The following is a 242667-nucleotide window of genomic DNA, read 5'->3' as shown; positions in this document are numbered from 1 at the left end:
GAGGCTAATCTGGTGAACTGGATTTGTTTCCCCGCTTCTACACACATGAAGCCAGCTGGGTGACCTTGGGCTAGTCACCGCTCTCTTAGAGCTCTCTCAGCCCCACCTACCTCACAGGGTGTCCATTGCGGGGATGGGGAGGGAAGGGAATTGTAAGCCGGTTTGATTCTTCTTTAAGTGGCAGGGGAAGTTGGCATATAAAAACCAATTCTTCTTCTTAAAACCAGACTTAATGCATAACAGTCTTAATGCGGAATTTTAAGCTGCTGATAGTCCATTTGTTTTGTTTTTAAATCATCCGTTTTATTCAAGATAACACTACAGGACATCATATAGAACATGAGGGTCAAAGTACAAGAACCCAAACACTTAAAAAAAGTAACTGGTTCACACATCAGAATTCATTCCATTGTGTACAAATACTTCCAACACAGTTAGATAACATTTAATTCAATACTTCAAATAAATTGACTAGCCGATAGCCCATGTCCCAAAAATAGTTTTTCCTATCAGGCTGTCTAATCAACTTCATTTACTCTCACGCATTTAAGAAACACCGCTGTGAGAGCCAGCGTGGTGTAGTGTTTGAGAGTGGCAGACTCTATCTGGAGAACCGGGTTTGATCCCCCACCCCTCCACATGAAGCCTGCTGAGTGGCCTTGGGCTAGTCACAGTTCTCCCAGAACTCTCTCAGCCCCACCTACCTCACAAGGTGCCTGTTTGGGGGGGGGGGGAAGGTGCTTGCAAGCCAGCTTGAGACTCCTTGTGGTAGAGAAAAGCGGGGTATAAAAACCAACTCTTATTTTTCTTCTGTGTTGTACTTTGTGTGGTGCTGCTCCATAGATAAGCTCTGGCAATTTTAGTTGCAAGAAATACAAGCAACTTGAAGCTTCCTACGTGAGGGGATTGATGTTTAAGGACCAAACTCATTTAAGAATAAGAAGGTGAGGGTGAAATTGGAGTAACAGCTTGTGATCTTGCAAAACGCCATTTTTGAATGGTCTTTTGGTATCATACCTTTCGTGACACACGAAGCTGCCTTCTACCGAATCAGACCCTTGGTCTATCAAAGTCAGCATTGTCTACTCAGACAGGCAGCTCTCCAGGTTCTCAGCCTACAGGTCTTTCACATCACCTACTTGCCTGGTCCCTTTAGCTGGAGATGCCGGGGATTGAACCTGGGACTTTCTGCATGCCAAGCAGATGCTCTACCACTGAGCCACGGCCCCGCTCCTCCACACGAAGCCAGCTGGGTGACCTTGGGCCAGTCATAGTTCTCTTCGAGCTCTCTCAGCCCCACCTACCTCACAAGGTGTCTGTTGTGGGGAAGGGAAGGCGATTGTAAGCCTGTTTGGTTCTCCTTAAATGGTAGAGAAAGTCAGCATATAAAACCTAACTCTTTTTCTTCTTCTATCTGGCTGAGACCGAGACCAAGTGCAGCAGCGGCTGCCCCAAGTCGCTGCCTTCTCCCCGCGCGCTCTTGAGCCGGTTGTGAGAGGAGTCCTCTTCTAAAGCCGTGGGCTGGACGGCGACCACGATCCTCCGGCGGAAGTTCCGCCCCAGCAAGATGTAGATGAAAGGGTTCAGGCAGCTGTTGGCGTAGCCCATGCTGATGGCTACGTTGTAGGCGTAGTAAAACGGCAAGGTGGGCCGGTGGACGGCCAGCTGCACCAGCTGCAGGACGTGGAAGGGGGCCCAGCAGATGAAAAACGGCAGGCAGATGGTGATGGCCACACGGGTCACTTTCTTGGTCCGGACCCTTGTGCATCTCTGCCCGGTCAGCGCCTGGGATGACCTGGCCATCCTGAGCAAGATCCTCCGGTAGGCCACGGTGATGACGGCGAAAGGGATGGCGAATGCCAGGAAGAACTGGTAGAGGGTGTACCAGTAGATGTCCCGCTGGGGGTCCGGCAGCTGGATCCCGCAGCCCAGGAGCCCGCCGGGCAAGGGGATTAGCTGGGCGTACATCCACACAGGCGTGATGCTGAGGAAGGAGAGCGCCCAGAGCGTGCAGATGGTCAGGATGGCGGTGGCGGGCTTCCGGAAGCGGGCGGAGGTGAACGGGTAGACGGTGGCCAGGTAACGGTCGAGGGTCATGGCGGTCAGGATGTAGGTGCTGGTGAACTGGCTGTTGGCGTCCAGGGCGGTGATAAGGGTGCACATGGTCTCCCCGAACTGCCATGCCCCGTTGCCGAGCAACTGGTGGATCAGGAAGGGCATGCCAAGGAGGAACAGCAAGTCCACCATGGAAAGGTTGATGATGAAGATGTCGGGGACGCTGCTGCCGGGGCTGGGTTTCTTAAAGACGGCGCAGATGACCAGGCTGTTGCCGACGATGCCCAGCAGGCAGATGATGCCGAAGAGGGTGGGCATGATGAAGGCGGAATAGCTCGCCGGGTTTAGCTCGCCTGCCAAAGAGAGACCAAAGACTCAGAATTAGCCCCTTGTGACATCAGCAATGATTTGGCTGGAAAGCTGGCAAACCTCAGCGTGACTCACAGCTCAGTTTGAACGCATGAACACATGAAGCTGCCTTCTACTGAATCAGACCCTTGGTCCATCAAAGTGAGTATTGTCTACTCAGATCGGCAGTGGCTCTCCAAGGTCTTGGGCAGGGGTCTTTCCAATCACCTTGCCTAGTCCCTTTAACTGGAGATGCCGGGGATCGAACCTGGGACCTTCTGCATGCCAAGCAGATGCTCTACCACTGAGCCACAACCCCGCCCCAAAATTATTCCCATGAACACATGAAGCTGCCTTCTACTGAATCAGACCCTTGGCCCATCGAAGTCAGTATTGTCTACTCAGACTGGCAGCGCTCTCCAGGGTCTCAGGCAGATGTCTTTCACATCACCTCCTTGCCTATTCCCTTTAACTGGAGATGCCAGGGATCGAACCTGGGACCTTCTGCATGCCAAGCAGAGGCTGTACCACTGAGCCACAGCTCAGTTTCTTAATCGCCTTGCTGAGGATGAGCTGTGTGTTCTTTCCCCCCAAGCATCTCACACAGAGTCACTTTTTAGACAGCTGTGTATAAGCATCCCTGTGACTTATACTGGCCCCAAACCGAGAGCGCATGGATCCAGTTCATAAAATAGTTATAGTCTGCAACAACGACACTTGGGAAATCTTATACAACCTTTCCCAGCTCTGGCCAACCTGCTTAGTTCTGAGGCTATATTATCCTTGGCAAACGCTTTTGCAGCCCGTTCCCTACAAGGCAAAGGTTAGTACTAACACCTTCTCCTTTTGGACAGAGGGCGATTCTTCCACGCACCAGTGTGCCTCTGAATCTGTTTGCAGTCATGCTCCTTGATGAAGGCGCTTGAGAGAAGCCCGGCTGGATCCATGCACTCTCGGTCTGGGGCCAGTATAAGGAACACGGATGCTTATAGGACTCTGCGCCAGATGCTTAAGGGAGAGAAAGAATGCACAGCGCATCCTCAGTGCTTTGAGACTTTGCTAAGAAAACCGCACAGAGGTGATATTAAAGAATGTGTTTCAGACATGGTATAAATGCACTGATGTGCATCAGGAAACCCACAGAGATATATTTAGCAGGGCTATATGTTGTGTGTACACAAGGGCTTGCACACCCATATTCCTCCCCACATGTGTACACATCATAGTTGTGGGAATGTGCCCACACCTTATTCACCCAAACATTCTTTCTGGGATGTACCCTCACATTTTGGTACCCTTGCGGCCGTTGCCCCGGATTCATTTTGAGAGGGAAAGCTATGCTCCTAATGCACACAAAATTTAGCAAAGCTACTGTACACAAATTCTCCAATAGCTGTGAGCTATACCTGAAACGGAAAAGCATCTGGAATGGAAGGTATCCTGAGATCTATATAGAAAAGGGAGCTTTTCGCTTAGAATAACCAAAGGCACAGAAAGGAGCTCAAATCTCTCTACCCGTTGCAATCCTTTGTCACATCTTCAATTCCACTCCCCCCTACCCAAAACACATGAAGCTGCCTTCTACTGAGCCAGACCTTTGGTCCATCCAAGTCAATATTGTCTACTCCAATGGGCAGCGGTTCTCCAGGGTCTCAGGTAGAGGTCTTTCACATCACCTACTTGCCTGGTCCCTTTAACTGGAGATGCCGGGGATTAAACCTGGGACCATTCTGCATGCCAAGCAGAGGCTGTGCCACTGAGCCACGTCCTCTCCCCAAAAAGAGCTCAACGTATTTCTACCCTTCTCCATCGCAGCCTCACAGCAACCCTGTGAGGTCGGCCGGCCCGGCAGATAGCAACTAGCATAGGATCGTCGTGGTGGCTGAGGAGGGACTTGAACCCAGAACCTCAGCAATCCTCAGGCAACACTCACTGCACGACCCCGGCTCGCTCAAACATGCCTGTTTTGGGCTGACCCATTCTCTCCATCCCTGAGAAATTTGCTCTGCTAAGCAGCCCATTTTCTCCCTGCTTCCGATTTTGCCTCCCTGTCAAGCCCACTCACCGTTGCGGGAAAAGTTTTGCTCCATCTGAGAGGCGTTTGGAGCGCAGCCGCCCAGGCCGAGGGTGCGGTTCGTCTGGGATTCCATCCTTCGGCTCCCCCTCGGTCCCGTCCGTGGCAGGCAGGCGCTGTTTCATGCTGGAAAAGGAAGGCATCCCGGCAGACCCTTTGAAGATGCTGCCATTCTCCCAGCTGCCTCTGTGTGTTGCCAGCAAGAGCTGTGGTTGCTGTTGCTGCAGCTGCCGCGCTGCCTTATTAGAAAGCATCTGGAAAAGCTTCTGGCCGTGCCTGCTCTCTGCACCACCCCCAGGGCACAGAGACGAGGAGGCTGCTATCATCAGCACCCTGGGAGGGAAAGTGTTGTCTCTCCAGCTTGGGAGCGCCTAATAGCTTTTGCTGCGAGGTGGGAGACAGATCACACGAACACATGAAGCTGCCGTCTACTGAATCAGACCCTTGGTCCATTGAAGTCAGCATTATCTACTTGGACAGGCAGCGGCTCTCCAGGGTCTCAGGTAGGGGTCTTTCACACCACCCACCTTCCTAGTCCCTTTAACTGGAGATGCCGGGGATTGAACCGGGGATCTTCTGCATGCCAAGCATCTCATATCCACCCCAGCCCTCTCTGCTCCAAGACTGTCTCCACTGAGAAGAGGGTGCCGGCTTCAGGCGGCTTCAAACTTTTGTTACCTGGCTTTTCTTTTGAATTTCTGGACGTCATATGGGACTGCCCCCACGTCCTTTCATCTACACAACAGCCCTTAGAGGGAGGTTTGGCTCAGGAAGTGACTGGCCCAAGATTGTCTTAAACGAGCTAGCGTGATGTATTGGTTAAGAGCGGTGGTTAAGAGCGGTGGACTCTGATCTGGAGAACCAGGTTTGATTCCCCGCTCCTCCACATGAGCGGCGGAGGCTAATCTGGTGAACTGGATTTGTTTCCCCACTCCTACACTCGAAGCCAGCTGGGTGACCTTGGGCTAGTCACGGCTCTCTCAGCCCCACCTACCTCACAGGGTGTCTGTTGCGGAGAGGGGAAGGGGAAGTGATTGTAAGCCAGCTTGATTCTGTCCTTAAGTGGTCGAGAAAGTCGGCATATAAAAACCAACTCTTCTTAAAAAGCAAAACAAAAAGGGGAAGGAAAGACCCAACGTATAACCAAAGCTGGGTACCCAAAGGTTGGGTGGGAAAAGACTCAATGATGTATAGAAATATACCAGGGTTGCCCTTTTTCAATGGTTTTGCTGGGCCGTCTGCTAAGGAGCCTTTTTTCAGACTTCTGTCAGTGGACTCCTCAGTACATAGCCTTTTGCATTGTCCTTTTGTGTCCCTACTTAGGCTAAAATGGATTATACCGTGTTTTAACAAATGATCTGCGTTTTCTCCAGCAACTTTGGAGCAAAGGTTCAGTTCCTCTTAGAGGACTCTGACCCTCAGCTGATAGCTAGCATGGTGTAGTGGTTAAGAGCGGTGGACTCTAATCTGGAGAACTGAGTTTGATTCCCCACTCCTCCATGAGCGGCCGGCGCTAATCTGGTGAACTGGGTTGGTTTCCCCACTCCTACATACGAAGCCAGCTGGGTAACCCTGGACTAGTCACACTCTCTCAGCCCCACCTACCTCACAGGGTGTCTGTTGTGGGGAGGGGAAGGTGATTGCAAGCTGGTCTGATTCTTCCTTAAGTGGTAGAGAAAGTCAACGAATAAAAACCAACTCTTATTATTATTATTTTGTTGCTCGTTTTTTGGAGGCTGCAAAGAAAAGTCGAAGGGAAGTGTTTTTAGAGATGGGTCTTATTTAAGTTTTATGGTTTTATTCTACAAGACCTCGGCCTAAGAACTGGGGGAAAGAGAGAGAAGGAAACAATGGCAAACCACCTCTGTTTTTCTCTTGCCTTGAAAACCCTACTGGGCTGGCATAAGTCGGCTGCGACTTGACGGTGCTCTACGCACACAGGCCGCCTTGAGTCTGGCCAGCTAGAAAGGCAGCTAAAAAATGTTTTAAACAAATAAATGCCTTTCAGGGATGTTGTGATGCTGCACAAATAGGAGGGAAGGTGGGATAAAAAACGTTGCAGATCGTTAAAAGGATCATTAAAACCCCTGGGCAAAAATCTTAACACCATTGATTTCTGTGTTTTAAGAGGAGGGTTGACAGAAGACAAATGGGGTGGGAGTCTGGCTTGCAAGACTCAAGCGATGTAGTCCTGTGCAGAGTTATTCTGGTCTAAGCCCAACAGCATCAGCGGGCTTTGAACTGATTTAGGCATAGAACTGCACTGTAGGGTTGCATACAGGGAGGGGGCCAGGGCTCGGTTACAGAGCCCCTGCTTTATATTGCCAGAATCCCTTTAGTCTCTGGTTCAAAGGATCAGATTGCAGGGGATGGGATATATTCTGCAGAGCCGGATGGTTGGATTCGGTGTCAGGCTGCCTCGTGTGCGTTTCTTTTGGAGGGGGGCTGTGGTTCTGCGGTGGAACATCTGCTTTGCATGCAGAAGCTTCTAGATTCAATCCCCGGCATCTCCAGTTTAAAAGGATTGCGTAGTCGGTGATAAGAGCCCGCGTGGTGTGGCGGTTAAGAGCGGCGGATTCTAATCTGGAGAACCGGGTTCGATTCCCTGCTCCTCCAATGAAGAAGAAGAGTTGGTTTTTATATGCCGACTTTCTCTACCACTTAAGGGAGACTCAAACTGGCTTATAATCACCTTCCCTTTCCCTCCCCACAACAGACACCCTGTGAGGTAGGTGGGGCTGAGTGTGACTAGCCCAGGGTCACACCGCTGGCTTCATGTGGAGGAGTGGGGAATCAACCTGGTTCTCCAGATCAGAGTCCACCGTTCTTAACCACTATACCATGCTGGCTGCTGGCTGACCTTGGGCCAGTCACGGTTCTCTCAGCCCACGCAGAGTCAGGCAATGGCAAACCCCCTCCGAACGTCTCTTGCCTTGGAAACCCTGCCGAGACCTTTGAAAGTCACTGTCGGTGATCTGGCAAGACTGACCTTAATACACCAGTAGTTGACTCAGAATAAGGCAGTTCAATCAATCAAGTTTTATTTCGATACAATGTCAGCTCTGTATAAAAATCAAAGTTGGGTTTAAAATAATAAAATAAAATAATAAAAGTTGATGATTCTGGAAGGGATTGTTTGAAGAAGAGAAGGAAAGATCTTCTATGGGGAAAGGTTTTCCCGTCAGCCGTTTACTAATCCCGCTAGACCGGAGGCAAAATTTGGAGTGGTTATCTCCTGAGAGGAGCCTGCTAAGAGAAGGGAAACTTTAGCTTCTTCCGATCTCCCAGGAAAGGATGACAATATGGGGAGAATGTACTGCGATCTTAGGTCGTTGTAGAAAGGGCAGGGAGGAGAAAAGGATTAGGGAGGCCAGTATTTATAGGGAGAACCGTGGCTGGTCCTTAACCATAAGCCCAGTGGAATAGCTCCGTCTTACAGGCCCTGTATGACGAAGAAGAGTTGATTTTTATATGCCGACTTTCTCTGCCAATTAAGGGAGACTCAAACCAGCTTACAGTCACCTTCCCTTCCCCTCCCCGCAACAGACACCCTGTGAGGTAGGTGGGGCTGATAGAGTGTGACTAGTCCAAGGTCACCCAGCTGGCTTCATGTGTAGGAGTGGGGAAATCAGTCCGGTTCACCAGATTAGCCTCCGCCGGTCACATGGAGGAGTGGGGAATCAAACCCAGTTCTCCAGATCAGAGCCCACCGCTCCAAACCACTGCTCTTAACCGCTACACCATGCTGGCAGGGAGCTTTGATTCCTGAAAGCTTATACCCCCAAAACGCTTGTTCGTCTCTAAGGTGCTACTGGACTCGAATCTGGCTCTTCTGCTGATCAGCACGGCTACCCCCTAATATCTTCAAGGATATTAACACGTGGCTCCAGGCCTCTGTGTGGCTCACTGGCATTCCGCCTGAACCACGCAGCGGTGGCACGAGCCGGACCCAAGAAAGACAAAAGAAACAACTCGATTGGACAAGTGGCAGTTTTAATGACTAAAGCATATCTGCGAACAGCATTGCCAGTTTTTGCAACAAAGAAAAACAGTATGTTTTTTTAAAAAAATGCGAAAACACCTGACCCATATCTTAGAACGCAAACTGTAACATAAGGCACAAGACTTGACTGCCTGGCATTGTGCAACGCCGTCCCTCCCTGTCAGCCTTTGTGAGAAAGAGAAAAAGGAAGTATATCATTGCCAAATAATTTAAAACACAGAATGTTCACAAGAGCCATTAAACGCATACGAACGCACACACACACAAATAAGAAGAACCCTCTTTTAGCTCCATTTCCAGCTATCTATTAAACGCGGCCCAGGTTTCTTTCCATCAAAAGGTGTCTAAAGAAGTTTAAGGCTTGAAAGCGGTTTCCCACATTCGAAACGAAACGGAAGAAGCGTTACCCCCTAGCGCTACTGAGCGTTAACACCTTGTTAGCAAAAGACCTTTCACCACGGAGTTTCTGTCACCAAACCAACATGCGTCCCTGTCTTGACACGTGAGAGCCGCTGACCTACACGAGAGATAAACCTGGGGGGAAATGGAATAGGGTCCTGTCCGCAGTTACTGGATGATGCACCACGTTTGGGCAGCCTTAACAAGATGACAATTTTAATGATGGGTTCCCCCCCCCCCCCTCGCATCTGTAAACGACAGATGGAACCTCGGAAATTCTGACAGGTAAACATCTCGAGAATGCAACGGTTCCTTCAAAACGGTATGCTGTTAAGTGCTGCTGGATGGAAGGTTCTGAGAACTGGTTCAATTTATTCAGTCTTATTAGCGTCAGGCTCGACTGAGGCAGAGGAGCTGTTCTGGAGCAAGCTGAATCCATTAGCGGCTTCTTTCTTTGATTGGCAGCTACAAAACAGAGAAGAGAAAAGCGTCAGATTTAGGAATCCGGCTTGTATGGCTCGCAGGAACCCAAGCTTAATAGGTTCGTGTGCTGTATTCTTAGGATCCCCAGAACATTACGCATTATACCGTCTCTCTTGGTGCTTTTGCGCCCCCCCACTCTTCTCGAAAGCTTTTAAAAATTAAGACCTTGCCGTTTATTTGGGCTCTGAGAGAGGAGTGGATAGGCCGCTAGAAATGTCTTTCCATTTCAAAGGCGTCGGAACGCTCATTACGAGAGCCATTTTTGCAACGGCAGACACGGGGAAATGGTATGCGCGCCCGCACAGAGCGGAAGCAAAACATCCAAGAGAAACCATTTCACAAGGGAACACTGAGTTCTATATGGGCCTCTGTTAATCTAATACAATCACGTGAAGCTGCCTTGTCCTGAATCAGACCCTTGGTCCATCCAAGTCAGTATTGTCTACTCGGACCGGCAGCGGCTCTCCAGGGTCTCAGGCAGGGGTCTTTCCCATCACCTACCGGCCTAGTCCCTTCAAACTGGAGATGCCAAGGATTGAGCCTGGGACCCTTCTGCATGCCAAGCAGATGCTCTACCACTGAGCCACAGGGTCTCTGGCCGAGCCAAAGGCCTAGAAGGGGTCCCTAGCATTCTAGCGACACAGAGGATCCAAACCTGGTGGTTCACAGTTGTAATTTTTGCTACAGAATTAAAGCTATTTATTTCCCCCCCATTTCTATTTTTTCTCTATTTCCCCCCCCCCTTTTATTTTTCCCCTTCACAAAAGGAAATGGCGCAGTAACATTAAACAGGCTACAGGTGGCACTGTACAGCAACCCTTTTACATGGCAACCCCCTTAGCCAGATAGTGTTAACATGTCAGACTGCAGTTCCATTACAATCATCATCATCAATAATCATTACAATAATAATTATTCAGGGGCTCCTGCAAAGAATGACACCAGCTTTGGGCTCAATTGCCAAGTGTTAGGCTCTTGGCAAGCTGTCATCAATACCAGGGCTTCTTTAAAAAAAAAATTCCACTCGCGACCCTTTTCGCCTGAGAAATTTTTACGCGACCATGGGTATATGCCCCAGGTATATAGGTATATAGAATAGGTACACAACTTAAACATTTACTGATAAATCATAAAGAAACCTTTTACTGTTGCCAAATTTTTCACGACTCCCACATTCATTTACACAACCCCATATGGGTAGAGCATCTGCTTGGCATGCAGAAGGTCCCAGGTTCAATCCCTGGCATCTCCAGTTGAAAGGGACTAGGCAAGTAGGTGATGGGAAAGACCTCTGCCTGAGACCCTGGAGAGCCGCTGCCGGTCTGAGCAGACAGTACTGACTTTGATGGACTGAGGGCCTGATTCAGTAGAAGGCAGCTTCATGTGTTCACAAGTGTGTCCCAGGAACTTGTGTTCCTCTTGCGTGAATCACACGATGAAGAAATGAAGCAAATGTCTAACTGCCACCGAACACACGGACCACGGTTGGCGGCGACAGTGCCCATCGATACTTACTTCGGACCAGACCAGTACTTGAGCATGGTTGTCAGTGCCACGTAGCTCACGCTCAGCACCCCGGAAACCGCCAGAGACACCACTCCCAGTCCGCCGAGCACGCACAGCAGGGTGACACCTCCCAGTGACACGACGAAACCTAGACGAGGGGCAAGAGACAGTTGCGTGCGCTTTCCACTACTGCCGCCACTTTGAAACTTACTCTACTTTCTGGGAGACCATCAGCAATGTGTTGGGCTGGGGGTTTGAACCAGGTGACCCTGGAGGTCCCTTCTGACTCTGAGATTATATAAATAAACTCAGTGGAATAATGGAATCGTAAAAAATGCGATGGTCAAATCGTTATCTGAAGAAGTGAGCTGTGGTCCGCGAAAGCTCATAATCCCGCCAGAAATTTTGTTAAGTCTTTAAGGTGCTCCTGGACTCTGGCTCTTTTCTACTGCTATTGACAGACTAACACGGCTACCCATTGTGGTCAAATAATAGAATCATCGAGTTGGAAGGGACCACCAGGGTTATCTAGTCCAACCCCCTGCACAATGCAGGAATTTCACAACTACCTCCCCCCCCCACATACCACCCCAGTGACTCCTACTCCATGCCCAGAAGATGCCCAAGATGCCCTCCCTCTCATGAACTGCCTAAGGTCACAGAATCAGCATTGCTGACAGATGGCCATCTAGCCTCTGTTTAAAAAACCTCCAGGAAGGAGAGCTCACCACCTCCCGAGGAAGCCCGTTCCACTGAGAAACCGCTCTGTTAGACAATTCTTCCTAATGTCTAGATAGAAACTCTTCTGATGTAATTTCAACCCGTTGGTTCTGGTCCAACCTTCTGGGGCAACAGAAAACAACTCAGCACCCTCCTCTATATGACAGGCCTTCAAGTACTTGAAGACGTATTAGGCTACAATGTTTTAAGCAGAACTTAAACGGGGAAAGAAATTCCAGCTCGTCCCCCTCCTCCAATTGTAAGATAATACCTTCGAGGATGATCACGCCAATGCAGGCAATGACACTGGTGAAAATGGCGAAGATCAGAAAGAACGCGACGGGCACTGCGGACACAGCCATGAAGACCAGCAGGGACAGGGCGACAAAGGGGTGGCGGTCCAAGTACTGGCCGAGCCGAGAGTTCATAAAAGCAACAACCTGCAATGGTGAATTTACAAAGAAGAATGCATTCGGGTTTTAATTATCATTGGCACACAAGAAAATACACGCACACACACATACCACCAGCCCTACACAGGGAAGTCTGATTCTTTCGAAAGGAAGCCACCTAATACTAAGAAAGCCATCGGCAGATGGACATTCAGGTATGTGGTCCACTCAGTCTTGGCTGAAGGTGGGCGAACAATGGCCCACCAAACACGTGGCCCTCGAGTTGCTGAACACACTGGATCTCCAAAGTTCTGCAAAACACCAGCACAGCCCACTTTTCGGCCCCAGCCCTTTAACCATTTGCTGGGGATGTCAGCAGTGAACTGATGCTCTTGGAAAATTGTCAAAGAGCTTGAGGGTTGAACACGTGAAGCTGCCTTCTACTGAACCAGACCTTTGGTCCATCAAAGTCAGTATTGTCTACTCAGACCAGCAGCGGCTCTCCAGGGTCTCAGGCAGAGGTCTTTCACATCACCTATTTGCCTGGTCCCTTTAAGTGGAGATGCTGGGGATTGAACCTGGGAACCTTCTGCATGCCAAGCAGATGCTCTACCACTGAGCCACAGCCCCTCCCCATGAACACATGACGCTGCCTTCTACTGAATCAGACCCTTGGTGCATCAAAGTTAGTTTTGTCTACTCAACCAGCAGTGGCTCTCCAGGGTCTCAGGCTGAGGTCTTTCCCATCACCTACTCGCCTGGTCCTTTAACTGGAGATGCCAGGGATTGAACCTGGGACTTTCTACTTGCCAAGCAGATGCTCTACCACTGAGCCACGGCCACGGTTATTAATTAACTGGTTCAATAAGAGCAGGAGAGCCTAAGAGAGGGCCACATTTGGGTCTCAGCCCATTTTTAGGGATCTGCGCTGGATACCAGCCTAACCCGTTTTCAGAAGTGGCCTGCCGGCTGAAAAAATATGCCCATCCCTAGGCTAAGTGCTTCCTGTACAGCTCTTATTAAAAAGATTGGAAAGCCTGACAAGTTCTATTCTGCACAGGGCTCAAAATAATGTCCCTTTCATGCATTTTTTTTTAAAGGTAGCTGTTTTTAAAAGCAAATGTAGAACCATCATAATACGGGAGCAGAATCAAGTAGGAGGCTTAATCAGCAGGTTTCCCTTGAAGAGTAACAACAGGGACAAAGAAGGGGTCAGGGATTGTTGTTTGCAGCGGAACATTTTAATAATGCAATACAGCTATCCTGTTCGAGGCGACGCTGGCCAATCCCAGTGACTGCACATTCAGCCAAGGGTCAAAGCGAGAAATGAATTAAAAATCTGGAATTAGTTGACCAGGTATCAGTGAGGCTTTTGATCCAATTATATTTATTTGCGGCTCTAATCTTACGGTGACGGTCACCATGTTCTCAGTGTCTTTCAGAAGAAGGACTAGGCCAGGCGGCACTGACAAATCGCAAGGGGGGTGGAATGCACGTTCTCTCTCTCTGAAAGCCGGGAGGTGGCCTTTTTTGTTGGCTTCTGCACAACGACTTTGACCCGCCTTACAAAGACGTTGTGAGGATGACGACCGCCAAGGTAATGAACTCAGCCAGACCAACAGATAACTGGCTGAGGATCACCAGGAAGCAGAGTTGGTTTTGATACCCCGATTTTCTCTACCTTTTTAAGGAGACTCAAATTGCCTTCCCTTCCTCTCCCCACAACAGACACCTTGTGAGGCAGGTGGGGCTGAGAGAGTTCAAAAAGAACTGTGACTAGCCCAAGGTCACCCAGAAGGTTTTGAGTGCGGGAGTAGGGAAACCAACCCGGTTCTCCAGATTAGAGGCCACAGCTGTTAACCATTAGAAGAAGAGTAGGTTTTTACAAGCCGACTTTCTCTACCACTTAAGGGAGAATCAAACCGGCTTACGATCACCTTCCCTTCCCCTCTCCTCAACAGACACTCTGTGAGATAGTTGGAGCTGAGAAAGCTGTGACTAGCCCAAGGTCACCCAGCTGGCTTTGTGTGGAGGAGCGGGGAAACAAATCCAATTCACCAGATTAGCCTCCACCATTCATGTGGAGGAGTGGGGAATCAAACCTGGTTCTCCAGATTAGAGTCCACTGCTCCTAACCACTGCTCTTAACCACGACACCATGCTGGCTCTCATTACACCTCGCTGGTGTGGTGTTTAGAGCCCAGGAGCGGGCAAACCCACGGTCGAATCCCCAGTCTGCCGTCAATCGCAATGGGTGGCCCCAGGCCAGTCACACAAACACAGCCTGGGGACAGTTCTACAAGCAGACAGGCTGCCCCACAATGCGGACGTAGCATCACATGTTTTGTTCTCGCCAGCCCAAGGAAAAAAACATACTTAGGAATGGTGGGGTGAAATTCAAAACTCACATGTGAATTGCTGTTGACGGTTTCCAACATGGAGTGCCACCGTTTCTGAAGATCCTTCATTTCTTTCGCCATGATGGAACTTTCGGTCAAAAGCTTCTGGACAAATTAGTGTATTTTCAACCACCCAACCTTGAGAAAAAAAGCACAAGAGAGAGAAAATTGGCCTTAATAATATTGAAGTTAAAAAATGCAAAAAACATTACTTACAGGACAGGAGGCTGAATAAGCTGTAGAGACCTTAATAATATAAATACTGAATGTGTACTTAACCTTGGGAACTAGGTAGACAGGAATTTCTTTTCACCCCTATGTCTAAGCGCATTGAAGAGCATAATGAATACTGAAACCCAGACACAGATGTTGCATTCGGACATGATGAAGAACTTCAGTTTGTTGGGCCTTATGCTTCCAGACATCACAACTAACTGGGGTTTCATCAAGCTGTGGTGTACAAGCCACAGCTTATCCTGATGTCTGCAATGCAGCCCAAGCCAATGTGGAGGATCCACCCTGAGAAATCTTAAATTGGTCTCCGGTTCTCACACCGCCCTGTTCATTCTCCATCTCCTCCGATTCCAGCCACTCAGGTTCCCTGCTTGGTCAAGTGGCCAGCGACACGCTGCTATCATTACCCATCTGTTACAGTTTGATCCTGCTCTTGCTCCATAAGAACATAAGAAAAGCCCTGTGGGACCAGACCAAGGCCCATCAAGTCCAGCAGTCCGTTCACCCAGTGGCCAACCAGGTGCCTCTAGGAAGCCCACAAGACGACTGCAGCAGCATTCTCCTGCCTGTCTTCCACAGCACCTGATATAATAGACATGCTCCTCTGAGACTGGAGAGAAGGAAGGATGGAGGGAAGGAAGAAAGAAAGGAAGATAAGAACAGCCCTGCTGGATCAGACCAAGGCCCATCAAGTCCAGCAGTCTGTTCACACAGTGGCCAACCAGGTGCCTCTAGGAAGCCCACAAGCAAGGAGGATCTCACATACAGCTCTCCTCCAATTTACCTTTACAACAATCCTAAGAGGTACATTCACCTTAAGCTATCTTCACCCTACTAGTTCTAAAGAGAATTGTTTTCCAATGAAAAGAAAAAGGGAAGGCACTTGCAAAACCCCGTTGCTGTACAGAAACCTCACACAAATGTGCAGCGATTCTGAACAGGAAGCGTTTCTCGGCAACATACACCAATGTCCCCGTCTTCTGCCAGTTCGTTTCGCTTACGACTTGGCCGAGGAAGACAATCGTCGGGGTATGTGCTGTTGTCCGAATCCCACTGGGACGGTTGCGAGCTGTGTCAATTGGTCACTCTGACTCATCCGCGCAAGGCCAATGGGGGAGAAAAAAAGTTTTCTAGTGGATTATACCCGAGGCACTTGGAAACATTCTTTCTGTGTTTAAACATAAAAAACCAGTCTGAATTCAGCCAACCTGCTCTCCTTTCTAAAAGCGTTCCCATCTGGAACAGGTGATTATGAAACACGAATAAAAGATTTCACAACTTTCCGACAATCAGAGGGAGTAAAAAAAACCACATTTATGTTGTCAGGGTTGCTAGAAGGAAAGCACACACTAGCTAAATCTCTCTCCTATTAGCTCTTTCCCGTCCTTTTGCAGTTGAGCGCTGAGTGCCCCCACCCCTCCACAAGTCCTTGCGGGTTCCCCATCAAGCAACTGGGTCCAACTGGATGGCACCACACAACCCGGCCCCGCTGGGTGGCTGGCCCTGTGCGACTGGGTTAGACTTTTCCTGGGGAGAGGGGGAAGGAAGGAGAGAAAGCTGAAGACTGGGGGGGGGCAGATAAAGATAGATTGGCTGGCAGGTGAGAAGGAAGCAGGGAAAGGGGAGAAGGCATGGAAGCTTTCGAGGAAAGGTGGAGGACAGGCGAATGAGATTCCCCTACCTGCGAGTCCTTGCGAGTCCCCTGCTTGTTATGTCTGTACACCCAGGGAGTCCCACAGGTCGACAGAGATCCCTACTTTGTAGATTGCTTGCTTAAGGTGCCTTTCATCATTTACCTTGGCATCTGTCACTTGACTATCAGATACAGAGATACCCATACACGCCCAGCTTTTGATGCATTGCCACTAACGCCCTTATATACCTTGTCAACAAAATCCCAATAATTACCAATTTGGTCATCTCAGCCAGCTTTGAGCACTTTGAGGCCACTCAGTGAAATCCAGCTGCAAAGTGCATTGAGCGTGGATCGAAAGTGCATGATTTGGCATGTGTGAAAGCGCCCCAGGCTGGGTCGCGGTTCTGCAAGCCAGCCCCCCTTCGCACCAATGTCACATGAACACATGAAGCTGCCTTCTACTGAATCAAACCCTTGTTCCATTGAAGTCAGTATTGTCTACTCAGGCCGGCAGCAGTTCTCCAGGGTCTCAGGCAGGGGTCTTTCACATTACCTACTTGCCCAGTCCCTTTAACTGGAGATGCCAGGGATTGAACCTGGGACCCTTCTGAATGCCAGAGGATCTACCACTGAGCCACAGCCCCTCCCCACAACATAAGTAAAGCCATGAACACATGAAGCTGCCTTATACTGAATCAGACCCTGGGTCCATCATGGTCAGTATTGTCTACTCAGGCTGGCAGCAGCTCTCCAGGGGCTCAGGCAGAGGTCTTTCACATCACCTACCTGTAGGGTTGCCAGGTCCCTCTTGGCAAACCGGTGGGAGGTTTTAGGGGCTGAGCCTGAGGAGGGCGGGGTTTGGGGAGGGACCTCAATGCCATAGAGTCCAATGGCCAAAGTGGCCGTTTTCCTCCAGGGAACTGATCTCTACCGGCTGGAGATCAGTTGGAAGAGCAGGAGATCTCCTGCTAGTACCTGGAGGTTGGTACAATGTAAATTCAGGGTGCAGAAATAGTCTATTCAAAAGCTACCATATATCTCAACATGTCACAAAGCGATAAACAATCAGTACAAAAAATCCTAGACAAATACATCTCAAAATACAAAACGCTTCTTCGTGAGTATGTATTTGTATAGGATTTTTGATGTGAGCTGAAGAAGTGAGCTGAAGAAGTGAGCTGTGGCTCACGAAAGCTCATACCCTGCCAGAAAATATTTTTGTTAGTCTTTAAGGTGCTACTGGACTCTTGCTCTGTTCTTATCCTATCCAACATTATTAAATCAGTACCTAATATAAAATTAATACCAAGTATAGATAAGGGATTAAATCAAAGAGTATCCTTTAAATGGTCCCATTGAAAATTGATTTTCACAGTAAGTTCTCCAAGCCTCCCATTCCCCCCTAAAATTGTACATTATCGTTCTGGTTTATCAGAGCTGTCAGCTTTGCCATCTCGGTCAAGTCCAGCATCTTTTTAATCCAGTCTTTTTTTGTCTGGCATCTCAACGGTCTTCCATTGAGCCGCATATACCAATCGAGCAGCCGTGGTGGCAGAAATCAAACCCTCCCCAGGTACTTCTTAGCGGGTAGCCGTGTTAGTCTGTCTGCAGTAGTAGAAAAGAGCCAGAGTCCAGTAGCACCTTAAAGACTAACAAAAATATTTCCTGGCAGGGTATGAGCTTTCGTGAGCCACAGCTCACTTCTTCAGATCACTTCTTCAGATCTGTCTGCAGTAGTAGAAAAGGGCAAGAGTCCAGTAGCACCTTAAAGACTCACAAAAATATTTCCTGGCAGGGTATCCCATATGGTAGCTTTTGAATAGGCGATTTCTGCACCTTGGATTGACATTGTGCCGCTCTGGCACCTAATCCCCTAACATTGGTTGTACTGGCCCAGCGGTGTCTGCTTGGTCCTCCCCGTCCCTGGAGGTTGGCAACCCCAGCCACAGCCCCCCTCCCTTCCCCAGGTGGTACTTTTTTAAAAAAAATAATAGTTATTTTTTTCATTTAACATATCCACATGGATACAATATCCAATACTAAAAACAATAGTAGTAATAATAGTAATAATAGTAGTAATAATAATAAAAATAATAATAAAAAAACAAGTAATATCACTAATTTAATTTATTTGTATAGGATTTTTTGTACTGATTGTACAAAGACTCACAAAAATATTTCCTGGCAGGGTATCCCATATGGTAGCTTTTGAATAGGCGATTTCTGCACCTTGGATTGACATTGTGCCGCTCTGGCACCTAATCCCCTAACATTGGTTGTACTGGCCCAGCGGGGTCTGCTTGGTCCTCCCCGTCCCTGGAGGTTGGCAACCCCAGCCACAGCCCCCCTCCCTTCCCCAGGTGGTACTTTTTATTAAAAAAAATAGTTATTTTTTTCATTTAACATATCCAAATGGATACAATGTCCAATACTAAAAACAATAGTAGTAATAATAGTAATAATAGTAGTAATAATAATAATAAAAAAACAAGTAATATCACTAATTTAATTTATTTGTATAGGATTTTTTGTACTGATTGTACAAAGACTCACAAAAATATTTCCTGGCAGGGTATCCCATATGGTAGCTTTTGAATAGGCGATTTCTGCACCTTGGATTGACATTGTGCCGCTCTGGCACCTAATCCCCTAACATTGGTTGTACTGGCCCAGCGGTGTCGGCTTGGTCCTCCCCGTCCCTGGAGGTTGGCAACCCCAGCCACAGCCCCCCTCCCTTCCCCAGGTGGTACTTAAAAAAAAAATAATTATTATTTTTTTCATTTAACACATCCACATGGATACAATATCCAATCCTAAAAACAATAGTGGTAATAAGAATAATAAAAAAACCCAATATCACTAATGCGAAAGCGCCCCGGGGCCGTTTGTAGGGGGGGGTGCGCGCGCAACTCTGGGCCCAGGCCCCAACGGCAGCCCGGCCCTCAAGGGGGCGAGAAGGCGGCGCCTCCCGGCCGCGGGGAGGCCCCCTGCGTCCCCTCCGCGCCCGCCCGGCCTACCTCAGCGCCGCCGCCGCCGCGGCTCCCCGGCCTCAGGCCCGGCGCGCCGCCCCCGAAGGCCGCCTCACGAGCCGGGCCGCGGCGAGCGTCACCGGCCGGGCCTGCCCCTCCTCGTCGGCCGCCTCGCCTCGCCTCGCCCGCCCTCCTTGCCTGCCTTCCCCCGCCCGGGGCCTGCGGGCTGCAGCTGAGGCCGACGCCGCCCAGGCCAGACAGAGGCGGGCCTGCTGGGAAACGAATGAAGGGCTGTGGCCGCACTAGGTCGATCCCAGCGATGTATTAAGAGTTTGGAAATGTTATAGATATATATATATAAAAAAAACATCGCGTTAAAAGGTTTTTTTTTTTTTTTTTTTTGAGATGCCACGGCTAAAAAATGGTCTAAAAAATGGTCGGAAGACGCCTTCACCGCTAAAGGGGCCAACCGTTACCGCACTGGGTATTCCCACCGATGTATTAAGAGTCAAGTATTAAGACCCTAAACTGAGGCTGTCGTATTTTGGTCACGTCATGAGACGACAAGTGTCACTGGAAAAGACCGTCATGCTAAGAAAAGTTGAGGGCAGCAGGAAAAGAGGAAGACCCAACAAGAGATGGACGGACTCAATAAAGGAAGCCACAGCCCTCAATTTGCAAGATCTGAGCAAGGCTGTCAAAGATGGGACATTTTGGAGGACTTTCATTCATAGGGTCGCCATGAGTCGGAAGCGACTTGACGGCACTTAACACACACATTAAGACCCTGGCGGTCCCTTCCAACTCTACGATTCAGTGTATGGCACTTTGGATTCCCATTGGATAGAAAGATGGGATGAAGTAAATAATAAGGGGTTTTATATGCCGGCTTTCTCTACCACTTAAGGGAGAATCAAACCGGCTGACAATCGCCTTCCCTTCCCCACAACAGACGCCCTGTGAGGTGGGTGGGGCTGACAGAGCTCTAAGAGAGCGGTGACTAGCCCAAGGCCACCCAGCTGGCTTTGTGTGGAGGAGCGGGGAAACAAACCCAGTTCACCCGACTAACCTCCGCCGCTCATGTGGAGGAGCGGGGAATCGAACCCGGTTCTCCACCGCTCCAAACCACCGCTCTTAACCACTCAATACCATGCTGGTAATATGTAGCTGAAGATTCGCAGGGGGGTAAAAGGTGGGTTGGTGGGTGTGTGAGAAGGAAAGGAGAGTTGAATGTAGGGGGGCTGCCAGGAGAAGGGAAAGGAAATGGTGTAATGTGGCTTCACTAGGGATGCCGGCCTCCAGGTGGGCCCTGGGGGTCCCCTGGAATTACAGTTTATCTCCAGAATATGGAAATCAGTTCCCCTGGAGAAAATTGGATGCTTTGGAGGGCGGACTCTATGGCATTGTCCCCCGCTGAGGTCCCTGTCCTCCCCCAGGCTCCATCCCCAAATCTCCAGGTAGGGATGCCAGCCTCTAGGTGGGACCTGGGGATCCCCCGAAATGACAGCTCATCTCCAGACTACAGAGATTAGTTCCCCTGGACTAAATAGATGCTTGGGAGGGTGGACATTATGGCATGGCACCCAATTGAGGTCCTTGTCCTCCCCAGGCTCTATCCTCCAATCTCCAGGAGTTTCCCAACCTCGATCTGGCAGCCCTGCCCACCCTCATTCCTTGCTAGGGACCGGGGGCGGGGGGATGGGACCTGGCAACCCTATATTTCACAGGGTTGTTGCGGGGATAAAACAGAGGAGAGGAGAACTATGTGAGCTGCTTTGGGTGCCCATCGGGAAGAAAAGCAGGCTTTAAAGGAAATCAATAGTAGAAATAATAACGTGACCGCTGTTACATATTATCATATTATCATCATTTTCCTAAGCTAGTTCATGCTCTGCATCATTTTCAAGATGTCTTTATTATCATCATGGTCCTGAGCTAGTTCCATGCTCTACATCGTTTTCCAGATGTCTTTAAACAAAAACAAATTTATTAGATGTTTAGAGGGCTGACGTGGAGCCGGGGTTAGCATGTTGGACTGGCTGGAACCAGAGAAACCAAATCCCCCTCTGCGGGTCGTGAAACTGAACTTGGGTGGCTTTGCGCAACTTAACAGGGCAATCACAAGCAGAGCGACTCCAGACTAAGTTCATAGAATCATAGAGTTGGAAGGGACCACCAGGGCCATCAAGTCCAACCCCCTGCACAATGCAGGAAATTCACAACTACCTCCCCCCTCCACACCCCTAGTGACCAGAAGATGGCCAAGATGCCCTCCTTCTCATCGTCTGCCTAAGGTCACAGAATCAGCATTGCTGACAGATGGCCATCTAACCTCTTCTTAAAAACCTCCAGGGAAGGAGAGCTCACCACCTCCCGAGGAAGCCTGTTCCACTGAGGAACCACTCTAACTGTTAGAAAATTCTTCCTAATGTCTAGACGGAAACTCTTTTGATTTAATTTCAACCCATTGGTTCTGGTCTGAACTTCTTGGGCAACAGAAAACAACTAGTTCCTTGTTTTCAGTGGACACAGACAGAAGTAACTCCACGTAGGACTTCACTGTCGTTTTTTCTCAGGCCGGCTCGCCCAACAGGGTTGCTGAGAGGAGAGAAGAGACTGACGTCGGGCCAGTCAGTGTAGGCCCGCCCTGCCTAGAGAGCTAATTATCTTATTATGGGAAAGCACCACAATTAGCTCTCTGAAATAATCCTACGGTGTTGACAGAGGCTAAGTGGAAAGCGGTTGTGTGAAGTTCCTTTTTTTTTTTAAATAAAAAGGGAGTTTTGGGGCACCTCAATGGCAAACAGGTTTATTGCGGCACAGGTAGGGGTCAGTTCTATAATCGCTTGTTGCCTCTCTGGTTGTGATTTTGATGAGGCTGAAATTGGTTCCAATTTCAAAAAATAAAATGAAAAGGCTTTGGCTTGGATTTTTGTTCCGGTGCCAGTGTGGGAGCCAGCGTGGTGTAGTGGTTAAGAGTGGTGGTTTGTAGTGGTGGACTCTGATCTAGAGAACCGGGTTCAATTCCCCACTCCTCCACATGAGCGTTGGAGGCTAATCTGGTGAACTGGATTTGTTTCCCCACTCCTAAACATGAAGCCAGCTGGGTGACCTTGGGCTAGTCACAGCTCTCTTAGAGCTCTCTCAGCCCCACGTACCTTACAGGGTGTCTGTTGTGGGGAGGGGAAGGGAAGGTGATTGTAAGCCGGTTTGAGCCTCCCTTAATTGGTAGCGAAAGTCAGCATATAAAAACCAACTCTTCTTCTACTTCACCAGATACACTAGAGCCCTTTTCTCATGTTCCAGTGAACCCAAGTACATCCTGTATGTACACGCGTACATCTCTTTGTAAGAATGAGCCAACTCTTATTCATTTTGAAACTGAAACCAGGGATCCAATACTTGCATAAATGTGAGGTTTGTATCACACTCTTGGCTATATACGGTATGTGCTGAATGTAACATGAGAATTACCCAACATGTATATTTCAAAAATGAAACTTACACAGTACATGAATTGTGCATGCGCTCAATGTAACTTAAGTTGTCTGTATGGGAGGCAGTGTAACAGATCGAAAAAATTGTTAAGAGCAGTGAAATGCAAAAGTTCCAGCCTGTGGCATTTCTTTACAAAACTGGCCAATATACAAGACAAGCACAGTGATGTTTCACAAGAGTAACAGCAGAGGAGTATGAAAAATACCCCCACCCTCCAGCTGGGGCCTGGAGATCTCCTGGATTTTGAACTGATCTCCAGACTACAGAGATCAGTTCCCCTGGAGAAAATAGCTGCTATGGAGGATGGCATCTATAGCATTATACCGTACTGAGGTCCCTCCCCAAACCCAACCCTCCCCAGGCTCTGCCCCCAAATCTCCAGGAATTTCCCACCCTGGAGTTGGGAATTCTTATCTCTTTCCATTTATTATTTTATTTTATTAAAACATTTATTCTCCACCTTTCCCTGTGCTTCCAGCAATAGTTAAAAAACGATTCAGTTAAAACCAAAATAAAAGAGCAAACCCCCAATCACTCCTCTTCACCCTTAAAAGATGCCTGCTGTCTCTGGGAAAAGAAAGGAAAGACCGAAAGATGAGATGGACAGACAGAATCTGCGTCCAAATTCAAGATTGATTCCTCTGAAATTTTGGCATGAGGGAGGGGCTGTGGCTCAGTGGTAGAGCCTCTGCTTTGCATGCAGAAGGTCCCAGGTTTGATCCCCAGCATCTCCAGTTAAAGGGACTAGGTGAGGAGGTGATGTGAAAGACCCCTGCCTGAGACCCTGGAGATCCGCTGCCAGTCTGAGTAGACAGTACTGACTTGGGTGGACCGAGGGTCCGATTCAGTAGAAGGCAGCTTCATGTATTCAATCACAACCCACAATGCATATAATTGTTTACATTGAGGGGGGGCCTATCTTTTTTCCTGTATGAAATTTTAGGGTGTGCTAGTGCACCCCCTAAATCTTTTTATTTCAGGCCTTTGTCAATCACCCATCTCCCACCTTCCTAACCCGCTGACCAAGCAAATCCTACCTTCCAACCATTAACAATCACCTCGTTTCTCAATCCCAGCCAGAAAAGGACTCTGAGCTGGGGCGAACTGTCTGTCCGACCAACTCCTGCCATCCAGAGGACAGAGTGGCGGGGGGGTGGGTGGGGGGAAGAAGGGCAAGGAAAAATGAGTCATTCTAGTGTCACCTAGCAACAATAATGCTGTCACCTTGGTTACCCAGGCGGGGACGTGGAAGAGAATGTCATACACAGAAGTTCTTTTTGAGCTGGAAACGGCAACCCGGCACCAGAACAAGTTGTCTGGGGTTGCGCCAGGTAGCAGCAAGCCCCCTTAGCCCTTCTGACGCACCTTGGGGGTTACAGAGAGGCCAGGCAGGCTAATATTTTGCTTTCCTTTCTCCTGGGCACCCTTGGGTGGCTTTCGTTCCCCCAGCTTTTCTAGAAGTTTGCAAACCCGTTCACGAGGTCGGGGCGAGCCAGATTTGACGGGAAGCCAACTTAAGAGGGCAGGGGGGACCCTGAATTGACAACGGGGCTTAGAAAGTTTAAAAGTTCCTGGTAGCAACAGAAGGGGCGAGCCTTGTAATTTGGGGGTTGAGTGAGAAGGGGGAGAGTTCGGGAAGTGAAGGGATTTTGGGAGCGTGGACTTTTGAAACCCGAGTGCTTTAAAAACTTTAGTGAGGGATGGCTGGATTCGAGACACGAGAAAGGAAAATGGGTGCAAAGAGAAATCTTTTCTAGACTTGGGGCCTGGCATTGGCCCGGAAGAAGGGGAGAGGAAAGAGCAAAATTGTAGGAAGTATGTCTTTCCAGTTGGTGGGCTAGAAGGAAGCTGACAAGTGGGTGTGTGACTGGGGTCGGTGGAAATTTTGCTTGCGAGTTGGTCCTGAAAAGATTTTTATGTTCTTGCAGGTGGCTGAACTAAAGCTTTCGCTAAGAATCTGCGATAAGGAGAAGATTGATTAATCAGGACGTTGGAAGCCATCCAGGCAAATCACTGTTAAGCCGAGGAAAAACCTCGCCATGAAGCCAAGAGAGATTCCCAAGATTGTGAGGGTAAGTGAGGGATTATTATCCGTGGGAATTGGGATGAAGACACTATTCTCAGAGGGCTTTGAAAAGCTTACGTAAAGCCCTGTTTCTCCGATTAAGAGTCCTTCGTGATCCTGGCTGCCAAATTTGCACTTCGGAAGCTCCAAGGTGTTAAGTGGTGGAGAAAAGAGTCTTTAAGGTGGCTCAAGTCCAATATAAACTCAGATGTTCTCATTTGGGAAATTGATTTTTGCAGTCTACGAGGGTCGGAGGGATCAGCGGCTTCCCAGGCATTAGTTTTTAATAGCTTTTGTCCCTTTACTTATTGACTTGCTTCTCCAAAATGGCCTTGTTATAATATGTTTAGAATTAACATGCAGATCTGGTGTGACAAAGAGATGAGAGTGTTGAACTAGGTGGAAAGTTCAAATCCTCACTCACCCTTAAAGCTCACTGGGTTGGCCTTGGGCCAGTCAGAAAGCCAGCGTGGTGTGGCGGTTAAAGGCAGTGGTTAGGTGCGGCGGACTCTGATCTGGAGAACTGGGTTTGATTCCCCCACTCCTCCACCTGAGCGGCGGACTCTAATCTGGAGATCCGGCCTACACATGAAGCCTGTGGGGTGACCTTGGGCTGGTCACAGTTCTCTTCAAACTCTCTCAGCCTCACCTACCTCACAAGATGTCTGTTTGCAGGGAGAGGAAGGTGATTATAAGCCGGTTTGAGATTACTTACAGGTAGAGGAAACTGGGGTATAAAAACCAACTCTTCTTCTCTCAGCCGAACCAACCTCTCAGGATTGTTGTGAGGGTGAAGTTGGTGGGGAGAGGGCTGTGCGAACACGGCCCTGAGCATAACAGTGCAATCCTAAGCAGTTAGACCCTTCTAAGTCCTCTGAAGTCAAAGGCCTTAGAAAGATATTAGGATTGCATTGTAAATGAAATGAAAGTGGGGGGAATCATGCATCAGAATCGTAAAACAAAAATCCCTGGAGATATTCTCCCCGATGTCAGCATTTATTCTGCTGACTTGCTAGCTTTTCATATGGTAACTTTTCACATTTAGTCACAGCCGATCAAACCTCCAGTAGTCTGTCAAAATCCTTGCTGGGCAAATGCCCTACCTGGCCCCGCCCACTTCCTAAAAACACTTGGTGGGCATCAGAAAAGGTGTCGACGATGGGTGCCCGGGCGCCCATGAGCACCAGGTTGGGGGGCCCTTCTCTAGTGAATGTGAGTGCACAGATACACAGTCAGTCATACTTCAGGATAGTAAAAATCCCTGCTAAATAAGTTGTCTGCAGAGAGCCAGTTGAAGTCATAAGCCTGTAATGCAGTGGTTCCCAACCTTTTTTTGACCAGGGACCACTAAGACTTTTTTGTTCAGTGCAGGGACCCCAAGGTTCAAAATAAAAATTCTGAGAATTTGAAAATAAACTTTAATCATAACTGTTAGTTAAACATTAAGCTTAGAATAATATTTGAATATATATATTTATAATAGAGAACTTTTAATTGAAAATATTAATTTATTATGGGTTTATAACTTTGTTTCGCAGACCTTAATTTAGTTCTCGCGGACCCCTGGGGGTCCACGGACCCCTGGTTGGGAACCAGTGCTGTAATGAATGGTTGCAAACTGACATCTGCTCGTTTTTCATTTGTGCAATTACGTTGACTTATGATATACAGAATAACACATGATTTCTGAGGTGTTTTGCCATCCGTGTGTCACACGCAACTGCTCCCATGCGTATATGCGTGCCTGAGTTGGAGACAAATGGCTTATAATTAGGCAGAGCGTTCAAAATAACAATAAACCCCGTCAATATATAATTACCTTAAATGCAGTGTAGCAAGCCAATACGGTCGAAGTTGATGAGATTGTATGAAAACCCGTTCTATTAATTAGGAGCGTTCGTTATTACAAAAGTCTTGATACAGATTACTCATAGTGACATCCTGTAAGGATGGGTGGGGGTTGGGCGAGGCCAGAGAGAGATTCAGGATCATGTTTACTCCACTAAGGTCTGTGTCGCCGGCAACCAAGATCAAGTTAATTCATGCCATCATATTCCCTGTTACTATGTATGGGTGTGAAAGCTGGACAATGAAGAAAGCTGATAGGAAGAAAGTAGATTCCTTGGAAACGTTGTTTTGGAGGAGAGTGTTACGGATACCGTGGACTGCCAAAAAAACAAATCAGTGGGTTATAGATCAAATCAAGGCTGAACCGATCCTAGAAGCTAAAATGACTAAACTGAGGCTGTAGTACTTTGGTCACATTATACTTTACTCTGCTCTGGTTAGACCTCTCCTAGAGTACTGTGTTCAGTTTTGGGCACCGCAATTTAAGGAAGATGTAGACAAGCTGAAACGTGTCCAGAGGAGGGCAACCAAGATGGTGAGGGGTCTGGAGACCAAGTCCTATGAGGAAAGCTTGAAGGAGCTGGGTGTGTTTAGCCTGAAGAGGAGAAGACTGAGAGGGGATATGATAACCATCTTTAAGTACTCGAAGGGCTGTCATATAGAGGAGGGTGCTGAGTTGTTTTCTGTTGCCCCAGAAGCTCGGACCAGAACCAACGGGTTGAAATTAAATCAAAAGAGTTTCCGTCTAGACATTAGGAAGAACTTTCTAACAGTTCGAGCGGTTCCTGAGTGGAACAGGCTTCCTCGGGAGGTGGTGAGCTCTCCTTCCCTGGAGGATTTTAAGCAGAGGCTAGATGGCCATCTGTCAGCAGTGCTGATTCTATGTCCTTAAGCAGATCATGAGAGGGAGGGCATCTTGGCCATCTTCTGGCCATGGAGTAGGGGGTCACTAGGGGTGTGTGGGGGAGGTAGTAGTCGTGAATTTCCTGCATTGTGCAGGGGTTGGACTAGATGACCCTGGTGGTCGCTTCCAATTCTATGATTCTAAGATTCACTGGAAAAGGCAATCGTGCTAGGGAAAGTGGAAGGCAGCATGAAAAGAGGAAGACCCAACAAGAGATGGATTGACTCTATAAAGGAAGCCACTGCCCTCAGTCTGCAAGACCTGAGCAAGGCTGTTAAAGATAGGACATTTTGGAGGGTCGCCATGAGTCGGAAGTAACTTGACGGCACTTCACACACACAAGATCTGGTTTATAGATGCAGAAGAATGAAGGGGTAGAATCCAGAGGTGGTGCAGAGGACTGCAGACTGTCCTGAATGCTCTTGTGCATGAACAGCTTTGCAAGCAGAAAGCTCCTCTTTGCTCGCTGCCCTGGTTTTCTAGTGTCAGGGAGTTTTTAATGTAGGGGACATTCTACCGTGTGATCCTCAACCTGCAGTCGGCCAGCTCTTGGTCGTGCTGAGAAAATATATGCTCTCGGTACAAGGCTGATGTTGGTTCCCAGTTTTTATCAATAGTCTCGACTTCCTTATTCTCCAGTCCAGCCACAAATCTGGTTAATGCGACATTCAAAGTGAAATAGAGACCCTGAAAAAAAAAGCATGTCCTTATTTTGCTTTCTGGAGACAAATGTCACTGGTGCCTTCGTATAGTTGGCTAATCTTACAGGCTTTTCACAAATGATTCTTTTTGTCTTTCCTAGGCCCAAAATGATTCTATTTACAATATGAGCCATGCCAAAGGAATACCAGAGCTACCCCCTTTGCCCGGCATATCGTCTGAAGATCCTTCTGAACTATATCAGGTACGTGCAAGCTGCTTACTTTCTCATTGGATTACAGCAGCTGAAACGCCTTCTCCCAGCGTGGCATAGTGGTTAAGAGCGATGGACTCTTATCTGGAGAACCGGGTTTGATTCCCCACTCCTCCACATGAGCGGCGGAAGCTAATCTGGCGAACTGGATTTGTTTCCCCACTCCTACACACGAAGCCAGCTGGGTGACCTTGGGCTAGTCACACTCTCTCAACCCCCCCTACCTCACAGGGTGTCTTTTGCTGGGAGGGGAAGGGAAGGCGATTATAAGGTTTGATTCTTCCTTAAGTGGCAGAGAAAGTCGGCATATAAAAACCAACTGTTCTTCTTCTCCTTCTGGCATGGACCACTGCCAAAAAGTCAGGGCAGGATTGCTAATCAGGTTTCCAAGTAGAATGGCAGGAACATTCTCATTTTAAAAAGCATGTTTTGGCCACAAGTATTTGATTCAAAGTGAGACTCATGGTAGAAAACTGTTATAGGTTGAGTATCCCTTATCTGGACATCCACTATCCGGACTGATCCGAAAACCGGACCTTTTGAGCCGGGATGCAGGCATTACTCACAGGCCCTCCTCAGCAGTGCTATTGATGGTTCAATGTACACAAAATTATTTAAAATATTGTTTAAAATTACATTCAGGCTATCTGGATAAAGTGTATATAAAATAGATATAAACCCTAAATGAATTCAGTGTTTAAACCTGGGTCCCATCCCCAAGATAATCTCATTATGTATATCAAAAATTCCAAAATATTCCAAAATGCTGAAAGATCTGAAATACGGACCACTTCTGGTCCAAGCAGTCTGGATAAGGGATACTCAACTTGTACATGTTCCCCACCTTTCTGGGTCCAGGGACAGCATTTTCCTGATCCGTGGCTCTGGTAGAGCCTCTGCTTGGCCTGCAGAAGGTCCCAGGTTCAATCCCCGGCATCTCCAGTTAAAGGGACCAGGCAAGTAGGTGATGTGAAAGACCCCAACCTGAGACCCTGGAGAGCCACTGTGGGTCTGAGTAGACAATACTGACTCTGATGGATGAAGGGTCTGAGGTGGAAGAAAAAAGAGGGCAATAAAACCCAACCTGAAAACAGAAGCTGGGTACCCAAGATTGGGTAGAAAGGAAAATCTGTCTGTCTGTCTGTCTGTCTGTCTGTCTGTCTGTCTGTCTGTCTGTCTGTCTGTCTGTCTCTCTCTCTCTCTCTCTCTCTCTCTATCTATCTATCTATCTATCTATCTATCTATCTATCTATCTATCTATCTATCTATCTATCTATCTATCTATCTATCAATATAGATATACATACAGATAGATAGATAGATAGATAGATAGATAGATAGATAGATAGATAGATAGATAGATAGATAGATAGATAGATAATAGATAGATAGATAATAGATAGATAGATAGATAGATAGATAGATAGATAGATAGATAGATAGATAGATAGATAGATATTTCTACCCAATCTTGGGTACCCAGCTTCTGTTTTCAGGTTATATACTGAAAAAATAATTTATTCGAAGCGCTATGTAAAGGTTAAAAATATTTAAAAATCATTAAAATAGCACAATGGCATTTCCTAGGGTTGATATCTGTAACCACATACCAAATGCGTTTCGGCCTATTGGGCCTTCATCAGTGGTCAATTAAAACCCATGTTAAGCCTTCACACATTTACAGAAATAAATACATACATATACAAACGGTTCAAATCAAACCAGGCATGTGTATAGGTTACTCAATCATCTGGTCAGATTAGTTCTAGTTGTAATACTGGTTTGTATATGTCGCTAATGTACGATGTGTGCAGGTATCAACCTAGTAGAGCAGATTTTGATGGGCCAAGGGGTCTGATTCAGTCGAAGGGAGCTTCGTGTGTTCCCTTTGGGGAAGAGGGCACTGGAAACCTATGATGTTTCTGTGATATTTGCTTTATTTACATATATTTATAAGTAGAGCACAGCAAAAAGTCACCCATACAAGGCAGCAGATCTGCTATGGCACATCAGCCACCCCCCCCCCCCAATGGGGGGGAGTGGAGAGGGAGATTCTGTACCCTCAGAGTCCTTCAGGCAACTCCCAGCTGTATCGCTTGGCTTCCATCTGTCTCAGCCAGAATCAAAACTGATCTTTTTTCACAGACAGACACACAGTGCGCCCTCGCCCTTCGGCTGGGCGGGTGTCCCATCCTTCTGATGGGCGTGTAGACAGATCTAGGCAGATCTCTTTCCTAACAATTAATTAGATTCAAATCCTTATTTGTCATGAAGAAGAGTTGGCATTTATATGCCGACTTTCTCTACCTTTTAAGGAGAATCAAACCGGTTTGCAATCTCCTTCCCTTCTTCTCCCCACAGCAGACACCTTGTGTGGTAGGTGGGGCTGAGAGAGTTCAGAGAGAACTGTGATTAGCCCAAGGTCACCCAGCAGGCTTCATGGGGAGGAGTGGGGAATCAAACCCATCTCTCCACATTAGAGTCCACCGCTTTTAAATGCTACATCTCACTGGCTTACTGGGTGGCTTTGAGCCAGTGTGGTGTAGTGGTTAAGAGCGGTGGTTTGGAGCCGTGGATTCTGATCTGGAGAACTGGGTCTGATTCCCCACTCCTCCACAGTAACGGCGGAGGCTAATCTGGTGAACTGGATTTGTTTCCCCACTCCTGCACACAAAACCAGCTGGGTGACCTTGGGCAAGTTACAGTTCTATTAAGAGCTCTCTCAACCCCACCTACCTTACAGGGTGTCTGTTGTGGGGAGGGGAAGAGAAGGTGATTGTAAGCCGGTTTGATTCTCCCTAAAGTGGTAGAGAAAGTTGTCATGTAAAAACCAGCTCTTCTTCTTCTTCATGGTGAACGGAATTAGTGGAGTAATGGATAATCGGCGAATCAACTGATAATAAACAAAGCAACTAGGAGATTTTCGGGCTCTTCCTGGGCACCGTGGCCTTTCCTCTGCCAAGCTCTTCTTTAGTTTCTATTTTCACATTTTCCCCTTGAGTGTTCCTTCTCTATTGCTTTGCCTGCACAGTCTGTTACTAGAGCCAAGATTCTGCCCCACCTAGTGGGAAGAACTTCTTAAAACATTGAGAAGTATCGTTCTTTTATGCCAGCTACGGACGTCGTGGGTGCCCAGAGGTTTCTGGCATTGTCCGTGAAACAGTTTCCTCCATTTCTAAGCGAACCAGCCAGTCTTTCTCCTTTCCCTGTATCCTCCGAGGACCCGTTTGCTATTAATTGTAACAGAGACCTAGTGGCCGAATCTAGTTCCGTCACTGAAACAATTCCCCCCACCGCTTTCCGAGGCTTTAACTTGACAATAGGATGAGTGTGGTATCGGGATCTGAGCGGAATAGCAGAGGGCCCCGTGCGGTGCGCTTAGAGAAGCGTCTCTCGAGCGGGTCCCATAACACGGATTTGCTGTCTGTTTCTTTACTGATAAGGCGATCCCTGCCAGTCAGAAAGCCAAAATCCACTCACTGCTGGGGCTTATCAACTCTTCCCCCCCCAAAAAAATCAGCCGAGCTTTTTATTATCGTTTCTGACTAAAGCTTATGGTGGTAGAAAAAGGCCTCCTCCCTGTTGCTAAGAGCAAAGATATATCACTTTTTATCTTAATACTCTGTTTCTCTGGAGGTCATACAATGGCCCAACAAATGGAATGGATTTAACTATAGTCGCCATGGCGATAGATTTGCCGAGATGCTACTTTAAATTGGGATGAGCAAACGTCCCCGGTTCCATCCTTTCATTGTTCTGTGGGTGTATTGTTCTGTCCTGAGTTTGAGATCCCCTGTTTCATTGGGAAATTTTCTAAAGGCATATTTGGGTTTTTTGAAAGGATTTTTTATCTCGCCTTTCCCGCCAGCCACGGTAGAACCAGAGTGTGCAATTTACCTTTCAAACAGCTCCTGTCTTTCCTGTTTTGACTGTTTAAACTGCTGCTCCTGCCTCTAGACCACGCTATTGTGGCTTAACTATTCCTGGAAGCGCAGAACTCCAGAGCATGTCTTTCGAGCAGACCTAGCAGCATCCCAGGCAAAAATATAGCCCGTAGCTTGCCACTGAGCCTCTGTGAAATCTAGTCGGTTACTAGAAGAAGAGTTAGTTTTTATATGCTGACTTTCTCTACCACTTAAGGAAAAATCAAACTGGCTTACAATCACCTTCCCCTCCCCACAACAGACACCCTGTGAGGTAGGTGGGGCTGAGAGAGCTGTGACCAGCCCAAGGTCACCCAGCTGGCTTCATGGGTAGGAATGGGAAACAAATCCAGTTCACCAGATTAGCCTCCGCCGCTCATGCGGAGGAGTTGGGGAATCAAACCCGGTTATCCAGCTCAGAGTCCGCTCAACCACTACACCATGCTGTAATAATTTGCTGCAGAAATATCTCTCCTAGATCTGATAAGAAGATAATGCATATTGGCCCTGAATTATAGGAGAATGTCTGTAAATGTATAAACTCCCCTGGAAAGGAAACTTACCAGATTGCACGCTTCCGTGCCGTTGCCCCGTTTGTTCTCTGTTCCAGCTGATCCAAAGGAGCAGTTATTACCCTTCGCTGATGCAAAGAGCATCCTGGACGCTGGCGGCCCCGTTTAAAGAGCAGCGCTATTTCCGAAGCCCCAGCGACTCCATCGCCAATAACTACACCCTTACCGCCCGCAACCTGAAGATGAAAGATCTACAGAAGATCCCTTCAGTCCTCAGGCCAAGGAAGCCCTCGGGGTCAAGCAAACAGAGGGCAGAGTCTCCACGTATCCTGCAAATGGGCGGGTGGCTCACATTTTATCTCCATGCGTTTTATCTGGGAAACGTTTTCTATCTCTGCTAGTTATATACGATTATGGGCTAAATGGGGTGGGGATGAAGAGCAAAGCAGCTTTCGGTACACAGAGGTTATTAGCTGATTACTCCCTGGCTGTTTTTTTTCTTGAGCACAACATCAACCCTGTTTTTAAGGGATGATGATTTCAACTAGAGACCCACGCTGAAGGTTTACAGCATGGAGTAGTGGTTAAGAGCAGTGGTTAAGAGCGGTGAAATCTAATCTGGAGAACCGAGTTGGTTTCCCCACTCCTACACACGAAGCCAGCTGGATGACCTTGGTCAAGTCACAGCGCTCTTAGAGCTCTCTCAGCCCCACCTACCTCACAGGGTGTCTGTTGTGGGGAGAGGAAGGGAAGGCGACTGTAAGCCGGCATATAAAAAACCAACTCCTCCTCCTCCTCCTCCTCCTCCTCCTTCTTCTTCTTCTTCTTCTTCCTCTTCCTCCTCCCCCTCTTCCTCTTCTTCCTCCTCCTCTCCCTGCTGGCCCAGCCTCCATAACTGAACTCCAAGGCATTAGTGGAAAAAGGATGTCCGACTTTTCTCATGCTGCCAAGTCATCTGTGATAAAATGTCACCTGTGATAAAATGACAGCATGGTGTAATGGTTAAGAGCGGCGTTTTGGAGCAGTGGAGTCTGATCCGGAGAACCGGGTTTGATTCCCCACTCCTCCACGTGAGCGGCAGAGGCTAATCTGGTGAACCAGGTTGGTTTCCCCATTCCTACACACGAAGCCAGCTGGGTGACCTTGGGCAAGTCACAGCGCTCTTAGAGCTCTCTCATCCCCACCTACCTCACAGGGTGTCTGTTGTGGGGAGAGGAAGGGAAGGTGATTGTAAGCTGGTTTGAGTCTCCCTTAAGTGGTAGAGAAAGTCGGCATATAAAAACCAACTCTTCTTCTTCTTGCGGGGGTGTGTGCATTAAAACTGTCCCACAGAGTAATTATTTTGCCTATTCAGGCTGCCTTTTCCTCCTTGCTCTGTGCCAATGCATGATGTAGTTGGAGTGCTACACTGGGATCTGGGACAACCAGGTTCGAAGCCCCACTCTGCCAAGGAAGCTGGCCGGGTGCCCTTGGGCCGGTCTCACACTGAGCCTCACCTACCTCACAGGGTTGTTGTGAGGATAAAACGGGGGAGAGGAGCACGATGCAAGCCACCTTGGGTCCCCGTCGAGGAGAAAGGTGGGGTATAAACTGAGTCGGCAAATGAAATGTCCGTGTTTTGTTTCCCCAGTCTGGTTTTTCCCCCTTGACTGAGTCTCATAGTTCAAAAAGAATACGCACCTTCTGAGAAGAAGCAGAAACTGTCGCCGAGGAGTGCTTTTGAATGTGACGGGTATTGTGCAGTTTGTCAGCTATGCTTTTATAGGTCAGGTGTCGCAGGTGGAAAGTCAGACAATAGTCCATGTTGCATGAATTGTCAAGGCAGGTAGAAGAGTAGAAGGGCACATTTTCTGGGCTCCAGTCCTGCCACCTGGCAAGTCTAGCCAGAACGCTAGAGAAAATTACACCTAGCATATCTGATTAAGGGAGACACCTTGCAGAACAAAGAGAGCCAGCGTGGTGTAGCGGTTAAGAGGGGTGGTTTGGAGCGGTGGAGTCTGATCGGGAGAACCGGGTTCGATTCCCCACTTCTCCACATGAGCGGCGGAGGCTAATTCTGGTGAACTGGATTTGTTTCCCCACTCCTCCGCACGAAGCCAGCTGGGTGACCTTGGGCCAGTCACAGTTCTCTTGGAGCTCTCTCAGCCTCACCTACCTCACTTGGTGTCTGTTGTGGGGAGGGGAAGGGAAGGTGATTGTAAGCCGTTTTGAGTCTCCCCTAAGTGGTAGAGAAAGTTGGCATATAAAAACAAGCTCTTCTTCTATTATCAGAAACCTATCAATATGGTGGCTTGAAGTGGATTGGTGTAATTTAAGCATTTACCTTTTTTTTAAAAGTTGCAGCTAAGTTTATTAATACGGTCAACTGACCAATCATGTGCCAACACATAAAAATTTCCAGACACAATAGTTTTGCACCGCAGAATCACAGACTGCCCGTACATATAAAGGTGTAAAGTCAATAAAAGCAACCCCTGGTTAAAATTATCATATTAAAATTGTAAAATATTCTAACAATCATTCTCTAACAAAGCTCTGCGTATTTTAATAGCAACAGCGCAGAACTTGGCAGTTTGCAGCGTAAGCTGAGGGTCTTCTCCTAATATGAGCTTCTTTGCCAAATGCTCAGCTGACTCATCAGGGAATTTACCAAGTGGGGAAAGTTATGGCGACCCTGTAGGGTTTTCAAGGCAAGAAACGTTCAGAGGTGGTTTGCCGTTGCCTGCCTCTGCGTAGCCACCCTGGTATTCCTTGGTGGTCTCCCATCCAAATGCTGACCGGGGCCAACCCTGCCTAGCTTCCGAGATCTGACACTATCGGGCTAGCCTGGCCCATCCAAGTCAGAGCAAGTATCAACATAGTGATATCCAAATTATGGTAATGTAGTTACTCATTGGTGGGTGTAAAGCATATATGGCTTTCGCTGATGGTCATTTTGACAGTGAAAGTTGTATGGCCACATTGGTACATGCAAAGTCCAAAAATGAGAACAAAATCTATGTAATACCTTTTATTAAGGCCAACCAAATGGACACCCCACATTGCACAAGCTTTCGAGTTCACCACAACCCTTCCTGAGGCTGGAAGCTACAAAATTTAATTACAAAAAATAAAAAAAAATAAAAAATTAAGGTAGGTGTTTGCAGATGTGCGTGAAGATTTCCCATGTAATGTGTAGTTTGACCCTTAGCCCCCCCTTGAAAAATCTTGACACATGAGGAGGGGCTGTGGCTCAGTGGTAGATCACCTGCTTGGTATGCGGAAGGTCCCAGGTTCAGTTTCCGGCGTCTCCAGTTAAAGGGACTAGGCAAGTAGGTGATGGAAAGTCCCCTGCCTGAGACCCTGGAGAGCTGCTGCCGGTCTGAGTAGACAATACTGACTTTGATGGATCAAGGGTCTGGTTCAGTATAAGGCAGCTTCATATGTTCATATGTCCCAAGTTCAATCCCCGTTGTCTCCAGTTAAAGGGACCAGACAAGCAGGTGACGTGAAAGACCTCTGCCTGAGACCCTGGAGAGCTGCTGCCAGTCTGAGTAGACAGTACTGACTTTGATGGCCAAGGGTCTGATTCAGTAGAAGGCAGCTTCATGTGTTCATGGGAATAATTTTCTTGTTTCTGTTCCCTTAGAATATGTAGTTCCTATTTTTTTCATTTTTTATTTGTAACCTCGAGTGCTAGAGTTTTACGTGTATGGGAAAAATAAAAACTGGAGCTCCCAAAATATCAGCACAAAGATGCCTTGCCGTTCAGTACTTATCACCAGAAATGGGTGTTCTTTTATTTCAGAGCCCCCTCAGTATCAGAACTGGAGGTGCCACAGGGGCATCATAAAATCCCAGAATTAAGAGATATATACTATTCTGACAAACAGCCTCTGACTCCAGAAGAACAGCTGGTTGTGATGCTCCGGAACGAGGAAGAGGTCAACAAACAGGAGAGTCCTCCCTCGAACAGCGATCTTGAAGTAAGTGTGCCATTTTTCAAAAGCAGAGCAATATTTTAAAACATCCTCGGTCACCGGGGCATACATTTGAGACTCGGAGCATGCTTCCTAGAGAGAGGGACTGCAGTTGTTTATGCATGGGTACTTTCACCTACGCTTGCCCCCAGGCTGTCTCGGTTGCTCCTTGAAGTTATGCATGAGTTTCTCCTCCATTAGAGATGACCTCGCTGCCAGCCCTCGCAAATCCTGGGACTTTCTGTCCCTCTGTTAACCCGGTTCTTCCCTCTCCCCTGAGCTCAGCCTGGGTAAAATCCCCGTGCATAAGGCAAAACGCGGGACACGCAAGCTTAGTTTCTCTCACAGCCAGTTACAAAGCAGTGTGTAAAGAGGCAGGGATTCAAATGCTTCCTGCTTCCTCGGAGCTCTTTCTGAGCACAAGAAAGGCGTTTTAAAACCGAGGCTTGGATTTTTGGGGGCCCCTTTCAGGTTGTTTTTGTGTTTTGTTCTTAAAATGCTTTCTTATGCAGCAAGTGGGTTTTTTTGGGGGGGGAGGGAATTTTCTCACTCAGTAAGCTCTACAAAGTAAGCCAATTGCAAAGCAGCATTTCAAGGGGCGGGGACTTGATTTGAGTTTGGAGACTGCTGGTGCATAGATTCCCAACAGGAAAGTGTGGGTCCAGCGAGCAACGAACCTCAGGTAAAACTCCCAGGCATAAAAGACCTGTGTTTAGATGGCTCATCTCATGGGGTGCAAGTGGGGATTTGAACCTGGGTTTCCCAGGTCCTAGTTCGACACCTTTACCACTGCACCACGCTGGCTGTCATCACACATATATGAAAAAAGAACTGAAACAATGTTTATAATTCTTTCATTTATATGTAGACTTATTCACTAGGTGGTGATCAAGCAAGAGGTTAGAAGATTAAGTTTCCCAAACAGATTTTGCTTCCTGTTATTACAATCCACCTCACTGATTCGTAATTCTGTCTACTGATGGTTTGGGGTTTGCAGAGGTACTGTTATTACATACACAAAGGCATTCGGGAAGACATGCTGGCGCCGCAACCGAAAGAAGTGATGGAAAGTATTTTGGAGCACATCCCAAGCCCTTTTCTCACCAACCCAAATCTGGAGTCGCTGCTGGGCAGTTTAACCGAAGAGATTCAGGATGATTATCACATCTGGCTCATGAAAAATGTCGGTAAGGCGAGACGAGTGCATTTGAGCAGATGCAGGGCGAGGCTTCCGTTATTTTGTGCGTGCGCCGCATGGCAAGGAGCATCATTTACTTATTTGCTGCATTTTTGCTGTGCTTTTTAAGCATGTGTAAATAAATAAATGCCCTTCAAAGCAGTATTAAAATATAGTAATGAATGAAATGTAATGAATGCATGGCTGGGTGGATGTCCCCTCTTTTGTTTCTTTTTGCCATTCTTTATACTCTTGTCAGCGATTTGCATTCACCACATTTTGCTGTCCGTTTTGTAGGTGTGTCTGTGCATGTGTTGCTTGGGTTTTATACGCAGTTCCTGCTCCGTTCAGATGCATGGGGCGCTTGCATCATGTAAAACGCTGGCTTATTGTAACAGTGACAACACTGAGAAGTACATATGCTTTATGGGCGAAATTCAGTGTGGAAATGAAAAACAGCCCTCAAGAGAATGGCAGGTTTGATTCGCCCAGGCCAACATGGCGCCCGCCAACATCTTTTCTGGCACCCGCCAAGTGTTTTTAGGAAATGGGTGGGGCCAAATAGGGCTTTCGCACAAGGGTCTGGCCATGGATCCTGAGAAAGTGAGGGCGGTGTTGGAGTGGGAGCTGCCAGCTACACGCAAGCAGTTACAGCAGTTCCTCAGGTTCGCCGATTTTTACGGAGGGTTTCTCAACAATTTTGCGCAGGTGGCGTTACCCATAACAGATTTGTTAAAAACTAAGGGGAAGGGTTCGGCAACTCTGCCTTCCTCCCGGTTGAATTGGACGCCAGAATGTCAGCGAGCTTTTGACACTGAAAAAAATGTTTCCTTCTGAGCCTATACTCAAACACCCTGACTGTGAGAAACTGTTCATTGTTCAAGTGGATGCTTCTGATGTAGCCATGGGGGGAGCGCTACTGCAAGCGGGGGAAGCGGGGCAGCTTCAACCTTGTGCGTACTTTTCTAAAAAGTTTTCGCCGTCTGAATTGAACTGGCCCATTTGGGAAAAGGAGGCGGCTGCAATTAAATGTGCTCTCATGGTGTGGAGACATTTCCTAGAGGGGGTCGATGTCCCGTTTGAAGTGTGGACGGACCATAAAAATTTAGAGGCTTTAAAAGGAACGCGCAAACTAACGGCAAAGCAGGTGCGTTGGGCCGAATTCTTCTCTAAGTTCCATTTTGTTATAAAGCATGTGCCTGGCAAGCAGAATCAGTTGGCAGATGCGCTTTCTCGACTCCCCCAGTATCAGAGCAAGGTGGATCATCCCACAGACTTGCCCGAGCAGCGGGGGACTTTGCCTGGCCTGGCCATTCTTACTCGCTCCCAAGCACGAGAGTCCCCTCCCTTGGAAGGGCTGCCGGACTTATTCCAAACTGCCTTGACTCAAGCCTGCCAGGCAGAGGGAGCCGCAAATAGTCTGCCTGACAAGATGACTCAGCGGGGGGAGTTCTGGTTTAAAGAAAATAAACTGTACATTCCTGTTTCTCTTCGGAGGGAGGTGATGGATCGGGGCCATGGTTCCAAGGTGGGGCATTTGGTTTTGTAAAAACCCTGCATCTTTTGCGCAGGCAGTTCTTGTGGCCAGGGATGAGAACGGACTTGGATTCTTTAATTCACAGTTGCCCCACTTGCGCTACAGCCAGAAGGGTGGTGGGGAAGCCACCCGGACTTTTGAAACCTTTGGAAACACCTTCGGCTCCTTGGGAAGTTATTGCCATGGATTTTGTCATGGATCTTCCTCCCGGCCGGGGGAAGACGGTACTATGGGTGGTCACAGACCCTTTTTCTAAACAGGTTCGTTTGGTTCCTTGCACGGGACTTCCCACAGCTCAAAAACTCGCTCAACTGTTTATATCGCATGTCTTCAAAAATCACAGTTTTCCGCGCAAGGTGATTTCGGATCAGGGCCCACAATTCGTAGCAAAATTTTGGAAAGCTTTTCTTGAGCTGGTGGGGGTGGAACAAGGGTTATCCAGTGCCCATCAACCCCAGACTGATGGTCAGACTGAACGTGTCAACTCAGTACTAGAATGTTATTTGTGTTGCTGTGTAAACTACCATCAAGATGATTGGGTGGATCTCTTGCCATTTGCTGAGTATGCTTATAATAATGCCTCCCATCAGTCCACTGGTTTCAGCCCGTTTCAGGTAGTGTATGGAAAAGACTTTGGGCCGTTTGGGAGTGTGGATCGTTCGGGGGAGGGTGCCGACACTGAAGTGGCTGATTGGGTGAGCGTGGTACAAAATACTGGGCCCTGGTTACAGAAAAATTTGGAACGGGCCAAGCGCAAGTACAAAGCACAAGCGGACAAACACAGTTTTCTGGGGTGGGACATCAAGGTGGGGGACCAGGTATATCTGTCCACAAAAAACCTTCCCTCCCTACGCCCGTGTAAAAAACTCAGTGAGAAGTAAGTGGGACCCTTCCCAGTCTCATGGCTCATAAATGAAGTCACAGTAGAACTCAGCCTTCTGAAGTCCCTGAGGGGCATCCATCCAGTGTTTCATATCGGTTTGCGAAAGAGATATGTGTACGCACCAGAATGGCATCCCGATCCTGCTCCCGAGCCCCCGGTGGTCATGGTGGTGGGGGGAGGAACATTTCGAAGTTTCCAAGATCCTAGATTCCCTGGTCAGCAATAAGGTGCTCTACTACCTGGTTCGCTGGAAACACTTGGTCCTGGTCATGATGAGTGGGTGGCTGAGCACCATGTGACTGCCCCCCCATCTGGTTCGCTAGTTTCACGATGCTTACCCCCAAAAACCTCTCCCAGTTGCGGGGAGGGGGGGTCTTAGGGGGAGCAGAATGTCAGGCCTTTTGCCTTTTAGCTGGAGTAAAGGCTCTTGACATGAGTTAGGCCAGGTTTTGGCTACACGTCGAGTCCTTGGTTCTCATGCCCGTGAACGTCTGTGTACAGTTTCGGTCGTCCTGTTTACTGCAGCTGTGGTATTGTCTGTCTTCCTGGGAACCACTTATCTCGGGGTTGCCTAGCGATGTTTACCTTTTCAGCCCGTAGTGCCTTTAAGCATGTAACTTGCCTGTGTTGCTATTATCGGCCTTACCTGCCTGTAGGTTGTCAGTTCTTTAATCTGTCTTTTTGCTCCTAATAAAGTATTACTGCTTCAGAGCTACCTGTCTGGATGAGTTTGCTTATGGGGTGCTAGGGACAGATGCCTGATCTTGACAACTGCATCCAAACACAGATCTGGGAGGGGATTTTTCTTTCTTTTTTTTTGGACTTTGACTTATTCTTAACCTACTTTGCATGGTTTTCCCCTAGTCGATTATATATTGAAGGATCCAGACGAGAGGAAAAGGCTCTTCATCCACAGCATCCCCCGCCCTTTCCCTCGACGAGTGATTCGTGCCCCTGTCCCATGGCACGATGCTTACCAAGAAATAAAAAGCTGGAACCAAGAGCACCTCTTCACTGTGAACCCCATGATGCTCACTTTACAACACCTCTGGTTTACAGAGTAAGTTGGTTTGCCTAAAAACCACTGGGTGTCACCCCCCAGTATTCTGCCTATAATAGAGTAACCCGCATGATGAGAATGAATGTGTTGGTATTGTAATTGCATTTAAGCCTCATTTAGGACTGTCCCCTGATTTGAAGCAGTGCCAATTAATTGCACAACTTTTGATTGATCATACCTGAAAGCCTTGAAATAAATCTCACGAGATCTCAGAAGCTAAGCCGGGTTGGCCCTGGCTAGTACTTGGATGGGAGACCCCCAAGGAATACCAGAGTCACTGGGCAGAGGAAGGCAATGGCAAACCACCTCTGTTAGTACTTGGATGGGAGACGCCCAAGGAATACCAGGGTCGCTGTGCAGAGGATGGGAATGGCAAACCACCTCTGTTAGTACTTGGATGGGAGACCACCATGGAATACCAGGGTCGCTGTGCAGAGGAAGGCAATGGCAAACCACCCCTCTTAGTGTCTTGCCTTGAAAACCCTACTGGGTTGCCATCAGTCGGCTGCGACTTGACGGCACTTTACACCTGCAAAATCCAAAGGAGAGACCAAACTTCACGCTGGTGCTCAGAAATGACCATGGATCATACTCTGTTGTTGTGAGATTGCCTTTTGATTACAAGAAGAAGAAGAGTTGGTTTTTATATGCTGACTTTCTCTACCACTTAAGGAAGAATCAAACCAGCTTACAATCACCTTCCCTTCCCCTCCCCACAACAGACACCCTGTGAGGTGGGTGGGGCAGAGAGAGCTCGAACAGAGCTGTAACTTGGCCAGGATCACCCAGCTGGCTTCGTGTGTAGGAGTGGGGAAACAAATCCAGTTCACCAGATTAGCCTCCGCCGCTCATGTGGAGGAGTGGGGAATCAAACCCTGTTCTCCAGGTCAGAGTCCACCGGTCCAAACCACTGCTCTTAACCACTATACCACGCTGGCCCCCCAGAAGAAGAGCTGGTTTTTATATGCTGACTTTCTCTACCACTTAAGGAAGAATCAAACTGGCCTACAATCACCTTCCCCTCCCCATAACAGACACCCTGTGAGGTGGGTGGGGCTGAAAGAGCTGTGACTAACACAAGGTCACCCAGTGGGCTTCGTGTGTAGGAGTGGGGAAACAAATCCAGTTCACCAGATTAGCATCTGTCACTCGTGGAGGAATGGGGAATCAAACCCGGTTCTTCAGATCAAACTCCACCGCCCCAGACCACCGCTCTTAACCACTATACCACGCTGGCTCTCCAAAGGATGGGTTTGTCAGTGTGCCTTTGCCGAAGGTGACCCTCAACGGGAGTCTTAACAATGGCCGTGGATGTTTCCTCATTGGGAGTTAATTACCTGGAGGGGAGCTCCTGATAACTCTTTGAACAAAAGTTTGGAGAGGGGTGTGTGTGCGCCTCCCAGCCACTGTTTTTTGAGGCCATGACGGCTGCGTGCTTCGCTCTCCCACAGATTTAACGAACTGAGGTTTGTTCGTACCAAGGAGATTCTTGAAGGTGATTTGCCGCTACTGCCCGGTGAATTTGAAGAATTAATCCGCAATCACTGTCGGCAAGCCCATGAGATTCTTCTGAACAGGTCAGTTGTCCCTCGCTAACCACCAAAGCTCCCTGTTCTTTAGTTCTCTCGTAGAGCATCCCCATAAAACTAGACTGATCAGCGTTCTCTCGTAAGTAAGATGGAAATCACACAAGCATTGGTAAGGGGCGCGGAATGTGGTTATAAATCAGCATTTCTCCATGGCCATCAGTTTGATTCAGCAGCCCTTTCTAAACTGGATAATCTGAGGGTTCTTTTAGCAGGGGTGGATTTTAATACTATGTTGGCCAGTGCCAAATCTCTTTCCCAGTCAATCAAGATTAAAAAATACTAATTTTCTTGAGGGCTATTTAAATTGTTCCTTTTTTTCTTTTTCTTTATTTTGATCTCAGTGTGACATGGTTCGGGGCCAAATTGGCCATATGAACAAAGCCAAAGATATTTATTACGGTCCATGACCAGCAAATACAGTAAAAATATAAAAAATGGGAACAATTAAAAATAATCATGGTACTCATCAAAGGCCGTATGAACAGTATCATTAAAGTAAAGATTTGGCTCTAAAAACAGCTGTTTTGTAACTTGTTCATGTACAGCTGACTCCTCAGAGTGTCTGAAAAGCTCCTTAAATTACAGAGGAATTTGGTCTAAGCCAAGACAGTTGAATTTGATTCTATTTGAGGAATTCCATTGGCTTTGCTGATATGCTTTTGTGTTAGCCTGTGACATTTGGGTCTTTTATGCATGGCTGTTTCACTTGCCATCACCCCTCCAATGACGTGGGGTCTTTTGTTGATTATGCGTGTTGTTTCCAATCATCAGAGGTCGCCTCGCTCTCCTCCTGCGTTTCCCCGCATTTATCCCGCATTTTCAGAGACCTGTTTTATCTCAAATTTGAAAACGCAGACAAAACGTGGGGAAAGGCGGGGGGGAGAGTGAGGCGACCTCTGGCGGTCGGGAACGGCAAGCATAATACAGACAGTGACCCAAAGTTGTCGGAGGGGTGACGGCAAGTGAAACAGCCATGCATAAAAGACCTTTGTCTTCTGTGTGTGGAAACCTTTGCATTTATTTCAGAGGAACAAGGTGTTGTGGTTTTTATCTTGCTCCCAAAAGAGCTTTTCTGTGAACAGATTCCTGACTTCTGAAAGCCGTTCATTTCTGCCTTTGATCGCGGCAAATTCTGCTCGAGTCGTGCTCGTTTCAAAGTCTTTACAGAAAGCGCTATGAGGCAACTAGATTGGCGCGACTGGAGGATTTTGAATCCTGTTGCTTCGGTGGTCTCTGCTGTTTATTATTTAGATTCATTTTAAAAACCCAACATAATTTGTAACAGCAGGAGAAATGGACAGGACCGTTGACGCAAGAGTTACGAGCCCTCAGCTACGTTGGCACTTCAGTGCTAGTGTTGATTCGGATCAAGAACAGTACTATTCTTTTTTGAAATATTTGTTAAGTTCTGATTGTGCGTTGTGTGTTTTAGGATTGCCAACTAGACAGAAAACCCCCAAAACTAGTGTGAAAAAGGGGGGACAGAAATCTGAACAAAGAGATGAAGAAACGAAATAGGAAACATTTGCTCATAGGTTGTTGGCACGTAGCCCTTTCTCTGGGCTGCCCAGTTCACAACATGTACTGTCAGTAGAGGCGGGTACCACCTTCCATATTAGGGCTGCCAACCTGCGGGTAGGGCCTGGAGATCTCCTCGATTTCCAGACTAGTGAGTTTGGTTTCCCTGGAGAAAATGGCTACATTGGAGGGTGGACTTTATGGCATTATACCCTACTGAGGTCCCTCCCCTCCCCAAACCCCACCCCCAAAGTTAGAACATAAGAACGGCCCTACTGGATCAGACCAGGGCCCATCAAGTCCAGCAGTCTGTTCACACAGTGGCCAACCAGGTGCCTCTAGGAAGCCCCCAAACAAGATGACTGCAGCAGCACCATCCTGCCTGTGTTCCACAGCACCTAATATCATAGGCCTGCTCCTCTGATCCCGGAGAGAATAGGTATGCATCATGACTAGTAGCCATTTTTACTAGTAGCCATGGATAGCCCTCTCCTCCATGAACATGTCCACTCCCCTCCAAAAACCGTCCAAGTTGGAAGCCATCACCGCATCCTGGGGCAGGGAGTTCCACAAATTAACTATGCGTTGTGTGAATAAATACTTTTATCTGTTTTGAATCTCTCACCTTCCATCTTCAGCAGACAGCTCCTCTTCTCCTTCTCCTTCTCCTTCTCCTCGTCCTTCTCCCTTCTCCCTTCTCCCTTCTCCCTTCTCCCTTCTCCTCCTCCTCCTCCTCCTTCTCCTTCTCCTTCTCCTTCTCCTCCTCCTCCTCCTCCTCCTTTGCCTATGTGAACCTGGTGAGGCTGATGAAAAACGGAAGAAGGGTTTCCTTCAGCCCAAAAACCTATGTCGGGGACCATGGGATCTGTATGGATAAAACCACATGAGGCAGGGGCTGTAGTAAGGGGGTGGATTTGGGCAAGACCGAGTCGAGAAGCTGGTTAGAGCCGCCCCGTAGTTTCCAACCATTCCACCCTCGGTGTTCTGTATCACAGGTGGATCCCGACGTGTGTGGATCTCTTTATTGAACAGAAGGACAACTGGCTTCATTTTGCTCCCCGGAATGACTTTGAGTCTTCTCAGCTAATAGAAGAATATTTTGCTTCAGTAGCAATCCTGATGTCCTTGCAGCTTCGGGAGATGGTCATTAACTCATTAGAAGATCTCCTTACTTTTTTTAGGATACACAAGGTAGGGTGGGGCTGATGGCGTTGCTTTGGTTTTCGGAGACGGGTTGATCAGGTACTCTATGCGGTCATGCAGCTTGGTCCTATAGATAACTTCCTGTCGCAATGTTACACCCTGGAGTAGCTGTAGTAGCCTTCTCAGTGTGTCAAGAGGAGCAGAGCCGGTGTGGCGTAGTGGTTAAGAGCGGTGGACTCTGATCTGGAGAACCGGGTTTGATTCCCCACTCTTCTACATGAGCGGTGAACTCTAATCTGGTGAACTGGGTTTGATTCCCCACTCCTCCACATGAACAGCGGACTCTAATCTGGTGAACCAGGTTGGTTTCCCCACTCCTACACATGAAGCCAGCTGGGTGACCTTGGGCTAGTCACAGCTCTCTTAGAGCTCTCTCAGCCCCAGCTACCTCACAGGGTGTCTGTTATGGGGAGGGGAAGGGAAGGTGCTTGTAAACTGGTTTGATTCTCCTTAAAAGGTAGAGAAAGTCGGCATATAAAAACCAACTCTTCTTCTTGTTCGTTTCAATTCCATCAGAAGACAGAAGTACTCATCTACTAGAGCAGGGGTGTCAAACTCAATAGCTACGAGGGCCAGATATAACATAAATGACACTTGGAGGAAAGGTAGAAAGGACTTGGGTAGCAACCGAAGAAACTGGAACAAAACGTCGGAGGGATGGGAAAGAGGAGCGATAGATATTTCGAGGGAGACCCTCAGTAGAACATCGAATCATAGAAACACAGAGCTAGAAGGGATTTAAAGGGTCATCTAGTCCAACCCCCTGCACAATGCAGGAAATTCACAACAAGGGGAGGGTCTGTGGTTAAGTGGTACAGCCTCTGCTTGGCATGCAGAAGGTCCCAGGTTCAATCCTTGGAATCTCCAGTTAAAGGGACTAGGCCAGTAGGTGATGTGAAAGACCTCTTCATAAGACCTCTGTCTGAGACCCTGGCCGTGGCTCAGTGGTAGAGCATCTTCTTGGCATGCAGAAGGTCCCAGGTTCAATCCCTGGCATCTCCAGTTAAAGGGACTAGGCCAGTAGGTGATGTGAAAGACCTCTTCATAAGACCTCTGTCTGAGACCCTGGCCATGGCTCAGTGATAGAGCATCTGCTTGGCATGCAGAAGGTCCCAGGTCCAATCCCCGGCATCTCCAGTTAAAGGGACTAGGCCAGTAGGTGATGGGAAAGACCTCTTCATAAGACCTCTGTCTGAGACCCTGGCTGTGGCTCAGTGGTAGAGATCTGCTTGGCATGCAGAAGATCCCAGGTTCAATCCCCAGCATCTCCAGTTAAAGGGACTAGGCAAGTAGGTGATGGGAAAGACCCCTGCCTGAGACCCTGGAGAGCTGCTGCCGGTCTGAGTAGACAATACTGACTTCGATGGACCGGGGGTCTGATTCAGTATAAGGCAGCTTCAAGTGTTCATGTGTTCAACTCCCTCTCTCCCCAGTGACCCCTACTCCATGCCCAGAAGATGGAGAAAAATACCCTCCAAGATCCCTGGCCAAATTGGCCTGGAGGAAAATTGCTTCCTGACCCCAAAGTACCAATCGGCATTACCCTGGGCATTTAAGAAAAGGTCACATCAAGAGGTGTTCTTATTATTGAAGAAGGAAAGAAGATTCTGGGTCGACTTGTACCAATATAAGCTCTGCATTCTTCTGACCATCTCCTTTATGCTTAGTCCAGTTTTTCGCTTTGAATTCTCTTTGCGGTGGGTGGCGGCGATTACCCAAATTCTGCCCCTCTTTCCTTCAGCGCACATAATTGGTTTTTCCTTCTTTGTCTCAAGGATGGAAACGACTTTGGGGAAACCTATCACGAAATGCTGTTTTTCATACCGCAAGTGCTCGTCATCAAGCTGGAGGTGGAAGAACCTTCCATTGTGTTTCAGCCTCGTATGAAAGATTGCTGGAATTTAATCTGTCGCTGCTTCATGGAGATCCTAAAGAATTCTGAGGGTCTGCCAAAGGTATGTAGGAGTGGGAAGGTTTGTTTTGTGGAATCGATGGCAGAATATGGTAGGAAGCTAAAAATTTTAGTACTTAAGCAGAAATCCGTAATATTTACCCATGGTAAATATTCTACCAAGTAGAATAATAGAATCATAGAGTTGGACGGGTCTATAGAGGCCATCTAGTCCAACCCCCTGCTCAATGCAGGATGAGCCTAGAGCATCCCTGACAAGTGCTTGTCCAGCCTCTGCTTAAAGACTGCCAGTGAGGGGGAGCTCGCCACCTCCCTAGAGAGCCAGCACGGTGTAGTGGTTAAGAGCGGTGGTTTGGAGCAGTGGACTCTGATCTGGAGAACCGAATTTGATTCCCCACTCCTCCACATGAGCGGCGGAGGCTAATCTGGTGAACTGGATTTCTTTCCCCGCTCCCTACACATGAAGCCAGCTGGGTGACCTTGGGCTAGTCAATTTTTTTCCAATTTCAATTTATTACGGTCATTGACCAGCAAACCTTGGGCTAGTCACACTCTCTCAGCCCCACCTACCTCACAGGGTGTCTGTTGTGTGGAGGGGAAGGGAAGGTGATTGTGAGCCGGTTTGATTCTTCCTTAAGTAGTAGAGAAAGTCGGTATATAAAAACAAACTCTTCTTCCTCTTCCTCTTCCTCTTCCTCCTCCTCTTCTTCCTCTTCCTCTTTTTCTTCTTCTTCTTCCCCTTCCTCTTCTTCTTCCTCTTCTTTTTCTTCTTCTTCTTCGTAGCTGATTCCATTGTCAAACAACTCTTACTGTAAAAAAAATGTCCTAGAGGTTATTCTTCTGTTTGCTTCTTTGTTGAGAAATCGTTTCGCTGTCTTGCCATTCCGTTCATAGAATGGACCCGCAGGATAGGGTGTGTGTATAAAATGCCGTCATGTCGCAGCCAACGTATGGCAACCCCATAGAGTTTCCAAGGAACGAGACTAAGGGTGGTTTTTTTCCCCCATTGCCTGCCTCCACGCAGCTACCACGGACTTTCTAGGAGGGTCTCCCTTCCAAATACTAACCAGGGCCAACACTGCTGAGCTTCCATGATTGGGGCTAGCCTGGGCCATCCAGGTCAAGGGCCAGGTTGGGTTTGCAAGACATTAAAAACATAGAAATGGCCATTTGTGAGAAAGTCTCATTGCCAACATCACGAAATCTACAGTATTACAGCTAACAACAGATTAAAAAAACATAATTTCAACAGCATTAACTGAAAATCAGCAACAATACTCACATCAATAAACTCACATCGGCAAAGGTTTGAATTAATTCTAACCAATTGATTGCTTAAGCGAGTCTTTTCCACGGGCATCATCCTCTTTCATAGAACCATAGAGTCACAGAGTTGGAAGGGACCACCAGGGTCATCTAGTCCAACCCCCTGCACAATGCAGGAAATTCACAACTACCTCCCCGTCCCACACCCCCAGTGACCCCTACTCCATGCCCAGAAGTTGCCCAAGATGCCCTCCCTCTCGTCATCTGCTTAAGGTCATAGAATCAGCATGGCTGACAGATGGCCATCTAGCCTCTGCTTAAAGACCTCCAGGGAAGGAGAGGCTCATCACCTCCCAAGCTTACCACCTCCTTTCCATCATCCTGTCTTTTTTGCGGTGCTTCTTTTTTTTAGGTTCAAGTTAAGCTTTTCCCAGAATTAAAAGGGGACGACCTAACTCTCCGTACTGTCCAAGAAGATGAATCTTTGGTTGGAGAATTCTTGGGCAAAATGGCTGAGATCTTTGACCGCAACATAGTTGGTCCACAAAAGTAAGCATATGCTGTCAATTCTCTTGACTTTGTAAAGAAAGTCATATTGGTGGGTGGGTGTCATATTGGAGTCTGGGGTGGGCGGGCATTTTTACTATTCCATTGTCATTGATCCTGAGTGGGAAAAATTTTTTCCTTTCACGATTTCCCCCCTGTGTTTAAGATACCTCAATGTGTACCGGAAGTACAGCGATCTCTTGAATAACAATGCAGAACAAGATGTGACTGACTTTTTAAGCAAAAAACACGATCTAGATGATTTTGTGGAGGTAACAACGTTGCTTATATATCCGAAAGTGGGGGTGTGGGATGGCACGGTTCAGCCAGATCTTGTCAGATCTCAAAACTAAGTAGGGTCGTCTCTTGGAAGGGAGACCACCAAGGAAGACTCTGCAGAGGAAGGCCTTGGCAAACCACCTCTGCTTCTTACTTGCCTTGCAAGCCCCTGACTTGACAGGAAACGCATACTGTGTTTTTTTGAGCCACCGTGGTGTAGTGGTTAAGAGCGGTGGTTTGGAGCGGTGGAGTCTGATCTGGAGAACCCGGTTTGATTCCCTACTCCTCCACATGAGTGGCGGAGGCTGATCTGGTGAACCGGGTTGGTTTCCCCACTCCTGCACATGAAGCCTGCTGGGTGACCTTGGGTAGTCACAGCTCTCTCAGGCCCACCTACCTCACCGGGTGTGTGTTGTGGGGAGGGGGAGGGAAGATGGTTGTAAGCTGGTTTGATTCTCCCTTAATTGGTAGAGAAAGTCGGCATATAAAAACCAACCCTTCTTCTTTTTCTTTGTGTGTATATGTGTGCTACTGCTTCTCTGACTGCATGCCAATTAACACTTCACAGCCCCAGTCAACCTTCACAGCTTTGAGGGGCCCAGACGTTTTGACTTCAGGCTTATTGACACACCCCTTTTCTCCAGAGATCGATCGTCTTTAAACTCTTGCCAGTTTCTCAAACTGGATGGCAAAACAGTGTACGATCCAAAGCAAAATTGGAGAAAAAAAGCCCTGAATAATCAGGGGCTTTTGTTCCCTTTCACACGAGGAACTATATAATTGTATATTGTAAACAACAGCCATACTCATTGGTCTTTTATGCATGGCTGTTTCCCTCGCCGGCACCCCTCCGGCGACTTCGGGTCTTTGTGTTGATTGTGTGTGCCGTTTCCGACCGTCAAAGGTCGCCTCGCTCTCCCCCTGCCTTTCCCCGCGTTTTGCCCGTGTTCTCAGAGACTCGTTTTATCTCGAATTTAAAACACGGACAAAACGCGGGGAAAGGCAGGGGGAGAGCAAGGCGACCTCTGACAGTCGGAAACCGCACGCACAATCAACACAAAGACCCAAAGTCGTCGGTGGGGTACCGGCAAGGGAAACAGCCACGCATAAAAGACCATTTTCTTCCCTATTTAGGGCTAATAGTAGCATGGTGTGTGTGTGTTATCAGGGAAAAGGTGCAGGCAGGGTGGGAAGACTTATTACTTCCCGTTGCACCATGCCCTGCCCCAAACCTGGCCCTTCTGTGGTTGTTTTTTAACATTAAAAAATGCTGGATACCCAGCAATAGGATTTCCTCTGGATTTCCTAGTTGCACGCTGACTCAATAATGAACAAGAGTGTGTAAGGCAAACACCCTAGGATTCCATTACTTCGTATGTGTTGTGTGTTAAGCGCCGTCAAGCCGCTTCCGACCCTATGAATCAGTGTCCTCCAAAATGTCCTGTCTTTAACAGCGTTGCGTTCTCTTCTGCGGATGTGGCCAGTGATCCCTTAAGGGAGTGGACGCATCTTCGTCTGGTGTCTCACCTGTGACCATTTTGTCTTGAGTGACTCTGCTAGGAGTTTAGTCTAGGCCCCTTATGGCATTGCTCCCTGCTTCACTGACACACACAAATCCCCTCACCACGTCCAAAAGGGAGCATTACTTTGTATAAGTACACACAAACCTTTATTGGCATAATTACGATGCCATGATCGTAAATCCATATAAAATACACTTAAAGCATAATATAGACTGGACGGATACAATACAATTCCATATAAACTAAGATATTATAAGATATACTAATTAAAAGCAGTTTTAATCTTAAGCACTTCTGTGAGATATTGGGCCACCGTCTTAGTTATTTCAGAATCGTTCAAAAGAAACTGACATTTAAGATCATTATTCAAAAATCTTTTGGAAGCTAATAAAGTAGACATTCATAAAGAGTAGAAAAGAGCAAGAAAAAAGCAAGACAGACAGACTAACACGGCTACCCACTGTGAATTATATTCATAAAGAGGACATTCGAAAATTCTATGATCAATGGTGTCCATAGAGTTAGAGTTGCAAGAGCATAGACGTTTGTGCCTTGGGATCTAGGACTATCTACCAGAAAGCATCTCAGATGGAGAGGCAGTTACCCTGGCCAGTAGAAAGTAATTACACATGAGGGCAAGCAGTCTCCGGTCTATAGTGGAAGCTTCTAATTTTTTCCAGAGTCTGTTACATTAAATGCTATCAAACGCCATCTTATAATCACGAAGGCTGCATAAAGGGTCCCCTTTATGTCTGTCAGTATATTTCTCTACCAAGTGGCATAGAATCAGACCCTGAATCTACTATGGACTGCTGCCTACAAATAATAAATGGCTGGCACAATCTGTTTTCTGAAAATAAAAGAGTTTTGGAGGTCCCTAGAGTAAAAAATCATACGCAACCATGGTTTGATCAAGAATGCCAGTTAACTAAAAAGCAACTAATAGCCAAGTTTAAACAGTACAAAGCCAAGAATCTTAGTTCAATTCCCTCGGATCTTTACATTTTAAAGCAACAATATAAAAAATTAATTAAAATGAAAAAGAGAGAAGCTACTAAGACAGCCTGGCTTCATCTTATCCAGGCTGCCAAACTCAAAAATTCCTCACTTTAGAAAGTAATTATATCAATCCAGGATAGAGGCCTAGGGGAGAGAAGCAGCCTTTCATCTTTCGTCACGAAAGGATACAAGTTTATAGACAGTCGATTTCTGTTTTTGATGTGCCTTGAATCTGATTCTTCGGGGAACACGGGCCACGTTTCTCGGAGGTGGCCTGAAACAGCCATGTGGCTCTTATCGTAGCTAATCCATATCATTATGGCTGTTCCACCCCACCTCCACCCATGCAGAAGATTGACGGCTTGACCAAACTGAAGAAGGAAATTGCCTCCATGCACGTCACGGTCCCTCTGGCCATGTTCTGCCTGGACGCCTCAGAACTGAACGAGGACCTTTGCTGCCGGACTCAGAAGCTGAAGGACCGGCTGATTCAGTTCGAGGTCGAGGAAAACCGGGAACTGAACCGGAGGTACGCTGGAGTGGGGATGTTCCCGGATCAGGGGCATAGAGTGACTGTTTGTTTGTTTTCGCTGTCAAGTCACATCTGATTGGCCACTGTGGGAACAGGCTGCTGGACTTGATGAGCCTTGGTCTGATCCAGCAGGGTGTTTCTTATGTCCTTATGAGCTTGCCTATTACATTAGGTGCCGTGGAACACAGGCAGGATAATGCTGCTGCAGTCGTCTTGCTTGTGGGCTTCCTAGAGGCACCTGGTTGGCCCCTGTGTGAACAGACTGCTGGACTTGATGGGCCTTGGTCTTCCTTCCTTCCTTCCATCCATCCCTCCATCCCTCCATCCCTCCATCCCTCCATCCCTCATCCCTCCTGCCTGCCTTCTCTCCAGGATCAGAGGAGCATGCCTATGATATTGGGTGTTGTGGAACACAGGCAGGAGAATGCTGCTGCAGTCGCCTTGCTTGTGGGCTTCCTAGAGGCACTTGGTGGGCCACTGTGTGAACAGGCTGCTGGACTTGATGGGCCTTGGTCTGATCCAGTAGGGCTTTTCTTATGTTCCTAAGTTCTTATGACTTATGGCAAGCTCGTAGGGTTTTCATGGCAAGAGACGTTGGGAGGTGGTTTGCCATTGCCTGCCTCCTGTTGTGACCCTGGAAGTCCTTGGAGGTCTCTCCCATCCAAGCACCTGCCAGGGCTGATGCCGCTCAGCTTCTGAGATCTGATGAGAGTAGACTAGCCAGGTGCTGATAGAGTACCAGATAGCAATTTATTGGTGCCTGTTTACTCCTGTTGATTGCAATAAACGTATGGACGGATCCCTCTGTGTCTGGTCTTCTCTATCCTAAGATAATTATGGAACTAGGATAAGAGCATTGAGTCATTTCTGTCAGTGCTGTCCAAGTCAGGGCAGGGTAATCCAGCAGAGAAGCTTGTGCCACGTTGTGGATCAAAACAAACTAACGAGCAAAAGGACATGTAGTTAGAACATAAGACAGGCCCTGCTGGATCAGACCCAGGCCCATCACGTCCAGCAGTCTGTTCACGCAGCGGCCAACCAGGTGCCTCTAGGAAGCCCACAAACAAGACGACTGCAGCAGCATTCTCCTGCCTGTGTCCCACAACAACCAATATCATAGGCATGCTCCTCTGATCTTGGAGAGAAGGCAGGTAGGAGGGATGGAGGGAAGGAAAGAAGGAAGGAAGAATAATCCTGCTTGATCAGACCAAGGCCCATCAAGTCCAGCAGTTTGTTCACACAGTGGCCAACCCGGTGCCTCTCGGAAGCCCACAAGCAAGACGACTGCAGCAGCATTGTCCTGCCTGTGTTCCACAGCACCTAATGTAATAGGCATGCTCCTCTGATCCTGGAGAGAATAGGTGTACATCGTGACTAGTATTCATTTTGACTACTAGCCACAGATAGCCCTCTCCTCCATGAACATGTCTACTCCCCTCTTAGAGCCTTCCAAGTTGGCAGCCATTCCCACATCATGGGGCAGGGAGTTCCACAGTTCCTTAGTGCTGGGAAGGAGGAGGTGCAGTCGTTCCCTCTTCAGTTTCTTTTTTGCTTCTGTATGTTGTTATTGTAACTTTTTGCTGTGTTGTGGGTCAAAAACAGTTTAGTCATTTTAACTTCTAGGGAGAGTTCAGGCTTGATTTGATCTAGAACCCACTGATTTGGTTTTTTGGTGGAAATAGCCCTGGAAATAGCGGTAGGATAGCCCTGGAAATAGCGGTTGCTCAGTGGAACAGGCTTCCTCGGGAGGTGGTAAGCTCTACTTCCCTGGAGGTTTTTAAGAAGAGGCTAAATGGCCATCTGTCAGCAGTGCTGATTCTATGACAGGCAGATGATGAGACGGAGGGCCATCCTCTGGGCATGGAGTAGGGGTCACTGGGGGTGTGTGGGGGAGGTAGTTTGGAATTTCCTGCATTGTGCAGGGGGTTGGACTAGATGACCCTGGTGGTCCCTTCCAACTCCATGATTCTATGATTTGGAAAAGGAGAGGGTGTTCAGTGAGTGTCCTTAATTATTCCAAACAGATTAGCCGCAACATCTCATTTATGAAGACTCACCCTGCCTGCCACACACAGAAAAATAATTACAGGACAGGTTGTGATTAAAATTAAATATTTTCCTCTGTTGGGACTATTGGAATGACACGTCTCTCTTCTGTTTTGCTTGTAGCATTTGCAACCAGTACAACATAATTGCAGACAAAGTCACTGAAGTGCCTTTGACCACAGAAGAGCTTGTTCAGCTTACGGCGTACTTGAAAAAATCCAGCGAAGTTACCGTCTTCAAGCTTCGGCGTGAAATCCGAGAGGCGATCTACAGGCTCGAATTCCTGATGGACTATGCTGATCTCCCATGTATGATAAAAAATAATAATAGCCATTTCAAAAGAAACAAATGTTTTGAAAACCCTGACCTAAATTTCTTCCAAATGTTCTCATCCGAATTTCTCAACTGGAGATGGGGATTCCAGATGACCCGGTCTTCTTCCAAATTGGGAGCCAGCGTGGTTTAATGGTTAAGAGCGGTGGTTTGGAGTGGTGGGCTCTGATCTGGAAAACCGGGTTTGATTCCCCACTCCCTCCACGTGAGCGGCAGAGGCTAATATGGTGAACTGGATTTGTTTACCCCATTCCTACACACGAAGCCAGCTGGGTGACCTTGGGCTAGTCACAGCTGTCTCTGCCCCACCTACCTCACAGGGTGTCTGTTGTGGGGAGGGGAAGGGATGGCGATTGTAAGCCGGTTTGATTCTTCCTTAAGTGGTAGAGAAAGTCGGCATATAAAAACCAATTCTTCTTCTTCTTTACAGGGCTGTAGTGAGGATCACTGTGATAATGTACGTGGTGCCCTGGACGCCCCATACAAATGGCAAGTGTTGTTTATTCCGCTGAAGCCTCCTCGATATATTTTTTCCCCCTAGATGAGGACATCAAGCTGAACAGTACCGTTCTCCACTGGCCAGATGAAATCGAGATCATCTTTGACACCAGCAGGAATCAGCTGATGAACAGAAGGGATCACGTCGAGCTCACGCTGATTAAAAGGCAAGTTTACTAAGGGGGTGCTATTTGAACGGGACCTAAACTTTGTGAACTCGACAGCAACAGCATAAGCAATAGGAAGAGAGATCCAGTGTTAACTTAAAAGCGTCTGTCTTAAAAATATTTTTAAATGCAACAAAGAAGACGTCTAAATTGACACTAGGAGCCCCGTGCCGCAGAGCGGTAAGCTGCAGTACTGCAGTCCAAGCTCTGCTCACGACCTGAGTTCGATCCCAAGGGAAGTCGGTTTCAGGTAGCTGGCTCAAGGTCAACTCAGCCTTCCATCCTTCCGAGGTTGGTCAAATGAGTACCCGGCTTGCTGGGGGTAAAGGGAAGATGACTGGGGAAGGCACTGGCAAATCACCCCGCAAACAACGTCTGCCTTGGAAACATCGGGATGTGATGTCACCCCATGAGTCAGGAATGACCCGGTTCTTGCACAGGGGACCTTTACCTTTAAATTGACACTGGGTCTAAATTTTCCGACATAAATACAGCATTATTGAGGGTTTTTTTTAATCCAAGAAGGGCTGAACTAGTCGTGAAAGAGACCCATGTGTATTTATGTACCTGCCTCCCCATTCACGTCTGAAGCAGAGCAGGTGCGTGCCCATTTTTAGTAAAATGCCAGTGGGGGAGCTGAAGCTTGCCCCTCCTTCTGTCTCCTGAATTCTGTCCTGTTAAGGACTTTTTCCCCCAGCCTGAGCAAGATTTGAGTCCCGTAGCACCTTAGAGACCAGCAAGATTTCCAGGGTATACGTTTTGAGAGTCAGAGGTCCCTTCGTCAGATAATGTCAACTCTGTATGACGACAGCAGCTTTGGTTAATATAGCAGAGTTTGCCCAGTCATACAATCGTGATACTGAGTGCGGTAAATAAATCTCCCAAGAAGCATATAGCAAAAAGTAAAACTTACATTTATTCAATTATTCAAGGGGAGGGGCTGTGGCTCAGTGGTAGAGCCTCTGCTTGGCATGCAGAAGGTCCCAGGTTCAATCCCCAGCATCTCTAGTTAAAGGGACGGCAGGTGGGTGATGTGAAAGACCTCTTCGTAAGACCTCTGCCTGAGACCCTGGCTGTGGCTCAGTGGTAGAGCATCTGCTTGACATGCAGAAGGTCCCAGGTTCAATCCCCAGCATCTCCAGTTAAAGGGACTAGGCAGGTGGGTGATGTGAAAGACCTCTTTGTAAGACCTTGGATAGGAACTCTTCCCCCCACTCTTTGTCCAGACTTTTACTGAACGGGTATGATCCAGAAACTACAGAAATAGTAGCCACGTTTTTGAAGCAAGCTCTAATGATAAAAATCAAACAAAAAAATATAATAGCTGCTATTCCGGTTACTTGTAGACCCTAGTTTTCTATATATACCTTATATTCACTGTACTCCGGCATACCTCATTTTATTCATATCTATTGCTACAGATTGCGATATTGATGTTTTATCATTTGCCAAATTCTGGAATACCTTGTACGATTTGTTATGCCAATAAAGGTTTTTGAATTTGAATTTGTAAGACCTCCGCCTGAGACCCTGGCTGTGGCTCAGTGGTAGAGCCTCTGCTTGGCATGCAGAAGGTCCCATGTTCAATCCCCAGCATCTCCAGTTAAGGGGACTAGACAAGGAGGTGACGTGAAAGACCTCTACCTGAGACCCTGGAGAGCTGTTGCCGGTCTGAGTAGACAATACTGACTTTGATGGACTCAGGGTCTGATTCGGTATAAGGCAGCTTCATGTGTTCAAGTAGATTCAGTTCACATTCAGGTTGCAGTCGAAAGGAGAGAGAGAAGCCTAATCTAGAGAGTACTTTCCCCATCACAAGTGAATGGGCAATCTGGCTTCATGTGTATGGCAGTATGAGGCACCGTTTCTACAGGAGAGACCCGTAGAGATGTGTGACTCCGTGAAAAGCCATGCGGCGAGTGGGAGGAACCAAGAACACTGAGAGAGAGAGGAGGGGTCAGAGGGCGGCTCCCAGGTTAAGACAAAGAGAGGGACATCACATTCAAGGGACTTGCCCTTAGACTGACATAGTGCCCCCCCCCCAGTGTCCAGGCATGCTGAGTCGCTCACTCCAGCTCCGCTCCCATGGTCATTCCTTAGACATGGTCATACCTTAAACATGGTCATACCTTAAACATCACCTGTGCTTTGATGCTGAGACGGAAACCTGTGCTTTGATGCTGAGAAGGAAACGAGGAAATGGCCGTGTGCTTTGCGACCTTGTCATCCTCCCTGACCCCCAGGTGCTCTGAGTTTGAGGCTATCCTGGAAGGCTACAGCCGAGAAGTGGACAGTTTCCGCAAGAAGGACGTCATGACGATGGAAGAAATGAAGAACAACGTGGAGAAGTTCCGCGAGCTGGAGAAGAATCTGGAGCACGCGCTGAGCGAATACGAAGTGAGTCTTGTGTCATGGAATTTTAGCTCGCAAATGTTTCCTTAATTTTACCGTGGGTAAGAATGTAAGGAAGGAGCCCCGTGGCGCAGAGTGGTCAGCTGCGGTACTGCAGTCCAAGCTCTGTTCGCGACCTGAGTTCAATCCCGCCGGGAGTCGGTTTCATGCAGCCAGCTCAAGGCTGACTCCGCCTTCCAGACTTCCAAGGTCGGTAAAATGAGGACCCGGCTTGCTGGGGGTAAAGGGAAGATGACTGGGGGAAGGCACTAGCAAACCACCCTGTAAACATAGTTTGCCTAGTAAACGTCGGGATGTGACATCATCCCATGGGTCAGGAATGACCCGGTGCTTGCACCTTTACCAAGAGAATATTTTAGCTCTTCTTGCCAATAACTTATTTATTTAAAACACGAGTTTATCCTGCTTTTCTTGTGAAAGGGGACTGTGTGTGACCACGCAGGTTCCATGCGACACCTTTAAAACAGAACTAATGTGTGTTTGTATTACAGGCTATTAATAAGGAAGAGGAGCTGCTAGAACGAGAGAAGAGTCAGTTTCCTCTGCTGCGGACCATAATTGCAAACAAGCAGCCGTTTGAGCAGCTTTGGGTGACAGCGTATAATTTCACTGTAAAATCTGAGGAATGGATGAATGGTGAGGATTTCGGCCAAACAAAGTGCGAACAGTATTTTTATAACATTTTCGTTGGGAATACATAATGCGGTAACCCCCGGAGACTCAAACCGGCTTACAATCACCTTCCCTTCTCCTCCCCACAACAGACACCGTGTGAAGTAGGTGGGCTCGCTAACCTTTGTCCCCTCATGGACAGCTCCCCTGCTGCTTTAGCGGTTGGGTCCTCAGCTTTGGCGCTGGATTTAGTCCACTTCTCCCCTGCCTCGCTCTCCAGCCCCACGGTTCCCACGCCGAGACAAAGAGGACATTTAACTACTCTGTCTCACTGTTTCCTGAATATCAGTCAGGATTTATAATGCTCACAGATATCACGCAAAGGCATCAAGATAATGTATATGTCTGCAGTACTACGATGACCTAAAAACCCTTTCAGCATAGCATATTCTTTGTTGTGGTTTTGGCCGTAAAGTCATAGCTGACGTATGGCGTTTTCAAGGCAGGAGGCGTTCGGAGTTGGTTTTTCCATTGCCTGCCTCCGTGTCATGCCCCTGGTATTCCTTGGAGGTCTCCCATCCAAATACTTGCCAGGATCGAGGCTGAGAGCGTGTGACTGGCCCAAGGTCACCCAGCAAGTTTCCACGGCGGAGTGGGGATTCGAACCGGGGTTTCCCGGATCCTAGTCCGATACCTTGACCACTACACCACACTGGCTCTCATGGCGTAATCTCATAAGACTGGACTTTGTATCGTTCACAACCATGTTTTGGATGCTCCCTTAGTTTCTCAGCTAAGCTTGCGCACTTGCCAGGAAACCTTTCTAGGAATAACTTCTGGCTCTTCACAATGCCCATTTCCCTTTGCACAGGACCTCTCCAGGAGTTGAATGCCGAGGAAATCACCGAGGAGGTGGGAAACATGTGGAGGACCATGTACAAGCTGACGAAGTCCTTGGCCGATCTGCCGGGGCCGAAGCGTCTAGCGGAGAACGTGAAGTTTAAAATCGACAAGTTCAAGCAGCACCTGCCGGTCCTCTCAATTGCCTGCAACCGTGGGATGAAGGACAGGCACTGGGATCAGGTGCTGTGATTGTGTGATTGTGTGTGTGTGTGTGTGTGTGTGTGTGTGTGGTGAGGGGGCTATCAGATGAGTAGAGGTTTTGTAGCCTGAACACATGAAGCTGCCTTCTACTGAATCAGTATTATCTACTCAGACTGGCAGCAGCTCTCCAGGGTCTCAGGCTGAGGTCTTTCACATCACCTCCTTGCCCAGTCCCTTTAACTGGAGATGCCGGGGATTGAACCTGGGACCCTTCTGGATGCCAAGCAGATGCTCTGCCACTGTATCCAGTACTTGTCTTGAGAAATGAAGAAGAGTTGGTGATTATATGCCAACTTTCTCTACCGCTTAAGGAAGAATCAAACCGGCTTACAATCACTTTCCCTTCCCCTCCCCATAACAGACACCCTGTGAGGTTGGTGAGGCGGAGAGAGCTCTAAGAGAACGGTGACTAGCCCAAGGTCACCCAGCTGGCTTCATGTGAAAGAGTGGGGATACCAACCCGGTTCACCAGATTAGAGTCCACCGCTCATATGTAGGAGTGAGGAATCAAACCCGGCTCTCTAGAGTCCACCTCTCTTAACCACTATACCATGCTGGTAACGTGGCTGGCTTCCTGTGGGGAAGGAGTGGGGAAACCAACCCGGTTCACCAGATTATAGAGTCCGCCACTCATGTGGAAGAGTGGGGAATCAAACCCAGTTCTCCAGATTAGAGTCCACCGCTCTTGACCACTACACCACGCTGTTAACGTGGTGGTGAAAAGTGTCGTTAAGTCACAGCCAGTTTCTGGCAACCCTGTAGAGTTGTCAAGGCAAGAGACGTTGGGAGGTGGGTTTGCCATTGCCAGCCTCCACGTGGGCTGAGAGAGTTCTGAGAGAACTGTGACTGGCCCAAGGTCACCCAGCAGGCTTCATATGGAAGAGTGGGGAATTGAACCTGGTTCTCCAGATTAGAGGGTCGGGGAGACCTGGGTTCCTCCTTCCTGCCTCACCACATTCCCACGCTGTTCCAGAGAGGCTCTCAATCCTCGAGAATTGCATTCTAAGCAGTACCCAGGATCCAAGTGACAGGCTTTCTGACTCGTCAAAGGGCTTCCCGTACTTTACCTCTGCAATCCTTACAGCAGACTTGCGAGGCAGTCCCGCTTCACTATTGCCCTTTAAGCTCTCGCTCTGCCCGTTCAAGCCGACGGTGCTCCCTTTCGCTTCCAGATCAGCGACATCATCGGCTACGAGATCAGGCCCGACGAAACGACTTCTCTCGTAAACATGCTGGAGTACGGGCTCTCAAAGTATATCGAGAAGTAAGAAACCCCAATCTTTTATCTAGCGCGTGTCCTTCTACAACGTCAAAGCGTTGGATTCTGTTTGATGCTTCTTGAAAACGTTTAAATTTTGTGGATTTTTTAACAGCTCACGTTCATGGGAAATTTGGAAACTGGGCTGAACTAAATATTCATGTGCAGAATATTTGGGGAAGCTAAATATTCATATGCAGAATATTTGGGGGAACCAAATATTCTAAATATTTGGGGGAACTAAATATTGATGTGCAGAATATTTGGGGAAAGGCATCTTGTTCTCTTTCCACAGTGATTTGGAACACTGTTTACCCAGCTCATTGTATTCCTTTTGATTCCATCTGCTTCCAACTGTGCATGTGGCAAACCAGTGCTATGAGCATCATATAGAGTCATAGTCGTGGGGTCCTGGACTCCTAGAGTTAGAAGGGGCTTTGGAGGCTCTCTAGTCCAACCCTCTGCTCCAGAGCCTCAGCCAGATGTCTGCAAATGGTTCAATCATCGCTTCAGTTTATTGTAAAGGCAGACGCACCTTTGCCTATATATTTCTTTTCGAGACAGGGCACAATTCAACTGCAAGGAACTGGAAAAAATGAGTTCTAGCCTGGCACCCTGCTCTTATATGAGCAGAGCATTTTATCCCCATGGAGAAGTACTCCATCTCGTGAGACCCCTCTGGAGCTGGAAACGATAAGGCCCGGAGAAAGATTTGGCACCTCCTGGAGAGTTATGCTAATTTTGTCGACTTCTTCATTTCAACATTTCCCCCCTCGTTTTTTCTCCCCACTGCATCTCACCAACGTTCTGTGCTTTTTCTATCTTGGTGAGATTACAGTTCTAAGTCTATTTCTCGATTGAAATGTCTGACGATCGAAGGATAGAATTGCCTCCTATTCCAGATCACGCAAAATGATGGTATCGCTTTACTCTGCTCTGGTTAGACCTCACCTAGAGTATTGTGTTCAGTTTTGGGCACCGCAATTTAAGAAGGATGTAGACAAGCTGGAACGTGTCCAGAGGAAGGCAACAAAGATGGCGAGGGGTCTGGAGACCAAGTCCTATGAGGAAAGGTTGAAGGAGCCAGGTATGTTTAGCCTGAAGAGGAGAAGACTGAGAGGAGATATGATAGCCATCTTCAAGTACTTGAAGGGCTGTCCTATGGAGGAGGGTGCCAGGTTGTTTTCTGTCACCCAGAAGGTCAGTCCAGAACCAGTATGTTGAAATTAAATCAAAAGAATTTCCGTCTAGACGCTAGGAAGAGCTTTCTAGCAGTTAGAGCTGTTCCTCAGTGGAACAGGCTTCCTCGGGAGATGGTAAGCTCTCCTTCCCTGGAGGTTTTGAAGCAGAGGCTAGATGGTCATCTCCCAGCCATTCTGATTCTATGACCTTAGGCAGATGATGAGAGGGAGGGCATCTTGGTCCTCTTCTGGGCATGGAGTAGGGGTCACTGGGGGTGTGGGGGGAGGGAGGTAATTGTGAATTTCCTGCATTGTGCAGGGGATTGGACTAGACGACCCTGGTGGTTCCTTCCAGCTCTATGATTCCAATGAGGGAGAGCCTTCCCAGTTGGACAGAGAGGAGGGTAGTCTGGGTGCCTAGGCAGTAATAGCCTCTTCAAAACTTCAGGTGATTGGTTTTAGATGGTGACTTTCCTCTCTGCTTTTTCTTTTTTCCCTTCCAGGATGCATTCGTTTGTTCTTATTTCTTTCCTGCTTCCTGTTTCCATCTAGATTGGAGCCAATCGGGGCAGCGGCTAGCAAGGAGTACTCCTTAGAGAAGAACATGGAGAAGATGAAAATGGAATGGGTTAACATACACTTCAGTTTTGTCAAGTATCGGGACACGGTGAGTCGTCCCCCCCCCCCGTTTTTCAATAGCCCTGGTGGAGACGACTGCTCTCATGTCTTCCCTGAAAGAAGCATTTGAAGATCAGAGAGGAACATAACTTAAATAACATACTTCAACCTGTGTGGTTTGATTGACAGGACACCAGCATCCTGTCTGCCATCGACGACATCCAGCTCTTGCTTGACGATCACATTGTCAAGACCCAGACGATGTGCGGCTCTCCGTTTATCAAGCCGATAGAAGCGGAATGCCGGGTAAGGAGAAGAAACGGGAATCTGTCTTCCCGTCTGTCCCCGTGCAATTTTTTCCCCTTGAATGTTTTCTCTCATAAAAGATTTGGAGAGCCAATATGGAATGGTAGTTAAGAGTCTTGGTCAGGAGAGGGCTAGATTCCAGATTCCCTTCCTCCATGCTCGTGTGCCTCATGGTCAGCCATCGTGGGTGGCCAGAGGTCAGCCATCTTGTCTCCCTTGCTATGTAACATCTTTATGAAACCATTGGATGAAGTCACCCGGAGCTAAGAAGAAGATGAGTTGGTTTTTGTATGCTGACTTTCCCACTTAAGGAAGACTCAAACCGGATTTGAGCCTTCCCTTCCCCTCCCCACAACAGACACCCTGTGAGGTTGGTGGGGCTGAGAGAGCTCTTAAGAGAGCTGTGACTAGCCCAAGCTCATTCAGTTGGCTTCATGTGGAGGAGTGGAGATTAGTGTCCACAGCACATGTGGAGGAGTGGGGAATCGAACCCCAGTTCTCCGGATTAGAGTCCACCGCTCTTAACCACCACACCATGCTGGCTCTCTTTAGTGTCCAATATCATCGATATACACGGATGAAACAACGGCTCTGTCTCCTTTCTGACAGATTGCAGGGAAACGGTTGGGTGTAGTCAGGTCAAGGATCTGGACGTGAGCAAACAAAATCCTTATACTTGGGGCACTGTTTTTGTGGCAGTGCAGAACACAGATGCAGGAGCGGGTGGCCACGTTTTCCCGCGATCAGCTGGACCATCATAGCAGAACCAGGCATGAGCCCCGGTGATCTGGAGAGGAGGGGAGGGGAGGCAAAGGGCTTAATGCCCCCTCTCTTTCCTCTCTGCTCCAGTCCTGTCACTTGCCCTTTGGACCACAACTGGAGCACAACCCCCTCATCTTCTCCCCGTCCCTCTTTCAGTACCGGCCAGCGAGCCGCACGTGCCCAGTAGTGGTGGAAAGCGCTGTCAAGTAGCACCTGACTTATGGTGACCCCGTAGAGTTTTCAAGGCAAGCGACGTTCAGAGATGACCCTGATGTCAGCTCAGGTGTCTATCCCTAGCGTCCCATAAACAGACATGCTCAGGAAGGGAACCTAAGCAATGCTAATTTATTAGGAGCAAAAAGACAGATTTACAGAAGTTGACTGCTCTCTCACGCAGGAGAGGGTGTTAATGGAGTCAATGCAGACGGGTTACAGTTTAAAAGCATTCAAAGCACTACTAAGTGGAACCACAGTGCTGAACTAAGAGATAACGGTTCTCATAGAAACGGTTCTCAAGTCATAACACGGAGACGGGATAAACAGGATTCCCAGCGTGAAAACAAAACCTTGACCGGCAGCCAGAACCTGGCCTTGACAGGGAGCCAGCCTCTGGCCTGCAAACCCCTACTTCAAAAGGAAAGGCCTGACATTAGCAAAGGCCTGACAGCTGGACTTCCTTGGTGGTCTCCCATCCAAGTACTGACCAGGGCCAGCCCTGCGTAGCGTCCCAGATCTGACAAGATCGGGCTATGCTGGGCCATCCAGGTCAGGGCCCGTGCCCGATAGGGCTCCCCCAACGCTTGTGAGATTCCCTTAATCTTTCAAGAGTTGGGGCGCCATTTTGACTGCTGCAGACCCAACAAGAGATGGATTGACTCAATAAAGGAAGCCACAGCCTTCAATTTGCAAGATCTGAGCAAGGCTGTCAAAGATAGGACATTTTGGAGGACTTTCATTCATAGGGTCGCCATGAGTCGGAAGCGACTTGACGGCACTTAACACACACACACAGCACCTTCCTGGGACAGCAATGTACCTGACGTGTTTTGTCACATCGCCATGTTGGTTTCAACCACGAGGTCAGTTCCCTGACCCCTAGCATCAGGCAACCCTCCCCATCAGGTCTCGGTTCTGCAAATGTTCATTTTGGTGTCAATACCATCGACTGACCAAACAGTGTTGCCGTGCAACAGAGAAAACAAGGTATTGTGTTAGATATGATTTCCCTTCTAAGAATCCAGAAGGGTCCACACGGAGCTGAAAGGAAAACGATCTCTTCACAGAGGTGGGAAGAGAAACTCGTCCTGATGCAGGAGATTCTGGACAACTGGCTGAAATGCCAGGCGACCTGGCTTTACTTGGAGCCCATCTTCAGCTCCGAGGACATCATTGCTCAAATGCCAGAGGAGGGCCGAAAGTTTGGAATCGTCGACGGTTACTGGAAAGACATAATGACTCAAGCAGTGAGTTCCCGTTATATTAGGCCCTGTTATATTAGGTGCTGTGGAAGACAGGCAGGATGCTGCTGCCGTCATCTTGCTTGTAGGCTTCCTAGAGGCACCTGGTTGGCCACTGTGGGAACAGACTGCTGGACTTGACGGGCCTTGGTCTGATCCAGTAGGGCTTTTCTTATCTTCCTTCCTTCCTTCCTTCCTTCCTTCCTTCCTTCCTTCCTTCCTTCCTTCCTTCCTTCCTTCCTTCCTTCCTTCCTTCCTTCTCTCTAGTATCAGAGGAGCATGCCTATTCTATTAGGTGCTGTGGAACACAGGCAGGATAATGCTGCTGCAGCCATCTTGTTTGTGGGCTTCCTGGAGGCACCTGGTTGGCCACTTAGAGAACAGACTGCTGGACTTGACGGGCCTTGGATTGATCTAGCATGACTTTTCTTATCTTCCTTCCTTCCCTCCATCCCTCCTTCCCGCCTTCCTTCCTTCTCTCTAGTATCAGAGGAGCTTGCCTATTGTATTAGGTGCTGTGGAACATAGGCAGCATAATGCTGCCGCAGTGGTCTTGTTTGTGGGCTTCCTAGAGGCACTTGGTTGGCCACTGTGTGAACAGACTGCTGGACTTGATGGGCCTTGGTCTGATTCACCAGGGCTTTTCTTATGTCACCCAGCAGGCTTCATGTGGAGGGGCAGGGAATCGAACCTGGTTCTCCAGATTAGAGGATCTGGGACACCTGGGTAAAAAATCCCCCACTCTGCCATGGAAACTGGCTGGGAGGAAGGGAGAATGAGGTTTGAAGTCACTTTGGGTCACCATTGGGGAGAAAGGTAGGGAATAAACAAATCAAACAACAAAGCTCTCTCTGTGTGTATAGTTCTGTCAATTCACAGCCAACTTCTGGCGACCCCAGCAAGGGGCTTTCAAGGCAAGTGATTAAGCAGAGGTGCTTTGCCATTGCCTTCCTCTGCAGAGCCTTCCTTGGTGGTCTCCCTTCCAAGTATTTGACCCTGCATAGCTGCTGAGATCTGACAAGATTGGGCTAGACCATGGCTCAGTGGTAGAGCATCTGCTTGGCATTCAGAAGGGTCCCAGGTTCAATCCCCGGCATCTCCAGGTAAAGGGACCAGGCAAGGAGGTGACGTGAAAGAACTCCGCCTGAGACCCTGGAGAGCTGCTGCCAGTCAGAGTAGAAAATACTGACTTTGATGGACAGAGGGTCTGGTTCAGTATAGGGCAGCTTCATGTGTTCATGTGACCATGCCTCCTTCCCTCCACAAAGTCCCCTAAGGTATTCTAAATGGTTATTATTTTACAAAATATGAATGGACATGCAGAATATCTTCGTTATTTTGTAGGTGAAAGATACCAGAGTCCTTATTGCAACCGAACAGCCGAGGATGCTGGACAGGCTCCGGGAAGCAAATATGCTTTTGGAAGATATCCAGAAGGGTCTGAATACCTACCTGGAAAAGAAAAGGTTGTTTTTTCCAAGGTAGGCTCCTTAATACCCTGACCTGGATGGCCCAGGCTAGCCTGATCTCGTCAGATCTTGGAAGCTATGCAGGGTGGGCCTTGATTAGGTCTTGGACCCCGCAAGGAAGTCCAGGGTTGCTACGCAAAGGTAGGCAATTGCAGACCACCTCTGTTTGTCTCTTGCCTTGAAGACCCTACAGGGTCACAATAAGTTGGCTGCGACTTGAGAGCCAGCGTGGGGTAGTGGTTAAGAGTGGTGGTTTGGAGCGGTGGATTCTGATCTGGAGAACCGGGTTTGATTCCCCACTCCTCCACACGAGCAGTGGAGGCTAATCTGGTGAACTGGGTTGGTTTCCCCACTCCTAAATATGAAGCCAGCTGGGTGACCTTGGACTAGTCACTCTCAGCCACACCCACCTCACAGGGTGTCTGTTGAGGGGAAGGGAAGGTGATTGTAAGCCGGTTTGAGTCTCACTTAAGTGGTAGAGAAAGTCGGCATATAAAAACCAACTCTTCTTCTTCTATGTATCATTGTCCAATACTTCCTTGCCAAAATGTATATTTTTGGACAGGTTCTTCTTCCTTTCCAACGACGAGCTGCTGGAGATTTTGTCCGAAACGAAAGACCCCCTGCGAGTCCAGCCGCATTTGAAGAAGTGCTTTGAGGGAATTGCTAAACTGGAGTTCACGGAGGACATGGAGATTACAGGCATGATCAGTTCGGAGAAGGAAACCGTCCCTTTCATAAAGAAGATCTACCCAGCTCATGCCAAAGTAATTCCCCCCCCAGAATATTCTATAAGTATCATAATCATCATCGTCATCATTCCTTTATTGGCATACAAACACACTACAAAAGGTTACAAAAGGAATGGAAAGGTTAAAAACTACCCTTTAAAAATGTTTAAAAGGCGGTTACATTGAAAAATACAGTTTGTTGGTACTGCCACCTAATTAGCTGGCAGACTTTTAATAGTTCACTACGAGATTCTGTGTAGAAACTACAATAAAATAAAACCTGAGCGACTGTTTCTGTACAATTACTGTCACATGGGCAGAGCCTGTCAGACAAAGGAATTTTCCAAAATCTGCCTTCGAGTACCGCAGATGGCAAAACATTAAATCTGGCCAGAGAGATAGCTCTACGTTGGGATGGATCACACAGGAGAGATAAGTATGGAGAGGGTTGGTAAACATCAAAGGGTACCCCTAAATTTAACGGGGAGCTTGTTTTATTTGCAGCACTATTTAGATCTTGCAGTCCTATATCTAATAGTCTGCGTTTTATTCTTTGGAAAGCTTCTTCCTCAGTAAGCATAAGCAAGGAGTCGAAATTAAAGGCCAATAGATTTAATTTTCCTCTCAACGTGTTGAAACCACTTAAAAGTATGTGACTCCATAAGCATATAGTAAATATTCTATAAGAATAGTTTCATAACATATCCATGCTATACCCTCAGTATCATAAAACCACACAGGTTAGTTTTTCGAGTTGCACATCTAATGGTTCCGTGGATCATAAAATGCATTAACAACCAGTCTTTTGATCTTATAGGTTATAAAGCGTGTCACAACATCTGGTTTCACCTGGGGCAAACTTGCCACGGCGCCGAACCAGTAACTTCCGCTTCTTATGTTCTGTGTGCCTAGATTCTCATCAGACAACTTGTGTTCACTGATACGACGGTTATGTAGGAAACGGGGAATTCACATTGTGAAATGCCTCTTGTGCAGGCTCCACAGTAGCATGGCAAGTCTGATAATGTCAAATCTGGATACAAATTCCGTCTCAGCAGCATCTTGCTGGATTCTCCCTTTGAAGCTTTTTTTGCCTTAGGCGTCGACGCGCATTGCAATTTCTCTCCCGCGCGTCCTCGTTTTTTCTCCCGTTTCCCTCCCTGTTTTCATTTTGATCCCTCATGATTCCTTATGATGTTCATCTGTTTTTAAGGGCATGGTTGAAAAATGGTTGTTGCAAGTCGAAGAAATGATGCTGTCCAGTATCAGACATGTCATACAAGATGGCATTGGAGGGTATGTTCAGGTAATCACGATGTACTTGTTCTTCAAGGTGAACTTAGTCCCATGAAGTCATTGAATGTGCAGTCGATGCACAGAATTCACCTGATGACAGGCCCTTTCCACACCTTATAATCCATATAAAAGTTCCATGTTAGCCTCTAACGCAGATGCTTCTGCATACCAATTCTGAAATCCATGAAGCAGCCCTTTCAAGCAGGCAGCAAGTCACAGAGACGTTTCCAGAAAAGGTTCACCTGCAGCTAAAAACACGAGCACTCTTTTTCACATCACTTGCTGACTCTTTCTGGAATTGGGGTGGTTTTGTTTTGACATCATTTGGCATTGTTGTTTGATGCATATATTCTGCCCTTTTTAAAATTATGTAACGTTCTGAGAGGGGATATGATAACCATCTTCAGGTACTTGAAGGGCTGTCACATAGAGGAGGGAGTTGTTTTCTGTTGCCCCAGAAGGTCGGACCAGAACCAACGGGTTGAAATTAAATCAAAAGAGTTTCCGTCTAGACATTAGGAAGAATTTTCTAACAGTTAGAGCGGTTCCTCAGTGGAACAGGCTTCCTCGGGAGGTGGTAAGCTCTCCTTCCCTAGAGGTTTTGAAGCAGAGGCTAGATGGTCAACTGTCGGCCATGCTGATTCTATGACTGTAGGCAGATCATGAGAGGGAGGGCACCTTGGCAATCTTCTGGGCATGGAGTAGGGGTCACTGGAAGTGTGTGGGGGGGAGGTAGTTGTGAATTTCCTGCATTGTTCAGGGGGTTGGACTAGATGACCCTTGTGGACCCTTCCAACTCTATGGCCATTTATGCACGGTAATTAGCAACGCGTTCCAGGCTGAAGTGCCCCGCATATTTTTTTTGAGTTTTTCAAGCTGAACCGTCGTTCACAAAGTGACTGCGAAGCCGGCGCATACCTGCTTCGCACTTCTTAAGAGCCCCTCAAACGCGACCTTTTGTGTTTTCTCCGCCCCCGCCTCGAAGAATCCCCTCAAGGAAGCATGCAAAATCACAGCCGTGCGTTCGCTACGCAAACGGCGGTTGGCGAATGGAAGGAACGAAGGAGCAGGCGAGTGGGGGTGTGTGGAATTTCTCCTTTTGCGTCGGGACCGTGAATCGGCATTTTAAAGGTTGCATTTTAGAAGAAGAGCTTTGAGTGAGCATCAAAATTCACCCTGCAAAAATGGCCACAGAGATGTTCCCAGAAAAGGTTCACCTGCAGCTGAAAACACTAGCATTCTTTTTCACATAACTTGCTGCTTCTATATGGAATTGGGGTAATTTTGTTTGACATCGTTTGACATTGCTATTTGATGCTTATAACCTGCCCTTTTTAAAATTACGTAATGTCCACAGTAATGGGTGCGATTTGTCGCTGTGTTTTATAAGGTTCCTCGCAAAACGTGGGTACTGCAGTGGCCCGGGCAGATAGTTATCTCTGTGTCATCGATCTTCTGGACAAAGGAAGTGTCAGAAGCCATATCAGAAAGGACATTACCTGTAAGCCTTTTTAAAAAAAATAATTACCAGTTAGATTAATACAGTGAGAGGAGCCGTTTTAAGAATACTTAAATACTGGTGGAATCCTCTTCCTAGTGACATCAGGGCCCTACGGGACCTTAAGGAGTTCCGCAGGGCCTGTAAAACAGAGCTATTCTGCCAGGCCTACAACTAGGCTTGCCAGGCCCTGTAGCTCCACCGGTGGGAGCTTTGCGGGGCCGCGACTGCTGTGTGCAGTGCGCGCGCACCCCGCGCAACGCGGATGCTCTAGCGATCTTGGCTGAAACTATGGTTTCCAAGGAGTTTTAGCCAAGGTTGCCAGAGTGTCCGTGTCGCTTCTGGGTAAACCCGAAAGTGACTCGCGCATGCACGCGTTGCCCGCCGGCCCTCAGCTGGTCGGCGGGCAGCCCAGTGGATGGGCGGGATTTTACCCGACACCACTGGGCGCTTGGCAACCCTACCTACAACTAAGGGCAGCCGCAAATTGTCCATCGCTGCTGGCCTTCCCATCTCCCCCCGCTGCTGTCATCCGTGGGGGTTACCTGCTTGTCCGGCCCACAGTGGCTACTAGGTTCTTATTTCTACACCAACTTGTTTTATAGTTGTTCAGATTGTTGAATTTTTAATTGATGTCTTTTGATTTTATGTGATTTTAAAATCACGGAGCCCGGTCGAACCGGGAATGAGGGCAGGCTATAAATATAATTGAAGAGCCCCGGGCGCAGAGTGGTAAGCTGCAGTACTGCAGTCCAAGCTCTGCTCACGACCTGAATTCGATCCCAACAGAAGTTGGTTTCAGGTAGCCCACTCAAGGTTGACTCAGCCTTCCATCTTTCCGAGGTCGGTCAAATGAGTACCCAGCTTGCTGGGGGTAAAGGGGAGATGACTGGGGAAGGCACTGGCAAACCACCCCGCAAACAAAGGTGGTTACTGCACTTGTATTCCCAGCGATGTATTAAGAGTGTGAAAACATTATAAAAAATACTGTTCGCACTTTCTATGTATTCCCACCGATGTATTAAGAGTTTGAAAACGTTATAAAAAATACTGTTCGCACTTTGTTTGGCCCCTTTAGCTGTGAAGACGTCTTCCAACCATTTATAAGCCGTGGTATCCAAAAACCCTTTTAAAGCGATGTTTTTTACAACATTTTCAAACTCTTAATACATCACTGGGAATACAAAGTGCTGTAACCCCCAAAGTCTGCCTAGTAAACTTCGGGTTGTGACGTCACCCCATGGGTCAGTAATGACCCGGTGCTTGCACAGGGGACCTTTACCTTTTTTATAAATATAATTAAATAAACAAAGATTGCAATTGGCAACAGATATGTTTCTTGTGCGTACTGATAATTGAATTTACAAAGTTGCAGAGGCAAAGTGTAACGTGCAGATGATTCTTCCAAATGATATGACTTAGACCCACTGTTTAGTCCTTTAAAGGAAGGGGACAATCTGGCCAAAGCGACCCAATTTTAAATGTCAGGGTAGAGATTTTTATATGTCTCCTTAACTCTGCCACCGAAACCAAAGGGATTTAACAGTGCTTAGTTTGATCGGGGTCGTGGTCCAAGAAGAAGAGCCGCCACGCAGCTGTGGCGGAGGGCAGGCCCTGTGAGGATTCTTATGAACACGTATAAGTGCTGTCAAGTTGCAACCAGCTTCTGTCGACCCCCAGCCCAAGGGGCTTCTAAGGCAAGTGAGAAGCAGAGGTAGTTTTCCAGTGCCTTCCTCTGCAGAGCCTTCCTTGGTAGGCCCCCATCCAATGACCGACCCTGCTTAGCTTCTGAGAGCTGATGGGACTGGGCTGTACCACACCATTCCACATCGTGAGGACTTTGGGGAGAAGGGAAGTGCTACTCCCACCCGGGCTCTCACACATTCCGTCCTGGTCTTCCCACTCCACACACACACCCAGATACTTTCCCGCTTGCCCGCCTTGCCTACCTGCCTGCTCTCTCCACCCCCTTGTCACCCCAGTGAGAGCCAGCGTGGTGTAGTGGTTAAGAGCAGTGGTTTGGAGCAGTGGACTCTGATCTGGAGAACCGGGTTTGATCCCCCCACTCCTCCACATGAGCGGCGGAGGCTAATCTGGCAAACTGGATTCGTTTCCCCACTCCTACACACGAAGCCAGGTGGGTGACCTTGGGCTGGTCACAGCTCTCTTAGAGCTCTCTCAGCCCCACCTACCTCACAGGGTGTCTGTTGTGGGGAGGGGAAGGGAAGGTGATTGGAAGCCGGCTTGATTCTCCCTTAAGTGGGAGAGAAAGTCAGCATATAAAAACCAACTCTTCTCCTTTTCCTTCTCCTTCTCCTTCCCTTCCTCTATCTGCTTTCCTACGCACTTGCCTGCTTGGTCTTACTGCCTGCCTACCCTCGGGCCTTCCTTCCTGCTTCTCTGCACGCTGGCGTGACAAAGTGCGAGGAGAAGCCGGCAACAAGATGAAGCTGCTTCGAACTCCCCCTTTGTGCCCGCTCCTGGTGGCCTTCACCAGCATGTGTTTGCGTGGCACCTTGGCTTGCTGTGGCTACCCAGCATGCCACACCTATACTATTTGGGGAAGGGTTTATCCCCAATTCTTAATGTCAGTTTTTCCCCCTGCAAACCATGGGTAGCTCCCAGGTTTGCAGAAACCTCAACCCAAGCCCTGGGTGTTCACGTTGTAGGGATTTTTTACTCTGCGCAGGGGTTGGTGGCTGTCTGCATGGAACAGGCTTCCTCGGGAGGTGGTGAGCTCTCCTTCCCTGTAGGTTTTTAAGAAGAGGCTAGATGGCCATCTGTCAGCAATGCTGATTCTATGACCTTAGGCAGATGATGAGAGGGAGGGCACTTGGGCCATCTTCTGGACATGGAGTAGGGGTCACTGGGGTGTGTGGGGGGGAAGGTAGTTGTAAATTCCCTGCATTGTGCAGGGGGTTGGACTAGATGACCCTGGTGGTCCCTTCCAACTCTATGATTCTATGACTGTTACATGATAGTGGCCAGCCGATTGTTTCCCTTGTTGAATTGCATCTTTCTTTTTTGGGGGGAGCACAGAATTTCTTGGAGAAAAGCAACATTCAGATCGGAGAAATCGTTGAACTGGTCCGAGGGAAGCTGTCGAGCGGAGCCCGGCTGACCATGGGGGCGCTGACCGTCATCGATGTGCATGGTAAGCGGCCAGGCAAGGGAGCGAGAGAAGGCAGGGCACATGGGAGGCGAAAGGAGAAGCCGCACTCCCTCTGCGCGTGAATGCCGTGGGCCCTTGCATAGTGGTGGAGCGCCTGGTTTGCATGCAGAAGTGCCCAGCCTCCGCCCAGGGTCTTCCCAGCAAAAGAATCTCTGATAGCAGGGGTTGGAGAAGAGTTATTCGTCTCTCTGCTTTTTTTTATTTTATTAAGGGTACAGAAGGTTAAAAGGGGAAGGGGAAAACAGGGTATTAAAAAAAACCCAAGAAAACATACATGCTTTCTCATGTAAAAATTAACCAAGCAGTCTACATTAAAATTGTTATTTCTTTCGGGGTAACTATTGTCCGGATGCAGCTATAGATACATTCTAAGAATAAACATCTTACCTTTCTTATAACTGTTCAGGCAATTTTCTACCCTGCTTCAAAAAGCTAGCTAGTGATTATATAACGTTAAGCTTTTAATGTTGTTTCAGTCATCAGTCATGTTGTCCTTTATTGGCATAAAATCACTGTACATACGGTAGCATGTTAAAATCTAAATATTTGAGACATAACCTTACAAAATGGTTAAAAAACACTGGCATCATAGTGTTGTGAGCTAACACATCCGTTTATTTAAATAATTTACGGCATTCTATAGCAATCTTTAAAAACTGTGCTACCCTCTCCAGATAATGTTGTTTCAATTAAGCTCGACATAAAAATGGTAAAGGTCCCCTGTGCAAACACTGGGTCATTCCTGACCCATGGGGTGACATCACATCCCGACGTTTACGAGGCAGACTTTGTTTACGGGGTGGTTTGCCAGTGCCTTCCCCAGTCATCTTCCCTTTACCCATCAAGCTGGGTACTCATTTTACCGACCTCGGAAGGATGGAAGGCTGAGTCGACCTTGAGCTGGCTACCTGAAACTGACTTCCGTCGGGATCGAACTCAGGTCGTGAGCAGAGTTTGGACTGCAGTACTGCAGCTGACCACTCTGCGCCACGGGGCTCCTGAACCTCGACATAACTAAAAAAAGTTTCCACTTTTTGTTAATGCTGATCTTCAGACACCCCTTCTGTTGCATTCATCAGGCAGGTCATTTTAGCCACGATTGCATATTTCGTCTCTCTCTGCTTGAGACCCTGGAGAAGTCACTACCAGTCCGAGCGTGTAGCAAAGCTTGCACGTTTGTCCCGACTGGCTCCTGAGTCCTGTTTCATAGAATCATAGAAGAATCATAGAGTTGGAAGAGACCACCAGGGTCATCAAGTCCAACCCCCTGCACAATGCAGGAAATTCACAACTACCTCCCCCCCACAACTACCTGTTTGCTCCTGCAGCACGTGACGTCGTGGCCAAGCTGGCCGAAGACAAAATTTCAGACCTGAACGATTTTCAGTGGATCTCCCAGCTGAGATATTACTGGGAAGGGGGCGAAGTGATGGTCCGGATGATCACGACCGAAGCCAGATACGGCTACGAGTACCTGGGCAACTCCTTGCGCTTGGTGATCACGCCGCTCACCGATCGATGCTATAGGTAAAAAAAACCAACAACCCAGGAAGCTTACTTTCTCTCAGTGTGGCTTGTTTTGAACCTAGATTGTACAAAGCTAGGATATTGATGGTAGGGAGGGAATTGGAGCATTGGGGAGACCAGGAATCATAGAATCATAGAGTTGGAAGGGACCACCAGGGTCCCACTAGGGGCCATGGCTCAGTGGTAGAGTATCTGCTTGGCATGCAGAAGGGTCCCAGGTTCAATCCCCGGCATCTCCAGTTAAAGGGACTACGCAAGTAGGTGATGTGAAAGACCCCTGCCTGAGACTCTGGAGAGCTGCTGCCGGTCTGAGTAGACAGTGCTGACTTGGATGGACCAAGGGTCTGGTTCAGTAGAAGGCAGCTTCATGTGTTCATATGTTCGACCCCCTGCACAATGCAGGAAATTCACAACTACCTCCCTCTCCCCACACCCCCAGTGACCCCTACTCCACGCCCAGAAGATGGCCAAGGTGCCCTCCCTCTCATCATCTGCCTAAGGTCATAGAATCAGCATTACTGACAGTTGGCCATCTAGCCTCTGCTTAAAAACCTCCAGGGAAGGAGAGCTCACCACTTCCCGAGGAAGCCTGTTCCACTGAGGAACCGCTCTGTTAGAAAATTCTTCCTAATGTCTAGACAGAAGCTCTTTTGATATTTCAACCCATTGGTTCTGGTCTGACCTTCTGGGGCAACAGAAAACAACTCGGCACCCTCCTCTATATGACAACCCTTCAAGTACTTGAAGATGGTTATCATATCCCCTCTCAGTCTTCTCCTCTGCAGGCTAAACATATCCAGCTCCTTCAACTTTTCCTCATAAGACTTGGTCTCCAGACCCCTCACCATCTTTGTTGCCCTCCTCTGGACACGTTCCAGCTTGTCTACATCCTTCATAAATTGTGGTGCCCAAAACTGAACACAATACTCTAGGTGAGATCTAACCAGAGCAGAGTAAAGTGATACCATCATTTTGCGTGGAATAGGAGGCAATTCTATCCTTCTATCCTTCGATCGTCAGACATTTCAATCAAGAAATAGACTTGGAACTGTAATCTCACCAAGATAGAAAAAGCACAGAACGTTGGTGAGATGCAGTGGGGAGAAAAACGAGGGGGGAAATGTTGAAATGAAGAAGTCGACAAAATTAGCATAACTCTCCAGGAGGTGCCAAATCTCTCCAGGCCTTATCGTTTCCAGCTCCAGAGGGGTCTCATGAGATGGAGTACTTCTCCATGGGGAAAAAATGCCCTGCTCATATAAGAGCAGGGTGCCAGGCTAGAACTCATTTTCTCCAGTTCCTTGAGGTTGAATTGTGCCCTGTCTCGAAAAGAAATATATAGGTAAAGCTGCGTCTGCCTTTACAATACATTGAAGCGATGATTGAACAATTTGCAGACATCTGGCCGAGGCTGCAAGAGTTTAGGATGAACGTTCTTAGTGTCTCCCCGGCATGAGATTTACAATCCCATTTCGACCCTGCTGCGGCCTGATAAGTAATTTCAGCAGTTCATCCCAGCCCTGTGTAACTCTTCCAGCTAAATTAAAAATCTGCAACGCTAGGCCATAGAGGACAAGATTCCCCCTCTTTCAGCTTCTTTGCTGCCGTGATTGGAAATAATAACTCTGTGCTGTCATCGACTCCTGCCGTTAGCAATTATTTCAAATGCTTGCTTCCTCAGAGCTGCCAGACATGTAATAGCTGTGAATTGGCCTTGCACAGTCGTGCAGATGATTCGAGCTTGGTGGCTTGACTAGCAGCAAGAATCGTGTGTGAAAGCAGGGTCAGGTTCTGGGGTTTTGCTTTTGCTTCATCGCAAGGGGTGCCGAGGAGAGCGGCGAGGAGGATCTGGGGCCTGGAGACCAAGACCGACGAGGAAAGGCCGAGGGTCTTGGAAATGTTCAGACTGGAGTAGAGGAGGTTGAGGGGGGACACGATTGCTCTCATTGCTCCATTGGACTCTACGTTAATGAGGGGAGCACATCACTTTAAGTACTGGTTTAATAGTTAATGATATTGTTCACATGGCCAATTCGGCCCTGAACGATGTCACACTGAGATCAAAATAAGAAAAAAATTAAAAAGTAACTATCTAACTAGCCGATAAAGAGATTAATATTTTTTAATCTTAATTGCCTGGGAAAGAAATTTGGCAACTGCCGATGTAATATTAAAATCCACCCCTGCTAAAATAACCCTCAAATTATCCAATTTGGAGACAGTTTCCCAGATAAAAGGCTTTATCCATCTGGCTCTAGCCTCGCTGAGCAAGTCACAGCTAAACAAAGCGTATGGAAGAGTATCTATTTGGCCAGAACCACATTGACATACTCTCTCGCAATACGGTACCCTGTTTAAACGACCTATCAATTCCCCTGATGGAATGGCATTCCGTCTAGCCAACATAAATAGTCGTCTGTTATCACGGGATTATCAGAAAATCAAAATACATTGGGAGGGATCTTTAAGTATTTGAAGGGATGTCACTTAGAGGAGGACAGGGAGCTGTTCCTGTTGGCGGCAGAGGGGAGGACTCATAATTACGGGTTTAAATTGCAAGCAGAAAGGTACCGGCTGGAAATTAGGAATATATATTTTTTTACTTTAAGAGTAGTTCAGCAGGGGAATCAGCTGCCTAGGGAGGTGGTGAACTCCCCCCACCCACCCCGGGGCAGGGACATGCGAACACATTTGTGGAGCTATGAAAATGCATTGAGAACAGAGGAAAGAAAGACCGTTTGGACATGTGGCTTCCTTCAAAGGAAAAGTTCCCAGGAAATGGCTTCTGGCCTTTGACCTGAGGATGTAATAGAAGCACACTGTAATTCAAGCAGCAGCTGGACGGACACTTGTCAGGGATGCTAGGCTGATTCTGCATTGAGCCGGGGGTTGGACTAGGTGGCCTCTATGGCCCCTTCCAGCTTTGTGATTCTACGATGCCATGTTGTGTAATGTATCTACTGGCGGATCAAAGCACACCAGTCTGTGCAATGGTTGGTTGTGCACACGGTGACCGCAACCTTGTGACAATTCGCCTGAGTTGTACGTGTGTGCGTACATGAGACAAGATGCGCCCCGTACAGTTTAACTCCTTGAAGGCCTTCCCCGCTCGAGGAAAGAATTGACAGTGTGTCGGTTTTTCCTTGACATTGTGGGTTGTGGCTTAGTTTATCCGGTGGACTTTTTTTTGGGGTCGGGGACCTGAGCAATGTCGTCTTTAAATATATCCGCTCACGTTGTAAATGGCTTTGCGGGGAGAAGTGGATTGAAAGCGTCACCAGCGAAGCAGTGCCGTGATTCTGTGAACCGCATTCCTCGTGCTTCTTCCCACCCCTGCCTTTAGGACGTTGATGGGAGCTCTGAAGCTGAACCTGGGAGGTGCTCCAGAAGGACCGGCAGGGACGGGCAAAACTGAAACGACCAAAGACCTCGCCAAAGCACTGGCTAAGCAGGTACCGAAACAACCGTTGGCCCCATCCTCTCTCGGTTCTTTTGAGAGAAGAAGAAGAGTTGGTTTTTACAGGCCGACTTTCTCTACCATTTAAGGGAGACTCAAACCGGCTTGCATTCACCTTCCCTTCCCCTCTCTGCAACAGACACCCTGTGAGGTAGGTGGGGCTGAGAGAGCTGTGAGTGGCCCAAGGTCATTTAGCTGGCTTCATGTGTAGGAGTGGGGAAACAACATCCAGTTCACCAGATTAGCATCCACTGTTCATGTGGAGGAGTGGGGGAATTAGTTAAAATGGATACTAGTCATGCTGCATACCTATTCTCGCTAGTATCAGAGGAGCATGCCTGTTATATTAGGTGCCGTGGAACACAGGCAGGATGGTGCTGCTGCAGTCGTCTTGTTTGTGGGCTTCCTAGAGGCACCTGGTTGTCCACTGTGTGAACAGACTGCTGGATTTGGTGGGTCTTGGCCTGATCCAGCAGGGCCTTTCTTATGTTCTTATGTAATCCAACCCGGTTCTCCAGATCAGAGTCCACCGCTCCAAACCACCGCTCTTAACCACTACACCGCGCTGGCTCTCTTTTCTTTTTAGAGTGAGTTTTGGAGGCCGTCTCCGTCTGCTAAAGTTGTGCCTCAGACGTTCACGAAGGCCAGGACAAAGGGTGAAGCTCTGAGCCAGGGGTCCCTGACCCTTTTGAGCCTGTGGGCGCGTTTGGAATCATGACACGGCACGGCGGGCACAGTAACAAAATGGCAGCCACAAAACGGCTGCCGCAGGAGGTGGAGCCGGCTGCAAAACGGTTGCCGCAGCTTAACTGCGGTAACCCGGTGCGGATCCTTGCGCTGTAGCGACAGCTGCAGCCAAAGCAACATTTTAAAAACCTGCACAGCCAATCAAGTCTCAGATAGCCAATCAGAAGCCTTGCTGGGCAAAAGCACTACCTGGCCTCGCCCACTTCCTAAAAACACTTGGTGGGCGCCAGAAAAATGGTCAGCAGGTACTATGGCCTCCATGTCGGGAACCCTTCTCTTAGCTGTCACTTCCCGTAACTCATTCTCGGGGCATATCCAACATAGTCATTGGCGTGCCGGACGAGGATCTGGGAGACCACTCTGCCATGGAAGACTTGCTGGGCAACCTTGGGCCAGCCCCAAATTCTCCCCCCTAACCTTCCTCACAGGGTTGTTGTGAGGATAACACGGGAGAGAGGAGAACGATGCGATCCTTTTTGGATCCCTGTCGGGGAGAAAGGCAGCGTGTAAATAATCACACAACTCTCACAGGTGCTAGTAAAGGGGAAAAAAGGCAGGTTGGCAACATGAATTGTGAGCAGTGGTCCTGCATCCCCTTGGATGCAGCGTTGTGTGGTGGTTAAGAGCGGTGGTTTGTAGCGGTGGAGTCTGATCTGGAGAACCGGGTTTGATTCCCCACTCCTCCATGTGAGTGGCAGAGATTAATTTGGTGAATTTGTTTCCCCGGTCCTACACACGAAGCCAGCTGAGTGACCTGGGGCTAGTCACACTCTCTCAGCCCTACCTACCTCACAGGGTGTCTGTTGTGGGGAGGGGAAGGGAAGGTGATTATAAGGTTTGATTCTTCTTTAAGTGGAAGAGAAAGTCAGCTTATAAAACCAACTCTTTTAACCCTCTCTGTGATTTCTTCCAGTGCGTCGTCTTCAATTGCTCCGACGGGCTCGATTACAAAGCCATGGGCAAGTTCTTTAAAGGGCTGGCCCAAGCCGGCGCCTGGGCCTGCTTCGACGAGTTCAACCGGATCGAGGTAATGCCTGGCCATCGCGGCCCTTCTAACCTTGACGCGCAGTGAGGGGGCTTGCGAATGGACAGCAACCCCTGGTCCTCGCGCAAGGCTCCACTTATGACCTGAGCGCTAGTTTGACTGGCCTTGCAGTTGCATGACATAGGGAAGCTTTATTTATAACCAAGTAGAACCGAAGTGTGTAAGTAGGAGAACAAGTACTTGAAGGGCTGTCACATAGAGGAGGGTGCCGAGTTGTTTTCTGTTGCCCCAGAAGGTTAGACCAGAACCAACGGGTTGAAATTAAATCCAAAGAGTTTCCGTTTAGACATTAGGAAGAATTTTCTAACAGTTGCAGCAGCTCCTCAGTGGAACAGACTTCCTTGGGAGGTGGTGAGCTCTCCTTCCCTGAAGGTTCTTAAGCAGAGGCTAGATGGCCATCTGTCAGCAATGCTGATTCTGTGACCTTAGGCAGATGATGAGAGGGAGGGCACCTTGGCCATCTTCTGGGCATGGAGTAGGCGTCACTGGGGGTGTGAGGGGGAGGTATTTGTGAATCTCCTGCATTGTGCAGGGGGTTGGACTAGATGACCCTGGTGATCCCTTCCAACTCTATGCTTCTATGTGGGATTTTTTGGGGGGAAATGCAGGCAATATTTATTCCAAGGGGGTGTTGTGCTGAAAGTGTGGCAGAAGAAAAATAAAGAGAAGATTCGTGGCACTTTAGACCAACAAGACTTCTCCACCGCAGCCCGGAAGCGGCCAGTGCAGTGTATCCGTAGCCCTGCTCAACCACTGCCTGGACAGCTCCCTTGCCGTGCACCACTCCATTGTCTTGGCTGAAATTGCTGGACAGCTCCCATGGAGTTCACATGTTGCCACTGCACCCTGACCACCCTGCATGGCAGCTCGACCCGGATGACCCATGAACACACCACGGGACCGTCCCCATTTCAAACCCTCTTGCTTTACATGGACGAACTCCAGCACGGGTCTTTCAAGCTGAACACGTCCAGTCAGCCACACCACCTGAGTTTTTGCAGTGGCTCGGTAGATGATGCCTTTTATATAGAGATAGTTTCAAAGGGTAACCATGTGGGTCTGCAGTAGAACCGCTAGAATCGAGTCCAGTACCAGCTTTGAGATCAACAAGAGTTGTCCGACAGCGGAATCAGCTCCCTAGGGAGATGGTGAGCTCCCCCTCACTGGCAGTCTTTAAGCAGAGGCTGGATGAACACTTGTCAGGGATGCTCTAGGCCAGTGGGTCCCAAACGTTTCGGACCACCGCACCCTTGGTTACACAAACTTAACCCCAGCTCCTCCTTCCCTATCCTACAAAAAGCATTATTCAAATAGGGGTTTGCATGACTCACTTATGAAGATAAGAACAATAACATTTCAAAACAGTAACCATTAATTGCACATCTATTCAAAATCAAATGAAAACTTTGGAGTTGAAATTTATTCAGCAAAACTGATGAGCTTGATCCAGTGGTACCAGCTAGTCAAAGTCTGGGGGGGAAATTCCGATAGTTCCCACCAAATTTGCCAGCATGGTTCCATAGCTTGATCTATTGTACATTAGTGAACAACACAGTTGAAGGGGCCCCACCTCTAGCGCCCCCCTGCTGCCCCCTTGCCTCTTAGTGCCCCCCTAGGTAATCCCACCGCCCTCCAGGGGGTGGTACTGCCCACTTTGGGAACCACTGGTCTAGGCTGATCCTGCATTAAGAAGGGAATTGGACTAGATGGCCTGTGTGGTCCCTTCCAACTCTATGATTCTAAGATTTTCGGGGTATAAGCTCTCGAGAATCAAATCTCTCTTAACCAACGAAGGGAGCCTTGACTCTCAAAAGAGTATACCTCAAAAATCTTGCTGGTCTCCAAGGTGCTGCTGAGTTTGAATCTAGCTGTCTTTTGTATGTACGGCTGGCATTTTGTTTTTTCTTGGTGGCTAGGTGGAAGTGCTGTCTGTCGTGGCTCAGCAGATCCTCAGCATCCAGCAGGCCATTATCCGGAAGCTCAGGACGTTCCTCTTTGAAGGCACCGAGATTTCCCTGAATCCGACCTGCGCTGTGTTCATCACGATGAATCCTGGGTATGCTGGACGGGCAGAACTTCCTGATAACTTGAAGGTAAAGGTTGTCTTCTTCTAACAAAGCTGAAACCTCATTAGTTGGTGGGGAAGACCCAGGGAAAATGGACCTGGCCAAAGATCTCTGGCACATCCTTTTCTAACAGGGACTCTGCTTCATATGGAAATAGGGTAGACATGTCAATAAAGAAGAAGGGTTGGTATTTATATGCCAATTTTCTCTACCTCGAGAGATCTGGAGAGCCAGGTTTGATTCCCCTCTCCTCCAAATGAGCGGCGGAGGCTAATCTGGTGAACTGGATTTGTTTCCCCACTCCTCCACACGAAGCCAACTGGGTGACCTTGGGCTAGTCATGCTCTCTCAGCCCCACCTACCTCACAGGGTGTCTGTTGTGGGGAGGGGAAGGGAAGGTGATTGTAAGCCGGTTTAAGTCTCCCTTAAGTGGTAGAGAAAGTCGGTATATAAAAATAAACTCTTCTTCTTCTTGTACCATTTAAGGAGAATCAATCTGGCTTACAATCACCTTCCCTTCCTCTCCCCACAACAGACACCTTGTGAGGTAGGTGTGGCTGAGAGAGCTCTAAGAGAGCTGTGACTAGCCCAAGGTCACCCAGCTGGCTTCAGATTAGAGTCCATCTCTCTTCACCATGACACCCATCATGTCTAGCTTGGCATTCTCTTTACCTGCCTTTCCTCCATCTCTCTCTCCCTCCCTCCCTCCCTTCTCACCTTTCTCTCTGTTTTTCAGCCCCTTCCTACTTCTCTCTCTCATGTCTTTTTTCTCTCCTAAAAACCCTTGAGGAAGGAGAGATGCTGTTTTTTGCAGTGGTCCAGTAATTGAAAACCAAAGCATTACTGGAGTCACAAGCTTAAATCACATGTCTTGCACACCTTATTCTCATTCACCGACATTTTTAATAAACCTCCTGTAATTCCCACCTGCGTTCTGAAACGTTGTCATTTCCACATGCATACGTGGAACTGTTACAATTTGTTCTCAGTTGGATTTCTGAAGCCATTGCTATCAATCAGGCAAACCTCATCCTTATTCACTCTGCTATTCGTTCTGAAAGCGATCACCCCTGAGTATTCAAATGCATAGAACCCCAGCATAATTTATTTGGATTCTGTACAGGTTTTAGAACCAGAGACCCCACTGTGAATACACAGTCGCATTCCACGATATAGTCTGATCTCTTCAGTTTAATTTTTGAATAATGAGAGGGGAGACTGAACCAGCCCCCCTCTCTTCAGTTCCTGGTAAAATGTACCTGTTTCCCCAATGCTTTGACCCTACAAGCACAGGGCATCTTTATTTACCTTTTTTGAGAGCCAGCATGGTGTAGTGGTTAAGAGCAGCAGTCTCTAATCTGGACAATCGAGTTTGATTCCCCACTTCTCCACATGAGCGTCGGACTCTGGAGAATCGAGTTTGATTCCCCACTTCTCCACATGAGCGGCGGACTCTAATCTGGTGAACTGGGTTTGATTCTCCGTGAAGCCTGTTGGGCGACCTTGTGTTAGTCACAGTTCTCTTAGAGCTCTCTCAGCCGCACCTACCTCACAAGGTGTCTGCTGTGGAGAGAGGAAGGGAAGGCAATTGTAAGCTGCTTTGAGACACTTTAAAGATAGAAGTCTCCTTTCTTTAGGCCCTGTTATCAGCTGGGAGGTGGTAGAAAGCTGATAGGAAGAAAGTAGATTCCTTTGAAATGTGGTGTTGGAGGAGAGGGTTACGGATACCCTGGACCGCCAAAAAAACAAACCAGTGGGTTTTAGATCAAATCAATCCTGAACTGACCCTAGAAGCTAAAATGACTAAACTGAGGCTGTCATACTTTGGACATATTATGAGAAAACAAAAGTCACTGGAAAAGACAATCATGTTAGGAAAAGTTGAAGGCAGCAGGAAAAGAGGAAGACCCAACAAAAGATGGATTGACTCTATAAAGGAAGCCACGGCCCTCAATTTGCAAGATATGAGCAAGGCTGTCAAAGACAGGACATTTTGGAGGACTTTGATTCATAGGGTCGCCATGAGTCAGAAACGACTTGACGGCACTTCACACACACACACACACACACACACATCAGCTGGTAACTTTTCTGCTCAACATTCTGTGGTTCTTTAGGCATTATTCCGCACAGTCGCCATGATGGTCCCGGATTATGCTCTGATTGGTGAAATTTCACTTTATTCCATGGGATTCCTTGACTCGAGGAGGTAAGCTAAATCTGGTTTGTGTTTCCAGATGATGAATTCTTCTACGTTTAAAAACCTACCTGTCATGCACTATATCCCGGGGTGGGGGAAACAAACAAACAGCAGAACCCCTTTGGGAGTTTGGCTGTGTTCAAGTTCTGCATGTATTTCAATGGTTGAGAGCCAGGGTGGTGTAGTGGTTAAGAGTGATGGACTCTAATCCGGAGAACCGGTTTGATTCCCCGCTCCTCTGCATGAGCGGCGGACTCTTAACCTGGAGAAGCAGATTGGATTCTCTGCTCCTCCACATGAAACCTGCTGGGTCACCATTCTGTCAGAACTCTCTCAGCCCCACCTACCTCACAAGGTGCCTGTTGTGGGGAGAGGAAGGCAAGGCTATCGTAAGCCGCTTTGAGATCAAAGCGTCCAGAGGAGGGAAACCAAGATGGCAAGGGGTCTGGAGACCAAGTCCTATGAGGAAAGGTTGAAGGAGCTGAGTATGTTTAGCTTGAAGAGGGGAAGACTGAGAGGGGATATGATAACCATCTTCAAGTACTTGAAGGACTGTCACATAGAGGAGGGTGCCGAGTTGTTTTCTGTTGTCCGAGAAGGTCGGACCAGAACCAATGGCTTGAAATTAAATCAAAAGAATTTCCGTCTAGACATTAGGAAGAATTTTCTAACAGAGCGGTTCCTCGGTGGAACAGGCTTCCTCGGGAGGTGGGAGGCTCTCCTTCCCTGGAGGTTTTGAAGCAGAGGCTAGATGGCCATCTGTCAGCAATGCTGATTCTGTGACCTTAGGCGGATGATGAGAGGGAGGGCACCTTGGCCATCTTCTGGGCGTGGAGTAGGGGTCACTGGGGTGTGTGTGGGGGAGGTAGTTGTGAAATTCCTGCATTGTGCAGGGGGTTGGACTAGACAACCCTGGTGGTACCTTCCAATTCTGATTCTATGATTTTTATCGTAGATAAAAGTAGGGTATAAAAACCAGCTCTTCTTCTTCAACTTGTACCTGTGCCTCCACATGTGGGTGTGATGTGAGAGGATTCATTGTATGTATCAAATGTCGTGGATGTCATCGTCATCATAGATGCTTCAGAAAGGTCTTCTCTGAATTTAGCCCTTCTGCTACAGCACTACTACTGCACATTTAACCTCAGATAGGATTCACGTTGCCATCTTAAGGCACGCATTTTTATACTTAAAAACAGGTCAGCCAAAGCATAAGAAGCACACTGTGTGTGTGTAAAGTGCCGTCAAGTCACAGCCGACTTATGGCGACCCCTTTTGGGGTTTTCATGGCAAGAGACTAACAGAGGTGGTTTGCCAGCGCCTTCCCCTGCACAGTAACCCTGGTCTTCCTTGGTGATCTCCCATCCAAATACTAACCAGGGCTGACCCTGCTTAGTGTCTGAGATCTGATAAGATCAAGCTAGCCTGGGCCATCCAGGTCAGGGCACAAGAAGCTTTCTAGGGGACACCAAAGAAATGCAAAATCCTAGGAGGATATAGGTATTCTCCTGTTGGTGGCAACCACGTTTCTGGCAGGAAGAACTGAATGAAATTATTCTTGACTGTTCTGTTGGACGCACACTGATTAAACCCTGAACCTCTAGGTTCAGAAACAGTGTACCTCCGAATACCAGCTTCAAGAGTGTGGACAGTGGGGTCTGGTTGTTGCTTTCATACTTTCCTCATGGGCTCCCCAGAAGCATGTGGCGGGCCGTGGGATCCTCGACTAAACAAACATCTAAGTCCGATCCAGCAGAGGAATTCTTGTGTTTTTCAGAATGAAACATTGATGAAGTCTTTTATTTTTGCTAGCCATCGGCAGGGGGGAGAAATTTCAGTAAAGTTTGTAGTACCTGTTTTCAGTTATCGGTGTGATCTTTTCTTGTTAGAGCCCTAGAGCCAGATCCCACAGAACCGCTAAGCTAGCAGCTGCACTTTCCTCTGGCAGAAGGAGAGTTTCCGGGAAGCATGATGCTCTTCCTTCAGTGCCTCCATTTCCCCCTGCTAGCAGTACAGATTTGTGGAATCCATAGACCCAAAAAATCCCCCCATTTCCAATAATTAGTACAACCCAACCACACATACACAAGAGAAAAATCTGTCACGTGTGCTGAGCCAGCCCTGAATATTGACTTGATGACAGGCTTCAGTTTGCAAGACCTGAGCAACGCTTTCAGTGACAGAACGTTTTGGAGGTCAGCGTGGTATGGTGGTTAAGAGCGGTGGTTTGGGGCAGTGGAATCTGATCTGGAGAACCGGGTTTGATTCCCCACTCCTCCACATGAGCAGCGGAGGCTAATCTGGTGAACTAGATTTGTTTCCCTGCTCCTCCACACAAAGCTAGCTGGGTGACCTTGGGCTAGTCACAGCTCTCTCAGCCCCACCTACCTCACAGTGTGTCTGTTGTGGGGAGGGGAAGGGAAGGTGATTGTAAGCCGGTTTGATTCTTCCTTAAGTGGTAGAGAAAGTCGGCATATAAAAACCAACTCTTCTTCTTCTTCTTTGTATAAGCTGACTTGGTTATATCCCTTTTTTTAAAACCGCAGATGTTTTTATCAGTTCACCCCCCCAATGGTATGTAAGATGTAATATGTTCTAATCTTTCACAGCCTTGCCCAAAAAATAGTTGCCACCTACCGCCTTTGCTCTGAGCAGTTATCTTCTCAGCATCACTATGACTACGGAATGCGTGCCGTGAAATCGGTCCTGACAGCAGCGGGGAACTTGAAACTAAAGTACCCGGACGAAAACGAAAGCGTCTTGCTGCTTAGGGCGTTGCTGGATGTCAACTTAGCGAAATTCCTGGCTCAGGATGTCCCCCTGTTTCAGGTAAGATGACAGATCGAGAAATTCAGATAGCTGATGGCGTTAGGCGCTGCCATTCAAATGAAACACGGGGCGATATTGACGAAATGGTTACCTGTAAGGGCATATTGACTTGATAAAGGAACCCTCGGGCAAGACCTGAGCGATGCTTTCAATGAGGGAACATTTTGGAGGTCATTAATTCCGTCATAAATTGGGAGCGACATGATGGCACAGATAACACTAGAGAAAAACCCTGCTGGATTGGATCGAGGGTCCAACTCGTCCGGCAGACCTGTTTCCTCCCGGGGGCAACTGGGTGCCCATAGAAAGGCCTACATGCAAAAGCAAAGGGCGCTTTCGCACATGCCGAATAATGTATGTTCAGTCCACTTTCAGTGCACTTTAATGGTGGTTTGCAAGTGAATTTTGCCATTTCACACTGTTCAAATCCAGCTACAAAGTGCATTGAGCGTAGATTGAAAGTGCATTATTCGGCATGTGTGAAAGCGCCCAAAGACTGTCCTTGCCTTCTAGCAACGGGGATTCAGAGGGCGACTGTCTCTGAACATGGAGGTTCCATTCAGCCATCAGCGATCGTAGCTTGTCATCCCTGAACGTTTTCAAACTATTTTCCCCGCCCTCGTCACTTAAAGTCATCTTAAGCCAGTGACCTTCACTGCATCTTGTGGCAGTGAGCTCTGGAAGTTAGTTATATTTTAGGTGAAGAAGGGTGTCTTTTTGCCTGTCCTGAATTGAAGGCGAGGGTGATCTTGGCTCCAACTCAGTCTACTACCCAACTTTGTTGGTTGCCCTGGAGTGCAGGGATTTTAGAAAAGGGAGAACAAGTTTTCTTTAGCATTCTCCCTCGCCCCATGCATAGATAGATGAGCCTCTTTCATTATGTTCTTCTCTTTGAGAGCCAGCGGGGTGTAGTGGTTAAGAGCGGTGGTTTGGAGCGGTGGAGTCTGATCTGGAGAACCAGGTTTGATTCCCCCACTCCTCCACATGAGCGGCGGAGGCTGATCTGGTGAACTGAATTTGTTTCCCCACTCCTACACACGAAGCCAGCTGGGTGACCTTGGGCAAGTACAGCTCTCTTTGAGCTCTCTCAGCCTCTCCTACCTCACAGGGTGTCTGCTGTGGGGAGGGGGAGGGAAGGTGATTGTAAGCCAGTTTGAGTCTCCCTTAAGTGGTAGAGAAAGTTGGCATATAAAAACCAGCTCCTGCTCTTCTTCTTCCTGCTCCTGCTCTTCTTCTTCTTCCTGCTCCTGCTCTTCTTCTTCTTCTTCTCCTCCTCCTCCTCCTTCTCCTCCTCCTCCTCCTCCTCCTTCTGCTCCTCCTCGTCCTCCTCCTCCTCCTTCTCCTTCGAATCTCAAAAGCCCCAAACCCTTCAGCCTTTTGCTTATTGGGATGATGCTCCTCAGTTGTTCTTGGGGCCTTTTTCCTACACCTTCCCCAGCTCTCCAATATCCTTTTTTTAAAATGGGCAACCCTGAACTGTACACAATATTCCAAATGTGGCTGTGCCATAGATCTGTACAAGGGCATTGTGTCAATGATGTTAGCTATTAGCTAAGAATAATCTCTTCTGCATTAATTTAAAACAGCTTGAAATGCGCTTGTGTACGGCTGTACTCCCAGGAACGCCTCTCTCATTTTTTCCCTGCAAATTGCTTTTCTTGTCTTCTGTCCCACAGGGTATCATATCGGATTTGTTTCCCGGCGTGGTCCTTCCGAAACCAGATTATGAGCGTTTCATACAGGCCCTGAACAACAGTATTAAAAAAATGAATCTTCAGGCAGTTCCATGGTTTATTGGAAAGATTATTCAGGTTATTTTAAAATATATATATATTGCATCTAGGAAACAAACACAGCAGAACTTTCTAATGCTTTACGGCACATAAAAACCAACTCCAACTCCTCCTCCTCCTGCTCCTCCTCCTCCTTCTTCTTCTCCTTCTTCTCCTGCTCCTCCTCCTCCTCCTTCTCCTTTTTCTCCTTCTTCTCCTTCTCCTCCTCCTCCTTCTCCTCCTTCTCCTTTTTCTTCTTCGTACAGATTTATGAAATGATGATGGTGCGTCACGGCTACATGATCGTGGGGGACGCCATGGGGGGCAAGACCAGCGCCTACAAAGTGTTGGCCGCGGGACTCAGCGAACTGAGCCAAGGTAACAACACGTAAAACTAATCCTACCGGAGAGCCTCTTTCTTTAAAAGAGCTCTGGGTTCAGCTTTCCTTTCGTTGAGAAAGATGGTTGCTTCTTCCTGCTGTGGGCTTTGAGTCCTTTGGGTTGCTGGGTATGGAGTGGTGAGGAAATAAAGTGCTGCCAACAAAATAAGTAGATGTGCTTGTTTTGTTGGTGCTGGGCTGCAAAACAGAAGAGAATTTGTATCAGAATTGGAAAACTTTGGATGGCGATTGGGGCAGGAGCTTTGTGTTTTAAAGGTGTTGTCTGACGCACAAAAATTTAATTTGTTTTAAGTTGCTTCGTGTTGTTGCTGTACAAACAGAGAGGCCTGGTCTATTATGGAAAATGTTGTGCAGAAGTACGGGAAGTAGCCCGTGACACGCATGTAATCTCTGATTTGGCGCTGACAAATAGCTTCCAAATGGCCAGGGTCTGTCACGGATTGTCTTCTGTCCAATCAAAGATTAGCCAGCATGGTGTAGTGGTTAAGAGTGGCGGACTCTAATCTGGAGAACTGGGTTTGATTCCCCACTCCTCCGCATGAAGCCTGCTGGGTGACCATGGGCCAGTCACAGTTCTCTCTGAGCCCCACCTACCTCATAAAGTGTCTGTTGTTGGGGAGGGGCAAGGAAGGTGATTGTAAAAAGAAGAACAGTTGGTTTTGATATGCCGACTTTCTCTGCCACTTAAGGGAGACTCAAACCAGCTTACAATCACCTTCCCTTCCCCTCCCCACAACAGAGGTAGGTGAGGCTGAGAGAGCTGTGACTAGCCCAAGGTCACCCAGCTGGCTTCGTGGGTAGGAGTGAGGAAACATCCAGTTCCCCAGATCAGCCTCCGCCACTCATGTGGAGGAAAGGGGAATAAAACCCAATTCTTCAGGTCAGACTCCAGCGCTCCAAACCACTGCTCTTAACCACTATGCCACACTGGTTTGATTCTCCTTAAAGGTAGAGAAAAGCGGTGTATAAAAACCAACTCTTCTTCTCCTCCTCCTCCTCCTCCTTCTTCTTCTCTTCCTCCTTCTCCTCCTCCTCCTTCTTCTCCTCCTCCTTCTCCCTCTCAGACAGTTCCACGGGGGAGTCTGCTGTCGAGTACAGGATCATTAACCCCAAAGCAATCACTATGGGGCAGCTTTACGGGTGTTTCGACCCCGTGAGCCACGAGTGGACCGACGGCATCCTGGCCAACACCTTCCGAGAACAGGCTTGCTCTACAACCGAGGACCGGAAGTGGATTGTCTTCGACGGTCCTGTGGATGCTGTTTGGATAGAGAATATGAACACAGTCCTGGATGATAACAAGAAGGTAGCTGGTCACTTTCTCCACGTCAGTGGTTAGAATGGTGGACTAGGACTTTAGAGGCCCAGGTTCAAATCCCGACTCGGCCATAAAGCTCCCGGAGTAGCCTGGTCTCTGTAACTCTCGTTCGGCGTAGCCTACTTTGCGGGATTGTTGTGGGAGGTTACAAGGGGGATAGCCAGGCACGGCTGCCCCGAGCTCCTGGAGGAAGCATCAGGAGCAAAGGGGGCAGGTGTCCTGCCCCACAGAGAACTGAGCCATAGCCCCTCGACATTTCCATAACTACATAAGAACATAAGAAAGGCCCTGCTGGATCAGAGGCCCATCAAGTCCAGCAGTCTGTTCACACAGTGGCCAACCAGGTGCCTCTAGGAAGTCCACAAACAAGCAGCACCATCCTGTATCCATGCTTACTACATAAATTATATCAGGAATTGATTTCTGTTCAAATGAGATATTGCCTTCATGATTACAGCTTCTCTAAAATCTGCCTTATAAGATGTAGATTTGAGATAGTCCTCTTTTTTGTCAGCTATATGGGTACAAGTTTGAATTCTGTTGTAATAGCAGAACAACAGTTTCAAGCTCTTTGCCAAGTTGTACAAGTGTACAAGTATCTATCTACTCACCCATTAAAAAGATGTAGTAGCTTTAATTAAATGTCCCAGAGGCATTTGGTAGGCCACTGTGTGGGACAAGTTACTGTAGTAGATGGACCATCCTGCCTGTGTTCCAAAGCACCCAATATAATAGGCATGCTCCTCTGATACTAGAGAGAATAGGTATGCCTCATGACTAGTATCAATTTTAACTAATAGCCATGAATACCCCTTTCCTCCATGAACATGTCCACTCCCCTCTTAAAGCCTTCCAAGTTGGCAGCCATCACCACATCCTGGGGCAGGGAGTTCCACAGTTTAACTATGCGTTGTGTGAAAAAATACTTCCTTTTATCTGTTTTGAATCTCTCACCTTCCAGCTTTAGCAAATGACCCCATATTCTAGTATTATGGGAGAGGGAGAAAAGCTCCCTGTCCACTCTCTCCAAACCATGCATCATTTTCTAGACCTCTATCATGTCTCCCCTCAGCCGCCTTTTTTCCAAGCTAAACAGCCCTAAGCGTCTTAACCGCTCCCCATAGGACAGTTGCTCTAGTCCCCTAATCATTTTGGTTGCTGTGCTCTGCTTCCATTTCAGCTCTGTTTAATGAGTGGGGAAATAATTCAGATGAGTGCTCATATGAGCCTGATGTTCGAGCCCGAAGATCTGGAGCAGGCGTCCCCAGCGACTGTCAGCAGGTAATCAGGTGTGCCACTCCTCCCCGGCTGTGCCTTGTAAAATCCAAGTGACTTTGGGTTTGGTCTGGGACGCATTATTCATCTCCATGGCTTCTGCGCAGATCCCATGCGGGACTGCACAGAAGACCACTCAACAAACAACAGTTACAGGTAAGGGCAACTCTGTTTTTCTTTTGCGAAGACAAGTGAACCCCTGCAACAAAAGAAAACCACGTTTATTTCTTCCAGGTGTGGCATGATCTATATGGAGCCCCACCAGCTGGGCTGGAAGCCCCTGAAGGATTCTTACATGAACACGCTGCCATCGAACTTGCAGGGGACTCACATCGAACTGGTGTGCACATTTTTAACATGGCTTGCGTTCCCCACCCCCCACCCCCCAACTTCAGCACCAGCTTTTTAAAAAACACACATTTAATTTCTGAATTGATGGAAGAAAAATTCATCCGATTCCTTTCGTCAAGCACCGGTCCCTGCTAGCGTGGCAACCGTGGTCTTTTGCAACCGTTTTCCCCCCTCTTCGTTTGCAGATCAACGACTTGTTTCTGTGGCTGGTTCAGCCTTCCTTGGATTTCATTCGCCATCACTGCAGGGTCTTTGTACAGACGTCGCCCATCCACTTGGCCTTTACCATGATGAAACTGTACACCTGCTTGCTCGGTAAGGAGCCTGCCCCTAACCTATTACCCCCAGCCCGCCTGGATGTGCCGTAATATGACAAAAAATTACAAATCACAAAATCACGCAAGGTTGGAAGAGACCACAAGGGCCGAGTTCAACCCCCTGCCATGCAGGATCCCACAATCAAAGCACTCCCAACAGATGGCCAGCGCATTCCACTGTCGAACTGCCCTCACTGTCAGGAAGTTCTTCCTAATGTTTAGGTGGAATCACTTTTCTCTTAGTTTAAATCCGTTACTCCATGTCCTAGTCTCTGAATCAACTGAGAACAAGCTAGTTCCCTCCTTGACATGGCATCCCTTCAGATATTTAAACATGGCTATCATGTCACCCCTCAACCTTCTCTTCTCCAGACTAAACAAACCCAGCTTCTTAAGTCTGTCCTCAGGGCATGGATTTCAGACCTTTGACCATTCTGGTTGCCCTCCTCTGGACGTCGAAGTATTGCTAATATTTTCTTATTTGTTTCTTGAGAAAGTTATGGCGGTGTTCTTGGACAAATGCTGCCTTGAGCTGTCTCCATTCTAAAACAGCAAACACAAAATAATCCACAGAAATCTTGACTGATGTTTGTAAACCAGAGGCCGTTTTTCTTCCTTCATTGCCTTCTCACCAAAGTCTCTATTCCCATCTGTGTGGTATCTCAGTGCAAACAAACTTTCCCGGTGTTCCTGCATGCCTTGAATCTAAATTATTCTGCCCTTCCTTGTTTCTGGAAGAAGCGCAAGTATTGGGTTTTGTCATGGCTTTGGCCTGGTCTCGCTTCCCAGGGCCTCTCTGGTGTTTGCGCTTTCAGTTTAGCCCAGCCAAGTACCTGGGCCGTGTTGAGTCTTCAAGCGTGGGAATCCTTATCTCCGTCGTTGCCGGGCAACGCCGGCCCGGGACCCCAGAAGAAGTGCTTATAGTCTAGTAAACTAATGTCAAGCTCAGGTGTCTAACTCTCGATCTATGCAAAGGACTCACTCAGACAAGTGTCGTCTGAAGTAAAACACTTTATTCAAAGACAAGCAGGCTAAGACTAAGACTTGACCGCTCACAGGCATAGCAAAGCAGGCTATACTTTCTCAGGAAAGTTTACTATATACGACAACGACAGAGATAAGGATTCCCACGCTTGAAGACTCAACATGGCCCAGGTGCTTGGCCGGGCTAAACCGAAAGCACAAACGCCAGAGAGGCCCTGGGAAGTGAGACCAGGCCAAAGCCCCGACAGGTTTAAGTTTAGCATCCTGGCCCACTACCAAGCAAATCCCAGAGACGCAGCACCCTTCAAGGCATTTGTGGAGTGATCGATTTAGGCCCTAATTCCACAAAAGCTTAACCACACTAATAAATATACTGAAGCTGGAGGGTGAGAGATTCAAAACAGATAAAAGGAAGTGTTTCTTCACACAAGGCATAGTTAAATTGTGGAACGCCCTGACCCAGGATGTGGGGATGGCTGCCAACATGGAAGGCTAAGAGAGGAGTGGGCATGTTTATGGAGGAGAGGGCTATCCATGGCTACTAGTCACAATGGATACTAGTAATGATGCATATCTATCCTCTCCAGGATCAGAGGAGCAGGCCTATTCTATTTGGTGCTTTGGAACACAGGCAGGAGAATGCTGCTGCAGTTGTCTTGTTTGCGGGCTTCCTAGAGGCACCTGGTTGGCCACTGCGTGAACAGACTGCTGGACTTGATAGACCTTGGTCTGATCCAGCAGGGCCTTTCTTGTATTCTTATCAAACCCTTGATGCTTTTGAGGCTCTATGATAATTCCAAGGAGTACAGAGGAGTAAGTCTCTTGTCAGTCACACACCACAAATAGTTTTTTTCTCTTTTTGTTCCTGAGCTGCAGAATATTTTATCAACTGAAATTCAGTTTAATCAGTGATAGTTTTTAACTGGTGTCAGTACCAAACAGCCATATGAACCAACTAGAATCTCCATCTTGGTGGCCTTAATTGGGCAAAAAGGCAGGACATAAATTTTGTGAGTGAATGAATGAATGTATGAATGAACTAATGAAGGAATGAGTGGATGGATGGATGGATGGATGGATGGATGGATGGATGAATGAATGAGTGGATGGATGGATGGATGGATGGATGGATGGATGGATGGATGGATGAAAGTGTCTGTATCTTCCCTGTGTCACATGTTTGAAACGATTGGCATTTTGCATTGGGAGTGTGATCCGAAATGTGATTTTAAAATCTCAGGAATAAATAATTATCTTGGGCTTGTAAATGTAGATCTACGCCTTTCGTTGGGGCGTGCATTTATCATCCCTTGACGTTTTTCCATTCTAGATGAAATAAACCAATCGGGCGAAGAAGAAGGAGAGACCATGTCCAGTCAGCAGATCTTTTTGTGGCTTCAGGGGCTCTTCCTTTTCGCCTTGGTCTGGACTGTCGCGGGTACCATCAACACCGAGGGCAGGAAGAAGTTCGACCTCTTTTTCCGAAATATCTTAATGGGAGCGGACGACAACAACCCCCGCCCCAAAAGTGTGAAGTTAACCAAGAACAATATATTTCCAGAAAGAGGTGTGTTTACACAATGGGCCGAGGTGCTTTTAAAAACTGGATGTAATGTATACAGTGGGGGGGGAAATCATCTCTTTGGTTTGGGCAGAGCTGGATTCGAGTCCGGTAGCTCCTTAGAGACTAAGAAGATTTTCAAGGTATAAGCTTTTGTGAGTCACAGCTCCCTTGGTCATATACCAGAGCTTCGACTTGCTAAACCTTATACCCTGAAAATCTCGTAGGTCTCTAAGGTCCTATGGTTGATGGTTGATGGTCCTACTTGATGGGCCTTGGTCTGATCCAGCAGGGCCTTTCTTATGTTCTTATGTTTTTATGAGCAGTGAAGAAAGCTGATAGGAAGAAAATAGATTCCTTTGAAATGTGGTGTTGGAGGAGAGCGTTACGGATTCCGTGGACTGCCAAAAAAAACAAATCAGTGGGTTATAGATCAAATCAAGCCTGAACTGACACTAGAAGCTAAAATGACTAAACTGAGGCTGTCGTATTTTGGTCACGTCATGAGATGACAAGAGTCACTGGAAAAGACAGTCATGCTAGGATATGTTGAGGGCAGCAGGAAAAGAGGAAGACCCAACAAGAGATGGATGGACTCAATAAAGGAAGCCACAGTCTTCAATTTGCAAGATCTGAGCAAGGCTGTCAAAGATAGAACATTTTGGAGGACTTTCATTCATAGGGTTGCCATGAGTCGGAAGCGACTTGACGGCACTTAACACACACACACACATATTATTTTGGGTGCTGTGGAACACAGGCAGGATGGTGCTGCTGCAGTCGTCTTGTTTGTGGGCTTCCTAGAGGCACCTGGTTGGCCGCTGTGTGAACAGACTGCTGGACTTGATGGGCCTTGGTCTGATCCAGCAGGGCCTTTCTTATGTTCTTATGTTACTGTTCTTGAGTCTAATTCTTCTGCTGCCGGCCAACATGGCTACCCTCTGAAACTTGCTTTAGGCCGAGGTGTGTGAAACATACGGGCCCCATCCAGCCCCTTGAGAGCTCTTATCCCACCTGCGAGCCAGCTGAGACAGCTATTCCCCCCCCACCCACCCAGTCCCAAACTGGGCTGGTGAGGCATGGCCAGGCCCAACCAAGTCACATTTATGTCCTATCCGGCCCTCGTAACAAATGAGTTTGACCCCCCTGCTTTAGGCAGTAGCTGTTTCATTGACCCCAGAGATGAGGAAAGGGGCTCAGTTCATTTCCCGCGGCACGGCCATGCTTTACCTTTCGAGCTGCTTGCAGGAGGAGGTCCAGAGCCCGGCTAAAAGGCCCCTGAGAAAAAGACTGGTCTCCTGAAGGTCTTACTACCAGTCACCAGTACTGAATAGGTGGTCCAGCTACGGGGTGCAACTTTCTCCCAGCTCAGCCACCCACCCACCCGGTCAGGAAGAGGCGGAAGCAGTACAGCCAGGAGAGGAGGGGCAAGGCTGTTTATCTGCATTCGATTCATTGGCAGGCTACGGATGCACATACAGGGTTTACCCAAAAGACGTTGACTGTAAGATGCTCCCCACAAAAGGTTATAGACTACAGGTTACTGTACATACCTGTTGTGTGCAAATTTAAGGTGGATCCCCTGTTTTACTTGATGGGCCACGTATGACGGCACATGCAGGGAAAAAAGCCCTCCTAATCTTCCATTTAGGTAAATGGTGTGTGTGTAAAGTGCCTTCAAATTGCAGCCAAGTTATGGTGTCCCCTTATGGGGTTTTCAAGGCAAGAGACTAACAGAGGTGGTTTGCCAGTGCCTTCATCTGCACAGCGACCCTGGTATTCCTTGGTGGTCTCCCATTCAAATACTAACCAGGGCCGACCCTGCTTAGCTTCTGAGATCTGATGAGATCAGGCTAGCCTGGGCCATCCGGGTCAGGGCTCAGTTAAATGGTACATTTTGAAAAAAAGGCTCATGGGCTCCATTTTTACGCTTGGAATTCCTTCCATATTGTCTTGCAGAGATTCTGAATCTCAATAGGCAGATAGGTAATTCAGCAACCTGAGATTATTTCTTTTTTTCTTTTTTTTTAAGTTTTTATTGTGTTTTAAGGAATACAGAAGGGAAAGAAGGGGAAGGGGGAAAGATTTGCATCCGTTTGCAGTAAACGTTATTGTCTCAATCAATAATATACACACATAGTACCAAGATTATACTTACTACTGCCGATTCAGAATATTAGTTTCTATTCTATTTTTGCTCAATACAAAAGTAATCGGATATATTTTTATGCATATTAGACAGCCGGTCTAAATAAGATAGTATTAAAGATAAACCATGGTCAATTTCTCTAAAAATAATCATTGTTAAGGTGTTTATACATAAAGAGAACTTTTGCTCACATAAAAAGGAGAAATATTAAGCTAGAGTTAAATATTTGAAGACATATAGATATACCATGGTAACCATTTCTCATTAAATTGCTCGACGTTTTGCGTGTCGTCTAAGTTCATCAAGTAAGTCATCTTAGCCATATTTGCATATTCCATCATCTTTTCTTTTTATTTGTCTATTTCTGGTAGAGATTATTTCGATCGACCTGTTAGGGTAGGAAAATATTAGGAGAAACATATCCGAGCGTTATAATTTAGGCAGGACGCAGAGCCATTTCGCCAGTTTCGATGTGGCTTTCCCCTTTGGCTTTCCTTCCTCAGGGACCATCTTTGACTTCTATTTTCATAAGCAAGCCAGCGGGCAGTGGAACATGTGGACGGAGTACATCACGAAGGAGGAGCAGACTATCGCGGCTGGGACAAAGGTAAGACGTTCGAAGAGCTTGGTGAAGAAAGGCATGGCAGCCCTTGACCTCCCTGGGCTCACAAAAGGAGGGATGGAAGACGCTGCGCAGAAGATGTTTATCATGTAGTGTTTTGGGTGGAATATACTGTACCAACTTGGCTGGCCGCCCGTCGGTTCCTGGGCCCAGTTCAAAGCGTTGCTGCTGTTCAGGTTCCGAAGCCCGGCCTAAATGGTTTGAACAGCTAGATTTGAGTCCAGAAGCACCTTAGAGGCCAGCAAGGTTTTCAGGGTAATGAGTTTTCATTGAGTGGTAAAATGAAAACTCATACCCTGAAATTTTTTTTACCCCTCAATTAATTAACTAGCAGATTTTTGAAAACCTCAATCGAACTGAGACTCTGCCCTTGTGGAAAGGCAAAGACAGAAACACTTACCCATTTTTTATTCAGTTATGATTTATATTCTTCTATAAGATCTTCTTTGATGACTCCATTGATTTCACACTTTCCTGTTATGTTCTCATGACCTTAATCTATCTGCTGCCTGGTAATGATAAGGCTGTTACTGTCAGGTAGAAATCTGTAGTTGAAGGTATGCCAAAAGCTATAATCAGGTTACGCCTAAATTCTCATTTGCATACAGGTGCTCTTTTTGCACTGGAACTAGTATGAGTTTTTCATCTTATGCTCCAAAAATCTTGTTGGACTCTAAGATACCACTGGACTCAAATATAGCTGATCTACTTCATGCCAACATGGCTATTCTCGGAAACCAAATGTTAGATCATTCTTTCCCCCCCCAATATTTTTTATTTTTCCATTATTAATTGGGTATACAGGAAAAGAAAAAGGGAATGGGAAAGTAATATTGATTAGATGTCATTTTGTTAACATTTAAGGATATCTACCCCTCTATTAGGTGTAGTATATTGTTCCATATTATTGCCATCTAACATGTAACTGTTCTTATCTAGCTAATGACTTGAGTTATTTAAGTCATTTTATCTGGTGATTTTTATATATTCATAAAACGATTTCCATATCTCTTGATTTTTATCTTGTGTGTTGTCTTTCATATGTTCCGTTAATTGTGCCATCGTTATGTATTCTAGAGATTTGTCTATCCATGTTTGTATGTTTGGGATCTTATCTGTTTTCCAAAGTGATGCCAATATCACTCTCGCTGCCATTACAAGGTATTTTGTTATGACCTGTTGATCCTCGTTCATAGTGTCTGGTGTTTTATTTAGTAGGAAAAGTTTGGGGTCGTATTTTACGCTTTGTCCCAGGATGCCTTCCAAATTCATGCGGATTTTTTTCCAAATGTTAGATCATTCTTGAGGCCCTGTTGTGTTTCCATCTTTCTCTCTCTCCAATTGTTATCCAGCATCTTAGAAGTCTGCCTGCTTTCTTCATTGCCTGCCTTTTGGTGAGCGGGCAAAAAACAGTGGCCATTTATGCTTGGTAATTAGCAGCACGTTCCAGGCTGAAGTGCCCCACATATTTTTTTTGAGTTTTTCACGCTGAACTGGCGCATATCTGCTTCACATTTCTTAAGAGCCCTTTGAGCGCGACCTTTTGTGTTTGCTCCGCCCCTGCCTCGAAGAATCCCCTCAAGGAAGCATGCAGAATCACAGCAGTGCATTAACTATGCAAACAGCAATTGCTAATGGCTGTGCAAAGTGAAGGAACGAAGGAGCAGGTGAATGGGGTGTGTGGAATTTCTCCTTTTGCATCGGGACCGTGAATAGGCATTTTAAAGGTCAAGTTTTTAAAAGGAGCTTTGAGCGTGCATCAAAATTGACTCTTCATAAATGGCCAGTGTTTGTTGACATTAATCTTCTCTTCCTGATGCTTCCATTTATGCTGAGGTGATGCTGAAGTTCAGTGTGGTTTTGGATCAGTTTAACCATTTTCGTTTCGTAATGTATTTTGGTTTATTATATTATTAATATATAGCCGGAGGGTTAGCCACCTCGAAGATCTTTTGCCGAGCGAAAGACAGGAGATAAATATCTTAAGTAAATAACGAATGGGGCATTTCTCCGGTTTCAGATAGACCAGTTTCTCAAAAGTACATGTCCTATCCTGACCCATCTTCCCAACAGGTCTCTGAACTTATCATCCCGACCATGGAAACAGCCAGGCAGACTTTTTTCCTGAAAACCTACGTGGAACATAACATCCCCATGCTGTTTGTGGGACCCACCGGCACGGGGAAATCGGCCATCACGAACAGTTTTCTGGTCCAGCTCCCAAAGACCAAATACATCCCGAATGTCATCAATTTCTCAGCCAGAACCTCAGCGAACCAGACCCAGGATATCATTATGTCGAAGCTGGACAGGAGGAGAAAGGGACTTTTTGGGCCTCCGGTGGGGAAGAAAGCCATTGTGTTTGTGGGTAAGATGTATCTCGCTGTTTATCTCAGTATCTGCTACACTTCCTCCAGGCAGCGTACACGGTTCTCCCATCTTCTGTCTTATCCTCACAGCAACCCTGTGAGGTGGGCTAGGCTGATAGAGAATGTGACTGGCCATCCAGAAAACTTCATGGCTTTCCCAGATCCTGGTCTGACTCTCGAGCCACTACACCACGGTGGCTGTTGTGTCTCGTACATTCTCATATGAACACATGGAGCTGCCTTCTACTGAGTCAGACCCTTGGTCCATCCAAGTCAGGATTGTCTACTCAGACTAACAGGGGCTCTCCAGGGTCTCAGGCGGAGGTCTTTCCCATCACCTACTTGCCTAGACCCTTTAACTGGAGATGCCGGGGATTGAACCTGGGACCTTCTGCATGCCAAGCAGAGGCCCCACCACTGAGCCACAGCCCCTCCCCACAACATAAGTAAAGCCATGAACACAGGAAGCTGCCTTCTACTGAATCAAACCCTCGGCCCATCCGAGCCAGTATTGTCTACTCACCGGCAGCGGCTCTCCAGGGTCTCAGGCAGAGGTCTTTCACATCACCTACTTGCCTAGTCCCTTTAACTGGAGATGCCAGGGATTGAACCTGGGGCCTTCTGCATGCCAAGCAGAGGCTCTACCACTGAGCCATAGCCCCTTCCCATGGCTCTCCGGGGTCTCAGGCAGAGGCCTTTCATACCACCTACTTGCCTAGTCCCTTTAAGTGGAGACGCTGGGGATTGAACCTGGGACCTTCTGCATGCCAAGCAGAGGCTCTGCCACTGAGCCACAGCCCCTCCCCTAATTACTGTGAACAATGACACACCCTTCCCTGGCGGTGCTGGGCAGTACATGCAGCCTGAAGCATGAGTGACAGAGCCCTTGCAAGCAAGGGGAGGTGAAGGGAGTGTATGTGAGCGATAGGGGAGATCTGTGGGCAGGGGTTCCTGCCAGTGGGCCCCACCAGAAGCCCTGGGTCCCAGCACATGCCCCACCTCAGGGTGTGCTGACGCTGGCCCCGCCTGCTGCTGTATTTTGGTGAGGAGTTTGGGGTTAGCATCCCGTGCCTTCAGAAAACAAATGCACAACCTCTCGTTATTCTTCCTCAGACGACTTAAACATGCCGGCAAAGGAGGTCTACGGAGCTCAGCCGCCCATCGAGATCCTCAGGCAATGGATCGATCATGGCCATTGGTATGACAAGAAGGACACGTCGAGGCTGGACATAGTTGACCTCCTGATTGTGGCAGCGATGGGACCTCCGGGCGGCGGCAGGAACGATATTACGGGTACGACGTAGTTGTGGGCCCTTACAGGGCACCGTAGATTGTAGCTTAGTCAGCTGGTTAAGTCCCCCAGGGTAAGCCCTGGCTGTGATCCTGAAATTAATTACGAGATCCTAAATCCCTTTGGATTTCTGTTAAAACGTACAATTTGATCAACGAGGGTTCCACCATTGCCATCAGGAGATTGCTGGCTGCATTCGGCCTGCCTGAACACTCCAGAGGAATCTGAAGCTGGCTTTTCAGAATTCTCATGACCTGTAAAGGTGCTTTGCGCAACTAAACCAATGTCAAGCAACATGTCCTGCCCATTGTAGCTTCTAAACCAAATTAAGAACTGCTGAACAGCTGGATGACTTAACTTTGCATGTATCCATGAGAGCCAGCGTGGTGTAGTGGTTAAGAGTGGTGGAGCGGCAGAGGCTAATCTGGTGAACCGGGTTGGTTTCCCCACTCCTCCACATAAGGCCAGCTGGGTGACCTGGGGCTAGTCACTCTCTCAGCCCCACCTACCTCACAGGGTTTCTGTTTTGGGGAGGGGAAGGGGATTGTAAGCCAGTTTGATTCTTCCTTAAGTGGTAGAGAAAGTCAGTATATAAAAGCCAACTCTTCTTCTTCATCATCCATAAGCAGGCCTGTGGACTCCTTTTAGAATGGGGTTCTCCTGTTGAAATCTGAAATGGAATCGTAAGTTAGTGTAATAGGGTGAGATGGTGACGAATCTGTGATCAGATCTCCCACTTAAAAAAACAACTACAACTTAAAGCGACGGGTGGGGGGGAAGAGGAGATTCTGAGAGGAGTTATGCAGTGAACCCTTTTTCCTTGTGCCGTTTTCCTGATCTTCATCACCTCCTTGAAGCTGCTGCTATGGTACTTATATGTGTCTTGGAACGAATAGCAGCTCTGGGAGAGTGGAGGGGGGAATTTGATCAGGGAAATGGCAGTGGTGGGAAGGGTGAAGTGTATTTTCTGCCCACACTGTGTCCTCAGTCAAATCCCCAGCCCTGTTACCTGTGAGTTTTTGTTTTTAAATCCATTATTGAATCCCCTGCCATCTTGTCTAGTTGAAGTGGGGAGCGGGGGGGCAGCAGACTGCAAATATCCTCAGTTGTAGCGGTTCCCCTTTGGGTAGCCATGCAAGCAAACGACCCCCCCCCCCATTGCAACCCAGTTCCAAATACAGATCGCCTCCTTTAGCAAAAGGATCTCCGGTCTCCCAAAAACAAAACAAAAAAACATTCTGTGAGTGTGCCGAAAGAAAAGCATCTCCCTCTCCCATAATACTAGAACACTGGGTCATCTGTTGAAGCTGGAGGGTGACAGATTCAAAACAGATAAAAGGAAGTATTTTTTCACACAATGCATAGTTAAATTGTGGAGTTCCCTGCCCCAGGATGTGGTGATGGCTGCCAGCTTGGAGGGCTTTAAGAGGGGAGTGGACACATTCATGGAGGAGAGGGGTATTCATGGCTACTAGTTAAAATGGATACTAGTCATGCTGCATACCGATTCTCTCTAGTATCAGAGGAGCATGCCTATTATTTTGGGTGCAGTGGAACACAGGCAGGATGGTGCTGCTGCAGTCATCTTGTTTGTGGCTTCCTAGAGGCACCTGGTTGGCCACTGTGTTAACAGTCTGCTGTACTTGGTGGGCCTTGGCCTGATCCAGCAGGGCCTCTCTTATGCTCTTATGTTCTTATCCCGGGCTGAGCCGCCTTCTGTCTCCAAACAGCCCGTTTCACACGGCACTTGAACATCGTTTCCATCAGCGCCTTTGACGACGAGATTCTGACCAAGATTTTCACGTCGATTGCCGACTGGCACTTCGGCAAAGGATTCGACGTCTCATTCTTAAGGTGAGCGCTGGTCCGGGCGTCCTCCCTCGCCCCAAAGATACTGGGATTTCGCAGAGCTGGAAAAGAGGCAGAGGGAAGGACGGCCGGAAGGATCAGGGCAGGGAGCAGCTTCCCCTGGAGGCAGAGCTCAGGGGGACTCTGATCTGGAGGACCGGGTTTGATTCCACACTCCTCCACATGAGCGGCGGAGGCTAATCTGGTGAACTGGATTTGTTTCCCCAACTCCTACACACGAAGCCAGCTGGGTGACCTTGGGCAAGTCACAGCTCTCTTAGAGCTCTCTCAGCCCCACCTACCTCATAGGGTGTCTGTTGTGGGGAGGGGAAGGGAAGGGGATTTTAAGCCGGTTTGAGTCTCCCTTGAGTGGTAGAGAAAGTCGGCATATAAAAACCAACTCTTCTTCTCTTCTTTTCCATTTGCTATTGAAAAGAAGAACAAAGGTCCACCCAACCAAAGGCTTTATATATAAACTTCTCCTCCTCCTCCTCCTCTTCTTCTTCTTCCTCCTCCTCCTCCACCACCACCACCCCCACCCCCACCACCGTGGCTTTCCAGTTTGGAAAAAAATACAACGTTCCATCATGGCGGGAGTGGAGGCCGAGATAGAATGTTATCAAATGATGCATGGAGTGGAGAAAGACAACCCTTTTCTCTATTTACCATAATACTAGAACTCACTGGCACTCAGTTAAGTGGGAAGTGTCAGACAAATATGGGCCGTACCCAGATGTAAGTCCAGTGGCATCTCAGAGACTGACAAGATTTGTGGCGTATGAGCTTTTGAGAGTCTCAAAGCTTCCTTTGTCAGAATCTGACGAAGAGAGCTTTGACTGTCGAAAGGTCATGCCCCGAAAATCTTGTTGGTCACTAAGGTACTAGTGGGACTCAATCCAGCTGTTTTACTGAAGAATACGTCTACCCTCTGGAACCGTGATCCCTACCCAGAGGTTGTAGTGAAGGACAGAAATGAAGAGCTGCTTGTGATGAAAGGAAATGAGTGGATGGTATGGGGGAGTCTGAGCTGACAGGTGTACAAATCCTGTGTGATGGAGTGGTTAAGAGCGGTGGTTTGGAGCGGTGGACTCTAATCTGGAGCACCGGGTTCAATTTCCCACTCCTCCACATCAACAGCAGTCTCTAATCTGGTGAACCAGGTTGGTTTCCCCACTCCTCCACGTGAAGCCTGCTGGGTGATCTTGGGCTAGTCGCAGTTCTCTCAGAGCTCTCTCAGCCCCACCTACCTCACAAGGTGCCTGTTGTGGGGAAAGGCAAGGAAGGCAATTGTAAGCCACTTTGAGGCTCCTTAATGGTAGAGAAAAATCAGGGTATAAAAACAAACTGTTCAGGTGAGACGGGTGAATAGGTGAGACTCTGGTGGTCCAAGGAAGGTTTTGGGAAGGGGTTTGCAGGAGGGCGTGGGAGCATGTGGTTGGACAGGTGGAGTTGGAGAGGGGGAAGTGGGAACAGCGAGGCGGTCTGAGAGGGAGGAGAGAGCAGGGCCTCATAGCCCCATTTCAACACGTGTTTTTCTTCTGAAAGGCTCGGCAAAATGATGGTCCAGGCGACGATGAATATTTACAAGCTGGCTGTGGAAAACTTCCTCCCGACTCCTTCCAAGTCGCACTACGTCTTCAACCTGCGCGACTTCTCCCGCGTGATCCGAGGCGTGCTGCTGTGTCCCCACACTCACTTGCAGGTGGGGTGGCCCTTCAAAAGTCTCGGGGCGCAGGAGGGCTGGAAACCTCTTTCTGCTTGAGAGGTGCAAGCATTTCTTTGAGGGAAAGAGGCAGCCTCGTTTTTGACCATACGTTCACCTGTCTGGGCTGTGACAAGAAGAATAATCAGTCTGGTTGAGAAGTTTTTAAAAAATGTTGCCGTCAAGTCACAGCTGACTTCTGGTGACCCCGTAGTGTTTTCAAGGCAAGAGACGTTTGGAGGTGGTTTGCCATTGCCTGCCTCTGTGTCACGACCCTGGTATTCATAGAATCATAGAGTTGGAAGGGACCACCAGGATCATCTAGTCTGTACTGGCTGGGTAGGCAGGCAGGGCTGCGGCTGCAGGACGGGTCAGGGAGAGCTGAGGGAGCGTGCTGCAGGTCGCTGAGGGGGAGGAAACTGAAGCTGCTGCTGCTTTTGCAGCCAGCTGGCTGCACCGGGTGAAAGAGATAGCGTCGTTGAGTAGGCAGTCCGTAGTTCTAAGTCCAGGCCAAAGTCAAAAGCAGGCAGGGCAATCCGAAGTGGAGTGTCTGATGCCAGAGATCAGTAAGTTGCTTCCACAAATCGCGTCTGTCTTCCTGTTCCATGAAACAGGCCGGTTTCCAGAACGAGGCGGGTATGGCAATTAATCACTGTCCTCCTTTTCTGCAGCTGTTAACTCTCGCTGCCTCACTTGGAGGCATGCTGATCTGCTTCGGTCACTCATTAGCTGCCTAATCTTAGTCACAGTGAAGTTAAAATACTACAGGAAATTTAGGACAATCCAGATCAAACTTCTGCAGAAGACAAGGCAATGTGGCTTGCCTTCCCTGCAAGTCAGGATCTCATGGCAATTGAGTGCAGCGTGGCCCGTTTTGTGTCTGACTCTGGAGTATCAAATCCCGGCAAAATCCCCCCCCCCCCCGTTTTTTCAACAGGATGGAGAGAAACTAATCAGGCTGTGGATTCACGAAGTTTATCGCGTCTTCTACGACCGCTTAATCGATGCAGAAGACAGACAGGTGTTCTTTAACATGGTGAAAGAGACAACTTCTAACTGCTTCAAGCAGAGCGTTGAAAAGGTATGTTGGGCTTCGAGCAGAGAGTTGTTTAGATACATGGGGAGTAGCTACCACATATGCAGGGTAATTTGAAATCTCCGGGTTTTGATAATCTTCCACAGGGTTTCCACACTTCAGGTACAATAGCAACATGCTCCCCTACTTTCCCAAGCAGTGAGAAATTCCAGAAATGGTACCCATATCAAATACACATCCCATTATGTCTTTATCGTTTCTTTTTGCCGTCAAGTCACAGCTGACTTATGGCGACCCCGTCAGGTTTTCGAGGCAAGAGACGTTCAGAGGTGGTTTGCCATTGCCTGTCTCTGCGGCACAACCCTGGACTTCCTTGGTGGTCTCACACCCAAGTATTAACCAGGGCCGACCCTGCTTCGCCTCTGAGATCTGACAAAATTGGGCAAGCCAGGGCCATCCAGGTCAGGGCGTCTCGATCACGCTCAACAAAATTACACACCAGACCGTAACACAAGAAGCAGTGCCACAGAGGGAAGGGGCAGCAATGTGATAACACCTGCTTCCTCACCCACTTACACCACTTCCTATTACATGGTGAGTGGTAGCAGCAGATGATACCAAAAGGGGAGGGGGCTGTGGCTCAGTGGCAGAGCATCTGCTTGGCATGCAGAAGGTCCCAGGTTCAATCCCGGACATCTCCAGTTAAAGGGACTAGGCAAGTAGGTGATATGAAAGACCTCTACCTGAGACCCTGGCGAGCCAACTGCTGGCCTGAGTAGACAATACTGACTTTGATGGACCAAGGGTTCGATTCAGTAGAAGGCAGCTTCATGTGTTCATGGCTTTACTTATGCTTTGGGGAGGGGCCGTGGCTTGGTGGTAGAGCCTCTGCTTGGCATGCAGAAGGTCCCAGGTTCAATCCCCCAGCATCTCAAGTTAAAGGGTCTGAGCAGGTAGATGATGTGAATGACCCCTGCCTGAGACCCTGGAGAGCCGCTGCCGGTCTGAGTAGACAATACTGACCATGATGGACCCAGGGTCTGATTCAGTATAAGGCAGCTTCATGTGTTCATGGCTTTACTTATGTTGTGGGGAGGGGCCGTGGCTTACAGAAAGAGCCTCTGCTTGGCATGCAAAAGGTCCCAGGTTCAATCACCAGCATCTCCAGTTAAAGGGACTAGGTAAGTAGGTGATGTGAAAGATCTCTGCCTGAGACCCCGGAGAGCCGCTGCTGGTCTGAGTAGACAATACTGACTTTGATGGACCAGGGGTCTGATTCAGTAAAGACAGCTTCGTATTAGGGGCAGGGCTGTGGCTCAGTGGTAGAGCCTCTGCTTGGCATGCAGAAGGTCCCAGATTCAATCCCTGGAATCTCCAGTTCAAAGGACTAGGCAAGTAGGAGGTGTGAAAGACCTCCACCTGAGACCCTAGAGAGCCGCTGCCGGTCTGAGTAGACAATACTGACTTTGATGGACCAAGGGTCTGATTCAATAGAAGGCAGTTTCATGTGTTCATGGCTTTTCTTATGTTGTGGGGAGGGGCTGTGGCAGCTTCATGCACAAGTGTTCATTACCTGGTGTTGGTTTGGCCTTCTGTATAGGTACTAAGTCATTTGTCACCGACCGGGAAGATCAAGGATGACAATATCCGAAGCCTGTTCTTCGGCGACTACTTCAAGCCCTCCAGCGACGCAAAAATCTACGACGAAATCACGGACTTGAAGCAGCTGACGTCGGTCATGGAATACTACCTGGAGGAGTTCAACAATATCAGCAAGGCGCCCATGTCCCTGGTCATGTTCAAATTTGCCATTGAGCATGTCTCGAGGATATGCCGGGTGCTGAAGCAGGACAATGGCCACTTGCTCTTGGTTGGCATCGGCGGGAGCGGCCGGCAGAGCGCCACCAAGCTGGCAACCTTCATGAACGCCTTCGAGATCTTCATGATTGAGATCACCAAGTTCTACAGCACGAACGACTGGCGGGAGGACATCAAGAAGGTCATGTTGCAGTCGGGGGTGGCCAGCAAGAGCACCGTCTTCCTGTTCTGCGACAACCAGATCAAGGACGAGTCCTACGTGGAGGACATCAACATGCTGCTGAACACTGGCGACGTGCCCAACATCTTCGCGGCGGACGAGAAGGCCGACATCGTCGAGAAAATGCAGAGCGCAGCGAGGACGGAAGGCCGGAGGATCGACGCCACCCCTTTGGCCATGTACAACTACTTTATCGAGCGGGTGAAGAAGAATTTGCATATTGTTTTAGGTATGGACCAGAGTGGCAAGCTGCAGTACTGCAGTCAAAAGTTCTGCTCACGACCTGAGTTCGATCCCAACGGAAGTTGGTTTCAGGCAGCCGGCTCAAGGTCGACTCAGCCTTCCATCCTTCCGAGGTCGGTCAAATGAGGACCCAGCTTGCTGGGGGTAAAGGGAAGATGACTAGGGAAGGCACTGGCAAACCACCCCGCAAACAAGGTCTGCTTTCAAACATCGGGATGTGACGTCACCCCATAGGCCAGGAATGACCCGGTGCTTGCACAGTGGACCTTTACCTTTACCTTTTTATGGACCGAAGACATTTCCTTTCCACTGGGACATTTCTTTTTCTTACCTGATACTGGGTTGCTAACTTGGTTGAAAAACACATATTGTCTTTTCCCTCCTTCCCTGGTGGTGTAGTGTTTAAGAGTGGTGGTTTGGCACAGTGGGTTCTAATCTGGAGAACCGGGTTTGATTCCCCACTATTCCACATGAGCAGCAGACGCTAATCTGGAGAACCGGGTTTGATTCCCCACTCCTCCACATGAGTGGTGGACTCTAATCTGGTGAACTGGGTTGGTTCCCCTACTCCTACACATTAAGCCAGCTGGGTGACCTTGGGGCTAGTCACAGATCTCTTAGAGCTCTCTCAGCCCCCGCTACCTCACAGGGTGTCTGTTGGGGGGCGGGGGGAGGGAAGGTGATTGTAAGCCGATTTGATTCTTCCTTAAGCGGTAGAGGAAGTTGGCATATAAAACCCGACTTTTCTTCTTCTTCTTCCTCCCTCCCACAGCAATGAGCCCAATTGGAGACGCGTTCCGTAATCGCTTGAGAATGTTCCCTTCTCTGATCAACTGCTGCACCATCGATTGGTTTCAAACCTGGCCCAAGGATGCTCTGGAAATGGTAGCCAACAAGTTCTTAGAGGATGTGAAGCTAGAAGACGAAATTAGAAAATCGTACGTCGTGAGATGCCTAAGGAGGCGTTGATTTTTCCTTTCACTTACATGAAAATGTCTACAGCTGGGTGGGGACTATATTCTTTTGCAGATAATGGAGCTAAACCCTGTTCCCTCCCCTTCCTCGCCTCACTGTACACTTGTTGGAAACATTTGAGTCCCCTCATTCGTGAAGCCAGCTGGGTGACCTTGGGCTAGTCACAGAGCTCTCTCAGCCTCACCTACCTCACAGGGTGTCTTTTGTGGGGAGGGGAAGGGAAGGTGATTGTAAGCTGGTTTGATTGTTCCTTAAGTGGTTGGCATATAAAACCAACTCTTCTTCTGTCTGTCTCTCTCTCACACACAAACTTTAAATGAGCCAGCGTGGTATAGTGGTTAAGAGCGGTGGTTGGAGCGGCGGACTCTGATCTGGAGAGCCGGGTTTGATCCCCCACCCCTCCACATGATTGGCAGAGGTTAATCTGGTGAACTGGATTTGTTTCCCCGCTCTTCCACACAAAGCCAGCCAGGGGACCTTGGGCTAGTCACAGCTCTGTCAGCCCCAACTACCTCACAGGGTGTCTGTTGTGGGGAGGGGAAGGGAAGGTGATTGTAAGCCGGTTTGATTCTCCCTTAAGTGGTAGAGAAAGTCGGCATGTAAAAACCAACTCTTCTTCTTCTCTTCTTTTCCATTTGCTATTAAAAAGAAGAATAAAGGTCCACCCATTCAAAGGCTTTATATATAAACTGATGGAGGCAAACATGTATGTTCTTCCCTCCCCCCCTCTGAGAGTCAGACCCAATTATGCCATCTTAATTGATGCGTGACCCCCGAGTTGCCTGCTAACACCTGCATTTTCTGTAGGGTCGTGTGGATGTGCAAATACTTCCAGGAGAGTGTGAGAGAGCTGTCCGTCAGCTATTACAGTGTTCTTCGGAGGCACAACTACGTCACGCCAACGTCCTACCTGGAACTGATTCTGACCTTCAAGGCGCTCCTGAATAGCAAAAGGCTGGAAGTCGATACAATGAGGAATCGTTACCTGGTGGGACTCCAGAAACTGGATTTTGCAGCTTCCCAGGTAAGCATGGACTGCTAAAAGCGGGCACCGTGAATACCTGTACTGTCCGTGATCATTATTGCAAGGTTAGAACTCCTCATCCGTTGGTCCACCCTGACCTGGATAGCCCAGGCTAGCCTGAGCTTGTCGGATCTCAGGCGCTAAGCCGAGTCAGCCCTGGTCAGTATTTGGATGGGAGAGAAGTCCAGGGGCAGGCAATGGCAAAACACCTCTGAATATCTCTCTCCAGTGTGGTGCAGTGGTTAAGAGCGGTGGTTTTGAGCGGTGGACTCTGAACTGAAGAACCGGGTTTGATTCCCCACTCCTCCACAGGAGCGGCGGATGCAAATCTGGTGAACTGGGTTGGTTTCCCCGCTCCCCCACATGAAGCCAGCTGGGTGGCCTTGGGCTAGTCACAGTTCTCTTGGAGCTCTCTCAGCCCCAACCTCACAGAGTGTCTGTTGTGGGGAAGGGAAAGGAAGGTGATGGTAAGCTGGCTTGATTCTTCCTTAAGTGGTACAGAAAGTCGGCATATAAAAACCAACTTTTCTTCTTCTTCCTTGAAAACCCCTAGAGGGGTTGATATAAGTTGGCTGTGACTTGCAGCACTTTCTATCACCATTAATTGGGCCATTCAGAGGCTTACCACTTATAATGATGATGAAGAAGAGGAGGAGGAGTTGGTTTTTACATGCCGACTTTCGCTCCCACTTAAGGGAGAATCAAACCGGGTTACAATCGCCTTCCCTCCCCCTCCCCACAACAGACACCCTGTGAGGTAGATGTGGCTGAGAGAGTGTGACTAGCTCAAGGTCACCCAGCTGGCTTCATGTGGAGGAACGGGGAAACAAGCCCTGTTCACCAGATTAGCCTCCTCTGCTCATGTGGAGGAGTGGGGAATCGAACCCGGTTCTCCAGATCTGAGCCCACCACTCCAAACCACCGCTCTTAACCACTACACCACGCTGGCTCTCACATGCTTCCACAGCTCCTATTTACTGAGTTCCTATTTCCTGGTGCCCATGCTTGGTAAATCAGTGTGTGTGTGAGTTAAGTGCCGTCAAGCCGCTGATTTATGGCAACCCGATGAATTAATGTCCTCCCAAATGTCCTATCATTAACCGCCTTGCTCAGGTCTTCTGATGAATCCTCATTTGAACTCTCTCATCACTACGTATTTTGTTTTTTACTGTTTGATGGCTGAAATAGCATCTGCAGTACGTAAACACAACTTTGGGGTTCTCTCCCCCTCTCCCTCTGTTTCTTCCCCCCCCCCCACCATGGGTGTCCTCTTTAGGTAGCTGAAATGCAAAAAGAGCTGACGGCTCTCCAGCCCGAGCTGATCCAGACCTCTGCTGAAACGGAGAAAATGATGGTCCACATCGAATCGGAAACGGTCGAGGTGGACGCAAAGAAGGAGCTGGTGGCGGCCGACGAAAAGGAGGCCAACGATGCAGCAGCCGTCGCCCAAGGCATCAAGGTACACAGCTCGACACGGGTGGACAGCGGCCTTGGCTCCCCCAACAGAGCTCGGCTTCCCGATAATGCCCTTGAATGAATGAGCAGGAAGAACGGAGAGCCGCGTGGCGCAGAGTGGTAAGCTGCAGTACTGCAGGTAAAGCTCTGCTCGCGACCTGAGTTCGATCCCGACGGAAGTTGGTTTCAGGTAGCCGGCTCAAGGTCGACTCAGCCTTCCGTCCTTCCGAGTTTGGTCAAAAGAGTACCCAGCTTGCTGGGGGTAAAGTATAGACGACTGGGGGAGGCACTGGCAAACCACCCCGTAAACATAGTCTGCCTAGTAAACGTTGTGATGTGACATCACCCAATGGGTCAGGAATTACTCAGTGCTTGCACAGGGGACTACGTTTACCTTGTAAGAACAGAGAGTTAAACAGTAAAACAACAATACGTATTGCATCGTGCGTGTTTGTTATTTCCCATGATGTTCAGATACATCAGAGTTTTACATCCAATTTATATTGTTCAGCAGGGATGGATAAATATCAGTGGCTGACAAAAACTCAGAGTGGGAGAGAGGAAGATTTAAACCATAGTGCAGCCACAAGGAAGAGGGATTCGAACCTAGGTCTCCCCGCTCCCAGTACCAAGGAGCCAGAGAGCCAGCGTGCTGTGGTGGTTAAGAGTGGCGGACTCTAATCTGGAGAACCGGGTTTGATTCCCCACTCCTACCATGAAGCCAGCTGGGTGACCTTGGGCTAGTCACAGTTCTCTCAGAGCTCTCTCAGTCCCCCCTACCTCACAAGGTAGAGAGAGTTGTGGGGAGAGGAAGGGAAGGAGATTGTAAGCCGCTTTGATTCTCCTTAGAAGGTAGAGAAAGCCGGCATATAAAAACCAACTCTACTCCTTCCTCCTCTTCTACCGCATTCGCTGTTACACGATATTAGCAACAGTCCCTGGTTATTGCACTGAGGCCGCTTCTGCAAACATTGAATTGGATGCCACAGATCTGTTGTGCTAACTATGGCCCCTTCCCGTGGTGCAAAGAGTCTTCTGCCGACATAAGAGGCTTTTCTCTTGTGTTGGTCGAAGGCTCTTTGGCCCGGAGGAACGCACCGCCGTTAGTGGACCTGATCAGAAGTATCCGACCCATTGGTCCAGACCAGCGCGGGGTGCTTTGTAGCGGACGCTGACTGTTCGGCAAAGTTACATTTATGAATTGAATAAATTTATTTACGGCAAAAGCCAGAACAAAACGACCAGATACAACCTATGAGAGATTAGGATCTCTCTTGTTTAAAAACATCACAATTTAAAAACAGTTAAAACCAATAATTTACCGGATGAAAATTAGCCACTCCCAGTGTTAACCTTTCAGACAGACTTATTAATACGGCTAAGCAAATAAAATATTCTTATCAGTTACAAAATAGAATTAAAAGATACAGTATCTAAAACTATGGGATATGTAATTCTTAAATAAAATGAACAATTAGCTAAAAACCTCAAATCGATAATAACATTTTTTGTTTTTGGCTAGATTGCCAAGCCCCCTCTTTGTCTGGCGGATCTTGTATATTGCAGCACAGAATTTAGCTACTTGTTTCATCTTCTGGGCTGACCCTTCCCAGAGGAGATTCCTCAGCCTCCCTTCCTCAGAGCTGTCCTTTACGAGATTAAGGAGAGGGGAAATTAGCTTAAATCTTGCTTCCTCATAGAAAGAGCATCTGAAGAAAAGGTGCGCAATAGACTCGACTTCACCCGACTTACAGGGACCCCCCTCCCATTCTAATCTTGATAGCCTCTTGAAGCAAAGTTTACATTTGATATGATTCCAGGAAGAATGTGAAGGGGACCTCGCGGAGGCCATGCCAGCTCTGGAGGCGGCCCTCTCGGCTCTCGACACTCTGAACCCCTCAGACATCTCCCTCGTGAAATCCATGCAGAACCCTCCAGGCCCCGTCAAGCTTGTCATGGAGAGTATTTGCGTCATGAAAGGAATAAAACCGGAGAGGAAGCCTGATCCAAGTGGAAGCGGTAAAACCCTGGCTACGAGAGCCCGTGGAGAGTTTGTTTTTGTCAAGCTCCCCTTGGAGTCTCCATGCCTCCTTTCCTATCTGTGTTGACCTAATAGTGGGCTAGATGCTAGACAGTTATCTAATACTAGGAAATACATAAAGCTCCTCAGATGTTTTGAATATATAACCTGCATTAAAGAAGGTGATAGAGTCCCATGGCGCAGAGTGGTAAGCTGCAATACTGCAGTCCAAGCTCTGCTCACGACCTGAGTTCGATCCCAACGGAAGTTGGTTTCAGGTAGCCGGCTCAAGGTCGACTCAGCCTTCCATCCTTCCAAGGGGGTAAAGGGAAGATGACTGGGGAAGGCACTGGCAAACCACCCCGTAAACGTAGTCTGCCTAGTAAACATCGAGATGTGACATCACCCCATGGGTCAGGAATGACCCGGTGCTTGCACAGGGGACTGACTACCTTTACCTTTAAAGAAGGCGATATTATTCCGACTGATTTCAACAGCCTTGAATTTGAACTGTAAGATTTGTTTAATTGGCTGACAGCCCCCAAAAGAAGGTAGAAAATGTCTGAAAATAACCTTTTTTTCTGAATAAGTTGTGTTTTTGTTTTATTTTGGGGTTTTTTTACTACATATCTCCTGTATTTTAAATCCTGAAATTTTGTTGGTCTTTAAGGTGCTACTGGACTCTTGCTCTTTTCTCCTGTATTTTTTAAGTCTTTTAAAAATGTGTATGTGAAATGCAGGTAAAATGATAGAAGACTATTGGGGTAATTCTAAAAAGCTTCTTGGAGATCTGAAGTTCCTCGAGGGCCTAAAGACGTATGACAAAGATAACATTCCACTGGCAGTCATGAAAAGGATCCGAGAGAGGTTTATCAATCACCCAGACTTCCAGCCCACCGTCATTAAAAACGTGTCGTCAGCCTGCGAAGGTCTATGCAAGTGGGTTAGAGCCATGGAGGTGTACGATCGCGTCGCAAAGGTGGTGGCCCCGAAACGTGAACGGCTGAAGGAGGCAGAAGGTTTGCTCGCAATACAGATGCAGAAACTGAACACGAAGCGTGCGGAACTGAAGAACGTGATCGACCGTCTGCAGGCGCTGAATGACGAGTTTGAGCGGATGAACAACCGGAAGATAGGGCTCGAGCAAAACATCGAGATATGCTCTCAGAAGCTGATACGGGCTGAAAAGTTGATCAGTGGCTTGGGAGGAGAGAAGGACCGGTGGACAGAAGCAGCCCGTTTATTGGGTATCCGATACACAGACCTTACTGGGGATGTCTTGTTGTCTTCAGGCACCGTGGCATATTTGGGAGCCTTTACAGTCGATTACCGTCTTGAGTGTCAGAAGAAATGGCTCACATTGTGCAAAGAGAAGGAAATCCCATGCTCCAATGACTTCAGCCTCAGTAACACTTTGGGGGATCCGGTCAAAATCCGTGCCTGGCAGATTGCCGGACTGCCGATCGATTCCTTTTCCATTGACAATGGTATCATTGTTTCCAACTCGAGGCGTTGGGCTTTAATGATCGATCCTCAAGGGCAAGCCAACAAGTGGGTCAAGAATATGGAAAAGGGCAACAAGCTGTCTGTCATCAAGTTGTCCGACACCAACTACGTTAGGACACTGGAAAATGCAATCCAGTTTGGGACCCCGGTCTTGCTTGAAAATATTGCCGAGGAGCTAGATGCTTTCTTGGAGCCTGTGTTGCTGAAAACAACTTTCAAGCAGCAAGGGGTCGAGTACATGAGACTCGGAGAAAACATTATCGAGTTCTCAAAAGATTTCAAGCTTTACATCACAACTCGCTTAAGGAACCCTCATTATCTTCCTGAGGTGGCGGTGAAAGTTTGCCTGCTCAATTTCATGATCACACCTTTGGGGCTTCAGGACCAGCTTCTCGGGATCGTGGCCGCCAAGGAAAAACCCAAGCTGGAAGAGAAGAAGAACAAACTGATTGTTGAAAGTGCTGCGAACAAGAAACAGCTGAAGGAGATAGAAGATAAGATCCTTGAAGTCCTTTCCAAGTCGGAAGGGAATATCTTGGAAGACGAGACGGCAATTAAGGTCCTGTCTTCCTCCAAAGAGTTGTCGGAAGAAATCTCCGAGAAGCAGGAAATCGCCACAGTCACCGAGATGGAAATAGATGACACTCGAATGGGTTATAAACCTGTAGCCATTCATTCGGCAATCATCTTTTTCTGCATTTCTGATCTGGCAAACATTGAGCCGATGTATCAATATTCCTTGACTTGGTTTATTAACTTGTACATGCTGTCTGTGGCAAATAGCAGGCAAAGCGAGGTTCTGGAAGAGAGAATCGACAACATTATCCAACACTTCACAGTGAGCATCTACAACAACGTCTGCCGATCCCTCTTTGAGAAGGACAAACTTCTTTTCTCCCTCCTCTTGACCATCGGCATAATGAAAGGGAGAGATGAGGTCGACGACGAAGTGTGGCGTTTCTTACTAACAGGAGGGGTTGCTCTGGACAATCCTTATCCCAACCCTGCTCCAGAGTGGCTGTCTGAAAAATCCTGGGCGGAAATCGTTCGTGCGTCGGGTCTCAACAATTTGCACGGGCTGATGGATCATGTTGAATCTAACATCGCGGAGTGGAAAGCGATTTACGACTCTGCCAAGCCACACGAGGAGCAATTCCCCGGTGACTGGCACCTGATCACGGGCCTTGGTCGCTTGGTCATCCTCCGTTGTCTGAGACCAGATAAAATCATTCCAGCGACCCAAGAATTCATCTCGAACAATATGGGAAGAACATACATTGAACCACCTACTTTTGACCTCTCTGGAAGTTACAATGACTCCAATTGCTGCGCTCCTCTGATTTTCGTATTGTCTCCAGGCGCTGACCCCATGGCAGGTAAGGATTTTAAAACAACAATATTAAATAGTATTTGTTCACGGTAAGAATGCACAGGTGCCTTTGCATGGACCTTGCCACAGCCATAGTTCTGACGTGGCCGGCAGCAGGGTCATTGCCAGCGGCAGAGCCTCCCGCCTCCACATCTATGTTGAAGAACAAATCCTTACATTAAAGTAAGGGTGCATTGGGTGTGCCACAAGCCCCGTGGCACAGAGTGGTAAGCTGCAGTCCTGCTGTCAAAGCTCCACTCGCAACTTGAGTTCGATCCCAACAGAAGGTGGTTTCGGGTCACCAGTTCAAGGTTGACTCAGCCTTCCCTCCTTCCGAGGTCGGTGAAATGAGTACCCAGCTTCCTGGGGGCAAAGGATAGAGGACCAGAGAAGGCAATGGCAAACCACCCCGTAAACATAGTCTGCCTAGTAAACGTTATGATGTGACGTCACCCCATGGGTCAGTAATGACCCGGTGCTCGCACAGGGGACCTTTACCTTTTAAGAACAGAGAGGTAAAATGGTACAACAATGATACGCATTGCATCGTGTGTATTTGTTATTTCCCATGACGTTCAGATGCATCAGAGTTTTATATCCAATTTATATTGTTCAGCAGGGATGGATAAAAATCAGTGGCTAACAAAAACTCAGAGTGGGCGAGAGGAAGATTTAAACCATAGTGCAGCCACAAGGAAGAGGGATTCGAACCTAGGTCTCCCCGCTCCCAGTACCAAGGAGCCAGAGAGCCAGCGTGGTGTTGTGGTTAAGAGCAGCGGACTCTAATATGGAGAACTGGGTTTGATTCCCCCCTCCTACTCATGAAGCCAGCTGGGTAACCTTGGGCTAGTCACAGCTCTCTCAGAGCTCTCTCAGCCTCACCTACCTCATAAGGTAGATGGACATCACTCCATGGGTCAGTAATGACCCAGTGCTTGCACAGGGGACTACCTTTACCACCTTTACCTCCTGGGTAAAACTTTTTGTTGGGATGAACTAGCAGTCATCCAGCTCTGTGTGCTGTTAGTTGCGTGCTGGCAAGAACCTGACGTTCAGTGTTATCACTTGATCTGTAGTGAACAGCGAGTTTGCACATTAAGTCTTGTATCGAGTCACACCATGGACCCATCTTGTCAAGTATTGGCTACTTTGATTGACAGAGCCTTCGGCAGTTTGGGTTATCAGAAGGGGAGGCTTGAGCAGTGATCCTCAGAATTCGAACCAAGGTCTTCTGCTCGTGGGGGCGGTCTTCCAACCCGAGGAGACCCATTGTGCCTCCAGTGAAATGGGCTCCAGCCTGTAGAGCTGTGTAGATTTATTTGTAAAATAATTATAGCCTACACAACAGCCAGCCGAGTGGCTAATAAGCCGGCTTCCAATCAGCAAAGCACAATGAGAACAAAAACCTTAGCTAGCAAAAATATTAAAATTAGACATTATTTATTAAAAGCTACCCAAGAGTGGACTGTGTGGAAGGGTCAGAAAAGAGCGACCAAAATGATCAGGGGACTAGAGCTACTGCCCTATGAGGAGTGGTTAAAACACTTAGGGCTGTTCAGCTTGGAAAGAAGGCGGATAAGGGGAGACATGATAGAGATCTATAAAATTAGGCATAGTATGGAAAGAGTGGACAGGGAGAAGATTTTCTCCCTCTCTCATAGTAGCGGAACGTGGAGTCATCTGCTGAAGCTAGGGGGTGAGAGATTCAAAACAGATAAAAGGCAGTATTTCTTCACACAATGCGTAGTTGAATTGTGGGACTCCCTGCCCCAGGATGTGGTGATGGCTGCCAGTGTGGAAGGCTTAAAGAGGAGAGTGGACATGTTCGTGGAGGAGAGGGGTATTCATGGCTATTAGTTGGAATGGATACTAGTCATGATGCATACCTATTCTCTCCATGATCAGAGGAGCATGCCTATGATATTAGGTGCTTTGGAACACAGGCAGGATGGTGCTGCTGCAGTTGTCTTGTTTGTAGGCTTCCTAGAGGCACCTGGTTGGCCACTGTGTGACCAGACTGCTGGACTTGGTGGGCCTTGGTCTGACCCAGCAGGGCCTTTCTTATGTTCTTATGAACAGAACTCAGCAAAAACAAGCTGGAGGGGAGACACATCTGGGGAGGCTGTTCTGGAACTAGGTACCAGACAAATTGCTCTAGGACAAGTACAGCTACTGGTCTGGGAAAAATAAATACTAGTGATCAGAACGGGTGACTGTTAAATCCCCGCAAACTGCTCCACCCCAAGAAATCTCTTGGAACTTGCTTTTGAATAAAGGAGTTTTGGCTTCTCGAGCCACATTTATGCTGAAATAAAACCCAGATGTTTGTCAGAAAGCATGTACGTATTTATGTCCACCGTTTCCTTCCCCCCCCCCTCCCCGCACACTAGGATTGTTGAAGTTTGCTGACGACCTGGGCATGGAAAGCATTCAGACCATTTCCCTTGGCCAAGGCCAAGGCCCCATCGCGGCCAAAATGATTGACAAGGCCATCGTTGACGGGACGTGGGTCGTGCTGCAGAACTGCCATCTGGCCACCAGCTGGATGCCGGCTTTGGAGAAAATCTGTGAAGAAGTCATAGTGCCCGAGAATACCCACGGGAAATTCAGGCGAGAATTTAATCTTCCTTCTTGATGCTGCACAGGAGCCCCATGGGGCAGAGTGGCCAGCTGCAGTACTGCAGTCAAAAGCTCTGCTCACGACCTGAGTTCGATCCTGACGGAAGTCGGTTTCAGGTCGCCGGCTCAAGGTCGACTCCGCCTTCCATCCTTCCGAGGTTGGTCAAATGAGGACCCAGCTTGCTGGGGGTAAAGGGGAGATGACTGGGGAAGGCACTGGCAAACCACCTCGTAAACACAGTCTGCCTAGTAAACGTCGGGATGTGACGTCACCCCATGGGTCAGGAATGACCCGGTGCTTGCACAGGGGACCGTTACCTTTACCTTAATGCTGCATAAAAACAGAAGGACTCTCACGGCCCATGCTCTAAGCATCCAGTGTGGCATGGTGGGTAAGAGCGTTGGACTCTAATCAGGAGAACCGGGGTGGTTTCCCCACTCCTACACATGAAGCCAGCTGTGTGACCTTGGGCTAGTCACAGTTCTCTCTGAACTCTCAACCCCACCTACCTCACAAGCGTTGTTTTATGTTGCCCCAAAAGGTCGGACCAGAACCAACAGGTTGAAATTCAATCAAACAAACACATAATTATCCAAATATTTGGGCCATTCCAGTCAGTCAAATCACATTGCAGTATTTGTTCACTCCGATTGTCAATTGAGAAAAATAAAATTATAATGATATGTTTAGCAACAACTGCTGTGTTTTAGAGAAGAGCCAAGACAGTTGTCGTTCGCCGCCACATTCTTGTAAAATTCAGCTGCTTCCAAGTTTGCGCTGACTAAAGGAGAATATATATTACCAAAGCAGTAGTTTCCTGAACTCGTGAGACTCAGTTTTGTACAGAAAAGTTGGCCTCGAACCCTTGTCCTGCCACGCTACATTTCTATGAACAGGAAACATTCTTATTTGTATGAAACAGCACTTAGTTAAGTGAGTTCCCCGGCTGCAGACCACAGGCACAATTCCTGCAGCAAGAAATCAAATTTATCTCTGCTCTTTCTTCATCAGATTGTGGCTCACCAGTTATCCGTCTGAGAAGTTTCCCGTCAGCATTCTCCAAAACGGGGTAAAAATGACCAACGAGCCACCAAAGGGCGTTAGAGCAAATCTCCTCCGGTCGTACCTCAACGACCCGATTTCCGACCCCACCTTCTTTAACAGTTGCGAAAAGAAAGAGATGTGGCAGAAGCTGCTCTTTGGGCTGTGCTTTTTCCATGCGCTGGTGCAAGAAAGAAGAAACTTCGGCCCTTTGGGTAAGATCTTTTTTGCGTCGTGCTCGTGTTACTGTTTGCCCGGAGTGATGGATTTTTGGATGGCGGAGCTGCTGTCCCATACCAACACGCAGGGAGAGACCACGGCCGCGGCTCAGTGGTAGAGTGCTGGTCGGCATGCGCAAGATCCCAGACTCAATCCTGGGCATCTCCAGTTCAGGCTCTGAGACCAAGTCCAAAGATGTAGGAGAATGAGGTCTCTGACGAAGGTAGCTTTGACTCTCGGAGGCCATTTTTGCATGGTAATTAGCGTCGCATTCCAGGCTGAATTGCCCCGCATATTTTTTTGAATTTTGCACGCTGAATCGTTGCAAATCAGCGCATACCTGCTTTGCATCACTAAAGAGCCCATTTAACGTGACCCTTTGTTTTTGCCGTGAAGAATTCCCCTCAAGGAACAATGCAAAACAACAGAGGCGTGTTAGCTATGAATACGCTAATGTCTATGCAAACAGGAACAAAGGAGCAGGCGAGTGGGGGGGGAGTGGAACTTCTCCTTTTGCATCGGGACCGTGAAAAGGCATTGTTAAAGTCGCATTTTAAAAAAGAGCTTTGAGCGAGCATCAAAATTGACCATGCAGAAATGGCCAGAAGCTCATACCCCCACCCCCCCCAAAAAAATTCTGCTGGTCTCCAAGGTGCCACCGGGCTCGAATTTAGGACAATGAAGTAACAGTGGAATAGGAAAGCCTTAGAATGGACGTCACTTCAGACCGTAAATAGCAGACTCTAGGGCTGAATGTTCCATCATAAAAAATAACTCAGTCTAAATGGAAAAATTAATTCAGGAGGGAGAAAGGCTTCTACCCCCAGTGTGGTGTACTAGTTAAGAGCGGTGGTTTTGAGTGGTGGACTCTGATTTGGAGAACCGGGTTCGATTCCCCGCTCCTCCACATGAGCCGCGGACGCTAATCTGATAAACCGGATTGGTTTCCCCACTCCAAAACATGAAGCCAGCTTGGTGACCTTGGGCTAGTCACAGCTCTCTTCGAGCTCCCTCAGCCTCACCTGCCTCATGGGGAGGGGAAGGGAAGGTCATTGTAAGCCGATTTGATTCTCCCTTACGTGGTAGAGAAAGTTGGCATGTAAAAACCAACTCTTCTTCTTTGCTGCTGGGCCATTTTTCTGTTTGCAGAGAGATTTTAACATGAGGGGGAGAGCTATGGAGCTACATGCTTCTAAGGCCATTGATTTCAGAAGAAGAGTTGGTTTTTATATGCCGATTTTCTCTATCTTTTAAGGAGAATCAAACTGGCTTACAATCACCTTCCCTTCCTCACCCCACAACAGACAACGGAAGAGGTAGGTGAGGCTGAGAAAGCTCGAAGAGAACTGTGACTAGCCCAAGGTCGCCCAGCTGGAGGAGTAGGGAAACCAATCTGGTTCACCAGATTAGCCTCCACCGCTCATGTGGAGGAGTGGGGAATCAAACCCGGTTCTCCAGATTAGAGTCCACTGCTCCTAACCACCACACCACGCTCGTTTTTCAGTGGACTTTACACAGGAGTAACACTGCTTAGAAATCAGAAGGAGATTGAGACTGGGAAAGGCAGCCATGAAGGAGCTAGAAAAGATTTTGAAGTGTAAGGATGTGTCACTGGCCACCAAGACTAGATTAATTCATGCCATCGTATTCCCTATGGTCTGAAAGCTGGACCGTGAAGAAAGCTAATAGGAAGAAAATCTTTATTCCTTTGAAATGTGGTGTTGGAGGAGAGTGTTACGGATTCCGTGGACTGCCAAAAAAACAAATCAGTGGGTTATAGATCAAATCAAGCCTGAACTGACCCTAGAAGCTAAAATGACTAAACTGAGGCTGTCATATTTTGGTCACATCATGAGACGACAAGAGACGCTGGAAAAGACAGTCATGCTAGGAAAAGTTGAGGGCAGCAGGAAAAGAGGAAGACCCAACCAGAGATGGATTGTCTCAATAGAGGAAGCCACAGCCCTCAGTTTGCAAGATCTGAGCAAGGCTGTCAAAGATAGGACATTTTGGAGGACTTTCATTCAAAGGGTCGCCATGAGTCGGAAGCGACTTGACGGCACTTAACACACACAACACTGCTTAGGACTGACCTGTAGGACACCTGAGCTGTGACTCTCTTCTTACTGTAATCAATATAATACTATAATTTGTCTGATGTCGGCCAAATGCCCCCTTCAGGCATCTCTAGCATCCACGCTGGCTTTCCCCAAGTGAGCCTCCTTCAGTTTGGCTCTCCTTTCTTCTCCTTTCCAATGTGTCTTGTCTTTCGCTTTCCATTGTCAGCCCGCAGGCCTGAGCCATTCAAAATCTCCTAGGTGGCCCTCCCGGAACAGCTGCTGTTCAAATTAACTAAGGCATGCCCGTCCAAAGGCAGCTGTTCAGTTTGGAACTTGGGTGATTCCAAAACGACAGCTAGGGGGCACGTTAGTAACGTTTAACCGTGGTAATTTGGACTCCTGGTAACCTGGAATGCGTTACTGCATCGGAAGAGAAGATAGTTAAAAGCTAAATATCTCCCACTTGGCTGCCGGATTTCCCCGGGGCTTCATTCTGGCTGCCTGAGACCATTAGCCTTTAATGGCATTTTATTGTTTGCCAATGATATTATTTTCAGAACAAAGCTAACTGGTGGTGTGCTCTCGTTGCTTTTCCCCCTGAACCGGACAGGTTGGAACATTCCGTATGAGTTCAACGAGTCCGACCTCAGAATCAGCATGCGGCAGATCCAGATGTTTTTGAATGAATACGAAGAGGTCCCGTTTGAAGCTCTGACCTATCTAACAGGTGTGGGCGCTGCACTAGGGGATCTGTGGGCACGACTTGTATGTGTGTGTGTGTGTAGGGGGGAATGTCCCCTCTTCGTTTTCCTCTGCTGTCATTGTGAGCCTTTTCATTTCCCCCGCTTACATTGCTGGTGTTCCCGGTCGGCGTACTTGTATGACATTTTATGCCCTTTTAAAAAACCCATTTATACAGCACTTGAATACTATACACCAACTTTGTGCCACTAACAGCCAAACGACACATTCAGGTTTTTAACGAAGTAGGGAGGGGGAGTATTATAGAATCATAGAATGATAGAATTGGAAGGGTCCAAAGAGGCCATCTAGTCCAACCCTCTGCTTAATGCAGGATCAGCCTAGAGCATCCCTGACAAGTGTTTGTCCAGCCTCTGCTTAAAGACTGCCAATGAGGGGGAGCTCACCACCTCCCTAGGTAGCCGATTCCACTGTCGAACAACTCTTACTGTAAAAAGAGTTTTCCATAATATCCAGCCGGTACCTTTCCGCCCGCAATTTAAACCCATTATTGCAAGTCCTCTCCTCTGCTGCCAACAGGGACAGTTCCCTGCCCTCCCTGCCTTCAAATACTTAAAGAGAGCAATCATGTCCCCCCTCAGCCTCCTCCAGACTAAACATTCCCAACTCCCTCAGCCTTTCCTCGTAGGGCTTGGTCTCCAGGCCCCTGATTAACCTCATCGCTCTCCTCTGCACCCGCTCGATTCTGTGAATGTGCAGCAGCAAAAATGGGGGAATAACTCCCTCCCCTGCTGTTTCCCTGCAGGTATCTGCAGCTCTCGGTGGGAGGTCAATTGAGACTCTGTGTGTGTGTGTGTGTGTGCCTTCAAGTCACAGCTGACCTATGACGACCCCGTAGGGTTTTCAAGGCAAGAGACGTTGGGAGGCGATTTGCCATTGCCTGCCTCCATGTGGGCTGAGAGAGTTCAGAGAGAACCGCGACTGGCCCAAGATCACACAGCATGTTTCACTTAGAGGAGTGGCAAATTGAACCCGGTTCTCCAGATTAGTCTTTCACTCGTCACCACTATACCATGCTGGCTCCGAGGCTGGGGAAGCAGATGAAAGGGTTGAACACCTCTTCTACCCCCACAGACCTGATCTATGTCTCCTCCACCCCACCCCACTAGGGTTGCCAGGTCCCTCTTGCAACCAGCGGGAGGTTTTGGGGGCGGAGCCTGAGGAGGGAGGGGAGGGACTTCAGTGCCGTAGAGTCCAATTGCCAAAGCGACCACTTTCTCCAGGTGAACTGATCTTTATCGGCTGGAGATAAGTTGTAATTGCAAGAGATCTCCAGCTACTACCTTGAGGTTGGCAACCCTTCTGCCCACCAATCAAGGTTATATTTTCTGCAGACATAACTTTTCTTTCTCTCTCTCTCTCTCTCTCTCTTTTTTGTCCTTGTGGACTCTTGACATACCCAGGGGAATGTAACTACGGTGGGAGAGTAACTGATGATAAGGACCGACGCCTCCTTCTCTCCCTTCTTTCTATCGTCTACTGCAAAGATATAGAAGTCCAGGAGAAATACAAGCTTTCTCCCGAAGAGGACTATTATATACCGCCCTTCGGGACATACCAGGTAACGGCCCAAAGAGGAGGACGCGCGGTCTGATCCGAGCACACGTTGTGGGTGCTGAGGTCCCAAGCATGCATGACGCTTCTCCCCACCTTACCCCTTGGTCGCCTTCCCTTGTCGGGGTGTTTCAAATGTAAGCTCCTGGCCAGAGGGGACTGTAAAAACTCCAATGGTCCTATATAAAGAACTAAGTACCCAAAAGGTCGAGAAAAAATAGATAGATAAATGTCCAAGGCCAAAGGTTATACTATCTAAAAATTATGTCAGTACAAAATATGTATATATTTACTTCAGGATAAAATCTAATGCCACGTATAACACATATAGGGGCCCTGCAAACGCCTACCAAATTGACATGCTCGTATAACACAATGGCTGTTTATGCTTGGTAATTAGCAGCGCGTTCCAGGCTGAAGTGCCTTGCATATTTTTTTTATTTCTTCACACTGAACCATCATTCCAAACATCATTGCGAAGCCAGCGCATACCTGCTTCACATTTCTTAAGAGCCCCTTTAATGCGACCTTTTGCATTTGTGCCGCCCCCGCCTCGAAGCATTCACTGAAGGAAGCATGCAGAATCCCAGCCTCTGCTTAGCTGTGCAAACGACTACTGTTAATGGCTATGCAAACGAAGAAACGAAGGAGCAGGCGAGTGGGGGGTGGAATTTGTTTGACTTTCTCCTCTTGCATCGGGATCGTGAATAGTCATTTTAAAGGTCGGGTTTAAAAAATCAGCATTGAGCGAGGAGCGGAATTGACCCTGCATAAATGGCAAATAAGACATAAAACCACGCCATTGGACTCTGACCGTACGCATTTCGGCCACACAGCCTTCTTCAGAGTCAACAGAGTGATTTAATGTCTTATTGTGTCATATGAGCATGTCAATTTGGTAGGCGTGTGCAGGGCCCTATATGTGTTATACGTGGTATTAGATTTTATCCTGAAGTGAATATATACATATTTTTTAGATTGCAAAACCTTTGGCCTTGGATGTTTATTTATTTATTTATTTCTTGACCTTTTGGGTACTTAATTTGGTTGTTTAGGGGTAAGTTTTTTCCCCTTCTTCATTGTCGGTGTCCTGTTTAAATAATGACAAAAGTTAATTAATTGCCATGGGAGAGGGGGAGTGTTCATTGGCCCGCGAGGGCTGATTCAGATTTTACCGCTGAAGCGCTTACGGTGGGCCTGATCTAGAGCACCCCAAAGCACCTGGGGGCCGGTGTATTTACTCTGACTCTCGAGCAAGCCGGTTTCTGTCCCCCACCCCCCCGGCGGTTATAAGAACAATCTTACGTTACAGTCTTACATAGATTACTTGCGGAGCCTGCCAATCACGACCCACCCTGGAGTCTTCGGTCTGCACGAGAATGCAGATATCACCAAGGATAACCAAGAAACCAACCTGCTTTTCAGCAGCATCTTGTTGACTCTGCCCAGGCAAGCAGGGGGAGGAGGCAAATCCCCGCAGGTAAGAAAACAAAGATACAGACAGCCCACGCCTGCTCGGCAGTTGATCTTTGTGTTTGCTGTAGGGTTTGGTCTGTGTTTTTGGCATTTGGGCCCAGCTGGCTGTTGTTTAGTAGCTCTCCTCCGCTCTAAAAAACAAAACAAAGCCCTTCGTCACGTTGGGCGTAATGCTCCTATGGAATCTGCTGCAACAAGACGCAGCTATAGCCACTGGCTCGGATGTGGTTCTAAGGAGGCCCAGACAAAGGGAAGATAATGTCTAACAGTGGCTGTCGGCTGCAGTGGCTAAATTGAACCTCCATGTTCCAAAGCAGTGTGCCTCTGAAGTCCAGTTTGGGGGTGTCCGCTCTATGGAGGGCTCCGGTATTCAGAGGTCGCCTCTCTCTCCCCCTGCGTTTCCCCGCGTTTTGAAATTCGAGGTAAAACAGGTCCCTGAAAACGCAGGGAAAGGCAGGGGGAGAATGAGGTGACCTCTGACGGTTGGAAACTGCATGCATAATCAAAACGAACACCCAAAGTCGTCGGAGGGGTGACGGTGAGGTAAACACCCAGCCATAAAAGGTCCTTGAGAGATGACATCCAAGGTTTATTGTGTGCATCTCTAGTAAATAGTTCCTTGTATGTCATACACGGAGCCCCATGGCGCAGAGTGGCAAGCTGCAGTACTGCAGTCCAAGCTCTGCTCACGACCTGAGTTCAATCCCGACGGAAGTCTGTTTCAGGTAGCCGACTCAAGGTCGACTCAGCCTTCCATCCTTTCGAGGTCGGTCAAACGAGGACCCGGCTTGCTGGGGATAAAGGGGAATATGACTGGGGAAGGCACTGGCAAATCACCCCGTAAAAACAAAGTCTGCCTAGTAAACGTTGGGATGTGACGTCACCCCATGGATCAGGAATGACCCGGTGCTTGCACAGGGGACCTTTACCTTTTACTTTACATACATGGAGGAAAAAATACCAACCTTGTGATTAGATGTGACTTCTACTACATCCTGCCAGCAACACGTTTGGCGTAAGTGAAGCAAAAGAAACCTAGTAGTACCAGCCATGTTTTTAAAAACTGAAGAACCAATTTATAGATGAAGGTGGCTCTACAGAACAGGAGGTTTTTGAGATTCACCCAAATTTCCTGATTGCAGGAAACTGTTGAGGAATTGGCACAGGATATCCTTTCCAAGCTACCGAACGATTTTGACTTGGAAAGTGTGATGGCAAAGTATCCGGTGCTTTACCAGGAGTCCATGAATACGGTCCTGAGGCAAGAACTGATCAGATTCAACAGGTAGGATTCCGGTCGCTTCCGCATGCGTTGGCAGTGTTTGTACCCCACCTGTACAGCCGAAACACCAAAGCAGCTTACAAACACTTTAAAACCAATACAGACAATGTAATACGGAGCTGGATCCTGGGGGACCAAGAATTGGGCAGAGGTTGGGAACATTCCCCAAATGGGTTGCCTCAGTGGTAGGTCACTTGGAGAAATAACTTCCCTTCCTCCGAGTGTGCCCAGCAAGAAAAGAGATACTAGCCTGTATCCAATTATTCCGCCCAGCGAAGTTTGGAGCCTTCCACCAGCTGATGGAATCATCCTCCAACTCCGTCCTTTGGCTGAAGGGACTTTGCTGAGCAGAAGATAGCCTGATAATTTTTCAGCTACCCTTTTTGTCCCTTTTCCAGAACCCTTATAATTGACAGCAAGAACCTCACTCCATTTTCCATGGGTCGAATGCTAAGGTTTCCTCGAATTGGCAGGAGTCTTTTCTTGGCTTTCAGTGGGCTTTGAAGCAGACCAAATCAATACCGGAAACCAAAGATGAATCTCATGATTTTCAGCTTTGTTTCTAAGTGGAAACCATAGAACGTCTTGCCCCATTGCTCTTTTTACAAAGATATTTGATCGCAATATATTGTCACCGTTCTATCAACCTTTCCTGGAGGATCTGAAGAATTTTATGTTTCCCTACTCCTCGCAGACTCTTCTTGGGAGATAACCACCCAAGTAGCCAAATTCTGTCTCCGTATGGGTGGGATACGTAAACGTCTGACTGAGGTCCATAATCTTATTCCATAGATTAACACATGAAGCTGCCTTGTACTGAATCAGACCCTTGGCCCATCCAAGTCAGTATTGTCTACTCAGACTGGCAGCGGCTCTCCAGGGTCTCAGGCAGGGGGTCTTTCACATCACCTACCTGCCTAGTCCATTTAACTGGAGATGCCAGGGATTGCTCTACCAATGAGCCACAGCCCCTCCCCAGATGGCACAACCTCCCCTCTAATCTGGAGAACCGGGTTCGATTTCCCTCTCCTCCCCATGAGCAGCGGAGGCTAATCTGGTGAACCGGGTTGGTTTCCCCACTCCTCCACACAAAGCCCTTGGGGCTAGTCACAGCTCTCTTAGAGCTCTCTCAGCCCCACCTACCCCCCAGGGTGTCTGTTGTGGGGAAGGGGAAGGTGATTGTAAGCCGGTTTGATTTTTCTTTAAGTAGTAGAGAAAGTTGGCATATAAAAACCTCCTCCTCTTCCTCCTTCTGCTTATTCTTTATATAAATGTATTATTATTAATATTGTTATCTACTATTAATACACTTGTGTGTGTTAAGTGCCATCAGGTCGCTTCCGACTCATGGCGACCCTATGAATCAACGTCCTCCAAAATGTCCTATCTTTGTCAGCCTTGCTCAGATCTTGCAAATTGAGGGCCGCGGCATCTTTTATCGAGTCAATCCATCTCTTGTTGGGTCTTCGCCTTTTCCTGCTGCCCTCAGCTATTCCTAGCATGACTGTCTTTTCCAGTGACTCTTGTCTTCTCATAATGTGACCAAAATACGACAGCCTCAGTCATTTTAGCTTCTAGGGTCAGTTCAGGCCTGATTTGATCTATAACCCACTGATTTGTTTTCTTGGCGGTCCAGGGGATCCGTAACACTCTCCTCCAACATCACATTCCCAAGGAATTTCCTTTCTTCCTATCAACTTTCTTCATTGTCCAGCTTTCACACCCATACATAGTAATAGGAATCCATACGCTTAATCTCACTTTAATTTCATTGCCTTTTACTTATGCATGGAGCTGATTCTGTATCGAAATAAAGATCTGAGTGATTGGTCGAGCTTCGTTTGCTTTCATGGCAGGCTTACCGAGGTCGTGCGGAGCAGCCTGATCAGCCTGGGCAAAGCCATCAAGGGCCAAGTGCTGATGTCTTCGGAGCTGGAGGATGTCTTCAACAGCATGCTGGTTGGCAAAGTGCCGCCGATGTGGGCGGCCAAGTCCTACCCATCGCTGAAGCCGATGGGGAGTTACGTCTCTGACCTCCTCACGCGGCTGGCCTTCTTCCAGGTACGCCAGAGAGTTTTGAAGTGCAGATCCCACCGCCAAGAGTAGGTTTGCATCAGCGATCAGTTAGAAACATAGACCTGGAAGGGACTTCAGGGGCCATCTAGTCCAAAGCTTCTTACTGTGGGTCGCGACTCGTGACCCCATATGGGGTTGCATAACTGAATGCGGGGGTCACAAAAAAATTGCTTTCTCCTTTCATAAATGGTAAAATTATATGTGCCCCAAAGAATTGGTTTTAAAATAAATTTCTTTATATATATACATTTCTTTATATAAAGGAAATAAGGAAACAGTTTAAGAAAGATGTAGACAAGCTGGAACGTGTCCAGAGGAGGGCAACGAGGATGGTGAGGGGTCTGGAGACCAAGTCCTGGAGAGGAGGGGATAGGAGAACCATCTTCAAGTACTTGAAGGGCTGTCACAGAGAGGATGGTGCTGAGTTGTTTTCTGTTGCCCTAGGAGGTCAGACCAGAACCAACGGGTTGAAATTAAATCAAAACAGTTTCCGTCTTGACATTAGGAAGAATTTTCTAACAGTTAGAGCATTTCCTCAGTGGAACAGCCTTTCTCGGGAGGTGGTGAGCTCTCCTTCCCTGGAGGTTTTTAAGCAGAGGTTAGATGGCCATCTGTCACCAATGCTGATTCTGTGACCTTAGGCAGACGATGAGAGGGAGGGCATCTTGGCCATCTTCTGGTCACTAGGGGTGTGTGTGGGGGAGGTAGTTTGGAATTTCCTGCATTGTGCAGGGGGTTGGACTTGATGACCCTGGTGGTCCCTTCCAACTCTATGATTCTATGCCCTGACCTGGTTGGCCCAGGCTAGCCTGATCTCGTCAGATCTCAGAAGCTAAGCAGGGTCAGCCCTGGTTAGTATTTGGATGGTAGACCACCAAGGAAGACCAGGGTTGCTGTGCTGAGGAAGGCACTGGCAAACCACCTCTGTTAGTCTCTTGCCATGAAAACCCCCCAAAAAGGGGTCATTATAAGTCGGCTGCGACTTGAAGGCACTTTACACACACGATTCTATTATTCTTAAACTGTGGGTCGCGACCCCATATGGGGTCGCATAACTGAATGCGGGGGTCACTAAAAAAGTTGCTTTCGCCTTTCATAAATGGTAAAATTATATGTGTACCAAAGAATTGTTTTAAAATAAATTTCTTCATGATTTATTATCAGTAAATGTTTGGTTTGTATACCTATTTTATGTACCTATATACCCGGGGTTGTGTAAAAATTTCTCGGGCGAAAAGGGGTCGCAAATGAAAAAAGTTTAAGAAGCCCTGATCCAGTCCAACCTCCTGCACAGTGCCGGAAATTACAACTACCTTCTCCTCCCCACGCCCCCAGTGACCCCCTACTACATGCCTAGAGGAAGGCAAAAACCGGTTATTTAAAGATTTCAGGGGTCAATTTTTTACATCCTGCTCTTTGGTTTTGTTTAATTTGGCCCTGTTTGGTATCAATTATTATGCTATCTTACACTGCGTTTTGGTTTTATATTTATTTACTTGTGCTTATATTTATTCAGAATCACACTGGCAATTGCTCTTTTTAAATTTGCAATGTTGCCAATTGGTTTCTTATTTATCGCTGCTTTGGTACCGGCCTTTAATTGTGTTCAGATAATGCGTAATTTATTTTATGGATAGGTAGAGACTGTTCTTTGCTGGAATTGTTTTAACGTTGCTATTCTACTTGTAGTGTGTTTTAGTGTGCTATAGTTGTAAAGTGGGGGATATAAAATTTAAATAAATAAATACAACTTTTTATTGTTTTTGATCAGTTTTGTGTCGGCTACCTTGAGAATCAGTTGATTAAGAATGTAGCATTACCAAATCTCTTAAGTAAATAAATTTAAAGGTATCCCATCCCGAGAGCAAAAACAATCTTCTTGAGTGGTTTCTTACACGCCCAGATAAACTGTAAATTCCTCTGATGAGGGTAACAGTTCACAGCACCTATTTTGCATGCAGAAAGACTTTCAGTTCTTGGCATCTCCAGCTTTCACACCCATACATACTAATAGGGAATACGATGGCATGAATTAATCTAGTCTTGGTGGCCAGTGACACATCCTTACACTTCAAAATCTTTTCTAGCTCCTTCATGGCTGCCCTTCCCAGTCTCAGTCTCCTTCTGATTTCTAAGCAGTGTTACTCCTGTGTAAAGTCCACTGAAGAGCCAGCGTGGTGTGGTGGTTAGGAGCAGTGGACTCTAATCTGGAGAACCGGGTTTGAGTCCCCACTCCTCCACATGAGCAGTGGAGGCTAATCTGGTGAACCAGATTGGTTTCCCTACTCCTCCAGCTGGGCGACCTTGGGCTAGTCACAGTTCTCTTCGAGCTTTCTCAGCCTCACCTACCTCTTCCGTTGTAAGTTGTGGGGTGAGGAAGGGAAGGTGATTGTAAGCCAGTTTGATTCTCCTTAAAAGATAGAGAAAATCGGCATATAAAAACCAACTCTTCTTCTGAAATCAATGGCCTTAGAAGCATGTAGCTCCATAGCTCTCCCCCTCATGTTAAAATCTCTCTGCAAACAGAAAAATGGCCCAGCAGCAAAGAAGAAGAATTGGTTTTTACATGCCAACTTTCTCTACCACTTAAGGGAGACTCAGACCGGCTTACAGTCACCTTCCCTTCCCCTCCCCACAACAGATACCTTGTGAGGTGCAGAAAAGAGCTACCAAAATGATTAGGGGACTAGAGCAACTGTCCTATGGGGAGCGGTTAAGACGCTTAGGGCTGTTTAGCTTGGAAAGAAGGCGGCTGAGGGGAGACATGATAGAGGTCTATAAAATTATGCATGGTTTGGAGAGAGTGGACAGGGAGAAGTTTTTCTCCCTCTCCCATAATACTAGAACATTGGGTCATCTGCTGAAGCTGGAAGGTGACAGATTCAAAACAGATAAAAGGAAGTATTTTTTAACACAACGCATAGTTAAATTGTGGAACTCCCTGCCCCAGGATGTGGTGTTGGCTGCCAGCTTGGAGGGCTTTAAGAGGGGAGTGGACATATTCATGGAGGAAAGGGGTATTCATGGCTATTGGTTAGAATGGATACTAGTCATGCTGCATACTATTCTCTCTAGTATCAGAGGAGCAGGCCTATTATATTGGGTGCTGAGGAACACAGGCAGGATGGTGCTGCTGCAGTCGTCCTGTTTGTGGGCTTCCTGGAGGCACCTGGTTGGCCCCTGTGTGAACAGACTGCTGGACTTGACGGGCCTTGGTCTGATCCAGCAGGGCCTTTCTTATGTTCTTATGAGGTAGGTGGGGCTGAGAGAGTTCAGAGAGAGCTGTGTGTAGTCCAAGCTCACCCAGCAGGTTTCATGTGGAGGAGCAGGGAATTGAACTTGGTTCTCCAGATTAGAGTCCGCTGCTCATGTGGAGGAGTGGGGAAACCAACCCAGTTCTCCAGATTAGAGTCCACCGCTCTTAACCACTACACCACGCTGGCTTGGACCTTGGCCTTGGCAAGATCGGAGTCCCACAAATGGAACTGTCGTGTGGGGGTGCAGAACGGACTGATCTCTCTCGCTCTTTTTCACTCTTGCCTTTTACTGTCCACCGCTCAGAGCCCGGCAGTGCAGAGCCAGAGATCCCAGTTGGGGTGGGGGTGAGGTAGGGGAATTATAGCTCCCTGAATTTCAGTTTAGAGCGGCAGCATTAATTTATCCAGACCGGCAAGTCGGGAGCCAGCAAATGGCGACTGTCCCGTTTTCTTAAAGAGGGGTTGGCTCGGACTCTAGACAAAAAGTTGTCTGTTGGGCTGGTGCCTAAACTGACACTTCGTGGGAGATGCTGGTATTCAGCAGTGGCAGGATGAAAATGCAGGATCGCACACGGCACACAGACCCTTTTATACTGGCTGGCTCAAGCTTTAGAGCTGAAGCCCTCAACTTGCCACAGAATTTCCCCCCCCCCCAGCCCAGAACAGTGGGGGCGGGGGAAAGAAACGGCTATATTCTAAGGAAGTGTCCCCTGGTCCTGATCTATCTGTGTTAAGATCAGCCTCTTTGTCTGTGGTGTTTCTCTCCACCCCATCCCTGTAATAAATACTTTTAATTTTATTTTTGCATGAAATGCAGGATTGGATCAACCATGGACCCCCGAATGTGTTTTGGATATCCGGGTTCTACTTTACTCAGTCTTTTTTGACGGGCGTTTCGCAGAACTATGCTAGAAAATACACCATCCCAATTGATCATATTGGATTTGAATTTGAGGTAAAGTGTGCAAAATGTTTTCATGCCATGCTTGGTAGGGGCGGGCTATGCCAAACTGTGCTTGGGAACCGGCAGTGAAGGTCACGGGGAACAGAATCTACAATAACCTGATATCCACCAATAAAACAAGAGATTGGAAATGTATCCACAGGCATCTTTCTCCTCTCCACTTCATCTTGTTTGAAATGTACGTAGGGACATGTCCTCACATGGAACCCAAAGTGCCCCTGAACCTCTTTTGCACCGTCTCTGTGTTGATTACGGTGCAAGAGAACCATTTTTGAAACTGTTGTGGGCTCCCTGGACATTGGGCGAAAACGCACGGTCGCGTGTGTTCGATCCTGGCTGAATTGAGTTCCAGTGCTAACCTGGGTTTGGTTTCCTGTAGACAAGAGCCAGCATGGTGTAGACAGCCAGTGTGATGTAGTGGTTAAGAGCTGCAGGACTCTAATCTGGAGAACGGTTCAATTCCCTACTCCTCCACATGAAGCCTGCTGGGTGACCTTGGGCCAGTCACAATTCTCTCTGAACCCTCTCAGCCTACGCGGAGGGCCGCTTCCCAGCGTCTCTCGCCTTGAAAACCCCACAAGGTAGCCAGAAGTCAGCCGTGACGGCACTTTCCGCCACCGCAGACGAGAGAGCTCTGAGGGCTGGTAATCCCGTCCTTCTTTTCAAATCCATCAGCGGAGCAGAAACGGCTGCGAAGAGGCACTCCTCCGAGTCAAAAGATTCCATCGGGGAGAAACTTGGATCGCCTCCCAGAGCTGCACCCCAAGTTTCAGTTAACGCCAGCTAGAAACTCCCAGCTCTTTGATTCTCGTTGCCTCTGCCCCCTTCCGCTGCCAACTGCTCCCCCCACACACACACATATCTACCTTCAGCTGGAAGGGCGACACCTTCTTCAAAGTCTGATGGGTATCTCATTAAGAGAGACAGAGAGATTTCTCTGTTATCAGGGACATATGCCATAACTATCTCTTCCTAGCAGGGGCCAGTAGAAAAGAGCAAGAGTCCAGTAGCACCTTAAAGACTCACAAAATTTCTGGCAGGGGTGTGAGCTTCCATGAGCCACAGCTCACTTCTTCAGATACAGCTAGAATGTGAGTCCATCTATCCTTAAGGAGAGAAGAATGAATTTGGACACACAATGGCAAAGTAAATGTCAAAAGCGAGTAAATGGCATTAGCAGGCATGATTGGGGGTTAGCTGTGTTGATATGCAGAGGGATAGCAGGCGTGGAGAAAACAGCATTGGTAATGAGACAGGGCTCTCAGATCACTATTAAGTCCCAGAGAATGCATCGTTTTAGAGGGAATGAGGTGTATTATAGTTGTGTTTCTAACAGTTTAAATTATATTGTATTATGTTTATCATTGTGAGCCGCCCTGAGCCCTGCTATGCAGGGGGGAGGGCGAGATATAAAAGTAAAAAATAAGTAAGTAAATAATAGGGCCCTGTGGCACAGAGGGGTAAGCTGCAGTACCGTAGTCAGAAGCTCTGCTCACAACCTGAGTTTGATCCCAACGGAAGTCAGTTTCAGGTCGCCGGCTCAAGAATGACTCCGCCTTCCATCCTTCCCAGGTCGGTAAAATGAGTACCTAGCTTGCTGGGGGTAAAGGGAAGACGACTGGGGAAGGCAATGGCAAACCACCCTGTAACTGTCTGCCTAGTAAACATTAGGATGTGATGTCACCCCATGGGTCAGTAATGACCCTGTGCTTGCACAGGGGTCTACCTTTACCTTTTAAAAATGATGGGGATGTGAGCAGGAGGATGTAATTGCTGTGGTCGAAGCAAGAGATGACCAGAATGTATCTGGACACCCTCCCAAAATTGTCTTCCCTCCATTACTATCAGCCAGTCTTGCTGGAGATTATCCAAATTTAGACAGACTGGTTAGCAAGGGAATCATAAAACATCTCAAACCTGCAGAGGGAAGAGAGGGACTTGCTTTTCTGTCTCTCTCTCTCTCTCTCTTTCTCTCTCTCCGTCTCCCTCAGAGGCAGTCCAGTCAGAACTTTCAGAGGCCACAACCACAGGCCGTTCTCCTACTTAATTGATCCCTTCGCATAGGACAATAATAGTCTATGAAATATTAAATAATTGATGGCATGTATTAACGCCGAACGGGGAAAAAAAGAGAGGGAAGGAAAAGCAAGCCGTCAGGAGATGCCATCATCCTGTCGCAACACAAGCCTGGGGAGAATTGTGTAGAAGCGGATTTGGAGTATTAAGTCCGGGGAGCATTAAATCTACAGTGAGCCGACAGGGAGGCCAAAGTCTGGCATTTGTTGCTGTTGTTGACACTCCTCTGCATTCTTTCCAGTGAAGAGTCTTGTCAGGGGCTAGTGGAGAAAAGGAAGCATGAAAGGCAATCCTTGGAGATGCTCCGGAGACCTTCCCGACAGCTCCGACTGCAGGAATTGGATAGAAATATTTCTTACCTGTGCCTACAGAAGGCATTAGTAGCCAGTGCACACTGGCCAGGGCAGATTTCCGGTCCCATAATGAATGTGGGGCAAAAGGAACTGTCTTTTTTTCTCGCATCTTCACCCCTCATTTGAGGTGTTCAACCTATGGCTGGGGGCTGCACAATTTCAGACAGCACAGCGACAGGCAGGGCTATGATGGAGTATGTATTTTAAACCCCTACATGTGGAAAACTAGCCTGTCAGGTTGAGCTAAAACCTTTTTGCCCTCATATGCTACTGTTCCACATGGAGGGATTTTCCCCTCTCCCAGTTTGCAGTTTGAAATGATACAAACTAAGCACAGGTCTGCCATCTCACTGAGAACTAGACCTTGTGTGTGTGTGTGTGTGTTTGTGTGTGTTAAGTGCCTTCAAGTCGCTTCTGGCTCACGACGACCCTATGAAATCAACGTCCTCCAAAACTGGGGATCGAGAGCGGGATAAAAATCAAAGCAAATCAATAAACATCCTGTTGTCAACAGCCTTGCTCAGCTCTTGCAGACTGAGGGCCATAGTTGCCTTTATAGAGTCAGCGTGGTGTAGTGGTTAAGAGCGATGGTTTGGAGCGGTGAACTCTAATCTGGGAAACCAGGTTTGATTCCCTGCTCCTCCACATGAGCGGCGGGGATAATCTGGTGAACTCGATTTGTTTCCCCACTCCTCCACATGAAGCCAGCTGAATGACTTTGGGCTAGTCACACTCTCTTAGCCCCACCTACCTCACAGGGTGTCTGTTGTTGGGAGGGGAAGGGAAGGCGATTGTAAGCCGGTTTGATTCTTCCTTAAGTGGTACAGAAAGTTGGCATATAAAAAACAACTTTTCTTCTTCATCATCCATCTCATGTTAGCTCTTTTTCTTTTCCTGCTGCCTTCAACTTTATTGTCTTTTCCAGTGACTCTTGTCTTCTCATAATGTGACCAAAGTACAATAGCCTCAGTTTAGTCATTTGAGCTTCTAGGGACAGTGCACACCTTTTGTAGCATTACTAAATAATATACAAAACACAAGGATAGTGTGGAGGTACTGGAGAACTGGCCCTAAAGAGATCATATAACTTTCCTCGATGAAGGTTTCTTTTTGTAACTGATGCAGAGTGATCCTTGATTCCTTCCGTGGGATTGAGGTGGCATTCTGACACCCTGTTTCTTCTCCTTTCCACAATTTAGATGACCAGGCAGGAGCACAGCATGGAGGCCATGCCCGAAGATGGGGCCTACGTGAAAGGACTTTTCCTGGAAGGGGCCCGGTGGGACCGGGAAACCATGAACATTGGCGAGTCTTCCCCCAAAATCCTTTACGATTCTCTGCCCATCATTTGGCTGAAACCTGGAGAGAGCTCGACCTTCCTGCATGCGGGGATATACACATGCCCGGTCTACAAAACCAGCGCCCGGAGAGGCACCTTATCTACCACGGGGCACTCCACGAATTACGTCCTCTCCATTGAGATTCCCTCGGACCTTCCTCAGAAGCACTGGATCAATCGGGGAGTGGCGGCGCTTTGCCAGCTAGATGACTGATTTTGTTTGGGATGCCCTGTGCTGGCACGTTCCAATTAAAAGATTTATCTTCTCACTTTTGGAAACCGGCACTCCTTCTCCCTGTCCACCCGCAATAGCCTTTAGACTTGTTTTCAAACCATTTGCTCCCCTTTTCGCTTTTTTGGCCACCTTGCCCTCTGTTGGGGCTTTCCTCCACGGTTCTGATTCATAGCCATGCTCAAGAGCGATCTGTAAGGGCCCTCTCCCATCTTGGTTTTAGAGGGAACGGGGTTGCTGCTTCCAGAGCGCGCTCCCTTACTCGAAGAATCCATGAAGATAGTCTCAGAGGGTAGTCATGCGGGTCAGCAGTCGAACAGTTAGATTTGAATCCAGTAGCACCTTAGACACCAATGAGATTGTCATATATAAGAACATAAGAAAGGCCATGCTGGATCAGACCAAGGTCCATCAAGTCCAGCAGTCTGTTCACACAGGGGCCAACCAGGTGCCTCTAGGAAGCCCACAAGCAAGACGACTGCAGCAGCATTGTCCTGCCTGTGTTCCACAGCACCTAATATAATAGGCGTGCTCCTCTGATCTTGGAGAGAATAGGTACGCATCATGACTAGTAGCTATGATTAGTCCTCTCCTCCATAAACAAGTCCACTCCCCCCTGAAAGCCTTCCACAATGGTAGCCATCACCACATAAGAAAAGCCCTTCTGGATCAAACCAAGGTCCATCAAGTCCAGCAGTCTGTTCCCACAGTGGCCAACCAGGTGCCTCTAGGAAGCCCACAAACAAGACTGCAGCAGCATTCTCCTGCCTGTGTTCCACAGCACCTGATATATTCGGCATGCTCCTCTCATCCTGGAGAGAATAGGTGTGCATCATGACTAGTAGGCCATGGATAGCCCTCTCCATTAACATGTCCACTCCCCTCTTCAAGCCTTCCAAGTCGGCAGCCATCACCACATCCTGGGGCAGGGAGTTCCACAATTTAACTGTTGTCAGGGTGTAAGCTTTCGAGAAAGTGTCTGACGTCGGGAGCTTTGACTCTCAAAAGCATACACTCGGAAAAATCTTGTTGTTCTCTAAGGTGCTACAGGAGCCGAATTGAAAAATCCAGGAGCAGGTTGCAACGGCATAGCAGCTCCAAGACATCGTGCGCTTAGCGATGCTAGGAGCATGCTAGTGACCGTTCAAGAACAGACACACACACGTACATGGCAGGACGGAAAGCGAGCCAAGAAGGGTTGGCAGACATCCAGGTCCAGTGGTCTGACTCATGGGTTGGGGCTCCCAAGGAGGTTGCATGACCCCACCTGCTGGGTTGTGATCCCCTACACAGCTGCTTGTAGATGTAGTGGCTAAGAGCAGTGGTTTGGAGCAGTGGACTCAGATCTGGAGAACAGGGTTTGGTTTCACTCCTCCACATGAGCAGCGGGGGCTAATCTGTTGGACTGGATTTGTTTCCCTACTCCTTCACACGAAGCCAGTTGGGTGACCTTGGGGTAGTCACAGCTCTCTCAGCCCCACCTATCTCACTGTCTGTTGTGGGGAGGGGAAGGGAAGATGATTGTAAGCCAGTTTAATTTGCCTTAAGTGGTAGAAAACGTCGGCGCATAAAAACCAACTCTTCTTTTTCTACAGACTTTTCAGATGGCCTTCTGCTAGGGCACATGTGCAGAGAGCAAGGCCTCACACCTTTCCTTGAACACATGAAGCCGCCTTCTACTGAATCAGACCCTTGGTCCATCAAAGTCAGTCTTGTCTACTCAGACCGGCAGTGGCTCTCCAGGGCCTCCGGCAGAGGTCTACTCACATCACCTACTCGCCTGGTCCCTTTAGCTGGAGATGCTGGGGATTGAGCCTGGGTGTCAGGACCATCAAGCAGAGGCTCTACCACTGAGCCATTGCCCCTCCCCTCCTTCCTTTGCATGCACGCTGAACGCCAAGCTAAGGCTACTGAGTAGTGGAGGAGATTCCTCCATGGCTCTGATTCTTGGCTTGTTCCTTACTACGGCACACCTTTTGCTGCTCAGCTTGTTTCCTCTCCCGAGTTCTGTTGGTCCTGCCCTTGACACCACAGAGCGTCATCACTTCTAGTCACATGAGTCTGCAGTCGCTTGCTCACGGCTCAAAGGGTCTCACGCTCAGCTGGTCCCAGGTCTGGAAAGGTTGAAGACCAGCAGCCCAGGTGAGTATTGACCTGGGTGAGGGTCTTGTCAGAGAAGAAGCCAGCTGTTGGAGATGATGAAGGCACAGCTGGATTTGAAAACAGGATATAGAAATGGCAGAGTCAAATGGAATTACATACCTGTATAATAGTAATGAAGGAGCTAGAAAAGTTTCTGAAGTGTAAGGATGTGTCACTGGCCACCAAGATCAGAGTAATTCATGCCATCGTATGCCCTATTACTATGCATGGGTGTGAAAGCTGGACAATGAAGAAAGCTGACAGGAAGATAGTAGACTTCTTTGAAATGTGTTGGAGGACAGTGTTACGGATACCGTGGACTGCCAACAAAACAAATCATTGGGTTATAGATCAAATCAAGCCTGAACTGACCCTAGAAGCAAAAACGATTAAACTGAGGCTATCGTAATTTGGTCACATTATGAGAAGACAAGAGTCACTAGAAAAGACAGTCATGCTAGGAAAAGCTGAGGGCAGCAGGAAAAGAGGAAGACCCAACAAGAGATGGATTAAAGGAAGCCACAGCCCTCAATGTGCAAGATCTGAGCAAGGTTGTCAAAGATAGGACATTTTGGAGGACTTTGATTCATAGGGTCGCCACGAGTTGGAAGCAACTTGATGGCACTTCACACACACACATAATAGTAATTCCAACAGACAGAAAAATAATTGCGGGGAGGGTAGATGGGATGATTAAGATCTTTCTTTTCCCACTTGCCCAGAAGTCCAGTTCCCAAATCTAAAACTGGGTCATCTCGGACTGAGATTTGAAGAAGGAGGCTGCTGACTCCAGCTCTACATCTCCACGGTTCTTCCCCAAGGCGCGTTCAGACATACGGGGAAAAACCAGGCTTGCCGAGTTCTGCAAGCAACGTTTGCCGGGTTGTTGGCAGGTGTACACATTGCTCTCTCGGGGCTGAGTTCAAGGGGAACCAGTTTGGCGGGTTCAGAGCAGAAACCCGGCAGTGCTAGTTGGCTGGCGAATTTGACAACTTTAAATCCAATCAGGAGCCATCTGCAGCTTTAAAAAAAATTAGGACCTCGTACTTCGACTCGCCCAAATGTATCAGCGGTACTTAAAAGACGGTTTTATAAAAAGCTGGTGGCCTATCTGAAGCATGGGAGAAGGAGAGACTTGAAGGGAAGGGAAGTACAGCGGAAGAGGGGAGGGGGAAGAGGGGCTTGCCCCTCCGGAAGGGGGGGAAAACACACTCTGACTCTCCTACTTTCAGGTGCTTCTGGACACACCCTGGTTGGGTTAGGCCTTAGAGCCTCCCATGCCGAAGCTTGAATTGAACTGTGTGAAAAATGGCCTCCTGCTTCCATCGAGCCTCTTGCGGAAGGAGCTCAAAGCGCTTTGCACATGATTAAAGAAGAAGAGTTGGTTTTTATACGCCGGCTTTCTCTACCCATTAAGGGAGAATCAAACCGGCTTACAGTCACCTTCCCCTCCCCACAACAGACATCCTGTGAGGGAGATGGGGCTGAGATAGCTGTGACTAGCCCAAGGTCACCCAGCTGGCTTGGTGTAGGAGTGGGGAAACAAATCCAGTTTACCCGATTAGCCTCCGCCGTTCATGTGGAGGAGGAATCAAACCAATCAAATCTCTAGATCAGAGTCCAACGCTCCAAAACACCAGTGTGGTGAGGACTGGATTTGAAATTCAGAACTGTGAAAAGGGAAGCCTGGAGCTGGAATGACATAATGGCCTCTTGCAGACAATATTTCTCTCACACACACACGTGGCGAAAGGAGTGAATTTGGGTCTTACTTCCCAGCCCACTTGATCTGCCTGCCTGGTCTCCAAGCCCACCAGATATCTGGGCACACAGGTCTGTGTTGTATAGCTGATGCTTGGGCTTTGTGCAAGGTAGCAGTTGTGTTGTTTGGACCGCCCCGTGTTGAATTTTACATGCTTGCATCCTCTGAAAATGTTACTTTGCAGCGCTGTAGCCAGTGTGGTGTAGTGGTTAAGAGCAGTGGTTTGGAGCAATGGACTCAGATCTGGAGAACCGGGTTTGATTCCCCACTCCTCCACATGAGCTGCTGGGGCTAATCTGGGGAACTGGATTTGTTTCCCCACTCCTCCACACGAAGCCAGCTGGGTGACCTTGGGCTGGTCACAGCTCTCTTAGAGCTCTCTCAGCCCCACCTACCTCACAGGGTGTCTGTTGTGGAGAGAGGAAGGGAAGGTGATTGTAAGCCGGTTTGATTCTCCCTTAAGTGGCAGAGAAACTTGGCATATAAAAACAAACTCTTCTTCTTCCCAGCCTTGGGCTGGTAGGTCCCTTGGAGGGATTTAGCCTCTCTGATTTCCATCTTTGCTAACCTCCTCAGTGAATGTAGTAGAAAAGAGCAAGAGTCGAGTTGCACCTTAAAGACTAACAAAAATACTCCTCAGTGAATATTTTTATAGGTTCTATTGAATTGGGGCACCTTCTATGTTTTCAATTGGAGTTTAATTTTATAGTTTTAAGGTGATGTTTCTGGGGGCCTCTTTCTTGTTAAGTACAGGAGATTTGGGGTAGCATTTACGAACTGAATGGTGGCACTGCCTACCACACAAGGCTCACATGTACTTTGAAACAAAAAAAAAGGTTACCAAAACATTACAGCTTTGTGTTCCGCAACACATGATGGATTTTACTGGCTTTGGCAGTCCTGGAGCCCAGAGGATGCTCAGTGAGTGACATTGGGCAAGAAAGCCGGGCCTCCAAATACACTCCGAACATCTCTCCATCTTCTCTACGGGCAAATTCCATCTACCTGTTGCATTTCCCCCACGTTTCTTCCACGGAGCTCAGGCTGATAGAGCTCACCCCTGTTTGATCCAAACAACAATTCTGTAAAACAGGTGAGGCAGAGAAAGTGATGGACTGGCGAATTTCATAGCCAAACAGGGATTTGAACCTGGTACTCTTGCCCTAATCTGGCACGCTAACCACTGCACCACACTGTCTTTCTGAAAGCCTCAGTAGCCATTAACCTTCAGCACACACAGTGATCTACAGCAATCAGACACGTCAGGCTCGGTTTTCATATCATCTCTTACTTGACCCGAAATCTTCTCACTTTTATTGATGAGTCATTTGTGTTGAGTCTCTACAAAGACAAGTCTGCTCGAGTACATCCTTCCCACATCTCCCGCTAGGATCAGATGGACGTCTGACCTCTGAGAAAGAGGGAGTGAGTGCAAACGACGCTAGTTTCATTGACGCTTGCTGGCCTGAAATGTGTTTGCCAGGCAGTCCAGGGCCACGACGGGCTGCAGTCTGGTACAGGATTAAGAAATTTCATCGTGAGACTTCAAGTAGAGAGGCTTGGAAAGTTTCCTCAGCTTTTCCTGATGTCGCAACGCACGGCCTTGCTGGTGTGCAAGGCCCATGGGAGGCAGATGAATCTATGTGAAGCAAAAAGACAAGGAGCAAAATGAATACTAGTCATGATGCATACCTATTCTCTACAGTATCAGAGGAGCATTGCTCTTACATTAGGTGCTGTGGAACACATAGGGTGCTGTGGAGGGCGAGAGATTCAAAACAGATAAAATGAAGTATTTCTTCAAGCCTGAACTGACCCTAGAAGCTGAAATGACTAAACTGAGGCTATCGTATTTTGGTCACATTGTGAGAAGGCAAGAGTCACTGGAAAAGACAATCATGCTTGAAAAGTTGAAGGCAGCAGGAAAAGAGGAAGACCCAGCAAGAGATGGATTGACTCTACAGCCCTCAATTTGCAAAATCTGAGCACGGCTGTCAAAGATAGGACGTTTTGGAGGACTTTGATTCATAGGGTCGCCATGAGTCGGAAGCGACTTGACGGCACTTCACAGAACACACACCTTGAGTGGCAAGTGGTTTTCAAGCTGCGGTCTGTGGATCAGCCACCCGAAATACTTTGGATTCTGGCAAATGGAGGGAGAGATCGCTACCACTCTGGCAGAAGGACGTGTACAGGCTGTGAACGGCTCTGGACCTTTGATGTCGACAAATTTGAAAAAATTAACGCTCTATTGTAATTGAAAGCGTCGTGTTAATGAAGCTGGAAGTTTGCTTTGAAGGTTAGCAACGATAGCTCTGATTCAACTGAGCTCTGACTCACGGGCTTCCAATTAATTACAGGAGGAACAGCCAACGACACTCCTCGGCAGCTTCTGTCTAGCCTGTACCGCAGAATTCTGCTGAGTCAGGGCACGAAGACATCAAAGCGGAGATCAGGAGGATTCCTACTCACCGGCCTTGGATAAGGGATCTGGTAATGAAGTCCTATCTCGATCCTCGCCTCACACTCTTCTGCACATTGTTTAATCTGCTCAGGATCCGTTAACTGGTTGAACGGGACAGGAGAAAGCACAATTAAAAGCGGAAGGTGCAGGAGTTAGTCCTGGGACTCCAACCACCCTTAGCAAATTTCCTTCTGACCTCCCCCGTAACATGAGGAAGGACACTGATTTTATGGGACTGCTCTTCCCATTTCATTGTCCTTTCCTTTCACTGTATTTCTTCACACAGCGCATAGTTAAGTTGTGGAACTCCCTGCCCCAGGATGTAGTGATGGCTGCCAACGTGGAAGGCTTGAAGAGGGGAGTGGACATGTTCATGGAGGAGAGGGCTATACATGGCTACTAGTAAAAATGGATACTAGTCAAGATGCATACTTATTCTCTCCAGGATCAGAGGAGCATGCCTATTATATGAGGTGCTGTGGAACACAGGCAGGATGGTGCTGCTGCAGTCGTCTTGTTTGTGGCTTCCTAGAGGCACCTGGTTGGGCACTGTGGTGTAGCAGTAAACAGCGGTGGTTTGGAGCGGTGGACTCTAATCTGGAGAACTGGGTTTGATTCCCCACTTCACACGAGCAGTGGAGGTGGATTTGTTTCCCCACTCGTACACACGAAGCCAGCTGGGTAATCTTGGGCAAGTTACAGCTCTGTCAGAGCTCTCTCAGCCCCACCGACCTCACAGGCTGTCTGTTGTGGGGAGAGGAAGGGAAAGTGATTGTAAGCTGGTTTGAGTCTCCCTTAAGTGGTAGAGAAAGTTGACATATAAAGACCAACTCTTCTTCTTCTTCTTCCTTCTTCTTCTTTCTTCTTCCTTCTTCTTCCTTCTTATTATTATTGCTGGACTTGATGGACTTGATGGACCTTGGTCTGATCCAGCAGGGCCTTTCTTATGTTCTTATAAGTCAACCTTATTGCCGAAGACTCTGCTCTATCTGCTGTTTGTTAAACCCACTCTAAACATTTATTTATTTCCAAAACCTAAGGATGTTTAGTCTCCCAAAAGACCTGGCTGTGCTAATTACAGAAGAGCCACAACTTTTACTGCAACGTTCGATATAAATAGGCAAAAACTTCTGAGCTTAAAAAACAACTGTGCTTGTTTGTCTTCTGCATTTTTGGACACCTACTTGTAGCCATTAAACTACTCAGATTTGGCAAGAGGGTTAGCAGGGAATTTGCTGATTCCCCCCCTCCTTTCTATTCCTTTGAAGCCCTGCTTGGAATTGCGGCCGCCCCACTTAGCAGTGGAAGGATCCACTCTCAATCCATGTTTATGTTAAGGCGAAAATATCATTATTCAACAACGCAGCCCGCCAGAAATATGTCCACTTACATTTTTGTTCTTTTGGAACAACGTTTTAGCTTCGTTGATAATATACTGTTTTTCTTTTGCGGTCTCCTCCATCTGCCCGGACGCAGACCGCCATTTTTTGGCTATTCGGAATATCTTGCGGTAAAGTCCGAGGATTTCCTGACGCGTGACCTGCGTCATCTAGAGAAAAAGGAACAGGCCCACAGACATTCGGGTGGAGGTAAAAAAAAGAAAGAAGAAAAAGGCCTCTAGACAGATGGGATGTTTTCACACATGCCTTAATTAATTTTCAAACATTTTATTGGCTCTCCTAGCGAGCATGAAAAGAACCAGAAGAGCAGAAAACTACAAGCCTGCTATAGAGAATATTTATTTTCATGTACGGGGGTGGTGGTGGTGGGGGAGAAGGACTCAGCTGCTCAGTTATGTGCCGCATGAGGCAAACGTTCGAGAATACACAGAAATGTCTCTGACTCACAAATGCTTAAACTCCGATTTCCAAAGAAGCTCTCTCTGGTTCAACCTCATCCTCTTCTAAGGCCCAAATTGCTGACCTCTTCCATGTAGCATTGCCAAATCTGAGTTAGGAGATTCCTGAAGATTTGGGGGTACAGCCTGGAAAGGGTGGGGCCTCCATGGGGTACACATGAAGCTGCCTTATACTGAACCAGACCCTTGTTCCATCCAAGTCAGTATTGTCTACTCAGACTGCCAGCGGCTCTCCAGGGTCTCAGGTGGAGGTCTTTCACATCCCCTACCTGCCGAGTCCCTTTAACTGGAGATGTCGGGGATTGAACCTGGGACCCTTCTGCATGCCAAGCAGATGCTCTGCCACTGAGCCACAGCCCCTCCCAGGTTGCGAGGTCCCCCCCCCTCGGCAAGGGATGGGGGGTTGCATTGCCAGATCCAGGTTGGGAAATTGGTGGAGATTTGGGGATGGAGCCTGGGAAGAACAGCGACTTCAGTGGGGTACAATTCCACACACAAGGTTGCCAACCAGGTAATAGCAGAAGATCTCCTGCTATTGCAACTGATCTCCAGGCGATAGAGATCAGTTCCCCTGGAGAAAATGGCCGCTTTGTCAATTGGACTCTATGGCATTGAAGTCCCTCCCCTCCCCAAACCCTGCCCTCCTCAGGCTCCGCCCCAAAAAACCTCCCGCCGATGACGAAGAGGGACCTGGCGACCATACAGTCCATCCTCCGAAGGATCCATTTTCTCTGGGGAAACTCATTTACATAGTCTGGAGATGAGCTGGTATTTCTGGGGGATTCTCTGGTCCCACCTGGAAGCTGGCATCCCTATGGCGGTATAATGCCATAGAGTCCATCCTCCAAAGCAGCCATTTTCTCCAGGTAGGTATGAGAGTTGTTGGGGGCGGGAGGGGGGGGCGTCCCAGTAGAAAAAAATTAAAAAGAAAAACTTGGCCTCGTCTATTTACAGGAAGTCCTTACTAAAGAATTAATGGTGACTCTTAGCGTTACCTGGAAGTGGCACTAGCTCTCCCTTTTCAGCAATTTCTTTGAAAAGATGCCACATGGGATGGGAGGGAGGAGACATTTTCTGGAGCCCAGAATTCCAGGAGAACCTTTCCAAAGGGCAGGGGATAGAAGTCCGGGCTTCCACCTTCTATCTTGTATAGCCAAGGAGGCATTCATGGCTCTTCCCATCTCTATTTTATCCTCACAGCAGCCAAAGAACCCAGGGAACGAAAAGCCCCTCCGGAGTCCAACTGGTCTCAGAACGGATTGCATCTCCTTTAAAGCCAAAGCACTGGCCTCTTCGGCCCAGGACACAACCCGGCCGCTTGACCCGCCAGGCAAATACCTTGGACTCTCCCTGACCAGATTACCACCCGCATGACTTTTTGCTTTAGGAATTTTAAAAAGTTTGAATTACGACTCAAAGGCTCCCAAGCTGTCCAAAAATGGACATCTGTGCCAGAGGCTCTAGAGAAAAAGCTGAAAGAAGGCCGCGGGGCTTTATTTTAGGGCTACACTGTGAACGTTGGGAAGAATGAGGCGAGAGACAATAAAAAAAAACCCCACTGGCTTGGGTTCAAGGAAGTATGCCAATGGTGTGTTCCCATTCCTTTCCCAGCTACAGCTGTACCCACTGAAAACCCACTCTTGTGCTTTGGGGACCCTCTGGGGGGATGTTTGATGAGAAGAAGTGGGTTGCAGGTGAGGAGGGGGCTGAAACCTGTGATCCCACACACACACACACACACACACACATGAGCGGAACTGGATTGCCCTTTTCAAAGGGGTGGTTTTGGGATCTAAGCCCGTGAAATCCCCAATAGGGTTTTGCTCAAAAGCTACACATCAGAATTTGCTACGCAGATCCATCCCACACCCCAGAACAGAAGGTCTTCTGTTGTCCAGCACTACGAGGCTTTTCATGCCCGTCCTTTCTGTAAACGAAAGACTTAAAAGTTTTTTTGTTGTTGTTTGAGATCTCACACAGTCCATGCTCAGTAAAAAGGATATAATAGGCTCTTTCTTGCTGCCCTTAGCAGAGATTACCTATTGTCGTTTCCAAAGGCACAGATGGCAAATGTTTAACCAGTCTTTGTGGACGTCGAGGTGGGTGGGTGGGGGGTAGAGTTCTCTTTCAGCACAACCTAGAAACCAATCAAGACAGATTGCTAGTCCGGCCTCGGGGTATATAGAAAACTGGCTGGGTTAGTGTACCGATCCATCACAAAGTACATGCGTAAACCGACCAAATTATAAAGGAGAAATCGGGTTCCAGCCACTCCCTTGGTACAAGGCCCATTCAAAAGAGCAGTTGATGCCTCTTTCAGTGAATTGTGAATGTCTTATTTTCCGTTTTGGAGTAGAGCTCACCTGGCCCGTAAGTGTCTAATCCGGGGAGGGGCTGTGGCTCAGTGGTGGAGCATCTGCTTGGCATGCAGAAGGTCCCGGGTTCAATCCCCAGCATCTCCAGTTAAAGGGACTAGGCGAGTAGGTGATGTGAAAGACCCCTGCCTGAGACCCTGGAGAGCCGCTGCTGGTCTGAGTAGACAATACTGATTTCGACGGACCAAAGGCCTGATCCAGTATAAGGCAGGCTTCATGTGTTCAATGGCAAAGTTGACCCAAAGTATAGGGGCAAATAATTTGCTTGTTGGAGAGCTGAAATTTAGGGGTGCCCCCTTCAGCTTTGCCAACACCTTGGAGAGAGATCCCTTTTCTGTAGATCTGAAGAAGGCATACAGGAGAAAGCTGATGCCAAGAAAACAGACGCCGGGCACCTCTGTCATGGGGGAGGGATAGATAAACCCAGGGGAGATGCCCCTTGCCGATCAGGTCACTCCACTGATACAAAGCTCCCATAGCTTGGGGGGGGGGGGTCTGACCTGGCTGGAGAGTCGGAAAACGACCTGTAAAGTGGTACTTGCCACTAGCAAGAGGGACAGAAATGGAAGGGGAGGGCAGGGACATCTGACATCTGGAGTTTGCTCCTGCCGCATGTGCCAAGCAGCGACAACAAGATTGGTGGCTGGATTTTAATTCGGGCTTTGAAACAGTCCCTTTGTAAGCATCCCCGGGGTTGGAAACCTCCTCTAGAGCAGGGGTGTCAGACATAAGGCCCGCGGGCTGGATCTGGCCCCTTGAGAGCTGTTATCTGGCCCGCGAGCTGTTCATTTATGTCATATATGGCCCTCGCAACAATTGAGTTCGATACCCCTGCTCTGGAGCTCTTCTTCGCGTCCGCTTAAAACCACTCTTGGGCTCTGTTCCAAAACACAGCCACACAGGCACGCCCCTCCGTTTTTGCTGTCTTAAGGGCAAAATTATAACACTTAGCAAAAGTGATGACCCACAATTGTTCCGCAGCTGGGAAAAGTGACAGATAATCCTTTATGCCGTTGGCTGCTACACCACCGTAGCTAGAAGTCCAGTTCATGCATGGGGTTGAATACATGACCTAAGGGAAGTCGATAGATGCTCTGGATGCAGAATTCCTCTGAGGACACCAATCCAAGTCTCTCGGAGAAAAGATAATTTATTTCCCTCCTTTTTACGAGCATCAACCTGATTTTAACCAAATGTACAGATATTCATACAGCTATTTGTCCGTGTGATTTTGTTTTTAACTAGAGCGGCGGCATTTGGACAAAGAGGAACAGGCTGGGATCATTTACAAGGTAATTTGCAAGGTAACTGAAACAGACAGGAACAGCTTGGGACCATTATGTCCCCGCCTTCACTCCTATGGGTCAGTTTAGACATAACGCAATACCGTGATTTAATTAAACTTAACTATAATTAATATAATTAAACTAATTATGATTTGAGTGAACGCAGGGTACTCTGTAACTATGGTTAGTTCGGATGTGTCAAAAAAGGGTCTGAAACAATGATTGGAAGTTGTACGAATGTACGAATGCGGGTATCCTGGCCCATTCCAGATTCTGACTTTGCCCATTCCTGAGCTGTAGAGATACCTGGCTACTGTGTAGGCAGTTAAACCAGCATTTTTTGAGTCAAACTAGGATTTCAGTGATCGTCTGCGAGCTGGTTTCCCTCTCCATTGTTAAAATAAATCACGAGGCAACAGGAAACACAACGGCAACAGGAAACTAAAAGCAATATGGGCACAACGTTGTTACCCACCCGGGGGGTGGGAATAAAGAGAATCACAGGCGTGTACATATTTTCCTTGGTCTTTCATGAAGTTATTTTAAAATGGGAAGTTTCTCTAGCCTCTTTGAGCAAAATGAATGACAGTTTGTAGAAGCATTCACAGAAACACAGAAAAAGGGTAGATTCATGCTTCTTCATTGCTTGCCCTTTAGTTAATGGAACAGAATAGAAATTTCCTAACACTGGGAGGTGCCGCAAATATAACAATGGGTCAAAATGTTAACAGAGTTCAACAACTATTCCCCATTTCTTTTGGAGATCCTAGCTTCCACACAGGCTCGATTCACACAAATCGTAAAACCACAGTTTACTGTAACCACGGTTTATTGTAACCATGGTTAGCTTGAAAACAGGATTCAGCTGCTTCAGATTCTGGCTTGTCTCCGCAAATGGTGCTTTTGCTGTTTTCCTGCCTGTCTTACAGAGACTTGGGTCATGGCTGGGCCTGGACTACTGTAAGGCAGGCGCCAGGGAAACCAGGATTAGACCAGGGCATCCTTGTTCATACCTCACTCGAAAGGACTAACTTTGGTTCATGTACAGATTTCAAACCGTGATTGGAGATCTTGGCTTGATATCTTCCTTCTAACCAATGTTAGTAGAGGGGGCACATTTGGATGATTGCACCAAAGGTTACATTAAATTGTGGTTTCCCAGGACACCTGCCCAGTTTCCCACCTGCCCTGCTTGGACTTGTAAACTGTTGAGTCACTATGACTCAATACTGTTAGAAATTACGATTTCTCGGGACATCTGAGCACAACCTCTGATTCACAGAGGTGAATTTCGTTCAGAAGATGCTCCAATAATGTTGGCGGTTTGTGGCTTACAGATGGGAAAACCACCACACTACAGCCAGCAGCGTTATCATTCTTTCCACTTTGCGTATTTCTTCAAAACCGAGGCTTACGTTTTAGGATAAGCTGTTCATGATACTTTCCCCTGTTCCTTTCCATTTCTAAGCTGCTGGTTTGCATTTAACTTCATTTAAATCAGCAAACACTTGATGCTGACCTTTTAAAATAGCTTAACAAAAAAACAATAGAAATATTATTCACTGCCGCAGGCAAGGTCAAGCGCAGAGGAGCAGGAAAATGCACCGTGCAGCCCTACGCAGAGTTTGTCTAGCTCAGAAAAACTCTTTGCGGGATTCCTCTGGGCATCATGTAACTTTCTCTCTGCATCCTGTGATTTGATTTCAGACACTGTGACTCAATGTGAAAGAAAAATGAAAAGAAACAGATACCTACGACTAGCGCTCTCAAAGACAGAGCGAAGGAAAAAAAGCGTTGACGCAGACTCGCAAACGCTCCTCGCTGAAAGGGCTTCTGTCTGGAAAGCCTGGGACCTTTGTTAACCTGTCCCAGAAGGAGGTTAATGCCAGAGTTCAAGCGCTGATTCCAAGTTTCCTTTCCTTTCCTTTCCTTCCAAGTTTCAGGGTTTTCGCTTCCTTCATGAGGCATCGAGGGATGGAGTAAAATCTGTCCTCTTGCGGGAGCGGAATGAAACGGGCGGGCTGCCGCGCTTTCCTTCGCTCGTGGCCGTATCCCTTTTAAAACCAAATTTCTGGTGCCTTGTCCTTATTTTTGCTTGGGGTGGGGGGACAGCGTGCTAAAATGTGTTAGTGAGCGAGGGGCTGTGGCTCAGTGGTAGAGCATCTGCTTGGCATGCAGAAAGTCCCAGGTTCAATCCCCGGCATCTCCAGTTAAAGGGGCTAGGCAGGTAGGGAATGTGAAAGACCTCAGCCTGAGACCCTGGAGAGCTGCTGCCAGTCTGAGTAGATAACACTGACTTTGGTGGACCAAGGGACGGATTCAGTATAAGGCAGCTTCATGTGTTCATAACTGTGGCCAGGCAAGTAGGTGATGTGAAAGACCCCTGCCTGAGACCCTGGAGAGCCGCTGCTGGTCTGAGTAGACAATACTGACTTGGATGGACCAAGGGTCTGATTCAGTAGAAGGCAGCTTCATGTGAGGCACGGTCGTCCTTGGTACGTGACCAATTCCAGACGGGTAGCGAAAGAGTTAAAAGAGCCCTGTGGCGCAGAGCGGTAAGATGCAGTACTGCCATCCAAGCTCTGCTCACGACCTGAGTTCGATCCCGACGGGAGTCGGTTTCAGGTCGCCGGCTCAAGGTGGACTCCGCCTTCCATCCTTCCGAGGTCGGTCAAATGAGTACCCGGCTTGCTGGGGATAAAGGGAAGATGACTGGGAAAGGCACTGGCAAACCACCCTGTAAACAAAGTCTGCCTAGTAAACGTCGGGATGTGACGTCTCCCCATGGGTCAGGAGTGACCCGGTGCTTACTCAGGGGACCTTTACCTTTTGGCGAGAGAGTTAAGGACTGAAACGTTTGTCGGAGCAGAAGCTGTGGTGGGCTGAAGCCCATGGCATCCGCTCCAGCGTCATGCCAACGGAGCGCGATGCTCCAGCTCTGACCGTGTGAGGGCCCTCGCCCGACATCTTCCAAGTGCCATAGATGAGGCCATCAAAGGGATGGTGATGGGATAGGGTTGCCAACCTCCAGGTAGCCCCTGGTCATCTCCTGCTGTTATAATTAGGGTTGCCAGCTCCAGGTTGAGAAAAACCTGGAGATTTGGGAGGGGGGCGGAGAATGAGGAGGGCGGGGTTTGGGGAGGGGCTTCAATGCCATAGAGTCCAATTGCCAAAGCAAATATGTATATGTGTGTGTGTTTATGTATGCAGGGTTGCCAGCTCCGGGTTGAGAAATATCTGGAAATTTTTGGGGCGGAGCCTGAGGAGGGCGGGGTTTGGGGTGGGGCTTCTATGCCATAGAGTCCAATTGTCAAAGCAGCCCTTTTCTCCAGGGGAACTGATCTCTGTCGGCTGGAGATGAGTTGTAATAGCAGATCTCCAGCTAGCACCTGGAGGTTGGCAACTCTAGTCACTGGGTGTGTGTGTGTGGGGGGGGGAGGTAGTTGTGAGTTTCCTGCATTGTGCAGGGGGTTGGACTAGATGACCCTGGTGGTCCCTTCCAACTCTATGTGAACTTTTGGGGGGGGGCTCATTTTTATTGGGGGACGACGACGGCGCATGCGCGGATCTCCTAGCCGGCCTCTCCATATATGTCAGCCTCGGGTTGAGCAAGCAGGGGGCGGGGGAAAGACGCTCTCGCGGCCCCTAGCGGCGAGGGCAGGAACGACACCGAGGCCTGCCTCCGGGCCGTACCAACGCGAGTAGCGGGGGGGGGGCCGCGACGTAACGGCAACCGCCTCGCCCGTTGGGAACGCTCCCCTCAGCCTCCGCGCCGCTTCTATCTATTTATTTCATTTATTAACATTTATATCCCGCCCTCGTTCCCGGCATTCCTACCCTCATTTGCCGCGGAAAAGACCCCTCTCCCCCTCTCCTCCCCCTCCCCGGATGCGATTGGTTCAGCCCGGCACCCCTTGACTCACCTCCGCCCGCCCGAGGAGGAGGCAAAAAAAAAAAACACACACACCGAGAGAGGGCAAACCGGCTTGCCCTTACGCCGCGCGTGGCGTCAGGCGCGTCCGACGCGCGGCCGCCCTACGTCACGGCGCCCCTTACCAACGCCCCCCGGAAGTGATGCAGGGGAGGCTGAGCCCGAGCTCGAGCCCTGTGGCTGTGGGAGCCCGTGCGGAGGGGTGAGTGAATTGGGCCGCCCCGCTTCCCGTCCGGCCAACCGCCAACCGCCGCCCCCCCACCCCCACCCTTGAGGCGTCTCCCGGGCCCTGCTGCGGCGGCTGCCAGGCTCTCCTCAGCCCTCCTCCTCCCTTCCCCTGTGGGCTGCCCTGAGGTGGGAGGGGGGGAGGTGTGTGTCCCCCCCACCCCTCCAAGGGGGGCAGCCGTGGCCGAGGCATGAGGACCCCGAAGAAGGAGGAGGGCAGGAGAGCAAAGAGGGAGGGGGGCAGAGCCCTTCCTCCCCTCCCCACACGAGCGGGGACATAGGGGGGTGGTCCATTCCCCCCCCACTCCTCCTCCACACCCTCAGAAGCCACCAGTCTTCTCGGAAGGTGAGTTGCTTGGAGTTTTGGGTCGTTAGAGACGTTTCATGCTGTTGAACGCGCGAAGCTGCCTTCGTGCTGAGCCGTGCCCCTGGGTCCATCAAAGTATTGTCTGCTCGGACCGGCAGCGGCTCTCCAGGGTCTCGGGCAGGGGGTCTTTCCCGTCACCTATCCGCCTAGTCCCTATAAATGGAGATGCCGGGGATTGAACCCATGAAGTTGCCTTCTGCTGAATCAGGCCCTGGGTCCATCAAAGTCAGTATTGTCTGCTCAGACCGGCAGCGGCTCTCCAGGGTCTCAGGTGGAGGTCTTTCCCATCACCTGCCTGCCTAGTCCCTTTAACTGGAGATGCCGGGGACTGAACCTGGGGCCGTTCTGCCTGAAACCCAGGGTTTCAGGCAGGGGTCTTTTCCATCACCTACCAGCCTAGTCCAGGGTCTCAGGCAGGCTCTCCAGGGTCTCAGGCAGGGGGTCTTTCACGTCACCTACCTGCCTAGTCCAGGGTCTCAGGCAGGCTCTCCAGGGTCTCAGGCAGGGGGTCTTTCCCATCACCTCTCCGCCTAATCCCTATAAGTGGAGATGCCAGGGATTGAACCTGGGACCTTAATAATAATAATAATGAAGCTGCGTTCTACTGAATCAGACCCTGGGTCCATCAAAGTATTGTCTACTCGGACCGGCAGCAGCTCTCCAGGGTCTCAGGCAGGGGGTCTTTCCCGTCACCTGTCCGCCTAGTCCCTGTAAGTGGAGATGCCGGGGATTGAACCTGGCACCTTAATAATAATAATGAAGCTGCCTTCTACTGAATCAGACCCTGGGTCCATCAAAGTATTGTCTATTCGGACCGGCAGTGGCTCTCCAGGGTCTCAGGCAGGGTTCTTTCACCTCACCTACCAGCCTAGTCCCTTTTAGTGGAGATGCCGGGGAATTGAACCTGGGACCTTAAAAATAATAATAATGAAGCTGCCTTATACTGAATCAGTCCCTGGGTCCATCAAAGTCAGTATTGTTTGCTTGGACCGGCAGTGGCTCTCCAGGATCTCAGGCAGAGATTTTCCCCCATCACCTACTTGTCTGGTCCCTTTAACTGTAAATGCTGGGGATTGAACCTGGGACCCTTCTGCATGCCAAGCAGATGCTCTACCACTGAGCCACGGCCCCTCCCCGTAGAGGAGGGGGACCCCTCTACTGAAGTGCTGTGTGTGTGTGTGTTAAGTGCCATCAAGTCACTTCCGACTCATGGCGACGCTATGAATGAAAGTCCTCAAAAATGTCCTATCTTTGACAGCCTTGCTCAGATCCTGCAAATTGAGGGCCGCGGCATCTTTTATCGAGTCAATCCATCTCTTGTTGGGTCTTCGCCTTTTCCTGCTGCCCTCAACTTTTCCTAGCATGACTGTCTTTTCCAGTGACTCTTGTCGTCTCATGACGTGACCAAAATACGACAGCCTCAGTTTAGTCATTTTAGCTTCTAGGGTCAGTTCAGGCTTGATTTGATCTATAATCCACTGATTTGTTTTTTTGGCAGTCAACGGAATCCGTAACACTTCTGCTGAAGTGCTAGGAATGTCTTAATAGAGGGGGTGACCGTAACAAATTTTGTTGGGTGGGGGAGGATTTTAAAATCAGGTGCTCAGAAGACTTAATGTGGGATTTAATACGATTTGACACCCTTCTTTTGTGCTCACTGGGTGCATGGGGTGGGTGACTATGGTGTAATTAAAAGGTTCCTCTTCCCCATTGCCTGGGGTCGGTTGCTGTTCCTTGACATCCTTCCGTGAATCTGTTGTTTTCGCAGGGTGTTTTGAGAGATGGGTTCTCTTTCTCAGAAGCTGAGCGTAGGGGCGACTCCATTAATAATAGTTTCAGAGGGTACCTCATGCCTGACAAAGGGTGCTTTGGCTCTCAAAAGCTTGTACCCTGAAAATTGTCTTGGTTTCTAAGGGGCTACTGGACTCGAATCTAGCTGTTCTGGTAATAGTAGACCTTTTTGTCCCTCTCCTATGGCTTGATTTCGTTATTGGGTTCTCACTATGGGAGTGGGAGGCGACTGTAGTGTTCTTAAAAGGAACCCCCTCCTTATGGCTTAACATGTGAGGTGGGTTCTTGTCGCTTGACACTCTTCAGCTATGCCGTGGCCTTCGCGAGGCAGTTGTGGAAGTGTGATAAACCCCCCTCTTCTCGGCTGGTTGAGTCTATGACCTTTTTGCTTTGCCTTCCCAGTCCAAAGGTGAGCTTGTTGGGGTGTCTGGGTATAGTAGACTTTTGTAGTGGTGGTGGTGGGGCTTTTAAAAGGAGATGCCAAAGAAGACATGTGGGGGCTTGGCTGTGTCGGCCAGCCTCTTCACGTCTTTCAAATACATAGAATCATAGAGTTGGAAGGGACCACCAGAGTCATCTAGTCCAACCCCCTGCACAATGCAGGGAATTCACAACTACCAACATTATGTTCTTCACAGGGGTAAACTGTGGTGGAAAAGATGGCATGGTTTTCTCCCTCTCCATTTTCAGAAGGTGAAGTGTCTGGTCATTATAGATTTTTTTTTGTGCCCAAGAGGACTCCTAGCAAGAGATAAGGAAGACAATGTTTGGAGTTCTGTCACTTGGTAGCCTCCTGTGGCTTTGTGACTGGACTCTAGTGTGGTTAAATAATCCCCTACGTCATGTGCAGGGTAAGTTGTTGTACACACCCTTGTCATACACTACACCCAGTGTGGTGTAGTGGTTAAGAGCCGTGGTTTGGAGCGGTGGAGTCTGATCTGGAGAACCAGGTTCGATTCTTCACTCCTCCACATGAGCGGCAGAGGATAATCTGATGAACTGGGTCTCCTCCACCTGAAGCTAGCTGGGTGACCTTGGCCAAGTCACAGCTCTCTCAGCCTCACCTACCTCACAGGGTGTCTGTTGTGGGGAGGGGAAGGGAAGGTGACTGTAAGCTAGTTTGAGTCTCCCTTAAGTGGTAGAGAAAGTCGGCATATAAAAAGCAACTCTTCTTTCAAGGTGGTTGTTAAAGTGTCTCTAAAAGATAGGCTGCCCCTTTCTCGGAACTTGAGCTTATTGACTTCCCTGTTTCCTTGGGAACTCACCCACCCCCTTAAAATCATATGCCAAGGAGGACTTAACGTGTCAAGGGGTACCCACCACTTGATACCCACTGACCACCCAATTGAATTCTTCTTGTTAGGTTTTTCCTGCTTTGGTCACGTTAACGGCTGGCTTTCCTGCCAGGCGCGGCTCATGCAAACCGGCTTGTGGCAATCAAGGTTCCTAACAAAATTTGTGTTATTTTAGGGATGTGTGGGTGGAGTGTACTTAAGGAGGTGGTTAAAACGTGGTTTAAAAAAGAATCGGTTTGCACCCCTCCTTGCTGACTCTGTGCGGGCAGTGCCTGCTTTATAGCCTTCAGTCATCCCGTTGTATTCTCGAGGGGGGTTTAAAGTATGGTGAAAAATGGAGTGCCCCCCCCTTCCTCAAATTCCTTCTAATGTAGACAAATACTGTAATCTATATTTGCAGGTGGTAGCTTTTCTTCTGGAGCCTCAGGAGGAAGTGAATTTGTGCAAGGGGGCTGGTGATCTTAGCCTTGGATTAAAAAAAATCACCTTCAGTCTTTTATAGTACTTGGTCCTTCTCCCCCCCTTCTTTTAATGGGGGGGGGGTCTGGCCCAGCAGTTTGAGTCAGTGTGCCTGTGGTGACCGGCAAAGGGAAACTCACATCTCTTCAGTTTCTTGCAAATGTACAGCTGACAGTAAATGCGCTTTTTGCTGCTAGTAAAGTGGGATTTCCTAACTTCAGCCGCCACCCCCATTCTTTTAAAATCATAAATATATTTCCTATGTAGGAAATGTGCCGAGAAAAAAGAATGCCACATTCTGGTGTGTGATTTTCCACTCATTATTCATATTCTCTTCCTATCTGAAGGGTGTGGAGACAGCTATTTTTTTTTAAAAAAAAAATTGCAACTCCCTGCCCCCAAGGGTTTTTTGTGTTTATGTGAGTAATGAGTTCAGAGTTTGTATTGAAGGGGGAGGTTTCTCCCTTTCTGTCTCTAACACAGTGCTGCCTTCCATATCCCAAAGATTTGCTTTGCAGAGCTCCCCCCCCCCATCAATTTCTGGAGGCCAGCCTCCACTTCTAACCAATTAGACTGGTTGGCCCATCAAGTATGTCCCACAGTTATTTAAACACCAGATTGCTATTGTTTTAACAAGGGAGTGTCATATGAGGTTCAGTGGCAGGGGCATGTGAGAAAGGCGCCGTTTCAGTTTCCAGATCCGGTGTGTTTAGGAAGTTTTGCCCATACAACATTTCGGACTGATTTAGACTCTCCATTTCTGAGCAACTGTGGTTTGGTGGTTAGCCGTTCAGCACGAAGCTGGGAGACACCCAGGCTCAAACGCCTACTTGGCCCCAATGCTCTTTTGGGTGTCTGTGGGCCAATCACACACTCTCTGCCTGCGCTACCTCACAGGGTTGTTGTGAAAATAAATCGGAGGAGAGAGAACCACGTCCACTACCGTGAGCTCCTTGGAAGAAGGGCAGGATACAAAGGTGGCAGACACGTGAATAATTAGTTCATAAGAGAATAATGTTTGTTGAGGAACGGTTAATCAGAAATGGGTAACACTTTCTGCAGGCAGTAGTTAAGCAAACATTAACTGGAAGTTGGTTCCTTTTGCAGTTACCGTTGAAAAGAAAATTTGCCGTCTTCAGATAGCTTGGGTGAAACAATTTATGCTCTGTCTCTTCAAGCAGGGCTTTGGACTCCAGTGGGATGCCTCTCCCCTTGGCTTCTTAGAATATAGAACCACAGATTTCCTCTAGGGTCCAGGAAGCTTTTCTTTCTCAGCCGGCTGGCTCTGTCACTTAAGCATCAGACACTCCAAAGCATAGTTAAAATGTGGAACTCCCTGCCCCAGGATGTGGTGATGGCTGCCAGCTTGGAAGGCTTGAAGAGGGGAGTGGACATGTTCATGGAGGAGACTACTAGTCATGATGCATGCCTCTTCTCTCCAGGATCAGAGGAGCGTGCCTATGATATTAGGTGCTGTGGAACACAGGCAGGACAATGCTGCTGCGGTCGCCTTGTTTGTGGGCTTCCTAGAGGCACCTGGTTGGCCACTGTGTGAACAGACTGCTGGACTTGATGGCCCTTGGTCTGATCCAGCAGGGCTGTTCTTCCTTCCTTCTTTCCTTTCCTCCATCTCTCCTGCCTGCCTTCTCTCCATGATCAGAGGAGCATGCCTATGATATTGGGTGTTGTGGAACACAGGCAGGATGGTGCTGCTGCATTTGTCTTGCTTGTGGGCTTCCTAAAGGCACCTGGTTGGCCACTGTGTGAACAGACTGCTGGACTTGATGGGCCTTGGTCTGATCCAGCAGAGCTTTTCTTATGTTCTTATGACTCCCAAGGAAGAACTTTCTGGTTAAGCTTTTTGAAGATTCATGTCTCTCCCCGCCCCCCCAAGATTTTTTCTGTTGTCAGATCTCATTCTCTGTTCCCTCACCACACACTGGGTAACTTCCGCGAAAACAAGGTTAGGGCAGGGGATGCTTAATGATTTGCGTAGTACATTCAGGAAGGTGTGTGGAGGGGGGGGGGCAGGGGAGAGCGACTTTGAAAATGTACCTCAAGCCTGAGGGCCAGCGCAAGCTGCGTAGATTAGCTGCATGTAATTACCATAATTTGTAGGTCATTTCCACAGATGCGGTGGATGCCAAGCCACAGCAAACAGACACGTTGCGCTCCTGTCATCTTCGTGGTTTTGAATTGTTAACCCCAAACTTGCAGGGATCCTTTGAGTCAGACCTGAATGGGCTCTAGAGAGCACGAGGCTGGAAAACCAACAAAACAAGGCTGGTGTTTCAGCACGTAACAACGTAAGAAAAGCCCTGTTGGATCAGAACAAGGCCCATCAGGTCCAGCGGTCTGTTCACACAGCGGCCAACCAGGTGCCCACAAACAGGACGACTGCAGCAGCATTTATCCTGCCTGTGTCCCACAGCAACTACTATCATAGGCACGCTCCTCTGATCCTGGAGAGAATAGGTATTCATCATGACTAATATTCATTTTGACTAGTAGCCATGGATAGCCCTCTCCTCCATGTACGTGTCCACTCCCCTCTTAAGGCCTTCCAAGTTGGCAACCATCACCACAGCTTACCAGATGTATTGTTCGGTTGTGCTGTGGTGATCAAGAATGATTTCTCTTTGTTCTGCCTTACTAAATCACCTGGCTGATCTTTTGGGCCTCTCAGGTAAGGCGTTAGTGGGGATGTGGCTTACTATCTAGTCCTCAGGCTTAATTGTCACTGAGATGGAGGTGAGAAGCCTGTGCCTTGTAAGAGAATGCTCCTCACTATACCTCCCCCCCCCATATCCTTGCACATAGAAGACTAGCGTAGAAGGGTATGGGTATTCTGTCCTAGCCTGCTAGCTTTCTATGTGCAGGGAATTGTCTGTAGTGGCTGTGGTGGAGCATTCCATTGTAACAAGCCCTTGCCTGCAGTCTGAAGTGTTACAATCTTGACATAGGATTACTACTTTGGTAAGAACTTGTAGAAGAGGAACTGGAGGAGGACGTTACCATGGGGCTATCCCACTGTGGTCAGAGGCAGCCTGCCATGTTCTGATTTTGCTTTTGACGCGACAGCCCTCCGAGTTTTTCTCTGTGTAGTAATGAGGGACAGAACAAATGCAGACAGAATGAATGCTGACATTCTTCAGTTTTCAGCTGTTATGCTGTGTTTAGAATTCACCTTGGAGGGGCCACACAACGCCCCGTGCTCCAACGTCACCCACTGAGTTGCTTAACTTTTGATTAAACAATACTCTTTGTTTGAGTTTTGTTTAGGCATCTTTCTTCGTCCAGGAATGCAATAATCCCTAAGAATACACCCAAAGTGCTTGAAAGTTGATATGTGTTAGAATCTTGAGGAGGGGGGTGGGTTTTAAACAGGGGCGGTGGCCCAAGTCGCTCTGAAATTGATTCGTAAAGTTGGGGTGTGCCCTCTCCAGCGAACTCTTATTTCCTCCAGGTTTTGACCAGTTTTCCTAATTTAACACTTATTTTCTATTTTAAAATAAGTATGAAGCCTTAGGGGTTTTCCCCTGACCTTGTAAATGCCTAGAGAGCCAGCATGATGGTGTTAAAGTGTTGGACTAAGATCTGGGAAACCCAGGTTCGAATCCCCACTCTGCCATGGAAAGCCCTGGGTGACCTTGGGCCAGTCACGCACTCCGAGCCTCGATGGGAGACCTCCAAGGAATACCAGAGTCGTGATGCGGAGGCAGGCAATAGCAAACCACCTGTGAACGTCTCTTGCCTTGAAAACCCTATGGGGTCACCATAAGTCAGCTGTGAATTGACGGCAAAAAATAAATGCCTAGCTGAACTCTACAGAATTGGGCTGCAGGTGCTGGGACCTAGGGTCCCCTGCTCTGGTTGAGGGTTGATGGAAAAGAGAACCATTTGGAATCCTTGTTTCTCTTCTCACCTTCTCCCCTCACACAGAATTGTCTGGATATGTCAGAAGAGACCCGCACTTCTCAGTCCCAGGGGCCAAAGTCTGAATCGGGAAACCTTGTCTTGGCTGCCTTGTGATTTCTGTTTTTGTCCACGGCATAAACTGAAAAGGGTCTTGTGGCAAGCCAAGGGGAGAGGCATCCCACTGGATTCTGGGTTTATTGTGGTGTAAGCTTTTGTGGGCTTCAAACTACTTCATTCAGTGCATGAGGTGTAGTCTCAGTTGGCAAATCTATGCACAAACGGAGAGGAAAAAGCAGCCAGTGTGAAATACAAACACGTGAAGCTACCTTAGACTGAATCAGACCCTTGGTCCATTCAAGTCAGTATTGTCTACTCAGACCGGCAGTAGCTCACCTGGGTCTCAGGCAGAAGTCTTCCATGTCACCTCCTTGCCTAGTCCCTTTAACGAGCTGCCAGGGATTGAACCTGGGACCTTCTGCATGCCAAGCATATGCTTTACCACTGAGCCACAGCCCCTCCCCCAGAAGTCCAGCATGTGCCATTTCTGTGCAGTGCTCAGATATTCCTGAGAAAAGCACCGTCAGTTCACATCCACAGTAATTGTGGCGGCGCTCATGTTTCCGAGTCTGCAGAGTTTATTTTAACACCTGCAGTGGGTGAGCCAACTATGCATTTTGATTTAGACCTCAACGCATGCAGCCAAGCTTGGCGATAAATCCTAGTTCCGCGATCTCATACTGGAGGCTTCCTTTGAAGGCCTTTTGTGGTCAGCAGCAACACGCATATATAATCTGCAGACTGGGGATAACGCTTTGCGCATCTGATGAAGCAGGTTTTAATCCAAAAAGCATATGCCGTGGTGCATCTGTTAGTATTTAAAATATCACAGGAGTGTGTTATTTCGGAGCTTTAGAAGAGGCAGCCCTTCTCACCGAAAGTTTGCGTGGTTGTGCTGAACCCTGGCTGATCAAGAAGCAGACTGTTGCTTCCCCCCCCCCCCACTGGTGAATTAATTGCTTCTGTTGTCTTGCTTGCCAATTATGCCAGGAACGTCTCCAGAAGAATTAACAATTTTTTTTAAAAAAAACTCAGTTTATGTTGCAGGAGTCCCCAGATTAAAGACCACTGCTAATTACTGACTGGTATCAACCCCGATGATAACTACCGCTTGGGAAGCCTGCCTGGTGCTTGATTCTGGAGTCCATTAAAAGGTTCACCAAGCTCTTCCTGTTGGGGTCCCCTCCTGGCACATGGCTGCAAGGTAACTTTCAGAAAGCAGAGCTCACATGGAACGTCTGAAACTGAATCCTGAGAAGTATTTTATTTATTTATTATTTACATTTACATCCCACCCTCATTCCCGGCAAGCCGGGCTCAGGGCAGCTCACAACACAGTATACAAACATAAATTTAAAATCTGTATTGAAAACATCTATATTAAAGCATAACTTAAAATTCATACCGCATATTATAAAAGACCAGATGGCATAATTTCAGAATTTCAGCTGCTGGACAGTCCTGACCAGCCAGTGAACCCCACAACCAGTTGAGGAAGGATGGGGAGGCCAGCAATTGGTACCAATGCAAAGGCTTGCAGCTGCCCTCAGGTATAGGCCCAGCGGAACAGTTCTGTTTTGCAGGCCCTGTGGAACTCATTTAGGCCCCGCATGGCCCTGATGTTATTTAGTAGACTGTTCCACCAGGCTGGGGCCCTTGTCGAGGGCAGCCACACACTCCGCGGGCCGGGGACCACCGGCAAGTTGTTATTCCCTGGGCGCAAGGCTCTTGGGGGGGATGTGCCAGGAGAGGCGGTCCCGTAGGTATCTTCTGTGCATATTCCTCTCGGGATAAGAAGACTTGTGTTCACCCTGTAAGCCTAACACAAGGTTGAATTTTTGCCCTGCGAAAAGTGTTGACAGTGGGATGCTTTGCGTGTTAGATACGTTTGACGGCAAGCCAGAAAAAATATTTTAGTGTTTTGGGATTCAGAGCGGTTGATGTTATATCACTGATCTTCACAGCATCTCTGTAAAGTAGGCCGGTGTAATTATCCCAGTTTTGCAGATGGTGGAGGAAGGCTGATGGGGCTGTGGCTCAGTAGTAGAAGGTCCCTGGTTCAATCCCCGTCATCTCCAGTTAAAGGGACTAGGCAGGTAGGTGATGTGAAAGACCTCTTCCCGAGACCCTGGAGAGCCATGGAGAGGGGCCGTGGCTCAGTGGTAGATCATCTGCTTGGCACGCAGAAGGTCCCATGTTCAATCCCTGGCATCTCCGGTTAAAGGGACTAGGCAAGTAGGTGATGCGAAAGACCTCTGCCTGAGACCCTGGAGAGCCGCTGCCGGTCCAAGTAGACGATACTGACTTTGATGGACCAAGGGTCCGATTCAGTATAAGGCAGCTTCATGTGTTCATGTGACCCTGAGTGACTCCGTGGCCAAAATCCAGATTGGCAAAGTCTGTCCCATGACTTTTAATTTCTTTTTAAGAGAAATGCATGTCACTTTGGGGAAAGTTCAGGCTTATGGCCTAATAGTTTCCTTTGTTCCCTGACCTGGATGGCTTAGGCGGGCCCAATCTTGTCAGGACTCAGAAGCAGGTAAAATGGTTGAGAGGAGAACGGCGCAAGCCAGTTTGGGTCCCTGTGGTGGGAGACAGACCCAAGGCTAGCCTTGCGTGACACTAGCAGAGAGATGCTTGAGCTATTTGTTCAAAAGGAGATTAGACTCTCAAATTGGGCACAGATGGTCTTCACCGCCCTTTTGACTCTCGTGGCACAAAGCCTTTTAAGAGGTAGGGGAAGAAAAAAACTTCTCTGTTGGCGCTTGGAGGCCCATCTCAACCTTCGAAGGTGCAAACAGTTTGTTTTTTAAGCATATTTGATTGACTGCTGTTTCGCTCCTCCTGCTGCCTCTCCACGGCTTCCTCAATCAAAAATGTTGGCCCCCCTCTCTGTTCCTTAAAAAAACAAAAACCAGCAAGCTGAGAGCAAGAGTTTCATCAGCCTTGCCTGTTTAGTGTAAACAGTGTGTGGAGCGACTGAGCTTTGGCGGCAACCTTTTGCACAGGCTTTGAAGAGTTTGCTCTTTCCCCTCAAGCTGGGGACTGTTTTTTCCTTTGTCCGAGCAGCTCACCGCAAGCACAGAGCTGAATGTTTGCTCTGCAGAGGCTGGGCGTGCGCGCGCCCTCCTTACGGCCACAGTAAGTAGGCCTTGCTGCAAATGTGCTCCTCCAGCAACTCGGCAGAGCATGCGCCCTGGTGGCAGCCCTTTTAAAGGGATCGGCTGCTTGTGATGTGCTTGTCCCACTGTTCCTCTTGAACCAAGGCCGTTCCTGCTAGTGGATCAATTGATGCCCAAAGGCTGGGTGCGGTGAGCCGCTGATCGCTTGAAGTATTTCATCTGCCGTTCAATTGCTGTTGGAAAAGTTGGAGCACGTCAGTCCTAAGAACGTAAGAAAGGCCCTGCTGGATCAGACCAAGGGCCATCAAGTCCAGCACTCTGTTCACACAGTGGCCAACCAGGTGCCTCTAGGAAGCCCACAAGCAAGACGACTGCAGCAGCATTGTCCTGCCTGTGTTCCACTGCACCCATTATCATAGGCATGCTCATCTGGTCCTGGAGAAAATAGGTATGTGTCATGACTAGCAAAAGCCCTCTTGTGGTTTTTCTCCTGAGGCTGCATCAGGATATGGGGTGCAGTAAAGTATCAGGGCATAGGAATGGGGCTGAGGAGAGCACCGCTGAAGCTGAAAAGCATGGCCTGCTTGTGCTGTCTTTAAATTCCTAACTGGTAAAATCATGTCACTTCACTGGGTGGATGACTATAAAGCACCTTGCCAATTACCAACAATGGCAAAGATCACCATATCTAATAATAAACGGGCTGGTCTTGTGTAAGTTGGGGCCCCTGCAGACAAGCATCTCTCTGTGTGTGGACAGGATGATATCTCAGATACACAGAAAAATACGACCCTCTAAATTAACCAGCACTGACCTGGATGTCCCAGGCTAGCCTGATCTTGTCAGATCTCAGACGCCTAGCAGGGTTGGCTAGTTCTTGGTTGGGAGACCACCAAGGAAGTCCAGGGTCGCTGTTCAGAGGAAGGCTATAGCAAACCACCTCTGAATGACTCTTGTCTTGAAAACCCTACGGGGTTGCCATAATTCAGCTGTGACTTGATGGCACTTTACACACAGAAAAATTAGCCAGAAGAAAGACACTCAACAATGGCCTAAGGAGGACTGGGCATGCTTTAGGAAAAGAGGAATGTTGAGGGGAACTGAGGGGAGGAATGTTGAGGGCAGGGGCAGACTGGTGCGTTCAGGCTCTTGAGAGATGCCAGAAGGGGGAGGTTTTGGGTGTGGGATTCCTAACAAACACACCCTGCCGATTGTCCAACAGAAAAATGTCTGGATTTGCATCCGAAGAAGTGGGCACTAGCCCACGAAGGCATACGATGGAATAACATGTTTCTATTAGACTCCTGTTTGTCATTGGCGTAATATCCCATCAGGCTGAAAGTGCGTTGACAGTAGCCAAGCGGAGAGGAATACCTCCTTCTTCTCTTTGCACCATTGGGCCTATGGCTGCCTCCAAAGCTAGTCTCTGGGGACCGGAGGGGCGGCTGTCTCTCTACTGTGTTTACACCAGAGGCGTCACATGAACACATGAAGCTGCCTTATACTGAATCAGACCCTTGGTCCATCGAAGTCAGTATTGTCTACTCTGATCTGCAGCGGCTCTCCAGGGTCTCAGGCAGAGGTCTTTCACATCACCTACTTTCCTAGTCCCGTTAACTGGAGATGCTGGGGATTGAACCTGGGACCTTCTGCATGCCAAGCAGAGGCTCTACCACTGAGCCACGGCCCCTCCCCAACGACTAGAGTGACATCCCACTGGTTAGGTGACCTACTAGATTAAAAAAACCTTTTTGGCTTCCGTCAGGCTCCTGCTGCTCTTCCCTTTCCTGGCTGCTTTCTCACCTTTAGTTGTTGGCAGGAGGGTGGCATGATATGTCTTCTCCGCCCGGTCCTTCTTTTTCTTTAATCCTCCCCCCAGCCGCCCCCAGTGCCGGCCTTTAACTTGTTCTGCGGCTTCTCTGCTCTGATGACAAGTGTTAATTGCGCACTCGGCGGTGGCCTATTCTTTGGCGATGACACGGCGGCTCAAAACAATGGTAATTGCATAGCTACTCATATCGGCATCTGTTGTCTGCTGGTGGAGAGCCAACTGCTGCTTGCCCTTTTGCAGACGCCACCCCGGAGCACACGGGGAGTGCTCCTTTGGGTGACGAATGTGTGCCGGAGCGACAGATCCTTCTCCCCAAGTGAGCTCAGGCCGGGTTGTCTTGACAGCCAGCAACACTGCTCTTAAACTTTGCAGAAGTTCCAGTATATTTATAGAGCTCTGAGGTCTGCGTCTCCTTAGGTTTCCTGGTGTTGCAACTGGGTGCTGCTGTAAAAATACCTAAGTTTAAATGTGTGGGTTTTTTCCTTTCAGAAGTGTGCAGAAAGTTGAAGAAGAGGCGAAAGGCCAAATCAGACATGCGCTGCGAGTTCTTTGTATTGGGTTTTATATATGGTTAATATGGCGGAGTTTGCCTAGTCATAAAATCATAGAGTTGGAAGGGACCACCAGGGTCATCTAGTCCAACCCCCTGCACAATACAGGAAATTCACAACTGCCTTCTCCCCCCCACACCCCTAGTGACCCCCACTCAAAGCCCAGAAGATGGCCAAGATGCCCTCCCTCTCATGTCATGGAAGTGTGATATTGAGTGCAGTAAAATAAATCCTCCCATGAAGCAAATTGGAACTTACATTTATTCAAGTTCAGTCTGTTAACGTTCTTGTTGCAGTCGATAAAAGACAGAAAGTCTTATCTAAATACATTTCCCTGTACAAGTGGCTAGCTAGTCCAGCGTCATGTGAGCGCAGATATGATTGTATTGTTTTTACAGGACAGATCTGTAGAAACGTCTGCCTCCATGCAGACCATGTGGGGGGGGGAGAGACAGAATGGCTACTGAGAAAGAAGGAGGGTGGGTCAGAGGGCAGTCCTCAGGTTCAGACAAAGAGGAACATCCCATTCAAGAGATAACAACTACAAATTTAGAATAAATTAGTGCCCCCCAATGTCCAGGCAGAGCCCCGTGGTGCAGAGTGGTAAGCTGCAGTACTGCAGTCAAAAGCTCTGCTCACGACCTGAGTTCGATCCCGACGGAAGTTGGTTTCAGGTAGCCGGCTCAAGGTCGACTCAGCCTTCCATCCTTCCGAAGTTGGTCAAATGAGTACCCAGCTTGCTGGGGGTAAAGGGAAGATGACTGGGGAAGGCACTGGCAAACCACCCCATAAACATAGTCTGGCTAGGAAACGTCGGGATGTGACATCACCCCATGGGTCAGTAATGACCTGGTGCTTGCACAGGGGACTACCTTTACCTTTTTAATGTCCAGGCATGCTGAGTCGCTCTCAATCCAACACTTGGCTACTGCGAACCGAGTTTTAAAAATTGCTCAGAACACCGAACCTGGAACTCGCAGTGCATGTCTGGGCTTGTCCTGTGTGAATCTGTGGCGCTGAGACTGTGGCTTTAGGCACCCTCCTCCTGAACAGTTTTAGGCAGTAATATCTCACAGGGTTGTTGTAAGGCTTGGAGTGTGATACTATTTGCGAAACATTTGGTGCTTCTGTAAGTACTACGTAAGATTCTTCGGAGTCCAGGACTCTTCTCCTTTTTACAGACCATTGTTCATGCATTCTGTGAGAATCTGAGTGCTGTGTTTGATGCAGACTGTGTAAATCCACTTTGTGCAAAGCTTTTGGGGACAGGCCTCGTTTTATCCTGAGCGCGGGGGACCTAGATTTCCCGCTGTGCAGACAGTGAGACTGCCTTGGCACATTGGAAGCTTGAAGGAAATGGGCAGCTTCATGTGATGGCGGTGTGCTCGGTGTGAAAGGGACCTTCCGTGCATGAAGGGAATTATTTAGCTCTTCAGTCTTGTGACGCCAGGGAAGGAGTCCTGTAGTCGGTGCCAGAGGCTACCCCAGTAATTGCTAAGCCGCTGTCCAAATCTCCATTTCCAAAGAAATGCTTGAATTGATGCCAAAGAGGGGTTTTCGCGTGTCTTGGACTTCTTCCTCTCTTCCCTTTCTCCCCAACCGGTTTCGAGAACTGTCCTTGACCCCTCATAAATCCTCTAGGCTGGGGGCTTCCGAGCTTGGTCGCCCCCATCGAGGAGCCCTCTAAGTGTTTACTTTGGAGAGGCTATAGAGGATTTGGGCCCAGAAAGAGTTTGCTGTTCAGGTGGTGATGTACATTGCATTTACTTTCCTCTATTTTTACCCAGGTTCCTTCTGGTCTTGCAGCAGTAATGCCAGCTCGCCGTAGCTCTGTCGAATTTTGTATGTTTTGAAGCATTTATTCCACTCCCTGATTGGCCGGCTTGGTGGTTTAGGGCGCAGGACTAGAATTTGGGTGACTTGTGGTCAAATCCTCATGTGACTATGACGCTTCCCTAGTAACCATGTCGTGTTGTCTTTCTGAAATCTACTTTGCAAAGGGGTTGTGAGATAAATGGGGAGAGCCATACATACTGCTATTGAGCTCGTTAGAAGAAGAAGGAAAAATAGCTAGATTAGCATTCAATGCAGTTCATGATATAAAATAAAGCGAGCTGTTAAGACAGTGGTTTAAAAACTTTAAAAAACACAGCAGAAGCGTTACAAACTCACAAACTTAGCCAAAGATGCAAGAAAACATAAGAACATAAGAAAGGCCCTGCTGGATCAGACCAAGGTCCATCCAGTCCAGCAGTCTGTTCACACAGCGGCCAACCAGGTGCCTTTAGGAAGCCCACAAACAAGACGACTCCAGCAGTGTTATCCTGCCTGTGTTCCATAGCACCTTATACAATAGGCATGCTCCTCTGGTCCTGGAGAGAAAAGGTATGCATCATGTCTTGGTCTTGTTCCTGAAGGGTCAACCCATCAACGACTACTAGCCATAATGACCAAAGAAGAAAGTGCTGTTAAGTTGCAACAGACTCATGGCAACAACACCCATGGAGTGTTGCAGGCAAGACATGAGGAGAGGTGGTTTGTCATTGCCTCTGCATAACAACCACAGTCTTTCTCGGTGATCTCCCATCGAGTCACTGATTGTGGCCAAGCTTGCTTAGTTCCTGAGCTCTGGCCAAACCTGGGCTAAGCTGGGTTATTCCAGCTGCTCACATTGACAAAAGGGAACAGAGGCACCATGCTCGTGCTGAGAGTCTGCATCAGGGGAGGGGCTGTGGCTCAGTGGTAGAGCATCTGCTTGGCATGTAGAAGTGTCCCAGGTTCAATTCCCGGCATCTCCAGTTAAAGGGACTAGGCAAGTAGGTGACATGGAAGACTTCTGCCTGAGACCCAGGTGAGCTACTGCCGGTCTGAGTAGACAATACTGACTTTGATGGACCAACGGTCTGATTAAGAATAAGACAGCTTCATGTGTTCAAAAGCTTCCCATTTGGGGAGGGGCCATGGCTCAGTGGTAGAGCATCTTCTTGGCATGCAGAAGGTCCCAGGTTCAATCCCCAGCATCTCCAGTTAAAGGGACTAGGCAAGTAGGTGACATGGAAGCTTGAGACCCTAAAGTGCTGATGCCGGTCTGAGTAAACAATACTGACTTTGATGGACCAAAGGTCTGATTCAGTATAAGGCAGCTTCGTGTGTTCATGTATAGTCTGTTTGTTGGCCCTCTGGGGCAACTTCTTGGCCGCTGTGTGAAGCAGGAGGCTGGACTGGATGGACCAGGAGTCTTGCCCAGCGGGGCTCTTCTGATGTTCTTGTGACTGGATGCCTGAACGATGATGTTGGTTTCCTGGCAAGCATCCCTTGAAGGAGTGCTGTGCCAGTACAGATGGGTTACCTCCGAGACAGCGCTGTCTTCTGGAGATTGAGCTTGGACTGTCTTTCCAAACTCTCGATCTGCACAATTTGTGCTGAGATGCGTAGTTGTGTGTTTTTGCATAACAGGTTCTGCATCTTCCAGTCAGGTGGTTTAGCAAGGAGGTGTTAGCCATTTGATGATGGAAGCTGCGGTTGCCACTTGGCCCAAGCTCTCTTGGAGCACGCAGGTCTGTGTGGATGTAGCTCAGGGGTAGGAGGGGCTGTGCCTCAGTCGTAGAGCATCTGCTTGGCGTGCAGAAGGTCCCAGGTTCAATCCCCGGCATCTCCAGCTGAAAGGGACTAGGCAAGTAGGTGATGTGAAAGACCCCTGCCTGGGACCCTGGAGAGCTGCTGCCAGTCTGAGTAGACAGTACTGACTTTGATGGACCAAGGGTCCCATTCAGTAGAAGGCAGCTTTGTGTGTTCATACTTTCACTGCTATTTCTCAGTTGGAGGCGGATAAAGGCTAGGCTGAGGCTGGTTTAAATGGCTTTAAAGGGGCCTTGGACAGATTCACAGTGGGTGGGTCCATCAGTAGCTATCTGCCATGATGGCTAAACGGAACCTCCATCTTCAGAGGCAGTGTACCTTTGAAAGCCAAGAACAACCACATGAGAGGGTGTCTGCAGTGTCTAGCTTCTGCTTGTAGGCTTTCCAGTGGCATCTGGTTGTGTTGGGAAAACAGGCTACTCCGATGGACTGCTCTTCGAGTGACTCGATTGAGGCCTCTCAGCGAGCTGGGGTTCTTTGCTCTCCTTTCTCGAGCCCTGTTTGAAAGCGTTCCCTGCCCAACACTGCTCCGGTTTCTGTCGGTGTGTCTGTGAACGAGAATCTCTGTCAACCCGGCGACAGGCCCACATTTCACCGGGCGTCTTTTGGAGACTCGTCTAACAGGTTACGAAAGTGACTCTTCTTCTTGCTGTGGGGATTTCCCTGCGACTTCCCGGCACGCTGCCTGTTTTGGAGTGGAATCGGGAAGCTCTCCTACGGGGAGGTGACCTCAGATCTTTGTGTTGCCAGAGCTCTGAAGCCTCCGGTAGTTCCAGCGTCTCGAAGAGCAGCTTGTACGAAATCAGGCTTGTTGTGTCCTCTCTTTCTCTCACCCCCATTTCTTTTAGATGATTTTCTCTCGTCTGATCCTGAATCTGTTCTTGGCGGCTAAATTTATTCTGTAATTAACGCAGCCTCGCAGGGGTGTCGCACCTCTTGGGTAATGAATCCAGTTTCCTTTTTTGAAGCGAAAAATTGGAACCACATGATGAAGTTTCTTTCCTCTCTTTCTCCACCCACACCCTTCTCGGCATGCTCTTTTTAAAAATATATATAAAGCTGAGCAGGTGTCTTCTCATCAGATGCCACGCAAGAAAAGAGCAGTCCATGTTTTTAATCCCATTCTCTTTCCCTCCGCCCCCTCTTTACATGACGTCTAGACAGGATCGCTTGAGGAAATCTTAAATAATCCCTTCCTGAGGTTGGACCTGCTAGCCCGATTCTGCTCCAGCATCTAAATAAAATTGCAGTGATGCTAAATAAATGTTGGTGGTATTAATAGAAGCGATGGGAGGGGCTGTGGCTCAGTGGTAGAGCATCTGCTTCGCGTGCAGAAGGTCCCAGGTTCAATCCCCGGCATCTCCAGTTAAAGGGACTAGGCAAGTAGGTGATGTGAAAAACCTCTATCTGAGACCCTGGAGAGCCACTGCCAGTTTGAGTAGACAGTGCTGACTTTGATGGACCGAGGGTATGACTCAGCATAAGGCAGCTTCATGTGTTCATATGTGGCTTGCGTCCTGGTTCTGAGTCTCAGTTCGCACTTCCCATTTATCTTCTGCTTTTCCTCCGTGGAGTTGACTGTGGCATACAGAGGTGGGATTCCCCTACCCTTTTCCTTACAACAACCCTATGAGGGTAGGCCGCTGCGGAGAGAGTGACTGGAGCATTTAGCGAGGAATCCTTTTTCACTCTTTGCGGCACTGTCTAGGCTTCCTGCCGAGGTTTCTGTCTGTATGTGCACAGCCGCTTTGAAAAAATCACTGCTCTCTGGCTTTGCAAGAAAAAACAAGAGCGCTCGTGATTTGCTCCGGAGTGGCGGCTACTCGGATGCTTCCGTCTGCTTCCAGTTCCTCATTTTGGTAAAGGGCAGTTGGACAAAAGCCTGTCTCTCAAGGAAATGAGCTTCTCCTGCCAAGCCGCCTCGTAGCTCCCGCTTCTTTCATGTGTAGGTTTTTGCTGGAAGAGATCGAGCAGAATTGTGCCGTTCTTTTCTTCCTCCCTTTCTTTGGGTGGGGGAGAAAGTTAACGCCTCTCCCAAAGTGTAGGCAGCCCTCAGGGGAAGTGTGAACGCTTCTTACACTTCTCTTTTCTTCCTGAAAGAGTGCTGGAATCCTGACTGCAGGAAGACTGGAGTTTGCAGTTGGTGTAAGCCCAAGAGGTAATATGGGTGACCATCGATCACTGTCTCTGGAGTTCAGCATTTTAGTGGCCAGATACACCCCAAATTGAGGGCAGCAGGAAAAGAGGAAGACCCAAAAAGAGATGGATTGACTCAATAAAGGAAGCCACAGCCCTTAGTTTGCAAGATCTGAGCAAGGCTGTTAATGATAGGACATTTTGGAGGACTGTGATTCATAGGGTCGCTATGAGTCGGAAGTGACTTGACGGCTCTTAACACACACACACACACACACACACACACACACACACACACACCAATTAGTCAATTGTCCACATCCATTACTAGTGAAGTATACCGAAAGCATTCACTGCATGGGAACGACAGATTGGATATTTTGGGGCTAGATGGATCACTAGTCTGATCAAGCTGGCCGTTTCCTAGCTTCTTACACCTCCCCGTCTTCAAGATTTTCTAAGCACTCGAAATATAACTCTCCCTTCCTACCAGGAATCACTCCAGGCAACATACAATCCCCCAACCTTTGTATTTTACCAGTTTATTGATTGCTGTGTTAGCTTATTATTGTAGGCCGCTCTGAGCCCAGCTTCACTGGGGAAGGGCGGGATATAAATCAAATCAAACCACAACTCTGTAAGGTAGGCTGGACTGCTATAGCAAGTGGCCCTACAGCCACTGAGATCTCTGGACCATGCCTGTTATATTAGGTGCCGTGGAACACAGGCAGGAGAATGCTGCTGCAGTCGTCTTGCTTGTGGGCTTCCTAGAGGCACCCTGCTGGCCACTGTGTGAACGGGCTGCTGGACTTGATGGGCCTTGGTCTGATCCAGCACGGCTGTTCTTATGTTCCTTCCTCCCACCCTCCCTCCTTCCTTCCAGGGTCAGAGGAGCATGCCTATGATATTAGGTGCCGTGGAACACAAGCAGGGCAATGCTGCTGCAGCCGTCTTGCTTGTGGGCTTCCTAGAAGCGCCTGGTTGGCTGCTGTTTGAACAGACTGCTGGACTTGATGGGCCTTGATCTGATCCAGCAGGGCTGTTCTTATGCTCTTAAAGTTGCTCTTTTTTTTTTTTTTTTCTTATTGGGCTTTTAGGGACCCGTGCACCATCTTGTTTTCCTTTCCAGTCCCTCTCACCTTGTGGAGGGGGGGAGAGAAGTTGCGCTCTCATGTCAGGGCTCCCTTTCTTCTTCATTGTCTCTTGGTGGCAGGTGTGTGCCTGCTGATAGTTTGGGATGATTCAGGTCCGCTCCGTGCTGTGGTTATGGTTGCTTTGGAATTTGCTCTTGGGATGTTGTGTTCAGCTGCAGAGAGCTACTAACAAGCTACTGTTGGATTCCCTGCAGAGCGGTTGCTTACAACTTATGTCTTGGTAGCGCTATAAAGTGAACGCAAAGGCAGCTTTATTTTTCCCCCAGCCCTGCGTTGCCAGGGAGTGGTTGGACGCGAAGGCAGAAGGTCCCTGGCATCTCCAGTTTATTTTATTTATTTGCATTACATATAGTCTGCCTTTCTCAGTGGGACTCGGGGTGGATTGCATAGAATAAATCTGTACAATCAGCAAGGTGGGACATCCGAAAGACAATGAAATAGTTAACAGGACCTTCAGGACCCGTGGCTCAGGGGTAGAGCATGCAGAAGGTCCCAGGTTCAATCCACGGAATCCCCAGTTAAAGGGACTAGGCAAGTAGGTGCTGTGAAAGGCCTCTCTGCCTGAGACCCTGGAGAGCTGCTGCCAGTCTGAGTAGACAGTACTGACTTTGATGGACCGAGGGTGTAATTTAGTATAAGGCAGCTTCATTGTTCATGTGTTCAGTAGTTGGTGTTGAGGGAGACCCTTCTGTGCCGGAGACTTTGTCTGAGTAGACAATGCTGAGCTGGGTACACCCTATAGTTAGAGTTCCCAACACCGGCTCTGCAAGTGACAGAAGATTTTGGGGGTGGAGTTTGGGGGAGGATGTGATGTCACTTCTGGAGGGTGCTCTGGGCTTCCTCCTGGAGTGTCACTTCTGTGGAGTGTCCCCCCTGCCCCTCTCCGAGGGATGTCTTATTCACCTTTAAAATCTTAGAAGTCTTCGCCTGGAGTTAGAATCTTCCTTTGGGCGCCTGTTCTGGGTTCACCACCATGTGAAATGCTGTGGGTCGTTACGCAACACAGGGCCTTCTCTGCAGTGGCCCCCGGTGTTGTGGTGCTCCCTCTTGAGGAAGATGCTCCTCGCTTCTTCCCTGTTAACGCTCAGCGCTTTTGGAATGCCTCGACTGCCACAATATGGACAGCTGCTGTGATCTTTCTGTTGTTCTGATCCACCCGGCCTTTGCGATGTTGTGTTGTGTTTTATGTGATTCTAGTTCTCGGTGAAGTTTTTTGTTAGCCCACCTGGAAGGCAAGGGTGTACATATCTGAATGAAATAAAAATAAACTGAAGATGCTTTGTTCCTGTATGCGTGCGAGATCAGGGGCTTTCTTTTTTTTAAAAGATGTTCTTAATTAAGAGTACCGTCTGGTCGCTTGGGAAGGAAGAGTTATAATTAATCTTATGTAGAAAACTAAACCGGTCTTAAGGAATTGGAAGCGCTTTTAATACCGAACAGTTATGGGGATTACTTTTACTTGCCATGAACAGCATGTTGACTCTTCGGCATCATTCCCTGTGGCGTCGGCGTTCCCCAGGATCTGCTCCGAATTGCGGCTGAGGGCAGGCCGGCTCCACAAACCTGTTTGATTTTGGTTTGCATCCTGCATCTCCTCTTTCCTCCAAGATGCTTAAGACGCGTAGTTACCACCAAGGAATCCCTGCTGTGGGAGGATGAGGCCATCTAATATTGTAAGTCGGCTGGGGGGCCCTTGGCAGGAGCATGATGGGGCTTTCCCCAGCACAAGGTAGGGGCTTTACCTGCTCAGGGAACTCCCAGGTATACAGAAAAGATAACACGTGTGCCCCCTTTTTTGTTAATTTACAAACTGCCTGATGAGTTGTTTTCTGTTGCCCCAGAAGGTCGGACCAGAACCAACGGGTTAAAATTAAATCAAAAGAGTTTCCATCTAGACATTAGGAAGAATTTTCTAACAGAGTGGTCCCTTGGTGGAACAGGCTTCCTCGGGAGGTGGTAAGCGCTCCTTCCCTGGAGGTCTTTAAGCAGAGGCTAGATGGCCATCTGTCAGCAATGCTGATTCTTTGACCTTAGGCAGTTCATGAGAGGGAGGGCACCTTGGCCATCTTCTGGACCACTGGGTCACTGGGTGTGTGTGGGGGAGGTAGTTGTGAATTTCCCGCATTGTGCAGGGGGTTGGACTAGATGACCCTGGTGGTCTCTTCCAACTCTATGATTCTATGATACTGAAAATGCTTCAAAAGGGCATCCCAGTGCAAGTTAAGGGGGTGGGCAGAGAAAGAACTCGACCTGCTCATGCCACTGAGGGCTTAGTAAACCCTAGAAGGGAGATTTTTTTGGAAGGTAGGATTTCAAAAATACCCTTCTCCTTCTTCCTGAAACTTCTCATTGGTCCCCTAGCTTGTTCTCTGCTCTCTGACTTGGTTTTTGCCCAGTACTTCCTCTCTCCTGTGTTTGTTAAATGCTTTGTTTGAACAAACTTGATTCTTTCGGAAACGAAAGGGTGTGTATTGCTCTAGTATTTCATCCACAGTCCTGTTCCCACTACTGCAAATATATTTCCTACTGTCAATATTTTTTGTTAAATTTTTTTGCTATTTACCTTTGGCTACATTTTGTAATTCCTGTTTTACATTTGTTTGTTACTTGTTTAATTTTTGTGGAGTAAATAATTGTTAGTGTGCTTTTTATCGCAGTGTATTGTGATTTTGGTTTGTAAATCTTTCCGTGCGGATGCCTGAAACTGATCGTGGAGAAGATGTTGATCATAATCTACCTTTTTGTCCTTAGTTCCTGAGTTCACAAAATTTGAAGGATGCTGGTTTGGTGGGCAGCGGCCTTGAAAGGGGTCCCTTTCATGAGCTTTCCAACAGGTGAAAGGAATCCAACCAGTGGTTTAGATTTTGCTTAGTTAAGGGTAACACTATAAAAAAAGAATTAAACAAAATATATCTTTAATCCAGCAGTGCCGGATTAAAGATATATTTTGTCCTTTTTATATTGTTACTCATGATCTCTTAGGTTTCCAATTCAGTTTTGAGTTGGGTTTTCCCTTTTTTCGCTGTTTTTAGATTCTGCTTGTTCTGTTCCCCTCTGTGATTGATTGTTTGTTTTCGGTAGGCAGGGTATTCAGATGCACGTGGAGGCAGGTATCCTGAGACTTCATTGGACTGAAGCAGAATTGTCCTTTGCATTGTCTCTGTAAACGCATGCTGAATCTTCTAGAACAGGGGTCTGTAGCCTATGGGGTCAGAGGTGGTACAGATCCAAATACGGCTGTTAAAATGAAGTCAATGGCTGTTACCGCACTCGGTATTCCCAGCGATGTATTAAGAGTTTGAAAATGTTATAAAAAATACTGTTCACTCTTTCTATGTATTCCCACTGATGTATTAAGACTTTGAAACTGTTATAAAAAATACTGTTCGCACTTTGTTTGGCCCCTTTAGCTGTGAAGACGTCTTCCAACCATTTTTTAGCTGTGGCATCCAAAAACCCTTTTAAAGCGATGTTTTTTATAACATTTTCAAACTCTTAATACATCGCTGGGAATACCTAGTGCGGTAACAGCCTTTGTTCAGCAAACCATGAGCAAATTTATGCCGGTGCACTTAAGCAATCACGCAGGGTGCTACTACAAATATTTATTATTGACTGTGATACCTTTTGTGTGCCGGTTTCTAGTATAGGACATGCGCTGGGGCTGCAGAGACTTTACGGATTATTAATCAACTTGCCAATTGCAAGTAATGTTCAAGTTGCGTATTTTCAGTTATGCAGTTGTCCGTTCTCAGACCAACTCTTGCTTGGCCTCTTGCTCTTAAAGCTGTTGCACTTTGGCTCTTTAATTTCACAAGGGAGAAATGAAATGAATTAATTAATTAATAAAAGGTTTTCCAACACCTGTTCTAGATCAGAAACTTACTTGGGGTGTGTGTGTGTATGAAGGCACAATGAAAAAGACCTGTGGGGAAAAGAGCGGTGCCCGAAGAGCAACAAACAGCGCAAAGTCAGATCAACACTGTACAGCTGGTCATATGCCTCTCATAACCATCGCAGTAAGCAAACTATCGTCTTGGCTGCCTGACCCATCAGTACCTTCCCTTACGAGTCAAACATGTACTGCTTGAATATCCACTTTTCTCGGCGGTTTGCCAGACCTTTTGCATACACAAGGGAGCCGATGTACGCCGTGTGGGTCTCTCTCGTTTCCAGGAGAGCCTGGGGTACTGGATGCTCCGGGTCTGTTTGGGAAGACAGTCAGCTAGCTGCAACTCCTCTTTTTTAAAAAAAAAAAAAGGCACAGGAAAATTATGACCTGGTGATCTCTGAAATTTGTATGTCATTGCAAAGTTACCAAGAGCATGATGCAGTGTGGCCCTAGATACCTCCATGCCAAAACAAACAAACAAAACCCTCCAATGTAACCATCCTGTCTCCCTTGGAATGTGAGAGTTGTCTGGAGTTGCATTCGTATGGTAATCTGTGCAATTCATCCTCTCTCTTCCCCTTGAGTCCAATTTGGGTGCTGTCCAATTGCTGTCGTTGGCCTCCTGGCCTTGAGTTGTTCACAGTGGCTGTACCACCAAATGGCATAGAAAGGAAGGGAAAACATAGGAGAGACTGATGTAAGCTGCTTCCATTTCCCATTGGGAAATGGGGTATAAATACATTTAAACGAAGTAAATATTATTATTATTATTAATAATAATAATAATAAAGTGAGCCAGCAGGAGCGTTCAACTCAGCAGGAGGTGCTCCGCAGCCCATTGCTGGGTTCCAGTCTGAGATAATGTCCAGTGCCCTCAACAGAAGGATTCCTATATCTGTGGGAAAGCCCCCGAGAGCTCATTCCTGGTGGTTTGCGTTAGATGAACTTGGCAAATGTCCCACTCTTGGGTTCCAACAGGCACAAAGGGGAGGAGGCTTCAGCAGTTCCATGGGGAGGGGCCGTGGCGCAGTGGTAGAGCCTCTGCTTGGCATGCAGAAGGTCCCAGGTTCAATCCCCAGCATCTCCAGTTGAAGGGGCTAGGCAAGTAGGTGATGTGAGAGCCTGGAGAGCCGCTGCCAGTCTGATTAGACAATACTGACTTTGATGGACCAAGGGTCTGATTCAGTATAAGGCAGCTTCATGTGTTCAACTGGAGGCTGTGTAATTTTTAAAAAATCCTTATTAAGAACTTAAGAACATAAGAACAGCCTTGCTGGATCAGACCAAAGGCCCATCTAGTCCAGCAGTCTGTTCACACCGTGGCCAACCAGGTGCCTCTAGGAACCCCGCAAGCAAGATGACTGCAGCAGCATTGTCCTGTCTGTGTCCCACAGCACGTAATATAATAGGCAAGCTCCTCTGATCCTGGAGAGAGGGAAGGAAGGAAGGTGGGAAGGAAGATAAGAACAGCCCTGCTGGATTAGACCAAGGCCCATCCAGTCCAGCAGTCGGTTCACAGTGGCCAACCAGGTGCCTCTAGGAAGCCCACAAGCAAGACCCCTGCAGCAGCATTATCCTGCCTGTGCTTCGCAGCACCTATTCGGGAGCAGCTTGGGAGAAAATGGGGGTGGGCGCATGGTGGAGCTCTGGCTCAGGGTGCTTCCGGTGGATCCCCATGAGGCACGTTCTGCCCTGCTGAAGGCTTCTAAAGACCTTTCGAGGATGTGTAGAGCACACACTAGCCTGTCCCACTTTGAGCCAGCATTTGGTTAACTGTCTTTGGGTGCCTGCCTTTTCCGCGTGAAAAAGGTCATGGAGCTCCGAGGTGGGCTAACTGTGGTTTTTGTGGCTTTGGGCCACGACTGTGAATCGAGGGTGGGCATCATAAGGGGCCCTTTCAGCGAAACCATGCTAAAGCAGGTTCCTGAGAAGCATCGGCATTACCCAGTGTAATAACCTTTTATAGTAAAAAGCGACAATATCACTTTATTCTTCTCCCCCGCTCTCTCCCTGCAACTCTCAGGCATATTTTTAAAAGCTTAGATTTCCAGCATGAAACACAAACTTTTCAGAGCAATGGATGTGTGCATGTTACTGTTGGAGACGAGAGCTTTAACTTGGCAGCAGCTTCTTGTGAGCCGTGGCATTGTAAAGCTTCTTGTATGCTTAGGTATTAAAGTGCATTTATGGGTTTTTAATAGCTTCCTGTCAAAAAGAAATGGGAGTAGTGTATTTCTGGGCCAGAGTCGTTGGCTTTGACAATTTCTGCACATGAATCAACCTCTTTGTAACCTGATGTTACAGTCAGAATTTTAGGAATTTCCTTTATTAGGGCTCGGCAGTCAGTCCTCGGGGGCGGGGGGGGAGCTGAATTGCTTTCTAGGTAAAGCTAAAAGTCATCACTTGACATAGGTAAGAGTGCTTGGCAAATGGGAGGGGGCGTGGCTCAGCGGTAGAGCATCTGCTTAGCATGCAGAAGATCCCAGGTTCAATCCCTGGCATCTCCAGTTAAAGGAACTAAGCAAGTAGGTGATGTGAAAGACCTCTGTCTGAGACCCCGGAGAGCCGCTGCCAGTCTGAGCAGACAATACTGACTTTGATGGACCAAGGGTCTGATTCAGTAGAAGGCAGCTTCATGTGTTCATGTGTTCAAGAAGAGCTTGTCTTGGGAAGAAGTGGAGGTTCAGGCCTGACTATCAGATGGACCTACAGTAGATGTTACACCTATGTAGATCATACAAGTGTGCATGAGCACACAGGAGCTCTGTGTGGTGCTGAGTCAGAGCATGGTCAAGCTTGCCTGCTATGGACTGGCATCCGCTCTCCGGGGTCCATCGCTTTCTGTGTGAGATCCTTTTGACTGGAGATCCCAGCAAAGAAACCTGGGGCTTCTGCATGCAAAGCAGATGCTCTACTGCTGAGTCACAACCCCACCACAAGAGTACACTCTTAAGCTTCCCTTGCATAACAGCTCTGAAATTTTAAAAAAGCTTCCACTTTCGCAGCCAACCGGGATTAGTTCCGCCTGAACTCCAAACTGTGGTTTGTTCTCTTTCTTCCCAGCCAAGGTTCCACATGGTTTAGTCTGGTTTGGAGGAAATAGAGCCCCTTTTTTGATGTTCAGACGTGACAAAGCAGCTTGATGGCAAAACCAGAAATGATTAATTAGAAGCCGTGGGCAAGAGGGGAGCAAGTGAATCCAGGGATGCTGCAGGAGCAGGTCCACTCCCGTAATGCCAAACTGTAGCTTGTTACATGCATGACTCATGTCAAAGTCTTTATTGGATGCTATTTGGGCGTCGCTGGGGAGGCAGACAATCCCCTCCCCCGAGCAGTTTACATTTCCCTAGGATGCCTGTGCAGCATTTCACCTGTCTCCTCCCTCCCCCAAACACGCTGGGCTGGTCCAACTGCACAGTCAACCCAAGTAGTTGTTTGGAGCAGCAGTATGAAGACGCGTGGCCAGAATCCTTAGCTACACAGAGGATGCTTTTATTCTATGCATACAGTAGATTCTGGAGCATGTTTCCAGTACTGTAGTGCACCTGTGTTGGAGTGCAGAAGGTCTTGGTCCAGCCCTCCAGCGGCACTGGATGCTACTTTTTTTTTTGGGGGGGGGACGGTACCTTACCTGTGGTCCCAGGCTGTGGTCTGAAGGTATGTGAGGTAATGGTCAACTTGACCAATCCAAGCAGAGCTGGATCTGGCCAGTTCCCAGGTAGGAGGACTCTTGGGAGCCCTTGGGATGTTGCTTGTAGTGTCCTGGTTGGGTTATAAAGGAAATGCACCTGAGGATGGGGCTTTGAAATGTGGTGTTGGGGGAGAGTGTTACGGATACCATGGACTGCCAAAATTAAAATAAAATAAGTGGGTTATAGACCAAATCAAGCCTGAACTGACCCTAGAAGCTAAAATGACTAAACTGAGGCTGTCGTACTTTGGTCACATTATGAGACTACAAAAGTCACCGGAAAAGACAATCATGCTAGGAAAAGAGGAAGACCGAACAAGAGATGGATGGACTCTATGATGGAAGCAACGGCCCTCAGTGTGCAAGACCTGAGCAAGGCCCTTTTTGACTACTGCAAACAAACTAACATGGCTACCCACTGTGACTGAGCAAGGCTGTTAAGGATAGGACACTTTGGAGGACATTGATTCATAGGGTCGCCATGAGTTGGAAGTGATTTGATGGCACATAACACACACACACATGGGGCTTTGGTAATTTGTGTGAGGGGCCCCCCTTGGCTCAGTGCCTGAAGAAGGCCCCAGGATTGGTCTATGGCATTTCCAGTTAAAGGATCTTGGGTAGGAGTTATTGGGAAAGGCTTCCTTCTGGAGAGTCCAGAAAGCCACCACCAGTCAGAACAGAGTAGTGAGCTAGATGACATGCTAGAGGTCTATAAAATTATGTGTGGTATGGAGCAAGTGGACAGGGAGAAGCTTTTCTCCCGCTCTCATAATACTAGAATGCGGGGTCATCTGCTGAAGCTGGAGGGCGAGAGATTCAAAGCAGATAAAAGGAAGCATTTCTTCACACAATGCAGAGTTAAATTGTGGAACTCCCTGCCCCAGGATATGGTGAAGGCTGCCAACTTGGAAGGCTTTAAGAGGGGAGCGGACTATCCATGGGGGAGAGGGCTATCCATGGCTACTAGTAAAAATGGCTACTAGTCATAATGCATACCTGTTCTCTCCAGGATCAGAGGAGCATGCCTGTGATATTAGGTGCTTTGGAACACAGGCAGGAGAATGCTGCTGCAGTTGTCTTGTTTGTGGGCTTCCTAGAGGCGCCTGGTTGGCCACTGTGGGAACTGACTGCTGGACTTGATGGGCCTTGGCCTGATCCAGCAGGGCCTTTCGTATGTTCTTGTGACCAATGGTCTGACTTGCTATAAAGTGGCTTCAAATCAGAAAGCCTCTTTATGGAAGGATGTGGATGCATTTTTTTTCTTGGTACATCCTGCCAGTCATTGTTGCCCAGTTGCAACAGAGAGCTTAGACAAATGATATGCTTCTGAGCCTTCGTCTCCTCTTACCCACCCTGCAGGTTGGCTGACTCCCGTTGATGGCATGTTGAGACCTGCTGAAGATCAGTGGAGCGGGTGTGTGGTAGCCAGGGGACTGCTCTAACAGCTGGGGGCACACCAATATGGGCCAGTGTGTCACCAAGTGCAAGAATCCTTCTTCCACCCTTGGCAGCAAAAATGGCGACCGGGAGTCGAGCGGCAAGGCTCACAGCAAGCGAAGCACGATCCACAAAGAAGAGCACAGCACGGTCTGCGGCAAGTCCTCTGGGGACATCCTCGTCAACGGGACGAAAAAGATGGAGGCCGCTGTAGAGTCCAACCAGCCGCCGGCTTCCTCCGGGGATGCAAAGAAGGAGTCAGTGTCCGGCACCGAGGAATCGTCCCTCCATAGGACTGAGGAATTATTTAGGAGGTACAAGGACGAGCGGGAAGACGCCATCTTGGAGGAAGGCATGGAACGTTTTTGCAATGACCTCTGTGTTGACCCTACCGAGTTCAAAGTGCTCGTCCTCGCGTGGAAGTTCCAAGCAGCGACCATGTGCAAATTCACAAGGTGAGTTTGTACTGTGTTGTTGTGTTTAGTTTAAAAGCTGCCCCATTTGTCTAAGGCAGGGGTGGGGAACCTTTTTTCCTGCCAAGGGCCATTTGGATATTTATAACATCACTCGCGGGCCAGACAAAATTATCAACTTAAAAATTAGTCAACCGAGCCCCAAGCAGGCAGCTGCCCCAGATGCCCCCCCCACGGGCAAGCTGGCAGGCATCCAACCAGTGGCACACTCGCCCACCTGGTGGCACAGGATGGTCTGTTGCACCAGCTGGGCGCAGCCATCCAGGTGCACGCATGTTCGGGGCCGGATTCTACAGCCGTCTCCTGCTACCTCCGCCTGCAGGTATGAAATGAGGACACACTGGCTAAGAACTCCCCCCCCCCTTGTGCACATTCTGGCCCGGCCCCCTTTAATCCTCCATTGTCAGCACTTCCGCCCCCAGCCCTCTGGTAGTACAGAGGGAATACGTTTCTCCATGGCCTGGGTGGGAAAGGGTTAACACAGTTTATTGGGCAGTCCTAGCAGCTCCATAGCTAATGACTCTTCTGCAAGGGGGGGAAAGGTTCCTTTTCTTGGCAAAACAAACTCACATCTGCCTTGAATAGAGGCTATTCCTGTCTGCGGGGGGGGGGGGGCGGATCACCAGTCTTAGATCTTTCTGAGCTAGAGATCTGCCAGGACCCCCGGGCCGGACGTTCCCCACCCCTGGTCTAAGGGCTTGTTCTCTTCCTTAAATTGGCGGAAAGCGTATTCTGCAACTGGACTGGGGACGTGGGAGAGAGGGACAGATAACCCCACGTTTGGGCTGGCTTAGTAGCCAGTCGAAATTTGTGCTCATTACTACCTTCCCTCCCTGGTGTGTTGTCTAACCGCCCAGCAGGCTTAGGCCCACAGTGACTTGGAGAGTATTTGAGTCCTTGTGAGCCACTGTGGTGTAGTGGTTAAGAGCTATGGACTCTAATCTGGAGAACTGGGTTCAATTCCCCACTCCTCCACATGAAGCCCTCCTTTCCCCATAATTATTTATTTACAGAAAAGTGAAACTTGGGTAGCCCAGTGAAGTCAATGGATAATAGACTCAGGGTGAGCAAAAATAATAATACTCCATGTAGCACCTAACTAGGTTGTGTAACTTGCTGCCCCAAGAGATCCAGCGGTGACCACAAGGTTAGATTGGCTGTAAAATAGGACAAGCAAGACAATTAGAGCGGTTCCTCAGTGGAACAGGCTTCCTGGGGAGGTGGTGAGCTCTCCTTCCCTGGAGGTTTTTAAGCAGAGGCTAGATGGCCATCTGTCAGCAATGCTGATTCTATGACCTTAGGCAGATCATGAAAGGGAGGGTATCTTGGCCATCTTCTGGGCATGGAGTAGGGGTCACTGGGGGTGTGCGGGAGGAGGTAGTTGTGAATTTCCTGCACTTTCCAGGGGGTTGGACTAGATGACCATGGTGGTCCCTTCCAACTCTATGATTCTATGATCTCTTTCCTCGAAAACCCAATGGTCTTGGGGTCACCATGAGTCAAGTTGCGTCTTGGCCATCTTCTGGGCATGGAGTACGGGTCACTGGAGGTATGGGGGGGGGAGGTAGTTGTGAATTTCTTGCATTGTGCAAGGGGTTGGATTAGACGACTCTGGTGGTCCCTTCCAACTCTATGATTGTGGAGCAGTGGTTTGTCCGTAGCCATTAGTCTTGATGGTTAACTGGAACCTCCATGGAGATAGATCACGATGGGGAGCCGTGTTAGTGTGCCTGTAGCAGTAGAAAAGAGCAAGAGTCCAGCAGCACCTTAAAAACTCACAAAATTTCAGGCAGGGTTATGAGCTGTCATGAGTCACAGCTCACTTCTTGAGATACAGTTTCTGGTAGGGCATGAGCTTTTTGTGGCCTTTCTTTTTGTGGGTCCAGGCCAAAATTCTTCGAATTCCATCTCCCCCATCCACACACATGAACAAATCGCAGTCATAAAATTTGGCACAATCTGGTCCAGCCAGCATCAAGGTTTGAGGGGGTTATGGGTGGATGAGAGCCGTAGCGTGTCCAGTCCTGGCTGTGTTCCTTCCTTCCATTAGAAGATAGTGTGAGCAGCAGAGCAATGCATGTAAACAATTATGTGCATAAAGGCAGAGGAGGGGCAGATAGATGTCCATCGGCCAGTTTTTCCTTGGCAGCTCCAAACGGAAGAGCAGTTGGTCTTCTGCTTCTCTCAGATCTCCTGGCAATAAAATGCTGGGGCCCCCAGCCCAGGCAAAGAAGGCAACATTGTTCTTTCACCCAGTTTTCGACTGCAGTGGATGTTTCCTTTTGCAGCTGATGTGAATTTCCCCCCTCTTTCTAGCTGTGCCAAAACACCTTACAACTTCTCTTTCTGCCGTTGTGCTCATGATAAAGTTTTTGAGAGTTTCCGTGCTAGGGTGCTGGTCTTCCGGCGCTTGAGATTATTTTGAAAAGCAACCCCCCCTTGTCTGAAGGGGCTAGAGAGGGGACGGTACGTACCACTCTTGCCTTCTGCCCTTGAAAACAAAACCATTCTAACGGGCTTCTCTCTTGGTCGCAACAGGATGGAATTCTTTGACGGCTGCAAAGCAATACACGCAGACAGCATCGAGGGGATTTGCGCTCGCTTCCCCAGCCTCTTGAACGAAGCCAAGCAGGAGGAGAAGTTCAAGGACCTCTACCGCTTCACTTTCCAGTTTGGCCTGGACTCTGACGAGGGGCAGAGGTCGCTCCACCGGGAAATAGCCATCGCCCTTTGGAAGTTAGTCTTCACGCAGAACAAGCCCCCCATCTTGGACCAGTGGTTGCACTTCTTAAACGAGAACCCCTCAGGAATCAAGGGAATTTCCCGGGACACATGGAACATGTTCCTCAATTTTACTCAGGTGATTGGGCCGGACCTTAGCAACTACAGCGAGGATGAGGCGTGGCCCAGTCTCTTCGACACCTTTGTGGAATGGGAAATGGAGCGGCGGAAGAAGGAAGAGGCGGACGCGCACCCGGCGGCTTCACCGACAGACAGCTTCGACGCCGAGCACCCGACTTAGCGGCCCCGAACCTGACGGCTGTCCCCCGTTGAACCCTTTGTCATTTGTAAGCTCTGGACTCCTCTGGAATTTACAGACGCTCCAGATTTTTCTACTTTACACCTTTCTCTGCCTTGTTACCTGAAAGGGCTCTAAAATACCAGATCCATATTTTGGGCACTTTCATTTAAAAAAAATGTTTTGGGTTATTCCTGTTCTTTTCCTGGAATGTTTGATCCCGTTTGCAAGTTAAAATGATTATTTTCTCTCTCTCTCTCTCTCTCTTTTTTAAAAGGAGGTTTCAAATTTTGGAATAATTATGTCTTGACCTTTTTGGTTGCACAACTTTAAAAAAAAAACACAATCCTTTTTGGTGAAGTTTAAATTAACATTGCTAAATTATACAGTGCCAGGTTGACGTTCTGCGACATTTTTTTTTCAGGGCAGGTTTATACTGTGTGTAATGCTGTTTACATTGAATTTTTTTTAATTTTAAAGTTGTGATTAATTTTAAGGTGTATACCATGATTAATAACAGTGTTAAACTGTTAACTACCGACGCATTAATTCCCAGGTAAATAAGACTCTGAAAGCCAATGAAAGCATCATTTTCCTTTTATGTAGCCTGTCTAGCCTCTTTTAAGTCAGCCCCCCCTTTAAATGAGATGACGGCTTAAAAAAGCAAAACAATACACCATGCCTGCCTTCCAGCAGAGCTTTCGGTAACCTTATTTGTAGCATCAGCCGTGAGATGAAATGACCCATGCTCTCCCCGAAGGGGGCTGCTTTAATTTTTCTGTGTCCCAGAGAGCTTCCCTCCCCCCCCCCCGACCCTAGTCAGCTGGAGACAGTTTTGCAAGCTCCTCCTATTTGACTGGACATCCCATCACGCCCTGTAAGGGGGTGGGGTGTTTCTTAACCCTCCCACGGCAGTGACTTGGAAGTGGTTAGGCTGACGGCAGACCTATAGAAGGCACGTGGAGGGATCCCCTTCCCCCCCCCCCCACCGGAGCTAAAAGAAGTGGGGCTCATTCAGGTCCGTGCCAGCTTTGCCGACCCATAACTGGCCAGTCCTTGCTTTCTGCAAGGTGCGACCACAGACCAGGTCGACCTGTCTTTGTTGAGGCCATAGATTTTTCCAACCTGGAGTGTCTTTTTCCTTTTTAGGTCGGGTGTCACATTTTTACTTCACTTGCCTTTGGCTCGTAGAGTCTTCAGCTGATGAGTCTATCGCGTCAGAATCAGGACTGTCTTGGCTTTCCTCCCCTCCTTACTTAAGCCTGAGTAGCTTAGTTAAAATTGTCCCGTTTTCTCCCTGCCCTCTCCTCCTCCTCCCAATTTGCACCTTATAAGTCTGATCGCTGCTGTGTTGCTGGCAAAGCCCGCCCTCTGCACTTCTAACAGCCGAGACCTAAATTTGATCATTGCATCTTATTTTATGGCACGGCAATTAAGCGATTTGACATTTCTGCTTTTCAGACAGCTGTCGAAAGGCCCAGAATTTTTTGGGTCAAGAACAGGTAACACGGTTTAGTTTACTTTTTTTTTTCCTTTCAAAGAATGACCTTAAACGGCAACCCGGCTGTCATCTTGGTTTGGGGCTGACTTAAACGATGTTTCAATAGGAATGGATTTTTTATTTCTTTTTTAAAAAAAACAACAACTACCACCACCTTGTACTGGGAACTAGTGGCTTGCTTGAAAACTGTTGTGACCTTTAAAAAAAAAGGGAGTTTTATTAACACTGGCTGAATTAACTGACTTTTTTAAAAATGTCAGCATCTAAAAAACTTTTGGTAAAAGGGATAATTGCTGAGGCTTTCTTCGGAAATGAGCCTGACCTTTCCACGCTACGTATATATATTTTTTAAAGTATAAAACTTTATTTCTTGCAATGAAGGCTCGAAGTAGGCTTAATTTGAAAAACAACCACAATCTCTCTCTCTCTCTCTGTTTCTGATGAGTTGATAGCTTAGATGAGCCACGTTCTGAATCCGCTTCTGATCCTGCCTCGTTCCGAGGAAGGGGCAGGAGCGCATGAGGGGCTTCAGATCCACTGCGACAGCCTATCCCGTCTGCCACATTGGCCGAGCAGGTGGGACCGCTCCCCCATTTCCGCCGCGGCTTGATCCTGCCGACGGGCCGAGTGTGCAAGCTCGGATCCTGCGCGGCTCTTTTGCGCAGGATGACAAGGTGGCAAACGTGGCACCCCCCCCCCGGCTGTAGCATTTTGGTTTGCTCCCAAGTTTGCACAGGTGTTTTTTTGGGGGGTTGTGTTACTCCCCTCCCCCTACACAGGGTTAGTTCCATCAATACTATCCAGCTCAACTCCATTTTCAGTCGCTAACAATGGCGGGGCGGATTTAAAATTCACGAAAAAAATAAAGAAATACTTGAAATTCACATCTTCTCTCGCTTGTCAGCGGCAGGGGTTTCATGCTGATTTTGTTGGTTTATGTTGCTGTTGAGTGCTTCGAGAAACACTCCCTGGTTTTTAAGGTGCAGCAGGCAAAACTCCTGGGACTCCGTTCTGGAGTCCCTATAGGAAGTTCTATCTTTCATGTTAAGGCTGCATGTGCATTCTATTGATGTCATTTTTTTTGGCTAATTACAAAGGAAGTTTTGTGCCTAAAATGGGGTGTGTGTGGGGGGACTTTGTCTTGTTGTTCACTAGGTCCCGAAGGCCCTGAACCCTCTTGCTTGACCTTGCGAAGTATTTAACCACATGCTCGACGGTTCAGCCCTGAGGACTTGAGACACAAGCCTTGGTTATTAAACAGATACATGAATTTACAGCAAGTCTGTGCTTTGGAGATTTTATGCGGAGAGATGCTGTCTCGGAGGAATTACCACAGTGGCTGCGGGGGAGCGGGGGAGCGGGAAACCCATTTTAACTTGTAGCGGGGTTTGAGGGAGGAAGGGGGGAGGAGGTTTTCTGGGCATGATATCCTGCCTGTTGATCCAGAGCAGTTAAGTACAAGTACAGTCTGTTGTGTGGCTGTATCAGGAGTACTGTGGTCAAGGAGTCCATCGGCACAGGGCACAAGCATCCTGTCTCACACAGTGGCCAACCAGTTCCTCTGGAGGGCCAGCAACAGGGCATCGGGGCAAAGGCCTTCCCCTGATGAGAACATCAGAAGAGCCCTGCTGGCTCAGACCAGGGGTCCATCTAGTCCAGCATCCTGTCTCGCACAGGGAACGGCTTATTCCTGGCCCTCCAGTGTGCCCACACTTGGTGAGACACACTCAGTGAAATGGGGGGGGGGCTTTAAAGCCACAAGCACATATTTGAGCACACATCTGTCCCCAGCCTCCGGGCGCTCTTGCTAACAGTCATCTCTTAAATCCAATACAGCTCTTGGATTCTTTGGATATGGTGTGTGTGTAAAAGTGTTGTCAAGTCACAACTGACTTATGGCAACCCCTTAGGTTGTTTCAGGCAAGAGACTAACAGGTGGTTTGCCATTGCCTGACTCAGTGTGGGCTGAGAGAGTTCAGAGTGAACTGTGACTGGCCCAAGGTCACCCAGCAGGCTTCACATGGAAGAGTAGGGAATCGAACCCGGTTCTCCAGATAAGAGTCCCTCTCTCTTAACCACACCACACTGGCTCTCTTTGGATATTAGGTTGACCAAACAAGTTGTGCATTTTAATTTGTGGAAGGCTAGAGTTACCAGTCTTGTTCAGATCTCTAGGTGATCCCTCTCCCCTTTCGGGGCAACAGAGGTGGGCAAGAAACGTGGGCTCCTCAAGCTGTCAGGAGCGTTTGGAACATCCATGTCCGGCCTGTGTTGGTGCGCTCCCCGTGTGCGGCTGCACAGGAGAACACTCAATGAGCATCAGTTCCAGGTAAGCGCAACCATGTTTTTACATATTTTCTAGCTGATTTCTTGTTGCACGAATAACTGCAAAAAGTGTGTACACCTTAACGGGGAAAGCGCAGTGCGAGGAACGAGAAAACGGCAAAAATAAGGAATTGCAGGTTCGGTTTGCCCAAGGTAGAAGGGAAAGCAAGATGGAAAACTTCAGGGTTTGTAAGGCAGCGATGAGGAATTTGAGCCCCCTCTTTTTTTGCTGCCAAGTCACAATTGACCTACGGTGACCATGTAGGGTTTTCAAGGCAAGAGGCGAACAGAGGTGGTTTGCCCCTGGTATTCCTTGGTGGTCTCCCATCCAAATACTGACCTAGGCTGACCCTGCTTAGCTTCCAAGCTCTGACGAGATCAGGCTAGTCTGGGCTACCCAGACCAGGGCAAACTCTTCCCTACAGCCTTTTTTTTAAATCATCTGTGAAATGCAGCCGGCTACAACGGAGCTGGTGGTGCTGGTAAATTTTGGAGTGACCCCCTCCTAATCCCAGTAGCATGCCCACGTCAACCTGATGGTCTCTTACAGAGCAGTAAAATGCTGTTTCTGCTGAGCGCCTCTGCCCGGGCAGCTCTTGGGAAGCAATCCGCCCAGCCAGAATAAAAATAAATATCCCTTCTCTCCCCCCCATTCGAAATTAGACTGCAGCTTCCATGTGCTTCTAGGGCTCTGTTTACTGCACAGATCTCGGTCTCCTTTATGAACAAGATTGTTTTTGACATTCAAAACAAAATTGAAAGAGGGGAGGGAAAAAACACCCTTCTGCTATATTTGTGGGAGGTGGGGTTGGCATGTCCAGCTTTCTCTTGGCACTCTTCCTCGGCTGTGGTCTTTGCACACCACAATGGCCTCTGCCTGAAATGCACCGCTGAACGATGCCAGCGGAGATGCGAGTCGGCAGGCAGTGAGCCCGAGCCAGTCCTCTTTCCCCATTTGGAATGGTTCCCCTGCTTATGTCTTGGTGTGTGTGTGTGCGTCTCTCTCTCTCTCTTTGAATATCTCTGCAATGCCAGACAAATAAACAAAGCCAGGGCCCTGTGAGCCATTGTGGAAAGGGAGAGGCGGTAAAGGACTTGGAACCCTTCTTCTCGGAATCGTGTTCTTGAGAACAGCTAGGGACTTGATCAGGCCTGTTTCCTGATCGCTCTGTTCCCCAAATTTCAACTAATTCTTGACTGTTCTACTAGTCATAAAATCATAGGGTTGGAAGGGACCACCAGGGTCATCTAGTCCAATCCCCTGCACAACGCAGAAAATTCGCAACTACCTCCTCCCCCCACACCCCCAGTGACCCCTGCTCCATGCCCAGAAGATGGCCAAGATGCCCTCCTTCTCATCATTTGCTTATTCTATACCCTCGGCTTGGTCCTCATCAGGGCTGGTTCTCCCCCCCCCCCCACTTGGTTAATCTTTTTTCCGTGTCCCAAGCAAGGCAGCCGTCACCACATCCTGGGGCAGGGAGTTCCACAATTTAACTACGCACACTCAGCCGCTACAGCACATGGTGTGAATTCACTCGCGGGCAAAAAGAGGAGAGGAGGAAGAGAAGGTGTGAAGGAGAGGGAGAGGAGTTCACAAGTGTTGGGGGAAGGAGCAGGGGAGAAAAAGAACTTGGCAGAGTTGACGAATCGGCGACAGAAACTTGGGACGGAGAGGACACAGTTCAGAGAGGAGGTATTTATTTTTGTTCCATGCCCCGTTTTTTTAAAAGCGTTGAAAGGATTGGACGGTAAACTGACAGCAGCTGGGAAGGAGTGAAATCTCTATCCCCCCATTTTAAAATGTCGTCCCGTCTTAATTTAAGGCACTGCCAGGGCAAGAGCTGCCTGCCGAAGCTGCCAGCAGCATTGGCCACCGGTTCACCGTTAACCGACAGCGTATAAAGTTGTGCATTATTTCTGAAATTACATCCGGCTTAGAGTGAGGTTCTCTTCTCTCCCCAAGAAATGATTCTGTGGGTGTTTGAAGGCAATGCATGTTTAGGTCCATTTAAAAAAATAAATCACAGAATGAGAGGACACATTCTACACATGCTCAGAGACATGCATCCCCCCCACCCTTGGTGCAAGGATTTTTACAGCCAGCCAGTCATGCTAACATTGCAATGAGATGGGTTTCCTAACAGACTCAAGTCTTCACCCGTTCCTCCCTCGGTCACAGTTTCTCCCTTCCTCTCTTTCACCTCTCTCGGGCTGAAACCATTCCTTTCACAAAGAGCATGGAAAGCGACCAAACATTTATGAATCAGAGATTCCATTCTCCTCCGGGTAAACATCGCTGTGTTTTCTTTCCCCCGCTTTTTCTCCGAAGTGTGCTGTTTCCTTCCGACTCTGTGTGGTGAAAAACGCAGAGGCCGTCTGAGAGAATTGGGGGGGGGGGCTGAACAGGCAGGGAATCGTGGGTAGTCCTTGTTACCCAAAATGCTGCTTTTGTGGAGGGGCTTTGCCCTGGCTGGCTGGGGCGGGGTGGGGGGGATGCAGAGCTTTCCTCGACGTTGCCAAAAACGCCACCGGGTCCTTTTAAAACCCACTGCAAACTCGCCATTTCATTCCAGGTCAAATTGTTCCACGGTTCGCAAACGCACGCGCGCAGACCCTCAAACCGCCGCCGGCATCTTTCCCTCGAGAGCGCTTGGTTCGCAGCCAGCAGAGCGGCCGAAACAGCAGGGATGTTTTACTCGTCTTAGCAACTGGCCTGGCTTCTTCTGAAATCGTTTCACCTTTTCAATCGTTCGTGGGGTGGGGGGGCGGGACGGACACCCAAGATGGCGACGAGTCAGTAATGCTGTTCTTCTTAGACTGCAAGTTATTTTTATTTTTCTTACCTGATTAGTCGTCGCTGTTCACAACTTCATCCTCCCTTATCGCTGGGTGGAGCAGGATATTATGTTTAGACAGTGCTGAGAAGCAAGGTTTTAATTTAAGGTGTTTTTCATTGTTCTGTGCTGAGGACGAAGCAAGACAACTACGGGATAGAACCATTATGATCTACACCTTGCAAGTTACTTTTTTCTTTTAACCTTGGTTTTAACTGACTTATTTGAATTTTAACTGTTCTCATCCTCCCCTGAGGACATTTCGTTACACCGCTGTGAAGTTGTGAAGTGGTTCCTGATTGTATTCTGCAGCGTCACTGAAAGAGACATACGCTAAAGCATAATACGTCAGTGGAGGTTGAACTAGTGATTTATAGCACCATGTGTCCAGGCCCAAGATGGATCTTGTCGAATCCGTTTGCCAAACTGGGGTGGGGGCCGACCGGATGAGTTAATGGGAGGCAGCGACGGGGCCGTCGTCATCTTTGATTGCAAGGAGGCTGAAGCCGGGGAGCGATACGGGCACTCTGCAAGATAAGCGACAGGAATATGCGTTAAAGGTTTCCTGCCAAGATCGTTTTTTGCTATGAAAGCTTAGAGGGCTGCAGGTAACCAGGTTACAGTCCCCCCACCGCCCCAATCTGGACTATGACCGATCTGCACAACAGAACTCGACTACCTGTAACATTTTGCAAATGTAAACAAATATTTCTTTAGTAGTAATAGAAGAAGAGTTGGTTTTTATATTCCGACTTTCTCTACCACTTAAGGAAGAATCAAACCGGCTTACAATCACCTCCCCGTCCCTACAACAGATAGCCTGTGAGGTAGGCGGGGCTGAGAGAGAGCTCTAAGAGAGCTGTGACTAGCCCAAGGTCACCCAGCTGGCTTCGTGTGTAGGAGTGGGGAAACCAACCCAGTTGGTAAAAGTTTACATCAGTCAAGGGTTAGGTCCAGATCTGGAAGGAATGAGAACTGCCACTCTCAGAACAAGACGGGAGAGCAATCCTCGCCTGGAGCTCAGTGTCGCCACCGGAGTCGCACTGCGAATTGCCAGAGGGAAGCCCCACCCTGGTTGTTTTCCACGCTGAACACTTGGCTGATCTAAGAAGCGAGGCAAGGATGGTGCCTGGCCCCAGCCTCCCCCCCCGGCATTGTTCTTGAGAGCCAGCGTGGTGTAGTGATTAAAAGAGGTGGTTTGGAGTGGTGTACTCTGATCTGGAGAGCCGGGTTCGATTCCCCCCTCCTCCACATGAGCGGCAGAGGCGAATCTGGAGAACTGGGTTTGTTTCCCCACTCACTACACACACAGCCAGCTGGGTGACCTTGGGCAAGTCACAGCTCTCAGACCCACCTACCTCCCAGGGTGTCTGTTGTGGGGAGGGGAAGGCGATTGTAAGCCGGTTTGAGTCTCCCTTAAGTGGTAGAGAAAGTCGGCATATAAAAACTAACTCTTCTTCTTGCTAAGGCCCCCAGCTCAAGCATGGACATGAGCAGTTGCTGGCAACTCTCCCCCCCTCCCGGTCAGTTGCTCCAAACTCTGTTACATGCACAGCACAAAGGATGTTGCTGGCACGTTTTCAAAGCTTTAACACAAAACAGGAAAATACAGGAATGAATCAAAATCCTGTCTGCAGCTCCGGGCTTACCAGCCGCCAAAGAACTGCTTGGAAACAACCCCAAACCCCCCAAATAATCAGCAGTCGGAGCTTAGGACCAAAGGCCAGAGGCAAAGTGATTCTTTTTTTTTTTTTTTTTAAAGGCTTATAATAGCTTATCCTCACTTTTACCACCATACCTTGGTGACTGATTGACGGAATTAGAAGAAGAGGAAGAAGAGGTCGTTTTTATATGCCGACTTTCTCTACCACTTAAGACAGAATCAAACTGGCTTACAATCGCCTAACTAATAGCCATGAATACCCCTCTCCTCCATGAATATGTCCACTCCCCTCTTAAAGCCCTCCAAGCAGGCAGCCATCACCACATCCTGGGGCAGGGAGTTTCACAATTTAATTATGCGTTGTGTGAAAAAATACTTCCTCTTATCTGTTTTGAATCTCTCACCCTCCAGCTTCAGCAGATGACCCCGTGTTCTAGTATTATGGGAGAGGGAGAAAAATGTCTCCCTGTCCACTCTCTCCAAACTATGCATCATTTTATAGACCTCTATCATGTCTCCCCTTAGCCGCCTTCTTTCCAAGCTAAACAGCCCTAAGTGTCCTAACCGCTTCCCATAGGACAGTTGCTCTAGTCCCCTAATCATTTTGGTTGCTCTTTTCTGCACCTTCTCAAGCTCTGTAATATCCTTTTTTAGGTGTGGTGACCAGAACTGTACGCAGTATTCCAAGTGTGTACGCAGTATTCCACCATAGATTTGTACAAGGTCAATATGATAGCAGCAGTTTTATTCTCTATTCCTTGTCTAATTATGGCCAGCATGGAATTTGCCTTCCCTTCCCCTCCCCACAACAGACACCCTGTGAGGTAGGCGGGGCTAAGAGAGCTCTTAAGAGAGCTGTGACTGGCCCAAGGTCACCCAGCTGGCTTCACGTGGAAGAGGGGGGAAACAAATCCAGTTCCCCAGATTAGGCTCTGCCGCTCATGTATAGGAGCGGGGAATCAAACCCGGTTTTCCAGGTCAAAGGGTGCCTCAGCGCCATGGCGGAGCTCCTGCCTTATGCACACAGGGCCCCAGGTTCAATCCCTGGAATCTCCCCTTAAAGGACCCCTCTATTCTAGCCACTGCTAGAAGGAGTAATCTTAGAGGAACCAATGGTCTGATTCGGTATAAGGCTGCTTCACCTGCCTGCTTTTGGATTTGAGCTTGGGGGTGGGGGGAAGACCCTCTGCATCTGAGAAGCTGGAACTGCATGAGCAGGGAGTCAAACTGATGCCCCGCTGAGGGAAGCAACCAAAATGATCAGGGGGCTAGAGCAACTGCCCTATGAGGAGCGGCTAAAACGCTTAGGGCTGTGTAGCCTGGAAAGAAGGCGGCTAAGGGGAGACATGATAGAGGTCTATAAAATTATGCATGGTATGGAGAGAGTGGGCAGGGAGAAGCGTTTCTCCCTCTCATAATGCCAGAACGCGGGGTCATCTGCTGAAGCTGGAGGGGGAGAGATTCAAAACAGATAAAAGGAAGTGTTTCTTTACACAACGCATAGTTAAATTGTGGAACTCCCTGCCCCAGGATGTGGTGACGGCTGCCAACCTAGAAGGCTTGAAGAGGGGAGTGGACATGTTCATGGAAGAGAGTATTCATGGCTACCACTCAAAATGGATACTAGTCATGATGCATACCTATTTTCTCCAGGATCAGAGGAGCATGCCTGTTTTGTTAGGTGCTGTGGAACACAGGCAGGACAATGCTGCTGCAGTCGTCGTGTTTGTGGGCTTCCTAGAGGCACCTGGTTGGCCACTGTGTGAACAGATGGCTGGACTGGATGGGCCTTGGTCTGATCCAGCAGGGCTTGTCTTATGAAGCACATTAGCTCAGTTTGCGCATCACCCGGATTGCGCTCGGTTAGAAACTGATCAATACTACAGGCGCTTTTAGTGCTTTTTTCCAAGCTGCCTTGCCCTTTCTTTGGAATGCCTGTGTGTGTGTGTGTTTGTGTGGAAACAAGGCTCAAATGTAACACACGCCCCGTTTGTTTGAAATGGCAGGTAGAGGAGTGGGGACGGGAGACACGCGAAGGGTTCTTTACCTTTCTGTTCCTGGTAACAGAACGACGCAGAGCGTCCGCTTCGGCAAGCCTCTGTAGAGCTTTTTGATCCGGCGGTCGAATGCCTTCATGGCGCTCTTCACCTCTTGCTCCTGTGTCAGAAGAAGGCAAAGGCTGGCGTTAAGGGGTTCATAAGTCGGTCGGTTCACTGAGAATTATTTTGCAACAGGCGAGAGGAATGTGTGGTAGGCCCCTGGTTTCTGTAAAATTCCACAGACTTTTCTGCGACAGACATACCAAGTAAAGTAAAACCCAGATATGGAACTCTTTTGTTTCAGCAAAACTAGGAAGGTGAGGGCCATGGCGCGGGGCAGAGCACCTGCTTAGCATGGCAAAGGTCCCAGGTGCAATCCCTACCATCTACAGATAAAAAAGGATCAGGTTGTAGGGGCAGATCTCTGCCTGAGACCCTGGAGAGCCGCTGCCAGGCAGAGGAAACAAGACTGACCTTGATGGACCAATGGTTCAGTATAAGGCAGGTTCATATGTTTAAGCAGCTCATCTAGTTTGATAGAGTTTCTTCTGATTGGTGGTGGCTTTCTAGGGTCTTGCTACTAGACCCTAGAGAGGAGCAGGGCCCTAGAGAGGACCCTAGAGCAGGGGGACCTGCTACTGAAGAGCAACCTGGGATGCATATGCACTGCTAAGGAGCCACGGCTCCTTCTTAAGCTGTTGCTTAGAGCTACATACAGCCAGATCTTCTGATCCGCCAAGCTCCATGGTGTTTACTCCGGCTCATGGTTCTCCGGGGGCTCTAGCACTAACTGAGCTTTCATTCACCTGCTACTTAAGACCGTTACAATGGAGCAGTCGGAGATTGAACCCGGGACCTTCTGCACGCCGGCTCTTCTGCCCCACGGAATGCAGAGACCGACTGTGTCTCAGAGGGCGAAAGCGGGGAAACCGACTCACCGAAGCAAGCAGCTGTTCCTTCGGCGGGCAGGCGGCCTCGTGCGGCAGCTGCAGAGCAGCAGGCCGTTCGCTGTTTTGATTCTCGTGGCAGATCCACCGGTGGAGATGTGGAGGTGTCAAAGCACCTCTGCCGTGCAATGTTCCGCCTCCGGCAGTCTGCCCCTCTATGGTTTTAAGGGCTGCGGAGGCACTTTCCGCCGTTGGGAATCCTGAAACAGAAATGAAAAGCAGCCCTCAAGTGCTCCGCTTAAGATCCTTTCATTTCCTCAACCAGGGCAGCTTTTAAAATTGTAGATCTTCTGAAACGCCAGGGGTACTTTTTGTAAAGAAGATAAGGGCTGGGAGTAGAATTCTAATTCTAGATAAAAGAAGACCCCATAGATGGAGGCTCCATTTGCCCTGACTAAGTATGGCTTGCCACACAAGCACAGAGATGCTTTTGATCACAATAAAATAAACCCTTGAAATCTCAGTCTTCAGAACAGTTCTATTATTTTCTGCTAATCCAACGCAAAATAATGATTAGGTATGCCGGGCCCCCGCCTCAATTCCACCCATGTTGGTGGGGGATTTACAGATCTCCAGTGTCCAGCAGCTGTTGCTTATACCAAAGTCTAAGTGAGGAACTAATAAATAATGTTAGTCTCTTGCCGGGTGCAGTTTCCAAATGTTCCACCTTCAAGTGAGGGGTCAGCTCTCTCCGCTGGTGCAGATCAACCTTATGCAAACTAGATTGCGGTGCGCCTCAACCGGCGCATTGGCTGAAGCCCTCTGAAAGAGTCGGAGGGAAAGAATAACCTCCTGAACGATTTCTCGAGATGACTTGTGCAATGGGACAATTAGCCTTCAAGGAAAGGTACCCCCTCTGCGGTCTCTGAAAAACACTAGCAAATCCTCCCTGATTAGGAACGTAGCGGTCAAACATTTCTTTGGGCCTAAGGTGCTTTGTTAGCTCTAAACAGCCTCCTTATTTTGCTTCTGCAAGTATCGAACGCTTCCCAGACTGAGCCCCTCGAGTGCCGTGTACTTACTGAGAAAACAGTAATTTCTCTGTCTTCCACTTCTGGGATCCCTTGGCCAGAAAACAGCCTTCAGCTCTTTCAGGAAACCCAACTGCTCTCGCAAATCTGCCTCGCTGCGGGCCTCCTCCAATCCCGCCATGTAAATCACACCTTCATTGTCCGCATCCATTTCCAGCTGTCTCAGGAGGTTCTCGCAATCAAGCGTCGTTTCGGTGACGGGCCTTTGCACCTGGCAGGGGAAGCAGCGAACACGCGATTACCCCAGTAGCGCAAGCAACTCCCGACCGAGCGCTTGCAATCATGTCGAGCAGCTTCCGAGCATCCTTCCTGCTGTGAGTCTGGTACAAGAGAGAACGTGTTGGGACTGAGCTCAGCAGGAGCCGTTTCCAGCTGAAGTGTGCAGTGTGGAACAGCTCGGTGGTTACTGGCAGGCCTTGTGCGGATGCTGCCTTGCCCGCAGGAGGGGAGCTGTGACTGGTGCTAGGAAGTCCCTGGTTCAGTCCCCGGCAACTCCCGTTTAAAGATCTCGGGGACCAGAAGAAGAAGAAAGTTGGTTTTTATATGCCGACTTTCTCCACCGCTTAAGGAAGAAACAAAGCGGATTACAATCACTTTCCCTTCCCCTCCTCACGACAGACTCCCCCTACGAGGTAGGTGGGGCTGAGAGAGTTCAAAGAGAACTGTGGCTAGCCCATGGTCGCCCAGCTGGCTTCGTGTGGAGGAGTGGGGAAACAAATCTAGTTCACCAGATTAGCCTCCGCCGCTCATGTGGAGGAGAGGGTAATCAAACCCAGTTCTCCAGGTCAGAGTCCACTGCTCCAAACCACCGCTCTTAACCACTACACCGCGCTGGCTACACCAAGATGGGACGGAGCTCTTCCTACCTGTGCAGAATACCTCTACTGAGTCCGTCTGCTGTGCGTACAAGATATCCTTCTAAGGCTGCTTCCAGCTACCGTTCTCCAAGGGCAGGAGACGGGCCTACCTTAATCCAGGATCCTGCAACTTCCGCTCCATTCAGATTCTCTATAGCAAGTTGAGCTGCCTCTAGGACTTCATACTGGATACAGAGGTGGGGCTTAAGAAAAAGAGACGGATCACAACAGAGCACCTCGCCACAATGGCAAGCCGACTGCATTTCCATTTATTTTATTACATTTGTATTGCAGACGTTCATCAGGATAGAGGGATCCACCGTCCTCTTCACAACAACCCTGTGAAGTAGGCTAGGTCGAGAGTGACAGCGACTGGCTCAAGGCCGCCCAAAAATGTTGGGGGAAATTTCCCCCTGAACCAATTATCCCTGGCCAGGGACCCCAATATGTGCTGGTGGGAAGCTAGAAGTGCTGTCTTAAATGTCCCCACACCCCATGGGTCCCATAATTCTGTATCATGACGCCATCCTTTTGCAAGGTTCTCCTCATCGCTTACACAAGGAAGGAGAACAAAACACTGGGCTATTTAGTGGACAGCCCATGTTATAACAAGTCCCTGTTGAGTTCCAGCACATCTATTTTAAAGGGGGCCCTTTCTGCCCACTTACCTTCAGGGTTTCTGTAACGACTCTAATCGACAGAATATGTCCATAGTTCCCAAAGGTCCTCTTCAAAGCTGTCAGGCGGACGCCCTTTCCGAAGGGACCTGCGTAAACCGTCAGCATGTTGGTCAGCTTAGTCTGCAGCTATGGAAATAAGGGTTAAAGGTGAGACTTCATAAAGACGAAAAGGAGCCCGGTAACCAGCGGATTCCTCTCCTCTCGGCAAAACGACGCGAGGACAAAGCAGAGTTACTTTTGCGCTGAGGTCTGCCGCGAGGTGGGAGGTCAGGTGCCGCGGATCCGAAGGGAACTGAATGACGCTGAAAGACGATCCGGGGATCTCTTCCAAGGCTTGCTGGAGAATCTGAAAAGGACACATTTCGAACAGGAGACTTGAAGATCGAGGACGGCAGGTCGGCAGTCTGAGAACCCCCAAGGTACCTGGAGGAGCACCAGTAGCAGACAAGGTCTTGAACTCAGTGGATAGGACCCCCCCAGGGGATTGCAGAACCCCTATAAAGACACCATTTTTGGAAGGACCTGTGGCTAGTATGAACGCATAGGGGCCTCTTCCCATGCACAGTGCGGTACTGCGAGGAAAGGCTGCAAAGTGTGTAATGGGATTCTTCCTTGGCTTGCTCCTGACTGTGGTTCACCTCCGGCCGCTTGGTTTGTGTTTCCTTCTGCCCATGGCCTTGACCCTTGGCGAACCCATAACTCTGGCTCCCCCCTCTTCCTGTCACGTGACGCTGGTGGCCGATGACTTCCTGCCAACGTACTTGCCCCCCGGGGTCTGGAACAGTTGGAAGACAGCTGGACCAAAAGGGTTTGAGAGCTACCATAAGGGCTGGCGGTGACCACTGGAGCAGGACGGGGCCACTGCAGTGGAAAGCCACGGGAACTGGACGGTGGGCTGCTCTTCTTCCCCATCCCCAGGGATTCATTCTTCCATTTCTCCAATCCAGCATACGAATGAGGGCATTCATAACTCACTTGCTTGTGTGGGCTGTTGTCGGGAGAAGCGTCAGTCTGTCCTCCCAGAAGCAGAGTCTTTTGACCGAGAGACTGCAAGACGTCTAGAAGGCTAAGGGACAAAAAAGGAAAGCAGAGTCTTTTTTTAAAGGGGTGCTCACCTAGATTATAGAATAAACAGCCTTGGTTTAGATTGTTCATGGCACGCTTCCTTACAACTGTGCCAGGTAGGCTGGTATTACCAAACCCATGATATAGAGGAGGCAAAGGGGCTGAGGCTGAGAGACAATAACACGTTCAAGACCACGTAGTATCTTCCTAGCAGAGGTGAGACTCGAACCAGAGACTTCCCAACTCAAAGCTCAAGTCTCTTAGCCGGTCCGCTACACTGTTACAGGAGGCAGCAATGAACTGTACTGCAGGAAAAAATTAATTTGCCCTGGGTACTATTTTCAGAAAGTAATATGTTGCTTAAAAGTGATGTTACTCGATTGGCTATATACTGAAATTATTTTAAAGGAGCCATGTAGTAGAGGGGCTGTGGCTCAGTGGTAGAGCATCTGCTTGGCATGCAGAAGGTCCCAAGTTCAATCCCGGCATATCCGGCTAAAAGGACCAGGCAGTAAGTGATGTGAAGGACCTCCGCCTGAGACCCTGGAGAGCAGCTGCCAGTCTGAGCAGACTTTGATGGACGGATGGTCTGATTCAACATAAGGCAGTTCATGTGTCCATGCAAATATATGCAAAACACAGCGGAAGGAAGGGAAAGCTCTTTACCCTTGGATGGGGGTCCTCATGCACTTCGGGATCCCATTCTTCAGCTTTGGCAAGGCAAGCTTCTTTGAGTTGCCTGCTTGGCTCTGCCGCAGCAATCGGGCTTCCAGGTTCAGTTCCGCTACCTCGGAAGAAATCAACTCGTTTTACAAAACACTTCCTCCAAAGTTTACATTGAGCCTGGGTCACATATCTCTGGGCTTCGGAGCTGTGCTGGCAACCTCTGGGATTTCACAGAGATTTCCCACGTGACTGTGGTACCCAGTTCCAACTTAGCAGGAAAGCCTGGGAAGGGAGGATAAGCTACCAGCATCCCAGCTTACCGGAGACCCCTGTCCCGTAGTCAGTGGAATTAATGCAGGTTATGAAGTAAAGGCCTTGATTAGCCTGATCTCGTCAGATCTCAGAAGCTAAGCAGGGAGACCTCTAAGGAATACCAGGGTTGTGACACAGAGGCAGACAATGGCAAACCACCTCCGAACATCTCTTGCTTGTTAACCTCACCAGGGGTCACCATAAGTCAGATGTGACTTGATGGGGGGGGGGGGGATAATGACATAAAGACTGTCGTATTAGATGGCTCTATTGGACAGTCATAAGAACATAAGAAAAACCATGCTGGATCAAACCAAGGCCCATCAAATCCAGCAGTCTGTTCATACAGTGGCCAACCAGATGCCTCTAGGAAGCCCACGAGCAAGACGGCTGCAGCAGCAGCATCCTGCCTGTGTTCCAAAGCACCTAATAGGCATGCTCCTCTGATATTGGAGAGAAGGAAGGAAGAAGGGAAGGAGGGAGGGAAGAAAGGAAGATAAGAAAAACCCTGCTGGATCAGACCCAGGCCCATCAAGTCCAGCAGTCTGTTCACACAGTGGCCAACCAGGTGCCTCTAGGAAGCCCACAAGCAAGACGGCTGCAGCAGCATTGTCCTGCCTGTGTTCCACAGCGCCTAATATAATAGGCTCGGATGACATTTAACAGCAGTTACATGGGACATCATTGGAATACCAGAAACTGGGGAGTGGGGAGACACCTCTTATTTTTCACTTGAATGTATCTTGTGACTGGCCAGTGGCTCTATCAGACAGAGAAATAGCTGGAGATGCCAGGGATTGAACCTTGGAGCTTTCTGCATGCCAGGTAGGTATTTTGCCACCGTGTCAGATCACCTAGCTGAGGGTGTCGGGCAGAGAACTGCCTTTTGTACTCGCTGTTACATGAGATTCTGGAACTGGAGATGCCGGGGATTGAACCTGGCATGTGGCATGAAGTCCCGAGGCAAGGCAGAGTAGTGAGTTGTTTTCCTAAACCCCAAATCTGCACCATTTATAAGAGAAAGAAGTCACTCGCGGGGCATCCCTGACAGGAATTTTCTCCTCTGCGATTGTTACAGGCAGAGTTTTAACATCTTCTGGATTTCGAAATTTAAAAAGGACACAAATGATGGAAAGTCACACACCTTTCTGGGCCCCTGATTAATGAAAAATTGGGCCAGTTCGAGGGCACACGTAGCGTCTTCAGTTGGATCGTGGCCCTCTTGGTCTGTGCGCTGGATTTCTTTCCTTGGATGTAGAAAAAGCAGAAGGCATAGCGGTAAGTACAGGGATATATACAAACCATTCCATGCCCACCAAGGGTACACTCTGTCGTAGAATACCACCACTTAATGAGAGAATTCTTGTCCTTATGAAAACTGGTTACTGCTCAAATCAGTGAGCTCTGTGCATGGCAGGGAATCACTTAGTCCACAGAATGGTGTAGTGGTTAAGAGCGGTGGTTTGGAGCGGTGGACTCAGATCTGGAGAACCGGGTTTGATTCCCAGCTCCTCCACACGAGTGGCAAAGGCTAACCTGGTGAACTGGATTTGTTTCCCCACTCCTGCACACGAAGCCAGCTGGGTGACCTTGGGCTAATCACAGCTCTCTTAGAGCTCTCTCAGCCCCACCTACCTCACAGGGCGTCTGTTGTGGGGAAGGGAAGGCGGTTGTAAGCCGGTTTGAGTCTCCCCTAAGGGGTAGAGAAAGTTAGCTTATAAAAACCAACTCTTGTTCTAACTTTTTTAAGCTTGTGGGCAACTTTGGAATTCTGACCCGGCACAGCGAGCACGGACACCAAATGGCTGCCACAGGAGGCGGAGCCAGCCACAAAAGGATTGCCGCAGCTTTAACTTCCATAACACAGGGCAAATCTTTGTGTTGCGGCTGCCGCCGAAGCAACGTTTTAAAAAACCTGCACAGACAATCAAATCTTCAAATAGGCAATGAGAATCCTCGCTGGACAAAAGCCCTACCTGGCCCCACCCGCTTCCTAAAAACACTTGGTACTCCTGGACTCCACATTTGGGATCTCTTAGTCAGACCGACTGACTACAGGCTCCAAAAGGAAGTGCATCCGCACACAAATCCCAATTCTATGGAACTCACTGCCACAAGATGTTTATTATATTTTTATCACATCCTTCTTCCAAGGAGCTCAGGACAGTGTATGATTTTTCGTTCCCTCATTTTATCTCACGCAATACCCCTGTGAGGTAGTTCAAAGAAAGCGAGACTGGAGGAAGGAAGAAGATATCCTAATTATTTTTTTCTCTCTGTCCATGGTCCCTCATGGTCCCTTGTTTGACATCTGAAACAACGAGTGGAGCCGAAATAGCCTTACCCTAAAACTGCTTCTGCTAAGAATTTCAGCCTGAATCTTTTGCCTCCCTTCCGGATAAAAAGGAGCGATGTGTCTATCACACTGGGATGTACCATCTGAAAGAGGAAAGCAGGTGTCAGAAATGTGGCTCAGAAGCCCATAGCGTGTGGCTGTAAAGGTAACACTGCAATTAACTTTCTATAGTTGGCGCCTTTGACAAACACAGGCTACGTAAATAACCATTGAAGAGGGATTTCCCTTTTATTTTCCATCCCCATTTCCTTCTTAATAGGTTCTTCAACTACAGGTAGGGGAAAAAAACCTCACACACACACACACACACACATACACAATCTCCATGCGATGTGGCCATGCATTCCACAAAATCATGCAAAGAGCTCTTTTGGGGCCTGCATCCTTAACGAATGTTACTGCGGGTCCTGATCTGATTTGCCCACTTCATCCACAGAAGTTGGTTTTTATATGCCAACTTTCTCTACCTCTCAAGAATCAAACTGGCTTGCAATCACCTTCCTTTCCTCTCCCCACAACAGACATCCTGTGAGGTAGGTGAGGCTGAGAGAGTGTGACCAGCCCAAAGTCACCCAGCTGGCTTCATGTATAGGAGTGTGGAAACCAACCCGGCTCACCAGATTAGCGTCTGCCGCTCATGTGGAGAAGTGGGGAATCAAAAGCAGTTCTCCAGATTTGAGCCCACCGCTCTTAACCACTACACCATACTGGCTCTGAAGTGAAGAAGATACTCACTTCTAAAGCTCGGAGGTCAAAATTCAAAGAATGACCCACTAAAACAGCGTCGGGAGGAAGCAGCCTCCTCAGCCGGGCCTGGACGTCGGCGAGGCGGGTGGTGACCGATAGAAGCAGCTCCTCGGTGATCCCGGAGTACCTTCAAAACGACAATCAAGAAGCTATTTGGCGGCTTGGGGGAATGGACAGATAACCAAGCCCAGGCCATGGTGGGGCAGGAATCCCCGGGCGCGGAATCTGGCCCGGTGTTTTCTGTCCCGCTCGTTTCAAAAGGCCAACAGTTTCTCGTTGGTTTAGGATAGTATTCTACTGCCCAGCCCACCTACCCCCAAATCTGGCCTTGCACGTCAGCCCGCAAATTACATGACGATCTTCTGGGGTGGTGGGTTCCGATCCGTGCAAATCCTAAACAGTTTCCTCGACGAAGTCTATAAACCATACCTCGTGAGGTAATCCCTTATTGGCAACGAGGGCTTTACCAGCTCGTCCATGACGCACTGGCCGCCAGCATCCACCACGGAGATTCGCGCGAGTTCAGATCCTTTATCAGTGAGGCACTGGGCAAAAAGAAAAGGGACTGCGTTTAGAACGGCTCTTGCTCGATTGGGCCAGCAGCCTTCCCTCCACCCCCCCACAGGGATAATCCGGCCCTTTTTGGTTCTCCGTAGTTTCTAAAAGCAAGGAGAGATTTGCTTCGATTGAGGGTCACACCTCCCGACTGCTAACAAACACAAGGCGGCTTCCCTGTACCAGGAACTTCTTAAAAATCCACTATCCGTACTGGATTCTGACGTCTCTTATGCAAGGTTTTGCACAGGTCACCCGTTACTTGTCGGGAAAGGACGCAAATCATTACCATTTCGCAATCCAGTCCAAAAAGGGGGCTGTCATCTGAAGGTGGGACATGGCGACAGGTGGAAACGAAATGGCTGCAGTCGCTGGCACCTGTAGAAAGAAAGATTTCCCCCCCCCCAAAGTAAACCATGACAAGAGCCAGCGTGTGGGGCAGAGGCTGACAAACTGGCCACGGATATGGACCCCAAACTCTGCTCAGTAATGAAGCATATGGAGATGCTCGGGCAGGAGGCGTTGAAGGCAGACTGGCAGGAAAGAGGTCTGTGAGTCTTTATATTCCTCAGCAGCCGCTGATTGGCCCTCCAGCACCACCTGACTTCCCAGGCCAGGAGGACTGTGGGGCTGCTGTGGCTGAAATTGCCTGGGTGTTTCCTTCCCGAGAGACAGCATGGTGTAGTGGTTAAGAGCGGTGGTTTGGAGCGGTGGAGTCTGATCTAGAGAACCGGGTTTGGGAGGGGCTGTGGCTCAGTGGTAGAGTATCTGCTTGGCATGGAGAAGTTCCCAGGTTCAGTCCCTGGCATCTAGGCAAGTAGGTCATGTGAAAGACCCCTGCCTGAGAGCCTGGAGAGCCGCTGCCGGTCTGAGTAGACAGTACTGATTTTGATGGACCAAAGGTCTGATTCTGGATAAGGCAGCGTCATGTGTTCCCCAGTCCTCCACATGAGCAGCGGACTCTAATCTGGTGAACTGGATTTGTTTCCTTGTGCCTACACATGAAGCCAGCTGGGTGACCTTGGACTAGTCACACTCTCTCAGCCCCACCTACCTCACAGGGTGTCTGTTGTGGGGAGGGGAAGGGACGGTGATTGTAAGCCGGTTTGATTCTTCCTTAAGTGGTAGAGAAAATCAGCATATAAAAAACAACTCTTCTTCTAAACAGTGGCCACCCTGGTGGCGTAAGAAGCCAGTGCCAATCAACAGGGTTCTTGGTTCAAACCCTATCTTGACAACTCCAAGTTGTTCTTTCTCTAGGTTATCCTACCCATGATGTAGAGTGTAGCAGGCATTCATATAGGGCCTTACTCTGCACATACTCTGCCGCTGATCCCTTTCAAATCAGTGGGATTATTCAGTTTACCAGAATACCTGGGAGAACATTAAAAAAATACTTTAATGCATTCAAAGAACTTTGTGTACATTCTGACAGGCCGTTACCTTCTAGAGGGTAGCTGTAGTGACGCATCTCTTCCAGGGTTAGAACGTAACTGGAAAGCCCACGCTTCTCTTCTCCATATTTCTGAATTACCGGATCTTTCTGCAGTTCTGAAATAAGTAGCAAGTCAGGAAGGCTGGATGCGAGTATATAAAAAGATGTCTTCAAAGCTCCTCTGGAAAAAAAACTGGGCTTTCTTGTAAAGCTTATCAGGAGTTCTCTCAATGAGATGGAAGTCACTCCCACCTTGGGGTGGAGTTCAGAAGTGGGTTGTGATTCTCTCGCAGGACGCAAGGTGGGGAGGAAAACGGTGAGTGGGAAAAGGAGTCTCTTGGAAGCTTAGTGGCAAATTTGGCTTTGCCTCTCCTTAAGGGCAAAATGGCCGTGAAATACAGGCTTAGTAATGCTATACATTTATGAGTACGGAAAGTAAAGTATAAATTCTCTGTTAACTGTGGTCAGATTCCTGTGATCTGTGTTGGGGAGGAAGGAAGTAGCACGGAGTTACCTCCGCCAAGTGGGACCTGAAAACTACAGGAAGTTTAGAGGAGGGTCCCACTCCAAAAAGTTTGAGAATAAAACGGAAGAAATGGGAAAACTATGTTTGCCACTCTGAGCTCCTTGGCTCGGGTCCCCATGGCATGGTGTTTGGAAATTCACAGGGCAAAGCTGACTACTTTACCTTTGTGGCTGAACTGTGGATTGTCATTGATTCCTGCTCCCCAAAGTCTTTCCGTCAAACCAGAGGCGGGTGGCAGAGAGAAGCGCTGTTAACAAACAACACGACACATCTTCAAGAATGCACAGGCCAGAAAAGAGAGCAGCAGTCACATCTAAGCTGGTGCGGGAGAGGTGTCATTAGATCTCCTGCTCCTCTCCCTGTTTTGAAACTTAAAAACAGAAGTCCGGGGAAGGCCGTGTTTACTACTTCCATTTGGTTTTGAGGTCTACGATTTACAGATTTTAAAGTACACAGTAAACTGCTTTGGAGATCCCTGTGTGAACCGGTTGGTTTTAAAAAAGTTAAGTGTTGAGTATCGTGCCATGGGGAGGGGCCGTGGCTCAGTGGTAGAGCCTCTGCTTGGCATGCACAAGGTCCCAGGTTCAATCCCTGGCATCTCCAGTCAAAAGGACTAGGCAAGTAGGTGATGTGAAAGACCTCTGCCTGAGACCCAAGAGAGCTGCTCCCAGTCTGAGTAGACAATAGTGACTTTAATGGACCAAGGGTCTGATTCAGTATAAGGCAGCTTCATGTGTGATACTATAGTGATAGTTCTGCTGGTTTTGTCTTTGCAAAAAAAAAAAGTCCAGTTGCCAACAATTGCTATGGCACAGGGGTCCCTAAGGTTGTTGAGCCTGTGGACGCTCTTACAACGTTGAGAACAGGTAGCGGGTGCCACATAATGGCTGCCACAGGGAGTATGGGCATAGCTGATTTCAAAACGGATGCCTGCGAGCTGGGACCAATCACGACACGGTTGGAGGACCCCATCCAAGCTTTGTCCTATGGCGGAGGGAGCCCTTTCCAAATGGGTGTGCCTTTGCAGAAGAAGAAGAGTTGTTTTTTTAGATGCCAACTTTCTCTCCCACTTAAGGCAGAATCAAACAGGCTTACAGTCACCTTCCCTTCCCCTCCCCACAATAGACACCCTGTGAGGTAGGTGAGGCTGAGAGAGTTCAGAGAGAACTGTAACTAGCCCAAGGTCATCCAGCTGCCTTAATGTGTAGGAGTGGGGAAACAAATCCAGTTCGCCAGATTAGCCTCCACCGCTCATGTGGAGGAGTGGGGAATCGAACCCGGTTCTCCAGATCAGAGTCCGCCGCTCCAAACGACTGATCTTAACCTCACCATGTCAGCAGCCCCAAAGGAGATGCCTCCTGGGCTATTCTGGAGCAGTTCCTTGCTCCAGTGACGGGGAGGAAAGCCAGGATTGGCCCTTTGCTTTGGGGAAGAAGGAAATAAGGTGTTTCCTGGTACCACACTGGGGATGGTCACTATAGCACAACAACAGTGCCACAGCCAACCATGTATGGATCCAGCTTCATTGTGCTGTGATATTTTGACCGGTCCTGATTTTTTTTAAGGCATTAAACGGCTACTGTTTTAAGAATCGTTCTACAGAGCAGCCTGTGATCTCTGACATTTTTTGTGGGCTCGAGCTTTTAAAAAAAGGAAACAAACATAAGGTCATCTGTTTACTTTTGCGCTGGTGTTTGACCGTAATAATTCATTTGTGCAAAAAAAAAAGAGGGGGGGCAGGAGATGACAACATTTCAGGAAATTGTTGGTGACTAAAACCTTGCATCCGGCGGCTTATTGGGTTAATGGCCTTGACTTCCAGACAGGGGGGCCGGGGAAAGCGCAGCCTAGCCTCCTGTTGACAGACAAAGTGGACTTTTATTCCTGAAAAGTCTGCTCTGAACTGGAGAAGTCATGTTTGGCTGCTACTGGTAAGTGCCCGCCTCCTCCTCCCGGGAGGATTATTAATGTCAAAGCATCCTGTGGAGAAAAACAAAAAGAGCCGCAGGAAAGTGAAAAGCGGCTTTTGTTTGATTCGGGAAACAGCCTTTTTTTAAAGCGTCACCTGGCTCAGCACTCTGCTCAGGCGTATTCTCTGCTAATAGCATTTTCATTTCCCATGCAGCAACTCCGGAAAGAATGATGCCATATGCCACTTTGGTCCCCCACTAGGGAGAGAAGCAGGGTATCAATAAATAAGATCACCTTTGCCAACAGGTCTACCTTGCAGGGCTGTTGTGAAGATTACTGTGCACCCATGAAGCATTTTGAACACTGAAAGTGCTATATAAATGCAAAGTACGATTAAGACTCTCAGAACACAGAGTCATCTGCTGAAGTTGGAGTATGAGAGATTCAAAACAGATAAAAGGGTATTTCTTCACACAATGCATAGTTGAATTGTGGAACTCCCTGCCCCAGGATATGGTGATGGCTGCCAACTTGGAAGACTTTAAGAGGGGAGTGGACATGTTCATGGAGGAGAGGGCTATCCATGGCTACTAGTCAAAATGGATCCTAGTCATGATGAATACCTATTCTCTCCAGGATCAGAGGAGTCTGCCTATTATATTAGGTGCTTTGGATGACAAGCAGGACAATGCTGCTGCAGTTGTCTGGTTTGTGGGCTTCCTAGAGGCACCTGGTTGGCTATTGTGTGAACAGACTGCTGGAATTGATGGGCCTTGGTCTGAACCAGCATGGTCTTTCTTATGTTCTTAAGACAACTCCAGGTTTCATCCAGATTTGAAAATGGTGTGTGTGAGGGGGGAGAGAATGCCACACTTACGTGCCTGAAGGTTTTGCGGAGATGCTTAAACTGCGTGTAAAACCTGTAGAAGTGGAGCTGACTCATTTGGGGGAGAACCACCACCACCGTGCCAGCCAGATGCCTTTGGTGATGAAGGCGGCACCATCTGCAAATCAAAGAAGACAACAGGCCGCTGGCATGATTCTAGAGTTGACAGGCGGACTTTTCCTGTTAGACAGCCAGCGAGGTGTAGTGGTTACAGCACTGGACTAGGATGGGAGAGAACCGGAATTTTTGTAGTCTTGGTGCAGAGGAAAGGGAAGGAATGCTCACGCCTGAGGCTCATAAAGATCACAAAAACCTTGTGGTGTGTTTGGGCTGTCTGAATGCAGCCTCAGTAGGAGGAAATCTAATAACGGAAGCAAGACCGTGCCAAAACATACAACCCATCGGCGAATATTAGAACCATGTTTGCTGGGGATGGGGGCTATAAATAGCTTTGATTCTTCAGCACATACAGGATGCTTTATAGAACATAAAAAGAGCCCCCTACCTGGGCTTAGCAGCATTTTGGACTCTCCCCAGTGCGGCATATTTTAGGAATTCGTGCAGTTGGTCGTAGCTGATTTCGCAATCTCCTCCAAAGGCTTCGGTCGACAGGCGAGGTTTCTTCTCCTGAGAAATGAGAGAACAGGCTGTGAATTGTTTACGTAGACGCAGAGTTTCAGGATTCCAGCCGCCCCCTTACAGTAATGAAATCCAGAAGCAGACGAGCCTGTCTGGCACAAAAGGGCACAGTAAAAACGACTCCGGGAGCACGGCGAACATGCAAGATTTTAGCTACGCACAGCTGATGTCGCTCGGAAAAGGCTTTGCATAAACAGTGCGGATGCCAAAGACTGCTGACAGACAAGCCGTTGGCATAGCCGTGATCTGGACTGAACAGCCTCAAATGTGAAAAGGCACAGACAGCCGCTCTTTAAAAAATCATGAAATGTACAAATGAAACGTTTTTTTCTCTGAGACAGGATCTGCCTTCTGGCTGCTCGACTTCTTAAAGAAGGGTGGAGGGAACCCCACACCCACTGGAGTCACGTTATTCAGCCTTATCTTTGAATCCATGAGGGATAGAAACCATCCGGATCTTGCAAATCAAAAAAAGAAGACGCTGCCAGTCATTAGTGGTATAACATGGCCTTTTGCATTCCACTTAGCCATTTATGGGCCAAATCCAGAACTTTTCCCATTTGTGATTAAGTGTAACCTCCATGTTCAGAGGAAATATACCATCAAAACAATGGAGGGGGAGGGCTGTTGCTTGACCTATAGGCTTGTGGGAGGCGTCTAGTTGGCTACGATGGGAAAAAGGCTATTGGATTAGATAGACCTTTGGTGTGATCCAGCAAGACTCTCCTTATGGTTCCCCCGAGGAGCCCATCACAATATGATGGTGTGAAAGCCAGGGCCATAATAGCAAGAGTTGCTTTTTATATGCCGATTTCTCTACCTTTTAAGGAGACTCAAACCAGCTTACAATCTACTTCCCTTCCTCTCCCCACAACAGACACCTTGCGAGGTAGGCGGGGCTGAGAGTGTTCGGAGAGAACTGTGACTGGCCTAAGGTCATCCAGCTGGCTTCGTGTGCAGGAGTGGGGGAACCAACCCGGTTCACCAGATTGGAGTCCGCCGCTCATGTGGAGGAGTGAGGAATCAAACCCAGTTCTCCAGATTAGAGCCCACCGCTCTTAACCACTATACTAAACTGGAGAGGAAGTCTCTTTCCTAGGACCCTGCTCAAGCTGAAACTCCCCCCCCCCACCCCCAGCTTCCCTCCAAAGTGGTAGCCAGGTACCCTACTATCCTGCCTGCACAGGGGAAGAAGCCTAGGTATCCCTCAGCATCTTCTAAGGGAGGGTGACACCTACTTCTGTCCTGAGTGGTCTATTTTTGCTTGCCACTAGAATCGGGGGGAGGGGTTCACCACTGTGTTTTGCCTTTTGCAAAGCAAGAGCATACAGCATGTGAAGTGATCCTGAGTAGGCAGACATGGATGCAACAGAAATTAAGCGGTGTTTGCCTCTCATTTTATCCTTTTATTTAAGGATCTCTGGTCTGTGTGCATAGTTCTCCCACCCTCATTTTATCCTCATGACAACCCTGTGAGGTGAATTAGGCCAAGAGAAAGCATCTAGCTCGAGGTCAGCCTGCGCAACAAAGAGGGGATCTGACCAGGAGTCACTTTGCTCTGAAGAGGAAGAGGCTCACAAACAGCAAGTGGCCCATGGCGTAGTGGTAGAGCAGATGCTTCCTATGCGGCAGGCCTCAGGTTCAGTCCCCGGCACGTCAAGGATCTCTGACAGCTAGTGTGGGGAAAGGCCTTTCCCGCTGGACTGTCTCCTGTAAATTGCAGGAAAACACAGAAAAGAGAGATCTCCAGCAAATACCGTAGCTTTACACTGGTTTTGGCATGTGTCCTCTTCACCAAGTTTTCTTTTCTTTTTGGACTCCCGTTGTTCTTCTGCAATTTTCTCATCTTCGCGTGGTCTTTTACTTTTAGTTGCTTGGATTGCTGGAGCCATTTTGTTTGGAAGCACTGTTTAAGGTGGCTCGTACCTGGAGGGGAAATCATAAAAGTGAACGGTAGGTAATTCCATGAGAGCAAAGCCACTCTGTCTTCTGCATAAAGGGCTGGAGTGGTATTTGTAGAGCTCTGGTGTGGTGCAAGAGACCCAGGTTTGATAGAGATCAGTTCACCAGGAGAAAATGGCCGCTTTGGCAATTGGACTCTATGGCCCTGAAGTTTCTCCCCTCCCCAAACCCTGCCCTCCTCAGGCTCTGCCCCCGAAATCTCCGCGTATGTCTCAACTCGGAGATGGCAACCCTGAGCTCACTGCGTGTCTTGTCTGTCGTGACTGGCAGGGGCTCGCCGTGGTCTCCTGCAGAATAAAGGATGCTGCTACTCCCAGATCCTTTGACTACAGAGGCCAGAATTCAAAGAACGACTGTGTGTGTGTGTGTGTCGGTGGGTGGCCGCGGGGGCTTCTGGATGTGAAAGGCTTCCCGAGCCACAGCCTCTTCCTCCTCAAGCAACACAGACGACAGTGCTATTACCTGGGAGTAAGCACAGTTGAATACTTCTGGGCAAGCATGCATAGGATCGGGCTATTACAATGCAATCCCAGGCAAAGTTATCCAGAAGCATGAGCCCTACAGGAGCTCTTCTCCTTTCTTAGCTTTGCAATTTCCCACTAAGTATACTCTTAACAAGCCATCTCCCCTCCCGGGACAAAAAAAATCGGGATTGTTCCTATTAAATGGGGACAAGAGGAGCGCAGGGCACAGAAATGCACATAAACATTGCAACGCTTATATTATAAAATGAATTGACTCTAGGGTTGCCAGCTCTGGGTCGGAGAATACCTGGAGATTGGGGGGGGGGGTGGAGCCTGAGGAGGGTGGGGTTTGGGGAGGGGAGGGACTTCAATGCCATAGAGTCCAATTGCCAAAGCAGCCCTTTTCTCCACGGGGACTAATCTCTGTCGCCTGGAGATCAGTTGCAAAGGCAGGAGATCTCCAGCCACCACCTGGACGTTGGCAACCCTAATTGAATCTTTTTAAAAAAAAAATCCAAAGGGTTTAAAACGGATTTACGGGCATGGTGCAAATAAAATCCCAGATCTGAGGTGTGTGTGTGTTGGGGGGCGGGGCACGGAAAGCCTTTCGGAATGCACCGCGATCTGCAGCCACGTGCATGAGGAGGGGAGTTCCCCTGGCTCTTCCCCTCCCCCTCTGAAGGGAAATCATGCCCGCCCGCCCCCCACCCAATTCAAATAAAGGTATACAAACAGGGTACCTGTTTACAAGAGAAAAATCTTCGCCATCAGCCGTTTTGCCCCTTCCCTATAATAAAATCAACCAGCGAACCTGCAATCCAGGGGGGGGAAAGCCTGGCTCGGCAATCGGCTCCCTTTGCCTGAGCCGCTCGCCCCGGAGGCGAGTCGCGCAGTTTCCCTGAGAATTCCCCGGAAGCCGGGCGGGCAGGCAATAGTAGCCGAGCCGCCGATGGCGTCGATCGGGGGGCGGGGCGCACAGGGCCCGGCGGGAGGTTTGAAACCGAGGGCGGGGAGGGCCGAGCGCCCGGCGGAAGGAGGGTGGGCGGGGCCAGGGGGAGCCGTAGCCATGGCGACCAAACGGCTGGCCAGGTGAGGCCTAGTGGAGGGCCCGACGCCTTCTCTACCTGTTTACCTACCTGTGGGCTGGGAGGGAGCTTGTATTAGCTTTCGGGTGGAAGGGAGGAGGTGGCTGATGTCCCACGCATGGCTTCTTGTAAATAAGTGCATTTATTTAGCTATTTGAGTCGGTTTTTGCCCAACTGGGGGGCCTAAAGCCCCCTCTCCTCCATTTTATCCTCAGTCTGTGATGTCTGGCCTGTACTGCCCAAGCACGTCAGTGCCAAAACCGAGTTATGTTTTGTGGCTCTGCCCTTCTCTGTTTTATCCTTGCAGCAATAACCCTGCGAGGTAGGCTAGGCTGCAAGGGCGTGGGGCCCACGGCTACTCAGCGAGCTTCCATGGCAGACCGGGGATTTGAACCTGGGTCTCTCAGTAGGGTTGCCAACCTCCAGGTACTAGCTGGAGATCTCTTGCTATTACCACTGATCTCCAGCCGGTAGAGATAAGCTCCCCTGGAGAAAAGGGCCGCCTTGGCCATTGGACTCTACGGCATTGAAGCCCCTCCCCAGACCCCGCCCTCCTCAGGCTCCTCCCTAAAAACCTCCTGCCTGTGGCGAAGAGGGACCTGGCAACCCTATCTCTCAGTGCCTAGTCCAATACTCTAACCATTGGGCAACGCTGGCTGTCAATGTAGACCCGATGGGTTGGTTAACTCACAAACCTGGGATTCCTCGGGGTTCACAGGCATTATAGCAGCACATCAAAACCCGAGATTTCATTGTTACCAATTGCTGTAATTGTGTATGGTCTCCCCTTTTCTGCATTGCCCTTGAATTTCACAACATTGAATTTCACATCCTTGCATCTCTCTTTGGCCTACCTGGCCTTTTGACTTTGTGGTTTAATTTTTTTTTCTCTTTTCCTAGTTTTTCTTCCCACATGTGTGTGTCTTCAGGACTCTGCCACTTCATTCTCCCGTGTGTGTCCCAGATTTAACCCTGTCACTTGTACCCCCCCATTTGCTCTCTTCTATAGCTTGGTCACAGCTTACTACCTCAGTGAGATACAAATTAGACTTGTCGTGAGTCAGAGGTTAAACCCCCTGTTTAGTCTCCAAAAATATACCCTTCCCCCGTGAGACAATGTGGTTTAGTGGTTAGGAGCAGTGGACTCTAATCTGGTGGCCCAGGTTGGTTTCCCTACTCCTACACATGAAGCCAGCTGGGTGACTTTAGGCTAGTCACAGTTCTCTTTGAACTCTCTCAGCCCCACCGACCTCGCAAGGTGTCTGTTGTGCGGAGGGGAGGAGAAGGAGATTGTAAGCCACTTTGAGACTCCTTAAAGGTAGAGAAAAACGGGGTATAAAAACCAAATCTTTCTACAGGAACAGGCAGATTCATAAAATGTGTCCATATGGATTCTTCATCATGTCTAGTGTAGCCCTGGGAACCTATATGATACATATATTGGAAACAATGCTATTAACAATGCATATAACAATCCATATATTGGAAACAAATGTTTTATGTGGAAAAGTCTGTCCTTTCATCCCTCTGAGAACTGTGATTTTGATTGAGACTATTATGTGTGTTTGCCTCACAGGCAGCTTGGTATTCTTAGAAGAAGTTCCAAATCGTCACCTGATGGTCAGAGTCACGGACCCAAACTGAGTGAGTACCATGTCTGTTTCGCACGGTGAATGTTTAAGCACTCCTGCTGTTCCTGATAAAAGCATCATGCGGTCCCTTTTGTGCTGCAGGGCAGGTGTTTGACTACTTAATCATCATTGATTTTGAGTCTACGTGCTGGAGAGATGGCAGAAAACATTACAGTCAAGAAATAAGTAAGTGGAGGTTGATTCTTCTGGAAGATTGTTTCTGGACAAACTGGATCTGTTCAGACATTATTCATGCACATTCTTTGTTTTTACTGACTGTGTGTGTAAAGTGCCTTCAAGTCGCAGCCGACTTATGGCGACCCCTTTTGGGGTTTTCATGGCAAGAGACTAACAGAGGTGGTTTGCCAGTGCCTTCCTCTGCACAGCAACCCTGGTATTCCTTGGTGGTCTCCCATCCAAATACTAACCAGGGCTGACCCTGCTTAGCTTCTGAGATCTGACGAGATCAGGCTAGCCTGGGCCATCCAGGTGAGGGCACCGTGTTGCAAATTTAGTATGATATTCGTGTCTTGATATTTGATGTGCTCGAGTGATCAGTGGAGCTGTTTTCAAGATAATTCTCTCCGGGTATGCCTTGTTGTAGAAGAAGAAGAGTTGGTTTTTATATGCCGACTTTCTCTATCACTTAAGGGAGACTCAAACCGGCTTACAGTCACCTTCCCTTCCCCTCCCCACAACAGACACCCTGTGAGGTAGGTGAGGCTGAGAGAGTGTGACTTGCCCAAGGTCACCCAGCTGGCTTCGTGTGTAGGACTGGGGAAACAAATCCAGTTCACCAGATTAGCCTCCGCCGCTCATGTGGAGGAGTGGGGAATCAAACCCGGATCTCCAGATCAGACTCAACCGCTCCAAACCACTGCTCTTAACCACTACACCACCCTGGCTCTACACCACGCTGTAGTTCATCTGCCCATTCAAAGCAGTTGGCAATTGCGACTGCAGTCCTGAACTTTGTAGGACTTCTGTGGATACATGAAATACCACATGCTAGATGCTATATTTTTGCACAACCTGAGACATGAGCGAAATTGTTCCCAATGCTGAAAAAATATCTAGATCATATGACTTGCAAACCTCACTGTCTGTTAAACTGAGCCCTAGCTTAAGGTAAAACGGAAGCGTTTATGACAATATGCTTTTCTCACAGTTGAATTTCCAGCAGTTTTATTAAACACCTCAAATGGAAAGGTTGAGTCTGAATTCCATATGTACGTCCAACCTCAGGAGCATCCAATTCTCTCTGAATTTTGCACTGAGCTAACAGGCATCAGACAGGTAAGTGAGTTTTGATTCTGATTTGTTGGCACCAATAGCAGAAACTTGATGTTGAATTTAAGTTGGATTTAGCGAATAACAGTATTTTCAAGGCTGGGTGGTACTGCCGGTGGAAAAAAACTTCTCTCTGATACTTAAAGGTCTCTTGTTCTCTTCTGTTAAGAATCAAGTTGATGAAGGAGTCCCTTTGCCCATATGCCTGTCTCAGTTTTCTAAATGGATTCAAAAGATACAAAAGGAGAAGAAAATTGTTTTTGATTCTGTGCGTTCAAATGCTGCTCTTTCTGAAGGAAAATTATGTGCCTTTGTTACCTGGTCAGGTAATTCACAGTGCCTTATAAATTTTTTGGTGTGGGATTATTTAAAAAAATCAGATTTATCCTCCTAAAATTTATCCTCCTTAAATGTAATAGCGCTTGTCATCACCTGGCCTGATGCAGAGAAGAGTTAACTAACAGCGTTGCGGTGGCTTTGTGTTTGTGCCATAGTTCTGTCTAGACACATATTTGTGCGCCTGGGATCCTGTCCAGGCGTCTCTCATTCTGGCTCATTTGATCCCTGCTGTTTGTATTTTTGCAATTTTCAGTTTTGTGTTAGGCTGCCCCCCATCCACGTAACTGTTAGGTGTCCATCACTGGCTGTGGGAACTGCGTGCAACAAATGTTCCCTAATGTTACCCCTCCTCTGTCCAGAGCGCACCAAGGTTTGGGAGCTCTCTCTCTCTCTTTCTCTTTTTAAAGAGATTTGCTCTGCCCCATTTTTGCAGGCCTCCTGGCATCAAGTAAAAACAGTGATTTGGGGCTGTTTAATTTCTGGCGGCCACTGAGTCTGGATTGTGCAACGGTCCTGCTGATTCTTCTTAGTTCTGTTTTTCCGTCGACTTTGGGTTTGATTTGATCACACCTTATATTTGGATTTTTGTATTATGTGCAATACGGGCTTTAAAACAAATCTAAATGTATTGCCAGGAAAGCTGAATGCTACAGGTTCTAGAAATTAAACAAATTTCCTTGTGTCTATTTTGTGCAGGGTTTTTTTAAACTTCTGCTGTGAGGAGAGGCTATGCTATGAGGAAAGGGTACCTCCATCTCCTGACTGGTAGACATTCCCAATGTCACTCAGCATCTGCCTCTCAAAAAGTAAAAAAGCGTGACCCTTGCACTCCGCAAAAGCCATAGGGCAGGGATGGGGAACCTCAGGCCCGGGGGCCGTATGCGGCCCCCGAGGACATTTTTTGTGGCCCTCGGGAGCTCCGGGGCCCTGCCGCAGAGGCGCAGCACAGGGCAGCCCTCCCTGAGGGTGTTCCTGGGGCCACGGCTTGCAGGGGCGCTGCGGCACCCTTTGGACCGCCTCTTGCCGACTGACGGCTGTTGGTCGGAGAGAGGAGGGGGAGGGACGCTTCCCCCAAGGCTGCCCCCTATAGCCATAGCGTGCAGGAACACCGGGGCACACTGTAAGCCCCTCTTGCTGTCTGTCAGCTGTTGAGCAGTGAAAGGGAGGGGGGAAAGAGGCCCGTGGCTACCGGTGGCAGAGCATGCACGCAGGAGCCGATCGGGCTTTGGGGGGCCTTTTGTGGACTCTGGGGGGAAAGGCATGGAGCCTGGGGTCAGGTCGCGGGGGCCGGCGTGTGTGTGTGTGGGGGGGGGAAGGCTTTTCTCTCTCCCTCTCTTTCTGTCTCTTTCTTTGTCTGTCTCCCTCCTCCTTTTTCTTTCTCCCCCTCTTTCCATTTCTTTCTCCCTCTCTCCCTTTTCCTCTTTCTCTGTTTTCCTTCCTTCCTCCCTTGCCAATCGACCGCAGGCTGCCCCCCCCCCCCGGCGCCTCGTTTGCTCGGGCCCACCGCTGGCTGTCTTCCTGCCTGGGAGGGGGAGGATCGGAGGCGCCCTCCAGGCCTTCTCTGCATGGCCTCCCCTGGGGTTGCCAACCTCCAGGTAGTGGCCGGAGACCTGGCAACCCTAGCCTCTCCACCCCCCTCCCACCGGGAGATCTACACCTGGTATGGCCCCCGAATGATGTTATAAATGTGCAAATGGCCCTTGGCAGGAAAAAGGTTCCCCACCCCTGCCGTAGGGGCTCCAAGCATTTGTGCGGAATACAAGCTACCAAAATGAAACCCATTTGACTGCCATGGGAGTCAAGTATGAAACGTTTACATCAACACATTTCTGTTTCTCATACAGATTGGGATCTGGGGGTTTGCTTGCAGTATGAATGCAAAAGGAAGCAGTTGCGTCAACCAGAGATTTTAAACTCCTGGATCGACCTCAGGGCCACTTACAAGGTAAAAGCACTAGTGGATTGGGAAACGCTTACGGATCTGCGAGAGACTTATTGATTTGTTCTCTGCCACCCAAATGTATTCCTGTCATAACATAGAGCTCATCTACCTCTCAAAAAACTAGGCATGTTTAACTGGATAACATTTTTAGAGAAAAGTGGTGTTTCTAGATATATGTAACAATTATTTCAGTCTGCTTGTCTTCTCACCATTTTTATTTCTCTTTTGCTATATCATCAATGTATTTTTCCACTGATTGTTTGTGTCACCTTTCCGGGTTGGTATTTTTCTGGACCTTCTTTAGCACGTGCTTTGGCATGGTAAACTACTGTGTTAAGCATCACTTAATACTTGTATTCATTTTCTGCAGATAAATGATCACCAGTGGTACTGTAGCCATCAGATTATTATTCTGATTGCCTCCAATTCTTTTTTTCTGGCCTGGGCTTTTTCATTGGCATCGCCACAGCGCTGGAATTCTCTTGGCTTTTAAAACATTGGTTAGAAAAATTTTGTGCTGGTGGGTTTTTGGTGTATCTGCTGGTTGACTTCTCTCCCCCTTTTTTCTTAGTTTCTACTGGTTTTATATGTGATGGTGGTGCATGAATGGAAGGTGTTCCTGTCAGCGTAACTGAAGTTTCTTGCCTGCCCCTCTAACTGCAGCCCTTGATCTCCCCAGAATTCTGCTTCTGGGGGTCGGGGGACCCTCAGGAACAGCAGAAGGGGGAACCCATAGTTTTAACTGAGCGTTTTAATTGTAAACCATCGGAGGGGGGGTGTCAGGATCAAAGAGGGTAAAAACGTTTTAATATCCTGGAGCTTAACACTGTGCTGGGTCTGCAAGACCTTGCAGCGGTCAAAATGAAGAGCACAGCAACTAAGCTAGCAATTGCATTTTAACTCCTTCTAGCTCTTTTACTCAAGGAAGCCCCAAGGATTAAACGGCGCTTTGCAGGACGTGGGGATCGTCTTTGCAGGAAGGGAGCATTCTGGTGAGTGTTGTTTTTATGTTTCTCGGACGAAGGCACAAGAGAGAGCCGAGAAACTTACTTTGAATTCCTCTGCCACCATTTCTGGTCCGTGACCATGTGTGGGGATTTTCCAGCTCTGTATAAAATAACCAAGCTGTATGGAATGGGAATGGAATGGGGAAGGGATAGGATAGCTCAGGCAGCGGGCCTGTTACCAAGAAAGTGCTTCTTAGCGCCACTGCTGCGTGAGAGATCCCCTTTTAACTAGCAGGGCCATTGGTGGTACCTGTGACCTTCCGCATGAAAAGTATATGTTCTCTTGCTGAACTTGTGGTCCTGTCACCCTCTACTCATAGAAAATTGGTCGAGGCAGCAGAAAACGGAACAGTCAGCCCGTGTGGCTTTTAATTTACCGAGGCTGACGGTGCTAAGGATTAACAATTCTGAATCCGCTCTGCAAAACTCCTATTCGGCTACTCCTTGTGTCCGTTTACTGGGCCACGTTTTACTTTCTCGTGCTTAATTTACGTGGACATTTACAACCGTACGATCCCTGGTTTTCCGAAGGGCTGGATGATTCTCGGAACACGGCTCGCCTCGCCTGGCGGATGATCTGCGATGGATGCGTGATGAAAATCACTAAATCTTTGCATAAGGTTAGTGGTTTCTTTCTTCTGGGCGCCTATCCTCGAAGAACGCAGACTGAGTGAGGATTTTTTCCCGAAACAACAAACTCCAGTGTTCTGACTTTGATATTGATAGTGAAAGGATTCCAAGGCAGATTTTCTCTCAGTTGTCCTAGACTCTCTTTTTCTGTAGTTCCCCCTCCCTCAAAAAACCTACTCACCTGTTTATGGAATCTTTAGGCAGCTCCAGGAAAGAACTCTATTGCCAGATTTTTCAGTGCAAACCCTACTGAAGGCAGCGCTTTGGGAAGCAACGGTGGTGCAAAAACATCAGATTCGGACAAAAACAGGGGCTGTGAAGGCACTGAAGGGATCACAAACAATACTGGAGAAGAACAACCGGAGTACGTGCCTGTGCGTTTGTATGAAAGCTTCCCCGTGACGTCAAGAAATGGGCCCCAAACCCCTGGCTGCGGCAGCCTCCCAAGTTATTCGACTCCACATGCAGGCAGACTCCGTTCCCCTATCGGCTGTCTTCAGACATCCTCTTTCGGCATCCAGAGTGGGCTAAGCAACGGGCCCTTGACGGCTAATTCCCCAGCCCAGAACGCGGGCCTGGTGCTGGTCTCCACTACACTTTCCTCCGTCAGTGTTTCCGATATGGACGTTGGTACTACTTCCGACTGTTTATCAATGTTGGCTGACTGGGAGGATTTCCCGTTGATACCGGAATCTCAACATGACCAGAGTTCAGAACTCCGACAGCTGAAGGACAACTCGGGCATTCAGAGTTCACCGGTCTCTGGAGAGAGAACGGATGCCTGCGAGTCAGACGCGACAAATTTGCCATCTCAAGGGGCTGCTGAAATGACTCTGAATGAGAAACTCTCTATTGTGTACAAAAGCCCGAATACAACGATTTATCACAAAGGCATAGCTCCGAGTAAGTCTTCAAACGCTTCTGTTTTTAAACTCCCCGCTGCAAAGACAAGTGTGGCTTCCGCGACATCAAACGGAGATTGCCGTGCGTCCTCTTCTTCCGAAGCTCTGAAGAGGAAGCCTTCCAGTCCACAACCTGTTCCTCCGGCGAAAAAGCCACCCTTTATCATATACGAAGACAAAGGCGCTTCATCCAGTAATTCTTCCAGAAGCTCAGGGTCGCATCGAACACCCTGCGGCATCTTAAACTCTTCTGTCAATCAAAACCAATCTTTCAGGTGTACGGAAACTGGGAAGGTGACCCCTCCTTTATGCAGATGTGGTCGGAGAGCTAGAAGGCTCCGGGTGTCCAAGGGGGGTCCCAATAATGGTAAAGCATTCTATAGCTGCCCGGTGGGAAAACAGGAAGGGAACCGAAAGAGTTGCGGTTATTTCAAATGGGAGCACACACTTCTAAAAGATAAACTCACGCTTCCTTCCCCTACCTTCAGCACGGTAGGGCTATCGTCCCCCGGGACAATTTTGCATTTGTCAGGAAAGGTTCCAAAGAAATGCCTGGGTCTACGACCTTCTATGCGAACCTAACAAGGCATCAACATTGCTTACTGTGTAAATTGGGAGGTCGCTAACTTTGGTTCCCCAGGGGCATAACTGTCCTGCGGGTTGTCTGGGAAATATTTTAGGTAGCTGATGGTGCAGACCTTCAAGAAACAAAGGGGCAGGGATGGACCAGAATGGGAGAGGCATGTAAACATTCCTGACTCTGTAGGGGTTGGACACTGTGGTCAGGATTAATTGGAACGAAGGACAGCTCCTGGGTTTGCCCATTGCGGTGTACTTATTTTCCAGACATTTCAAGCTTACAATCGTGTGATCCTTTTTATGACTGTACAAATGACATTGCTAGTTAACTGGAACCATGCGCACAACCTGGATTTAAAGGACAGTACCACAGGGCTTTGGCCCTGTTTCCGCCTTCGTACGTTACATATAAGGCAGCTATCATGGTTTGAACCTTTTTTAAATTTTTTAGTCCTTTATTAATGGAATGAAATAAAAGCACGGCGCTTTACAAACTGATCCTTAGTTGGCTTTTTTTTCCCCAACAAGGCAACCAACGCCAAAGGAAAACCAGTAACCTTTTGGCCGATGGAATGTTCTTTCTGTATCTTCACTTTGGTTGAACTGACCGAGCTCGTTGCTGTAGCGTCAGAGGCCGTTGCATGGCCTAGAAAAGCCCAGCCGGTTGCACCAGCTGGCTGTTAAACTGGAGGATCCCGTTGCCTGTTTTCAAAACTGGCATGCGAACTCCAAGACTTGTCATCAGCTGGGGAGGGGGAGCTTGGGCCGTTCATTTAGAGGGAACAGATGCTCACAGCGCTAGGTGGTTTGCTCCTGGAATGCCTAGGGGAACGGCCTTCAGCCCTGACTTAGCAAGAGTTGCTTAACTTATAAAACAATTTGGCGGGGCTGCCTTCTGTGCTTGACAGCCAACATCCGTTACTGTGAAAGGCATGAAGAGTGGCGCCTGGTTTTACGTCTCAAGCTTGTTTTTTCAGGCAAAGAGGCAGTGTGGATTCCTCCCTGAAAGCTTTAAATGGGAACTTCGTCATTAAAATCATTTTATATAATCTGCACGAATTAAGGGCTCACAAACCTTATAAAAATTACCTTGCTGTGAACGTTTTAGTCACTTTTAAACTTGCAGTTTTAACGTAAATGGTGCTTGTGCATAGTTGCCATCTTTGATATTCCGTCTGTTGTGAGCGATAATTCTAGAAATGTAATTAAAGGCGATTTTGGGGTGGAGGGAGATAATGCAGGCACTTCCATGAGCTTTTTAATGATCTTGAAGCTGTAATTTGGCCAGTAGGAAACGCATTCAGGTTCCGTGGGTTTCAGTGGGAGAGCTGTGTGTATTGAACTCTCCTGCTGACATCGGGGGGGGGGGGAGCTTGAATTTTGGCTTGATTCTGCCCCACATGCTGAAAACATCCCCTCTTATTTGTGTGGCTGTGGTGTTAGTTATCTGCTGGAGCCAGCTAGGGGGGGAAAGCATGAGTATTCATGCTCTTTAAGTATTGTGCCACTTTTTGGGGGAGGGGTGTGTGGACTCTTTCCAGTCATCTTGTATGCACACTTATAAATGAAGGAGGGGGGAATCTCCTTTGCTAAAATTGGGGTGCAGCCTGATTTTTATGCTGTGCATTTCCATGGCCTACGTAGAACATGGGCTCAAGTGAGCAAAGAGACTTGTAATGGGCAAAAAGTGGGAATGCTGAGAACAAAGCGGGGGTCTCCTTTGCTAAAACTGGGGTGCAGCCTGATTTTTATTCTGGGCGTTTCCCTAGCCTATGTAAAACAGGGGCTCAGGTGAGCAAAGAGACTTGTAATGAGTAAGAACTGGGAATGCTGAGAATGAAGGGGGGTCTCCTTTGCTAAAATTGGGGTGCAGCCAGATTTTTATGCTGAGCATTTCCCTAGCCAAATTCAAATAACCTTTAATGGCGTAAGGTAACAATTAATATAAATTTCACTCAGATATCAAACAACCATAGAAACATAGTTAAATACATCAGATCACCCCCAGTTCTCTTCATTTCCCTAGCCTACGTAGAACAGGGGCTCAGGTGAAGCAAAGAGATTTGTAATGGGCAAGAACTCAGACTGAAATGTCAGTGATGCAGAGAGACTAGGCAAGTACAGTCTACGAGCCGCTGAAACTAAACACGCTTAAAATGGCTTGGGTTCGCTAGATAGCTTTGCCAGTCCGACTTATTACAGTTTTAACTCTTCAAGGGGGATTAGAATTGGATGCCATCATTGTTATCATCCTGTTGGAAGCAGTCTGAACGGACGGCCTCTCCTGGGCACACGCCCTGTGCGGATCAGTTGGTCCCCCTTCCATCTCCTTGCCTGGCGTAGGAGGAAGGAAGCAGATTCAATGTCTGATCACACATCTGGCTCCATCCTCGAACCCGCAGCAGATTCACAGCACTGTTTAACTTTGAAAGCCAATCTGTTTGCGGCTTTTGGGGGGGGGAGCAATGTTCTTCTTACGCAAGTCAACATCTGGAAGCAGAGTAAAACTTGACTTTGGCTAACCTGGCAGGATGCTTTGGGATTTCTTGTGAAGTTGGAGGAGGCGGCTCAACCGCTCCTACTCACCCAGAGGTCTGACCCCGTACTTTGTTGTAATCCCTCCGCTCTCCTTCTGAGGAAGTGGATTTGCGAGTCTTCTGTCGGCTGCCAACGCACTGTCAGGCCTTTGCCTTTTTTGCTGGAGCAAAGGCTCTTGACATGAGTCAGGCCAGGTTCTGGCCACACGTCAAGTCCTTGGTTCTCATGCCTATGAACGTCTGTGTACAGTTTCGCTCATCCTGTTTTCTGCAGCTGTGGTGATGTTTAGTCTGTCTTCCTGGGAACCACTTATCTCGAGGTTGCCTAGCAATGTTTACCTTTTCAGTCTGTAGTGTCTGAAGCATGTAACCTGCCTGTGTTCCCCATTACTAGCCTCACCTGCCTGTAGGCAGTCAGTCCTTTAATCTGTCTTTTTGCTCCTAATAAAGTATTACTGCTTCACAGCTACCTGCCTGGATGAGTTTGCTTATGGGATGATAGGGACAGACGCCTGAAACTGACACGCACAAGGAAACAATATGAAAACTTTCTGTTCTCGGAACAAACTCTTGGAAGCGGACACAGGGCTCTAAGCCTCCCCCCACTCCTTCTTGCGCAACTCGTTCCTTCTGATCTTCCCGCTGACGGTCTTCGGCAGATGTGGCACAAACTCCACCTGTTGAGCGAGAGCGGGAATTACAACCAGCCCAAGAACAGGAGGCCAAGCATGATCCGGAAGCACAGCAAATACATGGAATAGATGTAACTCCAAAAGGTTAGCCATATTAGTCTGTTGCCATCTTGCTGCCACGGATCTAACAAATGCAGATGGTCATCCAGGTAGTGTCGGAAGGATGTGAGTTGCGAAAAAGGAGCTCAAAACCAATGAAAGAGAGCCCCCCACCCCCAGCAACTAAAATGTTCCCAGAATCATTTGCTTTTTAAAATCATAGAATCATAGAGTTGGAAGGGACCACCAGGGTCATCTAGTCCAACCCCCTGCACAATGCAGGAAATTCACAACTAATTCCCACACACACACACACCCAGTGTCCCCTACTCCATGCCCAGAAGATGGCCAAGATGCCCTCCCTCTCATGAACTGCCTAAGGTCATAGAATCAGCATTGCTGACAGATGGCCATCTAGCCTCTGCTTAAAAACCTCCAGGGAAGGGGAGCTTACCACCTCCCGAGGAAGCCTGTTCCACTGAGGAACTGCTCTAACCGTTAGAAAATTCTTCCTAATGTCTAGACCGACATTAAAATCTTTACTTTTATCTCCTTTTTTTAAGCTGTCAAGTTACAGCTGACTTATGGCGACCTCATACGGTTTTCAAGGCAAGAGACATTCAGGGATGGTTCGCCATTGCTTGCCTCCTTGTCATGACTCTGGTATTCCTTGGAGGTCTCCCATCCAACTACTTGCCCGGGTCAACCCTGCTTAGCTTCTGAGATCTGACCCGATCAGGCTAGCCTGGGGCTACCCAGGTCAGGGCTTTGTCTCCTTTGGAAGTAAATTTATTTCACACTGCAGAGTCAAATTCAGGAGACTGTTCTATACTTTTCTCGAGGGACTTGAAGCAAATATATTTGTGGGGAAAGATGAGCCAAATTGCCTCTTCGCACAGCACAGGTAGTGATTGTAAGATGTGGGGGCAATGGCCTTCAGATGTCTTCCAGAGGGAGCTGGAAGTCTGCTCTGGGACCCAGCAAAGAAACTTGTATGTGTGTTTGCATTTATAAGACCACGTGCATCCAAATAGTTTTTTTCCCCCCTATGGCTGAAATTATCGCTGCCTGTCCTTGGGTTAAGTAGACACCAGAAACTCTGTAAGAGTCTCAGCGGTTAATAATACATTGATGGGCAGTGAAGCGAACAGGTTCCGACTTACCTTTCTCGGGTACTTGTATGGGGCGGTGGCCTTTTTGACATGCTCCTGCAGCTCCTGGGTTAGCGCTTCGGGGTCGTGTGAGACGTAATCGGGGGCCAAAACGACAAAGGCTTTCACAACCTTCACAATCAAACATGTCGAGGATTAACTTTCAGATTGTGGAGGTTAATAAAAGCCGTCCGGCAGACGGACAACCTTCCCTTGGGTTGGGGGGAGGGAGGCGTCCCTGTTTGTATATCCCAGAACGAAAAACTCAAATTGGGGCAAGCCGTCTGTGATAGGCATTGCTTGCGGCCTGCACGTGCTTTCTAAGGAAAGAGAACAATGTGGAACTATTGGGGGGGGGGGGATTCTCAATGTTTCGGTTTTCCTTGTCAGTCCAGCCCTCCTTCAGAAAGCCAGAGAATTTGGAATATGGCAGGCTGCCTGCAGATCCCGTTCCAGTTTGCTGGGTGAAGAGCTGGGCTGGTAGGCGATGTTTACAGGCATCCTCCCTTCCAAGAATGAACAACTGAAGAACGCATACTGCATTCTTCGGAGGAGATTGCCCAGAGCTGCCTCCTCTTCTCGAGTGAGCCCTACTCGGACTATAATGTGTAGAACTGCATAGCTGGCTGGTTGCGCCCACCGTGTTATGGCTCTATGTATCTCGCCGCGTTTGTTCATTGCAGTTTTTTTCGGAATACCACCCCCATGTGGTTTGCCCGCTTATACTTATTATTTGGCAATTCTTCATCTTTCTAGAGCCTTCTGTTTAGTTAGACTGAATGCCAACCCCTCTATGGTCATGCAAGGCAGAATTTTGAATATCCAATACCCAAACGGGACCTGTCCTTGCTCTTATGGCTGTATTGATTCATTAGCTCATGCCCTCTTGGAATGCCGCTTTTATGAGGAACTTCGGTCACGTTATATCTCTCCCCTTTTAACATATAAATCTAATGCCTCTGTGTCTGACACTATGCCTTTTTTATTAAGTGACAGGGATCCCAAGGCTACATTGTCAGTGGCAAGATTTATTTCAGTCCTTATAACCCTCAAACATTAGATCGAAAATTACACTGCTCAAGATCAATGGATCAAGGAGCTTCTAAGGGATAAAGGAAAGGAAAGGCTCTTTGTATCTGTGGTGGCCAGGTTTGTGGAGCAGGCACACAGACACCCAGTAGGAAGGCCAGAGACCCATTCTACATGCTAGTGGGGAGGCCTTTCCCAGGGCAGTTCCCGCTGCAAATGCAATATCTGCTCCAACTTAGTCATGGAATGTTGACAATCAGTGCAGCTTCTGCGGGGGAAGCAAAAGGGCAGTTGGGGCTGCAAGGGAAATATCTGAGAGGGGCTACCACAGGAAGGCACTCAATGCTGCATCCTTGCGAAAGCTAAGCAGGTGGGAGGACCCCTACCTGTCCGTGACCACCCTCTGTTCCATGATAGGCAGAAAAGTAGGATAGTTGTACAGGGAATATGAGCTTCTGGCGTCCAGGACATCAAGTCCACTCTTTGGCTGCAAGTTTCTACTTTAAGATACAGTAGGTGCTCTAACCCTTTACCTCTCCTCTGAGGGAATCCGGGCTGCTGACCACAGCAGATTCCACAACGGCTGGATGTTCTATCAAGGCGCTCTCGACTTCAAACGGCCCAATGCGGTACCTTGAGAAGGAAGAGCAGGCTCTGAGTTACCTCGCCACATATGTCGAGAAGCCGTAGCGCTGAGCAGGCGTGCCGCTCAAATGATATTACCCCGCTGAATTGATGACGTCGTCTGCTCTTCCCACGAACCAGAAGTAGCCTTCTTCGTCTCGAATCCCTCTGTCTCCAGTGACATAGTAACTTCCGCGTATGGTGGAGGCGGTCTTCTCAGGATCCTCCTGGGGTATTTATTAACAAACATTTGTCAGATGCATCAGCGCGCCAGTATTAGCCTTTGCGAGGGAAGCTGGCTTATTCTAAAAGTATGATTTCAGCGTTAACGTTGGTTTGTCACACCATCCATATATTGCTCAAAACAGTGATAAGGGGGTTGTACGAATGTGAACTGGAGGACTGTAACCCAGTCAAAGACACCTCGGGTGATAGTAGAAGAAGAGTTGGTTTTTATATGCTGATTTTCTGTAACTTTTAAGGGGAATCAAACCGGCTTACAATCTCCTTTCCTTCCCCTCCCCACAACAGACACCTTGTGAGGAAGGTGAGGCTGAGAGAGTTCAGAGAGAACTGTGCCTAGCCCAAGGTCACCCAGCTGGCTTCATGTGCAGGAGTAGGGAAACCCACCTGGTTCACCAGATTAGAATCCACCACTCTTAACTATGCTGGTACTGCAGGGTATTTTAATTAAAAAAATAACCTGCTGTCCAATTAATCTGGGGGCACCTTCTTAGTCTTCCAGTATACAGGAGGGGCTGGCATGATGAAATGCCTTCCCAAGAAAAACAGTTCCTGCACAGAAAACTTGCATATTGTTGAGAAGGTCGAACCCATCCTCCTGAGTACTCAGGTTTCTTTTTTAACATGCAAGGAATTGCTCTGTATGAAAAAGCGTTCCAACGTGGGAGAGCCCTTGCCTGCAATCTGAATTGGTTCAGTTTTTCACCTGGCTGTGACGCTGACATTCTCCAATGGGCCTTACCGTGTATTGCGTGAAAAGGCAAAATGGGCGTGTCGGTTTTATCCTGATGGCAATATCACCTTCTTTCCCAGGAGGCAAAATGTTGCAGTCCTCGTCTATGATCTGAAAGTGAACACAGAACACTCTCTGCCCTAAAAATGAAGAGGTCCTGGCGCAGCATGCTTCAGGATGGGGCATGGCACCGCAGGACAGCGAAAGGCGCATGGAGTGGCTTGGGGTCCCCAAGAGTAGATGATGCTCTGAATGGGGCTCTCGCTTCAAAACACTTGAGAACTGCTGCCTTCCACTATTCATTGGGTCTTACAGAGGTACGGTACCTTAGTGTCATAGGCAGGAGAATGCTTCCCCATAGAGCCGGGCTTAATTTTCATGCCCTTGAAAGTTCCGCAGATCAGCACCTGTTTCATAATGATAAAGAGGGAGGTAAATGTGAGCACCGTATCAGGCAGAGATCTACAGAACTGCAAACAGGTGCTTGGGGGCCTTTGTCGTGATCTCCCTCCTCCCAGCAGGCCTCTAATGTCTCCAAGAAGCTGATTGGGGGGTCACCTTCTGAACAAAATGCTACAAGGAAGGAGGACTGGGTGAAGAAGAAGAGTTGGTTTTTTGTATGCCGACTTTCTCTACCATTTAAGGCAGAATCAACCTTCCCTTCCCCTCCCCACAACAGACACCCTGTGAGGTGGGTGGGGCTGAGAGAATGTGACTGGCCCAAGGTCACCCAGCTGGCTTCGTGTTGAGGAGTGGAGAAACCAGCCCAGTTCACCAGATTAGCCTCCGCCGCTCATGTGGAGGAGTGGGGGAATCAAACCTGGTTCTCCAGATCAGACTCTACCACTCCAAACCACTGCTCTTAGCCACTACACCATGCTGGTGGGTGAACTCTTCCTCACTTCCCTTTCTGCCAAGGGGTCTGCTCAGAGGGAGGTGGAAAACAGCTTCCTATCAGCATTGAGCCATTGCTGTTTAAATAAGAGCCCACGAAGACGAGCGACAGTTGTATGAACCTTCCCAGAGACGCCACCTGTGCCTTCAACTTCTAACACGCCCCGCCTACCGTTTCTGTCTGCCCGTAGCCTTCGTAGATATCCAGGCCTGTTTCTCTTTTCCAGTCCTCCATGACTTCAGGGTTCATGGGCTCTCCGGCACTCACGCAGTGCTTCAAGCTGTGGAAGGTGTAGCTTCAGATGAAAATGGAAAGGAAAGGAGACGAGGGTTAACAAGCCAGTTCGGAAAAGGACCAACGGTTTTGTTTTGATTTCTTTAGGAGGGGGGCCTACCATTTTGAGAAGCAGGGTAAGACGTCTATGTTTTGAGATGTCAGGAGTGCAGCTGCAGCGGTCCAGAAAATTTGTGGCTACAGTCTTCCCTTCTACATTACTATTATTGTTACTCGTTCAAGAACTTAAAAGAAACATGCACTGCACCAAACCAGCATGTGCTGGACGTGGTAGCGCCCGGTGAGGTTTTTTTTCAAACTCGGTTCTCAGGTGAGTAGGGCCCTGCTTGGATCGGGATCACGGCACAAGAAGAGGGATGGTTTAAGCTTCTCCCCGTGCCGCTTTCCCGAACTGAAATATCCCCTGCTTGTACATGCTTTTTGTGCGACCCTTACAACACCGCTGCGAGGCAGGCCTGTATTTGTGTCCCCATCTTGCAGCTGGGAGGGCCTGAGAGTGGGTGGCCCAAGGACATCCTCGAGAGGCTGTGCTTGAGACACTGGATCACAGCTCGTTCTCTTAACTGCTAGGCGGCACCCATTCCAAATTTCACACATATCTGCAGGTGAGATCTCAGGCATTACTCAGGGCTTTACCAGACAGCTGGTTATATATATGTGTGTGTGTTGCAGTTAATTCAGAGTTTTCAGTTCAGTTTTATTAAAACTCCATGACCAGTAAAATATCCGTCACATGTGCAGAATAAAAGGTATTAAATTCCAAAACGGAGATCAAAATGAACCAGCACAGATAGTGTACAATATATTATATACTATCTTAAGCATGATTAACCAAATAAAATCCAAATATGATGCTAAGCACTGAAATGGAATTAAAACTAAATGGTATTCTATCTACATAAAACCTAACCTGTTTATAAATGACTTTCGTTTGGCAATTGCGATATACAGAAATTTGGCCACCAAACGTGATATCCATATATGCTTATCTTCCAAGAGATTTCTCAGAGATATAATTTCTGCTTGATGCGAGAAAGTTCCGGGGGGATTAAGACGCCTTAATAGGGGTTCAATTAGCCATTTTCTTTCCGCTTCATGCAGAGGACAATGAAATAAAACGTGACAGATTGACTCTACCATGTCTTCCGAACAGGGGCAAACTCTCCTAGACATGGGGGTTCGACTAAATCTACCAGAGAGAACCGCGGAGGGAAAGGCATCAAATCTTGCCCTTGAAAAGGCCCATCTGTGATTGGAATTTGAAATATTGGCTAGGTATGATGCTAAAGCTGTGCTTGGGCTGGGATTCAAATGTTTATAAAAAGGCGGTAAGGCGGCATGCTCAATTCAGAGTTTTGGCTCGATGGGAGTTGCCTTTCTTTAAAGCTGCACCGTGTGCCGCTGAGATCTCATTTTCACACCACTAAAATTGAAATACCAAACCGCACTGAAAGTGCAAAAGGTTAAGGGATTCCTTTACCTGCTTAAGTTGTGGCGTATCAGCATCCGATAAGCAGTAGGTGCGGAACAGAAAGTCGTTATGGGAAACCTGGACAAGGTCTAGATGATTATAAAAAGCGGAAAGTTTAACGAGACAAAATCAGACTTACACACAGACCATCACATTCCCGAAGTGAGAGGAAGAGAAAGAAGAGAGCCTAACGCCTTCAGTTCAAGCCAGAGGTTGTGGTGGAAGACTCCGTCAAGTCGCAGTTGACTTATGGCGATCCCGTAAGGTTTTCAAGGCAACCAGAGGTCGTTTGCCCTTGCCTGCCTCAGTGTAGTGAGCCTGGTCTGCCTTAAGAACATAAGAGAGGTCCTGCTGGATCAGACCAAGGCCCATCAAGTCCAGGAGTCTGTTCACACAGTGGCCAACCAGGTGCCCCCAGGAAGCCACAAACAAGACGACTGCAGCAGCACCATCCTGCCTGTGTTCCACCGCACCCAAAATAATAGGCATGCTCCTCTGATACTAGAGAGAACAGGTATGAAGCATGACCAGCATCCATTCCAACCAGTAGCCATGAATACCCCTCTCCTCCATGAACATGTCCACACCCCTCTTAAAGCCCTCCAAGCTGGCAGCCATCACCACATCCTGGGGCAGGGAGTTCCACAATTTAACTATGCGTTGTGTGAAAAAATACTTCCTTTTATCTGTTTTGAATCTCTCACCTTCCAGCTTTAGCAAATGACCCCGTATTCTAGTATTATGGGAGAGGGAGAAAAGCTCCCTGTCCACTCTCTCCAAACCATGCATAATTTTATAGACCTCTATCATGTCTCCCCTTAGCCGCCGCCTTTCCAAACTAAACAGCCCTAAGTGTCCTAACCGCTCCCCATAGGACAGTTGCTCTAATCCCCTAATCATTTTGGTTGCTCTTTTCTGCACCTTCTCAAGCTCTGTAATATCATTTTTTAGGTGTGGTGACCAGAACTTGGCAGTCTCCCATCCAAGAACCGGCCAGGGCTGACCCTGCTTAGGTTCTCGAGATCGGCAAGCCAGTAGTACTAGAGATCAGTTCAACCAACATTCTTAACATGCCAGTTTGAGCGTAAGGATTCACCCCCATAGTATCAGAGGAGCACATTTGAATTCTGTCCTTCTTGCGAGGAGCTCAGGGAGGCATGCAAAGTTCTGTCCTGTTTTATTGTTACAACAGCCCTGCGAGGTGGATTAGGCTGAATGGGAGAACCAGCACGGTGTAGTGATTAAGAGAGGCAGACTAATCTGGAGAACTGGGTTTGATTCCCTGCTCCTCCTCATGAAGCCAGCAGGGTGACCTTGGGTTCGTCACAGTTCTCTCTGAACTCAGACCCACCTACCTCACAAGGTGTCTGTTATGGGAAGGCGATTGTCAGCTGCTTTGAGACTTCTTAAAGGTATAGAAAAAACAGAGTATAAAAGCCAACTCTTCTGACAGGCCTAGTCTTTACCCAATGAGCTTTGTGGCTCAGTGCTGATTCGCACTCGGACCCTAGTCTGACCACTAGCCCAGTCTGACTCTCACTGACTGTGGCATTCAGGGAAAGCCCTGTTCTTAGGGGAATGCTAATCGGCTTGTCACATACTTCAAGGACAGGCTTCGGCTCAAAACGCGGCATGCCGTGGACGAAGACGCCTGCCCCCTGGCTCCATGGCGCAAAAACGCTGCTCCACGCGGATTTGGCCCAGCCTGTGTCAGAAGTGTTCCAAATCATGTCCTTGGGGGTCAGGTCAAGCCAGTACCTACGAAACGGAGAGGAAATGTGTTGCTGTGAACTGGTGCAAAGACAATGGGAACTGTCACGTAGAGCAAGGCTCCAAATCTCAAACCCCTGACTTGCAAAATATTGAACACACTATTGACTTGGCTACCACCAATGAGAAACAGCTTCGAGATTCAGGGCAGGATTTGGACACAGAACGTGGGGGTGAGCCTAGAGTCTCTAGAGCAGGGGTGTCAAACTCAATTGTTACGAGGGCCGGATATGACACAAATGCCACTCGGTTGGGATGGGCCATGCCTTGCAGGCCCAGATTAAGAGTGGATGTGTGTGTTAGCTGCCTTGGCTGGCTTGTGGGCCGGATAAGAGCTCCCAAGGGGCCTGATCCAGCCTGCGGGCCTTATGTCTGACACCCCTGTAACAAATGAAGACACACAATGAAGCTGCCTTATACTGAATTAGACCACCGGTCCACTAAGGTCCGTCTTGTCTACTCAGATGGGCAGTGGCTCTCCCGGGGTTTCAGGCAGAGGGCTTTCATCTCACCTACCACGGGATGCTTTTAGCTAGAGATGCCAGGGATTGAACCTGGGACCTTCTGCATGCCAAGCAGAGGCTCTTCCACTGAGCCACAGACCCTCCCCTTGGCGTCCTGTTTAATTTAGGGACGCCACTGCTTTCCACCTGATTGGTCCGCTGGGCAGCACTGGTGTGGCTGACTGTGGTCCTCAAACTTGCAATGTCTTTGCAATGTTTTGGGCAAAGAGGGGGCATGTTGGAAATGTCGAGAAACAGATGGTTCTTTCATGTTTGGTGGACTTGCCCGAAATTACAAACACATTGGGAAAAGATCTGTGGTGAGATAACAGGCCATGCTCAATTTGAAACTCAGTTTGGATCCAAAACTTTTTTTTTTTAATTGAGCATAGTGCCACCAGGTTTACCAGCAAAATATAAATATATTACTCTTTCTACACCCTTGACACTGAGAGACACTGTCCTTCAGTGTTACTACTCTGAAGATGCCTGCCACAGTTGCTGGCGAAATGTCAGGAAAGAAAATTCCAAGACCACGGTTACACAGCCCAGATAACCTACAAGAACCAATGAACTCTGACCGTGAAAGCCTTCGACAATAAAATATAAAGACTTGCTTAAATATGCCGCAACGACAGCGAGAGTTGTCCTTGCAAGGAGATGGAAACAAACGACTTTACCAGAAGTTGACGAACGGAAAGAAAAGATGTTAAAATAGGCAAACATGGCTAAAATGACTTACTTGATGAATTCAGACGACACACAAAATGTTGAGCAATTTAATGAGAAATGGTTACCATTCATATGTCCTTAACTACTTAGATTTAGCTCAGTTCCTTTTTTATGTGAGTAGATGTTTTCTTCATGTACAATGCATCTGGTTTACCTTAATAATGATCAACTTTTAGAGAAATCGAAACTATGGTATATCTATAACACTACCATAATAATGATTAACCTTTGGAGAAATTCAAACCATGGTATATCTATAACGCTATTTTACTTTTATTCTCCCCCCCCCCCATGCTAGTGGCTGTCTAATATGTTTAAGAATATATTTGATTACTTCTTAATTAAGTAACAGGATAGAAACCAATGTACTGAATCAGTTGTAGCAAGCATAATTTTTATTTCATGCATGTATATTATGATTGAGATAATATTGTCTATTGCAAACGGATGCAAAACTTCCCTCCCTCCCTTTTTTCCCTTTTGTACCCCATAAAAACATAATAAAAACTTATTTTTTTAAAAAAAGGAGAGGCTGGGGATTGAACCTGGCCCCACACAGCGTGTGCTCCACCCCTCCTGAGCGCCTCCCCAATCTATAATATGCAGCTAATAATTGTCTACCTTATAGGGCTATTGTAAGAATTACTGCAGTACTGTACATGAACCAATCCGAATTTTAAAACCTGCTCCGTAAATGCTGAGTGTCAGTACTGGTCTTAGGAAGTCCAGTTGGGACAGCTGCCGAAATGTTTGTGCGTCAGGATGCCGGAAGCCCTCGCACACCCGCAGCCCCCAGCCTCACGCACCTTCCGTTGAGAGCGAGTCCAATTCCGTGGCTGCTGTGGGAATGCTCAGCCATCTTGGGAGCGCCGGTGGTGCCGCTGGTGAAATAGATGGCCATCGGCTCACGGCTCTTGGTGGCCACGCAGTTGTGGTCGGCTGGCGCGAGGCTGCAGGACGTAGAGACGCAGAAGATAAAAGCACGTGCGTTTATGAAACAGCGATAATGGTTATGATAATTTCACGAGGCCCGTCCCACCCTTTTGGCTATTTCCTAGCGTGCCTGCAGAGCCAGCGTGGCATAGCGGTTGAAATGTTGAACTGGGAGACCTGGGCTTGAATCTCCGCTTCGTCTTGACTTTCCCTGGGTGACCTTCAGCCCAGTCGCTCTCAGTGTAACCTAACCTGCAGGGTTGTTGTGAGGCTAAAATGGAGGAAGAGAGATCCATGTACGCCACCTTGGATTCCTTGGAGAAAGGGTGGGTTGAAAATGTGATTTTGTCCACCCTTTTAATTGTCACAATCTGCTCAGCCTGAAACCTCTTCCAGCCTGGCCTGTACCCAGGGACCGCTGTAAAGTTGACGGGAACACCTGGGTGCACAAATATGTGTACCCCCATCCTTTTGTTGCATGGTCCTTTCCCATCCTGCCTATCTTCCTTGGTGAATATCCTGTTTTTGTTTGTTTGTTTTACACTGTATGCCATTTACAAGCAACAGATGAAAAAGAGTCATCCATTTTAACAGCATTTATTCTATCAATTTTGGTTAATGTGTTGGGGGAAAGGAACACGAATATTCCCGAGGGTTCGCAAACTGTGAAAGAAATGTAAACTTCTGAATCAAACCACGGCTGTCCCGAACATAGAAGAAGAGGTGGTTTTTATATGCCAACTTGCTCTACCTCTTAAGGGAGACTCAAACCGGCTTACAATCACCTTCCCTTCCCCTCCCCACTACAGACACCCTGTGAGGTAGGTGGGGCTGAGAGAGCTCTAAGAGAGCTGTGACTGGTCCAAGGTCACCCAGCTGACTTCATGTGTAGGAGTGGGGAAACAAATCCAGTTCACCAGATTAGTATCCGCCGCTCATGTGGAAGAGTGTGGAATCAAACCCGGTGCTCCAGATTAGACTCCACTGCTCCAAACCACCGCTTTTAACCACTACACCACTAGGTCACGTTGTTAAGGAACCACCTTTTCGGTTGGGTGTCAGCAGGAAGGGGGTTGCCTGGGTGCAGTCAGCAAACTCTGAACTGACCCAACAGCAAGCGACTTGGCCCTCTGTTCGGCGCGGTCTCCCGGCAGAAACTGCCCATGTAGCTGGAGTGAAAAGCTGGTACGTACTTCAACAAGTCGTGGAAACTGAGCCAGCCGTCCCTGTGGTCTCTTGACACGATGAGCTTGAAAGCAAGGGACTGGCATTGGGAAGCCACGCTGTCTACGGCAGGGGCCAAAACTTGATCGGTGATGATACACTTGGCCCGGGAGGCCTGCAGTCTGTGCAGGATGTCTTTTGCGGTCAGCTGTGTTGTCCCGGGAATAAGAACAGTTCCTAATGGAGAGAGATTGAATTGGGAAGATAATGTGTTCCCTGCTTCTGGAGGGAACAGCTACAGAATTTACAGGGCAGTCCTAAACACAATACCTTTCTCCCATATTCACATTCAGAGTAATCATCCTGCCTCCCCCTACCTTGGACATGGAATATGTGAGAGGAGCAGCCCTGGCTCAGTGGTAGAGCATCAGCTTTGCATGCAGAAGGTCCCAGGTTCAATCCGTGGCACCTCCACTTAAAAGTTGATGAAGAAGGCCTCTGCCGGAGACCCTGGAGAGCCACTGCCAATCTGTGCAGGCAATAGTGACCTTGATAGACCGTGGTCTGATTCATTCTACGGTGTTTTCATGGGGCCACGTAACCTTCCTTTCCAAGTGACACTTGGCTCAATAAACCAACATTGTTATCGCTAACCTGTTCGCATACAAGCCACGTTCAGGAGCCACCATTCGGGAATCCGCGATAAGATCACTATAACTCGGTCCCCCTTCTTGAGGCCGCACTGCTCAGAAAGCAGGTTGGCCGCTTTCTTGGATACCGACGCCAACTCCTCGAAACTCCATTTCACTTCCTCTCCTCGGTCCCCGACCCACCAAAGAGCTGGATTGGAAGGTCCTCTTCCCTCCTGGAGGGACAATTTAGCGCAATGTAAACCCTCAAGATTGGGATCTTGAAGGTACCTGTAGCTGTTACGACAAACTGACTTGCTGTATCAATCCAGGGGCATTCTGGACGAAATGGGAGGGATATGCGTTCATTGCCTGACCGCAACAATGGTGGGGGAACTGAAGAAGACTCACTGATTGCATTATGCACTGTTAACAAAAACACGGATGGAAACTGAAATGAACAAACGGCATTTCCCCCAGCGACTGGCAATCTGGTTAGATAGATCAGTGCAGGACTGGGGGGGAAGCAGCACTTATGAAACTGATATCGACGCTTTCCAGCCAGTGAAGACAAACAGCTCCTGCAGCAGTTCGAGTTCCGGTGACGGCCAGAGGGAGACGGGGAGAGAGAGAGAGGCGGAAGAGGTAGGAAACTGACAGTCCAGCTTTCCCGTTGAAATCAAAGAAAACGAATAACAACAACGAGATGGGCCTTTGGTCTTTACCACGTGTGGCCACGACAACGTTTTGAGCCACCAAGGCTCTTCTTACGGTCTGACATTGCACATGAACCAAATCCCGAGCATTGCTTGTGGGAATGTTCAGACCACCCACGCTCTGCAAAGGCACAGATGCTCAGCGCTGCTTCTGGCCAAGTCTAAAAGCGCTGCCCGTGTTTTAAAATGTTCCGCCCCTCCTTTTCCTTACAGCCAATGCGCTGACTTGGTGAAATCCAAATGCCTGCCCACCGCGTGCGCAGAATCCGTGCACCTGTCTTTTAAACACCCGAAAGCCAGCTGCCAAAACGATACCTTTTCCATCTCAGCCCACTTGTCAAGCACATCTTTCGCGAAGTTGAAGTACTCTGGCACTTCCGGCTTGTATTGTTCTCGTATGGATTCGTAGTCTGAAAAATTCTGAGCCGCCGGCGCCAGGTGACATTTGCTGAAGAGTCTGGTGGGAGCTTGGCCAAGAGTCCACAGACCCTTAATGGTCTGGGTCTTCCATAATATTGGCATGATGACGACGCTGGCCATAGTGGGGCGCTCCCGCAGTGCCCTCGGTTCCAGATGTTTTTCACAGATCTCCTATCTGAAACGAATAATGGAAACAGCCTCGTGGTTAGTAAAGAAGCTATAGGCTTCCTCCAGATGCTAAGAATTTCAGTGTCCTTTAATTTAAAAGGTCCTCCCATCTCAGGTTTTTACAACTTGTTCTGCTGCATGCCTAGGCCTGGCTTCATGCTCCCGGCTGTGCCTTTTATTTCAGCCATCTAGCATTTCAGGATATCCAAGAAGCAGCCGCAGAGTCAGGGTGGTCCTATGGACAGTTTCAGTCCGGAACCGGAGTTCAAATCTCACCCTAGCCACAGAAAAGTCCCTCTAGCTCAACTTCTGTTGGAGGCTTTAAAGGTCTGCCATTTAGAACGCGCTATAGAAATTAAGCGCAAAGGTATTTTTAAACGGACTTTTTTTGTAAACCAAGCTGTCGCTTGAAGAGTTGCAAAAGGCTTGTGAAGTTCCTTCAAAGCAACATTTTTGGTTTCCCCCTCCCCGCAAGAGAGATAACACCTTGGGCTCAAAGAGGGCTGATCAGGCACCCTCCGGCTGTCCCTGATGATAACAACGCCTAGCCATTCCGGTTCTGTTGAGGGGTGGGGAGCAGGGTTTGAGAGACATGACTCATTACCAAAGCCAAAATCCAAAGTATTAAAGCTGCTTTATCCAGCAATGCCATTTCTTACATCGTTAGGACCCCCAAGGTACTTCCATTAAATACCAATGCGGAAGGGTCCCTGTGGACTAGCTTGCTCCGTGGGGATACCTACCCTACTGCAAAAGGAGCTCAGACCAGAAAAGGTCCAACAACTACAGGGGGGCTGCCAGCTGCCACAGTGCCGGAATAAGCAATCCCCCCAAAAACAATAGTAACCCGCTTAAACTCCTCTCTGAAGCATATTTTCACTCCTGCTGCAAGGAATGAAAGACGGCTTGATGTTTAAGACTTTATGCCAAAAGATAAATGCTTTGGCTGAGTCATGTACGAGAAAGGCACTGTTTTGCTCACGAGGCCCTCTGAGCCCCCACCACATCCAGATAACTGTGCCGAGTCCCACTCAACTGAGCGTCGACAGCAAAACTGCCGAATGCCGACTGCGCTGTTCATTTTAACTGGTGAATTAAGAAACTAGGTCACATTATCCAGTGTGGCTTCCACTGACTCTTCACGAAGAAGAGGAGGAGTAGGAGTTGGTTTTTATATGCCGACTTTCTCTACCACTTAAGAATCAAACTGGCTTACAATCACCTTCCCTTCCCCTCCCCACAACAGACGCCCTGTGAGGTAGGTGGGGCTGAGAGAGCTCTAAGAGAGCTGTGACTAGCCCAAGGTCACCCAGCTGGCTTCATGTGTAGGAGTGGGGAAACCAACCCGGTTCACCAGATGAGCCTCCGCCGCTCATGTGGAGGAGCGGGGAATCGAACCCAGTTCTCCAGATCAGAGTCCACCCCTCTTAACCACTACACCACGTTGGCTCCAGGGCATTCCCTAAAATTAATCTCTAGCGTTATTAATATGAGGACTACCACGTTTCCCCCTCTGCTCTCAGCCTTTTAGGGGACCCGGATGTTCCATCTGGTTTTAGAGAGATCAACGTGCGGTTTTTAGACTTTCAGGCTTCTTTTCTCCTTTCTTTCTTGTAGAAGGCCCACGGTGCAACCCAATACCAGC

The 242667-nt window shown here is 48.3% G+C and overlaps 8 protein-coding genes and 2 non-coding genes across 10 annotated transcripts; 5 read left to right on the top strand and 5 right to left on the bottom strand.

Moving 5' to 3' along the window:
• Positions 1 to 1410: 1410 nt before the first annotated feature.
• Positions 1411 to 4553, bottom strand: LOC130492618 (melanin-concentrating hormone receptor 1-like). The gene is made up of 2 exons (XM_056866377.1): positions 4469 to 4553; positions 1411 to 2408 (listed from the first exon to the last, which is right to left on the bottom strand). The coding sequence occupies exons 1-2, from the start codon at positions 4551 to 4553 to the stop codon at positions 1411 to 1413; spliced, it is 1083 nt and encodes a 360-aa protein (XP_056722355.1).
• A 4697-nt stretch (positions 4554 to 9250) lies between these two features.
• LDAF1 (lipid droplet assembly factor 1) lies at positions 9251 to 14476 on the bottom strand. Its single transcript, XM_056866448.1, has 4 exons — positions 14389 to 14476; positions 11860 to 12028; positions 10878 to 11016; positions 9251 to 9344 (listed from the first exon to the last, which is right to left on the bottom strand). Exons 1-4 carry the CDS (start codon positions 14458 to 14460, stop codon positions 9251 to 9253), a joined length of 474 nt encoding a protein of 157 aa, XP_056722426.1. The 5' UTR covers positions 14461 to 14476.
• Positions 14477 to 25939: 11463 nt separating this feature from the next.
• On the top strand, positions 25940 to 138574 carry DNAH3 (dynein axonemal heavy chain 3). Its single transcript, XM_056866607.1, has 60 exons — positions 25940 to 25993; positions 28336 to 28437; positions 32980 to 33224; positions 36669 to 36846; positions 37838 to 38027; positions 41302 to 41497; positions 42949 to 43074; positions 45600 to 45795; positions 47583 to 47762; positions 49398 to 49534; positions 49698 to 49803; positions 52683 to 52861; positions 55034 to 55218; positions 55785 to 55908; positions 58152 to 58305; positions 58812 to 58956; positions 59804 to 60015; positions 61209 to 61300; positions 63028 to 63142; positions 63283 to 63399; positions 65445 to 65624; positions 66963 to 67099; positions 67653 to 67854; positions 69032 to 69124; positions 70505 to 70615; positions 73652 to 73766; positions 75113 to 75311; positions 78655 to 78763; positions 80429 to 80542; positions 82477 to 82653; positions 84744 to 84835; positions 87436 to 87655; positions 89332 to 89466; positions 89694 to 89805; positions 90893 to 91134; positions 92327 to 92427; positions 92656 to 92761; positions 92958 to 93087; positions 95404 to 95640; positions 98287 to 98390; positions 100479 to 100773; positions 101888 to 102067; positions 103796 to 103919; positions 105459 to 105615; positions 106553 to 106696; positions 108252 to 108918; positions 109705 to 109870; positions 110715 to 110931; positions 112208 to 112390; positions 114207 to 114405; positions 115147 to 117288; positions 119672 to 119891; positions 120913 to 121157; positions 123832 to 123948; positions 125387 to 125544; positions 126850 to 127017; positions 128156 to 128298; positions 130152 to 130356; positions 134446 to 134583; positions 138221 to 138574. Exons 1-60 carry the CDS (start codon positions 25940 to 25942, stop codon positions 138572 to 138574), a joined length of 12171 nt encoding a protein of 4056 aa, XP_056722585.1.
• Positions 138575 to 144018: 5444 nt separating this feature from the next.
• On the bottom strand, positions 144019 to 146509 carry LYRM1 (LYR motif containing 1). The gene is made up of 3 exons (XM_056866445.1): positions 146351 to 146509; positions 144969 to 145061; positions 144019 to 144135 (listed from the first exon to the last, which is right to left on the bottom strand). The coding sequence occupies exons 1-3, from the start codon at positions 146507 to 146509 to the stop codon at positions 144019 to 144021; spliced, it is 369 nt and encodes a 122-aa protein (XP_056722423.1).
• Positions 146510 to 172958: 26449 nt separating this feature from the next.
• On the top strand, positions 172959 to 173030 carry TRNAA-CGC (transfer RNA alanine (anticodon CGC)). Its single transcript has one exon. It is a non-coding gene; the product is annotated as a tRNA-Ala (tRNA).
• An 8252-nt stretch (positions 173031 to 181282) lies between these two features.
• On the top strand, positions 181283 to 181354 carry TRNAA-AGC (transfer RNA alanine (anticodon AGC)). The gene has a single exon. It is a non-coding gene; the product is annotated as a tRNA-Ala (tRNA).
• A 2572-nt stretch (positions 181355 to 183926) lies between these two features.
• Positions 183927 to 187473, top strand: DCUN1D3 (defective in cullin neddylation 1 domain containing 3). The gene is made up of 2 exons (XM_056866294.1): positions 183927 to 184433; positions 186990 to 187473. Exons 1-2 carry the CDS (start codon positions 184003 to 184005, stop codon positions 187471 to 187473), a joined length of 915 nt encoding a protein of 304 aa, XP_056722272.1. The 5' UTR covers positions 183927 to 184002.
• A 7111-nt stretch (positions 187474 to 194584) lies between these two features.
• Positions 194585 to 215942, bottom strand: REXO5 (RNA exonuclease 5). The gene is made up of 19 exons (XM_056866606.1): positions 215748 to 215942; positions 212315 to 212436; positions 211801 to 211927; positions 209175 to 209259; positions 208495 to 208602; positions 207341 to 207429; positions 206926 to 207041; positions 206485 to 206623; positions 205738 to 205832; positions 204538 to 204640; positions 203082 to 203203; positions 202326 to 202416; positions 201586 to 201696; positions 201339 to 201476; positions 200781 to 200873; positions 199805 to 200024; positions 198774 to 198982; positions 197844 to 197953; positions 194585 to 194660 (listed from the first exon to the last, which is right to left on the bottom strand). The coding sequence occupies exons 1-19, from the start codon at positions 215940 to 215942 to the stop codon at positions 194585 to 194587; spliced, it is 2349 nt and encodes a 782-aa protein (XP_056722584.1).
• On the top strand, positions 215933 to 224282 carry ERI2 (ERI1 exoribonuclease family member 2). Its single transcript, XM_056866192.1, has 9 exons — positions 215933 to 215963; positions 217536 to 217603; positions 217693 to 217776; positions 218759 to 218886; positions 219050 to 219206; positions 221064 to 221164; positions 222072 to 222153; positions 222700 to 222788; positions 222999 to 224282. Exons 1-9 carry the CDS (start codon positions 215941 to 215943, stop codon positions 224280 to 224282), a joined length of 2016 nt encoding a protein of 671 aa, XP_056722170.1. The 5' UTR covers positions 215933 to 215940.
• A 3124-nt stretch (positions 224283 to 227406) lies between these two features.
• On the bottom strand, positions 227407 to 240974 carry LOC130492445 (acyl-coenzyme A synthetase ACSM3, mitochondrial-like). The gene is made up of 13 exons (XM_056866194.1): positions 240750 to 240974; positions 239744 to 239954; positions 239119 to 239326; positions 237799 to 237942; positions 235589 to 235745; positions 233997 to 234076; positions 232394 to 232517; positions 231654 to 231734; positions 231337 to 231438; positions 230451 to 230578; positions 230261 to 230360; positions 228711 to 228830; positions 227407 to 227493 (listed from the first exon to the last, which is right to left on the bottom strand). Exons 1-13 carry the CDS (start codon positions 240972 to 240974, stop codon positions 227407 to 227409), a joined length of 1767 nt encoding a protein of 588 aa, XP_056722172.1.
• Between the last annotated feature and the right edge of the window lie 1693 nt (positions 240975 to 242667).

This window comes from Euleptes europaea, chromosome 21, assembly GCF_029931775.1.
Source record: "Euleptes europaea isolate rEulEur1 chromosome 21, rEulEur1.hap1, whole genome shotgun sequence".
NCBI classification, from domain to species: Eukaryota; Metazoa; Chordata; class Lepidosauria; order Squamata; family Sphaerodactylidae; genus Euleptes; species Euleptes europaea.
This window is presented reverse-complemented; position numbering and strand designations above follow the sequence as displayed.

What these genes read in the sequence shown, in the direction of transcription:
- LOC130492618 (XM_056866377.1), bottom strand. Translation starts at nt 4,553, where the DNA reads ATGGAATCCCAGACGAACCGCACCCTCGGCCTGGGCGGCTGCGCTCCA. An exon ending in GCAAAACTTTTCCCGCAACG is followed by an intron (nt 2,409 to 4,468) that starts GTGAGTGGGCTT and finishes TCTCTTTGGCAG; the next exon opens with GCGAGCTAAACCCGGCGAGC.
- LDAF1 (XM_056866448.1), bottom strand. Translation starts at nt 14,460, where the DNA reads ATGGCGAAAGAAATGAAGGATCTTCAGAAACGGTGGCACTCCATGTTG. An exon ending in TGGCGTGATCATCCTCGAAG is followed by an intron (nt 11,017 to 11,859) that starts GTATTATCTTAC and finishes CCCCTCGTCTAG; the next exon opens with GTTTCGTCGTGTCACTGGGA. An exon ending in AAGTACTGGTCTGGTCCGAA is followed by an intron (nt 9,345 to 10,877) that starts GTAAGTATCGAT and finishes TCTGTTTTGTAG; the next exon opens with CTGCCAATCAAAGAAAGAAG.
- DNAH3 (XM_056866607.1), top strand. Translation starts at nt 25,940, where the DNA reads ATGGGTGCCCGGGCGCCCATGAGCACCAGGTTGGGGGGCCCTTCTCTA. An exon ending in GAATTTGCATATTGTTTTAG is followed by an intron (nt 108,919 to 109,704) that starts GTATGGACCAGA and finishes TCCCTCCCACAG; the next exon opens with CAATGAGCCCAATTGGAGAC. An exon ending in TGGATTTTGCAGCTTCCCAG is followed by an intron (nt 110,932 to 112,207) that starts GTAAGCATGGAC and finishes TGTCCTCTTTAG; the next exon opens with GTAGCTGAAATGCAAAAAGA.
- LYRM1 (XM_056866445.1), bottom strand. Translation starts at nt 146,509, where the DNA reads ATGACGCAGGTCACGCGTCAGGAAATCCTCGGACTTTACCGCAAGATA. An exon ending in TGTTCCAAAAGAACAAAAAT is followed by an intron (nt 145,062 to 146,350) that starts GTAAGTGGACAT and finishes CCGTTCAACCAG; the next exon opens with TTAACGGATCCTGAGCAGAT. An exon ending in AGATCCCTTATCCAAGGCCG is followed by an intron (nt 144,136 to 144,968) that starts GTGAGTAGGAAT and finishes TGCTTCACATAG; the next exon opens with ATTCATCTGCCTCCCATGGG.
- DCUN1D3 (XM_056866294.1), top strand. Translation starts at nt 184,003, where the DNA reads ATGGGCCAGTGTGTCACCAAGTGCAAGAATCCTTCTTCCACCCTTGGC. An exon ending in ACCATGTGCAAATTCACAAG is followed by an intron (nt 184,434 to 186,989) that starts GTGAGTTTGTAC and finishes TGGTCGCAACAG; the next exon opens with GATGGAATTCTTTGACGGCT.
- ERI2 (XM_056866192.1), top strand. Translation starts at nt 215,941, where the DNA reads ATGGCGACCAAACGGCTGGCCAG. An exon ending in GCGACCAAACGGCTGGCCAG is followed by an intron (nt 215,964 to 217,535) that starts GTGAGGCCTAGT and finishes TTTGCCTCACAG; the next exon opens with GCAGCTTGGTATTCTTAGAA. An exon ending in ACATTACAGTCAAGAAATAA is followed by an intron (nt 217,777 to 218,758) that starts GTAAGTGGAGGT and finishes CTTTTCTCACAG; the next exon opens with TTGAATTTCCAGCAGTTTTA.
- REXO5 (XM_056866606.1), bottom strand. Translation starts at nt 215,942, where the DNA reads ATGGCTACGGCTCCCCCTGGCCCCGCCCACCCTCCTTCCGCCGGGCGC. An exon ending in CAAAATGCTGCTAAGCCCAG is followed by an intron (nt 211,928 to 212,314) that starts GTAGGGGGCTCT and finishes TTTGATTTGCAG; the next exon opens with ATGGTGCCGCCTTCATCACC. An exon ending in TCGTTACAGAAACCCTGAAG is followed by an intron (nt 200,874 to 201,338) that starts GTAAGTGGGCAG and finishes CTTTTTCTTAAG; the next exon opens with CCCCACCTCTGTATCCAGTA.
- LOC130492445 (XM_056866194.1), bottom strand. Translation starts at nt 240,974, where the DNA reads ATGGCCAGCGTCGTCATCATGCCAATATTATGGAAGACCCAGACCATT. An exon ending in GGACTCGCTCTCAACGGAAG is followed by an intron (nt 235,746 to 237,798) that starts GTGCGTGAGGCT and finishes TCCGTTTCGTAG; the next exon opens with GTACTGGCTTGACCTGACCC. An exon ending in GACGTCATCAATTCAGCGGG is followed by an intron (nt 230,361 to 230,450) that starts GTAATATCATTT and finishes TTCCTTCTCAAG; the next exon opens with GTACCGCATTGGGCCGTTTG.